Source organism: Scyliorhinus torazame, chromosome 5, assembly GCF_047496885.1.
Source record: "Scyliorhinus torazame isolate Kashiwa2021f chromosome 5, sScyTor2.1, whole genome shotgun sequence".
Lineage (NCBI taxonomy): Eukaryota > Metazoa > Chordata > Chondrichthyes > Carcharhiniformes > Scyliorhinidae > Scyliorhinus > Scyliorhinus torazame.
This window is the reverse complement of record NC_092711.1, coordinates 164,716,151-165,004,508: the sequence shown is the minus strand read 5'-3', so window position 1 is coordinate 165,004,508 and position 288,358 is coordinate 164,716,151. Positions and strand designations below refer to the sequence as shown.

Here is a 288,358-nt window from a genome sequence, read left to right as displayed (position 1 = left end):
GCATGTCTGAGGGAGAGAATGCGCATGTGCGAGGGAAAGCTCACCCTTGACCTTCCTGCTGAGGCGTTGACCAATGGGAAGGGTTGGATGACCGGAAGGACTCTGGTCCTCCAAGGCAATCCGCGCGGGCTTTGTGTGAATGGAGCTTGGACGTCACAGACTGAACCTTCCTCCTGTCTCCAACATCTGTGAGTAACTCTTTTATTGTCGTCACAATTATTACAGAAACCAATTTACAAGGCTCCAGGCCTCATTACACTTCAAATTGACGATTAAACACACGTCAAATTGATGATTAAACAGTCACTTAACACAAAACAGCTGCAAGGCACAAGGCCCAATTACATTTCACAATAACGTTGTAACAGTCATTGAACACAAACAGCTGCAAGGCGCAGGGCCGAAATTCGTTTCCAGATACCAATTAACCAGTCACTTATCACAACCAGCCACAAGGCACAGGCCCTACACATAGTTCAAGTAACAATCGGACAGTCACATAACACGAACAGTCGTGAGGCACAAGGCCTCGAAACCCAACGACCATTCCAAAGAAAAAAGGAACAAAAAAACCACAAGACACGAGTACATTTCGAGGTAACGGCCTCTAAACACATAAGACAAGCAGTCGCGAGGCACAAGGCCCCGATACAATACGGCCGCTTCGGAAACAAGTATGACCCACAGGGCCTCGATACATTTTAACAGTGTCATATCAAACCCAATCATCAGGCACCAGGCCTCAATTCACCCCAGAAAAGATTTAACAGGATAGAATCAATCACCGAACACTAATCCCCGCTCACCCACCCCCGTTCACCCCGCCCTGCAGCCGACACCCCGGGGGAAAGGCCCCTCCTCGCTAAGAGCACAGACCACCGGAGAGCCAGACCCGGGCGCAGCGGAGGAGAGAGGGTTCCCCCCTCCTGTGGACCCCGCCCAAAGGCTCGGGACCATTCGGAGGGAGAGCAGTTTTGCACCAACTAGCGTTCCACCACAATTACTAATTACCATTTCAGGGAAACCCGAAATGAGTTGAATGTCATAGGCTGCTAAAGAAAACGAAAGCAAAGAAAACATGAAAACAAAATCCCTTAGTACTCATAGAAAAGTCCATAAAAAAAGAGTCCATTAATTTTGCACGTTCCACATCATGACCCCAGCGCTCCAGCCGAAATTTCACAAGGAACAACATGTCCTCAAAGTCCTCCAATGGCAGCGGCCAGAGTCGCTCCAATGTTGGCAACAGTCGACAACAGGGAAGAAAGTCCCAGAGTCAGTCCCAACCGCCCACAGGGCGTCCAGGGGGGCCGAACCCCTGGAGACCCCAGGAACGGCAGCAACCCACCCCGGCTGCAGGCCGCGGGCCGCCCATCGGGTATCCACTCCCGGTTCTGACCCGCCATTTCCAGCAGCCTATCCAGCTGCCATCCTTCCTCCATTCCTTTGTCCTCCATTGGGCGAACTCAAACCCGCCGACAGCAAACCTCGCAGTCCAAAGCAGCGTCTCCGCAGCTCAACCGCTGACTTGAAACACGACTGGTCGCAGTACTCCAAAACCGGTCTTCTCCCCTTCCCTCGGGGACCAGGAGCAATGGGCGCCGAGTTGCTGTTTCACCCCATCCAGGAAGCTCCCAGAGGCGGCCTGCCTTTCGAATCGGCCCGGGGGCGGACACCAAGCTCGCACACAACCGCCCAAGCCTCCTCCACTTTTCACCCCAGGAGTTTGGACAGTGTCGGCCGTAGCTCCCACAATCCCCCGCGCTGGGGAACCCGCTCTATCCGCCGCACGGGCGGGTGATCAGGTACTGCGCATGTCCAAGGGTGAGGGGAAGCTGCGCATGTGTGGAGGAAAGCCCAGCCCCTGCCCTTCCTGTGAGGTGTTGGCTAATGGATAGAGTTAGGACCGGAAGGACGCTGGTCCTCCAATCAGCGCGGGCTTCATGTGAAAGGAGATTGGGCTTCACACAGACTGAAATGTCCTCCTGTCTCCAACATCTGTGAGTAAAACACTTTCTTTTCTCCCCCTTTCCATTTCTTGTCTCATTCTGACCTTCAATTGGTCACTTGCAGCAACTGAAGGGAAAGGAAGTCAATCCAGGGAGGGTGCAGACTCTGAAAAGCTTGGCCCAGGTCTCTCTCTCTGAAAGACATTGACATCCTTTGCTCCCTCAGCTTGACACATTTATTTGTCTGGCTAAAATGATGGTCTCTTTCCTAATGTTCACATTTAAAGGGCTGGTTTCCCCAGGAGATGGCTGACATTAAAGGGAACAGTAAACAGGACAAACCAAACCAATTACTTTCCTGTCGGAATACTCTCCACCATCAGCAAAGTGATGGAAGGGGTCATTAACAGCGCTATCAAGTGGTACTTACTCAGCAAAACCTGCTCACGGACGCTCAGTTTGGGTTCCACCAGGGTCACTCAGCTCCTGTCCTCATTCCAGCCTTGGTTCAATCATGGACAAAAGAGCTGAATGCCAGAGGTGAGAGTGACTGCCCTTGGTATCAGGGCAGCATTTGACCGACTATGGCATCAAGGAGCCCCAGCTAAACTGGAGTCAGTGGGAATCGGGGGAAACTCTCCGCTGGTTGGAGTCATACCTGGCACAAAAAAAGATGGTTGTAGTGGTTGGAGGTCAATCATCTCAGCTCCAGGAGTTCCTCAGGGCACACTCCTAGGCCCAACCATCTTTAGCTGCTTCATCAATGACCTACCTTTCATCATAAGGCCAGAAGTGGGGATGTTTGTGGATGACTGCACAATCTTTAGCACCATTCATGACTCCTCAGATAATGAAGCAGTCCATGTCCAAATGCAGCATGTCCTGCACAGTATCCAGATGTTGGCTGATAAGTGGCAAATCACATTTGTGCTACACAAGCGCCAGGCAACGACCATCTCCTACGAAGGAGGATCTAACCACTGCCCCTTGACATTAGCATTGGTGAATCCTCCACAACCAACATCCTGAGGGTTATCATTGATCAGAAACTGAACTGGACTAGCCATATTAATATGGTGGCCACCAGGGCAGGCCAAAGGCTACAGCGAGTAACACACCTCCTGACCCCCAAAGCCTCTCCACCATCTACAAGGCACAAGTCAGGCATGTAACAGAATAATCACTACTTGCCTGGTTGAGTGCAGCTCCAACATGCTGCTCTACACCATCCAGAACAAAGCAGCCCGCTTGACTGCTCCACATTCCATGAATATTCAAACACTCCACCACCGACGAACAGTGGCAGCCGTGTATACCATCGACAAGATACACTGCAGTAAGTCACCAAGGTTCCTCCGACAGCACCTTCCAAACCCACAACCACTACTATCTAGAAGGCCAAGAGCAGCAGATAGTTGAGAACCCCACTACCTGGAGGTTCACCTCCAAGTCACTCACCAGACAGACTTGGAAATATATCGCCCTTCCTTCATTGTTGCTGGGGCGACATCCTGTAACTCCTTCCCTGACAGCACAGGGTGTGTACCTATAACTCAAGGACTGCAGCGGTTCAAGAAGGCAACTCATCACCACCTTCTGAAGGGCAACTAGGGATGGGCAATAAATGCTGGCTGAACCAGCGACTCTCACATCCCGTAAATGAATTTTTAAAAATGTTATATTGCACAGAGATATATCTAGTGTTGTATGGAATGTATTAGATATATTATTGATGGTTCTGTAATGAAATACATGTATTATTAGTTCTACCTACGTTATATATTTCCAGTCATACAGTCATTGCAGCACTTATGGAATCCATTTGGGAACTCAAGTCAATGCTGACTCTCTGTACAGCAATCCAGTCAGTCCCATTCCCCCTCGATATCCCTGTTCCCCTGAAAGCTTATTTTCTTCATATATTATTTTGAATTATTGATCATCTCGACTTCCACAACCCTTGTGGGTAGTGAGTTCCCTGTCATGACCACTCCATGACTAAATAAAGTTCTTCCTCAGAATTTCCCTATCTCTAATCAGTAAATGTATTTATATGGAGATTCTCTACTCTTGTACAGGTTTTAGTGAGTTTAGATTTGTTGATCAGCACCTTCAGGAAAATTGGGAGGGAAAGTAAGTGAATATAGGTCTCTCTGTCCAGGGTAGGAAGCAGTGAGCTTGGATTTGTCAATCAGCCTGAATCGGCACCTTCAGGAGAATTGGGAGGGGGAATATTAGATACAGCAGAGTGAGAATGGAGGGAGAGTGTGTGGGATTGAGATTTAGAGCATTTCAGGGAAAGAGAGAGGAAAGAATGTTCGATAGAAACTAGAATTGTCTGTTCTGAGTTTCTGTCCTGTACTAACAATGATTACTATTGTAAAATCTGTTTGCAGGAAGTTCGAACAAGAGGAGTTTGAGGCCGAGATCTCAAACTAAATATCACGTCAAGAACTGACTGAGTCACTCCATTCTTGGGATCATTGGCCTTTGAATCTAGAAGGAGAAATGTTTGTCTATTCTGTCTGCTTCAAGAGATTTTAAACATCAGTGTGTCTGGAAAAGCACTGAGACACACACAGACACCCGTGTAAGACTGTTAGAGAGCACTGACTGTGGAAAGAGCTTTAACCAGTGACACAGCCTGAAAAAATACTACACCATTCACAGCAGGGAGAGACTATATAGGTGTTCTGTGTGTGGACGAGGCTTCAACTGATCGTCCAACGTGGTGAGATGCAAGATCACCCGGACCATGGAGAAACCATGGAAATGTGAGGATTGTGGGAAGGGGTTCAAAGGCTCGTACGGGCTGGAAAGGCATCAACGCAGTCACACCGGAGAGAGGCCGTTCACCTGCTTTCAGTGTGAAAAGGGATTCACTGACATTAGCAACCTGCGGAGACACGAACGAGTTCACACTGGGGAGAGGCCTTTCACTTGCTCTCAGTGTGAAAAGGGATTCACTAACATTAGCAATCTGCGGACACACGAACGAATTCACACTGGAGAGAGGCCTTTCACCTGCTTTCAGTGTGAAAAGAGATTCAATGGCATTGGCAACCTGCGGAAACACGAACGAGTTCACACTGGGGAGAGGCCTTTCACCTGCTCTCAGTGTGAAAAGGATTTCACTGCCATTAGTAGCCTGCGGAAACACGAACGAGTTCACACTGGAGAGAGACCTTTCACCTGCCCTCAGTGTGAAAAGAGATTCAATGTTATTGGCAACATGCGGCAACACGAACGAGTTCACACTGGAGAGAGGCCTTTCACCTGCTCTCAGTGTAAAAAGAGATTCAATTACATTGGCAGCCTGCGGAGACACGAACGAGTTCACACTGGAGAAAGGCCTTTCACCTGCCCTCAGTGTGAAAAGGGATTCACTGAAATGGGCAGCCTGCGGAGACACGAACGAGTTCACACTGGGGAGAGGCCTTTCACCTGCTCTCAGTGTAAAAAGAGATTCAATTACATTGGCAGCCTGCGGAGACACGAACGAGTTCACACTGGAGAAAGGCCTTTCACCTGCTTTCAGTGTGAAAAGAGATTCAGTGACATTGGCAGCCTGCGGAGACACGAACGAGTTCACACTGGAGAGAGGTCTTTCACTTGCTCTCAGTGTGAAAAGGGATTCACTGACATTGGCAGCCTCCGGCAACACGAACGAGTTCACACCGGGGAGAGGCCGTTCACCTGCTCTGACTGTGGGAAGGGATTCACTCGGTTGTCCAGCCTGCAGAGACACCAGAGAGTTCACACCGGGGAGAAGCCGTTCATCTGCACTGTGTGTGATAAGGGATTTGCTCAATTATCCAACCTGCTGAAACACAATGTCACTCACACCAATGAGAGACCCTTTAAATGCTCCGACTGTGGGAGTGGGTTTAAAAGCTCTCGGGTACTGATGTTGCACCAGCGCATTCACACTGAGGAGAAACTGTTCAGCTGCTCTCACTGCACAAAGAGATTTCAAACATCACCCACATTGCGGAGACACCAGCGAGTTCACACTGAAAGGAAGCCAATCCCCTACACTCACTGTGGGGAGGGATTCACTCAGTCGTCCAACATGCTGAGACACCAAAGGGTTCACAAGTGATGACGGGTTGGATTCTGCTGTTATTCCTGCTGTTAATCACATCCAGGACTAAACCTGGAGTGGGTGGAGGGGTTTGTCTCCTCGTCAACTGGTGCTCGGATGTGGCGACCCTGACGAACTACTGCTCCCCGGATCTGGAATACCCGACTGTGAAGTACCGTCCATACTACCTTCCACGGAGTTCACTTCTGCCATCATCACGGCGGTCTACATCCCACCCCAGGCGGAAGTGAAGAAGGCGCTTGATGAATTGTAACCGCTATAAATAACAATGAAGCAGAATACCCGGCGGCCTTGTTCATCGTGGCCGGGGACTTTAACCAGGCCAACCTCAAGAGTGTACTGCCAAAATTCCACCAACACATCTCCTGTCCCAACAGGGGCCCCAACATCCTTGACCACTGCCACACAAACATCAAGGGCGCCTGATGATCCATCCCCTGACTGCACTGCTGGAAAATCGGACCACAAGATGGTGCTCCTTCTCCTGGCGTACAAGCAGAAACTTAAGCTGGAGAATCTGGTTATGAAAGTTGTGCAAATGCTGGTCTGAGGCAACAGAAGAGCTCCGATGCGACTGGTCCATATTCAAGAACTCGGCAGTTAACCTAAACGAGTATGCCAGCACCATCACAGACTTCAGCAAGTGTGTGGAGGATTGTGTGTCAAAGAAGGTAGTACGTACGTTACCCAACCAGAAACCATGGTTTAATCGGGAGATTCACTCCCGACTGAAGGCCACGTCTGAGGCATTCAAGTCAGGCAACCGTGACCTATACAAAAAGATCTAGGAACCCCTGCAAAGCCAACAGGGATGCCAAGCGACAACAGAAGAGTTGTCCAGACTAAGCGAGAATCATGGACTCTCATCGATTGTGGCGAGGCTTAAACAACATAATGCGCTAAAAAGCAAAGCCGAGTAGAATCTTTAGCAACAGTGCACCCCTTCCTGACAAACGCAATGCATTCTATGCTTATTTCGAGCAGGAAACCAACAAACCTCTGTCATCTGCCCCAGCAGCCCTGGACACGCCCATGCCCACCTTCACAGCCTCCGAAGTCAGATTGGCCTTCTTGAAAGTGAACCCTCGGAAAGCGACAGGTCCTGACGGGATCCCTGCCATGCACCCAGATCCTGTGCGGACCAACTGGCGGGTGTGTTCGCGGACATCCTCAACCTCTCCCTACTCCGTTCTGAGGTTCCCACCTGCTTCAAGAAGACCACCATCATACCAGTGCCAAAGAAGAACCAGGCAATGTGCCTCAATGACATCGATCATTATGAAATGCTTAGACCACAGCTGGAGTAATGTGTGCAGTTTTACTCCCCTTACCTTAGGAAAGGTATTGCCACAGTGGAACAGCAACAAAGTTTCACCAGACTTGTTCCGGGTTTGGCAGGACTGTCCTATGAAGAGAGATTGGGGAAACTAGGCCTCTTTTCTTTGGAGTTTCAAGGAATGAGAGGGGATTTCATTGAAACTTACAAAATCCATAAAGAAATAGACAGGGAAGATGCAGGTGAGATGTTTCCCCTGGTTGGGGAATCTGGAACCAGGGGACACAATTTCAAACTAAGGGGGAATGCACTTAGGATTGGTCTCGGAGGAGACATTTCTTTACTCAGAGGGTTGTGAATCTTTGGAATTCTCTACCCCAGAGGGCTGTGGGAGCTCAGTCACTGAGTGTGTTTAAAGCAGAGACTGACAGATTTCTGTTTCTTTGTTTAATAAATTATTTTTTTCTAATTAAGGGGCAGTGGAGCGTGGCCAATTCACCAATGCTGCACATCAAGTTCGGTTGTGGATCTGAGACCCACAAGTCACTAGGAGAATGTGCAAACTCCACATGGACAGTGACCCGGGGCCAGGATCGAACTCAGGTTCTTGGTGCCGTGAGACAACAGTGCTATCCACTGGGCCACCATGCCACCCAAAGGCAGATTTCTAAATATCAATAACACAAATGGAGATTTCCGGTTGCGGCGATGACCAGCTAAGCCGCACGTTTCGGCACCTCCCGTTTTAACGGACTTTTGGGCTCCTATCGGGAGCCCCAACGGAAATTCTTTACGGCCAAACCCAGTGTGAGGTTGCAGGTTGAGTCCGTAATTAAGAAAGCAAATGCAATGTTGTCATTCAGCTCAAGAGGCTTGGAATATAAAAGCAGGGATGTACTTCTGAAGCTTTATAAAGCATTAGTTAGGCCCCATTTAGAATACTGTGAGCAATTTTGGGCCCCACACCTCAGGAAGGACATACTGGCACTGGAGCGGGTCCAGCGGAGATTCACACGGATGATCCCAGGAATGGTAGGCCTAACATATGATGAACACCTGAGGATCCTGGGATTATATTCATTGGAGTTTAGGTGGTTGAGGGGCGATCTAATAGAAACTTACAAGAAAATGAATGGCTTAGATAGGGTGGACGTAGGGAAGTTGTTTCCATTAGCAGGGAGACTAGGACCCGGGGGCACAGCCTTAGAATAAAAGGGAGTCACTTTAGAACAGAGATGAGGAGAAATTTCTTCAGCCAGAGAGTGGTGGGTCTGTGGAATTCATTGCCACAGAGGGCGGTGGAGGCCGGGACGTTGAGTGTCTTTAAGACAGAAGTTGATAAATTCTTGATTTCTCGAGGAATTAAGGGCTATGGAGAGAGAGCGGGTAAATGGAGTTGAAATCAGCCATGATTGAATGGCGGAGTGGACTCGATGGGCTGAATGGCCTTACTTCCGCTCCTATGTCTTATGGTCTTATGGAGGTGACAAAGAAAGGAGTCCCCCCCGGGTGTGGATGGAAAGAAACAACAGTAGTGGCCAGATTGCGGAGGATCCTCTGGAGCAGCGGCCGAGAAGAGAAGGGAGAAGCAAGATGGCGGCTGAGGGAGCCCAGATGGTATGGGGCCCAGAACAGCAGGAGTTCCTCCGACGATGTGTGGAGGAGCTCAAGAAAGAGCTGCTGGCGCCGATGTTACTGGCAATCGAGGGATTGAAGGAGACACAAAAGATCCAGGCGATGGAGCTCCGTGGAGTGAAGGCAAAGGCAGCCGAGAACGAAGACGAGATACAGGGTTTGGTGGTGAAGACGGAGACGCACGAGGAACTTCACAAGAGATGCATAGAAAGGCTGGAAGCCCTGGAGAACAGCTCGAGGAGGAAGAATCTAAGGATTTTGGGTCTTCCCGAAGGGACAGAGGGAGCTCATGTTGGGGCGTATGTGAGTACGATGCTCCATACTTTAATGGGAGCTGAGGCCCCGACGGGCCCCCTGGAAGTGGAGGGAGCGTACCGGGTCCTCGTGAGAAGACCAAAGGCAGGGGAAACACCGCGAGCAATAATGGTGAGGTTCCACCGCTACAAGGACAGGGAGATGGTCCTGAGATGGGCTAAGAAGACACGGAGTAGCAGGTGGGAGAACGCGGTGATACGCGTATATCAAGATTGGAGTGCGGAGGTGGCGGGAAGGAGGGCGAGTTTTAATCGGGCCAAGGCGGTGCTCCACAGGAAGAAAGTAAAATTCGGAATGCTGCAACTGGCAAGACTGTGGGTCACACACCAGGGCAAACACCACTACTTCGAGACGGCAGAGGAGGCATGGACATTTATTCAAGAAGAGAAATTGGACTAGACTTGAGGAATTGATGTTTGGAAAGAGGTAGCGAGGTGGTGGCACAGAAATGTAAAGTGGGGAGAGGGGAGGGCTAATCTGTAACAATGTTAGACGGGGGAATTTCCCCCCCCCCCCCCGAGGGGACACACACGAAGAAATGTGGGTGCCGGTGGGGAAGGGGAACAAGGGAACTGCGCCATTAGGGGCGGGGCCGCAAGGGAAGCGCGGGTTTTTTCCCGCGATATGGAAATTGCGGCGGGCAAAATGGGCGCAGGAAGGAAGGGGCCTCACACGCAGGGAGGCCAAGGATAAACGGGGGAAGCCGAGGTCAGCCAGAGTTTGCTGGCTCCCGGAAGCAATATGGGGGGAGCAATCAAGCTAGAGGGGAATCTAGCCGGCAAGGGGGGGGGGAATTAACTGGGTTGCTGCTGCTGAGGGTAGGGGGGAGCTGATACGAGATGGGGTGGTCGGGACGGGAGGGCGCCGTCTGGGGGACAGACGGGTGCGTGGGACCCGGGTGAGGAGCTGGTTTAAAAAAGGGGATGGCTAGTCGACGAGGGGGGGGGGGGGTAAAGGGCCCCCCAACCCGGTTGATCACGTGGAACGTGAGTGGTTTGAATGGGCCGATTAAGAGAGCAAGGGTATTTACGCACTTAAAGAGACTGAAGGCGGATGTGGTTATGCTTCAGGAGACGCACCTGAAATTGGCGGATCAGGCCAGATTAAGGAAAGGATGGGTGGGACAGGTATTCCACTCAGGCTTAGATGCGAAAAATAGAGGGGTGGCAATACTGGTGGGGAAACGGGTATCGTTTGAGGCTAAGACCATAGTGGTGGATAGTGGGGGCAGGTGCGTGATGGTGAGTGCAGATTGCAAGGTGAGGCGGTGGTGCTGGTGAACGTATATGCCATGAACTGGGATGACGCGGGTTTTATGAAGCGTATGTTGGGACGTATCCCGGACCTGGAGATGGGAAACTTGTTAATGGGGGGGGGACTTCAACACGGTGCTGGACCCAGGGCTGGACCGGTCCAGATCCAGGACCGGAAGAAGGCCGGCAGCGGCCAAGGTGCTTAAGGGATTTATGGAGCAGATGGGAGGAACAGATCCGTGGAGATTTGCCAGACCAATGGGTAAAGAGTTTTCCTTCTTCTCCCACGTCCATAAAGTATACTCCCGGATAGACTTTTTTGTCCTGGGAAGGGCGCTGATCCCGAAAGTGGCAGGAACGGAATACTCGGCTATAGCCATTTCAGATCACGCCCCACATTGGGTGGATCTGGATCTAGGAGAGGAGAAGGAGCAGCGCCCACTTTGGAGACTAGACATGGGACTACTGGCAGATGAGGGGGTATGTGGAAGGGTGAGGGGATGTATTGAAAGATACCTAGAGGTCAATGATGATGGAGCGGTCCAGGTGGGAGTAGTATGGGAGGCGATGAAGGCGGTGGTTAGGGGGGAGCTGATTTCCATAAGAGCCCACAAGGGGAAACAAGAGGGTAAAGAAAGGGAGAGACTGATTGGGGAGATTCTGAGGGTGGATAGGCAATATGCGGAGGCCCCGGATGAAGGGCTATACAGGGAAAGACGGAGACTACAGACGGAGTTTGACCTGCTGACCACGGGTAAGGCGGAGACGCAGTGGAGGAAGGCACAGGGGATACAATACGAATATGGGGAAAAGGCGAGCCGATTGTTGGCCCAACAACTTAGGAAGAGGGGGGCGGCAAGAGAGATCGGAGGAGTTAGAGACGGGGCGGGAAGGATGGAGCAGAGAGCGGGGAGGGTGAACAAGGTGTTTAAGTCATTTTATGAGAGGCTGTACAAGTCCCAACCCCCAGAGGGGAAAGAGGGAATGATACACCTTTTGGACCAGCTGGAGTTCCCGAGGGTGGAGGAGCAGGAGGTAGCAGGTCTGGGGGCGCAGATTGAGGTGGAGGAGGTGATTAAAGGAATTGGGAACATGCAAGCAGGAAAGGCCCCGGGACCAGATGGGTTCCCGGTGAAATTTTACAGGAAATATGTGGACCTACTGGCCCCACTTCTGACGAGGACCTTCAATGAGGCTAAGGAAAGGGGGACACTACCCCCGACAATGTCGGAGGCGACGATATCGTTGATCCTGAAACGAGAAAAAGACCCGCTGCAGTGCGGATCATACAGGCCCATCTCTCTCCTAAGTGTAGACGACAAGTTGCTGGCCAAAGTGATGGCGACAAGGATAGAGGACTGTGTCCCAGGGGTGGTACATGACGACCAGACAGGGTTTGTTAAAGGGAGGCAATTGAATGCCAATATACGAAGGTTGCTGGGGGTGATGATGCCCCCACCGGAGGGGGAGGCGGAGATAGTGGTGGCGATGGATGCAGAGAAGGCATTTGATAGAGTGGAGTGGGACTACTTATGGGAGGTGCTGAAGAGATTTGGGTTTGGAGAGGGGTTCATCAGATGGGTTCAGCTCCTGTACGGGGCCCCGGTGGCAAGCGTGGTTACAAATAGGCAACGGTCGGACTATTTCCGATTACATAGGGGCACAAGACAGGGGTGCCCCCTGTCCCCATTACTGTTCGCATTGGCAATCGAGCCATTGGCCATAGCGCTGAGGGACTCTAAGAAGTGGAGGGGGGTGCTCAGAGGAGGAGAGGAACATCGGGTGTCATTATATGCAGACGATTTGCTGCTATATGTGGCGGACCCAGTAGAGGGGATGCCAGAGGTAATGCAGATACTCAGGGAGTTTGGAGAGTTCTCGGGATATAAATTAAATATGGGAAAGAGCGAACTTTTTGTGATGCACCCCGGGGAACAGGGCAGGGGGATAGACGATCTGCCGCTGAGGAGAGTAGCAAGGGATTTTCGATACCTAGGGATTCAGGTGGCCAGGAACTGGGGAACCTTGCATAAACTTAACTTGACGCGACTGGTAGAGCAGATGGAGGAGGACTTTAAGAGGTGGGATATGGTGCCCCTGTCATTGGCGGGCAGGGTACAGGCGGTTAAAATGGTGGTCCTCCCGAGGTTTCTTTTTAAGTTTCAGTGCCTCCCCATCCTGATTACAAAGGCCTTTTTCAAAAAAGTAGACAGGAGCATTATGAGCTTTGTGTGGGCTGGAAAGACCCCGAGGGTAAAGAAGGGGTTCCTGCAGCGCAGTAGGGACAGAGGGGGACTAGCACTGCCGAGTCTGAGTGACTACTATTGGGCCGCCAATGTGTCTGTGATTTGTAAGTGGATGAGGGAAGAAGAAGGGGCGGCGTGGAAAAGGCTGGAGATGGCGTCCTGTAAGGGAACAAGTCTAAAAGCGCTGGCGACGGCACCGTTACCGTTCTCCCCGAAAAGATACACCACAAACCCAGTGGTGGTGGCGACTTTGAAGATCTGGGGGCAGTGGAGACGACATAGGGGAGTGACAGGTGCCTCGGTGTGGTCCCCGATAAGGAACAACCACAGGTTCGTCCCGGGGAGGATAGATGGGGGATTTCAATCTTGGCAGCGAGCAGGAATTAGGAAGCTGAAGGACTTGTTTGTGGACGGGACATTTGCGAGTTTGGGAGCATTGGTAGAAAAATACAAGTTGCCACCAGGGAATGCTTTCTGATATATGCAAGTGAGGGCATTTACGAGGCAACAGGTGAGGGAATTTCCACAGCTCCCGACGCAAGGGATCCAGGATAGAGTGATTTCGGGGGCATGGGTTGGTGAAGGTAAAGTGTCCGATTATATACAGGGAGATGAGAGACGAGGGGGAGACGATGGTAGAGGAGCTGAAGGGTAAATGGGAGGAGGAGCTGGGGGAAGAGATTGAGGAGGGGCTGTGGGCAGATGCCCTAAGTAGGGTAAATTCCTCGTCCTCGTGTGCCAGGCTTAGCCTGATCCAATTCAAGGTTCTACACAGAGCGCATATGAGGGGAGCAAGACTGAGCAGGTTTTTTGGAGTGGAGGATAGGTGCGGGAGGTGCTCGGGAAGCTCGGCGAACCACACCCACATGTTCTGGTCATGTCCGGCACTGCATGAGTTCTGGGTGGGTGTGGCAAGAGTGATCTCAAAGGTGGTGGGGGTCCGGGTCAAACCAGGCTGGGGGTTAGCTATATTTGGGGTTGCAGAAGAGCCGGGAGTGCAGGAGGCGAGAGAGGCCGACGTTTTGGTCTTTGCATCCCTAGTAGCCCGACAAAGGATTCTACTTATGTGGAAAGAAGCAAAGCCCCCGGGCGTGGAGGCCTGGATAAACAACATGGCAGGGTTCATAAAACTGGAGCGAATAAAATATGCACTAAGAGGATCGGCTCAGGGGTTCACCAGGCGGTGGCAACCGTTCCTTGACTATCTCGCGGAGCGATAACGGAAAACAGGAAAGACAGCAGCAGCAACCCAGGGGGGAGGGTTTATTCTGTGTTTTGTTTTTTGTTCTTTTTCTTTTTATGCTAGTTGTTTATATTTACTTCTTCTGTATTATTATTTTTTTCTTCATTTGTTGTTAGTTTAATATATTATTTAAATAACGGTCAATGTACATTTTGTTACTAAGTTGTAAAAATGGAAAAAATTTTGATCGAAAAACTTTATTAAAATATATATTTTTTAAAATAACACAAATGGATATGGAGATAGTGTGGGGAAAAAGACATTGAATCATAGAATCATAGAATTTACAATGCAGAAGGAGGCCATTCAGCCCATTGAGTCTGAACCGGCCCTTGGAAAGAGCACCCCCACCCTATCAGAGTAACCCCACCCAACCTTTTTGGACACTGAGGGCAATTTAGCATGGCCAATCCACCTAACCTGCACATCTTTGGACTGTGGGAGGAAACCGGAGGAAACCCACTCGGACTCGGGGAGAAAGTGCAAACTCCGCACAGACAGTGACCCAAGCCGGGAATCGAACCTGGTACCCTGGAACTGTGAAGCAACTGTGCTAACCACTGTGCTACCGTGAAGTGGATGATCAGCCATGATCGTATTGAATGGCAGCGCAGGCTCGATGGGCTGAATGGCCAACTCCTGCTCTGATGGTATAAAGATAGGTAGGAAAGTAAATTATGAAGAGGACATAAGGAGACTACAAAGGATAGAGGTAGGTTACGTGAGTGGGAAAAGATCTGCCAAATGGAGAATAATGTGAGAAAATGAGAAATTGTCCATGTTGCCAGAAGAATAAAAAAGTTTCTGATCTGAGTAGTAAGTGATTGTAGAGCTCTGAGACTCGGAGGGATCTGGGTGTCCAAGAGCATGAATCACAAAGGGAATTGAATACAAAAGTAGGGAGGTGGTGCTTCAGTTATACAGGACATTGGTGAGACCACATCTGGAGCACTGTGTACAGTATTGCTCTCATTTAAGGAATGATGTCAATGTGTTGGAAGTAGTTCAGAGAAGATTTACTGACTCATACCTGGAATTGGAGGCTGGTCTTATGAGGAATGATTGGACAGGCTGGGCTTGTGTCCGATGGAATTTAGGTGACTTGATTGAAACGTATCAGATCCTGAGGGGCCTTGACAGGGTGGATGTGGAAAGGATGTTTCCTCTTGTGTGAAAATCTAGAAATTGGAGTAACTTTAAAAGTAACAACTTGTCCATTTAAGGCAGAGGAGAACTTTATTCTCGCAGAGGGTTGGGAGTCTTTGGAACTCTCTTCCTCAAAAGGCAGTGGAAGCAGAGTCTTTGAATATTTTCAAGACACAATTGGATAGATTCTTGATAAGCAAGGGGGTGAAAGGTTATCGTGGGGTCGGCGGGAATGTGGATTTGAGGTTACAATCAGATCAGCCGGGAACTTATTGAATGGCGGAGCAGGCTCGAGGGGCCGAGTGGCCTACTCCTGCTCCTAATTCGTATGTTATCACATCCTTTATAATAGATTTTAGCATTTTCCCTCCTTCTGATGTCAGGCTAATGGGTCTGTGGTTCCCTGTTTTCTCTCTCCCTCATTAAATAGTGGGGTTATGTTTACCACCTTCCAATCTGCAGGAACCATTCCAGAATCTATAGAATTGTGAAAGATGATCACCAATGTATCCACTATCTCGACAGCCGCCTCTTTCAACACTCTGGGATGTAGAGCATCAGCTTTTGGGGATTTATTAACATTATCGGAGCTTTTCCAGTCGTTTTTATGTTTCTCGCCAGTTTGCTCTCATATTCTATTTTCTCTTTGAGTTTCTTGATCCTCCTTTGCTGAATTCTAGAACAAGTTCCCAATCCTCTGGGTTCCAGTTATTTTGGCAACTATATGAGTGATAAGATCTCGTATTTTATCTTCAAAAATGACCCCAAGATCTGGTTGATTGGAGGTGTCCAAAAATACAACTTTATTGCTAATTATCCCCCTTGATTCTCTTCTATAAAAATAAATCAAATTCAGATCAAGGAATACATCAAAACATAATAAAGATAGTTGAACAAAAACATAAGAAAATATTAGGAAATCAATAGATGGTTCAGAATTTCTTAAAGCATGAATACAGAACAAACTTTAATCATGAAACTTTATTCTTAAATAAATTCTTGTCAATGGTCTAACCCCGATTGGTTTCAAATTCTCAGCTGAGGCTTCCTGATTTATTTAAAAAACTCTCTGTCACATGGAACATGATTTGTCATCCAGGCAATGGTCATTACTTAAGATTCATTAATGTCTATCAAATTAATTAAATATCTACATGCTCCCGCCACGTGTACCAATCCTCTGAAGATAAGGTGTTCTGCAATAACCTTGCTTGTTGCTAAGCCTTTGCTACATTTTGTAAATGTTTCTGTTGCTCAGGCTGCGATACTTTTTCATTACTAGATGTATTTGAAGAACAATGTTTTATTCATTACGAGGGCTTTTATGCAACTTTTCTAGAAACCGTGTTAGATTCTGATACATATTAAGTTCCTGTGCAGCAATTCTCATATTTTTATCTGAAACAATGACTTTGCATTGTGAATATTCCATTTTCTGTCTGTATGTATACTGAATTTAAGAATTATACTGCATCGATTCTTCAAGATACCAATAAATCAGTGAAGCAATAAATCTGTAATCGATCAATGAGCCTCTTCCTTTGACCTAATGGAATCTTTAATTTTTCTTGTTAGCCACGGTTGCGTCACTATTCCTGTTGGATTTTTGTTTCTTAAAGGAATCTATATTTTATGTAAATATGTGATAATTCCTTAAATGCGATTGCCTATGTATCATTACACATTTTATTGTAAGTTCCCAATCAACTTGCCTCTCATAGCTTGACCGTTTCCTTCTGAGACAGAACCATGTAACCACAATGTAACCACCATAGCCTATCTTCATCTAAACCTGCATGCTTTGGGGTTCCAAATAGAAACAGGAACTATCTGTCATCTACCTTCCAAACACCCTTTCACTCTGTGATCCTTGTGAAATTTGAAGCCAAATATTTGCCACAAGGCTCAAGAGCATCAGCCCACTGGAGGCAAAGTCGTGAGACCGGCCAGTCCAGCAGAACGAAACCCTCCGACCCTCCCCATTGACCAACTGACAGAATGAACACAATGCTGTTCTGGGTGTAATTGAGAATAGCAACAATAACAGCAGAATCCAACCCCTGTAATCACTTGTGACCTTGTTGGTGTCTCAGCAGGTACAAGGGAACACAGAATCCCTTCCCACATTGAGTGCAGGTGAATGCTCACTCCCCGGGGTGAACTGGCTGATGTCTCCGCAGGGTGGATAAATGTCTGAATCCCTTCCCACACTGAGAGCAGGTGAACGGCTTCTCCTCCGTGTGAACTCGCCGGTGGGACGTCAGGCTGGCTGATTGATTGAATCTCTTCCCACACTGAGAGCAGCTGAATGGCCTCCCCCAGTGTGAATGCGCCGATGAGCTTCCAGTGCAGATGGGGCTTTGAATCCCTTCCCACAGTCCCGGCATTTCCACTGTTTCTCCATGTTTTGGGTCTCCTTGTGTCTCTCCAGGTTAGACAATTGAAGCCTTACTCATACAGAGACCACGTGTACAGTCCCTCCCCACTGTGAAGCTCTGTAACTGGTTGAAGCTCTTTCCACAGTCAGTGCTCTGGAACACTCTCACTCGGGTGTGTGTGCCCAAAGAATCAAGTGACTCTGTCAGATCAAGATGTGATGTTTGGGATTTCTGACCGTAATTCCTCCTTTTCTAATATCCTGGAAAAACAATTTACAAAATACATCTCTGTCAGTACAGGAGAGAAACTCCGAACAGACAGTTCTAGTTTCTCTGGAACATTCTTATATCTCATTCCCCAAAAGCTGTAAATCTCCGTCCCACACACTCTCCCTCCACTCACTGTATCTAATATTCACCCTCCCAATTCTCCTGAAGGTGCTGATTCAGGCTGATTGACAGATCCCTGCTCACTGCTTCCTGTCCTGGACACAGAGATCAGAACAAATAGGAGCTGCAGTCGGCCATTTAGCCCATTTACCTTGCTCAACCCTTTATTTATCGAATGAGGAATAGTTGAGGACTCTGGGTCTGTACTCATTGGAGTTTGGAAGGATCAGGGGGGATCTTATTGAAACGTACAGGATACTGCGAGGCCTGGATAGAGTGGACATGGAGAGGATGTTTCCACTTGGAGGAAAAACTAGAACCAGAGGACACAATCTCAGACTAAAGGGACGATCCTTTAAAACAAATGTGGGGAGGAATTTCTTCAGCCAGAGGTGGTGAATCTGTGGAACTCTTTGCCGCATTTGAGTTTTCCTCATTTGGGAAGGCCCACGTGCCTCGGACACCAACGACATGGCCGGTTGGGACAAGCCCCGCCATCAAGGTAGCGAATTTAATTGGACATTATCAATCAAAGCCAAATCACTGAGTGTCTTTAAGACAGAGATAGATAGGTTCTTGATTAATAAGGGGATCAGGGGTTATGGGGAGAAGGCAGGAGAATGGGGATGAGAAAATATCAGCCATGATTGAATGGCAGAGCAGACTTGATGGGCCGAGTGGCCTAATTCGGCTCCTCTGTCTTATTAGTGTCACAAGTAGGCTGACATTAACGCTGCAATGAAGTTACTGTGAAAATTAGGGCTGAACCTATCCAACCTTGGCTCCCTTATACAATTGAAATCCACACCACCCCCTCCCATAATCAGCTGGTGAGAATCCAAATCCTCGATTTGACCATCTTGAAGGCAGTGCTGGATAGATTCTTGATAAGCAAGGGAGTGAAAGGTTATCGGGGGGTCGGTAGGAATGAGGAGTTGAGGTTACAATCAGATCAGCTGTGAACTTATTGAGGGGAGCCTGCTCCACAGTTTGGTACTGGGATGCAGAATGTATTTAACCCATCACCCGACTCATTCCACTTCCCTTTCTCTTTCCTCTTTTTCCGAGGTCATGTTTGGCTGATCCCACATGCTATTTACACTTATGAACCTTTTGGTGTTTGCTGCTACACAAAATCGGGCTGCCCTAAAATTCTGCGCCTTCAGTGAACGTCTGAGCGCCCGGGACAAAACTGAGTAGAACCGACCCCTGTAAAATTCGGCCGGTTAAGAAAGCTTCAACCACTGTATTACGTTTAAAAAATTTTTTTTAAATAAATTTAGAGTACCCCATTTTATTTTTCCAATTAAGGGGCAATTTAGCGTGGCCAATCCACCTAACCTGAACATCTTTGGGTTGTGGGGGTGAAACCAAAGCAGGCACAGAATGTGCAAACTCCACACGGACAGTGACCCAGGGCCGGGATTCGAATCCGGGTCCTCAGCGCCGTAGTCCCAGTGCTAACCACTTGGCCACGTTACGCCCCATCACTGTATTAAGTTGATCTTTTCTCTACATCTTGCGACAACGTAACATTATATTCTGCAGTCTCTCCTTCCTTCCCTATTTACGGTATGCATTGTTTATACTGCATGCAAGAAACAATACTTTTCACTGTATCTTAATACATGTGACAATAATAAATCCAATCCAATCAAAAAAACTACATTTACATCATCATCAAAACATATACACAAGGGCAGGCAAAGAATTATACAGTCAATAGAAAAGACGATCTAGCCTGTGTCTATTCTGCACTGGTTGCCTGCTCACTTAAGGGATTTGTTTCTTCGGACCCTTTGATGTCCTCTCCTGGTCTTCAGAAGATGTCTATCCCCTGGAAGGTGTTATAGTCTCTTTTGCAGACAGAAGATTAGGAGCAGCAAGGGGTTCTTCAGCAATCTCGGTTTCTGCGGATTGACCAGAAGTCGCAGTCACATGATCGGGTAGTATGGATGGCGGTTCATCCTGAGGTAGTTCTAGCTCACACGGTACTGGCACATTGATGGGTGTCACTAACAACTGATCTGTGTCGTCTCCACACTCGCTCATCTTCAGTTTGCACAGTGTAGGAGACAGGGCCAGTTTCAGACAACACAGTTACAGGGACCCTCTTCTCGCTGGTGGAGCAGCTGCAGACCAAAACCTGCTCTCCTTGTCCAAAAAAGCATCTTTTGGGATTCCTTTCTCTTCTTCAGGTTTGTGACTGCTGATTGTGTTCCACTATCTCAGATGTCTCCAGGGGAAATGTTGATCAGATGTCATTCTCAGCTTCCTCTTCAGTCGTAGTAAAGCTGGGGAACTGAGTGGTCGTGTGTGTTGCGAGACGTTGCCAAGAAACTGTTTAGTCGGCAATTTAATGAAACTTGGTCCTTGAAGGTTTTCAGTGCATCTTCATGGACTGGACAAACCTTTCGGCTGAACCATTTGTGGATGGGTGGTAAGGTGCTGATTTTAAGCGTTGGATACCACTCATCATTAGATAGTTCTCAAACTCCTGAGCTGTGAATTGTGGACCATTATCACTCACAATTTGTTCTAGTGTCCCAAATCTGGCGGGAAAATCACATCGAGATTTTCGATGGTTTGTTCCGCAGTTGATTTCATTAGGACCACCTCAGGCCATTTGGAGTGTGTATCTATGACAACCATCAACATGTGCCCCTCGTATGGCCCTGCAAAGTCAATGTGTAACACCATGGTTGAAGTCTCCCTGCTGCTAATGAAGGAAAACCTTTTGTGGCCCAAAATAGTTAAGGGCCTGTGGGCCGTTAGCAATGTGAAGTGACGACCACAGAGATATTGGTGAAATCTTCTCGCACCATAAATAATACTCAGTGCCTCCTTCTCCAACTGGACGTAATCTGATTCAGCACTTGTTAAGGTATGTGACAGAAGCTATTGGTCTTTCTTCCCCTGAAGGTGGTATGTGTGACACCACCATCCCAACACCGTACGGCGAGACATCATTGGTAAGTTGTGGTGGTAACTTTGGGTTGAAATGGACCAACGCTCCTGAATACTTCAGTGTTTCTTTAACTGACTGATGTGCTTTTTCACACTCTGCTGTCCATTGCTATGCCTGTTTTATGCACAACAAATTAGGTCATGGTTTAAGCAGGGTTTTGAATCAAATTTCTCATATTGGTTAATTAACCTGAGGAATGATCTTAACTGTGTTACATTCATTGATCATGGATCCTCCATGATAGCCTCCACATTCTTAGCTGCCTTCTCTTAGAATGGTGAGCAAATGTGGAGATTCAGCCTCAACATTCATTTGCAGGTAAGCCTGCGATAGGTAAATTTTACTGAGTTTCTGTCCTCCTGCTAGGCCGATGAACAAAACCTCAATCAACAGTAGCAGGTATTGATCCGCACATAAAAAAACGGATTGATGGTTGTTTTAAAATCTCTGTAAATGCGTATAGTCCTGTCCTGCTTCATTACAGGCACAATAGAGGCTGCACAGCCACGAGCGGTGATGAGTTGACTAGTAGTTAATTAATACACTAATCTTCAATTAATACATTTGGTTAATATAAGATCCGATGGTTCAAAAAAACAATTTGTGGAAAATAATAGTTTTTTTTCTTACTAATCTTGAATGGATTCAGCAATGAGCCTTATTCTTGACACAGAATTTGACAGAATATGATGTCATGCAGTTTATTAAAATTAGGAAATATTCTCTTCGTTTAAATAATATCTGGTGTCTCTGCTGTTTCTCAGAACATTTAGGTATTATTTTTAAAAATACATACATCTATGTTAGCTTCCTTGACCTTGTTCTTTATGACAGCGAATACGTTATTTAAGTGATTGATTACCGAAGCCTACATACAGTTTGCTAAATTACAACGGTGATTACACTTCATTGGCTGTGAAACATTTTAGGACGTCATGTGCAAAATTTTAAGTTGTCCAGGAATTAGATATATTACACTCAATTCCTTCATCAAGATGATTAATAAAATTTCACTCTTCAATTTCTGTGATACCCATATAATTGTCACCATTTTGAAAACTCTTGTGAAAATCCAAACACTGTGTCCTGAATGATTTGCTTAAAAACACAGCGAGTTGTTGTGATTTGGAATGTGCGCCTGAAAACAACGCAAGAAGCAGTTTCAACTGTTGTCTTTCAAAAGGGAACTGGACAGATTCTTGAACGGACAGGAAAATTGCAGGGTGATGGTTTTAATTGGATAGCTCAGCCAAAGCATGAGCCGGTTGGGCGGAATGGCCTCCTGTGCACTCTGAGCTTCGTGTGCATTTAAACCGAGTAGTAATGAGCTGGAACCCATTTCCTATGAGGCCGGGAGAAGCCTGGATGACAGGATGGTTATAAATGGAACTTGGATCAGTACTTTAGGGAAATATACCTGCAGAGATATAGGGATAGAACGTGGAAATAGAACTGACTGGTTTACTCTACGCAGAGCCAGCATGGCCTGGTTCCGAGTGGCTCCATTCTCTACCCTCATAAACCTACATACTAAAGAGAGAAATTTCATCACCTCCAGTCTCTCCAATTGAAAGCAGAAGCGCATCTGAATCCAACCATTGTCATCACTTGTGAACTCGTGGTGTGTCAGCAGGTGGCGTGAGTGAGTCAATCCCTTCCCACACTCCGTGCAGGTGAACAGGCTCTCCCCGGTGTGAACTCGCCGATGTCTCAGAATGCCGGACGACATTTTAAATCTCTTTGCGCAGTGAGAGCAGCTAAATGGTTTGTTCTCGGTGTGAATACGCTGGTGGACCCTCAGAACTGCAGCATTTTTGAAGCCCTTCCCACATTCCGAGCATTTAAAGGGTCTTTCATTAGTGTGAGTGACCTGGTGTACAAGCAGGCTGGATGACTGAGTGAATCACTGCTTACACATGGAGCAGGTGAATGGCCCCTCCCCAGTGTGAACTCGCTGGTGTCCGCAGGGCCGATACATCACTGAATCTCTTCCCACACTCAGAGCAGACGGATGGCCTCCCCAGTGTGTACCCGCTGATGTGTAACTAAGTTGGAAGAATTCCTAAATCTCTGCCCACAACTTGAGCAGGTGAATGGCCTCTCACCGGTGTGAACTCGCTTGTGTATCTGTAGATAAGTTGACCGATTGAATTCTTTTCCACACTCAATGCAGGTGAAGAGCCTCTCCCCAGTATGAACTCGTCAGTGTGTCTGTAAGTTGGATGAATGACTGATCCCTTCCCACATTGAGGACAGGTGAACGGCCTTTCCCCAGTGTGACTGAGGCAAAGAATTTCCAACTTAGATGGGGCTGTGAATCCCTTCCCACATAGAGAGCAGGTGAACGGCCTCTCTCCGGTGTGAATGCGACGATGCGTTTCCAGCACAGATGGAGATCTGAAACCCTTCCCAGCCACCACATTTGCACACTTTCTTCATGATGTGGATGCATTTGTGACTCTGCAGGTTGGACAATCAGTTCAAATGTCATCCACACACAGAACACGTGTACGGTCTTTCCCCGCTGTGAAGAATGTGATAAATTTCTTCTGCTTTTTAATTAGTTAAAGCTCTTTCCACAGTCAGTGAACTGGAACACTCACTCGAGTGTGTGTGTCTTGGTGCTTTTCCAGTCACACTGATGATTAAAATCTTTTGAAGCAGACAGAACAGAAAACATTTCTCCTTCCCGCCTTCAAAGGCTGATGATATGCCGGTCGCAAGGAAACGAGTGAATCTTATCAGATCGAGACATGACATTTGAGATTTCTGTCTGTAATTCTTCCTCTTCTAATATCCTGGAAAAACAATGTACAAAAGTTATCACTTTCAGTACAGGATCGAGATTCAGACAGATATATGTCTATATTACTGGACTAAAAACTATAGAATCTACTGCGCAGAAGGAGGCCATTTGGCCCATCGAGTCTGCACCGGTCCTTACATAGAGCACCCTACTCAAGCCCACGTCTCTACCCTGTCCCCGTAACTGTCACCCAGTAACCCCCACTTAATCTTTTTAGACACTAAGGGCAATTTAGCATGGCCAATCCACCTAACCGACACGGCAGCATGGTACCACAGTTGTCAGCACAATTGCTTCACCACTCCAGAGTCCCAGGTTCGATTCCTGGCTTGGGTCACTGTCTGTGCAGAGTTTGCATGTTCTCCCCGTGTCTGCGTGGGTTTCCTCCGGGTGCTCCGGTTTCCTCACGCAGTCCAAAGATGTGCAGGTTAGGTGGATTGGCCATGATAAATTGCCCTTAGTGTCCAAAAAGAGTTGATGCGATTACTGGGTTACGGGGATAGGGTGGAGGAGTGGGCTTAGGTAGGGTCCCCTTTCCAAGGGCTGATGCAGACTCGATGGGCTGAATGGCCTCCTTCTGGACTGTAAATTCTATGATTCTGCATCTTTGGACTGTGGGAGGAAACCGGAGCACCCAGAGGAAACCCACGCAGGAACGGGGAGACTGTATGGACTCCGCACAGACAGCAACCCAAGCTGGGAATCGAACCTGGTACCCTGGAGCTGTGAAGTAACTATGCTAACCACTATGCTACCAGACTGCCTCTAAAAAATGTGTTCTGCCTCTAAAAATGTGCAGTAAGAAGTCTGACAACACCAGGTTAAAGTCCAACAGGTTTGTTTCAATGTCACTAGCTTTCGGAGCGCTGCTCCTTCCTCAGGTGAATGAAGAGGTATGTTCCAGAAACATATATATATAGACAGATTCAAAGGTGCCAGACAATGCTTGGAATACGAGCATTAGCAGGTGATTAAATCTTTACAGATCCAGAGATGGGGTAACCCCAGGTTAAAGAGGTGTGAATTGTCTCAAGCCACGACAGTTGGTAGGATTTCGCAGGCCAGATGGTGGGGGATGAATGTAATGCGACATGAATCCCAGGTCCCAGACTTCTTACTGTGCTCATCCCAGTCCAACGCCAGCATCTCCACATCTAAAAATGTGGTTAACATACAGACTCGATTCCCTTTCGTCCCCTTCAATTGCTGCAAATCACCAATTGAAGGTCAGAATAAGAAAATGAATGGAAAGGAGAGAAAATAAAGTCTTTTACTCACAGATGTTGGAGACAGAAGGAGGTTTCAGTCTGTGTGAAGGTCAATCTTTGTTCAAACAAAACCGCGCTCTGATTGGCTGGAGGACCAGAGTCCTTCCGGTTCTCCAATATTTTCCATTGGTTGCCGGCAGCCTGAAAACAATGGGCAACGATGTCACGTGGCGCTGGAAGAACTTTTGACTTTGGAACGCGGACAATTTGGCCAATGGGATTAGCACTATCCTGCACATGCGCAGCTGCCCCTCATGCAGTCCCGGGCTGTCCGCCCGTGCGGCGGATAGAGCGGTTTACCCATCGTGCGGCATTGTGGGAGGCCCGTCCGCCATTGCTCACCCGGAGCCCAGTCTCCTGGGATTGGAATGAATAGCGTCACTCTGACACAACGTACATATGGGTGGTCACTGGATTTGATTGTGACGCCCCCCTTAGTAAAACAGTTTCTTAACTTCAGGTGTAAAGATTTAGATACCTAGATGACATATTGGGAAGGGCAATGGGTGAATGTGAAACTGAACCCGAGAGTCACCACCTTTAGGGGAGGAGAATTGGGGAAAAGTAAGATAACATAGTGGGATGAATTAGTGTCACAATCAATAGCGAGTGTGTGGGTGACAGAGATTTATTGGTTAAGAGGGAGAAGGTTTCTGCTCTTGTTGCTGCTGTTCAGGACCAAACCTTATTCATTTGAAAGGTTGGGGCTCGTTTTTGCTGATGTTAGAGACCACTGTAACTGGGCTGTAGTTTAATGCTCTGGATTTAAGTCCAATGAACCAGATTTGCGTTGAACTCCCTGTATCATGTTCTTGATGTGGGATAGTTGGAACTTTGATTTGCTGGGTTAACAGTGTATCTTTAAGAACTGCTGTTTGTGATCTCTCCTTATTCATTCAGGGACTCCCAGGTCGGACAATCCCGCTGCCAGCAGGGGCGGCGCATATACAACTGGTGCAGCGGGACAGAGAATCCCACCCATGGTTTTCCTTTTAAGGTTTCAGAGGCGAATGATCAAAATATTATCAAGAAAAAGGCAACTTATTCATCTCATCTACAAGTCCCTGAATCTCACTGGAATATAGGTGGACACCAGATTGTTACATTCCAGTTAACTACATCCAAGGTGAGTTATTCCAATTCCTTTCTGTCCAGGACAATCAAACATTCCCATCTGATCCCAGGTATTAACATATTCTGTTTGTTTATTCTTTATTATCGATGTCAGGCAGGGGTTGTTCACCTTGGAGCAAAGGAGGTTGTGGGGAGATTTGATAGAGGGGGACAAGGTTATGATAGAGTTAGGTAAGGTGGATAAAGAAAAGCTATTCCCATTAGCTGATGGGACAAGGATGAGGGGGACACAGATTTCAGGTTTTGGGTAAGTGTTTCAGGGGGATGTGAGGGAGAATATTTTTAAAAAAATTTTTTTAAAAATAATTTTTATTAAAGGTTTTCATAAAATATCCAGAACAAAATGAGAAAGAAAAAAGAACCCAACAGGGTTAAGTACAAAACACAATCTAAAAAAAGCAACCCCCCAAACCCCTCCCCCCCCCGTACCTGAATAATAAATTAACATTAACACCCCGACTTAAGACAACAGGTGTATACAATCCCTCAGACCCTTCCAGTGTAAATAACATAAACAAAAATAAAGTAACCCCCCCCCCCCCCCACCCCCCGAGCTGCTGCTGCCATTGACCAATGTCTAGCGTTCTGCCAGAAAGTCTAAGAACGGTCGCCACCGCCTAAAGAACCCTTGTACCGACCCTCAAGGCGAATTTCAACCTCTCCAATTTAATGAACCCTGCCATATCGCTGATCCAGGATTCCACGCTTGGGGGCCTCGTATCTTTCCACTGAAGGAGAATCCTTCGGCGGGCTACCAGGGACGCAAAGGCCAGAATTCCGGCCTCTTTCGCCTCCTGCACTCCCGGCTCCTCTGCCACCCCAAATATTGCGAGCCCCCAGCCCGGTTTGACCTGGGTCCTACCACCCTCGACACCGTCCTCGCTACGCCCTTCTAAAATTCCTCCAGCGCTGGGCATGCCCAGAACATATGGGTGTGATTTGCTGGGCTCCCTGAGCCCCTAACACACCTGTCCTCACCCCCAAAGAACCTGCTCATCCTTGTCCCGGTCATGTGTACCCTGTGCAGCACCTTAAACTGTATGAGGCTGAGCCTCGCGCATGAAGAGGAAGAGTTCACCCTCCCTAGGGCATCTGCCCACGTCCCCTCTTCGATCTCCTCTCCCAACTCCTCCTCCCACTTACCTTTCAACTCCACCACCGAGGCCTCCTCCTCCTCCTGCATCACCTGGTAAGTTTCCAAGATCTTCCCCACTCCCACCCACTCCCCCCGAGAGCACCCTGTGTGAGGGAGAATATTTTTACACAGCGAGTGGTAATGACCTGGAACTCTCTGCCCAAGGGGGTGGAGGAATTGGAGATAATGACCAATTTCAAAATGAAATTGATGGGCACTGGAAGGAAATAAACTTGCAGGGGAACGGGGACATCGAGGGGGAATGGGACTGACTGGATTGTTCTACAGTCAGCATGGACACCAGTTACTGAATAGACCTTGTTGAAGGTAACTTTGTGACATTGAACCTGAATCTGTGCAGCTGTTGATCAAAACAAACAACTTTTTCATCAAATATTTCTGACTCTTGACCAATGGGAAAAGTGTTACCAGCTTCCCCACAACAAATTGAAGCAATCAGCTTGAAGCCTCTTCTAACGATGAACTAAAACTTGTATCAAACAGGGTGTCCGGGAATAGCTGGTAATCTGACCCCTTCCTGACCTTAATACCAGTTTTTTTTAATTCTTAAAGCTACAGTACAGTATTCGACACTTAAAGAGACATGCCACTGAAGACATTTCATCACCGAGCTTACGTACAGTACAATTTATTAATTACATAAACGTGTTAATGAGGTGATGTCTAACTGATCCTGATGGCTGACTCCAGCTATTCTCCATGGAATCACCGCTCTTTTTAGTTACTACAATGTACTGACATCACCAAACCTAAACACGTAGAGCTTCCATACTCATCGATCCCCAAACAGGCTGAATGTGCCCCGGTGCCCAAAGTGGGGAGTCACAGGAACAGGGTACAGAGGAGCCAAAGAGAACCCAGTTGGGTCCAGAACATTGTGAACATCCTTTTACTCTGGTTGTCTTTGATCCTCAAGCCATTTTCTGCTTTTTTTAAACCATGTTCGGTTTCATTAATAAACTTGTATCAGGAAAAATATTTGATTTTTCTGGACTTTTCATGATTAGATTGATGCACTTTAAGGAAAGTGGGTGAGAGGGGTTGACAGGCTCTTCAACAGAAAGTGAGTCCCTCGAAGATAATTGGCAAAGTAGCCTGAGGGGGAGATGAGATTTTATTTTATTTTTTGACACAGCGAGTTGTTCTGATCTGCCTGAAAGCAGATTCAATTGTATCTTTCCAAAGAGTAAATACTTGAAAAGGAAGAATTTGCAGGGCTGTGGGGAAAGGGCAGAGCAGTTGGATGAATCAGAGAATCCTTTTAAAGAGATAGCAGGGGCACGATGGGCTGAATGGTCTCCTCCTGCAGCCTGTGAATCTGAGCCTGCTGCTTTTGTGCAGGTTAAAAGGGACAGATTTCATTGCAGCCTCTTTCCTGTATATGTATTTAAAGGGACAAGTTTCTCTTCAGCTCTGAGTGACTGATATAACAATTGGTTGGAGACCCATTTCCCAGTCAGTCCTCCAGCACCTTCCTGTCTCTCTATTAGTGCGATGCCCATGGCAGTTTCCCAATTGGTGCGCAGGCCCCGTTATTCTCAGCTAAATCGGGCAGGAGATACAGAAGTCTGAGAACACGCACGGACAGACTCTAAAACAGCTTCTTTCCCGCTGTTGCCAGATTCCTAAATGACCCTCTGACTGACCTCATTAACACTATACCCTGTATGCTTCATCCGATGCCAGTGCTTATGTAGTTACATTGTATACCTTGTGTTGCCCTATTATGTTTTTTGTTTCTTCCCGTTTCTTCCCATGTACTTAATGATCTGTTGAGCTGCTCGCAGAAAAATACGTTTCATTGTACCTCAGTACACGTGACAATAAACAAATCCAATCCAATCCAATTCAGCCCACAGCTCCGTCTCCTGCCTGTCATTGACATGGGCAATAGACACAGAGAAGTGCCCGAGGCTCAAATGGGAAGTTAAAACTTGTGTCTCCAAATCAACACTTCAACATTTGTCATGCTATTTATACTGGGGGGTTTATTATTAGATTTAGGCACTGGAGGCAAAGGGTGGGGGATTTAAAAGGTAACTTTCCCTTTCTAACTTTGTATTGTTTATCGTGTGAGCCGTGACTCAGTAAGCAGCTCTCTCACCTGTCAGAAGGTTGTGGGATCAAATCCCAGTCAGGGACCTGTGGACAAAAACCAGTTCCAACATTCCTCGTCCCAGCACCGAGGGAGTGCTGCACTGTCAGAACAGCCTTCTTTCAAATAAGATGTTAAACTGAGGCCCCGTCTGCCCCTCTCAGGTGGGTGTAAAGGTTCCTACAGCCACTATTTTGAAGAAGAGCAGGGGAGTTATCGCTGGTGTCCCGGTCAATATTTATCCTCAATCAAAATCACTAAAAACAGATCATCTGCTCATTATCACATTGCTGTGTGTGGGATCTTGCTGTGTGTAATTTGGCTGCTGTGTTTCCTACATTACAACAGTGACTACACTTCAAAAGTACTTCATTGGCTGTAAAGCACTTTGGGACATCCTGTGGTTGTGAAAGGTGCTATACAAATTAGTTTTAAATTGAAGGTTTATGTTACCTGATGTTATCTGGAACTCAATTGATTTCAGCCACTCCCAACTTACCATTTAATAAATTCACTTTGGTTCAGACCAGACTTTAACCAATTCAGACAAAGGCAGAATTCTCTGGATAGCAAATTTAAAAATAAGTTTATTAAATCAAAAAGGTTTACTGAATAACTTTAAGACATTGACTTTTACAACTTCAAGTGGGTGATCGGTCTGTAGAAGTGTAACCCTCTCTGGCTCCTTCTTTGACAGTAATTCTTGTGGAATTCAGCCTCGGGAGTCTGGCTCCTTCTTTGACAGTAATTTCCTTGGAACTCGGCCTCGTGAGTCTTCAGTACTTGGCCAGCAAGGAAGACCTTCAGAACCTCTACTTTTATCCCAAAAGTGACCAATACCTCACATCAGAGTTGGGTCTGTTGTAATATGATCATTGGTCAATTTGGACAATAGATTTATTTAATTGGATCCCCAATTGCTGACACCACCTCTCATTATCTTAGACAGGAATACAATAGAACTGTTTCAGACTATCCCTTTATCTGATTCTATACAATCCCGTATTCAGACAGATTCAAATGTTGAGGCTAATCAGAGCTTGAAGGTCTCTCTTGTCAGTACATTTATCCTCATTGCACTTTCTTTATACACAGCAATTAACCTTTGACATTTTTACAGCAAATGAGAATCAGGGCACGATCTAATGGCCACGATGCGCAAGGCACGATTCCAAGTGCGCCAGTTAGATCGCAGGAGAGTCTGAAATTGGGCACCAAGCGCCAATCGGTTCCCGATCTAACCGGCCTATTCCCATTGGCCGGACTAAGGATGATCTCCATCCCATTAACGGGAAGGACCCCCTATCTCAAGGCCTCCCTTGATTTAAGCGACTCCCCAGTTGGTCACATGGACGCCGATTAGTATTGGCCCTCACAGACAAGGACCAGGCGTCACGGTACCCGAGGGGTTCCCAGGCCATTGGAGGCCCCCCCCGAGTGGTCAGGGATAGGGCAGGGTGGTTCCCCGGTCCAGCCCCTGGAACGTGTGCACCTTGGCACTGCCAGACTGGCACTGCAAACCTGGGTATTTCACACTCTGCCCATTCATGAAGATCACTCATAAAGACTGAGTCTTGATTTTGTGCAACAACCATATCTTTCTTTCCATTTCAAATCCCCTGTGAAAATCCAAACACAGCATATCATGAAAGTATTAGATTTAAAACAGAACGAGTTGTTGGGATTCACTGCCTGACAAAGGTGCAGGAAGTAAATTCAACTATAACTTTAACAAGGGAACTGGACAGATTCTGTAGAAAAAGAAACTTGCCGGGCGATGGGATTAATTAGATAGTTCATTCAAAGAGCTAGCATGGGAACGGTGGACAGAATGGCCTCTTTCTGGGCTCTCTGAGATTCATTTGCATTTGAAGGAAGTGGGAAATACCTGGTAGCCACTTCCTGAGATGCGGGTAGAAGCAGAGATGTTGGACTGTTTCCAAAGGGAAATTGGAAGGGCCTTTGAGGGAAATAAACTGACAGGAATATGGGGATAGAACGGGGCATCTACAGAGATCGACAAGTTGTAATTCTTTGAATTCTCTACCCCAGAGGGCTGTGGGAGCTCAGTCATTGAGTGTGTTTAAAGCAGAGACTGACAGATTTCTAAATCCCAATAACACAAAGGGATATGGGGATAGTGTGGGGGAAAAGGCATTGCAGTGGATGATCAGCCATGATCGTATTGAATGGTGGAGCAGGCTCGACGGGCTGAATGGCAAACTCCTGCTCAGATGTTCCAATGATAAGCAGGAAAGTAAATTGTGATGAGGACATAAGGAGGTTAAAAAGGTATATTTTAAATGAGTGGAATAAGATCTGCCAAATGGAGAACGTGGGAAAATGTGTAATTGTGCATGTTGGCCTGAAGAATAAAAAAGCTTATGATCTAAATGGTGAGAGATTGCAGAGCTCTGAGATTCAGAGGGATCTGGGTGTCCAAGAGCATGAATCACAAAAGGTGAGTATACAGGTACAGCAAGTAATTAGGAAAACTAATAGAATGTTATTGTTTATTGTGAGGGGAATTGAATACAAAAGTAGGGAGGTTATGCTTCAGTTATACAGGACATTGGTGAGACCACATCTGGAGCACTGTGTACAGTATTGCTCTCATTTAAGGAATGATGTCAATGTGTTGGAAGCAGTTCAGAGAAGGTTTACTGGACTCATATCTGGAATTGGAGGCTGATCTTATGAGGAATGATTGGACACGCTCGGCTTGTGTCCGACGAAGTTTAGGTGACTTGATTGAAGTGTATAAGATCCTGAGGGGCCTTGACAGGGTGGATGTGGAAAGGATGTTTCCTCTCGTGGGAGGATCTAGAAATTGGAGTCATTTTAAAAGTAACAACTTGCCCATTTAAGGCAGAGGGTTTGGAGTCTTTGGAACTCTCTTTCTCAAAGAGCAAGTGGAAGCAGACTTTGAATATTTTGAAGGCAGGCTGGATAGATTCTTGAAAAGCAAGGGGGTGAAAGGTTATCGGGTGGGTAGGCGGGAATAAGACCATACTAAGACCAGACGGAATAGAAACAGGAGTAGGCCATTTGGCCTTTCCAGCCTGGTCCATCTTTCCATTGGATCACAGCTGATCTGACATTTCACACGTTCACTTTCCTGCCCTTTCCCTGTAATTCTCGGTTACCTCCATGATCAAGAATCTATCTCAGCCTTAAATATACACAAGGACTCTGTTCCCTCAACTCTCACTGTTCCAAAGACTCAGAAGAAGTTCCTCCTCATCTCAGTCTTAAATTGACATCTCTTTATTCTGAGACGATGCCCTCTGGTCCTGGATTCTCCCATGAGGGGAAACATCCTCTCAGCATTTACCTGGTGAAGCTCCTTCAGAATCCTGCATGTTTCAATGAGATCACCTCTCATTGTTCTAAATTTCAATGAGTAGAGTCCCAACCTGTTTACTTTTTGCTCCTCAGACACCTCCATACCTGGGATCATCCTCGTGAACCTTCTCTAAACCTCCTCCAATGAAATAATATATTTTGTGACATAAGGGGACCAAAACTGCTCTCAGTTCTCCAGACGTGGTCTCACCAGCACCTTGTACAGCTGCAGCAAGACTTCCCGACTCTTATACTCCAACCCCCTTGGAATCTGGGCCAACATTCCATTAGCCTTCCTGATTACCTGCTGCACCTGTCTGTGAGCTTTCTGTGTTTCGTGCACAAGTTCCCCCCAAGTCCCTTTGTGTTGCAGCTTTCTGCAGTTTTTCTCCATTTAAATAATACTGTTCTTTTGTTCTCCCTTCCAAAATGAACTTCACATTTTCCCACATTATGCTCCATGTGGCAACTTTTTGTCCACTTGCTTAACCTCTCAATCTCTTTGCAAACTGTTTGTACCCCCTCGCAACTTGCCTTTCCATCTATTTTTGTGTTGTCTGCAAATTTGGGCACAGTACGTTCACTTCCTTCCTCCAAGTCATTAATATAAATTGTACACAGTTGTGATCCCAGGACTGATCCCTGTGGAACCCCACTGGTTACAGGTCACCAACCTGAAAAAGAATCCCTTATCCCCACTCGCTGTTTCCTGCTCATTAGCCAATTCTCTATCCATGCCAACACCATGGGTTCTTATTTCATGACTTAACGTTTTGTGAGGTACCTTGTGAAAGGTGTTCTGGACGTTTAAATACAACACATCTACTGGTCCCCCTCTATCCACTCTGGTTGAAACTTCCTCGAAACACTCTGATAAATTAGTCAGACACGGTTTCCCTTTCACAAAGTCATGCTGACTCTGCTTGATTAGATAATGATTTTCTCAATGTGCTCCTATTACTTCCTAATAATTGATTCCAACATTTTTTTCAACAATAAATGTTAGTCTAATTGTCCTATAGTGTCTCATTTTTTTCCTCCCTCCCATTCTGAATCGGAGGGTTGTCACATTGGCAGTTTTCCAATCCTCTGGTACTTCTCCAGAATCCAAGGATTTTTGGAAAATTACAATCAATGCATCCACTATCTCTGTAGACATTTCTTTTAGGATCCTAGGATGCAGCCATCCAGGGGACTTATCTTATTCCCATCGGTTTGTCCAAAATGACTTCTCCAGTGATGGTGTTTAATTGTTCCCTCCGTATTCTTTAGTATTAATGGGATATTCGATTTATCTTACATCATAAAGACTGACGCAAAATATCTGTTTAACTCCTCTGCCATTTCTTTGTTCTCCATAACTGACACAGTGGCATGGAGGCACAGTGGTTAGCACTGTTGTTTCACAGCTCCAGGGACCCGGGTTCAATTCTCGGTTTGGGTCACTGTCTGTGAGGAGTCTGCACGTTCTCCCCGTGTCTGTGTGAGTTTCCTCCGGGTGCTTCGGTTTCCTCCCACAAGTCCCAAAAGACGTGCTTGTTAGGTGAATCAGACATTCTGAATTCTCCCTTTGTGTACCCGAACAGGTGCCAGAGTGTGGCGACTAGGGGCTTTTCACAGTAACTTCATTACAGTGTTAATGTAAGCCTACTTGTGAAAATAATAAAGATGATTATAATAAAGAATATAATTACGCTCTCCCAAGATTTCTTTTCTAAGGAGCCTCTTTGGAGTTAAGGTTTCAATCAGATCAGCCGGGAACTTATTGAATGGTGGAGCAGGCTCGAGGGGCTGAGTGGCCTACTCCTGCTCCTAATTCGTATGTTATCACATCCTTTATAATAGATTGTAGCATTTTCCCTCCTACTGATGTCAGGCTAATGGGTCTGTGGTTCCCTGTTTTCTCTCACCCTCCTTTAATATTGGGGTTACATTTACCACCTTCCAATCTGCAGGAACCATTCCAGAATCTATAGAATTTTGAAAGTTGATCATCAATGTATCCACTATCACTACGGCCACCTCTTTCAACACTCTGGGATGTAGAGCAGCAGCTTTTGGGGATTTATTAACTTTCAATCACCTTAATTTCTCCAGTGCTGCTTTTTCACTAATACTAATCTCTTGCAGTTCCTCGTGCTCACTAGTCTCTTGGTTCTCTCGTGTTTTTAGGACAATTTCTGTATCTTCCTCAGTGAATACAGACACACATTGTTTAGTTTCTCTGCCATTTCCTTATTCCCCATTATAAACTCTCCTGTCTCTGCCTGGAATGGACCCACATTGGTCTTTGCTAATCTTTTCCTTTTCACATTCCTATAGGAGCTTTTCCAGTTCTCCCCAGTTTGTTCTCATATTCTATTTTTTCTTTAGCAGTTTCTTGGTCCTTTGCTGAAGTTCCCAATCCTCAGGCTCACTACTATTTGGGCCACTTTATGAGTCTCCTCCATTGATCTAATGGAATCTTTAACTTTTCTTGTCAGCCACGATGTCTTCACTTTTGAGGTTTAATTTTTGCTTCTTAAAGGAATCTATATTTTATGTAAATAAAATGCGAGTGGTTGCCTGTCTATTGTCTATCGTCATACAAAGAACAAAGGACAGTACAGCACAGGAACAGGCCCTTCGGCCCACCAAGCCTGCTCGGATCATGATGTCTGACTAAACTAAAACCTTCTGTGCTTCCAGTGTCTGTATCCGTCTATTCCCATCCTATTCATGTATTCGTCAAGTTGCCTTTTAAACGTCACTATCGTACATGCTTCCACCACCTCCTCCCGCAGCGAGTTCAAGGCATTCAACACCCTCTGTGTAAAAAAAAACCTCCCTTGCACATCTCCTCTAAACTTTGCCCCTGGCACCTGAAACCTATGGCACCTGGTAATTGACTTTTCCAACCTGGCAAAAAGCTTCTGACGATCCACTCTGTCCATGCTACTCGTAATTTTGTAAACTTTTATCAGGTTGTCCCTCAACCTCCGTCGCTTGAGAGAAAACAATCCAAATTTACCCAACCTCTCCTCATAGCTAATACCCTCCAGGCCAGGAAACATCCTGGTAAACCTCCTCTGTACGCTCTCCAAAGCCTCCACATCCTTTTGGTAATGTGGTGACCAGAATTATAGGCAATATTCCACGTGTGGCCTAACTAAGGTTCTGTACAGCTGCAGCATGACTTGCCAATTTTTATACTCAATGCCCCGACCAATGAAGACAAGCATGCCGTCTGCCGCCTTAGCTCCTTATCCACCTGCGTTGCCACTTTCAGTGATACGCTGATTGTAATTTCCCAATCTACCACAGACAACTTGCCCCTCATACCATGACAGTTTCCTTCAGTGTGAAACACCCAGATAAATTAGACAGAAGAACCCTGTAACCACCATAGCCCATCTTCATGGCAACATGGCTGCTTTGGGAACTAAATATCTTTCAACATGCAAACACCTTTTCATTCTGTGCTCCTCATCAAACTTGGAACCAGGTAATCGCAACGAGGCTCAAAAATGGTCAGCCCACCGGAGGCAGAGGTGTTAGACCGGCCAGTCCAGCAGAAAGAAACCCTCCAATCATCACCATTCACCAGATGTCAGAATGAACAAAATGCAGTCCTGGATGTCAGTGAGAGCAGAAACAATCACAACGGAGCCAACATCTGTAATTTATTGTGAACTTGTTGGAGTCACAACAGGTGTGATGAATCACCAAACCCCTCCCCACATTGAGCGCAGATGAATGGTCTCTCCCCAGAATTAACTCGGTAGTGTCTCCGCAGTTGGCACCGATCATTGAATGTCTCCCCTGCTCAGAGCAGGTGAATGGCCTCTTCCAGGTGTGAACTCGCTCGTGTTCCCGCAGGGTGTATGGATAATCTGAATCCGTTCTCTCACTAAGAGCAGGTTAACGCCTTCTCCCCTGTGTGAACTCGCTGGTGTCTCCGCAGGGTGGATAACCAAGTGAATCTCTTCTCACACTGAGAGCAGATGAACGGTCTCTCCTCAGTGTGAACTCGCTCATGTGCCAGCAGGTTCGATGAAGTAGTGAATCCCTTCTCACATTGAGAGCAGGTGAACGGCCTCTCCCCAGTGTGAACTCGCTTATGTATCCACAGGTTGGATAACTGAGCGAATCTCTTCTCACACTGAGAGCAGATGAACGGTCTCTCCCCAGTGTGAACTCGCTGGTGTGCCAGCAGGCTGGATAAGTGAGTGAATCCCTTCTCACATTGAGAGCAGGTGAACGGCCTCTCCTCAGTGTGAACTTGCTGATGTCTCCGCAGGCTGGATAACTGAGTGAATCTCTTCCCACACTGAGAGCAGGTGAACGGCCTCTCCCCAGTGTGAACTCGCTGGTGTATCTGCAGGTACGACAAAGTAGTGAATCCCTTCTCACACTGAGAGCAGGTGAATGGCTTCTCCCCAGTGTGAACTCGCTGGTGTATCTGCAGTTCTGATGAAGTAGTGAATCCCTTCTCACACTGAGGGCAGGTGAATGGCCTCTCCTCAGTGTGAACTCGCTCATGTGCCAGCAGGCTCGATGAAGTAGTGAATCCCTTCTCACACTGAGAGCAGGTGAACGGCCTCTCCCCAGTGTGAACTCGCTGGTGTGTCAGAAGTCTCGATGAAGTAGTGAATCCCTTTTCACACTGAGAGCAGATGAACGGCCTCTCCCCTGTGTGAACTCGCTGGTGTCTCTGCAGGTCAGATAACCTAGCGAATCTCTTCTCACACTGAGAGCAGGTGAACGGCCTCTCCCCAGTGTGAACTCGCTGGTGTGTCCGCAGGTTCGATGATGTAGTGAATCCCTTCTCACACTGAGAGCAAGTGAACGGCCTCTCCCCACTGTGAATTCGCTGATGTATCCGCAGGCTCAATGATGTAGTGAATCTCTTCTCACACTGAGAGCAGGTGAACGGCCTCTCCCCCGTGTGAATTCGCTGGTGTGACTTCAGGCTGGATAACCGAGTGAATCCCTTTTCACACTGAGAGCAGGTGAACGGCCTCTCCCCAGTGTGAGCTCGCTGGTGTGACTGCAGGGCGGATAACTGAATGAATCCCTTCTCACACTGAGAGCAGGTGAACGGCCTCTCCCCAGTGTGACTGCGCCGATGAGCTTCCAGTGCAGATGGAACCCTGAATCCCTTCCCACAGTCCCCACATTTCCATCGTTTCTCCAGGGTGGGGGTGTCCTCGTGTCTCTCCAGGTTTGTCGATCAGTTGAAGCTTCGTCCACACACAGAACACGTGTACGGTCTCTCCCCGCTGTGAATGGTGTGATGCTTTTTCAGGCTGTGTAACTGGTTAAAGCTCTTTCCACAGTCACTGATCTGGAACACTCTCACTCGGGTGTGTGTCTCTCGGGGCTTTTCCAGTCACACTGATGTTTTGAAGCGGACAGAAAAGACAAACATTTCTCCTTCTAGATTCAAAGTCCGGTGATGTTCAGTTCCAAGGAATTGAGAGACTCAGTCAGATTGAGATGTGATGTTTGAGATTTCTGTCTGTAATTCCTCCTCTTCTAATATCCTGTAAAAACAATTTACAAAAGTTACTTTTCTCCTCATTTTGGAGAAGGTATCCTGAGGGTAACGACAGTCTGGCCGTGGGGTTAATCCTCCGGGTCCTCAGTCTTATTGAGGAATGTCCCCTTGGATCTATTGTGGTGGTGATTCTTTTGTATTTTTGTTATTACGGGAGGGTTTATGTGTTGTTGACTTTATCCTACTCTGGTACAGACGGGGCTTTTATCTGTGAAAGGAGCTGTTTGGGGAGACTTTGGTGCCTCTGGTGTAAAGTGAGTTGGAGGAGGGGGTAATGGCGCACGCCCGATTGTGGTGTGAAAATCTGTTCCTGTTCTCTCTGTCGCCTAACTAATGGCGGCAGTTAATCTGCAAATTTTCTCAGGGAATGTACGGGGCATCCATCACCCTATCAGAAGGAAAAAAGATTGTCTCCTTTCTTAAGGAGAAAGTCGACATAGCTTTATTACAGGAAACCCATCTGGATTATGAGGAACACTTTAAATTGAGGCGGGATTGGTTGGGGCAGTTTTTTTCACCTCTTTTTCATCGAGTAGCAGGGTTGTGGCAATGCTTATTATACACTATCCAAGCAGTCAGGCTAACTCTGCCGATTACAATGTGCATGTCAATTTCCTTTGTGCCGGTCCCCCCATCTCCTGTCCCTCCCCTCCGCCCCCTTCACTCGTCGTTGCTGGGTCCTTTCCTGGGCCCTTCACTGTACAATGGGAGTTCTGTTATTTACAAGTGGACGGTGCCCTCCCTTTCCCCCCATTGATGGGCCTCCCCCCTTCCGCCCCACGCACTCCCTGTCCTGTTTTAAACCTTCCCTTGGGGGTTCCTCTTCTTGTGTTTTTGTTCTGTGCTCTCTGGTCTCTGTGTCAGTTGGTTTCTGGCCTCTCCCTCCTTTTCCCAGTAGCAACCCCCCCTCCCCACATCCCTTTCCTGCCTGCTCCCTGTGATCCCGTTGGCTCCCGTACGCCCACCTCCCTCCCCAGTGTTTCATTGGCCGCTGGCTTCAAACAGGTCCTGGAACAAGTTGGTGAATGGTCTCCACACTTTGTGGGAACCATCCTCTGACCCTCAGACGGTGAGCTTGATCTTCTCCAGGTGGAGAAATTCCGATAAGTCTGCCAGCCAGTCTGCAGCCTTTAAATAGGCTGTGCAGAATTCGACAAGTCTGGGGCATACCCAGAACATGTGGGCATGGTTTGCTGGGCCCCGCTGGCACCATTCACATTTGTCCTCCATCTCCGGGAAGAACCTGCTCATTCAGGTTCGTGTCAGGTGTGCTCTGTGCACAACATTCAGCTGCATGAAGCTTAGCCTTGCGTAGGAGAAGGTGGAATTGGTCCCGTTCAGTGCTTCGCTCCAGAGTCCCCACCCTATTTCCCTCCCTCGCTCTTCCTCCCATTTTTCCTGGGTTTGGTCAAGTAAGGAGCGTATCCTTATTAAGAGTTGTCCGTACAGGTCCCCACAGTTTCCATTCCCCAGACTGTCTGCGTCCAGTAACCCCTCTTGCATTGTGCTTCTCAGGGTTCCTGGGTGTGCTGGTGTCTCCTTGTGGAGAAAGTTTTTGACCTGGAGCTCATCCCTGTTTGGTAGGTCCCGTCTCTCCGTCAGCTCCTCTAAGGTCGCTAGTCTATTTCCCGTGTAAAAGTCCCTGACCATCAGGTTCCCCCGTCCTGCCTCCATCTCTTGAAGGTGGTGTCGAGAATGGCTGGTGCAAATCTGGTTGCCGCAGATGGGGGCCATGATGGACACATCGGTCAGACTGAAATGCTGCCACATCTGGTTCCAGGTTCTCAGGGTAGCTACCACCACTGGACCGGTGCTGGCGGGGATGGGAGTGTTGCCGTGACGAGGGCCCGGAGGGTCATTCCTGTACATGAGGTCTCGTCCATCCTCACCCATTCCATGTTTGGATCCTTTACCCATCTCCTCACTCTTTCGGCCGTGGCTGCCCAGTGATAGTATTGCAAGTTCGGGAGGTGGAGGCCTCCCATGTTTCTTCTCCATTGTAGTACTGTTTTAGGGATTCCTGGATTGCCCTCCACAAAGAGGCCATAATCACCTTATCTATTGAATGGAAAAAGGCCTTGGGGATGTAGATCGGTAAGGATCGAAACAGGAAGAGGAACCTGGGCAGTACGTTCATCTTGATCGTCTGCATCCTCCCCGCCAGGGAAAGCAGGAATCTATCCCATCTCTGTGGGTCGTTTTTGACTTCCTCCGCCAGACTGGTCAGCTTCCACTTGTGGATCCGTGTCCACTCGTGGGAAACCTGGATCTCCAGGTCGCGGAATTTGTTTTGGGCTATTTTAACTGGGAGGCCCTCCACTCTGCCCCTCCCCCTCTCTGCCTCACCGGGAAATCTTTGTTTTTGCCCAGGTTGAGTTTGTAGCCCAAGAAGATTCCGAATTCTCTCCGGGAGAAGGGAGGGAGGGGGGTCCTTGGAGGTGTGCAGTCCCCGGTAGAAGGCCTCGAATGCTTGGTTGACCTTTTTTGGTTGGGCTACGGGACGGCTATGGTTGGGCAGCACGGTAGCACAATGGTCAACAATTCTGCTTCACAGCGCCAGGGTCCCAGGTTCGATTCCCGGTTTGGGTCACTGTCTGTGTGGAGTCTGCACGTTCTCCCCTTGTCTGCAAGGGTTTCCTCCGGGAGCTCCGGTTTCCTCACACAAGTCCCGAAAGCCATACTGTTAGGTGAATTGGATATTCTGAATTCTCCCTCAGTGTACCCGAACAGGCGCCGGAGTGTGGCGACTAGGGGATTTTCACAATAACTTAATTGCAGTGTTAATGTAAGCCTACATGTGACAATAATAAAGATTATTATTATACCAGTCTGCCTCTGTTATCCTTTACCCGGGCTATTTCCCTCGTGGCTGCCTTCTTTCTCAGCTGGTGAACCAGCAGGCGGCTAGCCCTCTCCGTGCTCATAAAAGGTCCCCCGTGTCTGGCGGAGTTGGTCACTGCCTTCCTGGTGGATAGCAGGTGAAAATTCTTTTGCAGCTTCTTCCTCTCCAGCAGAAGCTCTATGGTCAGGGCCTCGGAGTATCGTCTGTCAACCTCCAGAATGGAGTCGATCAGTTGCTGCCTAACCGCTCTCTCTTCCCTGTCTCTCCAAGCCTTTTGGTGATTATTTCTCCCCTAATCACAGCCTTCAGTGCCTCCCAGAACGTGGAAGGTGAGATTTCCCCGTTCTGGTTGTTAGTGATGTACTTGCCGATGGCCGGTGAAGTTTTCTGGCAGAAGACCTTGTCGGCCAAGAGCGTCGTGTCCAACCTCCATGTGGGGCATTGGGTTTGTCCCGTCTCCAACCTCACATCCATGTAATGTGGAGCGTGGTCTGAGATTACAATCATGGATTATTCCACTCTGACTATTTCTGGAGGCACCGATTTCCCCACAACAAAGAAGCCGATGTGAGTGTAGACCTTGTGTACTGGTGAGAAGAACGGGAATTCCTTCTCATCCTGGTGTAAGAATCACCAGGGATCCACTGCCCCCGTCTGCTCCATGAACCGCCAGGGATCCACTGCCCCCATCTGCTCCATGAACTGCCAGGGATCCACTGCCCCGTCTGCTCCATGAACGTTCCCAGTTCCCTCGCCGTGCCTGTCATTTTCCGTGTTCTGGGATTGATCTGTCAGTCAATGGATACTGTAAACAGTTGTGAAGTTCCCCCTCTCATGATCAGACCGCATCCCCCCTTGTCTATCTCCCGCCCACCCCACCAGATCTCCCCCCCCTTCTATCTTCCCCCCACCCCACCCCACCCCACCGTATCCCGCTCCTCTATCTGCCCCCCCCCCTCCCAGATGATCTCTTCCCAGTGGGAGATGTGCCGCGGTCCCGCTCTCTCCCATACTTCCTGGTATTAGCTTTCCCGCTGGTGTGTGGCCCCCCCACCCAGGATCGATCTGACTCCCTCCTACTCTCGCTCTGCTTGTGTCCCTGCTGTCTCCTCCTCACCCTCTCCTGCGCTCTGCTGCCCTCGCCCCCTCCCTCCTATGAGCTGGCTCCCCTGTTCATTGTGAGGTGACGCAGTCGGAGCGACCTGTGAGCCCTGTCGATCTCTGGCGGTTTGGGGAAGCTGTCCCTCCCAATCAGGTTGCCCAGCATTTGGGCCACGTAGTCGATTGGGTCCCTGCCCTCGATCCCCTCTGGCAGGCCCACTATCCGACTGTTCTGCCTCCTTGACCGATTCTACTGGTCCACAACCTTTTCCAGCTCTCGAACTGTGCCCCCCTGCGCTTCCAATTTCCTCCACATGCCATTGAGCACCTTCTGCATGGCGGCTAGCACCTCCGCCAGCTTGACCGTCACCCTTATCTCAGCCTTAATGTCACCCTTCATTGCGTTTAGTTCCTTGGTCCGGAGCATCCTCCATCCATCGCCTGGTCGGGGGGAGGGGGTGCTTGTTTTCTGGGTCGCCGGTCTCCCTCTCTCGGGAAGACTGGAGACCACTCACCTCGTGGGGACTCCGACCCGCTTGCTCGCCGCTTCTGTCCCTGGTTCGCATCTGCTGTTCCTTAATCCACCTGCTGACCTGTTCTGAACATCGTCGCTCTTCCTTCCACAGCTGTATATAAGATTTCCCAATGTTATTATGGCGGCACATGATTTAAGTGCAAAAGTATTGCATTTTCTAATCCGATTTAAACCTTGATAAAATCTGGGCTTGAATAAAAGACGCCTTTTTGTATTTCTTTCAGTTCCTGTGTGAATACTGTACTCTCCGCAGATTGACGGGCAGCAGTTTACATGTATTCAACAAGGTTGAAGTTTCTTTATAAAAATCAACTCTGAATCTCCAGAAATGATTTACACAGAGGGTAGTGGGTGTCTGGAACTCGCTGCCGGAGGAGGTGGTGGAAGCAGGGACGATAGTGACGTTTAAGGGGCATCTTGACAAATAGATGAATAGGATGGGAATAGAGGGATACGGACCTCGGAAGTGTCAACAATTTTAGATGGGCAGAATGGTCGGCGCAGGCTTGGAGGGCCGAAGGGCCTGTTCCTGTGCTGTACTTTTCTTTGTTCTTTGTCGCAGTTTCTGTGACCCTGCAGCCTTTCGAGCTGTTGCTTCCTAGCATTTTGTTGTCCGCACTATTGCTGAGGGTGAGGGGATGGGTGAGTCTGATTTTGCGGCTAAATTCGGCCGACAGTGCCTATTATTCTGTTGTATGGAAGAGAGCCACCTGATGTGCGACTACTCAGCACATCCCCGTCACAAGTTCCCTCTCTTTTGAATGTTGACTTGAAACTGTGATCTTATGTTTTGGCGATAAGGCTTGCCACCTTATCTGCCCACACAAACGATTAAACCAACCTATCCACCCCCATAAAGAACAATTTCAGCAAAAAGACCATTAGGCATGGAGATAAAAATAAAAACCACAGCAAAATGTTCATCTTAACCAGCTGTACCCGATTATGGATAGATTTAGTGACTTCTCTGGTGAGAAGGTGAATTTTACTGAGTCAGAGGTCATGCTGGTGGGGGGAGGGTGGTGTTGAAGTGTAAGCCCCCTCCTCTTGCTAAGTTTCCAATCAGGTGCTCCCCTCTTGGGATTTAAATGTCTGGGAATGTCAATGACCCCTCTTTCAGACAGCTATATGGGGCCACCTTTCCACAGCTGATGGTGACTATTAGGTGGGACCTTGCCCGGTGGTCGGCTCTTCCGATTTCATGGCGAGGGAGGATCGCCTTAATTAAAATGAATGTGCTGCTCAGACTGTTGTACCCTCTGCAAATGCTGCTGATACTGCTGTCAACCAGAGTCATTAAGGAAATTAATGAAATGATTAGAACATTTATCTACAACAAAAAGAAACCTCACCTCAAGTTTGTTAAGGAGCTAAGGGAGGTTGTGTCTCCCGAATATCAGGCTTTATCAATTGGCCTCTCATCTTAGGTTCACACTGAATTTGGTTAGGATAGGCTCAACATCCATCAGGCTTGATATGGAAGCAGGCCAATCAGTTCTCCCTCGATCCAAAACTGGCATAGACTGATTACGGAATGTATCCCATTGCAATTTTTAATGTCTGTACTTCATTCTAAGTCTGATGCATGTTAAATTATGAGACCCCTATCTCAAATACATGTGCTCCAATCTGGCTGACTTGCTCCTCCAGGACTTTCCATCACTGAATTCAATTCAACTGAGCCCAGAGTAAGGCACAGTGGTTAGCACTGCTGCCGCACAGAGCCAGGGTCGCAGGTTCGATTCCTTGAGTGGCTGTCTGTGTGGAGATGCGCGTTCTCCCCGTGTGTGCGTGGTTTCCTCCCACAGTCCAAAAATGTGCAGGTTAAGTGGATTGGTCATGCTAAATTGCCTCTTAGTGTCCAAAGGTGTTAGGTTAGGTGGGTTGACGATAATCAATACACCGGATTATGGGGATAGGGTGGGGAGTCTGCCTCTGTGAGTGATTTTTCTGAGGGTCAGTGCAGACTTATGATTTCTAGCCGGACAAATAAATGTGTCAAGCTCTGGGAGCAAAGAATGTCGATCTCTTTCAGAGAGACGTGGGCCTAGCTTTCCAGGGTCTGCACCCTCCCTGGATTCACTTCCTTTCCCTTCAGTTGCTGCAAGTGACCAATTGAAGGTCAGCATGAGAAAAGAAATGGAAAGGGGGAGAAAAGAAAGTGTTTTACTCACAGAAGTTGGAGACAGGTGGAGATTTCATCGAACTTCCGCTTTGTAACGTCACGAGAACCCTGTGAATCAGCCAATAAGAATCACTGTGACGTTTTGGGGTCTCAGTGCGCAGGCTCGGCACGCGGACACGGGAGCCCCACCCCCACCAGTTTTCACCCTGTACCTCCTCGAGACAAAGGTTTCCAAGAAACCGGCTGACGGCTCCAGCCACAACGAGAAGCAGCTCGGTGAGCTCAACCTGGCCCGGGCCTGCGCATGTCCCAAGGAAGAGGGGAAGTTGCACAGGTGCAGGGGAGAGCCCGCCTCCTGACCTTCCGTCTGAGGTTTAGACCATTGGAAAGAGTTGTGGAACCGGAAGGACTCTCGTCTTCCAGCCAATCAGCGCGCGGGCTTTGTGTGAATGATTGAGCTTCACACAGACTGAAACCTCCTCCTGTCTCCTGCAAACTCCTTTTACAGGATGTTTAAAGAGGAGGATTTACAGACAGAAATCTCAAACCAGACATCATGTCAGCATCTGCCCAAGACATTCAGATTCACAGAGCCTGAATGTCATTGGTCTTTGAGTCTCGAGGGAGAAATGTTTGTTTTGACTACTTCAAAAGATTTTAATCATCAGTGTGACTGAAAGAGCACTGAGACACACACCGAAGTGAGAGTGTTCCAGTTAACTGACTGTGGAAATAACTTAACAGCCTGAAAAAAACATCACACCATTCATAGCAGGGAGAGACCATACGTGTTCTGTGTGTGTGAGTCAAGCCGTCAACTGATTGCCAGACCTGGCGAGTCACGTAAACACCTGCCGAATGGAGAAACCATGGAAATGTGGGGACTGTGGGAAGGGATACAAAGCCCCATCTGAGCTGGAAAGTCATCGACGCAGCCAGACTGGGGTGAGGCCGTTCACCTGCCCAGAGTGTGGGAAGGGATTTGCTCGGTTACTTAACCTTGTTACACCAGCGAACTCACACCCGGGAGAGGCCATTCACCTGCTTTGAGTGTGGGAAAGGATTCACTAAGTCATCCAACCTGAAGTTACACCAGAGAGTTCGCACTGGAGAGAGGCCATACACCTGCTCTCAGTGTGCGAAGGGATTCATTGAGTCATCCACTCCACAGAACCATCAGCAAATTCACACCAGGGAAAAGCCGTTCTCCTGCTCTGAGTGTGGGAAGGGATTCACTCCGCCATTCCACCTCCAGACACATCAGCGAATTCACAATGGGGAGCGGCCTTTTACTTGCTCTGCGTGTGGGAAGGGATTAGCTCAGTTATCCAACCTGCTGTCACACCAGTGGGTTCACAGTGGGGAGAGGCCTTTCACATGTTCCATGTGTGGGAAAGGATTCATTGATTCATCCACTCTGCAGAGACACCAGAGAGTTCACACCGGGGAGAGGCCGTTCACCTGCTCTGAGTGTGGGAAGGGATTCGCTCAGTCTTACCACCTGCAGGCTCACCAGCGAATTCACACCGGGGAGCGGCCTTTTACCTGCCCCGCGTGTGGGAAGGGATTCACTCAGTCATCCCATCTGCAGACACACCAGTGTGTTCACAGTGGAGCGAGGCCGTTCACCTGTTCTGTGTGTGGGATGGGATTTATTTGTTCATCTGAGCTGCTGAGACACCGGGGCAGTCACACTGATTAGAGACATTTTCGATGCTCTGACTGTGGTGTTAATTGTATCTGTTGGGTTTCAGTATCCACAGTATTGATTGGATGGTTACTTGAGCAAATATAAAGAGCCATTCTTCTTGCCCGGTGGGCACTGCGGGGGTTGGGCTGCATCATTGACTCACAAGATAACATTTTAGTTTCAAGTTTTATAACTTTACTTTGGTAATTTGATTTTTGTTTCACTGCCCAGTCAATTTTATTGTTTGTTTTAAAGGCGCAGAAAGAGACGCTGACTGACATCAGGTGGTGTCAGGTGGTGTATAAATGGAACATTTCACTCTGAACAAATCCACACCAAATAGAGATTGAGTCCACCCTAAGGCTGGATTATTAATGGAGGTTCGAGGTGAAGAAAAATACGCCACCACTTATAAAGGGGGAGATCAGGAATCAAAACCTCCATTCTGTTTACTGACCAGTAGAGAGAGGAGAAATCAGGGCTGTTTAAATTAATTCCCCTCCTTTCTGTAACAAGAAACACTGACTGACATGGAGTGGAGTGGGGTCAGGAGGTATCTACCTGTAATGTTTCACTCTGTGAATAAATGCATACCAAGTACAGATTGGCTCCAGTTTCTTCCTTCACCATAAAGCTCTCAGGATTATAACATGGGAACACAGAACGCTTGCCGGATGGTGAAGGTTGAAAAATAGTAGTTCAGACAGAATCCCACAATCGGAGAGCATGGGTCGGAGAGCATGGGCCGGAGAGTGGAGCTGAGTCCACAAAGATCAGCCATGATCTCATTGAATAGCGGAGCAGGCTCGGGGGGCCAGGTGGCCTACTCCTGTTCCTAGTTCTTATGTTCTAATCCCAGTGGTTTTTGTGAGAAATAACTGAAGCAAGTGGAAATTGTCAGGGTCTGATTACTCGCCGATGTTCTCGGAATCTGAGCCATACGACCAGTGGAAGAATGAAGTGGAGATGTGGACACTGGTTACGTCCTCACCAAGGAGGAAACAAGGTCTGGCCTCGGCATTCTCACTTCCTAATAAAAGGCAAATCAGAAGCAAAGTATTCTGGGAGCTGGGCTCCCGTCAGTTGGATCCTGATTAAAGTTTGGATTTTCCATTAGGGTTTCATTGATGAGGTTTACAAGAAAGATGATCTATTGGATGTCTATGATCATGACTGATTATCAAGTTCAATACCCTGAGCCTTCCCTCCATATCCACTGATCCCTTTAGCCCCAAGAGCTGTATCTAATTCCTTTTTGAAATTACACAACGTTTGGGCCTCAACTATTTTCTGTGATGGTGAATTGCAAAGATTCACCACTCTCTGGGTGAAGAAATTTCCCCTCACCTCAGTCCTAAAAGGTCTTATCCTCCCCTTATCCTCCAATTATGACCCATAGTTCTGGACTCGCCCACCATCGGGAACGTTCTTTCTGAATCTACCCTGTCTAATCCTGTTGGAATTTTGTAAGTTTCTATGAGATCCCCTCTCACTCTTCTAAACTCCAATGAATAGAATCGGCCTGGTAAACCTTCCCCTCCATAGCAATAACATCCTTCCTCAGATAAGGAAACCAAAACTGCACACAATACTCCAGGTGTGGCCTCACCAGTGCCCTATACAATTGCAATAAAACATTTCTATTCCTATACTCAAATCCTGTTGCTATGACGGCCAACATACATTTGCCTTCTTTACTGCCTGCTGTACCTGCACGCTTACTTTCAATAACTGATGTATGAGGTCACCAAGGTCTTGCTGAGCATTCACCTCTTTCAATTAACATCCATTCAAATAATAATCTGCCCTTCCTATTTTTGCTACTAAAGCAGATAAACTCACATTTATCTACATTATACTGCACATATCATGCACATGCCCACTTACTCAGTCTGTCCAAATCTCACTGAAGCATCTCTGCATCTTCCTCACAGCTCACCCTCCCATCCAACTTTGTACCATCTTCAAATTTGGAGATAATACATTTAGTTCCCTCGTCCAAATCATTAATATATAATGTGGACAGTTGGGGTCTTTGCACAGATCCCTGCGGTACCCCATTGTCACTGCCTGCCAATCGGAAAAAGACCCATTTATTCCAACTTTTTGCTTCCTGTTTTCTATCCATCTCAAAACACTACCCGTAATCCCCTACTTGTGACAATAAGCGATTTTCATTTCATGTTATTGGTATTTAGAAATCTGTCAGTCTCTGCTTTAAACACACTCAGTGACTGAGCTTCCACAGCCCTCTGGGGTAGAGAATTCCAAAGATTCACAACCCTCTGAGTAAAGAAATGTCTCCTCCGAGACCGATCCAAAGTGACTTATTTTGAAATTGTGTCCCCTGGTTCTAGACTCTCCAACCCGGGGAAACATCTCACCTGCATCTATTGCCAATTATTTTTGGCTATCCTCAACAGACACAGAATACAAAGCAGCTGATAAATGTGAAGAACAGATGATGAATGCTGCAGCATCGATAGCAACCTGTCTGACCATCAAGTGAAGAATTCTGCTGTCAGAGCCAGGCAACTACATATCAGTGAATTGTTGAAGCTTTTCTTGTGTAATCTTGGAGGCTGCCCCGGTCTTTGGAAATCTAGGAGTGGATAAATTTATGCTCGCGATGGTGACATGTGAGAAGACTAAAATGGACTATACTTACTACACTCGCATGTATGTTTGCCTGTTGAAAAATGTAAAACGATATTACAGAGTATAAGTTGCATGTTTAGTTTAGCACATAGCTTAGCATGGTTTAGCACAGGGCTAAATCGCTGGCTTTGAAAGCAGACCAAGGCAGGCCAGCAGCACGGTTCAATTCCCGTACCAGCCTCCCCGAACTGGCGCCGGAATGTGGTGACTAGCGGCTTTTCACAGTAACTTCATTTGAAGCCTAATTGTGACAATAAGCAATTTTCATTTCATTTCATGTAATCATAAGAAATGTTTAAAATTCAAAAAGTTTTTAGAAAAATAAAGCCATCTGCGTACATCGCTGGTTCATCTTTTTAAAGGGGGAGGTGTGACGATTGGAAGATTTTAGGAAAATTTGATTATAAATGTATTGGGCAATTTAAGGGTTAAAAGCGTGGGGTTAGAGTGCGGTTCACTGCAGTGGCCCTTTTTTTATTTTAAAGAAGGATCCTGTTTTGCAGGGCCTGGGTGTTTTTAGTAGCCAGAAGGTGAAATTGTCAAAGGAATGTGTTTTCAGTCTGGGCTAATGGACTGCGGTTTGACTGGGAAAGTACTTGTGGAATTACTGTACTTTGCAGCCGTCAGAGCTCATTTGTTTTCCAGCTTGGGGAGATGAGGGCATTGCTGGGTGGAACCGAGGAAGGCAGAAAGACATTTAAAAAGTCTTTCGAGAGCAGTTTTTGGAGAAAGATTTGGAGAGAGGAGTTGAATTCTGGGTCCACAATTCTCCCACAGTAAGATAGATTGAGAGCTGTATCTTTCTTTTCCTGTTGTTTAATGGGAGATTGAGTAGTGACGTTTAAATGGGTAATTGTAAGCTGTTGTTTTTGGGTGTGAAGTTAAAAAGTTTAAATTGTAGTCATAAGAAAGTTTTATTTTAAAAATAACCAAGCCCTATTTCTTCATGCGATCACTCCTGGAGCGAATCATTCTTTCCGCACAGTCTGACAAATAAACTGAAATATTGGGGCTTTGGTCCAGTATCCGAGCCTCTGTTGGGGTCTGGTCTGGGATCGGAATAGTGACCAATGTAACAATTGGTTGGAGGTCCATTTCCCAGTCAGTCCTCCAGCACCTTCCTGTCTCTCTATTAGTGCGACGTCCATGGCAGTTTCCCAAATGGGGCACAGGTCCTGTATTTCTCAGCTAAATTCAGCCCTCAGCTCCGTCACCTGGCTGTCATTGATACAAGCGACAGAGACAGAAAGGGGCAGAGGAGGAAATGAGAAGTTAAAACTTGTGGCTCAAAATCAACACTTCAACATTTGTCAGTGAAATATATGTTATTTATACTGGGTTTTAATTATTAGATTTAGGCATCGGAGGCAAAGGGTGGAGGGTTTTAAAGCGTAACTTTTCCTTTCTAGCTAGTGTCAGTCATAGGTCAGTGGGCAGCACTATCACCTCTGGATCAGAAGGTTAAGACCCAGTTAGGGACCTGTGGACAAAAAACAGTTCCAACATTCCTGGTCCCAGCACGGAGGGAGCGCTGCACTGTCTTCCAAACAAGATGTTAAACTGAGGCCCTGTCTGCCCCTCTCAGGTGGATGCAAAAGTTCCTACAGCCACTATTTTGAAGAAGAGCAGGGGAGTTATCCCCGGTGTCCTGGTCAATATTTATCCCTCAATCAACATCACTAAAAACAGATCATCTGCTCATTATCATTTGCTGTGTGTGGGATTTTGCTGTGTGTAAATTGGCTGCCGCGCTTCCTACATTACAACAGTGACTACACTTAAATGAACTTCATTGGCTGTAAAGCACTTTGGGACGTTCTGTGGTTGTGAAAGGCGCTATAGACATGTAATTTTTTGAATTGAAGGTTTATGTTTTCTGATCTTGTTATCTGGAACTTTATTGATTTGAGCCACACCCAACTTGCGATTTAATAAATTCACTTTGGTTCAGACAAGACTTTAACCAATTAAGACAAAATCAGAATTGTCTGGATAGTAAATTTAAAAATAAGTTTATTAAATGAAAATGTTTACTGAACAAGTTTAAGACATTGACTTTTCCAACTTCATGTGGGTGATCAGTCTGTAGAAGCGTAACCCTCTCTGGCTCCTTTGACAGTAATTCTTGTGGAATTCAGCCTCGGGAGTCTAGCTCCTTCTTTCACAGTAATTTATTTGGAACTCGGCCTCGGGAGTCTTCAGTACTTGGCCAACAAGGAAGATCTTCAGAACCTCTACTTTTATCCCCAAAGTGACCATTACCTCACGTCAGAGTTGGGTCTGTTGTGACATGATAATTGGTCAATTTGGACACTAGATTAATTTAATTGGATCCCCAATTACTGACTCCACCTTCTCATTATCTCAGACAGGAATACAATAGAACTGTTTCATACTATCACTTTATCTGATTCCATACAAACCCTTATTCATACAGTTTCAAATGTTGAGGCTAATCAGAGTTTGAAGGTCTCTCTTGTCAGTACATTTATCCACATTGCACTTTCTTTATACACAGCAATTAACCTTTGACATTTTTACAGCGAATGAGAATCAGGGCACGATCTAATGGCCACGATGCGCAAGGCGTGAATCCAAGTGCACCAGTTAGATCACAGGAGAGTCCGAAATTGGGCACCAAGCGCCAATCGTTTTCCGATCTAACCGGCCTATTCCCACTGGCCGGATGAAGGCCAATCTCCATCCCGTTAACGGGAAGGACCCCCTATCTAAAGGCAAAGCTTGATTTAAGCGACTCCCCAGTCGGTCACATGGACGCCGATGAGTATTGGCCCCACACAGACATGGGCCAGGCATCACGGTACCCGAGGGGTTCCTGGGCCATGGATGCCCCCGAATGGTCAGGGATAGGACAAGGTGCCCCACGGCACAGCCCCTGGGACGTGTGCATCTTGGCACCGCAAACCTGGGTATTTCACAATCTGCCCATTCATGAAGATCACTCATAAAGACTGAGTCTTGATTTTGTGCAACAACCATGGGCGAGATTCTCCGACCCCCCGCCGGGTCGGAGAATCGCCGGTGGCTGGCGTAAATCCCATCCCCGCCGGTTGTCGAATTCTCCGGCACCGGATATTCGGCGGGGGCGGGAATCGCGCCGGTTGGCGTGCCCCCCCCCCCCCCCCCCCCCCGCGATTCTCCGGCCCGGATGGGCCTAAGTCCCGCCGCTAAAATGCCTGTCCCGCCGGCGTAGATTAAACCACCTACCTTACCGGTAGGACAAGGCGGCGCGGGCGGGCTCCAGGGTCCTGGGGGGGGGGGGGGGGGGGGGCGTGGGGCGATCTGGCCCCGGGGGGGGGGGGGGCCCACGGTGGCCTGGCCCGCGATCGGGGCCCACCGATCCGCGGGCGGGCCTGTGCCGTAGGGGCACTCTTTCCCTTACGCCTTCGCCACGGTCTCCACCATGGTGGAGGTGGAAGAGACTCCCTCCACTGCGCATGCGCGGGAATGCCGTCAGCGGCCGCTGATGCTCCCGCGCATGCGCCGCCCGGAGATGTAATTTCCGCGCCAGCTAGCGGGGCACCAAAGGCCTTTTCCGCCAGCTGGCGGGGCGGAAATTCGTCCGGTGCCGGCCTAGCCCCTTAAGGTTGGGGCTCGGCCCCCATAGATGCGGAGCATTCCGCACCTTTGGGGCGGCGCGATGCCCAACTGATTTGCGCCATTTTGGGCACCAGTCGGCGGACATCGCGCCGATATCGGAGAATTTCGCCCCTTGTCTTTCTCTCCATTTCAAATCCCCTGTGAAAATCCAAACACAATGTATTGTGAAATTATTAGATTTAAAACAGAACGAGTTGTTGGGATTCACTGCCTGACAAAGGTGCAAGAAGGAAATTCAACTGTAACTTTCACAAGTTAACTGGACAGATTCTGGAGGAAAAGAAACTTGCCGGGCGATGGGACTAATTAGTTAATTCAAAGAGCTAGCATGGGAACAATGGGCGGGATGGCCTCTTTCTGTGCTGACTGAGCCTCGTTTGCATTTGAAGAAAGTGGGAAATATCTGGAAGCCACTTCCTACGATGCAGGTAGAAGCAGAGATGATGGAATATTACCCAAAGGAAATTGGATGGGCTTTTAAGGGAAATAAACTGACAGGGATACGGGGATAGAACGGGGCAATGGTTTGATCTACAGAGATCTACAAGTTGTGAATCTTTGGAATTCTCTACCCCAGAGGGCTGTGGGAGCTCAGTCATTGAGTGTGTTTAAAGCAGAGACTGACAGATTTCTAAATCCCAATAACACAAAGGGATATGGGGATAGTGTGGGGGGAAAGGCATTGAAGTGGATGATCAGCCATGATCGTATTGAATGGTGGAGCAGGCTCGATGGGCTGAATGGCCAACTCCTCCTATGTTCCAATGATACAAAGATAAGCAGGAAAGTAAATTATGAAGAGGACATAAGGAGGTTAAAAAGGTAGATATTAAATGAGTGGAATAAGATCTGCCAAATGGGGAACTTGGGAAAATGTGAAATTGTCCATGTTGGCCAGAAGAATAGAAAAGCTTATTATCTAAATGGTGAGAGATTGCAGAGCTCTGAGATTCAGAGGGATCTGGGTGTCCAAGAGCATGAATCACAAAAGGCGAGTATACAGGTACAGCAAGTAATTAGGAAAGCTAATAGAATGTTATTGTTTATTGTGGGGGAATTGAATACAAAAGTAGGGAGGTTCTGCTTCAGTTATACACGGTAGCACAAGTGGATACCACTGTGGCTTCACAGCTCCAGGGTCCGAGAATCGATTCCCCACTTGATCACTGTCTGTGGAGTCTGCACGTTTCCCCGTTTCTGCGTGAGTTTCCTCCAGGTGCTCTCAGTCAAAAGGCATGCAGGTTAGGTGGATTGGCCACAATAAATTGACCTTAGTGATCAAAAAGGTTAGGAGGGCTTATTGGGTTACTGGGATAGCGCTTAAGTGGGTCGGTGCAGACTCGATGGGCTGAATGGCCTCCTTCTGCACTATATGTTCTATGTACTATATTGGCGAGACCACATCTGGAGCACTGTACAGTATTACTCTCATTTAAGGAATGATGTAAATGTGTTGGAAGCAGTTCAGAGAAGGTTTACTGGACTCATACCTGGAATTGGAGGCTGGTCTTATGAGGAATGATTGGACAGGCTGGGCTTTGTGTCCGATAGAGTTTAGGTGACTTGATTGAACCGTATAAGGTGCTGAGGGACCTTGACAGGGTGGATGTGGAAAGGATTTTTCCTCTTGTGGGAGAATCTAGAAATTGGAGTCACTTCAAAAGTAATAACTCGCCCATTTAAGGCAGAGGAGAACTTTATCTCTCAGAGGGTTGGGAGTCTTTGAAACTCTCTTCCTCAAAGGGCAGTGGAAGCAGAGTCTTTGAATATTTTTGAGGCAAAGATGGATAGATTCTTGAAAATCAAGGGGGTGAAACTTTATCAGGGGTAGGTGGGAATAAGACCACACTAAGACCATAATCAGGGGGATAGATAGTATCCTTTGTGAGCAGGATAAAGAGTCCCACATGGTATGTTGCCTGCCCGGTGCTAGGGTGCGGGACATCTCTGACCGGCTTGAAAGGATACTGGAGAGGGAGGGGGAGGATCCAGTTGTTGTGGTCCATGTCGGTACCAACAACATAGGCAAGTCTAGGAAAGAGGACCTGTTTAGAGATTATAAAGAGCTAGGATTCAAATTTAAAAAACAGGTCCTCAAGGGTCATAATCTCCGGAATACTGCCCGAGCCACGTGCAAATTGCCATAGGGAGGCAAGAATAAGGGAAGTTAACACGTGGCTGAAAGAGTGGTGTGGGAAAGAGGGGTTCCTTTTCATGGGACACTGGCATCAGTTTTGGGACAGGGGGGACCTATACCGTTGGGTTGGTCTCCACCTGAACCGAGCTCGGACCAGTGTTCTGGCGAAAAGAGTAAATAGGGTGGTCAATAGGACTTTAAACTAAAGATTGGGGGGGGAAGGGAAAGTCAGGGAACCAAGAGGTGAAGTAATCAGTGGGAAGCGTAGCTGCTTAGGAATACAAAAAAGCACGAAAAGACAAAACTCAGGAGAGGTTACGATAGTCCCCATCCCACAAAATATGACACAGTGTATGGAAAGGCTCAGTAAACCAAGGTCCACCACACTAAGAAAACAAAAAGGGACGGTCAATAGAGAATTAAAGGTGCTATATTTAAATGCGCGCAGTGTACGGAACAAGGTAGATGAGCTTGTGGCCCAGATTGTGACATTTAAACATCCAGGGATTCACAACCTATCGAAAAGACAGGGAGGTGGGCAGAGGGGGTGGGGTTGCCTTGTTAATTAGGAATGAAATTAAATCAATAGCACTAAACGGCATAGGGCCAGATGATGTGGAGTCTGTGTGGGTAGAGTTGTGGAACCACAAAGGCAAAAAACCCATAATGGGAGTTATGTACAGGCCTCCTAACAGTGGTCAGGACCGGGGGCACAAAATGCACCACGAAATAGAAAGTGCATGTCAGAAAGGCAAGGTCACAGTGATCATGGGGGACTTCAATATGCAGGTAAATAATGCTGCCAGTGGACCCAAGGAAAGGGAATTCATCGAATGTTTACAGGAGGGCTTTTTGCAACAGCTTGTGATGGAGCCCACGAGGGAACAGGCCATTCTGGACTTAGTGTTATGTAATGAGCCAGACTTGATTAAAGATCTTAAAGTAAGGGAGAACTTAGGAGGCAGTGATCATAATATGGTAGAATTCAATCTCCAATTTGAAAGAAAGAAGGTAGAATCAGATGTAAAGGTGTTACAGTTAAATAAAGGTAACTACAGGGGCATGAGGGAGGAACTGACGAAAATCGACTGGGAGCAGAGCCTAGTGGGAAAGACAGTAGAACAGCAATGGCAGGAATTTCTGGGAGTAATTGAGGACACAGTACAGAGGTTCATCCCAAAGAAAAGAAAGGTTATCAGATGGGGGATTAGGCAGCCATGGCTGACAAAGGAAGTTAGGGAATGCATCAAAGCAAAAGAGAAAGCCTATAATGTGGCAAAGAGTAGTGGGAAGTCAGAAGATTGGGAAGACTACAAAAACAAACAGAGGATAACAAAGAGAGAAATAAGGAAAGAGAGGATCAAATATGAAGGTAGGCTAGCCAGTAACATTAGGAATGATAGTAAAAGTTTCTTTAAATACATTAAAAACGGGAGGCAAAAGTTGACATTGGGCCGCTCCAAAATGACGCTGGTAATCTAGTGATGGGAGACAAGGAAATAGCTGAGGAACTAAATAAGTACTTTGCGTCAGTCTTCACAGTAAAAGACATGAGTAATATCCCAACAATTCCAGAGAGTCAGGGGGCAGAGTTGAATATGGTAGCCATCACAAAGGAGAAAGTGCTAGAGAAACTAAGAGGTCTAAAAATTGATAAATCTCTGGGCCCAGATGGGCTACATCCTAGAGTTCTAAAGGAGATAGCTGAAGAAATAGTGGAGGCATTAGTTATGATCTTTCAAAAGTCACTGGAGTCAGGGAAAGTCCCAGAGGATTGGAAAATCGCTGTTGTAACCCCCCTGTTCAAGAAGGGAAGAAGGAAAAAGATGGAAAATTATAGGCCAATTAGCCTAACCTTGGTTGTTGGCAAGATTCTAGAATCCATTATTAAGGATGAGATTTCTAAATTCTTGGAAGTGCAGGGTCGGATTAGGACAAGTCAGCATGGATTTAGTAAGGGGAGGTCGTGCCTGACAAACCTGTTAGAGTTCTTTGAAGAGATAACAAATAGGTTAGACCAAGAAGAGCCAATGGATGTTATCTATCTTGACTTCCAAAAGGCCTTTGATAAGGTGCCTCACGGGATACTGCTGAGTAAAATAAGGGCCCATGGTATTCGAGGCAAGGTACTAACGTGGATTGACGATTGGCTGTCAGGCAGAAGGCAGAGAGTTGGGATAAAAGGTTCTTTTTCGGAATGGTAACCGGTGACGAGTGGTGTCCCGCAGGGTTCAGTGTTGGGGCCACAGCTGTTCTCTTTATATATTAATGATCTAGATGACGGGACTGGGGGCATTCTGGCTAAGTTTGCCGATGATACAAAGATAGGTGGAGGGGCAGGTAGTATGGAGGAGGTGGGGAGGCTGCAGAAAGATTTAGACAGTTTAGGAGAGTGGTCCAAGAAATGGCTGATGAAATTCAACGTGGGCAAGTGCGAGGTCTTACACTTGGAAAAAAGAATAGAGGCATGGACTATTTTCTAAACGGTGACAAAATTCATAATGCTGAAGTGCAAAGGGACTTGGGAGTCCTAGTCCAGGATTCTCTAAAGGTAAACTTGCAGGTTGAGTCCGTAATTAAGAAAGCAAATGCAATGTTGTCATTCATCTCAAGAGGCTTGGAATATAAAAGCAGGGATGTACTTCTGAAGCTTTATAAAGCATTAGTTAGGCCCCATTTAGAATACTGTGAGGAATTTTGGGCCCCACACATCAGGAAGGACATACTGGCACTGGAGCGGGTCCAGCGGAGATTCACACGGATGATCCCAGGAATGGTAGGCCTAACATACGATGAACGTCTGAGGATCCTGGGATTATAATCATTGGAGTTGAGGGGAGATCTAATAGAAACTTACAAGATAATGAATGGCTTAGATAGGGTGGATGTAGGGAAGTTGTTTCCATTACCAGGGGAGACTAGGACCCGGGGGCACAGCCTTAGAATAAAAGGGAGTCACTTTAGAACAGAGATGAGGAGAAATTTCTTCAGCCAGAGAGTGGTGGGTCTGTGGAATTCATTGCCACAGAGGGCGGTGGAGGCCGGGACGTTGAGTGTCTTTAAGACAGAAGTTGATAAATTCTTGATTTCTCGAGGAATTAAGGGCTATGGAGAGAGAGCGCGGGTAAATGGAGTTGAAATCAGCCATGATTGAATGGTGGAGTGGACTCGATGGGCCGAATGGCCTTACTTCCGCTCCCATGTCTTATGGTCTTATAAGGAATAGGAGTAGGCCATTCGGCCCTTCCAGCCTGCTCCACATTTCAATAGGATCATGACTGAAACCAACATTCCTCACGTTCACTTTCCTGCCCTTTCCCCGTAATCCTCGGTTCCCTCACTGATCAAGAATCTATCTCAGCTGGGCAACACAGTGGTGCAGTGGTTAGCACTGCTGCCTCACGCCGCCAAGGTTCCAGGTTCGATCCCGGCTCTGGGTCACTGTCCGTGTGGAGTTTGCACATTCTCCCCTTGTTTGCATGGGTTTCGCCCCCACAACCCAAAGATGTGCAGGGTAGGTGGATTGGCCACAATAAATTGCCCCTTAATTGGAAAAAAATGAATTGGGCACTCTAAATTTACATTTAAAAAAACAAACAAAAAGAAAAAAGAATCTATCTCAGCCTTAAATATACACAAGGACTCTCTCCCCACAACTCTCTCAGTTCCAAAGACTCTCAGAAGAAATTCCTCCTCATCTCAGTCTTAAATTGACATCTCTTTATTCTGAGACTATGCCCTCTGGTCCTCGTCTCTCCCACGAAGGGAAACATCCTCTCAAGCATTTACCCTGTCAAACCCCTTAAGAATCCTGGATGTTTCAATAAGATCACCTCTCATTCTTCTAAATTCCAATGAGTAGAGTCCCAATCTGTTTAACCTTTGACCCGAAGACAATCCCTCCATAATGGGGATCATCACAGTGAACCTTCTCTGAACAGCCTCCAATAAAATATCTTTCCTTAAATAAGGGGACCAAAACTGCTCACAGTTCTCCAGATGTGGCCTCACCAGCACCTTGTACAGCTGCAGCAAGACTTCCCAACTCTTATACTCCAACCCCCTTGGAATCAGGGCCAACATTCCATTCGCCTTCCTGATTACCTGCTGCACCTGTCTGCTAGCTTTCTGTGTTTCGTGCACAAGTTCCCCCAAGTCCCTTTGTGTTGCAGCTTTCTGCAGTTTTTCTCCATTTAAATAATACTGTTCTTTTGTTCTCCCTTCCAAAATGAACTTCACATTTTCCCACATTATGCTCCATGTGGCAACTTTTTGTCCACTTGCTTAACCTCTCAATATCTCTTTGCAAACTGTTTGTATCTCCCTCGCAACTTGCCTTTCCACCTATTTTTGTCTTCAAATTTGGGCACAGTACATTTGCTTCCTTCCTCCAAGTCATTAATGTAAATTGCACAGTTGCGATCCCAGGACTGACCCCTGTGGAACGCCACTGGTTACAGGTCACCAACCTGAAAAAGAACCCCTTATCCCCACTTGCTGTTTCCTGCTCATTAGCTAATTCTCTATCCACGCCAACGCCATGGGTTCTTATCTCATGTCAATGTTTTGTGAGGTACCTTGTCAAAGGCCTTCTGGAAGTTTAAATACAACACATCTACTGGTCCCCCTCTATCCACTCTGGTTGAGACTTCCTCGAAACACTCTGATAAATTAGTCAGACACAGTTTCCCTTTCACAAAGCCATGCTGACTCTGCTTGATTAGATTATGATTTTCTCAATGTGCTGCTATTACTTCCTAATAATTGATTCCAACATTTTTTTCAACAATAAATGTTAGGCGAATCGTCACATTGGCAGTTTTCCAATCCTCTGGTACATCTCCAGAATCCAAGGATTTTTGGAAAATTACAATCAATGCATCCACTATCTCTTTCAGTCCCTCGTGCTCACTGGTCACTTGGTTCTCTCGTGTTTTGGGCACAATTTCTGGATCTTCCTCCATGAAGACAGACACACATTGTTTAGTTTCTCTGCCATTTCCTTATCCACCATTATAAACTCTCCTGTCTCTGTCTGGAATGGACCCACATTGGTCTTTGCTAATCTTTTCCTTTTCACATTCCTATAGGAGCTTTTCCTGTTGGTTATGATGTTTCTCCCCAGTTTGTTCTCATATTCTATTTTCTCTTTATCAGTTTCTTGGTCCTCCTTTGCTGAATTCTAAAACAAGTTCCCGATCCTCAGACTCACTACTATTTGGGCCACTTTCTGAGTCTCCTCCATTTATCTCATGGAACCTTTAACTTTTCTTGTTAGCTATGATAGCTTCACTTTTGCGGTTTAATTTTTGCTTCTTAAAGGAATCTATATTTTATGTAAATAAAATGCGAGTGGTTACCTGTCTATTGTCTGTTGTCATACAAAGAACAAAGAACAAAGGACAGTACAGCACAGGAACAGGCCCTTCGGCCCACCAAGCCTTCTCGGATCGTGATAGCGGTCTAAACTAAAATCTTCTGGGACTTACGGTGACGGCTGGCGGGAGGCAGCTGCACAATGGAGGGCTCCCATTCGGGAACAGCATTTTCGGGGCTTTAAGCCCGGTCCCAGGGTCCACGGAGGCGGCAAAAGCAAGGAGAAGGCACAGAGGCGGCAGTGAAGGCACAGTGAAGAAAAATATCAAGGGTGAGCAAAATAACGGCCGTAAAGAAAACAGCTGAAGGTCCGTCAGGGAGTGGAAAGGTCACCGCGGGGTCACTAAGGAAAATGGAGGCTGGAGCACCAGGGGAGGCCGTATTGCTTACGGCTGAAGAAATAACTAAGGTGATGGCTGTGGAATTCGAAAGGCAGTTTACAAAATACATGGAGACAATGAGAAAGGAGATGAGAGAGGTTGAGTGTGCTGGTGGAGGAGGCGATTTCCCCGGTGACGAACGCAGTGGCGGAGGTGCGAGAGCAAGGGGAGGCGCTGAAGGAAGTGGAGGAGACATTATTGCAGCACGGTGATCAACTTACAAAGATGTGGAAGGAGATGCAGAAGGTGATGGACAGGAACAAGGATCTGCGAGGAAAAATGGAAGACCTGGAAAACAGATCCAGGCGACAGAATTTGAGGATTTTGGGGCTGCCCGAAGGAGTTGAAGGACCGAGGCCGACTGAGTATTTTGCCGCGATGCTGGTGAAACTATTGGGGGAGGGGGAGGATCCCTCCCGATATGAACTGGATCGGGCTCATCGGTCGTGGAGGCCTGTACCAAAGGCGAGTGAGCCGCCAAGGGTAGTGACTCTGTGCTTCCGTAGGTACAGTGTGAAGGAGAAGGTCCTGTGCTGGGCCAAGCAGAAGCGGGTGGTGCAGTGGGCTGGTATACGTGTATACCAGGACTTTACGGTGGAGCTGGCGAGGAGGCGGGCTGCCTTCAACCGGGTGAAGAGGGCACTGTACATTAGCAAGGTGCAGTGTGGCATTGTATATCTAGTGAAGCTGAGGGTGACTTACAAGCTCAAGGACCTTTATTTTGGAACGGCAGCAGCTTAGGAGTTTGCGAAGGCAGAAGGACTGTGGCAGAACTGAGAAATTGAGAAATGGCCATGTGCCGATGTAACCTCATGACTGTATTTTCTTCTTTTTTGTTTCACTGCGTGCGTGTGTATGGGCTAAAGGAGCCAATGTTGTATATATTTGGACAAGAGAAGAAATGGGACTTTCACTCGAAATGAGAGTTCTTTGGGGTGTAGGTGGATATGCGGGGTTTGTGTGCTAAAAGGGGATTTCTGGGCTTTCCTAGGGCTGGGCAAGGGGAAAGGGACCCGGGCGTGGGCCTCCACGCTGGCCGGTTTAAGCTGGCCAGTGAACGGGAGTGAGGTGGGGGGAGGGGCTGCGGCCATCGGAGCCTGGCAGAACAGGGTCCAAGTGATCTAGCTGGGGTGGAAAGTTGGGGGGGAAGGAACCGAGTTTGGGGGGAGTTTTACGGAAGGCAGTGGACGGGAGGAGTTGGAGAGGCGGGGGTGGGGGGGGTGGGGGGGTGTTTACAACTCTTGGGTATCATGTACGTGCTCTTTCAGAGGTTGGATGGTGTTGAATGTAGGGGGGGTGGGGGGGGAGGGGGAGAGGGAGTGGACTCTATAAGTTAATGGTGACGATGGGCAGCCCCGGACTCCTTTTTCTTTTTCTCCTTTGTTTTTTGTTGCCACCGTGGGAGGGTTTGTTTTATTGGATGCATATATTGCAGGTGGGCCGCTGTTTGGGGTGGTGGGAGGATGGGATCATTGGTATTGTTAAGGGGATTGATTTTGTATTTGTTACGTTTACTGTTTGTGTGTGGGGTGTAAATTGTGAAGGAAAATGTGAAAATGGAGAATAAAAACATTTTTTAAAAAAACAACCTTCTTTGCTTCCAGGGTCTGTATCCGTCTATTCCCATCCGATTCATGTTTTCGTCAAGGTGCCTCTTAAACGTCACTATCGTACCTGCTTCCACCACCTCCTCCGGCAGCGAGTTCCAGACACTCACCACCCTCTGTGTAAAAAACTTCCCTCGCACGTCCCCTCTAAACTTTGCCCCTCGCACCTTAAACCTATGTCACCTGTGATGCACAATCAATTACACTCGAGACAAGGAGAGTCATACTAATCAGCTTTAATCAGCTAGAACTGTACCCAGCAGCTTCGATACAGAAAGTGAAGGCTGCTGGGATGGCATTGGTTCTTATACCCCGCCTCTCAGAGCGGAGCTACGTACGTTAGCCAATGGTAGACTCCTAGGTCTAGCCAATGGTGATTCACCTCTCAGGTACTGCCATACCTGGTATTACCACAACCTGGTAATTGACTTTTCCAACCTGGGAAAAAGCTTCTGACTATCCACTTTTTTTATCAGGTCGTCCCTCAACTCCGTCGCTCTCGTGAATACAATCCGAGTTTATCCAACCTCTCAAGGCCAGGAAACATCCTGGTAAGCCTCCTCTGTACTCTCTCCAAAGCCTCCACATCCTTTTGGTAATGTGGTGACCAGAATTGGAGGCAATATTCCACGTGTGGCCTAACTAAGGTTCTGTACAGCTGCAGCATGACTTGCCAATTTTTATACTCAATGCCCCGACCAATGAAGACAAGCATGCCGCCTGCCTTCTTAGCTCCTTATCCACCTGCGTTGCCACTTTCAGTGATATGTTTCTTGTAATTTCCCAATCTACCAGACAACTTGCCCCTCATACCATGACAGTTTCCTTCTGTGAGAAACACCCAGATAAATTAGGCAAAAGAACCCTGTAACCACCATAGCCCATCTTCATGGCAACATGGCTGCTTTGGGAACTAAATATCTTCCAACGTGCAAACACCTTTTCATTCTGTGCTCCTCGTCAAACTTGGAACCAGGTGATCGCAACGAGGCTCAAAAATGGTCAGCCCACCGGAGGCAGAGGTGTTAGACCGGCCAGTCCAGCAGAAAGAAACCCTCCAATCATCACCATTCACCAGATGTCAGAATGAACAAAATGCAGTCCTGGATGTCAGTGAGAGAAGAAACAATAACAAAGGAGCCAACATCTGTAATTTATTGTGAACTGTCACAACAGGTGTGATGAATCACAAAATCCCCTCCCCACATTGAGACCAGATGAATGGTCTCTCCCCAGAATTAACTCGCTAGTGTCTCCGTAGTTGGGACGGATCATTGAATGTCTCCCCTGCTCAGAGCAGGTGAATGGCCTCTTCGAGGTGTGAACTCGCTAGTGTTCCTGCAGGGTGTATGGATATCTGAATCCCTTCTCTCACTAAGAGCAGGTTAACGCCTTCTCCCCAGTGTGAACTCGCTGGTGTCTTTGCAGGTGGGATAACCGAGTGAATCCCTTCTCACACTGAGAGCAGGTGAATGGCCTCTCCCCAGTGTGAACTCGCTGGTGTGTCAGCAGGCTCGATGAAGTAGTGAATCTCTTCTCACACGGAGAGCAGGTGAACGGCCTCTCCCCAGTGTGAACTCGCTGATGTATCAGCAGGCTCGATGAAGTAGTGAATCCCTTCTCACACTGAGAGCAGGTGAACGGCCTCTCCCCAGTGTGAACTCGCTGGTGTCTTCGCAGGCTGGATAATTGAGTGAATCCCTTCTCACACTGAGAGCAGGTGAATGGCTTCTCCCCAGTGTGAACTCGCTGGTGTGTCAGCAGGCTGGATGATTGAGTGAATCCCTTCTCACACTGAGAGCAGGTGAACAGCCTCTCCCCAGTGTGAATTCGCTGGTGTTTCTGCAGGTCGGATGATTGAGTGAATCCCTTCTCACACTGAGAGCAGGTGAACGGCTTCTCCCCAGTATGGACTCGCTGATGTATCCGCAGGTTGGATGAATCACCGAATCCCTTCCCACACACAGAGCAGGTGAACGGCCTCTCCCCTGTGTGGACTCGCTGGTGTGACTGCAGGTGAACTAACTGAGTGAATGTCTTCTCACATTGAGAGCAGATGAACGGCCTCTCCCCAGTGTGAACTCGCTGATGTATCCGCAGGTTGGATGAATCACCGAATCCCTTCCCACACACAGAGCAATTGAACGGCGTCTCCCCAGTGTGAACTCGCTGGTGTGACTGCAGGGCGGATAACTGAATGAATCCCTTCTCACACTGAGAGCAGGTGAACGGCCTCTCCCCAGTGTGAATGTGCCGATGAGCTTCCAGTGCAGATGGAGCCCTGAATCCCTTCCCACAGTCCCCACATATCCACTGTTTCTCCAGGGTGGGGGTGCCCTTGTGTCTCTCCAGGTTTGTCGATCAGTTGAAGCCTCATCCACACACAGAACACGTGTACGGTCTTTCCCCCATGTGAATGGTGTGATTTTTAAAAAAATCTGTGCAACTGGTTCAAACTCTTTCCACAGTCAGTGCTCTGGAACACTCTCACTCGGGTGTGTGTGTCTCGGGGTTTTTCCAGTCAGAATTATGTTTTGAAGCCGACAGAAAAGACAAACATTTCTCCTTCTAGATTCAAAATCCGGTGATATTCAGTGACAAGGAATTAAGAGACGTGATGTTTGAGATTTGTGTTTGCAATTCCTCCTCTTCTAATATCCTGTAAAAACAATTTACAAAAGTTACTTTTCTTCCCCTCATTTTGGAGATGGTATCCTGAGGGGAACGACAGTCTGGCCGTGGGGTTAATCCTCCGGGTCCTCAGTCTTTTTGAGGAATGTCCGCTCGGATCTATTGTGGTCGTGATTCTTTTGTATTTTTGTTATTATGGGAGGGTTTATGTGTTGTTGACTTTATCCTACTCTGGTCCAGACGGGGCTTTTATCCATGCAAGGAGCAGTTTGGGGAGACTTTGGTGCCTCTGGTGTAAAGAGAGTTGGAGGAGGGGGTAATGGCGCACGCCCGATTGTGGTGTGAAAATCTGTTCCTGTTCTCTCTGTCGCCTAACTCATGGCGGCAGTTAATCTGCAAATTTTCTCAGGGAATGTACGGGGCATCCATCACCCTATCAGAAGGAAAAAGATCCTCTCCTTTCTTAAGGAGAAAGTCGACATAGCTTTATTACAGGAAACCCATCTGGATTATGAGGAACACTTTAAATTGAAGCGGGATTGGTTGGGGCAGTTTTTTTCACCTCTTTTTCATCGAGTAGCAGGGTTGTGGCAATGCTTATTATACACAATCCAGTCAGGGTAACTGCCGATTACAATGTGCATGTCAATTTCCTTTGTGCCAGTCCCCCCATCTCCCGTCCCTCCCCTCCGCCCCTTCACTCGTCGTTTCGGGGTACTTTCCTGGGCCCTTCACTGTACAATGGGAGTTATCTGTTATTTACAAGTGGACGGTGCCCTCCCTTCCCCCCCCCATTGATGGGCCTCGCCCTTCCACCCCGTGCACTCCCTGTCCTGTTTTAAACCTTCCCTTGGGGGGTTCCTCTTGTGTTTTTGTTCTAGGCTCTCTGGTGTTTGTGTCAGTTGGTTTCTGGCCTCTCCCTCCTTTTCCCAGTAGCCTCACCCTACCCTCCCCACATCCCTTTTCCTGCCTGCTCCCTGTGATCCCGTTGGTTCCCATACGCCCACCTCCCTCCCCAGTTTTCCATTGACCACTGGCTTCAAACAGGTCCTGGAACAAGTTGGTGAATGGCCTCCACACTTTGTGGGAACCATCCTCTGACCCTCGGACGGTGAACTTGTTCTTCTCCAGGTGGAGAAATTCCGATAGGTCTGCCAGCCAGTCTGCAGCTGTGGGTAGTACTGCTGATCGCCAGCCGAGCAGGATTCTCCAGAGGCCGATTAGAGAACCAAAGGCAAGGGCGTCCACCCTCTAACCCATGAATAGTTCTGGCTGGTCCGATACCCCGAAGACTGCAACCATGGACATTGCCTCTAAATAGGCTGCCTCTAAATAGGCTGTTAGGCTGTCCAGAATTCGACAAGTCTGGGGCATACCCAGAACATGTGGGCATGGTTTGCCAGGCCCCGCTGGCTCCATTCACATTTGTCCTCCATCTCCGGGAAGAACCTGCTCATTCGGGTTCTTGTCAGGTACGTTCTGTGCATAACATTCAGGTGCATGAAGCTTAGCCTTGCGTAGGAGAAGGTGGAGTTGGTCCCGTTCAGTGCTTCGCTCCAGAGACCCCACCCCATTTCCGTCCTTGCTCTTCCTCCCATTTTTCCTGGGTTTCATTAAGTAAGGAGCGCATCCTTATTAAGAGTTGTCCGTACAGGTCCATAGTTTCCCTTCCCCAGACTGTCTGCGTCCAGTAACTCCTCTTGCATTGTGCTTCTCAGGGTTCCTGGGTATGCTGGTGTCTCCTTGCGGAGAAAGCTTTTGACCTGGAGCTCATCCCTGTTTGGAAGGTCCAGTCTCTCCATCAGCTCCTCTAAGGTCACTAGTCTATTTCCCGTGTAAAAGTCCCTAACCATCAGTGTTCCCCCGTCCTGTCTCCACCTCTTGAAGGTGGTGTTGAGAATTGCTGGTGCAAACCTATGGTTGCTGCAGATGGAGGCCATGATGGACACATCGGTCAGACTGAAATGCTGCCACATCTGGTTCCAGGTTCTCAGGGTAGCTACCATCACTGGACCGGTGCAGGCGGGGATGGGAGTGTTGCTGTGGCGAGGGCCAGGAGGGTCATTCCTGTACACGAGGACTCGTCCATCATCAACCATTCTATGACTGGGCCCTTTACCCATCTCCTCACTCTTTCGGCCGTGGCTGCCCAGTGATAGTATTGCAAATTCGGGAGGGCCAGGCCTCCCATGTTTCTTCTCCATTGTAGTACTGTTTTAGGGATTTTTGAATTCTTGCCCCTCCGCACAAACGATGTTAGGTTAGGTGGGCTAACCATGATCAATGGACCAGATTATGGGACTAGGATGGGGAGTCTGCCTCTGTGAGTGCTTTTTCTGAGGGTCAGTGCAGACTTGAAGAAGCGAATGGCCTCCTTCTGCACTATCTATGTCATCTATGTTATTTTAATTCGACTATGCTGTTAGTATGTTTTGTAATATTTTGGGGTATGCGCCCTGAATTGTTATTATATAATCTTACCCTCTTTCCCCGCTCACTATGTTAACCTGTTAACTGATTTGGCATTTCATCTAGAGGCTCTGGTCACTCAAATAGCCTGCTCTGAATTAATTCTGCAATGTGTTGCTTGTATTTATGCGGCAGTATCAGTTGTTCTACACTGTACCCATTTTCCATCAATATTTCTGTTATTCTGTTGCATTCATTATTTTAAAAATGGTAAAAAAAACATAAAAGAAATATTAAAAATCTGTCCAACTCATCCTTGATATCATTCAGTGATCCACAGACTCCACTGATCCCTATGGAAGAGAATTCCATAGACTAATAGCCTTTTGAGGGAAGAGATGACTGGAAATATATAAATAGCGACAGTACAATATTACACAACCAGAAATAATAGTAAATGTACTTTATTACAGACCATAAATAATATATCTAATTTAAAAATACTAGACACATCTCTAGCCGATATTAATTTACTGTCCCATTAAATGCTGGAAAGTCTCAGCAGGTCTGGCAGCATCTGCAGGGAGAGAAAAGAGGTAATGTTTTGAGTCTGATGACTCTTTGTCAAAGAGTCATCGGACTTGAAACATCAGCTTTTTTCTCTCCCTGCAGGTGCTGCCAGACCTGCTGAGATTTTCCAGCATTTTATTTTCCTTTAATTGTGAACATCAGGAAAGAGACCATCCTTTTATTTATGATTTATTTTTATTTTTTTTAAATGCATTTTATTCAAACTTGTATCAAAGTAGGTTACAGCAAATAACCCCCCCGGGAAACATTCTTCCCAACAATCAACTATACCGTTTGTACAGATCCGCCCTCCCCCCCTCCCCTCCCCTCCCTCCCGGTGACGAACAGCTCCCTCTCTCCCCCCCAACCCCCGGCGACGAACAGCTCCTCAAACATGGTCACAAACATCCCCCACCTTTTCTCAAACTCCCCTGCTGCACCCTTAACTCATACTTTCTCTTCTCTAACCGCAGGAACTCGTGCAGGTCACCCAACCGCGCTGCTACCCCCGGTGGCGAGAGACCATCCTTTTAGCCAGACAAATAAATGTGTCAAGCTGAGGGAGCAAAGGATGTCAATGTCTTTAAGAGAGAGAGAGAGACCTGGGCCAAGCTTTGCAGAGACTGCACTCTCCCTGGATTCACTTCCTTTCCCTTCAGTTGCTGCAAGTCACCAATTGAAGGTCAGAATGAGAAATGGAAAGAGGGAGAAAAGAAAGTGTTTTACTCACAGATGTTGGAGACAGGAGTTTTTTTCCTTCACTTCCGCTGTGACATCACAATAGGGCCCTGCCTGAATCAGCCAATAGGAATTACTCTATTCCGCTCTATCGTCACCGGGTTCCAGTGCGCAGGCCCGGCGCTTCCCGCCCCCACCCGTTGTTTCGCCCGCCCCCTGAACAGGGGAGAAAAAAAACCCGACAACAGAACCTCCTCGAGGCAAGGTTTCCAGGCAACCGGCTGACGGCCAGAGCGAGAAGCCGCTCGGTGATCTCCCCCTGCCCACGACTGCGCATGTCCAAAAAAAAGGGGCGGCTGCGCATGTGCAAAGGGTAGCCCGCCTCCTGACCGTTTACCTGAGGTATTGACCAATGGCAAGAGTTGGAGGACAGAAGGACTCTGGTCCTCCAGCTAATCAGCTCGGGCTTTGTGTGACTGCTAGATTGAACTTCACAAGGACGCAAACTTCCTCCCGTCTCTAAATTTGTAAGTAAAACATTTTCTTTTCTCCCCCTTTCCATTTCTTTTCTCATTCTCACCTTCAATTGGTCACTTGCAGCAACTGAAGGGAAAGGAAGTGAATCCAGGGAGGGTGCAGACTCTGCAAAGCTTGGCCCAGGTCTCTCTCTCTTAAAGACACTGTCAGCCTTTGCTCCCTCAGCTTGACACATTTATTTGTCGCGATCTTCTCAGAAGCCCAAATACGACATTCATGAACCCTGCCGCTGCCCAGCTTGTAATATGCATGTGCAAAGGGTAGCCCGCCTCCTGACCTTTTACCTGAGGTATTGACCAATGGCAAGAGTTGGAGGACAGAAGGACTCTGGTTCTCCAGCTAATCAGCGCGGGCTTTGTGTGACTGCCCAGCTTGTAATGTAATTAGGAGCCAATTTAGCTCAGCTGGCTAGTGATGCAGAGCGAGGTCAGACTGGTCCTCCCTCATGATTGTTGGAAGGAGGGCAGCACGGTGGTGCAGTGGTTAGCACTGCTGCCTCACGGCGCCGAGGTCCCAGGTTTCACCCCGGCTGTGGGTCACTGTCCGTGTGGAGTTTGCACATTTTCCCGTGTTTGTGTGGGTTTCACCCCCACAACCCAAAGATGTGCAGGGTAGGTGGATTGGCCAAGCTAAATTGTCCCTAAATTGGAAAAAATGAATTGTGTACTCTAAATTTAAAGAAGAAATTGATTGGCAGAAGGATGCCCTCCAGCTTTCTCACCAAAACTTTAGATAGCAGTTTCAAGTCAACATTCAAAAGAGAGATTGGCTGATAAGTGACACACTCTCGTGATCCTTGTCCGCTTCAGAATCAAACGGACATAAAGCTCACAAAGAGTCGATGGCAGCATACTTGAGTCAAAGTGATAATACATACCCACAAATAGATCCAACAGTAAACCTCAAATCCCCTGTAAAACCCACACCCACAGCCATGTGGTCCCAGCGCTTTACCTGGCTCAAGCTCCTTCATGGTCTTTGCCATCGCTTCCCCAGAAAGAGTAGCATTAAGAGCTTCATGCTGGCTTTCTGAGGCCTCCGGGAGATTCAAGGAAGAGAAATAATGCTCCACACCCGCCAACACATCACCAGACTGCTCAGGCTTGTATAATCCTGCATAGAATTCCCAAAATTTTGGTTTATTTCCTCCGTCTTCATGACCTTTTTCCCTCCGCCAAGCCGCACAGAGAAAATCGCTCCAAAGTCGGCCTTTGTATTTGCTCGGGTTACTCCCAAACTCGTACAACTTCTACCTCGCAAACTTTCAACTTTTCTCAACCTGCTGAGTAAATAGGGAGTCTTGCTGCGTTAGCCTCCTTCAGCAATAGCTTACTGAGGCCTCCTTATAATTCTCCTCGGCCTTCGCCAAAGAAACCTCCAGACGCCGCTGGTTCTCCAGCACCTGCACCTTTTATTAGCAGTGTAAGAAATGATCATCCCCCCCCCACCCCCCCACCGGAATGAACTTCACACGTCTGGAGGGGGAAATACCAGGGGCCGAGTTAACGGAAGAGCTCAAACTCTTCCTTAAAATGTGTAGTAAATGAAGTCCTCTTATCAGGAAGGCATCAAACCTCCACTTTCTTGACCTGGGGGTGAGCCCTCGAGCAGAAGCTCCAGAAAAATGGGGGAGGGGGGTGGATTGGTCCAAAGTTATAATGTTTCCTGTGTTGCAGGAGGACACCAAGTGTAGGATCGTCTTCGGCACAAAAAAGTCATTGATTCTAGTATGACATTGATGTGGGGCTGGAAAGAACGTAAAATCTCCGCCCCTCGGGTGCAAAGTTCTCCAAACATCCACATAACCCACCTCCTCACAAGCCGAGGCTCCACCCTAGCTTGAAGCATGGGGGGTTCTTGGTAACGGGGAGCTTATTTACCAGAGGATTTAAGTGGCAGTTGAAGTCGCCAACCACAAAAATATTAGTTGAAGCTAACTCTGCAAAATCCACAAAAGCCTTCGTAATTAACTCAGGGAGTAATTCGGGGATCCATAAACATTCATTATTGAAACAACATCTCTATGCACCGAACCTCTAATGACCACATATCTATCTGCTTTGTCCTTGGTGCAGGTTTCAACTTTAAAAGGGATATTTTTATGAATAAAGATTGCCACACCCCTGCTACTTGATGAAAAAGAGGCGAAAAAACCTGCCTCACCCAATCCCTCCTCAATTTAAAGTGTTCCTCATCACAGAATCCCTACAGTGCAGAAGGAGACCATTCGGCCCATCAAGTCTGCACCTGCCTTTGAAAGAGCACTTCCTTAAGCCCACGCCTCCAGCCTATCCCATTCACCCAGTAACCCTACCAAACCTTTTTGAACACTAAGGGGCAATTTAGCATGGCCAATCCACCTAATCTGCACATCTTTGCACTGTAGCAGGAAACCGGAGATCCCGGAGGAAACCCACACAGACACTGGGAGAATGTGCAAACTCCACATAGCCAGTCACCCAAGGCTGGAATTGAACCTGGGACCCTTGAGATGTGAGGCAGCAGTGCTAACCACCATGCCACTGTGTCGCCCCAAATGAGTTTAATCTAGATGAGTTTCCTGGAATAAAGCTATGTCGACTTTCTCCTTAAGAAAGGAGACAATCATTTTCCTTCTGATAGGGTGATGGATGCCCTATACATACTCTGAGAAAATATGGATTGGATTGGATCCGCTGGTGTCTCAGCAGGCTGGATAATTGAGTGAATCCCTTCTCACACTGAGAGCAGGTGAACGGCTTCTTCCCAGTGTGAATGCATCAATGAGCTTCCAGCAAACATGGGGCAGTGTATCCCTTCCCACAACCCGAACATTTCCACGGTTTCTCCATGTTTTGGGTCTGTGGGGGACAGAGATTTACAGCTTTTGGGGAATGGAAGAGGAAAGAATGTTCCATAGAAACTAGAATTGTCTGTTCTGAATTTCTATCCTGTACTGACAGTGATGTCTTTTGTAAATTGTTTCTGCAAGATATTAGAAGAGGACGAATTACAGACAGAAATCTCAAACGTCACGTCTCAATCTGGCAGAGTCACTCGATTCCTTTGGACCTGAATATCATCAGTCTTTGAATCTAGAAGGAGAAATGTTTGCCTCATGTGTTGACTTCAAAAGATTTTAAACATCAGTGTGACTGGAAAAGCACCGGGACACGCACGCACCCGAGTGAGAGTGTTCCAGAGCACTGACTGTGGAAAGAGCTTTAACCAGTTACATTGCACCATTCACAGAGGGGAGAGACTACACGTGTTTGTGTGTGATCAAGGCTTCAATTATCCAATCTGTGGAGACACAAGGAGATCCAAAACATGGAGAAACCGTGGAAATGTTCGGATTGTGGGAAGGGATACAGAGCCCCATGTTTGCTGGAAGCTCATCGATGCATTCACACTGGGGAGAAGCCGTTCACCTGCTCTCAGTGTAAGAAGGGATTCACTCAGTTATCCAACCTTCACAGGCACCATCAGAGACACCAGTTGATCTGATTGTAACCTCAACTTCACATAGGTCATAGAGTCATACAGCACATAAAGGCCTTTCGGCCCATCGAGTCTGCACCAGTCCAAAACAACCACTTAACCATTCTAATCCCATTTTCCAGCACTTGGCCTATAGCCTGGGCATCGCAAGTGCCGATCTAAATGCTTCTTAAATGTTATGAGGGTTTCTGCTTCCAGCAGCCTTTCAGGCAGCGAGTTCCAAACTCCCACCACCCTCTGGGTAAAAAAACTTTTCCTCCCATCCCCTCTAAACTTCCTGCCTCTTAAACCTATGCCCCTTGGTCACTGATCGCTCCACGAAAGGGAAAGTTTTTTCCTGTCTACTCTATTTATGTCCCTCATAATTTTTTACATCTCAATCATGTTCCCCTCAGTCTCCGCTGCTCCAAGGAAAACAATCCAAGTCTATCCAATCTCTCTTCATAACTAAAACTCTCCATCCCAGGAAACATCCTGGTAAATCTCCTCTGCACCCTTTCCAGTGCTATCCCAACCCTCCTATAATGTGGATTCCAGAACTGCACACAATACTCTAGCTGTGGCCTAACCAATGTTTTATACAGTTCAAGCATAACCTCCCTGCTCTTAAACTCTATGCCTCAGCTAATAAAGACAAGTATGCCATATGCCTTCTTAACCACTGGATCCTCCTGCTCTGCCACCTTAAGAGACTGGTGTACATGCACACCAAGTCCCTCTGATCCTCGGTGCTTCCCAGGGTCCTGCCGTTTACCATGTATTCCCTTGCCTTGTTTGACCTGCCCAAGTGCATCACTTATCCAGATTGAATTTCATTTACCACTGATCAGCCCATCTGACCAACCCCCCTGTAATTAAAGGCTATCCTCCTCACTATTTACCACCCCACCAATTTTCATGTCATCCGCAAACTTACTGATCAACCCCCCTACATTCATGTCCAAGTCATTTATATAAACCACAAACAGCAAGGGCCCCAACACTGATCTCTGTGGGACCTCACTGGACACAGTCTTCCAGTCAGAGAAACACCCCTCAACTATCACCCTCTGCTTCCTGCCATTCAGCCAATTTTGGATCCAAATCTCCTTGGATCTCATGGGCTCTTACCTTCGCTATCAGTCTCCCATGTGGGACCTTATCAAAAGCCTTGCTGAAGTCCAAATAGACTCCGTCAAATGCATTTCCCTCATCTACACAGCTGGTCACCTCCAGGTTTAGTGCCCAGAACTACGCACAGTCTCCAAGTGGGGTCTAACTAGAGTTTTGTAAAGCTGCAGCATAACGTCTGCGTCCTTATACTCCAGTCCTCTAAATATAAAGGCCAGCATTTCATTAGTCTTCTCGATTACTTTCTGCACTTGTTTATGACATTTTAAAGATCTATGCTCGATTATAAAATTCTCCTGTCTCTACCTATAAAAGATCCATGTTTATCTTCACCAAATGTTTCCTTTTTATGTACCGACAAGGCTTTTACAGTCCATTTATATGGTTTTTTTTCTAGTTTACATTGATATTCTATTCTCCCTTTCTTTATGAGTGTCTTCGCCCTCCTTTACACAATTATAAAATCCTCCCAATCCTCAGCTTTACTATTTCTGGTAACTTTATTGGCCTTTTCTTTCAATCTTATACTGTCTTTAACTTCCTCTACCAGCGGGCAGAATGGTGGCACAGTGGTTAGCACTGCTGCATCACGGCACCGAGGTCCCAGGTTTGATCCCGCCCCGGGTCACTGTCCATGTGGAGTTTGCACATTCTCCCCGTGTTTGCGTGGGTTTCGCCCCCACAACCCAAAGATGTGCAGGGTAGGTGGATTGGCCACGCTAAATTGCCCTTAATTGGAAAAAATGAATTGGGTACTCTAAATTTTTAATGTTTTTTTAAACCTCCTCTGTTAGCCACGGTTGATTGACTTTTTGGGGTTCTTGTGCCTTGAAGGAATGTAAACTGTGTAATAATTCTATAAAGTCTCTCCATTTCCTGTGTACTGTCACACCTTTAATGTATTTCCCCCAATCCACCTCAACCAACTTGTCCCTCACACCGTCATCATTTCCTTTGTTCAAATTTAACACCCTGGCTTCAGATTGAAATACCTCACCTTCAAACTTAATGTAAAATTCTGTCATAGTGTGGTCATTCATCCAAAAACGTTCTTTTACAGCAAGATTATTTGGGCGGCACGGTAGCACTATGGGTAGCACTGTTGTTTCACAGCGCCAGGGTCCCAGGTTCGATTCCCGGCTTGGGTCACTGTCTGTGTGGAGTCTGCATGTTCTCCCCGTGTCTGTGTGGGTTTCCTCCGGGTGCTCGTGTTTCCTCCCACAATTCCCAAAAGACGTGCGGTTAGGTAATTTGGACATTCTGAATTCTCCCTCTGTGTACTCGAACAGGCTCCGGAATGTGTCGACCTGGGGCTTTTCACAGTAACTTCATTGCAGTGTTAATGTAAGCCTGCTTGTAATAATAATAATTTACTGTCACAAGTAGGCTTCAATGAAGTTACTGTGAAAAGCCCCCAGTCGCCACATTCCGGCGCCTGTTCGGGGAGGCTGGAATGGGAATTGAACCAAAGCTGCTGGTCTTGTTCTGCATTACAAGCCAGCTGTCTTAGCCCACTGTGCTATACCAGCCCCGTGACAATACATATTATTATTATTAATTAACCCTTTATTGCTACATAATACTGGATCTAAAACAGTTGGTTCTCTAGTTGGTTCCTCAACTTACTGTTCTAGAAAACCGTCCCTACACAGTCCGGAGACTTGTCCTCCACAGCATCAGTGCTCATTAGGTTTACACAGTCTATATGCAGATTGAAGTCACCCATGATAACTGTTTTACCCATGCTACAAGATTCCCTGATCTCCTGATTAATCTCATGCCCCACCACTACTGTTTGGTGGTCTATAAACAACTCTTACCAATGTTTGCTGCCCCATGCTGTTTCTTAGCTCCACCCAAACAGATTCCTGACTGAGATCCTCCCTTACTAATGTACTGATTCCGTCCCTTATTATCAGCACAGCATCACCTCCTTTTCCTTTTTGCCTGCATCATCAGCAAACTTAATGACCATACCTTCGGTCCCGTTGTCCAAGTCATTGATATAAATTATAAAAAGTTGAGGCTCCAGCACTGATCCCGGTGACACACCGCTCATTACATCTTGCCAACCAGAAAATGACTGATTTATGCCTACTCTCGGTTTTCTGGTATCTCGCCAATCATTCACCGTGAAAGACAGTTCTGGGGTTAAAGGCTGCCAGACAGAAAAGAGTGGAACCCTGGGGAATGAATCATCACTTTGGACTGATTCTGAAACGATTAAGTTTCGACTTCCGGGGTAGAGTAAAATATAATTGTGAAGTGCAGTTTTTGATTGTGTAAAGGGCAAAGTTCTATTTTAGACTTTAATGTGTAGGTTTCCGACAAAAGTAATGTTTAGTTAGTATTGTTTCTAGTTATAATGAGTTGGATGATGGAATCGAATGCATGGCGGCTAATTTAAAAAAAAAATTAAATTAAAGTACCCAATTCTCTTATTTTTTCCACTTAAGGGGCAGTTTAGTGTGGCCAGTTCACCTACCCTGCACATCTTTGGGTTGTGGGGGTGAGACTCACGCAATTACGGGGATAATGTGCAAACTCCACAAGGACAGTGACCCGGCCTGGATCAAACCCGGGTCCTCAGAGCTGTGAGGCAGCAGTGCTAACCACTGCACCACCGTGACGTCCTTGACAACGAAATTTGCTGATGACACAAAGATAGGCCAGAAAGTAATTTGTGACGTGGACTTAAGGAGTCTGCAAAGGACAACAAATAGGTTAAGTGAATGGACAAAAATGTTACGGATGGAGCATAACGTGGAAAAACGTGAACTTGTCCACTTTGGCAGGAAGGATTAAATAAAACAGCATATTATAGAAATGGAGAAAGATTTCAGAACTGTGACGTACAGAGGGATCTGGGTGTCCTGATACAGGAATCTCAGTAAATTAGTTTGCAGGTACAGCCAGTGATTGGGAAGCACAATGGAATATTGTTGTTTATTGCAAGGGGACTGGAACATAAAAGTTGGGATGTTTTGCTGCAGTTGTACAGGGCCTTGGAGAGACCATATTTAGAGCACTGTGTACAGTTTGGGTCTCCTTATTTCAGAAATGAGATAGTTGCATTAGAAACAATTTAGAGGTTGACTCCCCGGATTCATGGAATGAGGGGGTTATCCTCTGAGGAAAGGTTTGACAGGTTTGGACTGTATCCATTGCTGTTGAGAAGAATGAGAGATGATCTTATTGAAACACGAGGTCCTGAGTGGAATTGACAGAGAGAATGATGGGAGGATGTTTCCCCTTGTGGCAGAGACTAGAGCTCGGGAACACTGTTTAAAAACCGGGCTGTGATTTTGTTTTCTGGTGCAGTGCGCCCCGCTGGCTGCGGGATTCTCCGTCTCACCAGCCGGTCAATGGGGTTTCCCATTGTGGGCAGCCCCATGCCACCAGGAAATCCCCAGCATGGGTGCACTGTTGGCAAGGCGGAGAATCCAGCCCAAGGGGTTTCCTATTTAAGATGCTGATGAGGATATTTGTTCTGAGGGCCGTGGTCTGTGGATCTCTCTTCCCCAGAGAGTGGAGGGACAGTGAATACGTTTTAAGGCTGAGTTTGATAAATTCTTGATTGACGTGGGAGAGAAAGGGTGGAGGAAGGAAGGTGGAGTTGGGACCACAATCAGATCAGCCCTGATTTTATTGAATGGTGGAGTAGGCTTGAGGGGCCGAATGGCCTACTCCTCCTAATTTGAATGTTTTGATCCTTAACACCCGCTTCCCCAAACTCTGAAATTATTCACATAACCTTTATTGGTGACCGTGGTTAGATTTTATTCAGTATAAATAAGAGCTGACACATGTTAATGTCTGAGCAGTAATATCAAAGTGCAGCAGCATTCCCATTACACTCTGGGTAGAAGCACCATCTCCAGGTAAATGCTCCCTGCTCTGCCCCAGATGCCATGGTCCCAGTCAGTGGAATGTGTAAAACCTCAACAAATCTCTGTGATCAGGGAGTCCCTTCTTATACTTTATTACATCACAAAGTCTATGGAGACTGATTTAACCCAATCATTGCCGAGCTAATATTTGAACAGACCAATTACAAAGCCTGTCATTGAACCATCTGTACCCACCCAAGCCACGTCCAACTCTCAAACAATTGTCTTCCCCACGCTCCGTCCCCGGTACAGGGAGTCAGCATTCCCATGCCAAGCAGTGAAAACATGGTGGCCTTGACAGCCAGGTGTTGTCTAGGATTCCAGGCACTCTTGTTTTCTCTGTCCTCTGGGAGCTGTTGATCTCCCTCTTCCCACACAGCAAGTCGTCTGTTCTCAGCTCTGCTCGATTTCTGTTGGAGTTTGGTCCTTATTACACCTTTCGGATCAATAAAACATTTGGTCAGTGAAGACCCAAACCACAATTTCCCATCCTGTCACCTGTCAACCATCCTTACCCAGAGCGTAATCACAACAGGAATAAAAACAGGAGCAGTGTAACAATCAAATTCATGATAAATCCAGCCAGTCATAGAATTTAATTTAATGTTCGCTAATTAGCAAGAAAACCTGAAGTAGGGAGTCCCCCAGGATTCTTACAGTCCACACCTAGAGGGGGAGGAGAACACTCTCTCTGACGCATTATTTTCCAGTTCTGTTCTGGCTCCGCCTGGGGTAACATCTACTTGATATTTTCTTCTCCTGAAGGAGCACCGTGAGTTCTAGGTCACTGGCACATTAGGACAGATGCTTCAAGCAACAGATCAAGCATGGATGTACAAGATTCCCCAGCTCTCTCTTTGTGGACAGTTCTTACTCAGTATTATTTCTCCCAAGTCCTTCCTTATCCCATCATCGCTTTAATTTCACTCCCACTTTGCCCATGTCCAGTGTGTTTAATTCTATCCTGATTGTTTTAAAGTCAGTTTCTCTCTGGAGTGTGTCAATGTCTTGATGATGTCACAATGGTGTCTCAATCCCCTGGCCACATTAACCATTTCATCTCCTGCTGTGTCTCCAGTAGCTGTGTGTGTTTGGGACCCGGTCTTCAGTCCATTTCACCATGAATTTAGGCTTGTTATTTTTCACATGTAACAAATCACATCTGCACACCCACACCGGTATCCCAAAATCATGTCACATATTCTTAACTCTCAGATGCGCTGATGAAAAGATCAAAGGGGGTGTCTGGCTGTCTTATCTGCCCTGTTATGAATAGAACGTAGGAGGATACCAGATTGATTCCATTCACTCACACCCAAGGTAAATATTCCAATTCATTTATTGTCCAGAACAATATTCCCAGTATCTTTAAAACAGAAATTAAACAGTCCCGTCCGATCCCAGTTATTAACATATTCTGTTTGTTTGTTCATGTCAGGCTGGGATTGTTCACCTTGGAGCAAAGGAGGTCAAGGGGAGATTTGAGAGAGGTGGACAAGATTATGACAGGTTTAGGTAAGACGGATAAAGAAAAGCTGTTCCCATTCGCTGATGGGACAAGGATGAGGGGGTATAGGGTTATCAAAAGGGTTCCAATCTAGAGAGATAGATTTGAAAAGCAGGGAGGTTATGTTCAACTTGTTTAGAACCAGGGTCACTGGGAGCACTGTCAACATTTGTCATCTCCATTTCGAAAAATAGAGGCACTGGAGAAGTTGCAACAAAGATTCACAAGAATAATACCAGAACTGAGAGCATTTCACCCTCAGATCATATCATGTATGTATAGATCATATAATTTGCAGTGCAGAAGGAGGCCATTCGGCTCATCGAGTGCACAGGCCCTTGGAAAGAGCACCCCACTCAAGCACACGCCTCCTCCAGTCCATCACCCTAACCCAGTAACCCCACTAGGGGCAATTTAGCATGGCCAATCCACCTAACCTGCACATCTTTGGACTGTGGGAGGAAACCGGAGCACCCGGAGGAAACCCACGCCCACATGGGGCGGATGTGCAGACTCCACACAGACAGTGACCCAAGCCGGGACTCGAACCTTGGACCCTGGAGTTGTGAAGCAACTGTACTAACCACTATGCTACCGTGCTGCCCTCAGGAAAGACTGGGGCTGCTTTTCTCAAGAAAAGAGAAGGCTGAAGGGTGACCTGATGGAAGTCTTTAAGATTATGAAGGGGTTCAATAATCCAATAGGGATTTCAATGAGAAACCTCTTTATCCAGCGAGTGGTGAGAATGTGGAACTCGCTACCACAGCGAGTGGTTGAGGTGAACACCATGAATACATTGAAGGGGAAGCTAGATACATACATGAGAGAGAAAGGAATAGAAGGGCCAGATTTCAGGTCTCAGGTAAGAGATTAATGCTGGGAGGTGGTGGGGAGGGGGGATATTTTGATGAAGAGAATGGTAATGACCTGGAACTCGCTGCCTGTGAGGGGGTTGGAAATGAAGACAATGGAGGATTTAAAACGGAAATTGGATTGACATTTGAGAGAAATGAACTTGCAGGGCTACAGGGTTAGAACGGGGCAATGAGACTGACTCGCTGGCTCCAGAGCCAACAGGGAATCAATGGACTGAATGGCCTCCTACTCTGTCCTCATGACTCAAATCTAAAGAGAACAATTTCAGCTGCTCCAGTCTTTCCAACTCACTGAAGTCCCTCATCCCTGGTGCCATTCTTGTAAATCTCCACCGCACCCTCTCTGAGAATATCACATCTTTCCTCAAATATGGAGCCCACAGATAGTAAAAGGAAATCGAGGCACTGGAGAAGGTACACCAAAGATTCACAAGAATAATACCAGAACTGAGAGCATTTAACCCTCAGGAAAAGCTGGAGCTACCTTTCTCTAGAAAAGAGAAGACTGAAGGGTGACCTGATGGAAGTCTTTAAGATGATGAAGGGGTTCAATAATCCAATAGGGATTTCAATGAGAAACCTCTTTACTCAGCGAGTGGTTGAGGTGAACAGCATGAATACATTGAAGGGGAAGCTAGAAAGACATGAGGGAGAAAGGAATAGAAGGATATGCTGATGGAGGAGATGAAGAGGGATGGGTGGAGGCTCATAGAATCATAGAATTTACAGTGCAGAAGGAGGCCATTCGGCCCATCGAGTCTGCACCGGCTCTTGGAAAGAGCATCCCACCCAAGCCCACACCGCCCTATTCCCATAACCAAGTAACCCCAGTCAACCAACACTAAGGGCAATTTTGGACACTAAGGACAATTTATCATGGCCAATCCACCTAACCTGCACATCTTTGGACTGTGGGAGGAAACCGGAGCACCCGGAGGAAACCCACGCACACAGGGGGAGAACGTGCAGACTCCGCACAGACAGTGACCCAGCCGGGAATCAAACCTGGGACCCTGGAGCTGTGAAGTAATTGTGCTAACCACTATGCTACCGTACTCACCCGTGCTGTCTTTTCATGTGGAGCATGAATACTAACAGAGACCAATTGAGCCGACTGGCCTGGCCCTGTGCTGCAGACTCAATGGAACAGAAACAAATATATTTATTTTAGATTCAACTGTGGTAGGAAAAACACTATTTACTGTCCAGGATAAAATAAATATCCTTTATCAGCTTTTGTGGATCATTTCAGTGGAAATGTTCTCTCCCAGGCTCAAAGAGCATCAGCCCACTGGAAGCAAAGTTGTGAGACCGGCCAGTCCAGCAGGAAGAAACCCTCCGAACCTCCCACTTCACCAAGTGTCAGAATGAACATGGTTCAGTCCTGGGTGTGATCAACAGCAGCAATAACAGCAGAATCCAACCTCTGTAATCACTGGTGAACTCGCTGGTGTCTCAGCAGGTGTGAAAATTGAGTGAATCCCTTTTCACACTCAGAGCAGGTGAACGGTCTCTCCCCAGAATGAGCTCGCTGGTGTCTCATCAGGTTGGATGAATCTCGGAATCGTTTCCCACACTCAGAGCAGGTGAACGGTCTCTCTCCAGTGTGAACTCGCTGGTGTGTCAGCAGTGCAGATGAATCTCTGAATCTCTTCCCACAATCACCACAGGTGAATGGTCTCTCCCCAGTGTGAATCTGTTGGTGTCTCTGCAGTTTGGATGACCGGGTAAACCCCTGCCCACAGTCAGAGCAGGTGAATGGCCTCTCCCCAGTGTGAGCTCGCTGATGTTCCAGCAGGTTAGATGACGTTCTAAACCTTTTTGTGCAGTGAGAGCAGCTGAATGGTCTCTCCTCAGTGTGAACTCGCTGGTGTGTCAGCAGGTTGCATAAATAAGTAAATCCCTTCCCACAGTCAGAACAGGTAAACGGCTTCTCCCCAGTGTGAACTCGCTGGTGGGCCAACAAGGTGGATGAATCTCTGAATCCCTTCCTACACTCAGTGCAGGTGAACGGTCTCTCCCTGGTGTGAATTTGTTGGTGCCTCTGCAGTTTGGATAATTGAGCAAAACCCCTCCCACACTCTGAGCAAGTGAATGGTCTCTCCCCGGTGTGAACTCGCTGGTGCATCAGCATGCTAGATAACTGAGTGAATGCCTTCCCACAGTCAGAGCAGGTGAATGGTCTCTCCCCGGTGTGGCTACGTCGATGAATTTCCAGCTTCGATGGGGATATGAATCCCTTCCCACATTCTCCACATTTCCATGGTTTCTCCATGGTGCAGGTGTCCTTGTGTCTCCCCATGTTAGACCATCAAATGAAGTCTTCACGCACCGAACAAATGTGGCTCCAACAATGTTTTTTTCAAGCTGTGTAAATGGTTAAAGCTGGAACACTCTCACTCGGGTGTGTGTGTGTGTCCTGTTGCTTTTCCAGTCACACAAATGTTTAAAATCTTTTGAAGAACACAGAACAGCCAAAAACCAAAGAGAAAATGCTGGAAAATCTCAGCAGGTCTGGCAGCATCTGTAGGGAGAGAAAAGAGCTAACATTTTGAGTCCAGATGACCCTTTGTCAGAACAGTCAAATATTTCTCCTATATTCAAAGACTGATGATTTTCAGGACCCGAAAAATTGAGTGACAGTCAGATCTTGATGTGATATTTCGTCTTCGTTTCCTGCCTGTAAATCCTCCCCTTGAAGTATCCTGTAAAAAGAGTTTCAAAATTCATTACTGTCAGTGCAGGATAGAAATTCAGAACAGACAATTCTAGTTTCTATGGAACATTCTTTCCTCTTTCTCATTCCCCAGAAGCTGTAAAGTCCGCCCCACGCACTCTCCCTCCATTCTAACTCTGGTATTACCCCTCCCAATTCTCCTGAAGATGCTGATTCAGGCTGATTAACAGATCCATGCTTCTGCTTCCAGTCCTGGACACAGACTGAAAATCTTCATGTAGGCTGCCAGACTGATACATGTTTAGATATTTTGTTTCGATCTGTTGGCTGGACAGTTGGTTTGTGATACAGAGGTGGTTAAATTCCTGTGCTGGCTGAAGTTATTCATGAAGGGCCCACCTTCTCAACTTTGCCCCTCGCCTAAGGTGTGGTGATTCTCAGGTTAAATCGCCACCAGTTAGCTCTTCCCCCATCAAAATACAAATATATCTAATAGATGTTTCAGTTGGTTAAGATACAGCAGAATGTTCCTGCAAGGCCACAGTTGAATGCCAGAATGAGAAAAGAAATGGAAAGGGGGTGAAAATAAAGTGTTTTACTCACAGATATTGGAGACAGGAGGAGGGTTCAGACTGTGTGAAGCTTAATCTTCATTCACACAATGCCCGCGCTCTGATAGGCTGGAGAGCCAATGTCCTTCCGGTCTGTCAAAGCTTGCTATTGGCTCCGCGCCGCCAAAGAACAATGGGCAACGGAAGTCATGTGGCACTGGAAGCACATTTACCTCCAGATGCGCCGACCATTTGGCCAATGTAAAAGGTCCATTCCTGCACATGCGCCATTTCACATCACCCTTGGACATGCGCAGTTCCAGGCTGCCCGCGCAGCGGTCGAGCGGTTTCTCCAGCGCGGGGGGTTGTGGGAATTACGGCTGCCATTTCTCACCCGGATCCCAGCCTCCAAACTCCTGGGACTGGGATGGAAAGGGGCGGGAGAGGAGGGGGAGACGCAGTGACCCCACCCTGACACAAAGCACATGTCGGTAGTCACTGAAATGAAATGAAAATGAAATCACTGGATTTGATTATGAGGTTCCCCCTCGAAAACAATTTGTTAACTTCAGGTGTAAAGATTTAGACACCTGGGTGACACATTGGGCAGGGCAATAGATGTGAGTGAAACTGAACCAGGGAGTCAGCACCTTCAGGGGAGGAGAATTGGGGAAAAGCAGGAGGAGGATATTCGGATGAATCAGTGTCAAAATCAACAAGGAAGAGGGAGTGTGTGGGGAACAAACATTTGAGAGGGAGAAGGATTTTACTGTTGTTGCTGCTATTCAGGACCAAACCATATTCAGTCTGCCACTTGGAGTTTCATTCTGCTGAAGTTACAGGACTGGAACTGTACTGGAGTTTAATATTCTCGATTTAGGTCAAATAAACCAGATTTGGATTGAACAACCTGCGTGATATCATTGATGTGGGATCAGTTGAGTGCAGATTTTCTGGGTGATAGGTGTCTCTTTCAGAACTGCTGTCTCTTGAAGAACTGCTGCCTGTGATCTCTCCTCATTCATTCAGGGCAACTCAGCTGAAATTATTTTACAAAAAAAGTTTGCTTTCAGCATTACACCCAAACAATCCTTAATATGAAATTGATCATTCCGTGTCTGAAATGTTCCACTGGTTGAAATGACATAGAATGGACATCAAAGAAACAGGCCATTCGGCCCACCTGGTCTGCGATGGTTTTGATGCTCCACACATACCTCCTCCCAGTCCTCTTCACCTTCACTGTCAGTCAGAACTCAGTGGGTAATTCTCCTACCTCTTGAGTTCCAAAGTTCTGAGCTCATCTTCCCATTCAGGACTGTAGAACAAAACTCAGGGCTGATACTGCAGTGCAGCACTGCGGTAGTGCTGCTCTGCTGGAGGTACCATCTTTCAGATGAGATGTTAGTGAGTCCCAGTTTAACTGCTTGGTTAGAACGGTTAGAAGGATAGGGTGGAAGGGTGGGGATAAGTAGGTGCTCTTTCGGAGGGCCAGTGCAGCCTTGATGGGCCGAATGGCCTCCTTCTGCACTGTAAATTCTATGATGCTATGTCTACAAAAAGATGCCGGCAGGTTAAGTGTGTGGGGGAAAATGCAGATGGAATATAATGTGAGCGAATATGAACTTTTTCACTTTGGCAAGAGGAGTAGAGAAACAGCATCCTATTTAAATGGAGTGAGATTGCAATACTAAGTGGTACAGAGAGATCTGGGTGTCCTGGTACAGGAATCACAAAACGTTAGTTTGCTAGTAGAAGGGGAATGGAAGCAGCGCAGGGCCTTGGCGAGGCCACATCTAAAATATTGTGCACTGCTTCTTCACCTTGTTTGAAAAACAAAGATATAATTGTGTTAGCAACAGTTCGTACAATCTGCTAACACATCCGTGAGTTCACACCGGGGAGAGGTTCTTGACCGGTTGCCTATGTGTGGGGGCAGGGATTCACCTGGTCATCCAGTCTGCTGACATACCAACGAGTTCACACTGGGGAGAGACAATTCTCCAGCTCCCTGTGTGGGTAGAGATTCAGTCGGTTATCTGAACTGAGACCTGAGCAAGCTCACCAGTGATTACAGGGTTCGAATTTTGCTGTTATTTCTGTTGTTTCTCACTCCCATCACTGGATCATGTTCAATCTGACAGCTAATAGAAGTGGGACGGTTCATTCCTGCTGGACTGGTTGATCTCATAAGTTTGCTTCCAGCCCACTTATTCTCTTTGAGAGTTGTTGTGAAAATCTAATTCATATTTAATGTGGATCATAGAATGAAAGGTTGCTTTGAAGGTAAATCATATTTACTTTGCTTTTGTGTTTGGAACCTCTATGAACATATCACATTGCCATGAAGGTGGGTTGTAGGGTTTGGGAGGTTCTTTTGTTGGATTTATCTGGGCATTTCTCACAGAAGGCAATTGAAGATTTGGTCTACTGTATTTTCAAGTTTCCTTGGATTTCGTGAGGGGAAAAAAAGCTGGAAGGTTTACCTAGCTTGGAGCTAGATGAAGAAACCTACAGTGACCGGCACAGTTGGTTTCTCTGGTTGTGGAAGCAATCAGCTTCAACAGTGAGCTTGAAATGAGGAGTGAAGAAGATCTGGGCGCTGGTTGGAAAAAGAAATCTGTCTGCCCAAAGTCACAACAAGGCAGTGAGGCTCAATCTTGTGCTGAGTAATCCAGAGACATCAAGCATTGGAGGCTCAATTTACCAAAAGCTAATGGAAAGATGTGGACGAATCGTTGGGCCTGAGAAGAGTTGCTGAAATATTGAGAAGAAAATGATGTGTATTCCAGAGGGCTGTGGCATACCTTTGGGTTAATCCCTGAAAAAGTAAACAAACCTTCAAGATCTCACAATGTGTAAAGAATCTCTTCGGTCGAACGACAATACAGTTCGGACTTTACAACTTATGTAATTACAAAATGTAGTGTTTCATTATGTGCTTTTTAAAAAAATCACATTAAAATTTGATTTTGTTTAAAGACATTAAGCCTTGTGGTTTAGCTCTTTCAGTTAACTACTGGGTGTTTTAATTTCTCTTGAAACATTTACTGGTTAAAGACATTCAATAGATACAAGTTGTGACTCTCAGTGATTAGGATTAGGCTTTGAGGAAACTGATTAGTTAGAAGTCACATATTGTAAAAATGGTTGTTTTTTATAAAAAATATTTTTATTCGCATTTTCAGTTGACACACAGTAACACTTTATGTTCAATATTTACAGCACGTATGGTTCTTATATACATATTGTTGGTGAAAAGGATGGTTAACAATGACAGGGGGAACAACATAGAGTGATGTTGGATGTTGCCAATCACAGTTTCTGACTCTCAGTCCCCAAAACCATAAGCTCAATGCTTTCTGATAACCCAAAATCACCTGAACCCATAATAGCACTAACCTTAACAACACTAATCCTAACCTCTAATAATCCAAATCATAACACCGAATACTCTTAACCGAATCATAACAACCACAATGGGTAGCACTGTTACTTCACAGCTCCAGGGTGCCAGGTTCGATTCCATTTTGGGTCACTGCCTGTGTGGAGTCTGCACGTTCTCCCTGTATCTGCGTGGGTTTCCTCCGGGTACTTCGGTTTCCTCCCACAATGCGCAAAATATGTGCTTGTTAGGTGAATTGGCCATTCTGAATTCTCCCTCAGTTTACCCGAACAGGCGCCAGAATGTGGTGACTAGGGGCTTTTCATAGTAACTTCATTTCATTGAATTTACAGTGCAGAAGGAGGCCATTTGACCCATCGAGTCTGTACTGGCTCTTGGAAAGAGCACCCTACCCAAGCCCACACCTCCACCCTACAACCCAGTAACCCTACCCAACACTAAGGGCAATTTAGTATGGCCAATCCACCAAACCTGCACATCTTTGGACTGTGGGAGGAAACCGGAGCACCCGGAGGAAACCCATGCACACACGGGGAGAACATGCAGACTCCGCACAGACAGTGACCCAAGCCGGGAATCGAACCTGGGATCCTGGAGCTGTGAAGCAATTATGCTAACCACTATGCTACTGTGCTGCCCTCATTGCAGTGTTAATGTGAGCCTCCTTGTGGCAATAAAGATTATTATTAATTAAAATTAACTAACATCCTCAATAACTTTAACTGTGAATGCCCACTATCACCACTGTAAATATCCATTCACTTTAATCACTCATCACCTGAAGTATCCACTGATCATAAAAATTCTTAAAACAAACACTGATTATCAACTAACCCTAACTCTTTATAATCCAAACCCTAACCCCGAATCGCCTATAACCATACAAGCATAAACAAATCCGAACCATAACCTAACATTAACTCCTTATAACCCAAACCCTCAAACCGAATATATACTAATGCCAAATATGACTCTAACCTTAAACACAACCTTAAACCAACAGCAACCCTAACCCTGGATACACACTGGCCTCTGATAACCCTAACTGAGGATCCCAGACCGGCCTCTGAATCACAAGTTGCAGAGACACCTGCGGAGTCACTGGTTCATGTGACATTATTGATGATGCCACCAGAGTGATACCCCCTCCCCCACCCCACACCACGGCCCCAACACAGACTCCCTCAATGTGACAGAAAGAGTGCTTTCTGAACTGCAACGGATTATGGGTAATGTCATCGCCATTAGTAACCGTCACCAATCTCACACAACCGTTAGAAATACACAGACAGACTCGGAGGAGGCGGGATATCCAACTCATCAACCTTGCCCCACAACACCTCCACATCTAGACTGCAGGAAAAGTACATGTGGATAGTCACTGGATTTCATTGTGATGTCCCCCTTAGCAAAACAGTTTGTTAACTTCAGGTGTAAAGATTTAGGCACCTGGGTGACATATCGAGGACGACAACAGGGGCGAGTGAAACTGAACCCCATAGTCAGCATCTTCAGGGGAGGAGAATTGGATGAAAAGCAGGAGGAGGATAGTGGGATGAATTAGTGTTACAGTCAATAGGGAGGAGGGAGTCTCTGGGAGACAGAGATTTATAGTTTGAGATGAAGGATTTTCTGTGACAAATAAAATTGTCAGTTCTGAATTTCCATCCTGCAATCACAGTGATGAGTTGATTATGTCAATCCAATCACACCTATTAAAGTCTCTCTCAGGTCAGTCCTCAGCCTTCTTTTTCCCAGAGAAAATATCCCCAACCTATTCAAGCTATCATGTAATTTAAACACTCAGTCCTGCTATCATCCTTGTGAAGCTTTCTTGCACCTTCTTGAGGCCCTCTGTCAGTTTTGAAGGAGGGGCATATTTTAAAGGGGCGGCACGGTTAATGTCTCACACTAAAGATGGTCCCTCTGACAGGACGACACTCCCTCAGTACTGACACCGGGAGAGTTGACTGTGGGGGCTCGAGTCTCTGGAGAGGAGATTCAACTCCCCCCCACCTCCTGACTCAGAGGCGAGAGTGCGACCCACTGTACAGAATCAGCTGGTGTTCGAGAATGGTTGATTTACTTTTTTTTTAACAAACAATTTTATTGAGGTATTTTAAGCAGAAAGAAAAAATGACATTGTACAGTACAAACAAAAAAAGAAGTCAAGACACAAATTACATACTGCAAACCACGGCGCTGTTCATGCATGGACCTGCCTCAATATCCCCCTACTCTACCCTAGCCCCCCCCCCCACCCCCCCGCTGACGCTTACTCCTCTGCGAAGAAGTCAATAAATGGCTGCCACCTTCGGGCGAGCCCTAGTAGTAGCGAATCTCTCAAGGCGAACTTGGCTTTCTCTAGGCCAAGAAAGCTCGCCATGTCCGATAGCCATACCTCAGCCCTCGGGGGCTTTGAGTCCCTCCATGCTAACAGTATTCGTCGCCAGGCTACCAGGGAAGCAAAGGCCGGAGCATCGGCCTCCCTTTCTTCCTGGACTCCCGGGTCCTCCGAAACCCCAAAGATTGCCACCTCCGGGCTCATTACCGCCCCAGATTTTAACACCCGGGACATGACATCTGCCAATACCCTCCGGGTTTAGGGCATGACCAGAACATGTGTACATGGTTAGCCGGCCCTCCGGTGCATCCAGCCCGAAGAATCTGCTCATCCGGGCCACCGTCATGTGGGCCCGGTGCACGACCTTAAACTGGATCAGGCTGAGCCTGGCGCATGTTGTGGTCAGGTTTACTCTTCTCAGGGCTTCTGCCCACATACCATCCTCCAGCATCCCCCCCCCCTCCCTCCCCACCTCCCCGAGCTCCTCCTCCTCCCACTTAAGCTTCAGGCTCTCAGTCTGCGTATCCTCAGCTCTCATTAGCTCCTTGTAGACGTCTGAAACTCTACCCTCTCCCACCTCTCCCCTAGAAACTACCCTGTCCTGCCTCCCCTTCGGCAGGAGACGTGGGATGGACGGCACCAGTCTGCGTACACAATCCCTCACCTGCAAGTATCTAAAGTCGTTCCCACTCGCCAGCCCAAACTTCTCCTCCAGCGCCCTCATGCTCGGAAAGCTCCTTTCCAGGAACAGAACCCCCACCCTCACAATCCCCGCCCTCCTCCACAATCGATACCCCCGTCCATGTTCCCCGGGGCAAATCGGTGGTTGCCGCATACTGGGGTCCACACCGATGCTCTTACCTCCCCTACATGCCTCCTCCACTGGCCCCAGATCCGAAGAGCCGCCACCACTATCGGGCTGGTGGAGTACCGTGCCGGCGAAAGCGGCAGAGGTGCTGTGACCAGGGCTGCTAAGCTAGTGCCCCTGAACGAAGCAACCTCCATCCGCTCCCAAACTGACCCCACACACACCATCCATTTCCTTATCATCGCTATGTTGGTAACTGGTTAAAGCTCTTTCCAGTCAGTGCTCTGGAACACTCTCACTTGGGTGTGTGTGTCTCGGTGCTTTTCCAGTCACACTGATGTTTTGAAGCCGAAAGAAAAGACAAACATCTCTCCTTCTCGATTCAAAGTCCGGTGATATTCAGTTCCAAGGAATTGAGATACTCAGTCAGATTGAGATGTGACGTTTGAGATTTCTGTCTGTAATTCCTCCTCTTCTAATATCCTGTAAAAACAATTTACAAAAGACATCACTGTCAGCACAGGATAGAAACTCAGAACAGACAATTCTAATTCCTAGAGAACATTCTTTCCTCTCTCATTCCCCAAAAGCTGTAAATCTCCATCCCACGCACTCTCCCTCCATTCTCACTCTGCTGTATCTAATATTCACCCTCCCAATTCTCCTGAAGGTGCTGATTGACAGATCCCTGCTCACTGCTTCCTGTCCTGGACACAGAGACCATAACAAATAGGAGCTGCAGTCAGCCATTCAGCCCATCAAGCCTGCTCAACCATTCAATGAGCTCATTGGCCAATCTACCTCAGCACCATTTTCCCAAACTAATCCCCATATTCGTCGATATCTTCAATATCTAGAAATGGATCAATGTTGGTCCTGAAAATACTTGACGACTGAGGCAATGTAGCACAGTGATTAGCACTGTTGCTTCACAGCACCAGGGATCCGGGTTCGATTCCCAGCTTGGGTCACTGTCTGTGCCGAGTCTGCACGTTCTCCCTGTGTCTGTGTAAGTTTCCTCTGGATGCTCCAGTTTTCCTCCCACAAGTCCCGAAAGACGTGCTGTTTGGTGAATTGGACATTCTGAATTCTCGTTCTGTGTACCCGAACAGGTGCTGGAGTGTGGCGACTAGGGGACTTTCACAGGAACTTCATTGCAGTGTTAATGTAAGCCTACTTGTGACAATAAAGATTATTATTATTACTATCATCCGTGTTACCGACCAGAGGCTGAGTGTGCTGACTCAATATCTGTGAACTCATGAGGCCGAGCTGCAAAACACCATGAAGAGGCTCGATGATCCCGAGGAGAGAATCCTGAACGTTGAGCAAGTTGCCTCCTTGACAGAGGCAAGAATTTAAACCTTGGAAAACTGGCCAGTGGCAGAAGTCGTGGAGGACTTGGAGAACCGAGGGTCAGAGAAAGAACATCCGAGCCGTCGGCCTGCCAGAAGGTGTTGCTCCCGTTAGTTCTTCGAGGACCGGCTGCCACGTTTTCCTAAGCTGGATGTGAAGCCTGGGCGATTCCAATTAGAAAGAACATCAGATCCTGTCTTTGAGGCCGAGGGATAGTTTTCATCCCAGGCCTGTAATCATTCACTTCCACAACTTGATAGATCACCAGAAGGTCCTGGGGACAGGAAAGACGAGGTGGGACCTGGCTCCATGAGGGATTTCCTTCTTCCAGGGCTTTTCGGCAGCGAAGAAAATGAAGCATCGAGGCATCGATGAAGTTTGAAGGGAACTCAAGGCTGCGGGAGTGAATTCTGTCGCTTTATCCTGAGACCCTGTAAATTGTATCCGACAACTCCGTCAAGTCTATCGATAATCTGACTACTGCCTTGGTCTTTGTTAAATTCATGAAGGACAAGGATTTGGAGGGATGGTTTGCAGCTCGGACTAATTCAGGCTCTAATCCGGACTAAAATGGGTCTAAAATGCGAGAGGGACATTCGATCCCCAATCCTTTGTTGGCCCTTATTTTCTTCTCCTCATTTTGGAGAAGGTATCCTGAGGGTAACGACAGTCTGGCCATGGGGTTAATCCTTCGGGTCCTCAGTCTTATTGAGGAATATCCCCTCGGATCTATTGTAGTTGTGATTCTTTTGTATTTTTGTTATTATGGGAGGGTTTATGTGTTGTTGACTTTATCCTACTCTGGTACAGACAGGGCTTTTATCTGTGAAAGGAGCAGTTTGGGGAAACTTTGGTGCCTCTGGTGTAAAGTGAGTTGGAGAAGGGGGTAATGGAGCATGCCCGATTGTGGGGTGAAAATCTGTTCCTGTTCTCTCTGTCGCCTAACTAATGGTGACAGTTAATCTTCAAATTTTCTCAGGGAATGTATAGGGCATCCATCGCCCTATCAGAAGGAAAATGATTGTCTCCCTTCTTAAGGAGAAAGTCGACATAGCTTCATTTCAGGAAATGCATCTAGATTAAACTCAATTGGGGTCGACACGGTGGCATGGTGGTTAGCACTGCTGCATCACAGCTCCAAGGGACCCAGGTTCAATTCCAGCCTCAGGTGACTGGCTGTGTAGAGTTTGCACATTCTCCCAGTGTCTTTGTGGATTTCCTCCGGGATCTCCGGTTTCCTCCCACAGTCCAAAGATGTGCAGATTAGGTGGCTTGGCCATGCTAAATTGCCCCTTAGTGTTCAAAACGATTTGGTAGGATTACTGGGTAACTGGGATAGGCTGGAGGCAAGGGCTCAAGGAGAGTGCTCTTTCAAAGGCAGGTGCAGTCTTGATGGGCCGAATGGCCTCCTGCACTGTCAAGATTCTGAAATGAGGAATACATTAAATTGAGGGATTGGGTGAGGCAGGTTTTTTTCGCCTCTTTTTCATCAAGTAACAGGGGTGTGGCAATCATTATTAATAAAAAAATCCCTTTTAAAGTTGAAACCTGCACCAAGGACAAAGCAGATAGATATGTGATCATTAGAGGTTCGGTGCATGGAGATGTTGGTTCAATAATGAATGTTTATGGATCCCCGAATTACTCCCGGAGTTAATTACGAAGGCTTTTGCGGATTTCAAAAGTTAGCTTCAACTAACATTTTTGTGGTTGGCGACTTCAACTGCCACTTGTATCCTCTGGTAGATAAGCCCCCCGTTACCAAGAACCCCCCATGTTTCAAGCTAGGGCATAGCCTCGGCTTGTGAGGAGGTGGGTTATATGGATGTTTGGAGAACTTTGCACCTGAGGGGCGGAGCTTTTACGTTCTTTCTAGCCCCACATCAATGTCATACTAGAATCAACGACTTTTTTCTGCCAAAGACGATCCGACACCTGGTGTCCTGCTGCACCACAGAAAACATTATAATTTTGGACCAATCCACCTCACCAGCCCCCCCCCTCCCCCCTCCCCACCCCCCCCACCCCCCTATTTTTCATGAACTTCTGCTCGAGGGCTCACCCCCAGGTCAAGAAGGTGGAGGTTTGATGCCTTCTTGATAAGAGGTACTTAATTTACTACACATTTTAAGGAAGAGTTTGAGTTCTTCCTTTTCTTTAACTCGGCCCCTGGTATTTCACCCTCTAGACGTGTGAAGTTCATGCCGGGTTGGGGGGTTGGGGGGGGGGGGGGGGGCGGCAGGGGGGGTTCATTTCTTACATTGCTAATAAAAGATCCAGGTGCTGGAGAACCATCGGCGTCTGGAGGTTTGTTTGGCGAAGGCCGAGGAGAATTATAAGGCCCAAGTAAGCTATTGCTGAAGGAGGTTAACGCAGTAAGACTCAGCAGGTTGGGAAAAGTTGAAAGTGTGCGAGGTAGAAGTTGTACGAGTTTGGGAGTAACACGAGCAAATACAAACGCCGACTTTGGAGCGGTTTTCTCTGTGCGGCTTGGCGGACGGAAAAGGGTCATGTAGACGGAGGAAATAAACCGAAATGTTGGGAATTCTATGCAGGATTATACAAGTCTGAGCAGTCTGGTGATGTATTGGCGGTGTGGAGCATTATTTCTCTTCCTTGAATCTCCCGGCGGCCTCAGAAAGCCAGCGTGAGGCTCTTAATGCTACTCTTTCTAGGGGAGCGATGTCAAAGACCATGAAGGAGCTTCAGCCAGGTAAAGCGCTGGGACCACATGGCTGTGCGTGTGGGTTTTACAGGGGATTTGAGGATTTACTGTTGGATCTATTTGTGGGTATGTATTATCACTTTGACTCAAGTATGCTGCCATCGACTCTTTGTGAGGCTTATGTCTGTTTGATTCTGAAGCGGACAAGGATCACAGGAGTGTGTCTCTTATCAGCCAATCTCTCGAATGTTGACTTGAAACTGCTATCTAAAGTTTTGGCAAGAAATCTTGAGGGCATCCTTCCAACAATCATTTTTAAAAAAAATTTAGAGTACCCAATTCATTTTTTCTAATTTAGGGACAATTTAGCTTGGCCAATCCACGTCCCCTGCACATCTTTGGGTTGTGGGGGTGAAACGCACACAAACACGGGGAGAATGTGCAAACTCCACACGGACAGTGACCCAGAGCCGGGATCAAACCTGGGACCTCGCGCCGTGAGGCAGCAGTGCTAACCACTGCACCACCGTGCTGCCCTCCTTCCAACAATCATGAGGGAGGACCAGTCTGACCTCGCTCTGCATCACTAGCCAGCTGAGCTAAATTGGCTCCTAATTACATTACAAGCTGGGCAGTCACACAAAGCCCGCGCTGATTAGCTGGAGGACCAGAGTCCTTCTGTCCTCCAACTCTTGCCATTGGTCAATACCTCAGGTAAAAGGTCAGGAGGCGGGCTACCCTTTGCACATGCGCAGCCGCCCCTTTTTTTTGGACATGCGCAGCCGCCCCTTTTTTTGGACATGCACAGTCGTGGGCAGGGGGAGATCACCGAGTGGCTTCTCGCTCTGGCCGTCAGCCGGTTGCCTGGAAATCTTGTCTCGAGGAGGTTCTGTTGTCGGGTTTTTTTTCTCCCCTGTTCAGGGGGCGGGCGAAACAACGGGTGGGGCGGGAAGCGCCGCGCCTGCGCACTGGAACCCGGTGACTACAGCGCGGAATAGAGTAATTCCTATTGGCTGATTCAGGCAGGGCCCTATTGTGATGTCACAGCGGAAGTGAAGGAAAAAAACTCCTGTCTCCAACATCTGTGAGTAAAACACTTTCTTTTCTCCCCCTTTCCATTTCTCATTCTGACCTTCAATTGGTCACTTGCAGCAACTGAAGGGAAAGGAAGTGAATCCAGGGAGGGTGCAGACTCTGCAAAGCTTGGCCCAGGTCTCTCTCTCTCTCTCTCTCTTAAAGACATTGACATCCTTTGCTCCCTCAGCTTGACACATTTATTTGTCTGGCTAAAAGGATGGTCTCTCGCCACCGGGGTAGCAGCGTGGTTGGGTGACCTGCACGACTTCCTGCAGTTGGAGAAGATAAAGTATGACTTAAGGGTGCAGCAGTGGAGTTTGAGAAAAGGTGGAGGATGTTTGTGACCATGTTTGAGGAGCTGTTTGTCGCCGGGGGCGGGGGAGTGAAAAAGGAGAAAAATCTGTACAAACTGTATAGTTGATTGTTGGGAAGAATGTTTCCCGGGGTGTTTATTTGCTGTTACCTACTTTGATACAAGTTTGAATAAAATGCATTAAAAAAATAATTAATAAATAAAAGGATGGTCTCTTTCCTGATGTTCACAATTAAAGGAAGAGAAATTGGTGGCAAATCTCAGCAGGTTTGGCAGCATCTGTAGGGAGAGAAAAAAGCTGACGTTGCGAGTCCGATGACTCTTTGACAAAGCTTTTCCATCATTTTCTCTTTCGTTTTAGAAGCCAGCACCCACAGTAATTTTCTTTTATCACAATTAAAGGGCTGGTTTCTCCAGGAGATGGCTGACATTTAATGGGACCGTAAATTAATATCGGCTAGAGATATATCTAGTTTAAAAATACTAGACATATTATTTATGGTCTGTAATAAAGTACATTTACTATTATTTCTTGTTGTGTAATATTGTACTGTTGCTATTTATATATTTCCAGTCATCTCTTCCCTCAAAAAGCTATTAGTCTATGGAATTCTCTTCCACAGCGATCAGTGGAGTCTGTGGATCACTGAATATATTCAAGGATGAGTTGGACAGATTTTTAATATTTCTTTTATGTTTTTTTAACCATTTTTTAAATAATGAATGCAACTGAATTACAGAAATATTGATGGAAAATGGGTACAGTGTAGAACAACTGATACTGCCAGCATAAATACAAGCAACACATTGCAGAATTAATTCATAGCAGGATATTTGAGCGACCAGAGCCTCTAGTTGAAATGCCAGATCAGTTAACAGGTAAACATAGTGAGTGGGGAAAGATGGTAAGATTATATAAAAACAGAAGAATAATAATGCAGTGCGCATACCCCAAAATATTGCAAAACAGACTAAAAGCATAGTCGAATTAAAATAACATAGATGACATAGAATCTCTATAGTGCAGAAGGAGGCCATTCGCTTCTTCAAGTCTGCACTGACCCTCAGAAAAAGCACTCACAGAGGCAGACTCCCCATCCTATTCCCATAATCCGGTGCATTGATCATGGTCAACCCACCTAACCTAACATCGTTTGTGCGGAGGGGCAAGAATTCAAAAATCCCTAAAACAGTACTACAATGGAGAAGAAACATGGGAGGCCTGGCCCTCCCGAACTTGCAATACTATCACTGGGGAGCCATGGCCGAAAGAGTGAGGAGATGGGTAAAGGACCCTGACATGGAATGGGTGAGGATGGACGAGTCCTCATGTACAGGAATGATCCTCCGGGCCCTCGCCATGGCAACACTCCCATCCCCGCCAGCACCAGTCCAGTGGTGGCAGCTACCCTGAGAACCTGGAACCAGATGTGGCAGCATTTCAGTCTGACCGATGTGTCCTTCATGGCCCCCATCTGCGGCAACCATAGGTTTGCACCAGCCATTCTCGACACCACCTTCAAGAGGTAAAGAAAGGATGGGGGAACACTGATGGTTAGGGACTTTTACACAGGAAATAGACTAGTGACCTTAGAGGAGCTGACAGAGAGACTGGACCTACCATACAGGGATGAACTCCAGATCAAAAACTTTCTCTGCAAGGAGACACCAGCATACCCAGGAACCCTGAGAAGCACAATGCAAGAGGAGTTACTGGACGCAGACAGTCTCGGGAAGGGAAACTGTGGGGACCTGTCCAGACAACTCTTAATAAGGATGCGCTCCTTACTTGACAAAACCCAGGACAAATGGGAGAAAGAGCGAGGGACGGAAATAGGGTGGGGACTCTGGAGCGAAGCACTGAACGGGACCAACTCTACCTTCTCCTACGCAAGGCGAAGCTTCATGCAGTTGAATGTTGTGCACAGAACATACCTGACAAGAACCCGAATGAGCAGGTTCTTCCCGGAGATGGAGGACAAATGTGAATGGAGCCAACGGGGCCTGGTAAACCGTGCCCACATGTTCTGGGTATGCCCCAGACTTGTCGAATTCTGCACAGACTATTTAGACGCAATGTCCATGGTTATGAGCGTGGAGCCGTGCCCACAAATGGCAGTCTTCAGGGTATTGGACCAGCCAGAACTATTCATGGGGAAGAGGGTGGACGCCCTTGCCTTTGCTTCTCTAATCGGCCGCTGGAGAATCCTGCTCGGCTGGCGATCAGCAGCACCGCCCACAGCTGCAGACTGGCTGGCAGACCTATCGGAATTTCTCCACCTGGAGAAGAACAAGTTCCCCGTCCGAGGGTCAGAGGATGGTTCCCACAAAGTGTGGAGGCCATTCACCAACTTGTTCCAGGACCTGTTTGAAGCCAGCGGCCAATGGAACACTGGGGAGGGAGGTGGGCATACGGGGGCCAACGGGATCACGGAGCAGGCAGGAAAAGTGGGGGAGGGTGGGGGCTACTGGGAAAAGGAGGGAGAACCAGAAACCAACTGACACAGAGACCAGAGAGCCTAGAACAAAAATACAAGAAGAGGAACCCCCAAGGGAAGGTTTAAAACAGGACAGGGAGTGCGCAGGGTGGAAGGGGGAAGGGAGGGCACCGTCCACTTGTAAATAGCAGATAACTCCCATTGTACAGTGAAGGGCGCAGGAAAGAACCCAGAAACGACGAGTGAAGGGGGCGGAGGGGAGGGACGGGAGATGGGGGGGGACCGGCACAAAGGAAATTGACATGCACATTGTAATCGGCAGAGTTACCCTGACTGCTTGGATAGTGTATAATAAGGTTTGCCACAAGTCTGCGACTCAATGAAAAAGAGGTGATAAAATCTACCCATCCAATCCCGCCTCAATTTAAAGTGTTCCTCATCATCCAGATGCGTTTCCAGTAATAAAACTATATTGACTTTCTCCTTCAGAAAGGAGAGGCTCTTTTTCCTTCTGATAGGGTGATGGATGCCCCGTACATTCCCTGAGAAAATTTGCAGATTAACTGCCGCCATTAGTTAGGCGACACAGAGACAGGAACAGATTTTCACGCCATAATCGGACGTGCGCCATTACCCCCTCCTCCAACTCTCTTTACCAAAGTCTCCCCAACCTGCTCCTTTCACAGATAAAAGCTCCGTCTGTACCAGAGTAGGATAAAGTCAACAACACATAAACCCTCCCATAATAACAAAAATACAAAAGAATCACCACCACCATAGATCCAAGGGGACATTCCTCAATAAGACTGAGGACCCGGAGGATTAACCCCACGGCCAGACTGTCGTTCCCCTCAGGATACCTTCTCCAAAATGAGGAGAAGAAAAGTAACTTTTATAAATTGTTTTTACAGGATATTAGAAGAGGAGGAATTACAGACAGAAATCTCAAACGTCATGTGTCAATCTGACTGAGTATCTCAATTCCTTGGCACTGAATATCACCGGACTTTGAATCGAGAAGGAGAAATGTTTGTCTTTTCTGTCGGCTTCAAAACATCAGTGTGACTGGAAAAGCCCCGAGACACACACACAGCCGGGTGAGAGTGTTCCAGAGCGTTGACTGTGGAAAGACTTTAACCAGTTACGCAGCCTCAAAAAACATCACACCATTCACAGCGGGAGAGACGTTACACGTGTTCTGTGTGTGGACGGGGCTTCAACTGATCGACAAGCCTGGAGAGACACGTGGAGACGCACACCCTAGGGAAACGGTGGAAATGTGTCGATTGTGGGAAGGGATTCAGGGCCCCATCTCAGCTGGAAGCTCATCGGCGCAGTCACACTGGGGAGAGGCCGTTCACCTGCTCTGTGTGTGAGAAGGGATTCATTCGGTTATTCGCCCTGCAGAAACACCAGCGGGTTCACACTGGGGAGAGGCCGTTCACCTGCTCTCAATGTGAGAAGGGATTCGGTGATTCATCCACCCTGCGGATACATCAGCGAGTTCACACTGGGGTGAGGCCATTCACCTGCTCTCAGTGTGAGAAGGGATTCACTACTTCATCGAGCCTGCAGATCCACCAGCGAGTTCACACTGGGGAGAGGCCGTTCATCTGCTCGCAGTGTGAGAAGGGATTCACTCAATCATCGGACCTGCGGAGACATCAGCGAGTTCACACTGAGGAGAGGCCATTCACCTGCTCTCAATGTGAAAAGGGATTTACTCGGTTATCCAGCCTGCTGACACACCAGCGAGTTCACACTGGGGAGAGGCCGTTCACCTGCTCTCAGTGTGAGAAGGGATTCACTACTTCATCGAGCCTGCTGGCACACAAGCGAGTTCACACTGGGGAGAGGCCATTCACCTGCTCTCAGTGTGAGAAGGGATTCACTCAATCATCCGACCTGCGGAGACATCAGCAAGTTCACACTGAGGAGAGGCCGTTCACCTGCTCTCAGTGTGAGAAGGGATTCACTCAATCATCGGACCTGAGGAGACATCAGCGAGTTCACACTGAGGAGAGGCCGTTCACCTGCTCTCAGTGTGAAAAAGGATTCACTCAGTTATGTCACCTGCAGAGACACCAGCGAGTTCACACCTGGAAGAAGCCATTCACCTGCTCTGAGCAGGGGAGACATTCAATGAACCGTCCCAACTCCGGAGACACTAGCGAGTTAATTCTGGGGAGAGACCATTCATCTGCTCTCAATGTGGGGAAGGGTTTTGTGATTCATCACACCTGTTGTGACTCCAACAAGTTCACAATAAATTACAGATGTTGGCTCTGTTGTTATTGTTTCTGCTCTCACTGACATCCAGGACCGCATTTTGTTCATTCTGACATCTGGTGAATGGTGATGATTGGCGGGTTTCTTTCTGCTGGACTGGCCGGTCTAACACCTCTGCCTCCGGTGGGCTGACCATTTTTGAGCCTCGTTGCTATTACCTGGTTCCAAGTTTGACGAGGAGCACAGAATGAAAAGGTGTTTGCATGTTGAAAGATATTTAGTTCCCAAAGCAGCCACGTTGCCATGAAGATGGGCTGTGGTGGTTACAGGGTTCTTTTGTCTGATTTATCTGGGTGTTTCTCGCAGAAGGAAACTGTCATGGTATGAGGAGCAAGTTGTCTGTGATAGATTGGGAAATTACAAGAAACATATCACTGTAAGTGGCAACGCAGGTGGATAATGGTCGGGGCATAAAAATTGGCAAGTCATGCTGCAGCTGTACAGAACCTTAGTTAGGCCACACGTGGAATATTGCCTACAATTCTGGTCAGCACATTACCAAAAGGATGTGGAGGCTTTGGAGAGAGTACAGAGGAGGTTTACCAGGATGTTTCCTGGCCTGGAGGGTATTAGCTATGAGGAGAGGTTGGATAAACTCGGATTGTTTTCACTAGAGCGACGGAGTTGAGGGACGACCTGATAAAAGTTTACAAAATTATGAGTGGCACGGACAGAGTGGATAGTCAGAAGCTTTTTCCCAGGTTGGAAAAGTCAATTACCAGGTGACATAGATTTAAGGTGCGAGGGGCAAAGTTTAGAGGAGATGTGCGAGGGACATTTTTTACACAGAGGGTGGTGAGTGCCTGGAACTCGCTGCCGGAGGTGGTGGTGGAAGCAGGTACGACAGTGACGTTTAAGAGGCATCTTGACGAATCCATGAATAGGATGGGAATAGACGGATACAGACCCTGGAAGCACAGAAGGTTTTAGTTTAAACAGACATCATGATCCGAGTAGGCTTGGTGGCCGAAGGGCCTGTTCCTGTGCTGTATTGTCCTTTGTTCTTTGTTGTTCTTTGTATGACGATAGACAATAGATAGGCAACCACTCGCATTTTATTTACATAAAATATAGATTCCTTTCAGAAGCAAAAGTGAAGCTATCGTGGCGAACAAGAAAAGTTAAAGATTCCATTAGATCAATGGAGGGGACAATATAGTAGGGAGCCTGAGGATTGGGAACTTGTTTTAGAATTCAGCAAAGGAGGACCAAGAATCTGATAATGAGAAAATAGAATATGAGAGCAAATTGGGGAGAACTGGAAAAGTTCCTATTGGAAAAGGAAAAGATTAGCAAAGACAAAAGGGTCCATTCCAGGCAGAGACAGGAGAGTTTATAATGGGTAATAAGGAAATGGCAGAGAAACTAAACAACAGTGTGTCTGTCTTCACAGAGGAAGATACAGAAATTGTCCCAAAAACACGAGAGAACCAAGGGACTAGTGAACACGAGGAACTGAAAGAGATAGTATTAGTGAAAAAGCAGGACTGGAGAAAATCATAGATTATCTTAGAATTTACAGTGCAGAAGGAGGCCATTCGGCCCATCGAGTCTGCACCGGCTCTTGGAAAGAGCACACTACCCAAGGTCAACACCTCCATCCTATCCCCATAACCCAGTAACCCCACCCAACACTAAGGGCAATTTTGGACACGAAGGGCAATTTAGCATGGCCAATCCACCTCACCCGCACATGTTTGGACTGTGGGAGGAAACCGGAGCACCCAGAGGAAACCCACGCACACACGGGGAGGATGTGCAGACTCCGCACAGACAGTGACCCAAGCCGGTATCGAACCTGGGACCCTGGAGCTGTGAAGCAATTGTGCTATCCACAATGCTACCCTGCTGCCCATAATGGGATTGAAAGTTAATAAATCCCCAAAAGCTTCTCTCCATCCCAGAGTGTTGACAGAGGCGGCTGTAGTGGATACATTGGTTGTCATCTTTCAAAATTCTATAGATTCTGGAATGGTTCCTGCAGATTGGAAGGTGGGAAAAATGTAACCCCACTATTTAAGGAGAGAGAGAAAACGGGGAACCACAGACCCATTAGCCTGACATCAGTAGGAGGGAAAATGCTACAATCTATTATAAAGGATGTAATAACATACAAATTAGGAGCAGGAGTAGGCCACTCGGCCCCTCGAGCCTGCTCCACCATTCAATAAGTTCCCGGCTGATCTGATTGAAACCTCAACTCCACAGAGGCTCCTTAGAAAATAAATCTTGGGAGATCGTAATAATATTCTTTATTATAATCATCTTTATTATTGTCACAAGTAGGCTTACATTAACACGGCAATGAAGTTACTGTGAAAATCCGCTAGTCGCCACACTCCGGCACCTGTTCAGGTAACGGAGGGAGAATTCAGAATGTCCAATTCAACTGACAAGCACGTCTTTTGGGACTTGTGGGAGGAAACCGGAGCACCCGGAGGAAACCCACTCAGTTTTGGGGAGAACGTGCAGACTCCGCACAGACAGTGACCCCAGCAGGGAATTGAACCCGGGTCCCTGGAGCTGTGAAGCAACAGTACTAACCACTGTGCCTCCATGCCACTGTGTCAGTTATGGGGAACAAGGAAATGGCAGAGGAGTTAAACAGATATTTTGCATCAGTCTTTACGGTGGAAGATACTTCGAATATCCCATTAATACTAAAGAATATGGCGGAAGCAATTAAATACCATCGTTGGAGAAGTTGTATTGGACAAACTAATGGGGATAAGATAAGTCCCCTGGATGGCTGAATCCTAGGATCCTAAAAGAAATGGCTACAGAGATAGTGGGTGCATTGATTGTAATTTTCCCAAAATCCTTGGATTCTGTAGAAGTACCAGAGGATTGGAAAACTGCCAATGTGACAGCCCCCCAATTCAAAATGGGAGGGAGGAAAACAACGAGACATTCTAGGACGAATAGCCTAACATTTATTATTGAAAAAATGTTGGAATCAATTATTAGGAAGTAACAGCAGCACATTGAGAAAATCATAATCTAATCAAGCAGAGTCAGCATGGCTTTGTGAAAGGGAAACCGTGTCTGATTAATTTATCAGAGTGTTTCAAGGAAGTCTCAACCAGAGTGGATAGAGGGGGACCAGTAGATGTGTTGACAAAAAGTTGCCACATGGAGCATAATGTGGGAAAATGTGAAGTTCATTTTGGAAGGGAGAACAAAAGAACAGTATTACTTAAATGATGAAAAACTGCAGAAAGCTGCAACACAAAGCGACTTGGGAGAACTTCTGCACGAAACATAGAACTGCCTGCCTCTGAAGTTGATGGTAGCAGTGATTTAAAAATATGTTTCTGGAACATACCTCTTCATTCACCTGAGGAAGGAGCAGCGCTCCGAAAGCTAGTGACATCGAAACAAACCTGTTGGACTTTAACCTGGTGTTGTAAGACTTCTTACTGTGCTCACCCCAGTCCAACGCCGGCATCTCCACATCTTAAAAATGAAAAACATTCAGAGTATCCAGTTTTTTCCAATTAAGGGGCAAATTAGCATGGCCAATTTACCTACACTGCACATCTTTTTGGGTGTGGGGGTGAGACACACACAACATGGGGGGGAATGTGCAAACTTCATGCGGTCAATGACCCGGGTCCTTGGTGCCGTGAAGCAGCAGTGCTAACCACTATGCCGCCCTGATGGTAGCAGAGATGATTAACAATTTCAAAAGGAAATTAGATATGTACATGAAGTAAATAAACTTTCAGGGGAACAGGAATATCAAGGGGAAATGGTACTGATTGTATCAGTCTACTGAGTCGGAATGGACAAGTTACTGAATGGACCTGTTCTGTGCCATAATGACTCTTGGCGGGATCCTCCATTTCGCTGGCAGCGCACTCACGCCCGCGGGTTACCCAATGGCATGGGGGTGCTCACAATGGGAAACCCCATTGGCCGTCTGCCCGGACAGAGCATCCCGCTGCCAGCGGGGGTGCACCACAGCAGAAAACGGGTGTAGCGGAACAGAGAATTCAGATTCTATGTCTGGAAATATATAACATAGCTACAGTACTATATTACAATACTAGAAATATTAATAAATATACTTTATTCCAGAATCCAAAAAGAATCTGTACCATAACAACACGAGACATATCTCTGTCCGACATTCATTTACTGCCCCTTAAATGTCAACTATCTCTTGGGGAAAGCAGCCCTTTAATTGTGAACATTGGGAAAGAAACCATCCTTTTAGCCAGACAAATAAATGTGTCAAGCTGAGGGAGCAAAGGATGTCAATGTCTTTGAGAGAGAGAGAGGGACCTGGGCCAACCTTTGCAGAGTCTGCACCCTCCCTGGATTCGCTTCCTTTCCCTTCAGTTGCTGCAAGTGACCAATTGAAGGTGAGAATGAGAAAAGAAATGGAAAGAGGGAGAAAATAAAGTGTTTTACTCACAGATGTTTGATACAGGAGGAGATTTCAGTTTGTGTGAAGGTCAAGATTTCAGTCGGAAGTCAGAAGGCGGGTTCTTTCTGCACATGCGCAGTTTCCCTCCTTTGAACATGCGCAGTACCGGGCCACAGGCCCGCGCAGCCGACAGAGCGGTTTCCAGGGCGCGGCAGATTATGGGAACGCCGGGCGCCATTACTCATCCAGAGCCCAGTCTCCAAACGCCTGTTACTGGGATGGAACGGGGGCGGGCGGAGTAACATGTGGGTAGTCCCCTCACCCCTTCCCAGAATCACCCCATCCATTTCCTCTTGCAAACACCTCACCCAGTATCGATCCCCTCCCCCCACCATTCACAACTCCCAGGTCCATTGAAACCTGTTTGACCAGGCTCCCATCACACTCCCGTTCACTAATCACCCTACATTTCCTATTGTGGTAATCCCTGCCAGAGCCCCCTCCTCAGTAACCCAGCCCCACGTGCTCAAAACCCACCTCCCTGAAACCAAGAAACAATACAGAACCACACCCATAAGGAAAAAACTACAACCCCCTACCCCATTCAAGAGTCAGAAACAAAACCCCAATCAAATAGAAAACCCTCAATAAGAGAACACAATCCCCGTCCCACCAACCAAGCCCAAATCCCAACTCTCATCTCAGTCTCAGTCCTTCAGCCTTAACGAACGCCTCCGCCATCTCAAAATAAAAGTCCTTCGAGTTATGAGTGACTCTCAGATTTGCTGGGTAGACCACTCCAAATCTCACTCTTCTGCCGTACAATGTCGCCTTCACCCGTCCAAAGGCCACCCCCTTCTCGTCAACTACTCCGTCAGATCTTGGTATCTGCATCTACCAACACCTTCCCACTTCATATCCGCTAACTAATGGCATTCTGCTCTTTTACTGCTCTGGTGGGGAATGCCACCCGAGGCTGCACTTCGCATTATTCCTGCACTGAGGATCTCCTCAGTGCAGGATGATATTGGGATGCCATTTTTAAATGGTGTCCCGAGCTCTTGACCACCTGACTCGACTCCTGGAACCCCCAATGTCCCAACTCACCTATAAGGGTTCCTCGGGCCTCCCCACACCACCGCACATGGGCAGTGCACACCCAGGCTTGATGCCCGGTGCGAGCAAAATGCCAGCCTGACACCTTGGCACTGCCCGTGTGGTACCCTGGCAATACCCCTGCCAACCTGACAGTGCTACCTGGGAACTCCAGGGTGCCAGGGTGGAACCTGGGTGGCATTGCCAGGGTGCCTACATGGCATTGCTAGGGTGCCTAGCTCAAAACCTTCTCCTTCACGTGGTAGCTGTGGAAGCAGACTATAACCGCCCTTGGTGACTCATTCACTCCAGACATTAGCCTGAGTGACCAATGTGACCTGTCCCACTCAGAGCGGAGGGTTCTCCCCCCTCCCCCATCAACACAGCAAAAATCTTTGCAAAGTACTCGGTTGGCCTCAGGCCCTCCGCCCCTCAAGCAGGCCCACCATTCCCAAAAATTGCCTCCTTGACCAGTTCTGCAGGTCCCCTACCTTAGCTCTGAGCCTTTTGTTGACCTCCGTCACCCTCCACAGCTCCTCACCCATCGAGGTGAACTGGTCACTGTGTTGCGACAGTGTCCCCTCCACCCTCTTCAACTTCTGTCCTCGCTCCCGCACTTCGACAGACGTCTTCATCTCTGCCGTCTTTACCAGGGCAATCGCCTCCTTCACCCACTCTAAAGTGAAGCTGTCATCCCCCTCCGAAGCACCTTTAAATACTTGGCAAACAGCCTTTCCAACTCCACTGTAGCGATAAGACCCTGTTTGTGCTAAAATGACTGATTGCAGCCACGATGGGAAGCTTTTGGTCAATTTGAAATGAGGCCTGGTACCTTTTGACTGGTGACCTATTTAGAGTCTGCAATGCACTGATGGAAAAGATGGTGAAATGCCGAGCAGAACCTGAGTTGACACCTTTAACTACAATGTCTGAAGAATGGATCTATGGTTAGAAGAAAGATGTCATTCAACAGTTCGAAGTAGAGTAAATTTGACCTGTCTGGGACACGGGTCAGAAGGAGTATAAGGACCAAGCATCGAAGATTCCGTTTCAGCGACGACCGAGGATTGGTCGGGACAAATGGGTAATGGCTCAGAGAATAGAACAGACCTCCAAGAGGAATGTGGCCAATTCAGTTCAAAGGGGTAATATCTACTTATGTCTGAAGCTCTGACATCACCTTGGTCAGAGTTTCCACGGTGAGGGGAGCGGCCCCACCCGATGACCCAGTCCTGCCAGCTTTCTTCCTGCAGGACTCACAGCAGCACTCGCTGGTGGACCTTCGCTCGCCCCCTTCTTTCCAGCACCTTTCCTCTGGGACTTCGACATTCGTCGGCCTCCTTATGACTTCCCTCAACAACTCATCTAAAAACTGACCCAAAACTGGGCATAAACATCCAAAAATCAGAGACTCTCGCAGGAGCCACCTAATGTGCGACATCCACCAACGTGTTGTCACCGGAAGTCCCCGGAATGAACAATATCAATATGATACCAGCATCTCCATATTAACGACAGGCCATTCATCTGCTCTGTCTGTGGACAGAGCTTCTCTCAGTCAGGCAGCCTGCTGGCACTGGGGAGAGGACATTGGAAAATGTTCCAGGAGTGGGATGGAATTCAGCCAATCCTCCAGCCTGTTGACACACCAGTGAGTTCAAACTGGGGAGCTGCTGTTTCCATGTTCTTTGTGCAGATAGAGAGTCACTCACTCATCCCACTTCCTGACACACCAGCGACTTCATATTTGACTGCAGGGGTTGGACTCTGCTGAGGGGAATATTCACTCTATCTGAGCCCCTCAGAATTACACACAACTCAATTCAATCTCCCCTCAGCCTCCTCTGTTCCAATGAGAACAACCCCAGCCTCTCCAATCTTTCCTCATCGTTAAAATTCTCCATCCTGGGTAACATCAGCCTCTCTCGTGTGATCACATCCTTCCTGTAATGTGGTGATCAGAAATGTCCACAGTGCTCCGGCTGTGGTCTAACTGGTGTTTGATCCAGTTCCAGCACAATCTCCCTGCTCTTATATTCTCGGCCCTCTGCTTCCAAAGGAAACTCTCCCACCTACCTTCCTTCTTTTAAATATAAATGTCGAGTAACCAATCATTTTTTTCAATTAAGGGGCAATTTATTGTGGCCAATCCATCTACCCAGCGCATCTTTGGGTTGTGGGGCAAAACCCACGCAAACAAGAGTGAATTTCTATTAATTTCATTTCATTTTTCATTTCATTTCATGCGCAAACTCCACACGGACAGTGGCCCAGAGCCGGGATCAAACCTGGAACATCGGTGCCGTGAGGCAGCAATGCTAACCACTGTGCCATCGTGCTGCCCCCACCTGCCTTCCTAAGCATTGAAGAGAGAGAGAGGCAGCTGAGAGAGACAGGGAGAGAGAGGCAGCAGAGGGAGAGAGAGGTACCAAAGAGAAGAGAGGAGCACCAAAGACTGAGACAGGAGAGAGAGAACAGAGAGACAGAGGGCAAGAGAGGCAGCAGAGGGAGAGAGAGGCACCAGAGAGAGGAGTGCCAGAGACTGAGAGAGGCAGGGGAGAGGAGAGAGAGAGTGGGAGAGACCCTAGTCAGTAACAAAAATAAGGAATGAAATTGAATTCAGACACATCTGCATGAACTGACACCACTTTATTCACAGATTAACAGAGTAATCACTGTACTTGAATCAATGTTATTCACTTTTGGAATTGAATGAATTAAGGGTCAGATTAACTATATCACAATAACCCGTATCAGATAGGTCTGTTTAATACAGAACAGGGTTAAACCCAGTGTCCAATATTACAGGTCTCTGTGGCTGTTGGATGCCTGGTTTCACTGTACAGCTGAAAAACCCACAGCTTCAGTTAACTTGTCTACCCAGGGTCTGTTTATAAACCCTCATCACAACATATTACCTGGTTAGCTATTGTATATATCATTATGGTCGGACAGCTCACTCAAAACTCAACCAGAAACTATGGTTCTTCTTTCTACTGATTCCAGCTCCTACAAGGGGTCACAGCATCTCCAGCCCTCAGCTCTGTTACTGGGCTGTCATTGACATGAGCAATAGAGAGACAGAAGTTGCCTGAGGCTTAAATGGGAAGTTGAAACTTGTGACTCAAGACCAACTGTGTAAGATCTCTGAAAAGATCAGTAACTTCAAAAGATAAATTCTAAACCCAGTGAACAAACCAAAGAATCGTAAGACAAAAACTTCAAGTTTATGACTTTTACTGCAACATACAAACTAGAAGCAACAATGCCTAAACACTATTTTTATAGGGAACGTATCCCTTAAACTATAAATAGAATGTTGCCCTCTTACTTTTAACACAATCAAAAATCACACTCCATAGTTACATCGCTGAAGTTGTCACTCAATTCTCCTGGAACTAGTCCAATGTGATTCTTCGTTCCTGTGTTTACTTCCATTCTATTCCTTTGCCTGACTAGCAATCCTTAACCCCAGAAGTGTCTTTTGCAGTGATGGTTCTCCTGATGATATTCAGGTCCTGATAAATAATAATAATCTTTATTGTCACAAGTAGGCTTACATTAACACAGCAATGACATTACCGTGAAAAGCCCCGAGTCGCCACATCCTGGCGCCTGTTCGGGTACACTGAGGGAGAATTCAGAATGTCCAAATTACCTAACAGCACACATTTCAGGACTTGTGGGAGGAAACCGGAGCACCCGGAGGAAACCCACGCAGACACGAGGAGAACATGCAGACTCCGCACTGTGACCCAAGCTGGGATTCGAACCTGGCACCCTGGAGCTGTGAAGCAACAGTGCTAACCACCGTGCCACCATGCCGCCCAGCCTCGCATAACCAAGTGACTCTTCCAAATCCTGAAGTAAATCATCATCTAATATCCTGTAAAACAAATGGAAATTAAGAACAGACAATTCTAGTTCCTATGAAATATTCTTTCCTCTCTCATTCCTCAAAAGCTGTAAATCGCCATCCAACACACTCTCTCTCCATTCTCACTCTGCTGTATGTAATATTCATCCTCCCAATTCTCTAAAGGTGCTGATTCAGGCTGATTGACCGATCCATGCTCCCTGCCCTGGACAGAGGCCTGAAATTCTCCATGCAGACTGCCAGACAGAAATATGTCTATATTACTGAACTCAAAATGTGTGGAACATACAGACTGGATTCACTTCCTTTCTCTTCAGCTGCTGCAAGTCACCAACGTCCCCTCAGAATGAGAAAAGAAATGGAAAGATAAAGTGGACTTGGAGCGGCTGCTGCCTCTTTGTGCGGCCATCTTACGATAAGAGGTAGCAAATTCAAAACAGAGTTGAGGAGAAGCTGCTTCTTCAAAGGGCTGTGAATCTGTGGAATTCACTACCCCAGAGTGCGGTGGAGCTGGGACAGTGAACAAATTTAGGGAGGAGTTAGACTTTTAATCGGGTTGAAGGGTTATGGAGAACTGTCAGGACGGTGGAGTTAAGGCCAGGATGAGATCAGTGATGATCAAATGGCGGAGCAGACTCAATGGGCCAAATGCCCTAATTCTGCTCCTACTGATGAAAGGGGGAGACATTGATTTGCTCCCAGATGTTCCCAGAGGAAGAAGTTTTCGTCTGACTCATTGTCCAACCTCCATATTGTGACATCACAAAGATGCTCGTCCTCTAAATCAGCCAATAGGAAATAAATCCGCTCCGCTGAGACGTCACTGCATTTGAGCGCAACCGCCCGGTGCGCGGATACGGAGCCCCGCCCCCGTCCATTTTTCCCCCTCCCCGACGCATCCTCGACACAAGGTTTCCAGGCAACCGGCTGACAGTTCCTACTATCGATGATTCCCTCTCCCCCGACCCGGGACTGCGCATGTCTCAGGAAGAGGGGACTTTGCGCATGTGCAGAGGGTGCTCACCTCCGCTGACACCGCTGAGTTGTGACCAATGGGAAGATTGGAGGACAGGAAGGACCCTGCTTCTCCGCCAATCAGAGCTCCCCCATTGTCTCAATGCGGAAGCTGGACATGGAGGTTTCTGCAGAGCAAAGCTGTTGTTCCCCCAACCCTGAATGAGCTTGAGCTGCACACAGACTCCTGTCACCAACATCTGTGAGTAAAATACTTTCTTTTCTCCCCCTTTCCATTTCTTTTCTCATTCTCACCTTCAATTGGTCACTTGCAGCAACTGAAGGGAAAGGAAGTGAATCCAGGGAGGGTGCAGACTCTGCAAAGCTTGGCCCAGGTCTCTCTCTCTCTCTTAAAGACATTGACACCCTTTGCTCCCTCAGCTTGACACATTTATTTGTCTGGCTAAAAGGATTGTCTCTTTCCTAATGTTCATAATTAAAGGGCTGCTTTCCCCAGGAGATGGCTGACATTGAAGGGGACAGTAAACAGGACATAATTCAACCCAGCCAATTCCTTCCCTATCAGTCTATTTATATCATCAGCAGAAATGGTGGAAGGTGTCATCAACAGTGCAATCAAACAGCACCTTTCGCAGCAATAACCTGCTCATGGATGCTCAGTTTGGGTTCCGCCCCTGACCTCATTACGGCCTTGGTTCAAACATGGACGAAAGAGCTGAATGCCAGAGGTGAGGTGAGAGTGACTGCCCTTGGCATCAAGGTAGCATTTGACCGAGTATGGCATCAAGGAGCCCCAGCTAAACTGGAGTCCCCTGAGCATTTCATGGAAAGAGAGAGGAAAGAATGTTCGATAGAAACTAGAATTATCTGTTCTGAGTTTCTATCCTGTACTAACAATGATTACTATTGTAAAATCTTTTTGCAGGAAGTTAGAACGAGAGGAGTTTGCGGTCGATATCTCAAAATAAATATCACGTCAAGAACTGACTGAGTCACTCAATTCTTGGGATCATCGACCTTTGAATCTAGAAGGAGAAATGTTTGTCTATTCTGTCTGCTTCAAGAGATTTTAAACATCAGTGTGTCTGGAAAAGCACTGAGACACACACACACCCGTGTGAGACTGTTACAGAGCACTGACTGTGGAAAGAGCTTTAACGAGTGACACAGCCTGAAAAAATACTACACCATTCACATCAAGGAGAGACTGTACATGTGTTCTGTGTGTGGACGAGACTTCAACTGATCGTCCAACATGGTGAGCTGCAAGATCACCCGGACCATGGAGAAACCATGGAAATGTGAGGACTGTGAGAAGGGATTCAAAGGCCCCTACGGTCTGGAAAGGCATCAACGCAGTCACACTGTAGAGACGCTATTCACCTGTTCTGTGTGTGGGAAGGAATTCAGAGCCCCACACGAGCTGGCAAGGCATCAACGCAGTCACACTGGAGAGAGGCCTTTCACCTGCTCTCAGTGTGAAAAGGGATTCACTGACATTGGCAACCTGCGGAGACACAAACGAGTTCACACTGGGGAGAGGCCGTTCACCTGCACTGTGTGAGATAAGGGATTCACTCAGTTATCCCACCTGTAGTGCCACCAGCGAGTTCACACCGAGGAGTGGCCATTCACCTGCACTGTGTGTGGGAAGGGATTCACTCAGTTATCCCGCCTGGAGAACCACCAGCGAGTTCACACCGGGGAGAGGCCATTCACCTGCACTGTGTGTGATAAGGGATTCACTCAGTTATTTTACCTGCAGAACCACCAGCGAGTTCACACCGGGGAGAGGCCATTCAGCTGCACTGTGTGTGATAAGGGATTCACTCAGTTGTCCACCCTGAAGCGACACCAGAGCGCTCACACCGGGGAGAGGCCATTCATCTGCACTGTGTGTGATAAGGGATTCACTCAGTTAACCAACCTGCAGACACACCAGCGACTTCACACTGGTGAGAGGCCATTCATCTGCACTGTGTGTGGGGATTTGCTCAATTATCCAGCCTGCTGAAACACAATGTCACTCACACCAAGAGCAGGCCCTTTAAATGCTCTGACTGCAGGAGGGGTTTCAACTCCTCACAGCTACTGATGTCCCACCAGCGCATTCACACTGAGGAGAGACCGTTCAGCTGCTCTCACTGCACAAAGAGCTTTAGAACCTCATCCAACCTGATGAAACACGAGCGAGGTCACACCGGGGAGAGCCAGTTCACCTCTCCGACTGGGAAAAGATTCACTCAGTCATCACTTACTGAGCCACATTGTCACTCACACCAATGAGAGACCCTTTAAATGCTCCGACTGTGGGAGTGGGTTTAAAAGCTCACAGTTACTGATGTCCCATCAGCGCATTCACACTGAGGAGAAACTGTTCAACTGCTCTCACTGCACAAAGACGTTTAGAACATAATCCACATTGCGGAGACACCAACGAGTCCACACTGGGGAGAGTTGATTCGCCTGCTCTGATTGTGGGGAGAGATTCCGTGGTTCATCTGCCCTGTTGACACACCAGTGAGTCCAGACTGGAAAGAAGCCATTCACCTGCTCTCACTGTGGGGAGGGATTCACTCAATCGTCCAACATGCTGAGACACCAAAGGCTTCACAAGTGATGACGGGTTAGATTTTGCTGTTATTACTGCTGTTAATCACATCCAGGACTGAACCTGGAGTGGGTGGAGGGGTTTGCCTCCTCGTCAATACCTCCTGGTGCTCGGATGTGGCGACTCTGGCGAATTATCGCTTGCCTGTCCTGGAATACCTGACTGTGAAGTACCGTCCATACTACCTTCCATGGAGTTCACTTCTGCCATCATTACGGCGGTCTACATTCCACCCCAGGTGGAGGTGAAGAAGGCACTTGATGAATTATACACCGCTATAAATAACAATGAAGCAGAATACCCGGCGGCCTTATTCATCGTGGTTGGGGACTTTAACCAGGCCAACCTCAAGAGAGTACTGCCAAAATTCCACCAACACATCTCCTCTTCAAAAGCTCACCGCTACTGATGTCCCACCAGCGCGTTCACTCTGAGGAGAGACCGTTCAGCTGCTCTCATTGCACAAAGAGTTTTAGAACCTCATCCAACCTGATGAAACACGAGCGAGGTCACACCGGGGAAAGCGCGTTCACCTCTCCGACTGGGAAAAGATTAACTCGGTCATCACTTGCTGAGCCACAATGTCACTCACACCAATGAGAGACCCTTTAAATGCTCCGACTGTGGGAGTGGGTTTAAAAGCTCTCGGGTACTGATGATCCACCAGCGCATTCACACTGAGGAGAAACTGGACAGCGGCCCCCACATCCCTGACCACTGGTACACAAACATCAAGGGCGCCTGATGATCCATCCCCGACCGCACTTCGGAAAATCGGACCACAAGACGGTGCTCCTTCTCCCGGCATACAAGCAGAAACTTAAGCGGAGAATCCGGTTAAGAAGGTCGTGCAGTGCTGGTCTGCGGCAACGGAAGAGCTCCTACGTGACTGCTTGGAGTCAGTGGACTGGCCCATATTCAAGAACTGAGCAGCCAACCTAAACGAGTATGCCAGCACCATCACAGACTTCATCAGCAAGTGTGTAGAAGATTGTGTGTCAAAGAAGGTAGTACGTACGTTACCCAACCAGAAACCATGGTTTAATCGGGAGATTCACTCCCGACTGAAGGCCATGTCTGAGGTGTTCAAGGCAGGTAACCTTGACCTATACAAGAAATCTATATATGACCTCCGCAAAGCCATCAGGGACTCCAAGAGACAATACCAAACTAAGCTAGAGTCACAGACTAACGACAGGGACACTCGTCGATTGTGGCAAGGCTTAAACAACATAATGGGCTACAAAGCAAAGCCGAGTAGAATCTTCAGCAACAGCGCACCCCTTCCCGGCAAATGCAATGCATTCGATGCTTGTTTCGAACAGGAAACCAACAAACTGTTGTCAACTGCCCCAGCAGCCTTGGACATACCCATACCCACCGTCACAGTCTCTGAAGTCAGATTGGCCTTATTTAAAGTGAACCCTGGGAAAGTGATGGGTCTTTTTAAAAAAATATATGTATATATTTTATTAAAGTTTTTCAATCACAATTTTTTCCCCTTACGCATCAAACAAAAGAAAAATTAAAAGTACAAGTAACATGATAACTACAATCTAACAATGAGTAACTAACTAACATGGTAAACTAACCAAATAACATAAAATGAAACTCCCCCCCCCCCCCCCCCCCCAATCCCAGAACCCAAACATCTTACCCCCCCCCCCCCACTGGGTTGCTGCTGCCGGTCATCTATCTTCCCTCTAACGTTCCGCTAGGTAGTCGAGGAACGGTTGCCACCGCCTGGTGAATCCTTGAGCCGATCCTCTCAGCGCAAACTTAATCTGCTCCAGTTTTATGAACCCCGCCATATCGTTTATCCAGGCCTCCAGTCCGGGGGGTTTCGCTTCCTTCCACATGAGTAATATCCTACGCCGGGCTACTAGGGACGCAAAGGCCACGACATCAGCCTCTTTCGCCTCCTGCACTCCCGGCTCATCCGCAACTACAAATAAAGCTAACCCCCAGCCTGGTTTGACCCGGACCTTCACCACCTTCGAGATCACTTTCGTCACTCCTCTCCAATACCCCTCCAGTGCCGGGCACAACCAAAACATATGTGTGTGGTTTGCCGGGCTTCCGCTGCACCTCCCACACTTGTCCTCCACTCCGAAGAACCTGCTCAACCTTGCTCCCGTTACGTGTGCTCTATGCAGCACCTTAAATTGGATCAGGCTAAGCCTGGCACACGAGGAAGAGGAATTTACCCTGCTTAGGGCATCAGCCCACAAACCCTCCTCAATCTCCTCCCCGAGCTCTTCTTCCCATTTTCCTTTCAGTTCGCCCACCAGCTCCTCCCCCTCTTCTCTCATCTCCCGGTATATCTCTGACACCTTGCCCTCTCCGACCCACCCCCCCGAAAGCACTCTATCCTGGATCCCCTGTGTCGGGAGCAACGGAAATTCCCTCACCTGTTGTCTTGTGAACGCTCTCACCTGCATATACCTAAAGAAATTTCCCCGGGACACCTTATACTTTTCCTCCAGCGCTCCCAAGCTCGCAAACGTCCCATCTATAAATAAATCTCCCACTCTCCTAATTCCCAACTGGTGCCAGCTCTGGAATCCTCCATCCAGCCTCCCTGGGGCAAACCTATGGTTGTTCCTAATTGGGGACCCCACCAAGGCACCCAGCACACCTCTCTGTCGCCTCCATTGCCCCCAGATACTTAATGTTGCCGCCACCACTGGGTTCGTGGTAAATTTTTTTGGTGAGAGCGGTAGTGGCGCCGTCACCAGCGCTTCTAGACTCGTCCCTTTACAGGACTTCATCTCTAGTCTTTTCCACGCTGCTCCCTCTCCCTCTATCATCCATTTACGAATCATCGCCACATTGGCGGCCCAGTAGTAGTCGGCCAAATTCGGCAGCGCCAGTCCCCCTCTGTCTCTACTACGTTGTAAGAACCCCCTCCTTACCCTCGGAACCTTCCCTGCCCACACGAAGCTCGTGATGCTCCTGTCTATTTTTTTTAAAAAGGCCTTAGTGATCAGTATAGGGAGACATTGGAACACAAATAGGAACCTCGGGAGGACCATCATCTTAATTGCCTGCACTCTGCCCGCCAGTGACAGCGGCTGCATGTCCCACCTCTTGAAGTCCTCTTCCATTTGTTCCACCAGTCGTGTCAGATTAAGTCTGTGTAAGGTTCCCCAGCTCTTCACTCTTCAGTTCACTCTTTCCCATGTTAAGCCTATATCCCGAGAAATCTCCGAACTCCCTCAATATCTGCATGACCTCTGTCATCCCCCCCCACTGGGTCCGCTACATATAGCAGTAGGTCATCCACGTAGAGTGACACTCGGTGTTCCTCTCCCCCTCTAATCACCCCTCTCCATTTTCTGGAGTCTCTCAGCGCCATGGCCAGTGGTTCAATTGCCAACACGAACAGTAATGGAGATAGCGGGCATCCCTGTCTTGTTCCCCTGTATAGTCGAAAATACTCCGATCTTTGCCGACCCGTGACCACACTTGCCGTTGGGGCCCCATAGAGGAGTTTGACCCAGCTAACAAACCCGTCCCCGAACCCGAACCTCCTCAGCACCTCCCATAGATACTCCCACTCCACCCTATCAAATGCCTTCTCTGCATCCATTGCCGCCACTATCTCTGCCTCCCCCTCTACTGGGGGCATCATTATCACCCCTAATAGCCGTCGCACGTTGACATTGTCTCCCCTTTACGAATCCTGTCTGGTCTTCGTGCACCACCCCCGGGACACAGTCCTCTATCCTCGTTGCCAGCACCTTTTACTAGCAATTTGGCGTCCACATTTAGCAGTGAGATAGGCCTATAGGACCGGCACTGCAGCGGATCTTTATCCCGCTTCAAAATTAGCGATATCGTCGCCTCCGACATTGTCGGGGATAGAGTCCCCCCTTCCCTGGCCTCGTTAAAAGTCCTTACCAACAGCGGGGCCGGCAAGTCCACATATTTTCTATAAAATTCCACCGGGAACCCATCTGGTCCCGGGGCTTCCCTGCCTGCATGTTACCCAGCCCCTTGGTAACCTCGTCCACCCCAATTGGTGCCCCCAGGCCTTCCACCTCCTGCTCCTCCACCCTCGGGAACCTTAATTGGTCCAAAAACTGCCGCATCTCCTCTTTTCCCTCCGGGCGTTGGGACCTATAAAGTCTTTCGTAAAAGGTCTTAAACACCTCGTTTATCTTCCCTGCTCTCCGCACCGTAGCTCCCTTTTCATCTCTAATTCCCCCTATCTCCCTCGCCGCTCTCCTCTTTCGCAGCTGATGGGCCAACAGGCGACTAGCCATTTCCCCATATTCATATCTCATCCCCTGTGCTTTCCTCCACTGCGCCTCCGCCCTCCTAGTGGTCAGAAGGTCGAACTCCGTCTGGAGTCGTCGTCTCTCCCTGTATAGTCCTTCCTCCGGGGCCTCCGCGTATTCTTTATCCACCCTTAAAATCTCCCCCAGTAATCTTTCCCTTTCCTTGGCCTCTATTTTCTCTTTGTGGGCCCTGATGGAGATCAGCTCTCCTCTGACCACCACCTTTAGTGCTTCCCATACTACTCCCACTCGGACCTCCCCGTCGTCATTGGCCTCCAGGTATCTCTCGATACATCCCCGCACCCTTCCACAGACTCCCTCATCCGCCAACAATCCCACATCTAATCGCCAGAGTGCACGCTGCTCCCTCTCCTCTCCTAGTTCCAGGTCCACCGAATGTGGGGCATGATCTGAGACAGCTATGGCTGAATACTCAGTTTCTTCCACCCTCGAGATCAGCGACCTTCCCAAAACAAAGAAATCTATCCGGGAATACACCTTGTGAACATGGGAGAAGGAGAACTCCTTGGCCTTCGGTCTAACAAATCGCCATGGATCCACTCCCCCCATTTGGTCCATAAACCCCTGAAGCACCTTGGCCGCTGCCGGCCTTCTTCCGGTCCTAGATCTAGATCTATCTAACCCTGGGTCCAACACGGTGTTGAAGTCTTCCCCCCATTATCAGGTTTCCTACCTCCAGGTCTGGGATACGTCCCAGCATCCGCTTCATGAATCCCGCATCATCCCATTTCGGGGCATATACGTTAACCAACATGACCTCCGTTCCCTCCAGTCTGCCACTCACCATCACATATCTGCCTCTGCTATCTGCTACAATGCTCCTAGCTTCGAATGATACCCGTTTCCCCACCAGTATAGCCACCCCTCTATTCTTTGCATCCAGCCCTGAGTGGAACACCTGTCCCACCCATCCTTTCCTTAACCTAACTTGGTCCGCCACCTTCAGGTGCGTCTCCTGAAGCATAGCCACGTCTGCCCTCAGTCCTTTCAAGTGCGCGAACACTCGTGCCCTTTTAATCGGTCCATTTAGGCCTCTCACGTTCCACGTGATCAGCCGCACTGGGGGGCTACCTGCCCCCTTCCCGTGTCGACTAGCCATCACCCTCTCTAGGCCAGTCCCACGTCCCGGTTCCGCGCTCCCACCTGTTCCCCAGGTGGCGCATTCCAGCCCCGACCACCCTTAATTTAACCAGTTCCTCTTTGATTTCTGCAGCAGCAACCCAGTTATCCCCCCCCCCCGCTAGATCCCCATCTAGCGTGATTGCTCCCCCCATATTACTTCTGAAAGTCAGCTGACTTCAACTGACCCCGCCTTCTCCCGCTCACTCCTTGACCCCCCCGTGTGGGGAACTCCCATCAACCTTGCGCCTATCTTCCCGCCATCACCTTTCTGGCGCGGGAACAAGGACAGTAAGCCCCGTATTCTCTATAGTTGTCCCGCCCCTTGTGGCGCAGCTCCCTCTACCGCCCCACTCCCATTCCCCATCCTCCGCCTATGTCTCTTCTTTCCCCCCACCGGCGCCCACATTTCTTAGTGTCCCCCCCTTCCCAATTCACATCCCTATATACATTGACAGTGTCATTTCCCCTCTAACATCAGTCCCTCAGTTCCGATCCAGTTTCTCGTTTTTAATAAAGGTCCATGCTTCTTCTGCCGTTTCGAAGTAGTGATGTCTCTCCTGGTACGTGACCCATAGTCGCGCTGGCTGCAGCATCCCGAACTTCACCTTCTTCTTGTGTAGCACCTCCTTGGCTCGATTAAAACTCGCCCTCCTTCTCGCCACCTCCGCACTCCAATCCTGGTACACCCGTACCACCGCATTCTCCCATCTACTACTTCGTACCTTTTTGGCCCATCTCAGAACCACTTCTCTACCATTGAAGCGATGAAATCGCACGATTGTCACCCTAGGTGGTTCTCCCGCCTTTGGTCTCCTCGCAGGGACCCGATGAGCCCCCTCCACTTACAAGGGGCCCGAGGGGGCCTCAGCTCCCATCAGCGAGCTTAGCATCGTGCTCACGTAAGCCCCGCAGTCCGCTCCTTCCACTCACTCGGGGAGACCCAGGATCCGAAGGTTCTTTCTCCGTGCTCTATTTTCTAGGGCTTCAATTCTTTCAATGCACTTTTTGTGGAGCGCCTCGTGCGTCTGCGTTTTGACCGCCAGGCCCAGGATCTCGTCTTCGTTATCCGTCACCTTCTGCTCCACCACGCGGAGCTCCGTCTCCTGGGTCTTTTGTGCCTCCTTAAGCCCCTCAATTGCCTGTAGCATCGGGGTCAGCACCTCCTTCTTAAGTAGCTCCACACACCGTCTTAAAAATTCGTCTTGGTCGGGCCCCCATGTCGCCTAGGCTTTCTCCGCCGCCATCTTGCTCCTTTTTCCTCCTGTCCCTATCCTCAAGGATTCTTCGTGATGTAGCCGCCGCCGCCGATATTTTTCTCTTTCGTTGGCGGGGACTCCCTGTTATCTCACCCCACACCGGGTTCCGTCTTGAAAAAATTCCCCGCTGGGGCTCTTAAAAGAGCCCGAAGGTCCGTTTGAGCTGGAGCCGCCGAAACGTGCGGCTTAGCTGGGCATCGCCGTAACCGGAAGTCTCGAAAGTGATGGGTTTTGACGAGATCCCTGGTCGTACACCCAGATCCTGCACGGACCAACTGGCAGGTGTGTTCGCGGACATCCTCATCCTGTCCTTACTCCGTTCCGAGGTTCCCACCTGTTTCAAGACTACCATCCGGTGGCCTTGACATTGATCATTATGAAGTGCTTCGAGATGCTGAATACATCAACTCCATACTCCCAGCATTCCTTGATCCACTGCAATTCGCATACCACCATAACCGGTCCGCAGCAGACACCATCTCCCTGGCCCTATACTCGCCCCTGGATCATCTTGACCACAAGGTCTCCTACGTCAGACTCCTATTCATTGACTACAGCTCCACCTTTTTTAAAAAAAATATTTTATTGAAAACTTTTGGCCAACCATCACAGTACATTGTGTATCCTTTACACAGTAATATCACAATATAAATAACAATGGCCAGTTTTATAAACAAGAAATAAATAATATATAAACAAAAAAACAAAACTAAATGGCAACTGCCTTGTCCCAAATAAATATTCTCCAAAAATATGTTTTCACCGTCCAATATACAATTATCTATAACAACAACCTATACATATTATACTTATATACTTATATATTAACATCCCTGAGAATCCCTCTGGTTCCTCCCCCCCCCCTTCCCCCCTCCCCCCCCCGGGTTGCTACTGCTGTCATCTTCTTTTCCATTCCCTCTATCTTTCTGTGAGGTATTCGACGAACGGTTGCCACCGCCTGGTGAACCCTTGAGCCGATCCCCTTCGGACAAACTTAATCCGTTCCAGCTTTATAAACCCTGCCATGTCATTTATCCAGGTCTCCACACCCGGGGGAACAGCTCCACCTTCAACACCATAATCCCAGCCAAGCTCATATCGAAACTCCAAAATCCTGGGCTTTGCTCCTCCCTCTGCAACTGGATCCTCGACTTCCTAGTACATAGACCACAATCAGTAAGGATAAACAACAACACCTCCTTCATGATAGTCTTCAATACCGGGGCCCCACAAGGCTGCGTACTTAGCCCCCTACTACACTCATGATACACACACGACTGTGTGGCAAAATTTGGCTCCCGCTCCATCTACAAGTTTGCTGATGACACAACGTAATGGTTCGGATATCAAACAACGATGAGACAGAGTCCAGGAGGGAGATAGAGAACCTAGTGGCATGGTGTAATGACAACAATATCTCCCTCAATGTCAGCAAAACTAAGGAGCTGGTCATTGACTTCCGGAAGCAAAATATTGTCCACACCCCTGTCTGCATTAATGGGGCTGAGGTGGAGGTGGTTAGCAGCTTCAAATTCCGAGTGGTGCACATCACCAGCATTCTGTCCCAGTCCACCCACATCGACGCTACGACCAAGAAACAGATACTTCCACAGGAAACAAAGGAAATTCAGCATGTCCACACCGATTGCCACATGGGTGGCATGGTTAGCACAGTTGTTAGCATTGTTGCTTCACAGCGCCAGCGTCCCAGGTTTGATTCCCGCTTGGGTCATTGTCTGTGCAGAGTCTGCACGTTCTCCCCGTGTCTGTGTGGGTTTCCTCCGGGTGCTCCGGTTTCCTCCCACAAGTCCCGAAAGACATGCTTGTCAGGTGAATTGGACATTCTGAATTCTCCCTCCGTGAACCCGAACAGGCGCCAGAGTGTGACGACTAGGGGATTTTCACATTAACTTCATTACAGCTTTAATGTAAGCCTACTTGTGGTAATTATGAAGATTATTATCATTGACTTTTACCAATTTTTACAGGAGCACCATAGAAAACATCTTATCTGGCTGCATCACAGCTTGTGTTATGGGCCAGGGTTTAGAAAACTCCAAAGTATATCATGGAGTTCACCTGACCTACAATTGTTTATTGATTTTGGTTCTGATGAGCACAAGGGCTGCCTTTCAGGGGTTATTCAACAGAGGCCTTCACCACTTTTAATCAAAACAAGCTTTATTCTACAAATTTAGTTACCATTTTATAAGCACACACAGTAAGCATTTTTATCAATTACAAGCATAAATACCCCACACAGCTACAGTAATCTATGTATAACCCTTAATAAATTCCCCCCTTTAACTGTTCCAATTTAATAACAAGATCCCATAAACCAGTACCTCCTTTTCAAAGGTGTGGCCCAGCACACAGCACTCAAGACCTGGTTTGGATGCTCTTGTTTCCTTTCCAAAACAACAGGTTTGAATTCCTTCCAGAAAGCAATTATTTCTTTTCAAGTTATCAAGCAGTCTGGAAACAGCTTTTAAAATGGAGATAGAGAGACAGGCCAAAATACTCCTCTTTCTGAGTACAGCAGCCAAAAATGTGAAAGCGAAAGCAAAAAACTCAGAGCCACAAAACAGCCCCAAACCAAAGCAGAAGTAAAACCAACTCCCAGAGCCACAGCCCAGATCCACCCAATGACATCACTGAAGCCATGTGATAAGACAAAAACATTTCTGAAAGGGACACTCCCATGACACTTGGTATGGCACTTGGTATGGCAACTGCTCAGCCCAAGACTGTAAGAAACTACAGAGAGTTGTGAACACAGCCCAGTCCCTCACACAAACCCGCCTCCCATCCATTGACTCTGTCTACACCTCCCGCTGCTTTGGGAAAGCGGGCAGCAAAATTAAAGACCCTTTCACCGAGGTTATTCTCTTTTCCAATCTCTTCCATTGGGCAGGTGATACAAAAGTCTGAGAACACGTAATAATAGATTCAAAACAGCTTCATTCCACTGTTACCAGACTCCTGAATGACCCGTATACTTCACCCGATGTCTACGTATTTAAATTGTGTATTTATCATATGTCCCATGTTTTGTCATGTATAAAATGACCTGTCTGTATTGTACGCAGAACAATGCGATTCACTGTACCTCGGTGCACGTGAATAAATTTAATCAGATCAAACTTTGTTCATTCTGACACTTGGTGAAGTGGGAGAGTCGGAGGGTTTCTTTCTGCTGGACTGGCTGATCTCACAACTTTGCTTCCAGTGGACCGATGCTCTTTGAGCCTGGGGGAGAGCACCTTTCTACTGAAATGATCCACAAAGGCTGGAGTACATTTATTTTATCCTGGATAGTAAAGAGTGTTATTCCCCCCCACTACAGGTGGATCTAAAAGAAACCAGATGGGTTTTTACAACTATCGACAATGCTTTCATGGTCATCGATGACTTTTAATTCCAGATTTTTAATTAATTTAAATTTCACCATCTGCCGAACCTGGATCCCTATTGCATTACCCTGGGTCTCTGGATTACTGGTCTGGCTATTGTTTTCCGAGATGTGTTTTGTGAGAGATGAAGTCACTATAGCCAATAAGTGAGTTATTTTCGAGTTGTTTCCTTTACGTCCTGTACTTTCCCACTAACTTACAGACAAAACAGCTGCAACTGTACGGTGTATAAACGTGTGTTATTGTAACTACTCCTTGAGATGCTTCGGTTCGCTGAAGCATTCCCTGCATGTTTGTAATAAAGATTCCCAAACTTTAACCAACTCTGGACTCTGAGTGACATTTGTCCCACAACAACCTGGTGTCAGGAACAGGATCCACTGACGGCTCTGATTAAAGGAAAGTCCCCGTGGACAGCAGATACCGGGGTAAGTATTGTTTGTTTTATACCACTCGTGTTTAGTTCAGTCTGACTGACCACTGGGGACTCCTCAAAACCTCAGGGAGCTGTTTCTGGTCTGTTTCTTTGACATTCATTCAATGTAATTTCAATAACTGGAACATTTCAGGCAGGGAATTGTCGGTTTTATACCAAGGATATGTTTGGGGGCGATACTGAAGTCCCCGTGAGCGAGAGGGTTTTGTAGCTGCCAAAATATGAGGGGATAAAGCCGTACGGGAGGTGAAACAGAAAGAGTTAGGCAGTTGGACAGAGTTTGGCGTGTGTTCAGAGGTCCCAGATAGGGGTCAGCCAGCATCATCACATCGATGGATCTGCACAGACAAGGTCCAACCGGATGGCACTTATAAGGCCCAAGGTGAGGTTAGTGGCGCGGGGATTTGAACAAGCTTTGCGAGATAAAGAGGTCAGAGTGGACTCGCCCACAGCGGGAAAGGTCATTTTGAAATTTCTTTGGCCCTTTTCGTGACATTTTCCCGGAACTTTCAGTCAAGAAACATAAAAGCTGCATTTGCGCTGGGGGATCACCTCCAGAGGGTCAGTGTTTCTGCAACCTCCTAAGGTGCCAGATGTATGGAAGACTTTGGAAGTTCAATAAGTTTGTCTATGTTTTGAACGATGTTTTGAACAATGTTTCAGAGTGTATGGCACTTCTCAGTTAGATCAGTTTTGTTCAAGTCGGGTTGTCTCTACCTGAAGGCAGAAGCTGCCGTGCTTTATTGGTACCATGGCAGGAAACTCTCGGGCATCTTTATGATGCATGTTGATGACTGCCTATGTGGTGGTACTAGTGAGTTCCAAACCAATGTTACTGACAGGATCAGAACAACATTTAAGGTTGGAGTCAGGCTTCTGGGACCTTTAAATAAATTGGATTGGAAATCGGGCAGTGTGGGTCTGACGTGACTTTACATCAACAATCTCACGGAGACAGTATGAACCCTGTCACAGTCAATGGGGCCGGGGCCTCACAGAAAGATGAAGATGTTTCCAAAGCTGGGACTGAGCTGCTGCAAAGTTGAATTGACGAATGGGGCCCACAGGCAAGGCCGGATACAAGTTTTGATGTCTTCGAGCTGAGTTCTGTAATGAAACGTCCAGAGGTCGAGGATATTTAACGGGCGAAGAAAACATTAAAAAATACAAGATGAAGAAATGTGCATTGAAATTTCCATCTTTGGGTGAGCTGCAAAATATAAAATGGATTTCTTTAGTGATGCCTCATTTGGATGAGCCTGGCTCAGTGTCTGTACACTGAGTGATGTTGAAGGATCTATTTCAGCAGAAGAACAGACAAACATTTCTCATTCTAAATTCAAAGGTCGATGATATTCAGCTGCCATGAATCGAGTGACTCTGTCACATCTTGATGTGATGTTTGGTGTGAAATTTCTGTCTGTAACTCCTCCCCTTCTAATATCCTGTAAAAGGACTTTACAAAAGCCATCACTGTTAGTGCAGGATACCCAAACGGAATGTGAAATTCGATCCTATTGTAAGATCTGGGTTTGGCTCCAATCTCAATTGTAACACTCAAATTACACGTCAGACTGTGTTGTGAAAGTTACCTGCAGTTCCTGACTAGTTACAGACCATTCCAGGTACAAGAATATTGTCACAGAATTTATTAAGTTAATTGTAATAAGTACAAAATCACAATAATTAACAAAAGCAGTGGATCAGTCCGTTCACTCTGGATCACCAGCTCGCAGCTTCCAGGTGACTGTGGAGCTGTCTCTTGTTCTGTTGACTGAAGTCTATCCTCTTACTTCATGTTGTGTTGGGCACTGAGCTCCAGAGAATTGTAGCTCATTAACCCTTTCTAGTACCTACCTCTACGCATGGCTGGTAATATCCTGTGGTTCTGATTGGCCCAAGCAGCCCATGATCAGTCCCTGATTGGTTAAATGGGATACGATCAATGTCTGATTGGTCTCTGAAGGATATCGGTCACCTTGCTGATGTGTGATGTTACTTTCTCATTGTGGTGTCACTTCCTCATGATTAACATTTGTCAGGCTCATCGTCCTAACTGATACCATAGCACCACTGAATCTCTAGAGTGCAGAAAGAGGCCATTCAGCCCCTCAAGTCTGCACCGGCCCTCTGAAAGAGCACCTTATCTAGGCCCACTCCCCCACCCTATCCCCATAACCCCACCTAACCTGCACATCTTTGGACTGTTGGAGGAAACTGGAGCACCCAGAAGAAACCCACACAGATACAGGGACAACGTGCAAACTCCACACAGACAGTGACGCAAGGCCAGAATTGAACCCAGGTCCCTGGTGCTGTGAAGAGGTTGTGATAGCCATTGTGCCACTGTGCTGAGATGATACATCTTCAGGTGTCATGTGTAACTTAGTGATTGCCAATGACTGAAGCAAGTTACTTAAATACAAATAACTGAAAGTGCACAAGATACACAAACTTAAACTAATACAGCAATTCCTACTGAACACAAAATAAATTTGTAACGGTGATCGGTGTGCTACAGTTCGAGCAGCAAGATACACGTTACAAAATATCATTTTCTGTTCATAAATTACATGTTCACAAGAAATAAAAGTCACAGAAACGACATAACTACAACACCATTACAGGAACTGATAAAACCACAATAATGCAGAAAATCTGTTGTACAATTTGAAGGAAAGTGACTCTTTTGCAATAAGTTAAAAAGCAAATACAATTTAAGACAGCATTTCTCTAGCATCGACACGTAGTAGTAATAATCACTTATTGTCACAAGTAGGCTTCAATGAAGTTACTGTGAAAAGCCCCGAGTCGCCACATTCCGGCGCCTGTTCGGGGAGCCGGTACGGGAATTGAACCCGCGCTGCTGGTCTTGTTCTGCATTACAAGCCAGCTGTTTAGTCAAATCCTGCAATAACAGAGATTCTCATTCATCATTAGTCTTGTGGTAAAACCATAAAATTAAACCTACTTTGGCCGAAGACAATATGGCACAAGTCACTTGTCAAGGACGAGTGCACCTGAATACAGAGACTCAGAGTGAGATACCGTATTGAGTGACTTGATTCATACACTTTGATTCGGTGATAACTGAACATAACTAAAACCGAACTATTAAAATGAATAAACATTGATTTACATAATAATCTTTATTGTCACAAGTAGGCTTGCATTAACACTGCAATGAAGTTACTGTGAAAAGCCCCTAGTCGCCATATTCCACCGCCTATTCAGGTACACAGAGGGAGAATTCAGAATGTCCAAATTACCTAACAGCACGTCTTTCAGGACTTGTGGGAGGAAACCGGAGCACCCGGACGAAACCCACGCAGATACGGGGAAAATGTGCATTATTATGATCACTGTTACATAGATGCTCCATCACCACGTATTTATTTATTAAGCCTGTCTCACTGCACATGGAGGTCTCGGATAGACTGCTCACTGGTTGGCTCCAGAAGGAACTGCTCCAAGAAATTCTCCCCAAAAATCTTTATTAACCGATGTTCCAGGCTATCTCTGCCTATCTGACTCTCCCAATCTATATTCGATTAAAGTCACCCATGATTATTGTGGTACATTAATTACAAGCCTTATTTAATACTTCCTGTACACTCTACCTACAATGTAACTACTGTTAGGAGGCCCATTAACTACTCACATGAGACCTTGTAACTTATTATTTCTTATCTCGAGCAAAGCTGATTCCACACCCTGAACTGTCAGGCGAAGTTGATCTCTCAGTACTGAACTAATGTAGTCCTTAATGAACAGGAGCAATCCCATCATCTTTTCCGAGCTTCATGCATTCCAATATGTCAAATACCCTTCAACATTTAGATTCCAGCCTTGGTCACCTTTCAAACAAATCTCTGTAATGTCTATCAGGACACACATTTATCTCTATCCGTGCTGACAATTCTTTTTTTATAATTTAGAGTACCCAATTCATTTTTTCCAATTAAGGGGCAATTTAGCGTGGCCAATCCACCTACCCTGCACATCTTTGGGTTGTGAGGGTGAAACCCACGCAAACATGGGGAGAATGTGCAAACTCCACATGACAGTGACCCAGAGCCAGGATCAAACCTGGGTCCCCGGCGCCGTGAGGCAGCACTGCTAACCACTGCACCACCGTGCTGCCCCATCTGCGCTGACAATTCATCCAATCTCTGTCAAATGCTGCGTGCATTTTCAATCCATTTTCAGGGGTTCAATAATCCAATAGGGATTTCAAGTGAAACCTCTTCATCCAGCGAGTTGTGAGAATGTGAAACTCGCTACCACAGTGAGTGGTTGAGGTGAACAGCATGAATGCTGCATGAACAGCTGTATCTTGACAAGGGAGAAAGGAAGAGAAGGATATGCTGCTGGGGGGAGATGAAGAGGGGTGGGTGGAGGCTCACGTGGAGCATAAATACTGACAGAGACCAATTGAGCTGACTGGCCTGGCCCTGTGCTGTAGAATCAATGGAACAGAGACAAATGTATTTATTTTAGATCCACTTGATAAAACTTTTTTCTTGGGATGGAGGCATCACTGGCTGGGTCAGCATTTGTTACCCATTCATAATTGCCCTTGAACTGAGTGGCTTGCTAGGTCATTACAGTTAAGAGTCAACCACATCTGTGTGTCTCTGGAGTCACATGTGGGCCAGACCGTGTAAGGATGGCAGATTTCCTTCACTAAAGGACATTAGTAAAAAGATGGGTTTTTACAACAATCAACAATGATTTCATGGTCATCATTAGACTTTTAATTCCAAATTTTTATTGAATTCAAATTTCACCATCTGTCCTGGTGGGATTCGAACCCCAGAATAATTCCTGGGTCTCTGGATTACTAGTCCAGCGGCAATACCACTAGGCCACTGGCTCCCCCATACAATCCAGGATAAAATAAATGCAAAGTCATGAGACTGTCCAGAACGTACCTGTTGTATAGAACCTTGGTCAGACCGCAGCTGGAGGACTGTGTGCAGTTTTACTGCCCTTGTCGCCAGAGGGAAAGGGCAACAAAGGTTCACCAGACTTGTCCCGGGGATGGCAGGACTGCTCTTTGAGGAGAGATTGGGGAAATCTGACCTGTGTTCTCCAGAGTTTCAAATAATGAGAAGTGACCTCAATGAAACCTACAAAATCCATAAAGGAATAGACAGGGTGGGTACAGGTGAGGTGTTTCCCCTGGTTGGAGAGTCTGGAACCAGGGGACACAATTTCAAAATAAGGGGGAAGCCACTTAGGACGGGTCTTGGAGGAGACATTTCTTTACTCCGAGGGTTGTGAATCTTTGGAATTCTCTATCCCAGAGGGCTGTGGGAGCTCAGTCACTGAGTGTGTTTAAAGTAGAGACTGACAGATATCTAAATACCAATAACACAAAGGGATATGGGGATAGTGTGGGGGGAAAGGCATTGAAGTGGTTGATCGGCCACGATCGTATTGAATGGTGGAGCAGGCTCGACGGGCTGAATGGCCAAGTCCTGCTCCAATCTTGCAAAGGTAGGTAGGTAAGTAAATTGTGAAGGGGACACAAGGAGATTACGAAGGGATATAGATAAGTTACGTGAGTGGGAGAAGATCTGGGAAATGGAGAACAACGTGGGAAAATGTGAAATTTTCCATGTTGGCAGAAAGAATAAAAAAGCTTTTTATCTAAATGGTGAGAGATTGCAGAGCTTTGAGATTCAGAGGGTTCTGGGTGTCTAAGAGCATGAATCACAAAAGGTGAGTATACAGGTACAGCAAGTAATTAGGAAAGCTAATAGAATGTTATTGTTTATTGTGGGGGAATTGAATACAAAAGTAGGTTATGCTTTTGTTAGCATGAATGAATCCAAAAGAATCCCTCGACATTCAGGTCTGCTTCAAACATCAAACAGTTTATTGTTGTAACACCGGCGGGGAGTAAGCCTCTGGGCAAAGGCAGATACCTCTCCATTGAACAAAGGGAATCATCACCATTTATACAATTTCAAATAGTTAGTCAGCCCAACTCAGCCGGACACGATCCAATCACAATGATTATAGATTGCACACATTGACTGGTAGATCCAATGAAAGTGGTTACTGGGCAGCAGGGAACTGCGTGATCAGCTCATGGACAGCTAAGGGGTTACTCATGAACTCATGATGCCTTCCAGACCACCTCATCGACCGTCCTTGGGTCTTGAGTATACATAACTCCCTTATCTTAACCCTGTTACTGGCTGGTACCATTGTCAGAATTCCGTAAGAGCATCCCCCTTTGTGAGAGAGAGCTGACTGGTGGTGATTTAATCTGAGGGTCACCACACCTCAGACGAGGGGCAATGTTGAGGAGGCAGGGCCTTCATGGATGACCTCAGCCGGTACGGAGTAGAACCCACGCTGTTGGTGTCGCTCAGTATCACAAACCAGCCATCCAGCCAACTGAGCTAACTAATCCCCTGAAATATTAGTTATTGCCTGTCTCCCATCACACCATTTAATGTTGTTTCTCAGTCCATGTCAGACAACCTGCCCCCATACCTTGATCATTGTCTTCTGCGAGAAACACAGAGATAAATTAAACAAAAGAACCATGTAATCTCCATGGCCCATCTCCATGGCAAGGTGGCATGCTTTAGGGGGATCCAAACAGAAATGGGAAGGAAACAGCTCCAATTTCCAAACCAACTTTCAATCTGTGATCCTTGTGAAATGCGAAACCAGGTATTCGCAACAAGGCTCGAAGAGCAACAGCCCACTGGAGTCAAAGTCGTGAGACCGGCCAGTCCAGCAGAGGAAACTCTCCAACCATCCCCATTGACCAACTGTCAGAATGAACAAAATGTAGTCCTGGATGTAATTGAGAGCAGAAACAATAACAGTAGAATCCAACCCCTGTAATCACTTGTGACCTTGTTTGTGTCTCAGCAGCTGCGATGAATCACTGAATCCCTTCCCACATTCAGAGCAGGTGAACAAACTCTCCCCAGTGTGAACTCGCTGATGTGCCTGCAGATGGGATAACTGAGTGAATCCCTTCCCACATGGAGAGCAGGTGAATGGCTTCTCCCCAGTGTGAACTCGCTGGTGTCTCTGTATGTTGGATAACCGAGTGAATCCCTTCCCACACTGAGAGCAGGTGAATGGCTTCTCCCCAGTGTGAACGCGACGGTGTGCCCGCAGGTTGGATAACAAAGTGAATCTATTCCCACACTGAGAACAGGTGAATGGTCTCTCCCCAGTGTGAACTTGCTGGTGTGTCTGCAGGCTGGACATATGAGTGAATGTCTTCCCACACTGAGAGCAGGTGAATGGCTTCTCCCCAGTGTGAACGCGCTGGTGTGTCTGCAGGTGGGATAACCGAGTGAATCTCTTCCCACACTGGGAGCAGGTGAACGGCCTCTCCCCAGTGTGAACTCGTTGGTGTGTCTGCAGGTTGTCTAACCGAGTGAATCCCTTCCCACACTGAGAGCAGGTGAATGATCTCTCCCCAGTGTGAACTCGCTGGTGTATCTGCAGACTGATCAACTGAGTGAATGCCTTCCCACACTGAGAGCAGGCGAACGGCTTCTCCCCAGTGTGAACTCGCTGGTGAATCTGCAGGTGGGATAACTGAGTGAATCCCTTCCCACACGGAGAGCAGGTAAACGACCGCTCCCCAGTGTGAACTCGCTGGTGTATTTGCAGGTTGGATGAGGAAATGAATCCCTTCCCACACTGAGAGCAGGTAAACGGCCTCTCCCCAGTGTGAACTCGCTGGTGTATCTGCAGGTTGGATGAGGAAATGAATCCCTTCCCACACTGAGAGCAGGTGAACGGCCACTCGCCGGTATGAACTCGCTCGTGTATCTGCAGGCTGATCAACTGAATGAATCCCTCCCCACACTGAGAGCAGGTGAATGGCCTCTCTCCAGTGTGAACTCGCTGGTGTGTCCGCAGACTGGATAACTGACTGAATCCTTTATCACACTGAGCGCAGGTGAACGGCTTCTCCCCGGTGTGAACTCGCTGGTGTGTCTGCAGGTCAGAATACTGAGTGAATCCCTTCTCACACTGAGAGCAGGTGAATGGCCTCTCCCCAGTGTGAATGCGTCGATGAATCTCCAGCGCAGATGGGACTCTGAATCCCTTCCCACAGTCCCCACATTTCCATCGTTTCTCCATATTTTGGGTCTCCTCGTGTCTCTCCAGACAATCAGTTGACGCCTTGTTCACACACAGAACACGTGTACGGTCTCTCCACACTGTGAATGGTGTGATGTTTTTTCAGGCTGTGTATCTGGTTAAAGCTCTTTCCACAGTCAGTGCTCTGGAATACTCTCACTCGGGTGTGTGTGTCTTGGTGCTTTTCCAGTCATACTGATGTTTAAAATCTTCTCAAGTTGACAGACGAGGCAAACATTTCTCCTTCTAGATTCAAAGTCCGATGATGTTCAGGCCCTGATGAATCAAGTGACTCAGTCTGATCGAGACGTTTAGTTTGAGATATCTGTCTGTAATTCCTCCTTTTCTAATATCCTGTAAAAACAATTTACAACAGACATCAGTGTCAGTACAGAACAGAAATTAAGAACGGACGGGGACTTTGGTTGCGACATGTCGGGAGCGGCCGCATATGAGGCAGCTCTCATCCGGGGACTTTGTTTTCCATCTTTTTCACTCTGTATTTGAGGGGGTTTGGGGATATTTCAAATTCGTCAATGGGATAAAGCTCCCATACTGTGGCAATGTCCAAGAACCAGGTTTGAAGAAGCCAGCGAGCAAATCTGTTTCAGATTCTTTTCCAGGCTCATTGGAAACAAAATGGCGGCACCCCCTGCCGAAGCGAAAGTTATATTTTCTTCAGTTGAGATGCTCATGGGCATCTTAGCAACAGCCGACTATCACCGAGGATCTCCATATATCAATCGAGGAGCCCCCAGCTCCTATTCGATTGATATTGGCAAAAATGGACGAAACGGTAAAGGGTTGCAGGGCACAGGGCAGCTCTTTCGATGAAGTGTGGAGTGAGACTGTACAGGGTCAACACAACCTCCTCGTGTGTTAGGTGGAGCTCGACTCAGTTCAAGGTGGTGCACAGGGCACATCTGACTAGGACTAGGGTTGTGTGGTTTTGTTCTCGGGGGTGGCAGACAGGTGAGCTTGGTGTTCTCGGGTCCGGCGAATCATAAAAGGTACCATCTTTTTAACCAGACAAATAAATGTGTCAAGCTGAGGGAGCAAAGGATGTCAATGTTTTTAAGAGAGGGAGAGAGAGACCTGGGCCAAGCTTTGCAGAGTCTGCACCCTCCCTGGATTCACTTCCTTTCCCTTCAGTTGCTGCAAGTGACCAATTGAAATCAGAATGAGAAAATAAATGGAAAGGGGGAGAAAATAAAGTGTTTTACTCACAGATGTTGGAGACAAGAGGAAGTATCAGTCTGGGTAAAGCTCAATATTCATTCACACAAAGCCCGTGCTCAGAATGGCAGGAGGGCCAAAGTCCTTCCGGTGGCCCACTCTTTCCATTGGTCAGCATTTCAGCGGGAAGTCAGTGGGTGGGCTCTTCTCTGCACATGCGCATTACTGGTTGACGCATGCGGCATTGACGGTGTTTGGAGCATGCGCATTCGGATTAATGGGCCTGTTCGTTTTGGAGAGCCCGAGCGAAGTGGGTGGGAGGATTTGGAAATACTCTGTGGAGCCGCAAAATCCTGATGAATAGTTGTCAGCTCCCTGATTCTGGTTCAGGAAATTCTTTCCCAGGTCCAGGCTCAAGTTAATGCCCAAATTAATTGATGGGGAGGGGAAAACAATAATGTTAGACCCCGCCCCTCATTCACTCTGACTGGCTGAAAGACCGAGCGGCTGTCTCCGTCCTCCAGCCCCGCCCCTCATTCTTTCTTGATTGGCTGGAGGACCGAGCGACCGTCTCCGTCCTCCAGCCCCGCCCCTTATTCTCTTGATTGGCTGGAGGACCAGGCGGCTCTCTGAGTTCTCCAGATCCGCCCTTCATTCACTCTGCGTGCTGGAGGACCAGGCGGCACTCAGTCCTCCAGTCCCGCCCCTCATTCACTCTGATTGACTGGAGGACCAGGCGGCACTCAGTCCTCCAGTCCCGCCCCTCATTCACTCTGATTGACTGGAGGACCAGGCGGCACTCAGTCCTCCAGTCCCGCCCCTCATTCACTCTGATTGACTGGAGGACCAGGCAGCTCTCAGTCCTCCAGTCCCGCCCCTCATTCACTCTGATTGGCTGGAGGACCAGGCGGCTCTTAGTCCTCCAGCTCCGATTCCGTTACCTGGAGACTGGGCCGCAGATCCCCGAGGTAACGTCTCAAAATTCCGGCTCCAAAATCACACCCTGGCGAGTAGGCCGTGAATCCCCAAGGAAAGGTTTTTTCATTCAGCTCCGAAAATCCGGACCTCTCAGTCCACTCCCTGGAAACTAGGCCGTGAATCCCCGAGGAAAGGTCTTTATACTGACTGCACCGAGACTCTGCCCCTCCAAGTCCGCTCCCTGAAGACAGGGAGAAAGAGGCGTCAGAGACTCGGTATTGGGGAATGAGAGAGGAAAGAATGTTCTCCAGGAACTAGAATTGTCTGTTCTGAATTTCTATCCTGTGCTGACAGTGATGTCTTTTGTAAACTCCTTTTACAGGATATGAGAAGAGGAGGAATTACAGACAGAAATCTCAAACGTAACGTCTCGATCAGACAGAGTCACCAGATTCCCTGGGATCTGACTATCATCAGGCTTTGAATCTAGAAGGGAAGCCCCCCCCCCCCCCCCCCCCACTGAATGAATCAACATTGCGCCATTCACAGCGGGGAGTGACACGTGTGAACGAGACTTCCAACTAACTTTCTGACCTGGGGAGACACAAAACATGGCGAAACCATGGATATGTGGGGACTGTGGGAAGGGATTCAATGCACCATCTCAACTTGAGATTCATCAACGCAGTCACACAGGGGAGAGGCCGTTCACCTGTGCTCAGTGTCGGAAGGGATTCACTGTGTTATCCCGCCTACAGACACACCAGCGAGTTCACACTGGGGAGAGGCTGTTCAACTGCTCAGGGTGGGAAGGGATTCACTCAGTTATCCCATCGACAGACACACCAGCGAGTTCACACTGGGCATAAGCCATTCAACTGTTCAGTGTGGGAAGTGATTCACTCAGTTATCTCATCTGCGGAGACATCAGCAAGTTCACACTGGGGAGAGGCTGTTCACCAGCTCTCAGTGTGGAAATAAATTCTCTGAGTTATCCAGCCTGCAGACACACCAGTGAGTTCACACTGGGGAGAGGCCTGAGAAAGATTGAAAACAAAGTCCCCGGATGAGAGCTGCCTCATATGCGGCCGCTCCCGACATGTCGCAACCGAAGTCCCCGTCTGTTCTTAATTTTTGCTGTACTGACACTGATGTCTTTTGTAAATTGTTTTTACAAGATATTAGAAAAGGAGGAATTGCAGACAGATATCTCAAACTAAACGTCTCATCAGACTGGGTCACTCGATTCATCAGGGCCTGAACGTCATCGGACTTTGAATCTAGAAGGAGAAATGTTTGCCTCGTCTGTCAGCTTGAGAAGATTTTGAACATCAGTACGACTGGAAAAGCACCAAGACACACACACCCGACTGAGAGTGTTCCAGAGCACTGACTGTGGAAAGAGCTTTAACCAGTTACACAGCCTGAAAAAAATCATCACACCATTCACAGCGGGGAGAGACCGTACACGTGTTCTGTGTGTGAACAAGGCGTCAACTGATTGTCCGCCCTGGAGAGACACGAGGAGACCCAAAATATGGAGAAACGATGGAAATGTGGGGACTGTGGGAAGGGATTCAGAGTCCCATCTGCGCTGGAGATTCATCGACGCAGTCACACTGGGGCGAGGCCCTTCACCTGCTCTCAGTGTGAGAAGGGATTCACTCAGTATTCTGACCTGCAGACACACCAGTGAGTTCACACCGGGGAGAGGCCGTTCACCTGCTCTCAGTGTGGGAAGGGATTCATTTCCTCATCCAACCTGCAGATACACCAGCGAGTTCACACTGGGGAGAGGCCGTTCACCTGCCCTCAGTGTGGGAAGGGAGTCACTCAGTTATCCCACCTGCAGTCCCCACATATCCACGGTTTCTCTCACCTGTGGAGACATCAGCGAATTCACACTGGGGAGAGGCTGTTCACCTGCTCTCAGTGTGGAAATAAATTCTCTGAGTTATCCAGCCTGCAGACACACCAGCGAGTTCACACTGGGGAGAGGCCGTTCACCTGCTCTCCGTGTGAGAAGGCCATCACCACGTTATCCAACCTGCGGAAACACCAACGAGTTCACACCAGGGAGAATTAACTCAGTTGGCTGGATGGCTGGTTTGTGATGCAAACGACTCCAACATCAGGGGTTCAACTCCCGTACCGGCTGAGGTTATCCATGAAGGCCCCACCTTTTCAACATTGCCCCTTGCCTGAGGTGTGGTGACCGTCAGATTCAATCACCACCAGTCAGCTCTCTCTCTCTCAGAGGGCAAAGCAGACTCTGGTCCTCTGGGACTTTGGCGACTCTTATTTCACACAAATACAACAAACATAGATTCCTTTAAGGAGCAAAAATCCAACAGGAAAAGTGATGCAACCGTGGCTAACAAGAAATGTTAAAGATTCCATTAGATCAATGGAGGAGACTCATAAAGTGGCCAAAATAGTCATAAGCCTGAGGATTGAGAACTTGTTTGAGAATTCAGCAAAAGAGGATCAAGAAACTGATAAAGAGAAAATAGAATTTGAGAGCGATAAACATAAAAAACGACTGGAAAAGCTCCTATAGGAATGTGAAAAGGAAAAGATTAGCAAAGACCAATGTGGGTCCATTCCAGGCAGAGACAGGAGTGTTTTTTTTTTAAATTTAGAGTACCCAATTCATTCTTTCCAATTAAGGAGCAATGTAGAGTGGCCAATTCACCAACTCTGGACTTCCGGTGGCGGCTATGTAGGGAGACTTCCGGTGGCGGCTATGAAGGAGTAAGTTGCACATTTGGTGGCTCCCGCTCTGGTTGGACTTTTCCCCTGGACTTTTCTCTGGTTTTAAACGGTAAATTAAAAGGCTGAATCAACTGGGCACCGTTTCCACGTATTCGTGTATGGAGCAAAGAACCAGAAGTGCACGAAAATTCAGAAATAAAAAGTTAGCCAAGAGCTGTGTTGAAGCTGCAGCAGGAGACAGCATGGCCGAGGACCGGACGCCTGGGGTGGCGGCGCTGCAACCATCGGAGCAGTTGATGCAGGTCATCCAGGATGGTTTCGGGGTATAAGCTCAATATGGGGAAGAGCAAGATGTTTGTGGTCCAGGCGAGAGATCAGGAGAGACGACTGCGGGATCTGCCATTCAGATAGGTAGGGGACAGTTTCAGGTACCTAGGTATCCGAGTGGCGATGGATTTGCGACTAAATAGAATTTGGCCCGGCTGGAGGATCAGATGAAGGAAGGGATCCGGAAATGGGATGCGCTCCCGGTGTCTCTGGCGGGCAGAGATTAAACGGTAAAAATGACGGTCCTCCCAAGATTCCTATTCATTTTTCAATGCCTCCCCATCTTCATCCCGCAGTCCTTTTTTCAGCGGGTCAATCAAGTTATTGTGGGCTGTGTGTGTGTGTGGGGGGGGGGGGGGGGGTGGGCAGGTCCTCGCGGGTGAAGAGGGCAATGCTTGAGTGGAGTCAGGGGGATCGTGAGCTGGCGCTGCTGAATTTCAGCAGTTATTATTGGGCGGCTAACATAGCCATGGTGAGGAGGTGACTGGTGGGGGGGAAGCCGGCGTGGGTGCGCATGGAGGCAGCTTCTTGCAAGGGCACAAGTCTGGGGGCGTTGGTAACAGTGCCTCTGCCATTCCCGCCAGCGCGGTACTCCACCAGTCCAGTGGTGGTGGCGGCCTGAGAGTCTGGGGAGAGTGGAGGAGACATGTGGAAGCAGAGGGGGCATCGGTATGGTCCCCAATCTGCGATAATCACTGCTTTGCCCCGGGGAGGATGGACGGGGGGGTTCCGAATTTGGCGGAGAGCGGGGATCGAGAGGATGGGCGACCTGTTTATAGAGGGGAGTTTTCCGAGTATGAGGGCGCTGGAGGAGAAGTTTGCATTGGCGGGGGGAAATGAATTTCGATATCTGCAGGTGCGGGACTTTTTGCGGAAGCAGGTACCAACCTTCCCACTCCTGCCGCTGAGGGGGATTCAGGATAGGGTGGTTTCTAGAGGATGGATAGGAGAGGGAAGCGCCTCGGACATATATAAAGAGCTTATGGGATCGGAGGAGACGCAGACTGAGGAGCCGAAGCAAAAGTGGGAGGAGGAGCTGGGGGGTGAGTTAGAGGAGGGCCTTTGGGCAGACGCGTTGAGTCGGGTCAACACGACCGCAACATGTGCCCGGCTTGCCGGATCCAATTTAAGGCTGTTCACCGGCCCACATGACAGTGGCTCGGATGAGCAGATTCTTTGGGGTGGAGGACAGGTGTGCGAAATGCGCGGGGGGGCCAGTGAACCATGTCCACATGTTCTGGGCATGTCCAAGGCTATGGGGATTTTGGCAGGGGTTTGCCGACGTCATGGCCAAGGTATTAAATACGAGGGTGGCAATGAGTCCAGAGATGGCGATTTTCGGGTTGTCGCCGGATCCGGGAATCCAGGAGGAGAAAGAGGCGGATGTTCTGGCCTTTGCTTCCCTGGTAGCCCGGAGGCGGATATTACTGGCATGGAGGGACTCAAAGCCCCCGAAATCGGAGACCTGGCTTTTGGACATGGCTGGCTTCCTCTGCCTGGAGAAAATTAAGTTTGCCATGAGAGTCTCTGTTAGGGTTCACCCGGAGGTGGCAACCATTCGTCGACTTCGCGGAGAATTAATCGTCAGCAGAAGGGGGGGGGGGGAGGGGGTTAGGCTCGCGTAGATTAGGGGGGTAAGTAATTGTTGAACCTGTGGGAGAGGGAGGTGGTATTTGCACTAGGTTAATATTTTCCTTGTTATGTACATTGTTATTTTGTTGCTGTTACAATGCCAAAGAAATACCTCAATAAAATGTTTCTTTAAAATAAACGGGGGGGGGGTGTGGAAGGCCCCAGGGTGGCACCAAGTTGAGGTGGGGGGGGGGAGATTTCTGGGGGGTGGGGTGTAAGGATGTTGTGGCTGTTCGCTGTTGCCATGGTTATTTTGTGTTTTTCTTCTTTGTTAAGTATATATTTGAAAATGCCTCCAATAAAATATTTAAACAAAAAGAATCCCGCCGCCGGCGAATGGCGCGCCGCCGAGAACCACGCGGCTGGGGAACCGCAGAACCCCGCGCCCTATCTCTCTCGGTACATCCAGACCATCTAACTCGCCCTATCTCTGTTACCAATTCCAATCTCTGCAACGATCCCCATCAATCTCACATTTTCCTCCCACTAGAACCCTCCAGTTCTCTTTACGATCCACTAAACCTTCGCCCCTTCTGATCTGAGTTTGTCATTCAGAGGCTACATCCTATATCCTCCAGCTCCTACAACCCTTCCTATCTCTGTGACCTCCTCCAATCCCAAAACTATCCCTATTTCTCCAACCTCATTAAGAGGTATAACCCTGTTTATCGTTGTAATATTTTTCCGTTCCTACATCCCCTCCACCCTCCATAACACCCGTTAGCTCAACTCTTAGACAGCACATCAAATTACAGCAATCTCCTCCAGATGCTGCAACCCTAAAGCCCCTGCAACCCTCCCTTATCCCTGAAACCACTTTAACCCCCTCCAACCTCTTTTTTTTCTGTTAAATCCTCGATGCCCCCACAATGCACACAGTGCTGTAATCTTCCCCAGCCTCTAAAAATACTCACTATTGCTGTATCCCCTCAATTGCTCCCTTGTCTGATAATCCCAATAGCCATAAAACTCTCTCCATCCCAGTTACTGTGTTGAGACTCTTAATACCACCCCATGCCTGTTACCTTCTCTCAACTGTACAATTCTCCCTGTCTCTGTCACATCCTCCAGCCCCTACAACTCTCTCTATCTCTGTAGCTTCCTCCCATCCCTACAACGCTTCCTATCTCTGTAGCTTCCTCCCATCCCTACAACGCTTCCTATCTCTGTAGCTTCCTCCCATCTCTACAACGCTTCCTATCTTTGAAACCTCCTATTGATGTTACACCCCACCTGAACTTTCATACATCATACAGCCCCAACAACCTTCCCTATCTCTATTATAGTTCCCTCCCCTACAGTAAAGTAAGTAAGTCGCAATAGTTGCAGATGACCATAGGCTGCTTTCCCCTTTGAGGGGGAGAGCTAACTTGTGGTGATTTAACCTGAGGATTACCATACCTCAAGTGAGGGGCAACATTGAGAAGGAGGGACCTTCATGCACAACCCTACATCCCCCACAGCCCTCCCTCTGTCCCCAGTATCCTGCTATCCATATAGGTTTCCCTCTCTGTGTAAAAATTATTTTAGCCCCGACGACCCTCTCTATCTCTGTAACATTGTCTACCCCTACAACACTCCTGAATTCTGCAACCTCCTTCAGCCCCTGTGACCCTCCCTATCTCTGTAACCTCTGCTGTTCTCCTGCTGTGTTCTTCTCCTTTGTAGTTAATATAAACTCCGTATCCTTAAATCTGTCTCATCCGGTTCTGGTAACTTACCGATTTTCAGTAAATTCAGCCTATCAAATACCTCACTGTCAACGTTTAACCCATCAGTGTCTCGACTGCCTCCTTTTTCACTCTGGCTTGGACACCAAGTTGTTTTTTTAAATAAATTTAGAGTAGCCAATTATTTTTTACAATTAAGGGACAATTTATCACGGCCAATCCAACTACCCTGCACATCTTTTTTTGGGTTGTGGGGGTGGGACCCACACAGTCACTGCGAGAATGTGCAAACTCCACACGGACAGTGACCCGGGGCCGGGATCGAACCAGGGTCCTCGGTGCCGTGAGTCAGCAATGCCTTGGACACCAAGTTCTGTGGTAAAGGCAGATACTCGTTCGGTACCAGTCTCCCTCCCTTCATGTCTAAATCCCCTTTCAGTTCCACATTCAGCTCCATGCTCCTTTTACAGCTTTGGGAGCAAAATTAGTGAAGCAGATTATTATTTGAATGGGTGTAAATTGTGTGAGGTGGGTACTCAGCGAGAACTTGGTGTCCTCGTGCATCAGTCGCTGAAAGTAAGCGCACAGGTACAGAAGGCAGTAAAGAAGGCAAATAGTATGTTGGCCTTCATAGCGAGAGGATTTAAGGATTGGAATCGAGATGTTTTACTGCAATTGTATAGGGCATTGCTGAGGCCACACCTGGAATATTGTGCGCAGTTTTAGTATTCTTATCTGAGGAAAGATGTTCTTGCTGTGGAGAGAGTGCAGCGAAGATTTACCAGGCTGATCCCAGGGATGGCGGGACTGTCATATGAGGAGAGACTAAATCGGTTAGGATTAAATTCATTGGCGTTTAAAAGAATGAGAGAGGATCCCAAAGAAATTACAAAATTTTAACAGGATTAGACAGGGTAGATTCAGAAAGAATGTTCTCAATGGTGGGCGAGTCCAGAACTCGGGGTCCTAGTTTGAGGATAAGGGGTAAACCTTTTAGGACTGAGGTGAGGAGAAATTTCTTCACCCAGAGAGTGGGGAATCTGTGGAATTCGCCAACACAAAAAGTAGTTGAGGCCAAAAGGTAGTTGTGTAATTCAAGAGGAATTAGATATCGCTCTTGGGACTAAAGGGATAAAGGGATATGGGGAAAGCGGGATCAGAGTATTGAACTTGATGATCAGCCATGAGCATAATGAAGGGTGGAGCAGGCTCGAAGGGCTGAATGGCCTCCTCCTGCTTCTATTTTCTATGTTTCCACCCTGTCACTTTTTAGACGGCAATTGAAGTCTGTTGTATTGATTTGCATGCTCACTGGCAGTCTCCACCCACAGTATTTTGGCCTCGGAGAAGGCAGTGCTGTGAGCAGAATGTTCTCAGACCGAGGCAGTGGGTGGTGCGGTCACAGAGGCTCAGGCCCCAAACAGTAGTGACTGAGGCCGAGGCCATGAGCGGCTCAGTAATGGGATGGGGGGATGGGAGCAGTGCAGTCACAGAGGCCGTGGCCCTGAGCCGATTGGTGACAGAGGCCGAGGCTGTGAGTGGCTCAGTAATGGGATGGGGGGATGGGAGCAGTGCAGTCACAGAGGCTGTGGCCCTGAGCCGAATGGTGACGGAGGCTGAGGCCGTGAGCGGCTCAGTGGGGGGATGGGAGCAGTGCAGCCACAGAGGCCGTGGCCCTGAGCCGAGTGGTGACGGAGGCTGAGGCCGTGAGCGGCTCAGTGGGGGGATGGGAGCAGTGGAGCCACAGAGGCTGTGGCCCTGAGCCGAGTGGTGATGGAGGCTGATGCAGTGAGCAGAGCATTCATAAAATCTGAGTCTGTGAGCAGTGTGACCAAAGAACAGAGAAAAGTACAGCACAGGAACAGGCCCTCCAAGCCTGTGCCGAACATGCTGCCCGTCTAAACTAAAATCTTCTATACTTCCGGAGTCCGTATCCCTCTATTCCCATCCTATTCATATATTTGTCAAGATGTCCCTTAAACATCACGATCGCCCCTGCTTCCACCACCTCCTCCGGCAGCGAGTTCCAGGCATCCACTACCCTCTGTGTAAAACACTTGCCTCGTACATCTCCTCTAAACTTTGCCCCTCGCACCTTAAACCTATGCCCCCTAGTAATTGCCCCCTTTTTGTGAGGGCCAAGAAGAATCCAGCACGAGTTTCAAGGATACAAAGAAATAACATTTATTTACAATAACATAAATACACAACAGCAGCAACCTCACTTGCTGCTTACTCCATCCTGCTAGTTCCAAACTGGCCAGCTTTATTTATACAGGGAGTCTGCTAATGATTTCTCCGCCCCCCCTCATTGGGGAAGCTCATACTCCCACAGGCTTGTGGGATTGTCATTAGTCTCCAGCCAATGGTAAGCAGGCAGGTTATAACATCCCCCCCCACCCCCCTGCCAAAGTCCAAGGAATCCACCGAAGACCCTGGCGAAGGAGGGCGTCGGACTCGTTTTGCCGCAGGCCGGACACCATTCGAACGAGGCGCTGGATCGGGTGGCGTGTAACGAGACGGAGACCGGCGCTTCCATGATGAACGGCGTAACGGTTGTACATCCACGGCCCGTGTGCCCGAGGATTCCCCCTCTGATGCGTCCTGTGTCTCCATCTCGGAGTCAGAGTCTGCTGCCTCTGTCATCTCGGCGTCTCTATCTCCATACGGTTCTGTAACGACCTGCGCAGGCTTTGAGTGAGGCACCAGAGGAAGATTGTGAGGACCATTGTCTCTGGTCTCTGCGGCTGTAGAAATGAGCTCCGGGGGCGGGGAATCTTTGGAAGGGATAGTCTTCTGGACCGAACGTGGTCTACATGTTTGCGCTGGAGACGACCCTGGGCTTGCACCTGGTAAGATATAGGGCCCGTTTGGCGAAAGATTACGCCAGGGACCCACTGGGCACCACCAGCAAAATTGCGAACAAACGCTGGGTCACCGGATGCAAACTGCCGAATTGGCCGATGCCGAGAAAAACCCTGTCCCTGCCGTTCTTGTGTGCGGCGTACTTTTGGGCCAATGTCTGGGAAAACCATACTAAGGCGGGTGCGAAGTCTCCGGCCCATTAGGAGTTCTGCGGGAGCTACCCCAGTCATCGCATGGGGGGTGGTTCTATACGAAAACAAAAAGCGAGCCAGTCTCGTGTCCATTGACCCGGAAGACTGCTTCTATAGGCCTCGTTTGAATGTCTGCACTGCGCGCTCTGCCAACCCATTTGAAGCCGGGTGGTAAGGGGCAGTGTGGATATGGCGTATGCCGTTCATCTTAATGAACCTCGCAAACTCCTCACTGGTGAATGGAGTGCCGTTATCCGTGACCAGCACCTCGGGGAGGCCATGTGTACTAAAAGACAAACGCATCTTCTCAATTGTTGCGCAGGACGTTGTCCCCTGCATCTTATGCACCTCTAGCCATTTAGACTGGGCGTCGATTAATAGAAGGAACATGGATCCTTGAAAAGGGCCTGCAAAATCTGCATGCAAGCGTGCCCAAGGCCGCCCTGGCCATTCCCAGTGATGTAGGGGCACGGCCGGCTGAAGCTCCTGGCAAATGGAGCAGTTTTGGGCCACCTTCTCAATGTCGGTGTCGATGCCTGGCTACCAAACATAACTCCGGGCCAACATTTTCATTTTGGTCACACCTGGATGCCCATTGTGCAAGTCTCTTAGTATCAGTTCCTGTCCTTTTTCCGGCACAATCACACGCGTCCCCCACAAGAGGATGCCGTCTTCCACGCTGAATTCTGACAGCTTGGAGGAAAATGCCTGCAACTCACCTGGGAGCTGTCTCTGCTGCCCACCATACAGGACTATGTGTCGAACCTTTGACAGGACTGGCTCCGTCTGGGTCTACTCACGGATTTGTGATGCCGTGATAGGCAAGGTGTCCATAAAATTTAGGGTTGCAACCACCTCACCGGTCGTGGGGGTCGACATGGGGCCGGTCGATAAAGGCAATCGGCTCAGTGCGTCGGCATTCGCTATCTGCGTTCCTGGTTTGTGCTCCAGAGAATACTCATATGCAGCGAGCAACAAAGCCCAGCGCTGGATCCGTGCGGAAGCAATGGGCGGTATTGGCTTATCCTCTCTGAAAAGTCCCAGCAGAGGCTTATGATCAGTCACGAAAGTGAAGTGGCGGCCATACACGTACTGGCGGAAATGTTTCACCGCAAAGACCACTGCAAGGCCCTCCTTCTCGATCTGCGCATACTTTTTTTCCGCTGCAGTCAATGTGCGGGAGGCGAAAGCTATCGGCCGCTCGGCCCCGTTCTCCATCTTGTGGGACAGGATGACTCCAATACCATACGGGGATGCATCACATGTGACAAGCAAAGGCTTTCCAGGATCATAGTGGGTTAGTAACCCGGATGACGACAATTGTTGTTTTACCCGCCGGAAAGCAGTTTCTTGCGGCTGACCCCAAACCCAGGTGTGATTTGTCTTTAGCAGAAGATGCAACGGGGCCAGCGTAGTTGCCAGATTGGGGAGGAACTTCCCGTAATAGTTTACGAGGCCAAGAAAAGAACAAAGATGCGAAGTGTCAGTCGGGGCGGGGGCCTGTTGAATTGCGCGCACCTTCTCTGCGACGGGGTGCAAACCTTCGTGTTCCACCCAATAACCCAGGTAGACTACTTCCTTTGCCTGAAAGACGCACCTTGAGCGACGTGAACAGACGCCAGCCTCCGAAAAGAGTCTTAACGACAGCCTCCAGATTTTCCAAATGCTCCTGCTCCAGCGTCCCTGTGATCGAAACGTCATCTAAGTAGACAGCGCCACACGGTAAACCTCTCAAATGCCCTCCATAACGCGTTGAAAAATAGCGCAGGCAGAGGATACTCCAAAGGGCAAACGTGTACATTCATACAGGCCCCGGTGTGTATTAATCGTTACATATGGTCGGGAGGCAGGGTCCAGCTCCAACTGTAGGTAGGCGTGACTCATCTCATTTTGTGAACGAGAGTCCACCTGCAAGCTTTGCGTAGAGATCCACTATGCGAGGCATTGGATATCGGTCGAGTAGGGAAGACGTGTATTCACTGTAAGTTTATAGTCGCTGCACAAGCGAACTGTGGCATCTGGCTTCATTCCAGGTACAATTGGTGCTGCCCAGTCAGCGAAACGGACGGGCCTGATAATACCCAAAGTTTCCAAATGAGTGAGCTCCCCTTCTACCTTCTCGAGCAAGGCGTAAGGCACCGGGCGCGCCCGGAAATAGTGGCTCCTGGTTCGACTTGGATACGGGCTACGGCCCCTTTTATTTTCCCCAAACCGGGCTGGAATACATCTGGGTATCGTCCTAGCACTTCAGTCAACCCTCCAGAAACTGTTTGGAGGATGTGCTGCCACTGCAACCGCAAATGGCGCAACCAGTCCCGTCCCAACAGGCTGGGCCCATGGCCGCGCACCACGATAAATGGGAAACGATCCTCCTGGCGTCTATAAACAACAGGGGTCATCGTAGTTCCTGCGCTGTCCAATGGTTCCCCCGTGTAGGTGGCCAACCTGGCCTGTGTGTCGGTTCATGTAAGGGTCTGTATACCCTGCTTGATGCGGTCGAATGCCCTCTGGGCGATCACGGAGACCGCTACGCCAGTGTCCAACTCCATCTCAAGCGGGTGACCATTGACCCGTACTGTCACCTTAATGGGGGCCACACGGGGAGCTGCCACACAATGGAGCTGCAGGCAGTCGTCCTCTGTCTCCACGTCCTCAGGAGTAGTCGCCGCAGGTTCATCCACATGGAAGGTACGGCCCCTGGGCTGGTCCCAGTTTCGGTCGGAACGACGGCGCCTCTGGTGCCCCCAGGACCGGCGTCCGCGACGGGGTCGGCGCCTACAAGTCTGACACGGACATGGCTCCTCATCCATTGGTTCTGGAGAAGGCTCCCTTCGGGGAGGAATGTCCGACGGCCACTGGCGTCGATCCGGACGTCGTCTCGCCCAAGGTGCCGCAGGAGTGCGGGGGGACGTTTTCGGACAGAAGTGGTCGCGCCCCAAGGCATGCACTTCCATTCCCTGTATCTCCTGCACTCCTCGTTCTGCACTCTCTCGGGACAATACTATTTGAATGGCCTATTGAAAAGTCAATGTTGGCTGAGATAACAACTTTCTCTGGGTGGCCGCATTATTAATACCGCAAACCAAACGGTCGCGTAACATTTCTGACAAGGTCTCACCATAGTCACAGTACTCCTCAATCCTGCGTGGCCTGGATAGAAAGTCGGCAAGGGATTCTCCAGGGGTCCTCTCAGCGGTATTAAACCGGTAATGTTGGACTATCGTGGACGGGGCTGGGTTAAAATGCTGCCCCACTAAATTCGCAAGTTCCTCAAGCGTTTTGGTGTCCGGCAAAGTTGGGTACGTAAGACTCCTAATCACCCCAAACGTATGCGGGCCAAAGGCGGTGAGCAATATGACCACCTGGTGCTCATTTTAGGTGATATTGTTTGCCCGGAAATAGTAACGCATCCGTTGTGCATACTGGTTCCAGCTTTCCCGCGCAGCATCAAAAACATCCAAACGTCCATACAGAGGCATGGTGTAATAGAAAACTACTTCCAAACTGTATCCAACAAAAATCCAGGGAGGTGGCTTCAGTAGTGTAGACAGCTATTCACTTTAATTCTCGTCGCCAGTTTTGTGAGGGCCACGAAGAATCCAGCACGAGTTTCAAGGATACAAAGAAATAACATTTATTTACAATAACATATATACACAACAGCAGCAAGCTCACTTGCTGCTTACTCCTTCCTGCTAGTTCCAAACTGGCCAGCTTTATTTATACAGGGAGTCTGCTAATGATTTCTCCGCCCCCCTCATTGGGGAAGCTCATACTCCCACAGGATTGTGGGATTGTCATTAGTCCCCAGCCAATGGTAAGCAGGCAGGTTATAACGCCCATCTACCCTGGGACAAAGTGTGGTGACAGTGGGTGAGACTTTGAGCAGAGCTGGCACTGAAACAGAGGCCATGAGGGAGCAGACACTGAGCAGGCTGTGAGCAGAGTTCTGTCAACAGGGCCCGAGGCCTTCAGTCTTTCTCCCACACTCTCACTCTTTCTCCCTCTCTTTGTCATTTTTCCCTCTCTGTGAATGTGTGATTGGAGCTGGAAGAAACATTCACATCGATCATCACAACACAAGGAGGCGTGTAGGGTTAAATCTGTAAACATTGAATTTAATATCAGTACCTCTAATGCAAGCTCGATCAATTAATTAATTTAAAACCAATAAGTAAACCTAATTAAAAAGTAAACTTAATTAAATACATGACATTAAAATTTCTATTTTACACATTGTATATCTATGAACAAAGGCAAATTATATCAGTAAACATTTTAAGTTTGTCTACATACAACTACATTTGAATGAAGAAATTGGATTAAACACAAGTTGAATTTGAGCAAATAATCTGTTTCAGTGGAGCGTTTATCCATGCTGCTGGTCTCCCATCGCTGTCTCACTGCTCCATTATCCTCCTCACTGATCGAGCGATCGCTGCTCTCACCGCTCCGTTATCCTCCTCGCTGATCTGGCGATCGCTGCTCTCACTGCTCCGTTATCCTCCTCGCTGATCTAGCGATCGCTGCTCTCACCGCTCCGTTATCCTCCTCGCTGATCTGGCGATCGCTGCTCTCACTGCTCCGTTATCCTCCTCGCTGATCTAGCGATCGCTGCTCTCACTGCTCCGTTATCCTCCTCGCTGATCGAGCGATCGCTGCTCTCACCGCTCCGTTATCCTCCTCGCTGATCTAGCGATCGCTGCTCTCACCGTTCCGTTATCCCCCTCGCTGATCTAGCGATCGCTGCTCTCACCGCACCGTTATCCTCCTCGCTGATCCAGCGATCACTGCTCTCACTGCTCCGTTATCCTCCTCGCTCATCTAGCGATCGCTGCTCTCACCGCTCCATTATCCTCGCTGATTTAGCGATCGCTGCTCTCACTGCTCCGTTATCCTCCTCGCTGATCGAGTGATCGCTGCTCTCCCCGCTCCGTTATCCTCCCCGCTGATCTCGCGATCGCTGCTCTCACTGCTCCGTTATCCTCCTCGCTGATCTAGCGATCGCTGCTCTCACCGCTCCGTTATCCTCCTCGCTGATCTAGCGATCGCTGCTCTCACTGCTCCGTTATCCTCCTCGCTGATCTAGCGATCGCTGCTCTCGCCACATTTTCCTGCTTACTGCTGGTCTCCGCAACGTTTAGGGAAAAGGGAAAATAAGAACATACAAGAATTAGATAAGCTCTGGAAAAGAACAGGAAAGAATCGAGAATAAAAACACTTGGGACCAATTTCAAGGGATTTAGAACCTATTCCAGATTAATTGCAACCAACGATTGGCAGCAAAACTGTAACAGAACAGTGGTCCCCTTCTAGAGATTAAATACTTCAGGTACCGTCTGTGTTTATTCGTACAAGAAGGAAAAGGAGGACAACTCATTGAGCTCCCAGGATGATAAAAGAACTGAAGTGTAAGATGAAGCAGAAATAGGGTGGCTAACGTCAGCTTAATAATCAGGTGAAAAGCAAGATCATGGCTGATCTGATTGTAACCTCAACGCCACATTCCCAGCTGCCCCCAACAACCATTCACGTTGCTACTTGTCGAGAATCTATCCAGTTAGCTGTAAATATATTCACCGACTCTGCTTCCACTGCCTTTTGAGGAAGAGTGTTCCAATGACACATCCCGCTCGGAGAGAAAATACTTCTTCTCAAATCTGCCTTAAATGGGCAACCCCTAAAGTTACTTGGATCCTTTCTAATGAACAATGATACAATTCTGTTCAATTCATCAGCCAGCTCCTTATTTTCCATTATCAATTCTTCACTCATTTTCTAGAGGACAAAAGCTCACGACGTTCACACATTTCACAGAGCAAACCCCAGACAGCACACAGCCATGCGGCCAAGGAGACCCGCACAGTGATTCAGGCGTGCCGACCTCACCAGACTGTTGAACACGGTGGAGTCCACACGGGATAAATTGTTCCTCCAAGTGGTTGGAGGGTCAGCCACAGGTCGGCCAGTGCCGCCTGGGAGGCAGTGGCAGCGGCCATCAACTCGGGGGGTGTCACCAGGAGGACCGACACCCAGTGCCGCAAGAAGATCAATGACCTCCATCGGGCAGCAGGGGTGAGTTAGCATCCGCCACCTCGCACCAGTCTCACACGCCACCGCGGCTGCACCCCCTTATTCTCATGGCCCTGTGGTTTGCACAGCACCCCCACCCCCAGTACACCTTGGCACCAACCTGCGCACCCCACCCATCATCAGCAGCGGTGCCCATGCCTGTCACCCGCCACAGCTCCCCCTTCCGCTGCCACTGAAGCTTTTATGTGGCTCACATTGCCCTCTCTGTCCCACAGGAGAAGTTGGCCCATAACAGGCGAGAAAGGGCCCAGATGTTCAACCATCTTGTGGATTTAGTAAAGAAACATTACGACCCTAAACTGTCCGTAAACCTGCAGCGTTACCGATTCTACACTGCTGGGACGATCCCTGGGAATACCAGGACAGAATTCCCAATGAAAGCTCTCATGTGCCACACTCACCATCAACTCGACATTCAGCAAGGACATTCTGGCATCTCGAGACAGACACAAAACCCTAGAAGTACTGGGCAAACCTTCCGGGAGGACGAACAAATGTCAGCCGCAAGATTGCTGTAAGTGTGGCCAAAATACATGAGCCAGTCAGAGCTGTCAGAATGAGCAATACTAAACTGCATCATCATCCCTACGGTGTCCCTGATAAAGATAACACTCTTGGTCAATGGCCATTCCCGAGAAATAGAGGCGGATACGGGAGCTGACGTCTCCACCGTCAGGGAATAAACATTCCGGCATCTCCGGATGGGCATCTTGCCCCGAGCCCTGCGAGACTCCAGGGCCACGTTGGCCATATATACAGGGGAACCTTTGAAGGTTATGGGGATCACAATGACTCCGGTTACCTGTGAGCAGCAGACAGCCTCGATACTACGATCCTCGCCCCGGCCCCAACAGTGTCTAGGAAACTGGACCAAAACCCAATATTTTAGTTTATTTTGTAAGAGTGTGCAGAAAGAATGATTCACTCCAGGAGTGACATCATAAAAACTACGGCTTGGCTATTGTTAAACACAACTTTGTTCTGAATCAGAATATTAAACTAGCTTTAACTTTAAACCCAAACTGAACAAGGTGCTGGGATGGCACTGCCGAGCCAGCAGGAGCACTGCCTGGTTGCCAGGGTTGCAGTGCAAGGGTGCCAGCTGGACAGTGCAAAGTTGACCGCATACCAGGGATAAGGCCAGAGGGCGACCCTGCAGCTACCCTGACCACCCTGGAGTCTCTGATGACCCCCCTGGGTGCCGTTCGGCCTGGTCCACCCCAGGTTGTCTCTTCCAAGGGGCGAGGGGGAGCTTGCCCATAATATGAGGGTGGAGGGAGGGTTTGAAGGGAGGGGGAGTACAGGGCCCGTAAGTTGGGAGTGGGTGATGGGTGGGGGTCCTGAAAGGGAGACAGTGCTCTTCAAAATGGTGGCCTGATCTCTGAGTTCAGCTCCCCAGTGCCAACAGAAATTCTGGGCATGATCTTCTGGCCTCATTACACCTGTGCTCAAGCGTAACGAGGCCGGGAAATAGTGGGAGAGGCCAAAAACAGTAACCGCGCCAGGTGCCAAACAGTTTGCAATGCAACTGGCCTGCTCCCGTCGGTGAATTCGGAATTCCGCTGTAGCGTGGCAGAAACCAACTATCACCGATTTAAGGCCCATTTTCCATACAATTAACGAGAGCCACCTGTCATCCAATGGCCTCCTGTCATTTCCCGGCCTCCCCAGCAAGTGGTCACGCCGGCGCCCATTGATACTCCTTTTTCAAAACGTGCACCTGGCGGAAGGGTTTCCGTGGGGAGCCGAGAAGGGGAGAAGCAATCTTTGTGCACAGGAAAGAGACCGGGGGGAGGGGGCTGGTCTTGCCACCCCAGTACTCGGCGGGGGGTGGGGAACCCTCGGCTGGGGGTGGGCCACCATGGGAGGGTGGACGGGAAACGCTGGGGGGGGCAATCCCTCGCGGCGCCACCATGCCAACGCTTGAATCCCAATCCCATGTGTCGTGCCAAGTGGGGCCATGTAGCATGTGGGAGTCATTGCCTCGTATTCCAATCGAACCTTGATGCCTGGAGACTGTGTGGGGGTCAACACCACACACGCAGCAGCCAACATCCGAACACCCAGGGGCTGGGACACAGCTCCCGGGAGATGATCACGGCCGGAGGGTGGGTTGGTGCCAGGGGGAGGGGGGATTGTCTGGAGAGACAGGCAAAGTGTCCGGGGGTCAGCCCGCATTGCGGAGGAAAGTGACAGAGGCATCAAAATGTTTGTGCAGAGAGTTGTTTAATGTGCTGCACAATATCCCATTTCCGAGAGAACCCCCCCACCCCCCAACCCTCACGACCCCCAGCCCCACTCCCTCATCACCCTCTACCTGGCCCCTCCCCCCTACCCCAGTGCCCTCTGATCCTCAACGTGCCTGGCCCTCCGAGCTCTACCTCGGCGAATCAACTGGCAAGCCGGCATTCGGGGCGGAAAGCACTATTGGGAATGGGATATTGTCCAGGGCCTCTGCGGATCTTCTCTTCAACTTCGGCTTTCCAACTTCTGACGGAAACTGCCGAGCGTTCAACGATGTTCCTGGTGTCTGAAGCGACTTGACTTTTTTTCAGTCCTTTCTTCACTTGAGCTGATTTGTCAGCAAACCAAGACTGCATTCTCTCAACAGAATGCGTCAGTAATGGTCTCCGAATAGACTGCTCACTCTCAGTGTCACTCAGGAACTGCAAGCGTAAACGTCCGGTGAAATTGTAGGTCTCTGAGTCCAACAGCGATTCCAGGTCGATGTTCTCATCCATTCCTCTTGCTGTGGTATTGTCCAATATGGCTCCCTCAATGTTGCTCAGCAGTGAGTCATTCTCACCGCTGCTCGGGAATTGCACGAATAAAACTCCGGTGTACCTGAAGCTCCCAGTGTCCGATCATCGGTACCAGGATCACCCTCCTCCACAACAGCTGACCTTTGATCTCTGACATGAGGGCCTGGAGGTTCAGCTCCTCTTCTGGCTGTTCAGTTCCAACTTCGATCTCCTCTGCAGACACAGCAGAGGCATCAAAATGTTTGTGCAGAGAGTTGTTTAATGTGCTGCACAATATCCCATTTCCGAGAGAGCCCCCCCACCCCCCAACCCTCACGACCCCCAGCCCCACTCCCTCATCACCCTCTACCTGGCCCCTCCCCCCTACCCCAGTGCCCTCTGATCCTCAACGTGCCTGGCCCTCCGAGCTCTACCTCGGCGAATCAACTGGCGAGCCGGCATTCGGGGCGGAAAGCACTATTGGGAATGGGATATTGTCCAGGGCCTCTGCGGATCTTCTCTTCAACTTCGGCTTTCCAACTTCTGACGGAAACTGCCGAGCGTTCAACGATGTTCCTGGTGTCTGAAGCGACTTGACTTTTTTTCAGTCCTTTCTTCACTTGAGCTGATTTGTCAGCAAACCAAGACTGCATTCTCTCAACAGAATGTGTCAGTAATGGTCTCCGAATAGACTGCTCACTCTCAGTGTCACTCAGGAACTGCAAGCGTAAACGTCCGGTGAAATTGTAGGTCTCTGAGTCCAACAGCGATTCCAGGTCGATGTTGTCATCCATTCCTCTCGCTGTGGTATTATCCATTATGGCTCCCTCAATGTTGCTCAGCAGTGAGTCATTCTCACCGCTGCTCGGGAATTGCACGAATAAAAATACGGAGGACCTGAAGCTCCCAGCGTCCGACGCGGATTCTAGATCGATACTGTCCATTTCTTCATCATCTATGAAGAAGATGGGGTATTGTCCACAGTGGCTCCCTCAGTGTTGCTGAGCAGTGAGGTTTGGTCCTCTGGATGATGATCGATGGCAACAGAGGAGACCTCACCGGCAGATCTGTCTTCCACATCACTACTGCCATTGATGCTATTTTCCTGCCGCTCAATGTGGCATTCAATGTCATCAAGATTAACAGCTGGAGTAAGAGATTCAACCATTGGTTCAGGTGCGCTGCTTGTCCACTCGATCATTTTACAGTCTCTCACACCTTCGCTGATCTCCAGGGAAACTCCCAGATCCTGCTGGTCATCTGGCCGCTCGGTACCAGGATCACCCTCCTCCACAACAGCTGACCTTTGATCTCTGACATGAGGGCCTGGAGGTTCAGCTCCTCTTCTGGCTGTTCAGTTCCAACTTCGATCTCCTCTGCAGACACAACAGCAGCTGAGGTATTTTGACTGTTGACACGTTGTACCTGATCTCCACTGGGGATAATTTCTACAGTATTCACTTCATCAATCTGTGCGATAGAAACGGAAAAACTGTTCCGTGTATCTTACCATTTGCCCAACAATATATAATCCACGTAGTCACGATCATTGTTCTGAGTGCTTGGATAAAATGTTCACTCTTAGCAATCGTTTTCTGTGTGAGCAGTTGGCAGGTAGAAGACCAAATCAATGGTAAAGATTCTGTCAACAGCGAGTTAAACTGGGTAACTATGGAAAGAGGTGATGCGGGATGACGTAAACAAACATGGTGGGTACCGTGACATCACAGATCTCTGTCACAATAGCATCATACCCGACAGTGTGATGTCACAGGGACCACAATTCCCCAATTTAGAGAATCAAGTCAGGAAGCAAAGAACAAGGGGCAGAATTCTCTGTTTGAGAGGCTAAGTGTAGACACCAGGACTGAATGGGAGGTGTTCCCCGGTCCTGGTGGGGGCGTGACTGCCGGAGCCGTTTAGGACATGCTAATGCGGCAGCATTCACACCACGTGGCACTAATGCAATTCCAAAGCAGGCCCCGAGATTCACAGATACAGAGCTTGAGCTTTTACTGGATGCCATGGAGGAGACGTGGGGCACACTGTTCCCCGAGGTGGGAAGGAGGTTGTCACCCACAGACGTCAACCGGGCCTGGGCGGAGGTTGCAGAGGCCAGGATCGGATCATGGTCAGTAACTCGGGACCGAGTGGTTAGTGTCTACCTATATTTTCCAGTTATGGACACAGTGTACTCCCTATCGCCCCCCCCAAACTCCCCATCCCCCCCATACTCCCCAACTCCATACTCCCCATCCCCCATATTCTCCATCCCCCCATAGTCCCCAGTCCCCTCCGTACGCCCCCCCCCCCCCCGCAAGCCCCGGCGATGAATGAACGAAGCACGCAGCTCACAATGCCTCCTCTGTATGAGGCAGGAGAAGTTGTCCCACAACAGATGGGAGAATTCCCAGACAGGCGGTGGGGTGCCGGATATCAGAGTCCTCACCTCCTACGAGGAACAGGCCCTGGAGGTCGCGGGGCTGCTGTGGACAGATCTGTCATCGACGTAGAGGTCGCCGCAGAGATCGCCGTTCCACCGGCCCTCACCCAGATGACCTGTCACCCGTGAGTTGTTAATGCCATACAGCCTGACCCATCCCTCCCACTGACCACATATGTCCATTCTCCTGCAGGCTCCTCATCTGACGGTGCCGGCCCATCCAGGGTGGTACCCCCCCCCCCCGCCCCCGAGTGTATCGAGACCAATGACCCTCACAATTAGATTACCACTTTGCAGTGGATTGAGCCAAGCCTCACCTTGATGGTTCAACACCGCACTGAAATATATCCAATCACATCCCAGTCTTGACTTGCGAGGAAGTGCAGCCGGGTCCGATGATGAAAATGGAGTAATGGCCTGTGGCAGTGTGACTGTTCTCAGTGTGCTCCCACTTCTGAACACTTGTGCCCCTCCCTCTGTCAGATCTGGACAAGCTGCCTCCTGTCCTAATGACCAAGTCTCTCTAACACACTGCTGCTGCCTCCCAGAGCCAAGGACCCGGGTTCGATCCCGGCCCCGGGTCACTACCTGTGTGGGGTTTGCACATTCTCCCCGTGTCAGTGTGGGTCTCATCCCCACAACTAAAAGCTGTGCAGGGCAGGTGGATTGGCCGCGCTCAGTTGCCTCTTTATTGGATTTTTTAAAATGTCTCTCTAACATTCTCCAACCCCTGATTCTATCCTCAGCTCTTGCAACCCTCCCCATAACTGTAACTTGATACAGAGCCAACGAACCTCAACAACTGCGTCAGCTTCTTCAGCCCTTATTACACTCCCTGGGCGGAATTCTCCATAGCTGACACCAAAATTGGGATTCGCTATAGGGTGGAGAATGGCTTCCGACGCCGGAGTCGGGACAGGCGCCGGTTTGATGCCGGTTCACGATGCTCCGCCCCCTCCAAATTGGCATCATTGGGACGCGTGTCACACACAGTCACAAGGCCGTTGCCACATCATCAGCCGGCACACCCGCGATGATCCGTCTCCGATGAGCCCAGTTCCAAATGGCACGGGCCACGTGTGGTCCCAGCGGTCGTGAACCTGGTGTGCCGGCTGCGAACATTGGGCCAGGATCCGTGCCGCTGGCCGGGGGCGTCTGCTAGGGCTGGAGGGAGTGGTGGGGGTTGGCCAGGGGGTGGGCTGTGGGGTTGAGGTGGGTGGGTATGCAGTCCAGCACGGCCGGCGGCATGTTTTCCAGCACACCCGGTGCAGCTTGTCGGCCCTGCGCATGCGCGGCCCGGGACCCGGCCATTCTCCAGCCGGTTTCTGCACGATCCATGGGTGTTCCACGTGACGCTGGTGCTAGCCTCTCACCGGTACCGGAATCGTTGAGGGGTTCGTGCCAATTTTCCCATCATCATAAATCCGCAGATCCTCCGTTGGCACCGGCACTTAGCCTCAGGAATGGAGAACTCCGCCCCCTATCTCTATTACCACCTCCAGACCATCGATCTCTGTTCCCAACTCCAACCACTGCAACCCTCCCAATCAATTAACATTTTCACCCCTTGATCCCTCCATTTCTCTTTAAGATTCTCCAAACCTACGGCCCTTCTGATCTGCGTTTGTCATTAAGAGGCTACAACCTATATCCTCCAGCTCCTACAACCCTTCCTAGCTCTGTAAAATCCTCCAATCCCGACAACTGTCCCGATTTCTGTAATTTCATTCAGAGACTATAACCCTCTCTATCTTTGTAATATTCTGCACCTCCTACAACCGGTACAACATCTGCAATACTGTAAGAACACCCCCAGTTGTTTTAAGCTCTTCCTGCCTGCTATGTGTATTCTCTTCTAGCTCTCCTCTGAGATAGCACATCCTATCTCAGCAATCTCCTTCAGACCCTATAACCCTACCGTCCCGACAACCCTACCTATCTCTGTAACCTCCTCCAGCCTCTCCAACCTCCCCTATCTCCCGTAAAATCCTCTATTTCACCACAATGCACACAGAGCTGTAATCTTCCCCAGCCTCTAAAAATACTCACCATTGTTGTATCTCTTCAATTGCTTTCAAATGCTCCCCTTTGTCTGAAATCCCCAATAACCATAAACCCCGCTCCATCCCAGTAACTGTCTTTGGTCTCTTAATACCGCCCAATGTCTGTAACCTTCTTGTCAAGCTCCCAGTATTTCTTCCTTTGTACTCCGTGTATGGTTTGGGTCCTGTTAGGCAGCCTGGCCACCGCTCCCACAATGACTTCTGGCATTCATCATTTCTGATCGCTACACAAAACCCTTTTCCTGTACGTTGTCTTCCCTCTCTACCGTGCTAAGACCACCATTGATTAACAGAGCCACCCAGCCAATGCTTCCTACCTCCTGTCCTTGCTAAATGTCATCAGTTGTTACAATTCTGGAATCAATTATTAAGGAGGTCTTAACAGTGCAATTAGTATTGTATGATTAGAACAAGTCAACACGGTTTTACCAAAGGAAACCCTGTAAGTCAATGTTATTCGAGTTCTTTAGAGGATGTAAATAACAGGTAAGATAAAGAACAGTAGATGTAATCTACTGGATTTCCAAACTGCATTTGATAAAGTGGCACAGAAATGGTAAAAAGGCAAAATAAGGGCTCACGGAGTTGGGGGCAAGATGGTTCGAGGATTGGGTAGAATAGTAATCAGAAACTGGGCATATGGAGAGCATTTCCAAGTTGGCAGACAGTAAACGTTCCGTACCACAAGAATCAGTGCTAAGGTCTCAGCTATTTACATTTATATTATTACTTAGAAAAAGAGACAGAGTAACGTATGTGTGATAAACCTCACGAGGACCATGGGGGATCGCTGATTGATCTCCCCATGGGATTTGTAGAATACAAGTTCCCGTGGTGAGTGGGCGGAGGCTGGCCCCACTGGGGTTCGTTCAGATCTTTAAATGTAGCCCCCAGAACCAGACCGACAGTTGCCGATAGTCCAGGGCTGGGACGCTTGTTTTGTGCTGCGATAGCGGTTTTATTTTCAGTTTAAAATAAACCCATTTGGCCTTTCACTCCACTCATCCTGTAATTATTACAATGTGCAAGTTTTCTGATGATACAAAGCTCAGTGGAAAGGTAAGCTGTGGGTGGGTTTGGAAACTGCAAAGAGACATGGACAGGTAAATGGAGTGGGCAACAAGATAGCAGATGGAGTATCATTTAGGAAAGTGTGAAGTTATTTATTTTGGTTGTCAGAAAAGAACAGTAATATATTTGTGAAGAGAGGAGAAATTTGTAAGTGTTTTTTAAAAAAAATATATTTTATTCAAATTTTTCGGTCAAACAAAGACAAAACAAAATTTTTCCATTTTACAACTTTAAAAACAATATATATATGACCGTTTTTTAAAATAAATAATATGCTAACTAATTGGCAACTGCCAACAACAGAAATAGTAACTAATACCTAAAATAATAATGTCACAAAAACCGATATAAATAACTAATATATAAACACGTGTATAAAACCCCTGAGGACCTGAATGAGCCCTCCCCTCCCCCCCCTCCCCCCCCCTCCCCCTCCCCCCTGGGTTGCTGCTGCTACCATTCCTATTTTCCCTTATCGTTCTGCGAGATAGTCGAGGAACGGTTGCCACCGCCTGGTGAACCCTTGAGCCAAACCTCTTAGTGCGTATTTTATCCGCTCCAATTTTATAAACCCTGCCATGTCGTTTATCCAGGCCTCCACGCCCGGGGGTTTAGCTTCTTTCCAAATAAGTAATATCCTTCGCCGGGCTACTAGGGACGCAAAGGCCAAAACATCAGCCTCTCTCGCCTCCTGCACTCCCGGCTCATCTGCAACCCCGAATATAGCCAACCCCCAGCCTGGTTCGACCTGGACCCCCACCACCTTTGAAAGCACATTCGCCACACCCACCCAGAACCCATGCAGTACCGGACATGACCAAAACATGTGGGTGTGGTTCGCTGGGCTTCCCGCGCATCTCCCGCACCTATCTTCCACACCAAAAAATCTATTTAGTCTTGCTCCAGTCATGTGCGCCCTGTGTAGAACCTTGAATTGTATCAGGCTGAGCCTGGCGCATGAGGACGAAGAGTTTACCCTCAGGGCATTTGCCCACAGCCCCTCCTCGATCTCTTCCCCCAGCTCCTCTTCCCATTTTCCCTTCAGCTCCTCTACCATCGTCTCCCCCTCGTCTCTCATTTCCCTGTATATGTCTGACACCCTACCATCCCCCACCCATGCCCCCGAAATCACTCTGTCCTGGATCTCTTGCGCCGGGAGCTGCGGAAATTCCCTCACCTGTTGCCTCGCGAATGCCCTCACTTGCATATATCGAAATGCATTCCCCGGTGGCAACCCATATTTTTCTGTCAGTGCTCCCAGACTCGCGAACGTCCCATCTAGGAACAAATCCTTCAATTTCACAATCCCTGCTTGCTGCCAAGATTTAAATCCCCCATCTATCTTCCCCGGGACGAACCTATGGTTGTTCCTTATCGGGGACCACACCGAGGCACCCGTCACTCCCTTATGCCGTCTCCACTGCCCCCAAATTTTCAAAGTTGCCACCACCACTGGACTTGTGGTGTATTTTTTCGGGGAGAACGGTAAAGGCACCGTCGCTAATGCTTTTAGGCTGGTTCCCCTACAGGACGCCATCTCGAGTCTTTTCCACGCCGCTCCCTCCCCTTCTCCCATCCACTTACATACCATTGACACGTTGGTGGCCCAATAATAGTCACTTAAACTCGGCAGTGCCAGTCCCCCCTATCCCTGCTACGCTGCAGAAACCCCCTCACTCTTGGGGTCTTCCCAGCCCACACAAAGCTCATAATACTCTTATCCACTTTCTTGAAAAAGGCCTTTGTAATCATTACAGGGAGGCACTGGAACACAAAAAGAAAATGAAACTGAAATGAAAACCTCGGAAGGACCACCATTTTGACTGCCTGCACCCTGCCCGCCAGTGACAGGGGCACCATGTCCCACCTCCTAAAGTCCTCTTCCATCTGCTCCACCAATCTTGCTAAATTAAGCTTATGCAAGGTTCCCCAGTTCCTGGCCACCTGGATCCCTAGGTACCGAAAATCCCTTAGAACATAGAACATAGAACGATACAGCGCAGTACAGGCCCTTCGGCCCACGATGTTGCACCAAAACAAAAGCCATCTAACCTACACTATGCCATTATCATCCATATGTTTATCCAATAAACTTTTAAATGCCCTCAATGTTGGCGAGTTCACTACTGTAGCAGGTAGGGCATTCCACGGCCTCGCTACTCTTTGCGTAAAGAACCTACCTCTGACCTCTGTCCTATATCTATTACCCCTCAGTTTAAAGCTATGTCCCCTCGTGCCAGCCAATTCCATCCGCGGGAGAAGGCTCTCACTGTCCACCCTATCTAACCCCCTGATCATTTTGTATGCCTCTATTAAGTCCCCTCTTAATCTTCTTCTCTCCAACGAAAACAACCTCAAGTCCATCAGCCTTTCCTCATAAGATTTTCCCTCCATACCAGGCAACATCCTGGTAAATCTCCTCTGCACCCGCTCCAAAGCCTCCACGTCCTTCCTATAATGCAGTGACCAGAACTGTACGCAATACTCCAAATGCGGCCGTACCAGAGTTCTGTACAGCTGCAACATGACCTCCTGACTCCAGAACTCAATCCCTCTACCAATAAAGGCCAACACTCCATAGGCCTTCTTCACAACCCTATCAACCTGGGTGGCAACTTTCAGGGATCTATGTACATGGACACCTAGATCCCTCTGCTCATCCACACTTCCAAGAACTTTACCATTAGCCAAATATTCCGCATTCCTGTTATTCCTTCCAAAGTGAATCACCTCACACTGCTCTACATTAAACTCCAGTTGCCACCTCTCAGCCCAGCCCTGCAGCTTATCTATATCCCTCTGTAACCTGCTACATCCTTCCACACTATCGACAACACCACCGACTTTAGTATCGTCTGCAAATTTACTCACCCACCCTTCTGCGCCTTCCTCTCGGTCATTGATAAAAATGACAAACAGCAACGGCCCCAGAACAGATCCTTGTGGTACTCCACTTGTAACTGAACTCCATTCTGAACATTTCCCATCAACCACCACCCTCTGTCTTCTTTCAGCTAGCCAATTTCTGATCCACATCTCTAAATCACCCTCAATCCCCAGCCTCCGTATTTTCTGCAATAGCCTACCGTGGGGAACCTTATCAAACGCTTTGCTGAAATCCATATACACCACATCAACTGCTCTACCCTCGTCTACCTGTTCAGTCACCTTCTCAAATAACTCGATAAGGTTTGTGAGGCATGACCTACCCTTCACAAAGCCATGCTGACTATCCCTGATCATATTATTCCTGTCTAGATGATTATAAATCTTGTCTCTTATAATCCCCTGGCCTCTCAGAGAATCCTAGGATTAAAAAAAAAATAATAATAAAATATGGTACTTACCTCACACCAATGGGTTTTATTATTAGGTTAGAGGAGGAGGGCGGGTGGGAGACACTACACGTGTAGTGTCTCGGGTTTCCTCTCCACCAGAATATATTGGTGAGGGTCTTCCCAGATGTCCGCGGGTCGAACTTCCTGTTCCCGCCTTAAACACTAAAACATTTTTTTAAAACAGCAAAGAGGGACCGAAAACGGGACCAGGTAAGTGTTTACCGCTGAAATTGACTAGCCTGCTCCTGTGAAGGTCTCCCAGAAATCACTAACGCACCGCTCCCGCTGAAATCGACTGGCCTGCTCCTGCAAAGACAAGTGTTTTTAAAGGAGAAACTTACCTCCCAGAAATCACTTGCGCACTGCTCCCGCTGAAATTGACTAGCCTGCTCCGCTCCCGCTGAAATCGACTGGCCTGCTCCTGCAAAGACAAGTGTTTTTAAAGGAGAAACTTACCTCCCAGAAATCACTTGCGCACTGCTCCCGCTGAAATTGACTAGCCTGCTCCGCTCCCGCTGAAATCGACTGGCCTGCTCCTGCAAAGACAAGTGTTTTTAAAGGAGAAACTTACCTCCCAGAAATCACTTGCGCACTGCTCCCGCTGAAATTGACTAGCCTGCTCCGCTCCCGCTGAAATCGACTGGCCTGCTCCTGCAAAGACAAGTGTTTTTAAAGGAGAAACTTACCTCCCAGAAATCACTTGCGCACTGCTCCCGCTGAAATTGACTAGCCTGCTCCGCTCCCGCTGAAATCGACTAGCCTGCTCCTGCAAAGACAAATGTTTTTAAAGGAGAAACTTACCTCCCAGAAATCACTTGCGCACTGCTCCCGCTGAAATTGACTAGCCTGCTCCGCTCCCGCTGAAATTGACTTGTTACTCTCCTCAACGGCAAATCATCTATTCCCCTGCTCTGTCCCCCAGGATGCATCACAAACAGCTCACTCTTCCCCATATTCAATTTATATCCTGAAAATTCCCCAAACTCCCTGAGTGTCTGCATTATCTTGGGCCCCCCCTCCACTGGGTCCACGACATACAACAACAAATCATCCGCGTATAATGACACCCGATGTTCTTCTCCTCCTCTAAGTACTCCCCTCCACTTCCTAGAGCCCCTCAGCGCAATGACCAGTGGCTCAATTGCCAACGCGAACAGTAACGGGGACAGGAGACATCCTGTCTTGTACCCCTATATAGTCGGAAGTGGTCAGATCGCTGCCTATTTGTAATCACACTTGCCACCGGGGCCCTGTATAGGAGCTGAACCCATCTAACGAACCCCTCTCCAAATCCAAATCTCCTCAACACTTCCCACAGGTAATCCCACTCCACTCTGTCAAATGCTTTCTCTGCATCCATCGCCACCACTATCACCGCCTCCCCCTCCGGTGGGGGCATCATCATCACCCCCAGCAGCCTCCGTATGTTATTCAATTGTCTCCCCTTAACAAACCCCGTTTGATCCTCATGAACCACCCCCGGGACACAATCCTCTATCCTCGTCGCCATCACCTTGGCCAAAAGCTTAGCATCTACATTCAGGAGGGAAATAGGTCTGTATGACCCGCACTGCAGCGGGTCTTTGTCTCTTTTCAAGAGCAGCGATATTGTCGCCTCCGACATCGTCGGGGGTAGTGTCCCCCTTTCCCTAGCCTCATTAAAGGTTCTCGTCAGAAGTGGGGCCAGCAGGTCCACGTACTTCCTGTAGAATTCCACCGGGAACCCATCCGGTCCCGGGGCCTTCCATGCCTGCATGCTCCCAATCCCTTTTACCACCTCCTCCACCTCAATCTGCGCTCCCAGTCCTGTCCTCTCCTGCTCCTCAACCTTCGGGAACTCCAACTGGTCTAGGAAGTGCATCATTCCCTCCTTCCCTTCCGGGGGTTGAGCCTTATATAGCCTCTCATAAAATGCCTTAACCACCCCATTCACCCTCTCCGCTCCCCGTTCCATCTTACCCTCCTCGTCCCTAACTCCTCCAATCTCCCTCGCCGCCCCCCTCTTCCTCAGTTGTTGGGCCAGCAACCAGCTCGCCTTCTCTCCGTACTCATACTGCACTCCCTGTGCCTTCCTCCATTGTGCCTCCGCCTTGCCCGTGGTCAACAAATCAAATTCCGTGTGCAATCTTCGTCTTTCCCTGTATAGCCCTTCATCTGGAGCCTCCGCATACTGCCTATCCACCCTCAAAATTTCCCTCAACAATCTCTCCCTTTCTTTGCTCTCTTGTTTCCCCTTATGGGCCCTTATGGAAATCAATTCCCCTCTGACCACCGCCTTCAGCGCTTCCCAGACCACTCCCACCTGAACCTCTCCGTCGTCATTAATGTCTAGGTACCTTTCAATACATCTCCTTACCCTTACACATACCCCCTCGTCCGCCAACAATCCCATATCTAATCTCCAGAGTGGGTGCTGTTCCTTTTCTTCTCCTACTTCCAGATCTACCCAATGTGGGGCATGATCTGAAATGGCTATAGCCGAGTACTCCGTCCCTGCCACCTTCGGGATCAGCGCCCTTCCCAGGACAAAGAAGTCGATCCGAGAATACACTTTGTGGACATGGGAGAAAAAGGAGAACTCTTTACTCCTAGGCCTAGTAAATCTCCAGGGGTCCACTCCTCCCATCTGCTCCATGAAGTCCTTAAGCACCTTGGCCGCTGCCGGCCTCCTCCCGGTCCTAGACCTGCACCGGTCCAACCCTGGATCCAGCACCGCGTTGAAGTCTCCCCCCATTACCAACTGTCCCGCCTCCAGGTCCGGGATACGCCCCAGCATACGCTTCATGAAGTTCGCGTCATCCCAGTTTGGGGCATATACATTCACCAGCACCACCGCCTCACCTTGCAATCTGCCACTCACCATCACGTATCTACCGCCACTATGGTCTTCGCCTCAAACAATACCCGTTTCCCCACCAGTATTGCCACCCCTATATTTTTCGCATCCAAGCCCGAATTAAATACCTGTCCCACCCATCCTTTTCGTAATCTGACCTGATCCGCCAGTTTCAGCTGCGTCTCCTGCAGCATGACCACATCTGCCTTTAGCTTCTTTCGGTGCGCAAGTACCCTTGCCCTCTTAATCGGCCCATTCAGCCCTCTCACGTTCCACGTGATCAACCGGGTTGGGGGGCTCTTTACCCCCCCCCCCCTCGTCGACTAGCCATCCCCTTTTTTAGGCCAGCTCCTCACCCGGTTCCCAAGCACCCGCTTATCCCCCCAACGGCGCCCTCCCGTCCCGACCATCCCATCCCGTGGCAGCTCCCCCTTCCCCTTAGCAGCAGCAACCCAGTTAACCCCCCCACCCCACCCCGCTGGATCCCCCTCTAGCTTAGTTGCTCCCCCCATGTTGCTTCCGGAAGTCAGCAAAATCTGGCTGACCTTGGCTTCCCCCGTTTATCCTTAGCCTCCCATTGTGTGAGGCCCCCTCCCTCCTGCGCCCCATTTTCCCGCCACAATTACCATAGCGCGGGAACAAAGCCCGCGTTTCCCTCTCGGCCCCGCCCCTAATGGCGCAGCTCCCTCTCTCCTTCCCCCTCCCCTTCCCCACCGGCGCCCACAGTTCACCATGCCCCCCCCCTTCGAGGGTAAAGAAAAATTTCCCCCCATCCGATTCCCAGTCCCATGCAACCACCCCACTACTTCATTACAAAAGTTCTTTCTCCAAACTAGTCCAACTTCTCCTCTTCAATAAATGTCCACACCTCTTCTGCCATCTCAAAGTAGAGGTGTTTTCCCTGGTGCGTAACCCACAGTCTTGCCGGCTGCAACATTCCAAATTTAACTTTCCTCTTGTGGAGCACCGCCTTGGCCCGATTAAAACTCGCCCTCCTTCTCGCCACCTCCGCACTCCAATCCTGATACACGCGGATCACCACGTTCTCCCACCTGCTGCTCCATGTCTTTTTCGCCCATCTCAGGACCATCTCCCTGTCTTTATAACGGTGAAACCTCACCACTATAGCTCGAGGTATTTCTCCTGCCTTCGGTCTTCTCGTGAGGACTCGATACGCTCCCTCCACTTCCAAGGGGCCCGTCGGGGCCTCCGGTCCCATTAAGGAATGAAGCATCGTGCTCACATACGCCCCGACGTCCGCTCCCTCTGCACCTTCGGGAAGACCCAAGACTCTTAGGTTCTTCCTCCTCAAGCTAGTTTCCAGGGCTTCCAGCCTCTCCATACACCTCTTATGCAGTGCCTCGTGCGTCTCTGTCTTCACCACCAAGCCCTGTATCTCGTCCTCATTTTCGGCAGCCTTTGCCTTCACGCCACGAAGCTCCATCTCTTGGGTCTTCTGCGCCTCCTTTAACCCCTCAATCGCCTGCAGCATCGGGGCCAGCACCTCCTTCTTGAGCTCCTCCACACATCGCCGAAGGAACTCCTGCTGTTCCAGGCCCCATACCAATCGGCCTCCCTCCGCCGCCATCTTGCTTCTCGCTTCCCGTCCTTGCCGCTGCTCCAGAGGATCCTCTGCAATCTGGCCACTATTATCTCCTTTCTCCATTTACATCCGGGGGGACTCCCTTCTATATCGCCGCACAATGGGTTTAGCCTTCAAAAATTGCCATTGGGGCTCCCGATAAGAGCCCAAAAGTCCGTTAAAACGGGAGGTGCCGAAACATGCGACTTAGCTGGTCATCGCCGCACCCGGAAGTCGGAATTTGGTTTGTTACCCACAGGAAGGGGAGTGGAGCAGCTCAGAAAGGCGAAGGGGGCGATTTATGAGCACAGGGAGAAGGCCAGTAGGATGCTTGCACAGCAGCTCAGAAAGAGAGAGGCAGCTAGGGAAATAGGGAAAGTTGTTGACGGGGATGGGAACTCGGGGTCTCGGCAGGAGTGAGCAAGACCTTTCGGGACTTTTATAGCAGGTTGTATAGGTCGGAACCCCCTGCGGGGCCGGACGGGGTGAGGCACTTTTTGGATGGGTTGACTTCCCCGAAGGTGGATGGGGAGCTGGTAGAAGGGCTGGGGGCCCCGATCGGGCTGGAGGAGATAGTGGAGGGTTTGAAGGCCATGCAGTCGGGTAAGGCCCCGGGACCGGACGGGTACCCAATCGAGTTCTATAAAAAGTTCTCCAGAATATTGGGGCCTGTACTGTTGAAGGTCTTTAACGAGGCGAAGGAAAGAGGGGTTTTACCCCAGACAATGTCACAGGCCATGATCTCGCTCATTCTGAAAAGGGACAAGGACCGGAGCTGTATGGTTCTTATAGGCCGATAGCCTTGCTGAACGTGGATGCCAAACTTCTGGCCTCTAGGATTGAGGACTGTGTACCGGACATTATAGGGGTGGACCAGACAGGGTTCGTTAAGGGTAGGCAGCTGGGGGACAAAGTATGAAGGTTGCTAAACATGATCATGATTGCCCCTGGAAGGTAGGGAAGTTGAAGTGGTGTTGCGATGGACGTGGAAGAAGCCTTCGACCGGGTCGAGTGGGATTACTTATGGGAGGTGCTGGAGCGGTTTGGGTTTGGAAGGGGCTTTGTTGACTGGGTTAGGTTGCTGTACCGGGCTCCGGTAGCGAGTGTACGGACAAACAGGACGACTTCAGAATATTTCAGGCTACACCGGGGGACGAAACCGAGATGACCCTCTCCCCACTGCTGTTTGCGCTGGCGATAGAGCCGCTGGCAATTGCTCAGAGAGCCTCAAGGGGCTGGAAGGGGTTGGTCCGGGGGGGGGGGGGGGGGGGGGGAGCACAGAGTCTCGATGTATGCGGATGACCTACTGCTGTATGTCTCAGACCCAATGGAGGGGATGGGGAAAATTATGGGAATCTTAGGGGAACTCGGCCGGTTTTTGAGGTACAAGCTTAACATGGGGAAGAGCAAGTTGTTTGTGGTTCAGGTGAGAGGTCAGGACAGGCGACTGGGGGATCTGCCGTTTAGAGATGTAGGGGACAGTTTTAGGTACTTGGGTATTCAGGTGGCGAGGGGTTGGGACAGGCTACACAAATTGAACCTGGCCCGGTGGGTGGACCAGATGAAGGAGGATTTCCGGAGATGGGACACACTCCCGTTGTCTCTGGTGGGTAGGGTGGGCGGTAAAAATGATGGTCCTCCCGAAGTTCCTTTTCGTTTTCCAGTGCCTCCCCATCTTCATCCCGCGGTCCTTTTTTAAGTGGATCAATATGATTATCGTGGACTTTGTGTGGGGGTGGCAAGCCGCCGAGGGTGAAGAGGGCAATGCTCGAGCGGAGTCTGGGGGATGGTGGGCTGGCGCTGCCGAATTTCGGCAATTACTACTGGGCGGCTAACATAGCCATGGTTCGGAGGTGGTAGGTGGGGGGAGTGAGCCGGCGTGGGTGCGCATGGAGGCGGCTTCATGTAAGTACCGCGCCGCTGCCGTTCCCGCCGGCGCGGTACTCCACCAGTCCAGTGGTGGTGGCGGCCCTGAGAGTCTGGGGGCAGTGGAAGAGACACGTGGGAGCAGAGTGGGCATCGGTGTGGTCGCCAATCTACGACAAACATCGGTTTGCCCCGGGGAGGATGGACGGGGGGGTTCTGAATTTGGCGGAGAGCAGGGATTGAGAGGATGGGGGACTTGGTCTTGGAAGGTAGCTTCCTGAGTATGAGGGCGCTGGAGGAGAAGTTTGCATTGGCTGGGGGAAATGAATTCCGATATTTACAGGTATGAGACGTTTTGCGGAAGCAGGTACCAACCTTCCCACTCCTGCCGCGAAGGGGGATTCAGGATAGGGTGGTCTCGAGAGGATGGATAGGGGAGGGGAGTGTCTCGCACATATATAGAGAGCTTATGGGTTCGGAGGAGACGCAAACAGAGGAGCTGAAGCAAAAGTGGGAGGAGGAGCTAGGGGGAGAGATAGAGGAGGGCTTCTGGGCAGTCGAATTAGGAAGGGTCAATACTACCGCAACATGTGCCAGGCTCAGCCTTATCCAATTTAAGGTTGTTCACCGGGCTGACATGACAGCGGCCCGGATGGGGTGGAGGACAGGTGTGCGAAATGCGTGGGGTGGGGGGGCCAGCGAATCATGTCCATATGTTCTGGGCATGTCCAAAACTGAGGGAATTTTGGCAGGGGTTTGCCGATGCCATGTCCACAGTATTAAATACGAGGGTGTCAATGAGTACAGAGGTGCCGATTTTTGGGGTGTCGCTGGATCCGGGAATCCAAGGGGAGAGAGAGGCGGATGTTCTGGCCTTTGCTTCCCTGGTAGTCCGGAGGCGGATATTGTTGGCATGGAGGGACTCAAGGCCCCCGAAATTGGAGACCTGGCTTTTGGACATGGCTGGCTTCCTCTGCCTGGAGAAAATTAAGTTTGCCATGAGAGGGTCTCTGCTGGGGTTCACCCGGAGGTGGCAACCATTCATCGACTTCCTCGCAGAGAACTAATCATCAGCAGAAAGGGGGGGGAGGGAGGAAAGGGGTTAGGTTCACGTAGGTTAGGGGGGTAAGTAATGGCAAGACCTGTGGGAGAGGAAGGTGGAATTTGCACTATGTTTATATTTTTCTTGTTATGTATATTGTTGATTTTGTTGTTGTTGAAATGCCAAAGAAATACCTCAATAAAACGCTTATTAAAAAAATAGTTTTTCTTTGAACTTTGTATTGGATGTGAGTTGTCAAGTCTTTGACATCTTCTGGGTGATGCATGAAAGCTTGTTGAAAGGGTTAATTTTCCTGCAGAAACAAAAATGGGCGTATAGTGGGTGGATAACTTGGAATGATGCCATTTGCATCTCTAAACGTTTTTTATATATATATCACTCAAATGGACTGGGAGTAAAAGTTGGATTGCTGCCAAATTCCCGTTATCAAGTGTCTTAGAACGATGTGTTCTATCCATGGATTTGCTTTTTAATCAGAGTTACTTTCCTCAAAAACAGTTTCCACATTGTCTGTAGTTTTAATTTTCAAGCTAATTTTAAACATTTATTTTAAAATATCAAACAGAACAACTTATTGAATATATGACTGAACCAATCTTGCGCTGAATGAACTTGGTTTTCTGTAGATAAATTTGTCGATTCTGTTAAAGGAAGCACAGCTAACAAGATTTGTTAATTTCTTAAAATGAATAAAGCAACATTCAAAATAATGACAGTTTTCTTAAGTTAACAGTTCTTGACAACTTTTAGCGATACGTGACTTGGGGCGTATCCCTGTAGCCAGGAGGCAGGCCTTCATCGTAGGAAACCAGTTTGTAATCATGAAATCTGAAACTCTCAAAATGGCCGTCTTCAACACGAGAAAGGAATTTCATATCTCTTCTGGACAGATTTGTCGGTAATGGAGGAGGAGAGGTGGTTTTGGACTGAAGTCGGGGTAGGATCAAGTTTAAAGCTGCAGACAGTTCTGGTTTTAAACCAGTGACAAAATCTTTTTTTGATAGATCTTTTAAATGGTTTAAAACCCAGGTTGTTGTCTTTATCACTTCAACTTCAAGCTGTTTGGTGCTTAATGGGTTAAGTTGTGTTACACTTTGTTTGCCATGAGGCTCGTTGCTTAACCGAATAGGCTTTTCTTGTTTAAAAATCTCACAGTCTATTAAAGCTGCCACTGTCATAATATACACCAGTATATCATGGTGCCGAAACACACACTGATGGACGCACAGCAAGACCAATCAACACACACAACACCGCAGCCAATTACCAGTTAGAGCACACTCACTATAAAGACAGAGTGCATCTGTTTTCCCGCTCATTCAGGATGCAGCCTCTCAGAAGGACAGAGCTTACAGCACAGATCTTTAACATGTGCTGAGTGCATAGACTGGTTAGGACAGGCATAGGTCTTTAGTTTAATCTAACATTGTGTTAGCCCACAGTGAAAGTATGTTCAACAGTTTCTAGCTTAATAAAATAGTGTAGTACTGTTTTAAGTGTTGGTGGCCTGTATGTGTTTCATGGATCCAGAACACCCAACACATCAGCCATGAGAGGCTTTTGGATCGGTGCCAGCAGTATTTCGTGGTCGGTCTCAGAGTAAGAATTAGGTTTGTTCTGGGGTAAAAGTGTCCTTGACAGATAGTTCATTTTGCCAGTCTCCCCCTGTGGAACTTCGATCAGTGTATTCATTGTTTTCATGTCAGTAGCAGCTTGCAATAATGTAGGATTTGGTTTGGATCATAGATCATAGATTTTACAGTGCAGAAGGAGGCCATTCGGCCCATCGAGTCTGCACCGGCTCTTGGAAAGAGCACCCTACCCAAGGTTAACACCTTCACCCTATCCCCATAACCCAGGGCAATTTTGGACACTAAGGGCAATTTATCATGGACACTAAGGGCAATTTATGAAATGATTTTAACTAAGGCCCAAGATATACCAGTGATATCCGTGTTGGCAGCACGGTAGCATTGTGGATAGCACAAATGCTTCACAGCTCCAGGGTCCCAGGTTCGATTCCGGCTTGGGTCACTGTCTGTGCGGAGTCTGCACATCCTCCCCGTGTGTGTGTGGGTTTCCTCCCACAGTCCAAAGATGTGCAGGTTAGGTGGATTGGCCATGCTAAATTGCCCTTCGTGTCCAAAATTGCCCTTAGTGTTGGGTGGGGTTACTGGGTTATGGGGATAGGGTGGAGGTGTTGACCTTGGGTAGGGTGCTCTTTCCAAGAGCCGGTGCAGACTCGATGGGCCAAATGGCCTCCTTCTGCACTGTAAATTCTATGATAAAACTCAGTAGAAATTTGAGTTAAAACTTCTCGGGTGCAAATAAGATTTGTTTATTGCCTCTATTTGTTTACAATTGAGAATCACTTAAATCTTATTCTCTAATAAGTCCGGCTAGCAAAAAGGACTTAAAGAGAAGCAACTTGTACACAATTTAACTTTGAAATAATACAGAAATGATTTCTTGCTTACGGCAAAACAGATTGCATTTACTTCAACAGTTAGAGTGGAAAAGTGAAAGTATAGAGACAGCGAATAGTTCAGATCAAAGTATCGATGATTCTTGAATAAAGATGGCCGTACGGACCTACACGGTTATACAATATCATATCAGTCTTTAGCCATCTATATACACCCCTATGTAATCCTAATTGGTTTAAGTTAGAATCAAATGAGTTTGATTTGACGGTTAGCTGTCAAACTTCAATGTGCAACATTAGCTTTAAATGTTTCATATCTGAATACTTGTGTATATTATGGAATGCAATTCTGTGCTATTATCACAACCAGTTTAAACTAGACTTCTGCTGACTTTGCTATTTTCCACATTGTGGACACTAGCACCTTAATGTTGCTATGGTGCCTGCCCTGTCCTTGGAATGATACCTGGTACGACTTGTGTTTTAATGTCACACTGTCTTACAAATGTATTTGTTAGAACAATGGAGCTCAGTAAAAGTACTTTTTAAATCTATAATGGAATTATGCTGTGTCGTGCTGTTTTGTGTCTCTCTTCTGTTGAAGCTATATGTTTTGAGATGACCTGAGGTTATGAGTGTTGAAATCCTTAATTTAAAATGGGTATTTAAAACTGGGGCTTAATATTTATGCTAAATAGCTATCTTTTACCTATCAGGTGTATTAGAAAATAGTTGGTTTCTACAGAAGCCATGTTAAACTCTAGCGTGTGATGAGATCTTTATTTCAGAAATTAATACTGTATAAACGTGAATGCTTCGACGCTGCTGAGTGAGCATTAATTGTTGAAACAAATAAATTCTTCAATAATTTTGACAAGAAAACGAACATTAAATTGTGCCAATGTCTGGCTCAGCCACAAGGCTGTTTGTTGAATCCAATCAAGATGAGTAAGAAATAAAGCTATTGTCTTTCACAAACTGTCTTTTTGAATCAGTGTACCTTGGAGTGACCAAATATATGAATTAAAGATTACTGTTTTATTTATCCACGAATCAGTAACAGACGATTGATCCTTAATTCAGTTACAATGAATGAATCAATAATGAATCAGTAGTTCTCGTAAAAGACTGATTTTTATTAGCTGTAAAAATATAAAAGCAAGGCAGCAGAGTGGCACAGTGGTTAGCACTGCTGCCTCATGGTGCCGATGTCCCAGGTTCGATCCTGGCTCTGGGTCACTGTCCGTGTGGAGCTTGCACATTCTCCCCGTGTTCGCGTGGGCTTCGCCCCCACAACCCAAAGATGTGCAGGGTAGGTGGATTGCCCCTTTATTGGAAAAAAATGAATTGCGTACTCTAAATTTCTTCAAAAGCTTATTTGCTGTATATGTAAAGAATGTTTTGGGTGGCATGGTGGTGCAGTGGTTAGCACTGCTGCCTCACGGTGCCGAGAATGGGTTAGATACCGGCCCAGGGTCACTGTCCATGTGGAGTTTACACATTCTCCCCGTGTCTGTGTGGGTCACACCTCCACAGTCCAAAACGATTGTGCAGGATAGGTGGATTGGCCACGCAAAATTGCCCTTAATTGGAGAAAAATAGTTGGGTCGTCTAAATTTATAAAATTTTAAAAAAGGAATGTGTAATGAAGATAAATGTACTGGCAAGAGAGACTTTCAAGGTCAGATTAACCTCATCATTTGAAGTTGTAAAATAAGGAATTCTATAGAAGCAGATAAAGGGATAGTATGAAACAGTTCTATTGTATTCCTGCCAAAGTTAATGAGAGAAGGTGGTGTCAGTAATTGGGGATCCAAATCAATTAATCTAGTGACCAAATTGACCAATTGTCATGTTATGAGGTAATGGTCACTTTGGTGATAAAAGTAGAGGTTCCGAACGTCTTCCTTGCTGGCCAAGTACTGAAGACTCCTGAGGCCGAGTTCCAAGGAAATTACTGTCAAAGAAGGAGCCTGACTCCCGAGGCTGAATTCAACAAATATTGCTGTTGAAGAGAGAGCCAGAGAGGGTTACGCTTCTACTGACTGATCACTCACATGAAGTTGGAAAAGTCAATGCCTTAAAGTTCAGTAAACTTTTTTCTTTTCATAAACTTATTTTTGAATTTACTATCCAGAGAATTCTGCCTTCATCTTAATTGATTCAAGTGCTGTCCAACCTAAAATGAATTTATTAAATGGTAAGTTGGGGGTAGCTGAAATCAATTACGTTCTCGATAACAAGATCAGTATCTTCAATTAAAAACCTTGCATTTCTATCGCACCTTTCACAACCACAGGGCGTCCCAAAGTGCTTCACAGCCAATTAAGTAGTTTTGAAGTGTCATCACTTTTGTAATGTAGGAAACGCGGCAATCAATTTACACATAGCAAGATCCCACACACAGCAATGTGATAATGAGCAGATGATCTGTTTTTAGTGATGTTGATTGAGGGATAAATATTGACCAGGACACCGGGGATAACTCCCCTGCTCTTCTTCAAAATAGTGGCTGTGGGATATTTAACATCCACCTGATAGGGACAGACAGGGCCTCAGTTTAGTATCTTATGTGAAAGAAGACTGTTCTGACAGTGCAGCACTCCCTCAGTGCTGCGAGGAGGAATGTTGGATGTTTTTTTTTTGTTCTCAGTTCCCTGGACTGGGATTTGAATCCACAACCTTCTGACCCAGAGGTGAGAGAGCTGCCCACTGAGCCACGGCTGACATTATGGACAATACAAAGTTCAAAAGTGAAAGTTACCCTTTAAAACCCTCACCCTTTGCCTCCAGTGCCTAAATGTAATAATAAAAACCCCAGTATAAATAACATGGATTTGACTGACAAATGTTGAGGTGTTGGTTTCGAGTCACAAGTTTTGACTTCCCATTTGAGCCTCGGGCACCTTTCATGTCAATGACAGGCAGCGACGGAGCTGAGAGCTGAATTTAACTGAGAATAACGCTTCAGTTGGCAAACTTCCATGAATGTCACACAGTTTATGTAAAGGGCTGAATCCAGATTTATAGAAGACAGATTTTTAATTGGTAATGGGTTGAAGGGCAATGGTGAACTGGCAGTATGGTTGAATTAAAGCCTGGATGAGAACAGCCATGATAGAATGGCAGAGCAGACTCGATGGGCCAAATGGCCTAAATTCTGCTCCAAAATCTTATTAACTCATGAAAGGGGGAGACATTGATTTGCTCCCAGATGTTGCCCAGAGGAGGAAGTTTTAGTCTGGAACTCATTGTCCAACCTCCACATTGTGACATCACAAAGGAGCTCGTCCTCTAAATCAGCCAATACGAATAAATCCGTTCCGCAGTGACGTCACTGCATTTGAGCGCACCCGCCCCCACCCTTTGTTCCCCCTCCCCAGCACATCGTCAAGACGGTTTCCAGGCAACCGGTCGACAGCTCCAGCCAGAGCGAGAAGCCCCTCCCCAACCCAGGACTGCGCATGTCTCGGGGAGAGGGGAATCTGCGCATATGCAGGGTAAACTCAATCCCGCTGATTTTACCGCTGACTTGTGCCCAATGGAAGATTGGAGAACCGGAAGTACTCTGTTTCTCCGCCAATCAGAGCTCCCCCATTGTCTCATTCCGGAAGCTGGACATGGAGGTTTCTGCCGAGAAAAGTCGTTGTTCCTCCAACCCTGAATGAGCTTGAGCTGCACACAGACTCCTGTCTCCAACACCTGTGAGTAAAACACTTTCTTTTCTCCCACTTTCCATTTATTTTCTCATTCTCACCTTCAATTGGTCACTTGCAGCAACTGAAGGGAAAGGAAGTGAATCCAGGGAGGGTGCAGACTCTGCAAAGCTTGGCCCAGGTCTCTCTCTCTCTTAAAGACATTGACATCCTTTGCTCCCTCAGCTTGACACATTTATTTATCTGGCGAAAAGGACGATCTCTTTCTTAATGTTCACAATTAAAGGGCTGGTTTCCCCAGGAGATGACGGACATTTAAGGGGACAGTAAACAGGGCAAATCCAACTCAGCCAATTACTTCTCTGTAGGTCTACTGTCCATCATCAGCAAAGTGGTGGAAGAAGTAATCAAAGTTGCTATTAAGTGGCACTTATTCTGCAATAACTTGCTCCTGGATGCTCAGTTTGAGTTCCCCCAGGGTCACTCAGCTCCTGACCTCATTCCAGCCTTAGTTGAAACTTGGACGAAAGATCTGAATGCCAGAAGCGAGATGAGAGTAACTGCCCTTGACATCAAGGCAGCATTTGACTGAGTATGGCATCAAGGAGCCCTCGCTAAACTGGAGCCAATGGGTATCGGGGGATAACTCTCCACTGGTTGGAGTCACACCTGGCACAAAGGAAGACGGTTGTGGTGATTGGAGGTCAATCATCTCATCTCCAGGACATCACTGCAGGAGTTCCTCAGGGCAGTTTCCTCAGCCCAACCATCTTCAGCTGCTTCATCAATGATCTCCCTTCCATCATCAGGTGAGAAGTGGTGATGTTTGTGGATGACTGCACAATGTTCAGCACCATTCTCAACTCCTCAGATAATGAAGCACTCCATGTCCAAGTTCAGTAAGACCTGGACAATAACCAGATTTGGCCAAATAAGTGGCAAGTTACATTCATGCTACACAAGTGCCAGGCAATGACCATCTCCTACAAGAGAGGATCTAATCACCACCCCTTGACATTCAGTGGCATTTCCATCGCTGAATCCCCCACAACCAACATCCTGGGGTTTACCATTGATCAGAAACTGAACTGGACTAGCCATATTAATACTGTAGCTCCCAGGGCAGGTCAAAGGCTAGGAATTCTACGGCGAGTAACACACCACCTGATGCCCCAAAGCTTGTCGACCAGACATCTACAAGCACAAGTCAGGAGTGTAATGGAATATGCTCCACTTTGCTGGATGAGTGCAGCTCCAACAACACTCAAGATGCTTGACACTGTCAAGGACAAAGCCTGATTGATCGCGTCGCCTTCCACAAACATTCAAACCTTCCACCACCGACAAACAGTAGCAGCTGTGTTTACCATCTACAAGATATACTGCAGTAACTCATAAAGGTTCTTCAGACAGCACCTTCCAAACCCACAACCACTCCCACCTAGAAGGACAAGAGCAGCAGATACCTGGGAACCCCAACACCTGGAGGTTCTCTTCCAAGTTACACGCCACCCTGACTTGGAAATATATTGCTGTTCCTTCACTGTCCCTGGGGCAACATCTTGGAATTCCCTCCCTAACAGCACAGGGGATGTAGGGCAGCATGGTGGAGCAGTGGTTAGAGCTGCTGCCTCACGGCGCCGAGGTCCCAGGTTCGATCCCGGCTCTGGGTCACTGTCCGTGTGTAGTTTGCACACACTCCCCGTGTTTGCGTGGGTTTCGCCCCCATAACCCAAAGATGTGCAGGGTAGGTGGATTGGCCACGCTAAATTGCCCCTAAATTGGGAAAAAATGAATTGGGCACTCTAAATTTATAAAAAACTAATTTAAAGAAAACAGCACAGGGGATGTACCTACACCTCAAGGACTGCAGCGGTTCAAGAAGGCAGCTCACCACTACTTCGGAAGGGCAACTGGGGATGGGTAATAAATGCTGACCTAACCAGCATTGTCCACATCCAGTAAATTAATTTTTAAAAATGTAATATCGGACAGAGATATGTCCAGTGTTGTTATATAGTATGTATTATAGATATTATTGATGGTGCTGTAATAAAATACATGTATTATTAGTCCTAGTTTTGTAATATAGTACTGTACCTACATTATATATTTCCAGTCATACAGTCATTGCAGCACTGACAGAATCCATTTGGGAACTCAAGTCAATGCTTTTTAAAAAAAATATATTTATTAAAGTTTTTTAACACAATTTTTCTCCCTTACAAACAATAACCCCCCCCCCGTAACAAAAAAAACCCGAGAAATCGCGCAGAGCAAGATATATACATGGCAAAATGATATATTTACGCAGCTTTGTACACTGGCCGTACGTGCCAGTTTCCCCAACCCTTCATGTTATCTCTTGCTCATCCACCCTCCCAGGCAGTCCCGTCCGTCCCGTTCTCCCCCCCCCCCCCCCCCCCCCCCCCCCCCAAGGTTGCTGCTGCTGCTGACCGACCTTCCTCTAACGCTCCACGAGATAGTCTAGGAACGGTTGTCACCGCCTGTAAATCCCCTGCGCAGACCCTCTCAAGGTGAACTTAATCCTCTCCAAATTTATGAACCCAGCCATATCATTTATCCAGGCCTCCAGGCTGGGGGGCTTCGCCTCCTTCCACATTAGCAAGATCCTTCGCCGGGCTACTAGGGACGCAAAGGCCAGAATGCCGGCCTCTTTCGCCTCCTGCACTCCAAATATTGCTAGCCCCCAGCTTGGCTTGACCCGGACTTTCACCACCTGAGATATTGCTCCCGCTACTCCTCTCCAGAACCCCTCCAGTGCCGGGCATGACCAAAACATATGGACATGGTTCACCGGGCTCCGTGAGCACTTTCCACATCTGTCCTCTACCCCAAAGAACCGACTCAACCTCGCCCCGGTCAAGTGCGCTCTGTTGACCACCTTAAATTGTATCAGGCTGAGCCTGGCACACGAGGAGGAGGAATTAACCCTACCTAGGGCATCTGCCCACAGACCTTCCTTAATCTCCTCCCCCAGCTCCTCCTCCCATTTACCCTTCAACTCTTCTACCAGTGTTTCCCCCTCTTCTTGCAACTCCTGGTGTATTTCCGACACCTTGCCCTCCCCGACCCATACACCCGAGATCACCCTATCTTGAACTTCTTGTGCTGGGAGCAAAGGGAATTCCCTCACCTGTCGCCTCACAAAAGCCCTCACCTGCATATACCGAAAGGCATTTCCCGGGGGTAACTAGAACTTCTCCTCCAGTGCCCCTCGGCTCGCAAACGTCCCGTCGATGAACAGGTCCCCCATTCTTCCAATCCCCGCCCGATGCCAGCTCTGGAAATCCCCGTCCATCTTCCCCGGGACAAACCGGTGGTTACCCCTGATCGGGGACAACACCGATGCTCCCATTGCACCCCGGTGCCTTCTCCACTGGCCCCAGATCCTTAGCGTTGCGGCCACCACCGGGCTCGTGGTATACTTTGTCGGTGAGAGCGGCAGCGGTGCCGTCACCAACGCCCCCAGGCTCGTTCCTTTACAGGACGCCATCTCCATCCTCTTCCATGCTGCCCCCTCTCCCTCCATAACCCACTTGCGGATCATCGCCACATTTGCTGCCCAGTAGTAGCTCCCCAGGTTTGGCAGCGCCAACCCTCCTCGGTCTCTACTGCGTTCCAGGAACCCTCTCCTTACTCTCGGGGTCTTATTCGCCCACACAAACCCCATAATACTCCTGCCTACTGTCTTAAAAAAGGCCTTGGTGATCACGATGGGAAGGCACTGAAACACAAACAGAAACCTCGGAAGGACCACCATTTTGACCAACTGCACTCTACCCGCCAGCGAGAGCGGTAACATGTCCCATCTTTTGAAATCCTCCTCCATTTGCTCCACCAACCTCGTCAGATTCAGTTTATATAGGGTCCCCCAACTCCTGGCAACTCAAGTCAATGCTGACTTTCTGTACAGCAATCCAGTCAGTCCCATTCCCCCTCGATATCCCTGTTCCCCTGCAAGTTTATTTTCTTCAAGTGACCATCCTATTTTATTTTAAATTATTGATCACCTGGACTTCCACAACCCTTGTGGGCAGTGAGTTCCCTGTCATGACCACTGCATGACTAAATAAAATTCTTCCTCAGAATTTCCCCATCTCTAATCAGTAAATGTACTTGTATGGAGATTCTCTACTCTTGTGCAGGTTTTAGTGAGTTTAGATTTGTTGATCAGCACCTTCAAGAAAATTGGGAGGGAAAGTAAGTGAATACAGTCTGTTTATTACACACATTTTTCATCCAGTAATGTAGACATGTATCTGACTGGCAGCCTGCATGAAGATTTTCAGGTCTCTGTGTCCAGGACAGGAAGCAGTGAGTTTGGATCTGTCAATCAGCCTGAATCACACCTTCAGGAGAATTGGGAGGGTGAAGATTAGATACAGCAGAATGAGAATGGAGGGAGAGTGTGTGGGATTGAGATTTAGAGCATTTCAGGGAAAGAGAGAGGAAAGAATGTTCGATAGAAACTAGAATTGTCTGTTCTGAGTTTCTATCCTGTACTGACAATGATTACTATTGTAAAATCTGTTTGCAGGAAGTTCGAACGAGAGGGGTTTGAGGCCGAGCTCTCAAACTAAATATCACGTCAAGAACTGACTGAGTCACTCAATTCTTGGGAACCGAATATCATCGGCCTTTGAATCTAGAAGGAGAAATGTTTGTCTATTCTGTCTGCTTCAAGAGATTTTAAACATCAGTGTGTCTGGAAAAGCACTGAGACACACACACACACCCGTGTGAGACTGTTACAGAGCACTGACTGTGGAAAGAGCTTTAACCAGTGACACAGCCTGAAAAAACACGACACCATTCACGGCTTGGAGAGACTGTATAGGTGTTCTGTGTGTGGACGAGGCTTCAACTGATCGTCCAACGTGGTGAGACGCAAGATCACCCAGACCATGGAGAAACCATGGAAATGTGAGGATTGTGGGAAGGGATTCAGAGCCCCATGCGAGCTGGAAAGGCATCAACGCAGTCACACTGGAGAGAGGCCGTTCACCTGCTCTGACTGTGGGACGGGATTCACTCAGTTATTCAGCCTGCAGAGCCACCAGCAAGTTCACACTGGGGAGAGGCCGTTCACCTGCTCTGACTGTGGGAAGGGATTCACTCAGTTATCCAACCTGCGGAGACACCAGCGAGTTCACACTGGGGAGAGGCCTTTCACCTGCTCTGACTGTGGGAAGGGATTCACTCAGTTATCCAGCCTGCAGAGCCACTAGCGAGTTCACACCGGGGAGAGGCCGTTCACCTGCTCTGACTGTGGGAAAGGATTCACTGAGTTATCCAACCTGCGGAAACACGAACGAGTTCACACTGGGGAGAGGCCTTTCACCTGCTCTCAGTGTGAAAAGAGATTCACTGACATTGGCCACCTGCGGAGACACGAACGATTTCACACTGGGGAGAGGCCTTTCACCTGCTCTGACTGTGGGACAGGATTCACTCTGTTATCCAACCTGCAGAGCCACCAGCGAGTTCACACCGGGGAGAGGCCATTCACCTGCACTGTGTGTGATAAGAGATTCACTCAGTTATCCAACCTGCAGAGCCACCAGCGAGTTCACACCGGGGAGAAGCCGTTTATCTGCTCTGTGTGTGATAAGGGATTCACTCAATTATCCATCCTGCATAGACACAATGTCACTCACACCAATGAGAGACCCTTTAAATGCTCCGACTGTGGGAGTGGGTTTAAAAGCTCTCGGGTACTGATGTCCCACCAGCGCATTCACACTGAGGAGAGACCGTTCAGCTGCTCTCACTGCACAAAGAGGTTTCAAACATCATCCGCATTGCGGAGACACCAGCGAGTTCACACTAAAAAGAAGCCATTCACCTGCTCTGACTGTGGGACGGGATTCACTCAGTTATCCAGCCTGCAGAGCCACCAGCGAGTTCACACTGGGGAGAGGCCGTTCACCTGCTCTGACTGTGGGAAAGGATTCACTGAGTTATCCAACCTGCGGAAACACGAACGAGTTCACACTGGGGAGAGGCCTTTCACCTGCTCTCAGTGTGAAAAGAGATTCACTGACATTGGCCACCTACGGAGACACGAACGATTTCACACTGGGGTGAGGCCTTTCACCTGCTCTGACTGTGGGACAGGATTCACTCTGTTATCCAACCTGCAGAGCCACCAGCGAGTTCACACCGGGGAGAGGCCATTCACCTGCACTGTGTGTGATAAGAGATTCACTCAGTTATCCAACCTGCAGAGCCACCAGCGAGTTCACACCGGGGAGAAGCCGTTTATCTGCTCTGTGTGTGATAAGGGATTCACTCAATTATCCATCCTGCATAGACACAATGTCACTCACACCAATGAGAGACCCTTTAAATGCTCCGACTGTGGGAGTGGGTTTAAAAGCTCTCGGGTACTGATGTCCCACCAGCGCATTCACACTGAGGAGAGACCGTTCAGCTGCTCTCACTGCACAAAGAGGTTTCAAACATCATCCGCATTGCGGAGACACCAGCGAGTTCACACTAAAAAGAAGCCGTTCACCTGCTCTCACTGTGGAGAGGGATTCACTCAGTCATCCAACATGCTGAGACACCAAAGGGTTCACAAGTGATGACGGTTTAGATTCTGCTGTTATTCCTGCTGTTAATCACATCCAGGACTGAACCTGGAGTGGGTGGAGGGGTTTGTCTCCTCGTCAACTCCTGGTGCTCGGATGTGGCGACCCTGATGAACTACTGCTGCCCGGACCTGGTATACCCGACTGTGAAGTACCGTCCAGACTACCTTCCACGGAGTTCACTTCTGCCATCATCATGGTGGTCTACATCCCACCCCAGGCGGAGGTGAAGAAGGCGCTTGATGAATTGTAACCGCTACAAATAATAATGAAGCAGAATACCCGGAGGCCTTGTTCATCGTGGCCGAGGACTTTAACCAGGCCAACCTCAAGTGTACTGCCAAAATTCCGCCAATACATCTCCTGTCCCGACAGGGGCCCCAACATCCTTGACCACTGCCACACAAACATCAAGGGCCCAGATGATCCATCCCCTGACTGCACGTGGAAAATCGGACCACAATACGGTGCTCCTTCTCCCCGCTACAAGCAGAAACTTAAGCGGGAGAATCCGTTTAAGAAGGTCGATGCAACGGAAGAGCTCCTACGCGACTGCTTGGAGTCAGTGGACTGGACCATATTCAAGAACAAGGGCAGCACGGTAGCACAAGTGGATAGCACTGTGGCTTCACAGCGCCAGGGTCCCAGGTTCGATTCCCTGCTGGGTCACTGTCTGTGCGGAGTCTGCACGTTCTCCTTGTGTCTGCGTGGGTTTCCTCCGGGTGCTCCGGTTTCCTCCCACAGTCCAAAGACTTGCAGGTTTGGTGGATTGGCCAGGATAAATTGCCCTTAGTGACCAAAAAAGGTTAGGAGGGGTTATTGGGTCACAGGGATAGGGTGGAAGTGAAGGCTTAAGTGGGTCGGTGTAGACCCGATGGGCCGAATGGCCTCCTTCTGCACTGTATGTTCTATGTTAACTCAGCAGCCAGCCTAAACGAGTATGCCATCACCATCACAGACTTCATCAGTTAGTGTAGAAGATTGCGTGCAAAAGAAGGTAGCCTGTACGTTACCCAACCAGAATCCATGGTTTAATTGGGAGGTTCACTCCCGACTGAAGGTGTTCAAGGCAGGCAACCCTGACCTATACAAGAAATCTATATATGACCTCCGCAAAGCCAACAGGGACTCCCAAGAGACGATACCAAACTAATCTAGAGTCGCAGACTAACGACCGGCACTCTCGTTGGTTGTGCCAGGTCGTGCACCCAGATCCTGCGCTGACCCACTGGCAGGTGTGTTTCCGGACATCCTCAACCTCTCCCTCCTCTGTTCCAAGGTTCCCATCTGCTTCAAGAAGACCACCATCATACCAGTTCCGAAGATGAACCAGGCAACGTGGCTCAATGGCTATCATCCGGTGGCCTTGACATCGATCATTATGAATTGCTTCGAGATGTTGGACACATCAACTCCATACTCGCAGCATTCCTTGTTCCACTGTAATTCGCATACCGCCACAACCGGTCCACGTAAGATGCCACCTCCCTGGCCCTATACTCGCCCCTGAAGCATCTCGACAACAAGGACTCCGACGTCAGACTCCTATTCATTAACTACAGCTCCACCTTCAACACCATAATCCTAGCCAAGCTCATATCAAAACTCCAAAATTTAGGACTAGGCTCCTCCCTCTGCAACTGGATCCTCGACGTTCTGACCCATAGACCACAATCAGTAAGAATAAACAACAATACCTCCTCCATGATAGTTCTCAATTCCCCGCAAGGCTGCACTCCCTATACACACACACAACTGCATGGCAAAATTTGGCTCCAAATCCATCCACATGTTTGCTGATGACACGACCGTAGTTGTTCGGATCTCGAACATCTCCACGATAGTCCTCAATACCAGGCCCACAAAGCTGCGTACTTAGCCCCCTACTACGCTCATTATACACACACGACTGTGTGGCAAAATCTGCTCCTGCTCCATCTACAGGTTTGCTGATGACACGACGTAATGGGTCGGATATCAAACAACGATGAGTCAGAGTCCAGGAGGGAGATAGAGAACCTAGTGGTATGGTGTAATGACAACAATCTCTCCCTCAATGTCAGCAAAACTAAGGAGCTGGTCATTGACTTCAGGAAGCGAAGTATCGTACACACCCCTGTTTGCATTAATGGGGCCGACGTGGAGATGGTTAGTAGCTTCAAATTCCGAGGTGTGCACATCACCAGCATTCTGTCCTAGTCCACCCACATCGACGCTACGACAAAGAAACCTATAGTTCCTCAGAAAACTAAGGAAATTCAGCATTGCCACAATGTCTGCCACATGGGCGGCACGGTAGCACAGTGGTTAGCACTGTTGCTTTACAGCGCCAGCGTCCCAGGTTCGATTGCCGCTTGGGTCACTGTCTGTGCGGAGTATGCATGTTCTCCCCTTGTCTGCGTGGGTTTCCTCTGGGTGCTCCGGTTTCCTCCCACAAGTCCCGAAAGACACACTTGTTAGGTGAATTGGACTTTCTGAATTTTCCCTCAGTGAACCCGAACAGGTGCCAGAGTGTGGCGACGAGGGGATTTTCACAGTAGCTTCATTGCAGTGTTTCCTTACCTGAGAAAGGACATATTGGCACTGGAGGGAGTGCAGAGGAGATTCACTAGGTTGACCCCAGAGTTGAGGGGATTAGATTATGACGAGAGGTTGAGTAGACTGGGACTGTACTCATTGGAGTTTAGAAGGATGCGGGGGGGATCTTATTGAGACATATAAAATTATGAAGGGAGTAGATAGGATAGATGCGGGCAGGTTGTTTCCACTGGTCGGGGAAAGCAGAACTAGGGGGCATAGCCTCAAAATAAGGGGAGGTAGATTTAGGCCGGAGTGTAGGAGGAACTTCTTCACCCAAAGGGTTGTGAATCTTTGGAAGTCCTTGCCCAGTGAAGCAGTTGAGGCTCCTTCTTAAAACGTTTTAAAGAAAAAGATAGATGCCTTTCTAAAGAATAAAGGGGATATGGCGTAAGGGCCGGAGAGTGGCGCTGAGTCCACAAAGATCAGCCATGATCTCATTAAATGGTGGAGAAGGCTCGAGGGGCCAGATGGCCTACTCCTGTTCCAAGTTCTTATGTTCTTAACGTAAGCCTACTTATGACAATTTTAAAGATTATCATTGACTTTTACCAATTTTTACAGGAGCACCATAGAAAACATCTTATCTGGCTGCATCACAGCTTGTGTTATGGGCCAGAGTTTAGAAAACTCCAAAGTATATCATGGAGTTCACCTGACCTACAATTGTTTATTGATTTTGGTTACGATGAGCACAGGGCCTGCCTTTCAGGGGTTATTCAACAGAGGCCTTAACACACACAGTAAGCATTTGTATCAATTACAAACATAAATACCCGACACAGCTACTGTAATCTATGTATAACCCTTAATAAATTCCCCCCTTTAACTTTTCCAATTTAATAACTAGATCCCATAAACCAGTACCTCCTTTTCAAAGGTGTGGCCCAGCACACAGAACTCAAGACCTGGTTTGGATGCTCTTGTTTCCTTTCCAAAACAGCAGGTTTGAATTCCTTCCAGAAAACAATTATTTCTTTTCAAGTTATCAAGCAGTCTGGAAACAGCTTTTAAAATGAAGATAGAGAGAGACAGGCCAAAATACTCCTCTTTCTGAGTACAGCAGCCAAAAATGTGAGAACGAAAGCAAAACACTCAGAGCCACAAAACAGCCCCAAACCAAAGCGAAAGTAAATCCAACTCCCAGAGCCACAGCCCAGATCCACCCACACAATGACATCACTGAAGCCTTGTGATAAGTCAAAACATTTCTTAAAGGGACACTCCCATGACACTGGTATGGCAACTGCTCAGCCCAAGACTGTAAGAAACTACAGAGAGTTGTGAACACAGCCCAGCCCCTCACACAAACCTGCCTCCCATCCATTGACTCTGTCTACACCTCCAGCTGCTTTGGGAAAGCGGGCAGCAAAATCAAAGACCCTCCCACCGAGGTTATTCTCTTTTCCAATCTCTTCCATTGGGCAGGGGTTACAAAAGTCTGAGAATACGCAATAACAGATTCTAAACAGCTTATTTCCCGCTGTTACCAGACTCCTGAATGACTCTCTTATGGACTGAACTGATCTCGCCACACATCTTCTCTACTGAGTAGCACTACGCTCCGTATGCTTTACCTGATATCTATGTATTTAAATTGTGTATTTATCATATGTCCTATGTTTTTTCATGTATAAAATGATCTGTCTGTATTGTACGCAGAACAATACGTTTCACTGTACCTCGGTACACATGAATACATTTAATCAAATCAAACTTTGTTCATTCTGACACTTGGTGAAGTGGGAGGGTCGGAGGGTTTCTTTCTGCTGGATTGGCCGGTCTCACGATTTTGCTTCCAGTGGGCTGATGCTCTTTGAGCCTGGGGGAGAGCACATTTCCACGGGAATGATCCACAAAGGCTGAAGTACATTAATTTTATCCTGGATAGTAAATAGTGTTATTCCCCCACTACAGGTGGATCTAAAAGAAACCAGATGGGTTTTTACAACTATCGACAATGCTTTCATGGTCATCAATGACTTTTAATTCCAGATTTTTAATTAATTTAAATTTCACCATCTGCCGAGCCTGGATCCCTATTGCATTACCCTGGGTCTCTGGATTACTGGTCTGGCTATTGTTTTCCGAGATGTGTTTTGTGAGAGATGAAGTCACTATAGCCAATAAGTGAGCTATTTTCGAGTTGTTTCCTTTACGTCCTGTACTTTCCCACCAAATTGCAGACAAAACAGCAGCAACTGTACTGTGTATAAACGTGTGTTATTGTAACTACTCCCACAGATGCTTCGGTTCGCTGAAGCATTCCCTGCATGTTTGTAATAAAGATTCCTAAACTTCGACCAACTCTGGACTCCGAGTGGCATTTGTCCCACAAGAACCTGGTGTCAGGAACAGGATCCACTGACGGCTCTGATTAAAGGCAAGTCCCCTTTGACAGCAGATACCGGGGTGAGTATTGTTTGTTTTATACCACCCGTGTTTAGTTCAGTCTGACTGACCACTGGGGACTCCTCAGAACCTCAGGGAGCTGTTTCTGGTCTGTTTCTTTGACATCCATTTAATGGAATTTCAATAACTGGGACATTTCAGGCAGGGAATTGTCGGTTTTACACCAAGGATATGTTTGGGGGCGATGCTGAAGTCCCTGTAACCGAGAGGGTTTAGTAGCTGCCGAAAAATGAGGGGATAAAGGCGTACGGGAGGCTAAACAGAAAGAGTTAGGCAGTTGGACAGAGTTTGGCGTGTGTTCAGAGGTCCCAGATAGGGGTCAGCCAGCATCAACACATCGATGGATCTGCACAGAAAAGGTCCAACCGGATGGCGTTTATGAGGCCCAAGGTGAGGTTAGTGGCTCAGAAATTTGAAAAAGTCTTGGGAGATAAAGAGGTCAGAGTGGACTCGCCCACAGTGGGAAAAATTAATTTTGAAATTTCTTTGCCCCTTTTCGTGGCATTTTCCCGGAACTTTCAGTCAAGAAACATAAAAGCTGCATTTGCGCTGGGGGATCACCTCCAGAGGGCAGTGTTTCTGCAACCTCCTACGGTGCCAGATGTATGGAAGACTTTGGAAGTTCAATAAGTTTGTCTATGTTTTGAACAATGTTTCAGAGTGTATGGCACTTCTCAGTTAGATCAGTTTTGTTCAAGTCGGGTTGTCTCTACCTGAAGGCAGAAGCTGCCGTGCTTTATTGGTACCAAGGCAGGAAACTCTCGGGCATCTTTATGATGCATGTTGATGACTGCCTATGTGGTGGTACTAGTGAGTTCCAAAATAATGTTACTGACAGGATCAGAACAACATTTAAGGTTGGAGTCAGACTTCTGAGACCTTTAAATAAATTGGATTGGAAATCGGGCAGTGTGGGTCTGATGTGACTTTACATCAACAATCTCAGGGAGACAGTATGAACCCTGTCACAGTCAATGGGGCCGGGGCCTCACAGAAAGATGAAGGTGTTTCCAAAGCTGGGACTGAGCTGCTGCAAAGTTGAATTGACGAATGGGGCCCACAGGCAAGGCCGGATACAGGTTTTGATGTCTTCGAGCTGAGTTCTGTAATGAAACATCCAGAGGTCGAGGATATTTAACGGGCAAACAAAACATTAAAAAATACAAGATGGAGAAATGTGTGCTGAAATTTCCATCTTTGGGTGAGCTGCAAAATATAAAATGGATTTTTTTAGTGATGCCTCACTCGGATGAGCCTGGCTCAGTGTCTGTACACTGAGTGATGTTTAAACATCTCTTTCAGCAGAAGAACAGACAAACATTTCTCATTCTAAATTCAAAGGTCGATGATATTCAGCTCCCATGAATCGAGTGACTCTGTCACATCTTGATGTGATGTTTGGTGTGAAATTTCATTCTGTAACTCCTCCCCTTCTAATATCCTGTAAAAGGACTTTACAAAAGCCATCACTGTTAGTGCAGGATACCCAAATGAAATGTGAAATTTGATCCTATTGTAAGATCCGGGTTTGGCTCCAATCTCAATTGTAACACTCAAATCAATTACACGTCAGACTGTGTTGTGAAAGTTACCTGCAGCTCCTGACTAGTTGCAGACCATTCCGGGTACAAGAATGTTGTCACAGAATTTATTAAGTTAGTTGTAATAAGTACAAAATCACAATAATTAACAAAGGCAGTGGATCAGTCCGTTCACTCTGGATCACCAGCTCTCAGCTTCCAGGTGACTGTGGAGCTGTTTCTTGTTCTGTTGACTGAAGTCTATCCTCTTACTTCATGTTGTGTTGTGCACCGAGCTCCAGAAAATTGTAGCTCATTAACCCTTTCTACTACCTACCTCTGCGCATGGTCGGTAGTATCCTGTGTTCAGTTTTGGTCTCCTTACTTGAGAAAGGACGTACTGGCACTGAAGGGTGTGCAGAGGAGATTCACTCGATTAATCCCAGAGCTGAAGGGGTTGGATTACGAGGAGAGGTTGAGTAGATTGGGACTGTACTCGTTGGAATTTAGAAGGATGAGGGGGGAATCTTATAGAAACATATAAAATTATGAAGGGAATAGATAGGATAGATGCGGGCAGGTTGTTTCCACTGGCGGGTGAAAGCAGAACTAGGGGGCATAGCCTCAAAATAAGGGGAAGTAGATTTAGGACTGGGTTTAGGAGGAACTTCTTCACCCAAAGGGTTGTGAATCTATGGAATTCCTTGCCCAGTGAAGCAGTAGAGGCTCCTTCAGTAAATGTTTTTAAGATAAAGATAGATAGTTTTTTGAAGAATAAAGGGATTAAGGGTTATGGTGTTCGGGCCGGAAAGTGGAGCTGAGTCCACAAAAGATCAGCCAAGAACCGCGGGAGAATCGTCATCTTAACAGTCTGCACCCTCCCCGCCAATGACAGCGGGAGCGCATCCCACCTCCGGACCTCCTCCCTCACTCGTTCCATCAGTTGGGACAGGTTGAGCTTGTGCAACCTGTCCCAGTCCCGTGCCATCTGAATCCCCAAATATCGGAAACTCTCCCCCACCAGCCTGAACGGCAACCCCTTCAGCCTACTCTCCTGTCCCCTCGCCTGAATTACAAACAACTCGCTCTTAGCCATGTTCAATTTGTATTCGAAGAACCGGCTAAATTCTCTCAGAGTTGCCATAATACCGTCCATCCCCACCATTGGGTCTGATACATATAACAGCAGATCATCTGCATATAACAAGACTCTATGTTCGACTCTTCCCCCCCCCCCCCCCCCCCCCGGACTAGCCCTTTCCAGCCCCTAGAAGATCTCAGTGCAATTCTACAGTGCAATCTCAGTGCAATCTCTATGGCCAGCACAAACAGTAGTGGGGAGAGAAGGTAGCCCTGTCTTGTCCCACGGTGCAGTCTAAAGTAGTCCGATGTTGTCCTGTTCGCCTCCGGGGCCGGAGACAATAGCCTAACCCAGTCGATGAACCCCGCCCTGAACCCAAACCATCCTAGTACCTCCCACAGAAAATCCCACTTGACCCGGTCAACAGCCTTTTCAGCATCCATGGCTACCACTATCTCTACCTCCCTACTCTCCAGGGGCATCATAATCACGTTGAGCAGCCTTCTTATGTTGGCCACCAGCTGCCTCCCCTTTACAAACCCGGTTTGGTCTCCACAGTTACATCCGGTACACAGTCCTCAACTCTGGTCACCAAAATGTTGGCCAGTAGCTTGGCGTCTACGTTAACCAAAGAGATCGGCCTGTGTGACCCACAGGCCTCCGTGTCCTTATCCCGTTTCAGAATGAGCGAGATGGTGGCCTGCGACATCGTCGGGGGTAAACTCCCTCTGCCTGTTGCCTTGTTAAAGACCCTGACCAGCACCGGCCCCACTATCCCAGCAAATTTTTTGTAAAACTCCTCCGGATACCCGCCCGGCCCCGGGGCTTTACCCAATTGCATGACCTTCTGGCCCCCAATACCTCTTCGATCCTGACCAGGGCCCCCAGTCCGTCCACCAACGTCTCCCCACTCTTGGGAAGGTCAGTCCGTCCAGGAATCGCCTCATTCCCCCGGGTGGTTCCGAAGTGTACAGGTTCCTACAAAAGTCCCTAAAGACCTTGTTTAGCCCTGCTGGAACACCCACTAGATTACCGTCCCCATCCACTACCCTCCCTATTTCCCTAGCCGCTTCCCTCTTCCTCAGTTGCTGTGCAAGCATTCTACTGGCCTTCTCCCCATGCTCATAAATCACCGTTACCTTCCTATGCTGCTCTACAGCCTTGCCTGTAGTCAGCACCCCAAATTCGGCCTGCAGCCTCTGTCGTTTCCTGAGTAACTCTGGCCTCGGGGATTCCGCGTAATTCCTGTCCGTCCGTAGAATTTCCTGAATGAGTCGGTCCGTCTCTGCCCTATCTGTTCTGTCCCTGTACACCCGGGTTGAAATCAGCTCCCCTCTCAACACTACCTTCAGTGCCTCCCAGAGCACCGCTGCTGAGACTTCTCCAGTATTGTTCACCTGCAGGTAATTCTGCATGCATTTCCTCAGCTTCTCACACACCGCCTCATCTGCAAATAGTCCAACTTCCAGCCTCCATGGTGGGTGCTGAAAGCTGTCTTTACAAAACTGCTGGTCTACCCAGTGCGGAGCATGGTCCGATCTGGCAATTGCCGAATATTCTGCCCCCACCATTCCGGCCAGCAGGTCCAGACTCACAACAAAGTAGTCAATTCGGGAGTACACCTTGTGGACGTGGGAGTAGTACGAGAACTCCCTCGCCGGCGGCCGGCTAAATCTCCACGGATCTGCTCCCCCCATTTCCTTTGAGCTTCTTTAGGTGTATTCAGCTCCTGTGACCTCAATGGACTGAATAATTTCAGTTAGAAGTTTTCTTGTCATCACGTTGGAGATTTGCACCGAGATCGGGGAGATATTTCTGTCTGTGAGAGCAATAACATCTGGCCCAATACAACGCAGATTTGCGCTTGCGTCAACATCTCTCTCACTTGCAGCCAATCACTGACCGTTTCTTCCTGCCTCTGTATTTGTTCTCGACCTGCTGCACTTCTGACTTTATCAGCTCTGATGTGAAACAACAAATGTCACTGTACTGATTCTGGCAGAGCTCTTTTCTGTGAAACTGCGATTCAGCTTCGTTGAACATTTTGCTGGACAACAATAATACATCATTCCCTGACCGGGAATCGAACCAGGGCTGCGGCGGTGAGAGCGCCGAATCCTAACCACTAGACCACCAGGGAAACTGACAAGGAAAGTTGTAACCCGGGTTGACAGTACATCACTCACCTTTTATTTTGGTTTTTGAGTTTTCATTAGAAGTATACAAAATTACCTGTTTAAAATGAAGACAAGTGACATCTTCAGCCAATCACAACACCGATTGTTGTTCGCTGTAACATGAAATCGACAGTGAGGTGAAATAGTCCCAAAAGCTGCTCATGTGTAACTTCCAATTTCCTAAACCCACCAACCTTATCACTGTGGCTCCTGTGAAACTGACAACACGTCATCCAGCGGTCATTCATTCGTCATTTCAAATAACTCATTTTACTTTTTGAAAACATAGTTAATCCTTTTCGCAATTAAGTTTTGATCAAAATTAGAATAGTTTCCAATTTTTGATGTTCTTATTCTGAACTGAAGCTATCACACGTTTGCGGAACAAACACAAACTCTCCTGTTTCACACTGGGCAGGAATATTAAAAAGTACTCATCTGTAACTATGAGGAAAGCTTCCTGGTTCCGATATGTTGTTAAACATTAACACAACACGTCATCTCACAGCCATGGGACATTTACACTTCCACAAGTTTTGAATGAGATTATTTCTTGCCTGGCTCTATAGTGGGTGAGAGAGGGACAAGCAGCAGGATTTTACCCGAACGCGGGGACTGCAGCTTCAATCAGCGGGTTACTGCCCATCCCGGGGACACTCCAACCAGGAGCAAAGCTCCCAATACACCGAGCACAGGCTCAGAAACATGCAGGTAGATTATACCCCGCTCACTGAACCTCCGAGCAGCATTTACACAATCCCTCAGTCAGTGGAACATCCTTTGAGCTTCTTTAGGTGTATTCAGATCCTGTGACCTCAATGGACTGAATAATTTCAGTTAGATGTTTTCTTGTCATCACGTTGGAGATTTGCACCGAGATCGGGGAGATATTTCTGTCTGTGAGAGCAATAACATCTGGCCCAATACCACGCAGATTTGCGATGCGTCAACATCTCTCTCACTTGCATTGCAGCCAATCACTGTCCGTTTCTTCCTGCCTCTGTATTTGTTCTCGACCTGCTGCACGTGTGACTTTTTCAGCTCTGATGTGAAACGACAAATGTCACTGAACTGATTCTGACTCCTTTCTGTGAAACTGCGATTCAGCTTCGTTGAACGGTTTGGTGGACAACAATAAAGCATCATTCCCTGACCGGGAATCGAACCCGGGCCGCGGCGGTGAGAGCGCCGAATCCTAACCACTAGACCACCAGGGAAACTAACAAAGAGGAAACTTCAAATTTTGATCAAAACTTAATTGCGACAAAACGTTCAACGAAGCTGAATCGCAGTTTCACAGAAAAGAGCTGTGCCAGAATCAGTTAAGTGATATTTGTCGTTTCACATCAGAGCTGAAAAAGTCACAAGTGCAGCAGGTCGAGAACAAAGACAGAGGCAGGAAGAAACGGACAGTGATTGGCTGCAAAGTGAGAGAGATTATGAAGCAAGCAAAAATTTGAGTGGTATTGGGCCAGATTTTGATGCTCACACAGACACAGTAATTTCCCCCCCCCCCGATCAGGGTCCGAATCTCGGGCGTGATGACAAGAAAACTTCGAACTGAAATTATTCAGTCCATTGAGGTCACAGGAGCTGAATACAACAGAAGAAGCTCAAAGGAAGCGCCACTCACTGAGGGATTGTGTAAATGCTGCTCGGAGGTTAAGTGAGCGGGGTATAATCTACCTGCATGTTTCTGAGCCTGTGCTCGGTGTATTGGGAGCTTTGCTCCTGGTTGGAGTGTCCCCGGGATGGGCAGTAACCCGCTGATTGAAGCTGCAGTCCCCGCGTTCTGCTGGCAGCGAGTGAATGGAGAATTAGGGTAAAATCCTGCTGCTTGTCCCTCTCTCACCCACTGTGGAGCCGGGGAAGAAAGAAACACATTCCAAACTTGTGAAAGTGTAAATGTCACAAGGCTGTGGGATGACGTGTTCTGTTAATGTTTAACAACAAATCGGAACGAGGAAGCTTTGCCTCATAATTACAGATGACTAAGTTTTAATGTCCCTGCCCAGTGTGAAACAGGAGAGTTTGTGTTTGTTCCGCAAACGTGTGATAGTTTCAGTTCAGAAAAAGATCAACAAAAATTGGAAACTATTCTAATTTTGTTCAAAACTTAATTGCGAAAAGGATTAACTATGTTTTCAAAAATTAAAATGAGTTATTTGAAATGACGAATGAATGTCCGCTGGATGACGAGTTGTCAGTTTCACAGGGGCCACAGTGATAAGGTTGGTGGGTTTTGGAAATTGGAAGTTACACATGAGCAGCTTTTGGGACTATTTCACCTCACTGTCGATTTCATGTTCCAGCGAACAACAATCGGTGTTGTGATTGGCTGAAGATGTCACTTGTGTTCATTTTAAACATGTAATTTTGTATACTTCTAATGAAAACTCGGAAATCAAAATAAAAGGTGAGTGATATACTGTCAACTCAGGTTACAACTTTTATCGTTAGTTTCCCTGGTGGTCTAGTGGTTAGGATTCGGCGCTTTCACCTCCGCGGCCCGGGTTCGATTCCCGGTCAGGGAATGATGAATTATTGATGTCCAGCAAAATGTTCAATGAAGCTGAATCGCAGTTTCACAGAAAAGAGCTCTGCCAGAATCAGTTCAGTGACATTTGTCGTTTCACATCAGAGCTGAAAAAGTCACAAGGGCAGCAGGTGGAGAACAAAGACAGTTTCCCTGGTGGTCTAGTGGTTAGGATTCGGCCCGGGTTCGATTCCCGGTCAGGGAATGATGAATTATTGTTGTCCAGCAAAATGTTCAATGAAGCTGAATCGCAGTTTCACAGAAAACTGTGCCAGCAGAACGCGGGGACTGCATTAAAACTTAGTCAATAATTTGAGTGAGAAATTTTCCTGATGCCACGCCCGAGATTTGCACCCAGATCTGGGAGATACTTGTATCTGGTGAGCAATAACATCTGGCCCATTACCACCCAAATTTTGGTTGACGTCAGCATCTCTCCGTCTCTTCCAGCATATGTACTTGTTCTCAACCTGCTGCACTTGTGACTTTTTCAGCTCTGATGTGAAACAACAAATCTCACTTAACTGATTCTGGCACAGCTCTTTTCTGTGAAACTGCGATTCAGCTTCGTTGAACGGTTTGCTGGACAACAATAAAGCATCATGCTCTGCCCGGGAATCGAACCCAGATCCGCGTCAACATCTCCCTCATTTTGCTGAATTCCAGTCGATTTGTCAAGCATGATTTTCCCTTTCATAAATCCATGCTGACTCTGCCCAATCCTGCCACTGTTTTCCAAGTACTGTGCAATAATTTTGGGATTCTCACATCCCTACAGTGCAGGAGGCCATTCACCGTATTTTATTACAATGAAATAAAGGTAACTACAAAGACATGAGAGAGGAGCTAGCCGGAGTTGATTGGAAAAGGAACCTAGCAGGGAAGATAGTGGAACAGCAATGGCAGGGGCTTTGGGGGGTTATTAGGCAGGCACAACAGAAATTCATCCCAAGGAGCAGAATATATGCTAAGGGGAGGACAAGGCATCCATGGCTGATGAAGGATGTCAAGGACAGCATAAAAACTAAAGAAAAAGTTTACAAAGTGGTGAGGATTAGTGGGAAGCCAGAGGATTGGGAAGCCTTTAAAAGCGAGCAGAGGACAAATGTTGCTCGTTTTAGCCTTAGTTTAATTGCTCTTGTTCTATCACCTTTGATCTTGAGTCACCAGGTATCTTTCTCATACCGCCACGTGGTTCAAGTCCGAGTAATGATCAATAATCCAACACACCGCTTAGTAAGAGTTAAATCAACGCACATTTATTATATACAGTAAATACTTATACGTTAATTCTACTTCTAAGCTACTTCCTACAACTAACAGGCCAATACTTAACTTTGGGAATGGCCCACCAGGTCAGGGAAACGAATGGCCTTTCGTATGGGTTCTGAGCCTGCGGGATTCAAAGCTGGTACAGGTCGATAGCCAGGAGCGCCTATCTCGTAGCGAGTGTTGAAGTAAGACTTACCATTTTAGCAGCTGTTGCAGAAGGTCAGCAGAAGGGTCTCGAGGGATGGAGAGAGGAGAAGAAGGGTGCAGAGAGATCGATTTGAACTTGGACTCTATTCTTATAGTCCCCAGAGGCTTCCCGCCTTTCGGGGCGGACCCTGTACCTGGTTCCAAGTGATTGGACGTTGTCCCAATCACTTGGTTCGATATTCTCCAATGCTGGAGCGATTCCTTGATCAGTGGGCGGTTTTGGGGTGGTCGTTCACCTCTCTTTGTGTAGGCTTCTACTGGCGCCGACTAGTCTGGGTTGGCTTTGTGTCTAATTTGTTGCACATTGTTCCCGATGATTGCTAATTAATATTCAGATGGCCGGTGTGTTGTTCTGCTGATGGCTGCAGGTATCGATTCTGTCTGGCCTCCCCAGAGGCGAATACACAGTTTTACCTGCAGCTGTTTGTTTTAGTCCTGTTGGCTGATTTTCCCATCAGCCTCTTCCGTTTGCCATTTTAAATCGGGGTTTGGCCATTCTAATCGGGAGTTAGCCATTTTAACTGGCTACATTTCCTCCTTGTGATCCTAACGCGAAGATTGAAGGATCACATCATTATGTTACTTTCCATTCCCTGACCCGGGGGGGGGGGGGGGGGGCACTTCCTTCATGGCCTCTGCACTGACCATATCTATGCACAAAATTTTTTAACTAACAATTCTAAGGGCGCTATGTCAGACAGGGACATGCATTACAAAACAACAAACTTGGAACCTCTAACTTATCCTTAATATACTACACTCGCTTAAACATTCCATTATCCTACCTTCCTCAATCATACAACAAAATCATAGCATTTCAGACAGTCTTTCCTGGCTTGGCAGTCAAGCTCAGGATCATACAATTTTTGCTCATGAAAAAGTTTTTCACATCTCTTTATTTACAACAACAATAAACGCAAGTGAATGCACTTTATTATTTTATAATAGATCGCGGGGGTCGGGGGTCTGGTCATAACCGAACATAAGGGATCTGATCCTATATACCGGGGTTCGAGCGCGGTAGGTTATCCTTCTTTATTTTCGTAGACGTACCAGGTTATGAACCTGGCACACCAAGAAGATGTAGTGTCGCTGGTGACTGGGCTCTGGGTACTGCGGGGCAATGAAACATTAACGGCTGGGGGGGGGGTTTGAAGTCATGGGGTTCGCGGTCACGCGCAACCAAATGTCCAATAACATTATGTTGATCCATATGAAGGAAGTCCTCATGGCTGTTCTCTTTCCTTTTCTTTCTTTGTTTTCTCCGATCCTGGAGCTTCTGGAGTTCTGTAGAAACAAGCATAGTGTCTGTAACTATCATTGTTTAATATCTGGTATGCTAGTGTGTCTGTCCTTTTGTGCCAATTATTCCCTTTATAGTTGGTCACTATGTGTGACTCCCTCATTTTAAAAAAAAAACAAATTTTAGGAGAAGACACACTTCCCAATGATGAACCAGTGCTGATTTAGCATCCAAATGTTCCAGGATGTAAATAGCAGATGGCTGGCAACCTAAAGGCTACCTAAACAAACAAAACCTTTTGAACTGAAAAATGCCAAAATGAGGTGCGTATGGGCAGCGACGGGTACGATTTGGATGGAGTCCCCGGGTAGGACGGCTACCAATGCCGTGGCTCTACTACCCGAGCGTAGTTGACCAGTGGGGGGTTTCCAGGCAGGGCGGGTCTCAAACTGTTTCTCCACTGCCTGAGCAACCGACAAGTACGGGCAAAAATGTAGTCATCGTGGTGGGGCTGCCGTCGTGGTTCTATCCTTCGAACCAGAAGGGCAGTTACGATCGGGCGTCTGGTACCCGAACAAGTGTCTGCAGACAAGCTAGTTCCGCTGAACAAGTGTCTGGCAACAGTGGGTCTCTGTGGGCAAGTGCTCAGAGGTTTCAGGTGAATTGGCGTCTGGCAATGGTTAGTCTCTGAAGGCAAGTTCTCAGAAGTTTCGGCCGAATAGGCGTGTGGCAGTGAGAAAAATTCTCCTGTCGGACATACAACATTTAACAAACTTACAAACACCATAAAAAATTCTGCAGGTGCCATCAGAAAGGACAACACTTCTCCCAAGCGGTTCCTTTAAAACATCATCTGGACACCTCTGTTCTCGGTTGCAAACAGGGTCGCAAAGGGGTTGGCGGTTTGGGAGTCAGACCCGAGGTCGTCACCTTCTCCCGGGTGCCAAACTCTGGCGTGGATTAGGGCTGAAAGGGCTGCATGGTGTGAGGTGGGGGTCACTCTCGTCGTTGCGGACGAGTCGGTACGAGTTGTCTCGGTGCCAGTAATTGGTGTCTAGTTGTTTGGGGACAAAATCGGGGTCGTCAGTGTGGTTCGGTGGTTGGTGGTGGGGCTTGTTCAGGAAAGTGATCAGGAAGGGATCACGTGTATCGAAGTAGGAGTCGCTAGGTGTGGGTCCTGGTGTATGAGGATAGTAGGGAGGTGTGCTGTGGCTATCGTCCGAGTCACAGTCGCTGTCTCTGCTGCTGCAGTCTGTGGGCGTTCCGGGGCGGAGTGTATATTTCGGGGATGGAGTCGAGGTCGAGTCCGTGGCTGGGCTGGACGTGGTGGGGTTTGGTAGGGTTATGTTAGCTGTGGGCGGGGTGTGGTGTGCTGCGTCAAGCATGACGTGGTGTGCGTGGTTCGACTGTGTTCCATAAGCCTTCAGCTGGTTTATATGAAACCACGCAGTCTTACCATTGGGGTACTTTATTTTGTAAACGGAAGGGCTTACTTTATCCGCAATGGAATACGGACCCGAGTATTTTGGTGACAGGAACGTGCTGGGGTTATATACAGAAAGCATCACTTGCTGTCCGATACTGTACTCAGTCGCATGCACTGTCTTGTCGAAATAAGCCTTGCTCTGTTTCTTCTTGGTGCCCAATTTTACTGCGGCTGCTAGCTGAGCCGTTTTAACATTTGCAACAATTGCTCCACGGCTTTCTCGTGTGTGAGAGCCGTCACTTCGGGGCTGGTCAGGTCCAAACCTAACAAATATTCTGTGCCTTGCATGGGGCGTCCGGTCATGAGGGTGTGTGGGGTGTAACCTGTGGAGGTAGAAATAGTGTTACGCAAAACATCGGCGCAAAAGGGAGGACTGAGTCCCAAGTGGTGTTGTTCTGCTGGACCATTTTTCTGAGGGTGGTTTTTAGGGTCCGATTCATGCGCTCCACGATACCACTCGACTGTGGGTGGTGTGCTTTGTGGAATTTTTGGATGATGCCAAATATCGTGAGGACGTTCTGCATGACACGTCCCGTAAAATGGGAACCTTGGTTGGATTCAATGTGCGGGTGAGTCCCAATCTTGTAAACATGTGGTGGGTCAAAATCTTGGATGTGGTTTTTGCAGTGTTTGTGTGGGCTGGGAATGCTTCCACCCATTTTGTAAATGTGTCTATGACCACATGTACATATTTATAGCCATTCCTGCAAGGGGGCAATGGTCCTATAAAATCAATATGGAGGTTAGTCCAGGGACCATTAACAGGTCGGGTGTGGCTGAGTTGGGCCATTTTGGCATATCTGTCCGGATTATTCTGGGCGCAGATAAGACAATTTTCTCTGTAATGGTTTACATCTTCCTTCATATTCGGCCACCAACAAAGCTGCTTGAGATGGGCTGTAGTGGGATCGATTCCCTGATGTCCATGACCGTCATGGAACAAGTAAATCAATTGGTTCCTGTCCTGTTCAGGAACCACATAAAGGGTGTCCTTTCACACCACACCGTCATGTGTGGTCAGTGTATTTCTAAATCTCTCATAGGGAGCTGGATAGTTTCCCTTTACAATCTCCTTGAGATTGGTGTCCTGCTTCTGGGCCTCCACTAGATCCTCGATCTTTGTCTGTGAGACCTGAACTGCACTCACTGCGCGCTTTCAGGGGGTTTCCAAAAATACCCATGTCTGGAACCTGCGTTAGCCAGTGCGTCGGCTTTTACATTTCCAGGCAGGGAGGAACGATGGTGGCTGCGGACTTTGATGATTCTAAAAGTCCTGTTCTGGGCTTTTTCTAAAATATGACGGAGCAATGGGGCTGAGGGGAGGGGTTTTCCGTCTGCGGAAACAAATCCTCTTGCTTCCCACAGGGGCAGAAATTCCGTAAGGCTGTTACAGACATAGAGGCTGTCGGAGTATATGTCTGCTGGGCTGGGGAAGGAATCTGGGTGTTCAACTATATATATACGATGGCCGCGAGCTCTGCTGCCTGCGCGCCTAAGTGTCTGGGTAGTTTTAACGATATTTCCTCGAGGGCGCGTTCCTGCACGTCCTCGACATAGATACCGCAACCTGTTATGCGTTTCCCATCCAAGACCTTGGAAGATCCATCCACATAAATCTTTAAGGGCTCACACGTGTCCGTGTGCGGGGGGCTCGGAGTTGAATTCTCTATCTTTCTGGGGGGTGTTTTAGCGATAAAGGGGCCTGTGTTGTGGTGTCGAGAGATAATCTCACAGTCATGGGAGGTTCCGGGGTATTGTAAATTGTCGGCTAAATAGGTGTGTGTCTTTGTCCTTTTCACAGTGATGTCCCATCCCTGCAAGAGAAGGGTCCATCTAGCTGCTCTTATTTGACTGACGGTACCGTCCTTGAGTTGTCCGTCCAGTAAAAGCTGGGTGGGGGTGTGTTCGGTGAGAATTGTGATGGGGTTCAGTCCGGTAATGTATGAAAAATACTGGACTGCCCAGAAAACTGCGAGCAGGTGCCTCTCACAGGCTGAAAATCCCTGCTCCACAGCATCTAAAAGTCGTGAGGCGTAAGCTACGGGCCTTAACTGGTCGTGCCGTTCCTGGAGGAACACGGCCGAAAGGGTGAGGTCTGTGGTCGCTACCTCTATAGCGTAAGGGGAAAGCGGGTCTGGAACTTGTAGTGCGGGGGCTGCTATGAGTGCCTGTTTTAAAGAGTCCACAGCATCTGTATGCTGTGGAAGCCATTCCCAGGGGTCTCCTTTCTTTAGGAGGTCTGAGAGGGGCGCTGCCTTTCTGGCGACACCGTCAATGTGGTTTCGGCAGTAGCCAACCAGTCCTGAAAACGGCCGGAGGGCTGAAACGATATGGGGAAGGGGCAATTTAGCAATCGAGTCAATCCTTTTATGCTCGATCTCGCGTTTACCGTGCGTGATAATTGTTCCCAAATATATCACTTTTTCTTCCAAAATCTGGGCCTTTTTGGGGTTGACTTTACAACCAATTGAATGTAATAGTTCCAGGAGTTTGGACAGAAGCTCAATGTGCTCTTCCTTGGTGTCTGTCTACAGTAGTAGGTCATCTACATACTGTACCAGACATTCGGGGCGAGAGAATTTGGCTAAACCATTTGCCAGCTGTCGGTGGAAAATGGAGGGGGAGTTGTGGAATCCTTGTGGCAGGCATGTCCACGTGTATTGCTGTGCTTTAAAGGTGAAGGCAAATTTGTACTGGCACGCCTTTGCCAATGGAATGGACCAGAATCCATCACTGACGTCCAAAACCGTAAACTATCGGGAATTGAGTCCCTGCTTAAGCATGGTCTCAGGACTTGTTGCTACGGTGGGGCGACTTTGTTGAGTTCCCGATAATCGATGGTCAGTCGCCATGATCCATCGGGCTTTCTCACTGGCCAAATCGGGGCATTATTAGTGGAGGATACTGATCTAAGTACGCCCTGCTCTAATAAGCTCTCCATTACTTTTGAGATTTCTCCCTCTGCCTCTTGGGGAAATCCGTACTGTTTCTGGGGTCGAGGGTCAGGTCCTGTTACTTGTACGGAGCCAGTCATCCGTCCACAGTCATGCTTGTGTGTCGCGAATGCTGCCCTGTTCTTTTGCAGAACTGCCCTAACCTGCTTGTCCGTGCTAAGCGTGGTCGGGTTGAACCAAAATTCGCCGAAGGCACTAATTTTGTTCATATACTCTCCTATGATGAGTGTTGCGGGGGCTCTTGCGGATTTCGCCATCTTCCAGACACACTGGTTGACTGGATCGAATGAAAGATTATGGGAATTCATGAAATCAATTCCCAGAATGTGTTCTGCTGTGTGGGGCAGGTCAACTAAAACTACGGGGTGTTTGGTGGTGATGGTTCCGATTTGAATGGGTACCGGGGCTGTGATGTGTTCCTGCTGTGAGTGGCCTGTAAAGCCGCTGAGGGCGATAGTGGCTGTAGTGGGCCATGTGTCCTTTTGAAATAGGGTGGAGGAATTTATGGTGGTGCGGGACCCTCCTGTGTCCCAAAGAAATTCGATAGGCTGTCCCCGAATCTTTGCTGCAACTACGGGTTGTCCTGACCTATCCCAAAGGGTGTCTCGCAGACACAACTGAGTGAGCCCGTACACCGTCAGTCCGTTCCGGTCAAGTCCTTCTGATCCGAACGGGTGCTAAAGCTATGGATGGGCTCTGTCATTTCTTAATCAGAGTGCCTGTCTGTTGGGCTCTCTGGCTTTTTAGGGGCATTGCACTCTTTCACGAAATGTCCCAACTGTCCGCAATTGTAACACTCTTGTGACTTGGGTGGGGGACTGTTCTTTCCCTCATTTACCCATGCGGGGTTCTGGTGTGTTATTTTCACTGCCTGTATCTCTGCGGCGGCTTGCTTTTCCTCGGTGTTTTTAACGGTGGGTTTGCTCTGAACAGATTGCTCCCAAACACGGAACAATCTTTTCACCACCCATTTCTCATTATGGGCCTCCTCCGAGGGATCATAACTAGTACAGGATTTCTGTCCTGCATCTGTGGCATGGGAGATAAGGGTGCGGGTCCATTTGGCCATGTTGTCTGGGGACAAATGGACACGGTCTAAGTCTCCAAAAACGGCTGCGAAGTGAATCCACAGGCGTCCAGCGAACGCTGTGGGGTGCTCAGATTTCTTCTGCCTACATTTATTGAGGCCATCTACGGGGTCACCCCGGTTATACCCGATCGCATCCAGGATCGCGGTATGCATTTCTGCAAGGGTGCCTCCTCCTACATTCTGTGGGTCGGGAAGGGCTGCTGCTACTGACGGATCTAAACTTAGAACCATGAGCGTTAATGCTCTCTCTCATCCAGGAAGTACATGTGGGCCTGGCGTCTAACTGTGGCAAAGAAATGGTGGGAGTCTGAGCTGGGGAGGAACGGTGTGATCTTCTCTCACGCGTCCCGTAATTGGGTCACTGTTAAGGGGGGTGGAATATAGATATTCCGCATCGTCCGATGTGGCTGTGCGGTGGGTGGTTACAGGGTTCATTGGATCCGGAACTATCTTCTGTGTGGATTGTCGGAGTGCTTTTCTCCTCTGGGGCTTTCCCTGCGCACATGTTCCCTGAACATATCTCTGTGCTGTTTCATGTAACTCTTCCCAATCAGGGCCATCTTCCTGGTCTAACTTTTCCCCAAAGGTGTCCTGAAAACCTTTTTGCACAGAAAGCAGTGATTGCAGCTCTGCAATCTGCTTCCGGCATTTTGAGTGATCTACGGTGCTCTGTCTTTGTTCTGTGGTGGCAGCGTAGAGTGCTCTTAATGCTGCCGTGAGATCGCTACACTGTTTCTGTAGCATCTCTACCTGTTTTTCTGTCTCTTCTCTTACCAGGACTGCACATTGCGTGTCCTGATAGGCCTTTTCATATTGTGACTGGAAACTGCTTAAATGCGCCAGACAAGACTGGTGACCCCGTTTGGCTTCAACCACCTCTTCATCCTTTGCTGCCAATTTCCTCCTTAATTCTAAATTCTCTTTTTCAACTTCGCATACATCGACTTTACTCATCCGATGTATGCCCTCAACTTCTTTGCGGAGCGTCTTGACAACCTCCTCTGTGCCTCGCAATTGTGCAAAACAAGACACGATTGCCATCGGCTTGCGAACTTTTCCCAAGGTCTTTTTGTGTATCTCGCTCAGATTCTCCCACCAAGTATGCCCTATACGTCCGGGACCTGATTCCTCATTATCGCAGAAATCATTCCACAGGGGCCATCCTTTGCCCTTGAGATATTTCCGGATTTCCTCCTCCCAAATGGGACACTGTCCCACTCTACTGCTGCTGGTCGCAAATTCCTCAGGGTTCATGAGGCGCTGCATTGCCTGCATGGTCATCTTTCCTATCCGACTGCTTCATTTAAATTTGGAACAGGGGGCTAAGACGGTGTTGTGGATGCAGGTACGGCTTTCGCTAATTTCCGAAAATACAGACTTCCAACAGTTTTGACGCAACAAAAATCGATCAGTTTTACCTTATAGCCCTGTTAGTTACGCATGCATACACACACTTCCGAATTATGACTATTAATCAGAACCGCTTGAACACTTGTGGTTTTCTGTTTCCAATTGGTTTCTAATTCAAATTTCTTGGGTTCTCCCAGAGTGGTTTTCCACTTCTCGATCGGTCCCATCAGGATGTCGCCAAAAATGTTGCTAATTTTAGCCTTAGTTTATTTATTCTTATTCTGTCACCTTTGCTCCTGAGAAGCCAGGTATCTTTCTGATACCGCCACGTGGTTCAAGTCAGAGTAATGATCAATAATCCAACACACCGCTTAGTAAGAGTGAAATCAACGCTCATTTATTATATACAGCAATTAATACTTATACATTAAATCTACTGCTAAACTACTTCCTACAACTAACAGGCCAATACTTAACTTTGGAAATGGCCCACCAGGTCAGGGAAACGAATGGTCGTTCGAATGGGTTCTGAGCCTGCGGGAATCAAAAGCTGGTACAGGTCGATAGTCAGGAGTGTCTATCTGGTAGCGATCGCTGGAGTAAAACTTACGTTATCTTGCAGAAGGGTTTCGAAGGGTGCGGACAGGAGGAGAAGGGTCAAGTTGAACTTGGCCCCTATTCTTATAGTCCCCAGGGGCTTCGCACCTCTCGGGGCGGATCTTGTACCTGGTTCCAAGTGATTGGACTTGGTCCCAATCACTTGGTTCAATGTCTCCAATACTGGAGCGATTCCTTGATCGAGGGGTGGTCGTTTACCTCTCTTTGTGTCAGATCCTGCTGGTGCCGAAAGGTCTGGGTCGGCTTTGTGTTGCTAATTTGTAGCAATTGTTCCTGGGGATGGCTGATTAATATGCAGATGGCTGGGGTGTTGTGATGTTGATGGCTGCAGGTATCGATTCGGTCTGGCTTCCCCAGAGGCGAATACACTGTTTTACCTGCAGCTGTCTGTTTGAGTCCTGTTGGCTGATTTTCCCATCAGCCTCTTCCGTTCGCCATTTTAAATCGGGGTTTGGCCATTCTAATCGGGAGTTAGCCATTTTAAGTGGCTACACTATATACTGTGTCAGGAAACCCTCCTGCACACATTGGACAAAAACAAACCCCTCTAAAGTACTCGAACTATAGCGTTTCCAGTCAATATTTGGAAAGTTAAAATCCCCCATAACAACTACCCTGTTGCTTTCGCTCCTATCCAGAATCATCTTTGCAATCCTTTCCTCCACATCTCTGGAACTTTTCGGAGGCCTATAGAAAACCCCTAACAGGGTGACCTCTCCTTTCCGGTTTCTAACCTCAGCCCATATTACCTCAGTAGACGAGTCCTCATCAAACGTCCTTTCTGCCACGGTAATACTGTCCTTGACTAACAATGACAACCCCCCCCCCCCCCTCTTTTACCACCTTCCCTGAGCTTACTGAAATATCTAAACCCCGGCACCTGCAACAACCATTCCTGGCCCTGCTCTATCCATGTCTCCAAAATGGCCACAACATCGAAGTCCCAGGTACCAACCCATGCCGCAAGTTTACCCACCTTATTCCGGATGCTCCTGGCATTGAAGAAGACACACGTTAAACCACCTTCCTACCTGCTGGTACACTCCTGCAACTTTGAAACCTTACTCATGACCTCACTACTCCCAACCTCCTGTATACTGGAGCTACAATTCAGGTTCCCAAGCCCCTGCTGAACTAGTTTAAACCCTCCCAAAGAGCATTAGCAAAGTTACCCCCCAGGATATTGGTACCCCTCTGGTCCAGGTGTAGACCATCCTCTCAGCATTTACCCTGTGAAGCTCCTTCAGAATCCTGGATGTTTCAATGAGATCACCTCTCATTCTTCTAAATTCCAATGAGTCCCAACCTGTTAAACCTTTGCCCCGAAGACAATCCCTCCATAACTGGGATCATCCTCGTGAACCTTTTCTAAAGAGCCTCCAATGAAATAATATATTTCCTTAAATAAGGGGATCAAAACTGCTCTCAGTTCTCCAGATGTGGTCTCACCAGCACCTTGTACAGCTGCAGCAAGACTTCCCGACTCTTATACTCCAACCCCCTTGGAATCAGGGCCAACATTCCATTAGCCTTCCTGATTACCTGCTGCACCTGTCTGCTAGCTTTCTGTGTTTCATGCACAAGTTCCCCAAGTCCCTTTGTGTTGCAACTTTCTGCAGTTTTTCTCCAGTTAAATAATACTGTTCTTTTGTTCTCCCTTCTAAAATGAACTTCACATTTTCCCACATTATGCTCCATGTGGCAACTTTTTGTCCACTTGCTTAACCTCTCAATATCTCTTTGCAAACCGTTTGTATCCCCCTCGCAACTTGCCTTTCCACCTATTTTTGTGTTGTCTGCAAATTTGGGCGCAGTACGTTCGCTTCCTTCCTCCAAGTCATTAATACAAATTGTACACAGTTGTGGTCCCAACACTGCCCCGTGGAACCCCACTGGTTACAGGCCACCAATCTGAAAAAGAACCCCTTATCCCCACTCGCTGTTTCCTGCTCATTAGCCAATTCTCTATCCATGTCAATATACTACCTCCAACTCCATGGGTTCTTATCTCATGCCTTAACATTTTGTAAGGTACCTTGTCAAAGGTCTTCTGGAAGTTTAAATACAACACATCTACTGGTCCCCCTCTATCCACTCTGGTTGAAACTTCCTCGAAACACTCTGATAAATTAGTCAGACACGGTTTCCCTTTCACAAAGCCATGCTGACTCTGCTTGTTTAGATTATGATTTTCTCAATGTGCTCCTATTACTTCCTAATAATTGATTCCAACATTTTTTTCAACAATAAATGTTAGTCTAATTGTCCTATAGTGTCTCATTTTTTGCCTCCCTCCCATTTTGAATCGGGGGTTGTCACATTGGCAGTTTTCCAATCCTCTGGTACTTCTCCAGAATCCAAGGATTTTTGGAAAATTACAATCAATGCATCCACTATCTCTGTAGCCATTTCTTTTAGGATCCTAGGATGTAGCCATCCAGGGGACTTATCTTATCCCCATTAGTTTGTCCAATACAACTTCTCCAGTGATGGTATTTAATTGCTCCTTCCGTATTCTTTAGTATGAATGGGATATTCAAAATATCTGTTTAACTCCTCTGCCATTTCCTTGTTCCCCATAACTGACACAGCGGCATGGAGGCACAGTGGTTAGCACTGTTGCTTCACAGCTCCAGGGACCTGGGTTCAATTCCCGGCTTGGGTCACTGTCTGTGCGGAGTCTGCACATTCTCCCCAAAACTGTGTGGGTTTCCTCCGGGTGCTCTGGTTTCCTCCCACAAGACGTGCTTGTTTGGTGAATTGGACATTCTGAATTCTCCCTCGGTGTACCCGAACAGGTGCCGGAGTGTGGCGACTCAGGGATTTTCACAGTAACTTCATTTCAGTGTTAATGTAAGCCTACTTGTGACAATAATAAAGATGATTATAATAAAGAATATTATTCTGCTCTCCCAAGATGTATTTCCTAAGGAGCCTCTGTGGAGTTGAGGTTTCAATCAGATCAGCCGTGAACTTACTGAATTGTGGAGCAGGCACGAGGGGCCGAGTGGCCTACTCCTGCTCCTAATTCGTATGTTATCACATCCTTTATAATAGATTGTAGCATTTTCCCTCCTACTGATGTCAGGCTAATGGGTCTGTGGTTCCCCGTTTTCTCTCTCTCTCTTTAAATATTGGGGTTACATTTACCACCTTCCAATCTGCAGGAACCATTCCAGAATCTATAGAATTGTGAAAGGTGATCACCAATGTATCCACAATCTCTCCAGCCGCCTCTTTCAACACTCTGGGATGTAGAGCAGCAGCTTTTGGAGATTTATTAACTTTCACTCCCATTATTTACTCCAGTACTACTTTTTCACTCACACTAATCTCTTGCAGTTCCTCGTGCTCAGTAGTCCCCTTGGTTCTCTCGTGTTTTTGGGACAATTTCTGTATCTTCCTCCATGAAGACAGACACACATTGTTTAGTTTCTCTGTCATTTCCTTATTCCCCATTATAAACTCTCCTGTCTGTCTGGAATGGACCCACATTGGTCTTTGCTAATCTTTTCCTTTTCACATTCCTATAGGAGTTTTTCCAGTTCTCCCCGGTTTGCTCTCATATTCTATTTTCTCTTTATCAGTTTCTTGGTCCTCCTTTGCTGAATTCTAAAACAAGTTCCCAATCCTCAGGCTCACGACTATATTGTGTCCTCCATTGATCTAATAGAATCTTTAACTTTTCTTGTTAGCCACGATAGCTTCACTTTTGCTTCTAAAAGGAATCTATATTTTATGTAAATAAAATGCGAGTGGTTGCCTGTCTATTGTCTATCGTCATACAAAGAACAACAAAGAACAAAGGACAGGACAGCACAGGAACAGGCCCTTCGGCCCACCAAGCCTGCTTGGATCAGGATGTCTGACTAAACTAAAACCTTCTGTGCTTCCAGGGTCTGTATCCGTCTATTCCCATCCTATTCATGTATTCATCAAGATGCCTCTTAAACGTCACTATCGTACCTGCTTCCACCACCTCCTCCGGCAGCGAGTTCCAGGCACTCACCACCCTCTGTGTAAAAAACGTCCCTTGCACATCACGGCTAATCTTTGCCCCTTGCACTTTAAACCTATGTCACCTGGTAATTGACTTTTACAACCTGGCAATAAGTTTCTGACTATCCACTCTGTCCATGCCACTCAGAATTTTGTAATCTTTTATCAACCTCAACCTCCGACGCTCTAGTGAAAACAATCCAAATTTATCCAACCTCTCCTGACAGCTGATACACTGCAGGCCAGGCAACATTCTGGTAAACCTCCTATGTACTCTCTCCAAAGCCTCCACATCCTTTTGGTAATGTGGTGACCAGAATTGTAGGCAATATTCCACGTGTGGCCTAACTAAGGTTCTGTACAGCTGCAGCATGACTTGACAATTTTTATACTCAATGCCCCGACCAATGAAGACAAGCATGCCGTCTGCCTTCTTAGCTCCTTATCCACCTGCGTTGCCACTTTCAGTGATCTGTTTATTGTAATTTCCCAATCTACCACAGACAACTTGCCCCTCATACCATGACAGTTTCCTTCTGTGAGAGACACCCAGATAAATTAGGCAAAAGAACCCTGTAACCACCATAGCCCATCTTCATGGCAACATGGCTGCTTTGGGAACTAAATATCTTCCAACGTGCAAACACCTTTTCATTCTGTGCTCCTTGTCAAACTTGGAACCAGGTAATCGCAACGAGCCTCAAAAATGGTCAGCCCACCGGAGGCAGAGGTGTTAGACTGACCAGTCCAGCAGAAAGAAACCCTCCAATCATCACCATTCACCAGATGTCAGAATGAACAAAATGCAGTCCTGGATGTCAGTGAGAACAGAAACAATAACAACGGAGCCAACATCTGTAATTTATTGTGAACTTGTTGGAATCACAACAGGTGTGATGAATCACAAAACCCCTCCCCACATTGAGAGCAGATGAATGGTCTCTCCCCAGAATTAACTCGCTAGTGTCTCCGTAGTTGGGACGGATCATTGAATGTCTCCCCTGCTCAAAGCAGGTGAATGGTCTCTTCGAGGTGTGAACTCGCTGGTGTTCCTGCAGGGTGTATGGATATCTGAAACCCTTCCCTCACTAAGAGCAGGTTAACGCTTCTCCCCAGTGTGAACTCGCTGGTGTCTCTGCAGGTTGGATAACCGAGTGAATCCCTTCTCACACTGAGAGCAGGTGAACGGCCTCTCCCCAGTGTGAACTCGCTGGTGTGACTGCAGGCTGGATGATTGAGTGAAGCCCTTCCCACACTGAGAGCAGGTGAATGGCCTCTCCCCAGTGTGAACTCGCTGATGTATCTGCAGGTTGTATAACTGAGCGAATTCCTTCTCACACCGAGAGCAGCTGAATGGCCTCTCCCCAGTGTGAACTCGCTGGTGTGTCCGCAGGTCGGATGATTGAGTGAAGCCCTTCCCACACTGAGAGCAGGTGAACGGCCTCTCCCCAGTGTGAATCCACTGGTGAATTCACAGTTTCGATAACTCAGTGAAGCCTTTGTCACACTGAGAGCAGGTGAACGGCCTCTCCCCAGTGTGAACTCGCTGGTGTCTCTGCAGGCTGGATATCTGAGTGAAGCCCTTCTCACACTGAGAGCAGCTGAATGGCCTCTCCCCAGTGTGAACTCGCTGGTGTCTCTGCAGGTGGGATAACTGAGTGAAGCCCTTCTCACACTGAGAGCAGGTGAATGGCCTCTCCCCAGTGTGAACTCGCTGGTGTGTCCGCAGGGCGCATAACACAGTGAATCCCATCCCACACACAGAGCAGGTGAACGGCCTCTCCCCAGTGTGAACTCGCTGGTGTGTCCGCAGGTCAAATGATTGAGTGAATCCCTTCCCACATTGAGAGCAGGTGAACGGCCTCTCCCCAGTGTGAACTCGCTGGTGTCTCTGCAGGCTGGATATCTGAGTGAAGCCCTTCTCACACTGAGAGCAGCTGAATGGCCTCTCCCCAGTGTGAACTCGCTGGTGTGTCCGCAGGGCGCATAACACAGTGAATCCCTTCTCACACACAGAGCAGGTGAACGGCCTCTCCCCAGTGTGACTGCGCCGATGAGCTTCCAGCTCAGATGGAGCCCTGAATCCCTTCCCACAGTCCCCACATTTCCACGGTTTCTCCATGTTTTAGGTCTCCTCGTGTCTCTTTAGTTTGGGCAATCAGTTGAAGCCTCGTCCACACACAGAACACGTGTACGGTCTCTCCCCGCTGTGAATGGTGCGATGTCTTTTCAGGCTGTGTAACTGGTTAAAGCTCTTTCCACAGTCAGTGCTCTGGAACACTCTCACTCGGGTGTGTGAGTCTCGGTGCTTTTCCAGTCACACTGATGGTTAAAATCTTTTGAAGCCGACAGAAAAGCCAAACATTTCTCCTTCTAGATTCAAAGTCTGGTGATGTTCAGTTCCAAGGAATTGAGAGACTCAGTCAGATCGAGACGTGAAGTTTGAGATTTCTGTCTGTAATTCCTCCTCTTCTAATATCCTGTAAAAACAATTTACAAAAGACATCACGGTCAGTACAGGATAGAAATTCAGAACAGACAATTCTAGTTCCTAGAGAACATTCTTTCCTCTCTCATTCCCCAAAAGCTGTAAATCTCCGTCCCACACACTCTCCCTCCATTCTCACTCTGCTGTATCTAATATTCATCCTCCCAATTCTCCTGAAGGTGCTGATTCAGGCTGATTGATAGATCCATGCTCACTGCTTCCTGTCCTAGGCATAGAGATCATAACAAATAAGAGCTGCAGTTGGCCATTTGGCCCATCGAGCCTGCTCGTCTATTCTGTGCGGTCATTGGCCGATCTCTGTCAGCGACATTATCCGTGTTATTGACCAGAGGCTGAGTGTGCTGACTCAATATCTGTGAGCTCATGAGGCTGAGCTGCAAAACACCATGAAGAGGCTCGATGATCCGGAGGAGAGAATTCTGAATGTTGAGCAAGATACTCCTCAGCGGAGGCAAGAATTGAATCCTTGGAAAACCGGCTGAGTGGTGTGGTGGAGTCATGGAGAACTTGCAGAACTCCGGGTCAGAAAAAGAACATCCGAGTCGTTGGCCTGCCAGAAGGTGTGGAGGGTGAGGTTCTGGTTAGGTTCTTCGAGGACCTGCTGCCACGTTTTCTCAAGCTGGATGTGAAGACTGGGTGTTTTAAATTAGAAAGGGCATCGGATCCTGTCTTTGAGACTGAGGGAGTTTTCATCCCAGGCCTGTGCTCATTCACTTCCACAACTTTATAGATTACCAGAGGGTCCTGGAGACGGGTAAGGTTAGTTGTGACCTTGTAGAAGTCTATAAAATAATGAGGAGCATAGATAAGTTATATAGTCAACATCTTTTCTCCAAGGTAGAGGAGTCTAGAGGGCATAGGAGACGAGAGATACAAATGAGACCAGAGGAGAAGTTTCTTCACACAGAGGGTGGTGAGCATCTGGAATGGCTTCCAGAGTCAGTGGTAGAGGTGGGTACAATTTTGTCCTTTAAAAAGCAGTTAGAGAGTTACATGGGCAGGGTGGGTTTAGAGGGATATGGGCCAAATGCTGGCAAGTGGGACTAGCTTAGTGATAGAAACTGGGCGGCATGGACAAGCTGTAAACATCTATGACTCTACCTGGAACAAAAATAAACCTCGCCTGAAGTCTGTTAAGCTCCAGTCACCAGGAGCTAAGGGAGGGTATGGTCTCCTGAAAATCAGGCTTCATCAATTGGCCTCTCGTCTTAGGTTCATAAGGGATTGGGGTAGGATGGACTCAACATTCATCAGGCTCAATACAGAAGCAGACCAGTCAGGTCTCCCTCGATCCAAAACTGGCATAGGCGGATTATGGAAAGCATCTCCATGCAATTTTTAATGTCTGTAATTCATTCCGAGTCTGATGCATTGGGTAAAGTATGGGACTCCTATCTCAAATACATAGGCTCCAATTTGACTGACTTGCTCCTCCTGGGCATTCCATGAGTGAATTAAATTTAACTTAAGCCGGGAGTAGGGCATAGTGGTTATTGCTGCTACCTCAGTGCCAGGGACCCAGGTTCAATTCCAGCCTTGGGTGGCTGTCTGTGTGGAGTTTGCACTTTCTCCTTGTGTCTTGGTGGGTTTCCTCCAGTTGCTCCACTTTCCTCCCATTGTCCAAAGTTGTGCAGCGAAAGTGAATTGGTCACACTAATTTGCCCCTTAGTGTCCAAGATGTGTAGGTTAGGTGGGTTGACCATGATCAATGCACTGGGTTACGAGGATAGGATGGGGAGTGGGCTTCAGTGAAATGCTCTTTCTGAGGCTCAGTGCAGATGTGAAGGGCGAATGGCCTTCTACACTACAGGAGTTCTATGTCATCTATGTTCTGTTGTTCATTTTAATTTGATTATGCTGTTAGTCCGTTTGTGATATTTTTGGATTTACAAACTGAATTGTTATATAATCTTACCCTCTTTCTCCACTCACTACTTTAACCTGTTAACTGGTTCTTCAATTGATCTGGCATTTCATCTCGAGGCTCTGGTCCCTCAAATATCCTGTTCCAAATTAATTCTGCAATGTGTTGCTTGGATTTATGTTGGCAATATCTCTTGTTCCATTCTGTGCCCATTTGCCACCATTTTTTCCTGTTACTCTGTTGCATTCATTCTTTAAAAATGATGTAAAACATAACAATTTATTAAAAATCTGTCCGGCTCATCCGTGAATATATTCAATGACCCCACACCCCACTGGTCCATGTGGAAGAGAAATCCAGAGATGAATCACCCTCCAAGGGAAGAGATGACTGGATTGTACTTTATTGCAGAACCATAAATAATATATCTAATGTGTACCATATAACAGCACGAGACATGTCTCTGTCTGGTATTAATTTACTATCTCCTTGAATGTCAGCCAGCTCCTGGATAAACCAGCCCTTTAATTGTGAACATCCTTTCAGCCAGACAAATAAATGTGTCATGCTGAGGGAGCAAACGCTGTCAATGTCTTTAAGAGAGAGAGAGACCTGGGCCAAGCTTTCCAGAGTCTGCACCCACCCTGGATTCACTTCCTTTCCCTTCAGTTGCTGCAAGTGACCAATTGAAGGTCAGAATGAGAAAAGAAATGGAAAGGGGGAAAAAAGTAAGTGTTTTACTCACAGATGTTGGAGACAGGAGGAGGTTTTCAGTCTGTGTGAAGCCCCAGGTTTCCTCAGTGTCCAGCTTCCGTGTTCAGACAACGGGGGAGCTGATTGGATGGGGAAGAGAGTCCTTGCGGTTTATCAACTCTTCCCATTGGTCAACAACCTTCCTCCGCCTCACTCATTGTTTCCCCCTCCTCGAGACAAGGTTTCCAGGCAACCGGCTGACTGCTCCGGCCAGAACAAGAAGCCTCTCGGTGATTTCCCCCCCGGACCGGAACTTGAGCATGTCCGAGGGTGAGGAGAGAATGCGCATGTGCGAGGGAAGGTTCACCCCTGACCTGTCTGCTGAGGCATTGACCAATGGGAAGAGTTGGAGGACCGGAAGAACTCTGGTCCTCCAGCCAATCACCGCGGGTTTTGTGGAAATGGCAATTGAGCTTCACACAGACTCAAACAAAGTACAGCACGTGAACAGGCCTTTCGGCCCTCCAAGCCCGTTCCGACCATGCTGCCCGACTAAACTACAATCTTCTACACTTCCTGGGTCCGTATCCCTCCATTCCCATCCTATTCATGTATTTGTAAAGATGCCCCTTAAATGTCACTATCGTCCCTGCTTCCACCACCTCCTCCGGTAGCGAGTTCCAGGCACCCACTACCTTCTGTGTAAAAAACTTGCCTCGTACATCTACTCTAATCCTTGCCCCTCGCACCTTAAACCTATGCCCCTTAGTAATTGACCCCTCTACCCTGGGGAAAATCCTCTGACTATCCACTCTGTCTATGCTCCTCATAATTTTGTAGACCTCCATCAGGTCGCCCCTCAACCTCCGTCGTACCAGTGAGAACAAACCGAGTTTATTCAACCGCTCCTCATAGATAATGCCCTCCATACCAGGTAAATCTCTTCTGCACCCTCTCTAAAGCCTCCACATCCTTCTGGTCGTGTGGCAACCAGAATTGAACACTATAGTCCAAATGTGGCCAAACTAAGGTTCTATACAGCTGCAACATGACTTGCCAATTCTTATACTCAATGCCCCGGCCAATGAAGGCAAGCATGCCATATGCCTTCTTGACTACCTTCTCCACCCGTGTTGCCCCTTTCAGTGACCTGTGGACCTGTACACCGAGATACTTTCATCAAATTTACAGTGAAGGAGGCCATTCGGCCCATCAGGTCTGCACCGGCTCTTGGAAAGAGCACCCCACCCAAGGTCAACACCTCCACCCTATTCCCATAACCCAGTAACCCCGCCCAACACTAAGGGCAATTTTGGACACTAAGGGCAATTCATCATGGCCAATCCACCTAACCTGCACATCTTTGGACTGTGGGAGGAAACCGGAGCACCCGGATGAAACCCACGCACACACGGGGAGGATGTGCAGACTCCGCACAGACAGTGACCCAAGCCGGAATTGAACCTGGGACCCTGGAGCTGTGAAGCAATTGTGCTATCCACAATGCTACCGTGTTGCCCTGGGACCTCTCTGACTTTCAATACTCTTGAGGGTTCTACCATTCACTGTATATTCCCTACCTGCATTAGACCTTCCAAAATGCATTACCTCACATTTGTCCGGATTAAACTCCATCTGCCATCTCTCCGCCCAAGTCTCCAAACAATCTAAATCCTGCTGTATCCTCTGACAGTCCTCATCGCTATCCGCAATTCCACCAACCTTTGTGTCGTCTGCAAACTTACTAATCAGACCAGTTACATTTTCCTCCAAATCATTTATATATACTACAAAGAGCAAAGGTCCCAGCACTGATCCCTGCGGAACACCACTAGTCACAGCCCTCCAATTAGAAAAGCGTCCTTCCATTGCTACTCTCTGCCTTCTATGACCTAGCCAGTTCTGTATCCACCTTGCCAGCTCACCCCTGATCCCGTGTGACTTCACCTTTTGTACTAGTCTACCATGAGGGACCTTGTCAAAGGCCTTACTGACGTCCATATAGACAACATCCACTGTCCTACCTGCATCAATCATCTTTGTGGCCTCCTTGAAAAACTCTATCAAGTTAGTGAGACACGACCTCCCTTTCACAAAACCATGCTGCCTCTCACTAATACGTCCATTTGCTTCCAAATGGGAATAGATCCTGTCTTGAAGAATTCTCTCCAGTAATTTCCCTACCACTGACGCAAGGCTCACCGGCCTGTAGTTCCCTGGATTATCCTTGCTACCCTTCTTAAACAGAGGAACAACATTGGCTATTCTCCAGTCCTCCGGGACATCACCTGAAGACAGTTGGACTGTCTACATATTGTTTTAAGAAGCCCTCCTGGATGCTCCTTACAAACTCTGCCCTGTCTAAGCCCCTGGCACTAAGTGAGTCCCAGTCAATATTGGGGAAGTTTAAGTCTCCCATCACAACAACCCTGTTGTTTGTACTCTTTTCCAAAATCTGTCTACCTATCTGCTCCTCTATCTCCCGCTGGCTGTTGGGAGGCCTGTAGTAAACCCCCAACATTGTGACTGCACCCTTCTTATTCCTGATCTCTACCCATATAGCCTCACTGCCCTCTGTGGTGTCCTCCCGTAGTACAGCTGTGATATTCTCCATAACCAGAAGCGCAACTCCGCCACCCTTTTACATCCCCCTTTATCCCGCCTGAAACATCTAAATCCTGGAACGTTTAGCTGCCAATCCTGCCCTTCCCTCAACCAGGTCTCTGTAATGGCAACAACATCATAGTTCCAAGTACTAATCCAAGCTCTAAGTTCATCTGCCTTACCCGTAATACTTCTTGCATTAAAACATATGCAGTTCAGGCCACCAGACCCGCTGTGTTCAGCAACTTCACCCTGTCTGCTCTGCCTCAGAGCCATACTATCCCTATTCCCTAGTTCTCCCTCAATGCTCTCACCTTCTGACATATTGCTCCCGTGCCCACCCCCCTGCCATACTAGTTTAAACCCTCCCGTGTGACACTAGCAAACCTTGCGGCCAGGATATTTATGCCTCTCCAGTTTAGATGCAACCCGTCCTTATACAGGTCACACCTGCCCCGGAAGAGCTTCCAGTGGTCCAGATAATAGAAACCCTCCCTCCTACACCAGCTGTTTAGCTGCTCTATCATCCTATTTCTAACCTCACTGGCACGTGGCACAGGGAGTAATCCCGAGATTACAACACTAGAGGTCCTGTCTTAACTTTCTGCCTAGCTCCCTGAACTCCTGCTGCAGGACCTCATGCCCCTTCCTGCCTATGTCGTTAGTATCAATATGTACAACGACATCTGCCTGTTTGCCCTCCCCCTTCAGGATGCCCTCTACCCGTTCGGAGACATCCTGGACCCTGGCATCAGGGAGGCAACATACCATCCTGGAGTCTCTTTCACGTCCACAGAAGCGCCTATCTGTGCCCCTGACTATAGAGTCCCCTATGACTATTGCTCTTCTGCGCTTTGACCCTCGCTCCTGAACATCAGAGCCAGCCGTGGTGCCACTGCTCTGGCTGCTGCTGTTTTCCCCTGATAGGCTATCCCCCCCCCCCCGACAGTATCCAAAGGGGTATACCTGTTCAAGAGGGGGACAATCACAAGGGATTCCTGCAGTGACTGCCTGCCCTTTCTGGTGGTCACCCATTTCTCTGCCTGCACCTTGGGTGTGACCACATTTATATAAATGCTATCTTTGACACTTTCCGCCACCTGCATGCTCCTAAATGCATCCAACTGCTGCTCCAACCGAACCATGCAGTCTGTGAGGAGCTCCAGTTGGGTGCACTTTCTGCAGATGAAGCCATCTGGGACACTGGAAGCCTCCCGGACCTGCCACATCTCACAGTCAGAGCACTGCACCCCTCTAATTGACATTGCATCAATTAATTAGTAAATTAAATTTAAAAGTGTTTTAAAAAGTTACTGTTAACTATATGTTTCCTAGCACTAGATTTCTACTATAAATGTGAAAGCTAAATACGGTACTCTCCGATCTCTGGCTTAGATACCCCTCTAAATTATAATTAAGTAATTATGTTTAATTAGTTTACCAATGGTTAATTTTTTTAATTTAGTGTAGATTCCCAACCAGCCAATCAGGTCACAGCTTTTCTATGATGTCACTTCAGTCCCCCCCCCCCGTGTCCCCGTCCCCCCACACACAATTTGAAAAGGTAATAAAAGTAAAAATGAGGAAAAATCACTAACTTACCTTCTGAGGGTCTCAGGTGCTCTCAGGTTCTCTCCCTGCTGATTAAAAGTTACAGGCCAGAAGAAAGAGAGAGAACAAAACAGGAGGGAAAAAGCACCTTCTCCCACTCTGTACCGAATTACCTCACTGCACCAAATTACCAAGTTCCAAATTCCCACTCTGGATGTGTCTCACTCACTCAGACTGTGTCTCCTTGACTTGCGCAGCGCTTACTGAGTGCGCTTTCTGTCTGTCTTTTATACAGACTTCAGGATGACTCACACTACTTAAACTTCAAAGAGAAGAATACAATGTGTCCCTTTGTGCCCCTAAACGGGCCTCAGGTGACTACCAGATAACTGCCTCTCAGCAATTAGGGTGGGGCAGCTTCAGCCAATCATACACTAATCTACACACTGCACTTTTAACTGAAAAACAGCAAAATTAGACTAGAAACCTCTCCCTGTCTCCAACATCTGTGAGTAAAACACTTTCTTTTCTCCCCCTTTCCATTTCTTTTCTCATTCTGACCTTCAATTTGTGACTTGCAGCAACTGAAGGGAAGTGAATCCAGGGAGGGTGGAGACTCCGGAAAGCTTGGCCAGCTCTCTCTCTCTCTCTTAAAGACATTGACATCCTTTGCTCCCTCAGCTTGACACATTTATTTGTCGAGACTCTCTCTCAAGCTCAAATACGACAACTATAAACCATCCATGAGCCCTGCCCCTGACCAGCCTGTAATATAACAGGGGCCGGTTTAGCTCAGTTGTTTGGACAGCTGGTTTGTGATGCAGAGCGAGGCTTCAATTCCCGGCTGAGGTTATTCATGAAGGCACCACCTTCTCAACCTTGTCTCTTCCTGAGGTGTGTTGATCCTCAGGTTAAATCACCACCAGTCAGCTCTACCCCTTAAAAGGGGAAAGCAGCCTATGGTCATTTGGGACCTTGGCGACTTTACCTTTAATCTAACAATTGAATCCACTCGATATAATCCTCACCCATTCCGAAGCCTCGAACCGTATGCACCAGACAATTCGACTTGAGCAAAAGCTTTCTCTGCATCGAAGGAGATCACCAGCCCATCCACTGTGTATTTCTGAAAAGCCTGAATCACATTCAGCAACCGTCCAACATTGTTACTGGAAAACCCTTATAAACCCAGGTTCCCCCCTCCCCCGTACGATTGTTGGAAGGATGTCCTCTAGCCTTCTCGCTAAAACTTTAGATCGTAATTTGAAGTCAAGATTCAAAAGAGATATTGGCCAATAAGAGGCACACTTTCTGGGTCATTCAGAATCAAAGAGATATTAGCCTCCCGAAGAGTCGATGGCAGCATACCTGAGTCAAAAGAGTGACAATACATACCCATCAATGGGTCCAACAACAAATCCTCAAGCCCCCTATAAAAATCACACCCACAGCCATCCGCTCCTGGTGCTTTACCCAGTTGCAGCTCCTTCATGGCCTTTGAGACCTCTTCCCTAGAAAGGGGAGCATTAAGAGGCTCACACTGGCTTTCTGAGGCCTCCGTAAGCTTCAGGGAAGAGAATAAATGCTCCATATCCAGCAACACTTCACCAGACTTCAGAGACTTTATAATCCTGCATAGAATTCCCCAAATCCCTGTTTATCTCCTCTGTCCTCACAACCCTTTTCTCTCCCCCAAGCCGCACAGAGGGAATTGTTCCAATGTCAGCCTTTTTCTTTGTCAAACAGGTCAAGTATTTGATTGGTTTATTCCCAAACTCGTACAACGTCTGCCTCGCAAACCTTTCTCGACCTGCTGCATCAATAGGGAGTCCAAAGCCACTCTTGCCACATTAACCTCCTTCAGCAATAGCTTATTCGAGATCTCCTCATAATTCTGCTCGACCTTCGTGAAACAAACCCCCAGACGTTGCTGGTTCTTCAGCATCCGAGCATAAACTTTACATGTCTCCCATAAAATGGAGGGGGAATACCAGGGGTTGAGTTAATCCAAAGGAAGAACTCCAACTCGTTCTTAAAATGCTTAGTAAATTAAGTATCTCTTATCAGAGAGGCAGCAAACCTCCACATTCTCGACCTGGGGGTGAACTTTCGAGTAGAATTCCAGAGAAACAGTGGGATGGTCCACAATCGATGGTCACAACGGTGCAAGAGGACACCAGGTGTAGGATCGTCCTTGACATAAAAATGTTGTTGATTCTAGTATGACATTGATGTGGGGCTGGAAAGAAGGTAAAATCTCTGCCCCTCTGGTGCAAAGTTCTCCAAACATCCACATAACCCACCTCCTCACAAGTAAAGGCCAATGCCCTGGCTTGCGGGGTGGGGGTGGGGGGGGGGGGGGGGGGGGGGGGGGGTGGTGGAAGGGGGTTGGGGGGTCCTGGTAACCAGGAGCTTATCTACCAGCGGATTTAAGGGACAGTTGAAGTCACCAACCACAAAAGAGTTAGTTGAAGCTAACTCTGCAAAATGCACAATGGCCTTAGGAATGAACTCCAGGGAGTAATTCGGGGATCCATAAACATTCATTATTGAAGCAACATCTCCATGCACCGAATCTCTAATGATCACCTATCTACCTCCTTTGTCCTTGGTGCAGGTTTCAACCTTCAAAGGGGTATTTTGATTAATAAGGATTGCCACATCCCTGCTACTTGATGAAAAGGAGATGAAAAAACCTGCCCCACCCAATCCCGCCTCAATTTAAAGTGTTCCTTATCATCCAGATGAGTTTCCTGTAATAAAGCTATGTTGACTTTCTCCTTAAGAAAGGAGAGGATAACCATAGATTTGAGCCAGGGAAATGGGATTGGAAATTTTAGGAGATGGGATTGGAAAGGAATTAGGACACTAAAAGATTTATTTCTTGGGGGTCGTTTTGCGGGATTGAAGGAGCTGAGAGCGAAGTATGGGCTGGAGCAGGGGGAAATATTTAGATATATGCAGGTTCGAGACTTTGCCAGAAAGGAGATACAGAGCTTCCCAGTAGAGCCAGCTTCCACATTGCTGGAGGAGGTGCTGACGACAGGGGGACTGGGGAAGGGGTAGTATTGGTGGTTTACGGGGCTATTTTGGAGGAGGAGAAGGCGCCTTGTGTATTGATGTTTGCCCTATGTATTGTTCTCATGTATGGAATGATCAGTCTGAACTGTACACAGAACAATACTTTTCACTGTATCTCGATACACGTGACAATAAACAAATCCAATCCTCACCATTGAGGTGATAGTATTTCTAATCAGTAAGGCTACTCCACCCCCTCTGCCATATTCTCTGTCCCTCCTGTAAACTTTATAACCGGTGTATTTGGTACCCAGTCCAGACCATCCTGCTACTTGTTTTTGGAACTGTATTGAGTACCCCTGAGGCCTTCCCCTCCCCCTCCATTTGTTAGTTTAAAGTCTTTGTGACCTCCCTATCTATCCTTTCCGTGAGGACACTGGTCCCAGATCGGTTCAGGTGGAGACCATCCCAACGGTACAGATCCCTCCTGTCCCAATATTGATGCCAGTGCCCCATGAAATGCTTGATGCACTAAGTGTCAAGAACCACAAAGACATGTGAGACTTTAACTAAGGCTTTAATACACTACATAGGAAGCTTACCTGACACAGACGACCCCAGACAAAATGGGTCCTGGTCACAGAAGTTGGTCTTATACTGAACTCCCGGGGGAGTGGCTAAGGCGGAGCTCTCTGTGGCCAGGTCAGGTTACATACAGGTGACCGAACCTCTACAGAGCTACAGTACAATACACAGTACCATACACAGGATTACAGGGCCACGTTACACACAACTATTATATAACTATATACAATACTAGGGAAGTACAGTGGTGTATCACCACAGTGACCTCCCTATCTGTCCTTTCCGTGAGGATCCTAGTCCCAGATCGGTTCAGGTGGAGACCGTCCCAACGGTACAGATCCCTCCTGTCCCAACATTGATGCCAGTGCCCCATGAAATGGAATTTCCTCTTTCTCACACCACTCCTTTAGCCACGTGTTTACTTCCCTAATTTTCTCATCCCTGTGCCAAATTTGCACGTGGCTCGTGTAATAATCCAGAGATTATATCCTTTTAGGGCCTGTTCTTTAATTTTGTTCCTAGTTCCTGATTTTCCCCAAACAGATCCTCTTTCCGAGTCTTGCTGATGTTGTTTGTCCCAACGTGGACCACAGCAACTGGATCCTCCCCTCCCTCTCCAATATCCTTTCAAGCCGGTTGGAGATGCCCCTCACCCTGGCACCGGGCAGGCAACACACCATGTGGGACTCTTGGTCCTGCTTCCAAAGGACGCTAGCAGTTCACCTAATTATAGAATCCCCGACAACTACCACTTCCTCCCCCTGCTTGAATGGCTTCCTGCACCAGGGTGCAGTGGTCAGATAGCTCATCCTTCCTACAGTCACTGCTCCGATACCCTGCCCCTCCGAGTCCGCTCCCTGGAAACTCGGCTCCATCCCTCCGAGTCCCCTCCCTGGAGACTAGGTATTGGAGATGAGGTATTGGGGAATGAGGGGAAGGAATTTTCCACAGAAACTAGAATTCTCTGTTCTGAATTTCTATCCTGTACTGAGTGTTGACTTTTGTAAACTCCTTTTACAGATATTACAAGAGGAGGAATTACAGAGAGAAATCTCAATTGTCACGTCTCGGTCTTACAGAGTCACTCGATACCTTGGGATCTGAGTATCATCGGCCTTTGAATCTAGAAGGAGAAATGTTTGCCCGATCTGTCGGCATCAAAAGATTTTAAACATCAGTGTGACTGGAAAAGCACCGAGACACACACACCCGAGTGAGAGTGTTCCAGGGGACTGACTGTGGAAAGAGTCCAAGTCTCTGTCCTCGAGGAGCTCCTGCCGGTGGCCACTGTCTATGCCGATTTCGGGGGTTTCCCCGTTTCTTTGCTCCCCCCCCCCCCCGATTTTCGGCGGCCTTTGGGGCTGTCCCGGGCGTCCAGCCGGGCCGGCTTGAGAACCGGCGACGAACCCCACGCGAGTGTCTGGCGGCCGGAGCTGAGGTGTCGGGCCCGGGACGCACGCATTTGGAGCAACGGGGGCGGAGCCAAACTGAGGATGAGGCGGCAGGCCCGAAGCCAGGGCGCAATGTAGTGGAGATGTTCCACACCGGGTGGCTCCCGCCTAGAGTGTGTTTTTTTTAAGAAGTCGGAAGTCCGGTCCCGGGGGACGTTTTGAGGAATATTCAAAAAAACTTTTTTTTGAAGAAATTTTTTGTTTTTAGATTGAAGAAAGAAAAAGAAAAATAATAAGTCGTTAAAAAATGCAAAAAGGGCTCTCTGTCCGGGCCTGGGCGGGAATGACGCATCCTCGGGGTTGGCGGTGACTCACCCAGCGGCCTGCCCTCTCTCTCTGGGTGTGGGGATGTCGGAGCCCGCCCCCGGGTGTGGGGATGTCGGAGCCTCCCCTGGGTGTGGCGATGTCGGAGCCCCCCCCCGGGTGTGGGGATGTCGGAGCCCCCCCCCCGGGTGTGGGGATGTCGGAGCCCCCCCATCCGGGTGTGGGGATGTCGGAGCCCCCCCCCCGGGTGTGGGGATGTCGGAGCCCCCCGCGTCCGCTGTACCACGAGCGGCAGCGCCTAGAGCTCTGCGCCCTCCACGCCCTCAACAACCTCCTGCAGCAGCCGCTCTTCACCCAGCAGCAGCTGGACGGGCTGAGCGGCCAGCTGGCTCCCGACTCTCTGGTGAATCCACATCGCAGTTTGTTAGGAACCGGGAACTATGTTGTCAACGTTCTCATGGCCGCCTTGCTAACTCAAGGTCTCGCTGCGATTTGGTGGGATAAACGCAAGTCGCTCAGCAGCTTGGTGCTGAGCCGGGTCCATGGCTTCATCCTCAACATTCTCTCCAACATGACGCTGGGCTTTGTCTCGCTCCCCATCCAGCGCAAGCACTGGGTGGCAGTCAGGCAAATCAACGGGGCCTACTACAACCTGGACTCCAAGCTAAAGGCCCCGGTTCCAATCGGGAATGAGGAGGAACTGAGGAAGTTCCTGCAGGACCAGATTGCCCAGGATCCCTGTGAGCTGCTGCTGGTGGTGCCGAGGGAGGTGGAGGAGGACGGAAGCTGGCTGCTCGCTCCCTGAACGCGAGACGCGGGAGATCGGACAGCGGGAGCGGTGAGGGGGGAAGGTCTCGCCGCCGATGGCGGGCTGACTCAGACCTCCAGCTGTGACGGATGAAGCCAGCGCGCTGGGGAGGTGGAAAAAATAATTGGAAACTCTAAATGTATTTAAAAAAGAACTTGAAATGTTTAAAGAGACAATATCAGCAGGACTGTTATTGAATCATTGCCTCTATCATTTCCTATATTTCTCCATCGTCACATAGTTTAAGTTCCTTGACCAGACTGAAACAAACAGGAATGGGGTTTTAATACATAATATTATGCAATGTTGCTTGATGGTACAGTTGGACCTCAGCTCAATTCCTCGAGGTCACTCTCTCATTGGGAATATCACATCATTAAATAAAAGAATTACAATGTTAGGGGTGAAAATATTCACACAATGACCTGAGTATAAGTAAAAAAAGCAGTTTATTATGTCAGAATTCTGGGAGGGAAGGTCTCAGACTCCACAGACTGTGACAGCACCTTCTCTCACTTGAGCTAAAGCTCACATGGGTTAATATACAGATTCAAGGGGCGGAATTAGTTGTTTTCTCATTTACATACAATCAATCAACTATATTCACGTCACACTTTTTACATGCAGTCAATCAATTTTCCTGGCATACCCAATTATCACATATATGGTTAAAGTGGGTGTTGTCTTACCCGCCCCCTAACTTCATACAGAAGTCATTCAAAACTAACTAATGTGCCCTGTCTACAGCCTTAGACCTTGAGCTTATCAAGGATACATTGCAAGTCTTGTTCTGTGAAGCTGTTATCAGTGGCTGTTGGGACACTCTCTATACATACCCACGCTTGGGTCTCATGAGACAGTTTACAGAAAATGTGGCTTGTTCAGCCATTTTATATCACAAAATAGCTAACAGCCATTTTGTGTCTTTTCTGATGTTAACAGCATTGTGTATACACTATCTATTTCTACAAATTGCCTCTTCTAAACAGGCATCTAAGCCAATGAGTACCTTTTGTTTCATCAGAACTATTTAAAAGTAATATGGGAGCACAGATGTAGTTACAGGGCCACCTATAATTTATATCATAGTCCAGTTTCACAAAATGCCCTCCAACACTTCCCCCTTTTGGTCATGGAAGATGTTTACAGAACTCCAACCATATTCGGGTGTCGGACCAGCCAGGGTTGGAAACGGGTGCGGAGGCAGATGTTGTAGCCTTCGCCTCGTTGATCACCCGAAGACAGATCCTGATGGGTTGAAGAGCAGCCTCTCCACCCTGTGCCCTGGCGTGGCGGGGGGACCTGTTGGAATTCTTGACTCTTGAGAAGATTAAGTTTGAACTGAGGGGAAGGATGGAGGGGTTCTACAATTCATGAGCATTATTCATTATGCACTTTCAAGAACTGGATAACATCGAACATTAGTTGGGGCGGGTGGGTGGGTGGGAGGGTTGGGGGAGGGGGGGCTGTGTGTGTTAATGGCGACTATGGGTGATTCCTGATTCCTTTTTATTTGTTTATGTGAACATGCAAGCTAATGTTTGGGGTTTGGTGGGAGGATGGGATCGTTGTTATTGATATGGGGATTGACATATTTGTTATTGATTATTGTTGGGTGTAAATTTGGGAGAAAATGTAAGAAAAGAGAATTAAAAAATATATTTTTAAAAACTCACTCTCAATATTTTTTATCACCCAAATGTACTGGGGAGTTAAAATTGGATTGCTGCCAAACTTGTCTTATCTTTGTTTTGGAACAGACTGACCTAAACATGGGTTACTTACTTTCAAACCTATCTCTTAAATCCAAGAGGTTGGAATTTTATTTAAATCAGAGTTTCACATTAGATGAAGTTTAGTTTCCTATCCAAACTAATTGTAAACATTTTTTTAGAACTAAACACAATAAAAAACCTCTTATTCGCATCTCAAATGGAACAGTAAATTCAAATGTTAAATTTTAAACTATAACTGTTGCTAACTCGCCAGAACAAGGGAGGGGAGAATATATGACTGTAATGTTTAGGGCAGCCTACCCCTTGGTAATCGCAGGAGGAGCTGTACTTGTCCTTATCTACTTGCTCTGAAAGGCCTTGGTTTAAAGTTTGCAAAAATGCTTTTTCACAGACGGAGTTTTCCTTTGAGACACAAGCCTGTATTTCGTTTCCAGCTGTCCAGCTGAATGGTTTCATTTTATCGCTCAGTTTCCTGTGTCTTCAGGCAGGTAAAGTGACACCATTGCCTTTCCTCAGCAAATTTGTGTTCCTTCAGGATTAGTCTTACCCTGTGGGTTTACTAAATGTCTCTCCTTTTCCTTCAATTCTCAATATCTATTGGTTCTGGCCACAGGGAGATGAGGCTCAGTATCCTCGGTCCAAGGGCGATTGGTGATTGTGTTTTATCCACTGGGGCGGCCCCACCCTATCTGCCCAACTGTGTTGCTGCAAACTGCAGCCACCGGCTGGACTGGATTGTCTCATTCTTTTGTCTAATTATTCACTAAATATAGGCTGCTCAGAATTATTACCCCTTTTGTTCTCTATCCTTCTTCTGACCCATCCACCAGCTTTCCTGTCCCCCAGCCGTAAGGTGTGGGTCCCAACCATCTTTCTGCATTGACTGAGATTGATGTTCCGCTGTGAACCCTGTGATGGAGCTCACGGCTCCTCAATCAGAACCCGGAACATTCTTTCTTTTTGAATTTGGCAATATTTATTTATTTATTTTCTGATGCGATGGAGAAAGAAATCTAACAAATAGACAAAGGGAAAGAAAATGCAGTGAACTATGCGGCTTCAACTAGACACTCGAGTGAGCATTGGCCCACTTGCATGGCTTCAACAACCTGTGCAGCTTCAACCAGACGCTCGAGTGAACGTTGGCCCATCTCCGCGGCTTCGAATCCGTCAGTCACGTTACATAGAACATAGAACAATACAGTGCAGTACAGGCCCTTCGGCCTACGATGTTGCACCGAAACAAAAGCCATCTAACCTACACTATGCCATTATCATCCATATGTTTATCCAATAAACTTTTAAATGCCCTCAATGTTGGCGAGTTCACTACTGTAGCAGGTAGGGCATTCCACGGCCTCACTACTCTTTGCGTAAAGAACCTACCTCTGACCTCTGTCCTATATCTATTACCCCTCAGTTTAAAGTTATGTCCCCTCGTGCCAGCCATATCCATCCGCGGGAGAAGGCTCTCACTGTCCACCCTTTCCAACCCCCTGATCATTTTGTATGCCTCTATTAAGTCTCCTCTTAACCTTCTCTCCAACGAAAACAACCTCAAGTCCATCAGCCTTTCCTCATAAGATTTTCCCTCCATACCAGGCAACATCCTGGTAAATCTCCTCTGCACCTGCTCCAAAGCCTCCACGTCCTTCCTATAATGCGGTGACCAGAACTGTACGCAATACTCCAAATGCGGCCGTACCAGAGCTCTGTACAGCTGCAACATGACCTCCCGACTCCGGAACTCAATCCCTCTACCAATAAAGGCCAACACTCCATAGGCCTTCTTCACAACCCTATCAACCTGGGTGGCAACTTTCAGGGATCTATGTACATGGACACCTAGATCCTTCTGCTCATCCACACTTTCAAGAACTTTACCATTAGCCAAATATTCTGCATTCCTGTTATTCCTTCCAAAGTGAATCACCTCACACTTCTCTACATTAAACTCCATTTGCCACCTCTCAGCCCAGCTCTGCAGCTTATCTATATCCCTCTGTAACCTGCTACTTCCTTCCACACTATCGACAACACCACCGACTTTAGTATCGCCTGCAAATTTACTCACCCACCCTTCTGCGCCTTCCTCTAGGTCATTGATAAAAATGACAAACAGCAACGGCCCCAGAACAGATCCTTGTGGTACTCCACTTGTGACTACTCCATTCTGAACATTTCCCATCAACCACCACCCTCTGTCTTCTTTCAGCTAGCCAATTTCTGATCCACATCTCTAAATCACCCTCAGTCCCCAGCCTCCGTATTTTCTGCAATAGCCTACCGTGGGGAACCTTATAAAACGCTTTGCTGAAATCCATATACACCACATCAACTGCTCTACCCTCGTCTACCTGTTCAGTCACCTTCTCAAAGAACTCAATAAGGTTTGTGAGGCATGACCTACCCTTCACAAAGCCATGCTGACTATCCCTGATCATATTATTCCTATCTAGATGAATATAAACCTTGTCTCTTATAATCCCCTCCAAGACTTTACCCACTACAGACGTGAGGCTCACCGGTCTATAGTTGCCGGGGTTGTCTCTGCTCCCCTTTTTGAACAAAGGGACCACATTTGCTGTCCTCCAGTCCTCTGGCACTACTCCTGTAGCCAATGATGACATAAAAATCAAAGCCAAAGGTCCAGCAATCTCTTCCCTGGCCTCCCAGAGAATCCTAGGATAAATCCCATCAGGCCCCGGGGACTTATCTATTTTCAGCCTGTCCAGAATTGCCAACACCTCTTCCCTACGTACCTCAATGCCATCTATTCTATTAGCCTGGGGCTCAGCATTCTCCTCCACAACATTATCTTTTTCCTGAGTGAATACTGACGAAAAATATTCATTTAGTATCTCGCCTATCTCTTCAGACTCCACACACAATTTCCCATCCCTGTCCTTGACTGGTCCTACTCTTTCCCTAGTCATTCGCTTATTCCTGACATACCTATAGAAAGCTTTTGGGTTTTCCTTGATCCTTCCCGCCAAATACTTCTCATGTCCCCTCCTTGCTCGTCTTAGCTCTCTCTTTAGATCCTTCCTCGCTACCTTGTAACTATCCATCGCCCCAACTGAAACTTCACACCTCATCTTCACATAGGCCTCCTTCTTCCTCTTAACAAGAGATTCCACTTCCTTGGTAAACCACGGTTCCCCCGCTCGACGCCTTCCTCCCTGTCTGACCGGTACATACTTATCAAGAACACGCAGTAGCTGATCCTTGAACAAGCCCCACTTATCCAGTGTGCCCAACACTTGCAGCCTACTTCTCCACCTTATCCCCCCCAAGTCACGTCTAATCGCATCATAATTGCCCTTCCCCCAGCTATAACTCTTGCCCTGCGGTGTATACTTATCCCTTTCCATCATTAACGTAAACGTCACCGAATTGTGGTCACTGTCCCCAAAGTGCTCTCCTACCTCCAAATCCAACACCTGGCCTGGTTCATTACCCAAAACCAAATCCAACGTGGCCTCGCCTCTTGTTGGCCTGTCAACATATTGTTTCAGGAAACCCTCCTGCACACACTGTACAAAAAACGACCCATCTATTGTACTCGAACTATATCTTTTCCAGTCAATATTTGGAAAGTTAAAGTCTCCCATAATAACTACCCTGTTACTTTCGCTCATATCCAGAATCATCTTCGCCATCCTTTCCTCTACATCCCTAGAACTATTAGGAGGCCTATAAAAAACTCCCAACAGGGTGACCTCTCCTTTCCTGTTTCTAACTTCAGCCAATACTACCTCGGAAGAAGAGTCCCCATCTAGCATCCTCTCCGCCACCGTAATACTGCTCTTGACTAGCAGCGCCACACCTCCCCCTCTTTTGCCTCCTTCTCTGAGCTTACTAAAACACCTAAACCCTGGAACCTGCAACATCCATCCCTGTCCCTGCTCTATCCATGTCTCCGAAATGGCCACAACATCGAAGTCCCAGGTACCAACCCATGCTGCCAGTTCCCCTACCTTGTTTTGTATACTCCTGGCATTGAAGTAGACACACTTCAAACCACCTACCTGAACACTGGCCCCCTCCTGCGACGTCAAATCTGTGCTCCTGACCTCTATACGCTCATTCTCCCTTACCCTAAAACTACAATCCAGGTTCCCATGCCCCTGCTGCATTAGTTTAAACCCCCCCAAAGAGCACTAATAAATCTCCCCCCCAGGATATTTGTGCCCCTCAGGTTCAGATGTAGACCATCCTGTCTGTAGCGGTCCCACCTTCCCCAGAAAGAGCCCCAGTTATCCAGAAATCTGAATCCCTCCCGCCTGCACCATCCCTGTAGCCACGTGTTTAAATGCTCTCTCTCCCTATTCCTCATCTCACTATCACGTGGCACGTGCAACAACCCAGAGATAACAACTCTGTTTGTTCTAGTTCTGAGCTTCCATCCTAGCTCCCTGAAAGCCTGCCTGACATCCTTGTCCCCTTTCCTACCTATGTCGTTAGTGCCAATGTGGACCACGACTTGGGGCTGCTCCCCCTCCCCCCTAAGGACCCAGAAAACACGATCCGAGACATCACGTACCCTTGTACCTGGGAGGCAACATACCAAACGTGAGTCTCTCACGCTCCCACAAAATCTCCTACCTGTGCCCCTGACTATAGAGTCCCCAATTACTAATGCTCTGCTCCTCTCCCCCCTTCCCTTCTGAGCAACAGCGACAGACTCCGTGCCAGAGGCGCGTACCCCATGGCTTACCCCTGGTAAGTCCCCCCCCCCCCCCCCCCACAAGTATCCAAAGCGGTATACTTGTTTCTCAGGGGAACGACCGCAGGGGATCCCTGCACTGACTGCTTTTTCCCAGTCCCTCTTACAGTTACCCACCTATCTCCAATCTTTGGTGTAACTAATTCCCTGAAGCTGCTATCTATGACCCCTTCTGCCTCCCAAGTGATCCGAAGTTCTTCCAACTCCAGCTCCAGTTCCCTAACTCGGTCTTGGAGGAGCTGGAGATGGCAGCACTTCCTGCAGGTAAAATCAGCAGGGACACAAACTGCATCCCTCACCTCAAACATCCTGCAGGAGGAACATTGCACTCCCTTCCCTGCCATTCCTCTAACTTTCTACCAAGATCTGGCTAACAACTAAATTAAATTTTTATAAAAAATAATAATAATATAATAAAATATGGTACTTACCTCAGACCAATGGGTTTTATTATTAGGTTAGAGGAGGAGGGCGGGTGGGAGACACTACACGTGTAGTGTCTCGGGTTTCCTCTCCACCAGAATTTATTGGTGAGGGTCTTCCCAGACGTCCGCGGGTCGACTTCCTGTTCCCGCCTAAAAAACTAATTTAAAAAAAAAGAAAAATTCTCAGCTCCTGCTGAAATTGACTAACCAGCCAGCTCCACTCCCGCCGAAATCGACTGGCCTGCCCCTGCAAAGACAAGTGCTTTTAAAGGTTGACTTACCTCCCAGCAGCCACTTCCGCAATGCTCCCGCTGAAACTGACGTTAGCGTGGCTTCAACCAGAATGGTCCACCTGCGTTCATTCCCTGGTGCGCGGTTTCAGATAGACACGTGAATGAGTGTCAGTCACGCCTGTGCAGCTTCGTCAATGTTGGTCACGGCCAGACATAGTGTTAGGAGTTGCTAGAGTTAGGAGGGCCAGGCACGTCGAGGATCACCGAGGGTACAGGGCGTGGGTGTGGGGGAGGGGGCACCACGCCACCAGGAGTGGGATAATGTACAGCACAATAAATATCTCTGCACAAACATTATGATGCCTCTCTCACTTTCTTCAGCAATGCGGGCTGACCCCTGGTCCCTTTGCCCATCTCTCCAGGCATCCCACCCCCCCCCCCCACCTGACGTGGCACCCACCCACCCTCTGGCCGTGGACGTCCCTGAGGCTCTGTCCGATCCCCTGGGTGTGCAGATGCTGCGTGTATGCTCTTGTCTCCTGCAGTGTTCAGGCGCAATGTCCAGGCATCAAGGTTTGATTGCAATGCTAGGCAATGACTCCCACATGCTACAAGGCCTGCCCACCCACGGGAATCCTCTTGGCATCTGTGAAGGGCTCACTTTAAGGGCTCACAATTGCCAATTCCCTATCAGCAATAGCCTTCAGCCACACAGCCAGAGGCCTCAGCAGTCGTTGAGGTTATCGGTGGTCGTTGGGGCAGATGGGCAGGGACAAGGGTTGGCTCTGGAATGGGAACACATGATCCAGGGGTTGGCATGGTGGTGCCCATGTAGTTGCCACCCCCAGAGCCTCCCCTCACCCCTTGGTGACCCACCCAAAGTATTCATTTTTAATTAGAAGTCCACTCATGCTAGAGTTTAACATGGCTTCCTTGACCTTGTTACTTATGGATGAAGATTATTTTAAAATTAAATTTTATTACTAAGGCATACCTAATCGTTCCCCACATGACAGCAGTGACTACACTTCAAAAGCACTTCACTGGATGTAAAATGTGTGAGGAGATCCTGTGGTCATGAAAGGTGCTATAGAAATGTAATTTCATTTTAGAAATAGTCACCAGACTTGGACATATCATACTCGGCCCACTCACAATGATCATTAATAAAGATTGAGTCGTAGTTTTGTGTAACAACCATGCCTTTCACTCCATTTCAAATACCTTGTGAGAAACCAAACATAGGATATTGTGAAATTATTTAATTTAAAACAGAACGAGTTATTGTGATTTGAGATTCACAGCCTGACAATTGTGCAGGAAGTAAATTCAACGAGAGCTTTCAAAATGGAACTGGACACACTCTGGAAAGAAGTATAAACTTTCAGGGTACTGGGATTAATGGGAATGATGGGTAGAATGGCCTTCTTCTGTGCTCTCTGAAACCCGTTTGCATTTAAAGAAATTGGTAAACATCTGGAGCCCATTCCCTACGATGGGGGTAGAAGCAGAGATGATGGAATGTTTCCAAAAGGAAATTGGATGGGGACCTGAGGGAAATAAAATGACAGGGATAGAACAAGGCGATGGTTCGATCTACAGAGAGCCAGCATGGACTCAATGGGCCCATTGGCCCCATTCCCAACCCTAATTCCTGTTTGATCTAAAAAGAGAAAATTCAGATGCTCCAGTCTCTCCAACTCACTGAAGTCCCTCATCCCTGATACCATTCTTGTAAATCTCCTCTGCACCCTCTCTTTTCCTCTTCACATTCCTATAGCAGCTTTTCCAGTCAGTTTTTATGTTTCTCACCAGTTTGCTCTCATATTCTATTTTCTCTTTATCAGTTTCTTGATCCTCCTTTGCTGAATTCTAAAACAAGTTCCCAATCCTCAGGCTTACTACTATTTAACTTTCCTTGTTCGCAACGGTTGTATCACTTTTCCTGTTGGATTTCAGTTCCCAAAAGGAATCTATAGTTGGTGTATATATGAGAAATGAGAGGCGCCAAAGTTCCGGCAAGGGGGAGGGAGAAAGTGAAATAGAGGGAGAGAGGGCCTCGTGCGAGGGACAATGTTGAGAAGGTGGACCCTTCATGGATAACCTCAGCCAGTACGACAGTTGAACCCCTGCTATTGGAGTCACTCCACATCGTGAACCAGCCATCCAGACAACTGAACTAACTGACCCCCCCTCCCCTCCCCCCCCCCCAGCAGATATCCCATTGCCTGACTCCCATCATACCATTTAATGTGGTTTCCCAGTCCCCCTCAGACAACCTGCCCCTCATACCCTGATGGTGTTTCTCACAGAAGAAAACTCAGATAAATTAAACAAAAGCATGTAACCACCAGGGCCCATCGTCATGGCAATGTGGTATAATTTGGGAGGATCCAAACAGAAATGCAAACTAATTTTCGGCTCACTTCCAAACACCCCTTCACTCTGATCCTTGTGAAATTTGAAACAAGGAATTTGCAACAAGGCTCAAAGAGCGTCAGCCCACCGGAGGCAAAGCCGTGAGACCGGCCAGTCCAGCAGAAAGAAACCCTGCGACCATCCCCATTGGCCAACTGTCAGAATGAACAAAATTCAGTCCTGGATGTAATTGAAGCAGATACAATAACAGCAGAATCCAACCCCTGTAATCACTTGTGAACTTGTTGGTGTCTCAGCAGGTGCGATGAATCAAGCGTTCCCTTCCCTCACCGCGGGGTGATCGGCTTCTCCCCAGTGTGAACTCGCTGGTGTTTCTTCAGGCTGGATAACTGAGTGAATCCCTTCTCACACTGAGAGCACGGGAACGGCCTCTCCCCAGTGTGAACCCGCTGATGTTTCTTCAGGCCGGATAACTCAGTGAATCCCTTCCCACACTGGGAGCAGGGGAATGGCCTCTCCCTGGTGTGAACTCACTGATGTGACTTCAGGTTAGATAACTGAGTGAATCTCTGTCCACACCGAGAGCAGGTGAATGGCCTCTCCCCAGTGTGAACTCGCTGGTGTTTCTTCAGGCTGGATAACTGAGTGAATCCCTTCCCACACTGAGAGCAGGTGAACAGCCTCTCCCCAGTGTGACTGTGTCGATGATTCTCCTCCACCTTCGCCAAACAAACCTCCAGAAGCCGCTGGTTCTCCAGCATCCTGCACCTTTTATTAGCAGTGTGAGAAATGATCAGCCCCGAGGATAAACTTTACACGTCTCCCACAAAATGGAGGGGGAAATCCCAGGGGTCGAGTTAACCAAAAGGAAGAACTCAAACTCTTCCTGAAAGTGCATAATAAATGAACTCGGGGAGGCTCCAAACCTCCACATTCTCGACCTGGGGGTGAGCCCTCGAGCAGAAACTCCAGACAAACGGGGGAAGGTCTGCGATTACGATGCTCCCTGTGGTGCAAGAGGACACCAGGTGGAGGATCATCCTCGGCACAAAGAAGTCGGCGATTCTACTCTGACATTGCTGTGGGGCTGGAAAGAACGTAAAATCTCTGCTTCTCAGGTACAAAGTTCTCTAAACATCCACATAACCCACCTCCTCACTGTTATGATCCCGGACCAGACCCCAACAGTGGCTCGGATACTGGACACAAACCCCAATATTTTATTTGTGTTTTGTAAGACAGTGAGGAAAGTATACCTCACTCCAGGAGTGATTTCACAAAAAATAGGGCCATGCTGTATGAAAACAAACTTTATTACTGACACAATATTAAAATAAATTTAACACCATTTAACCGCTGACAATTAGTCCTTAAACAATGCTAATCAATACCGTTAACTGCTCCCTTTATTCCCACTCAAACAGCAAAAACACATCTCAGCTCTCAATCCACCGTTAAACACAGTTAGCCCTCAGCAATACCTGCTTTACACAGATGTTCTTTGAGAGAGATCTTGTGTCACCACTTTAAAGACAAGGTCTCAATCCTGTCAGAACCATGAAGAAACTTGGGAAGTTGTTTCAGCTTAGACCATAGACCATAGAATTTACAGTGCAGAAGGAGGCCATTCACCCCATCGAGTCTGCACCGGCCCTTACAAAGAGCACCCTACTCCAGCTTACGTATCTACACTATCAGCATAACCCCCACTTAACCTTTTTGGGCACGAAGAGCAATTTAGCATGGCCAATCCACCTAACCCGCGCAGCTTTGGATGGTGGGAGGAAACCGGAGCACCCGGAGGAAACCCATGCAGCCACAGGGAGAATGTGCAGACTCCGCACAGACAGTGACCCAGCCGGAAATCGAACCTGGGACCCTGGAGGTGTGAAGCAATTATGCTAACCACTATGCTACCTACTGCCTACGTGAGCTTGTTTCAGCTCACCTTCTGAACTGCTTGGAAATAAACTGCGAATCTAGCTCCAGACTGAACTGAGATGCTTGACCTCTGCTCATATCTTGAACTAATTCTCAACTAAAACACTTCTTGCATGCAAAACGCCTGATACCGTGGCTCCTCCCAGAACTGACATCATCTTACCAAGCTGATATCTAATTAACTCCACAGGGAATCCCCTTCATCCAAACAACTTACCATGAGCCCACACTTTGTACGATGCTTTAATTGCACCTCTGGCTCCAGAACCCAGTTGTCTTTCAAACTAGGATTTCTTTTAGAAACATGGCTGCAGCAGTCACACACACTAATTCAGGCTTTTAGCCCTTACTGCGCCACATACCCAGAATACAAAAACTCTGAAATTCCTACAGTCATCAAATTACAAGCCAAGGCCAACGCCCAGGCCTGCAGCGTGGGGATGTTGGTGGTAACCGGGAGCTTATCTACCAGAGGATTTAATGGCAATTGAAGTCACCAACCACAAAAGAGTTAATTGAAGCTAACTTCAAAATCCTTTATAATGAACTCGGGGGAGCAATTCGGGGATCCATAAACATTCATTATTGAAACAACACCTCCATTCACCGAACCTCTAATTATCACATATCTACCTCCTTTGTCCTTGGTGCAGGTTTCAACCTTAAAAGTGATATTTTTATTAATAAGCATTGCCACACCCTTGCTACTTGACGAAACGGAGGCAAAAAACGTGGCCCACCCAATCCTGCCTCAATTTAAAGTATTCCTCATCATCCAGATGAGTTTCCTATAATAAAGCTATGTCGACTTTCTCCTTAAGAAAGGAGAGGATCTTTTTCCCTCTGATAGGGTGATGGATGCCCCGTAAATTTCCTGAGAAAATTTGCAGATTTACGTCCGCCATTAGTTAGGCGACAGAGAGAACAGGAACAGATTTTCACCTATAATCGAGCGTGCCCCCATTACCCCCTCCTCCAACTCACTTTACATCGGAGGCACCAAAGTCTCCCCAAACTGCTCCTTTCACTGATGATAACCCCATCTGTACCAGAGTAGGATAAAGTCAACAACACATAAACCCTCCCATAATAACAAAAATACAAAAGAATAACCACCACAATAGATCCAAGGGAACATTTCTCAACAAGACTGAGGACCCGGAGGATTAACCCCACGGCCAGACTGTCATTACCCTCAGGATACCTTCTCCAAAATGAGGAGAACAAAAGGGCCAACAAGGGAATGGGGATTGAATGTCCATCCCGCATTTTAGACCCACCCATGAAGACCTGCATCCACCACCACCCACCCTTCGGCAATGGCACCACTCGGTTCTGCCATGGTTAACGCTTGGATAATAATAGAAAGACACGACCCTAGATAAGATAATCCAAGTCCCTGCAACACTTGAGGAGAAGAAGACATTCAGTCGGCGCTCACAGAATAACAACTCCCTTCAACAGGATAAAATATAACAAATTCAGACAACAACACCATGATAGGAAAGAGTCCGGATTAGAGCCTGTGTTAGTCCGAGCTGCAAACCATTCCTCCAAATTCATGCGTTTCATGGATTTAGCGAAGGCCAATGCAGTAGTCGGATTATCGAAGGACTTGACGAAGTTGTCGGATACAATTTTCAGGGTCACAGGATAAAGCGACATAATTCACTGTAAGGTGAGGTGGGAGCCAGGTCTCACCTCACCTGACCCTTCTCCAGGACCCTCTGGTAATCTTTCAAGTTGTGGAAGTGAATGATTACAGGCCTGGGATGAAAACTATCCCTCAGCCTCAAAGACAGGATCTGATGCCCTTTCTAATTGGAAACACCCAGGCTTCACATCCAGCTTGAGAAAACGTGGCAGCCGGTCCTCGAAGAACCGAACAGGAGCCTCACCCTCCACACCTTCTGGCAGGCCGACGACTCGAATGTTCTTTCTCTGACCCTCGGTTCTCCAAGTTCTCCAGGAGTCCCCCACATCACTTGGCCGGTTTCCAAGGATTGAATTTGTGCCTCCGCCGAGGAGGCATCTTGCTCAACGTTCAGGATTCTCTCCTCCGGATCATCGAGCCTCTTCATGGTGTTTTACAGCTCGGCTTCATGAGCTCACAGATATTGAGTCAGCTCACTCAGCCTCTGGTCAATAACACGGAGAATGTCGCTGACATAGATCGGCCAATGATCCCACAGAATAGATGAGCAGGCTCGATGGGCCGAATGGCCAACTGCAGCTCGTATTTGTTATGATCTCTGTGTTCAGGACAGGAAGCAGTGAGCATGGATCTGTCAATCAGCCTGAATCAGCACCGTCAGGAGAATTGGGAGGATGAATATTAGATACAGCAGAGTGAGAATGGAGGGAGAGTGTGTGGGACGGAGATTTACATCTTTTGGGGAATGAGAGAGGAAAGAATGTTCTCTAGAAACTGGAACTTTCTGTTCTGAATTTCTGTCCTGTACTGACAGTGATGTCTTTTGTAAATTGTTTTTACAGGATATTAGAAGAGGAGGAATTACAGACAGAAATCTCATACTTCACGTCTCAATCTGGCTGAGTCTCTCAATTCCTTGGAACTGAATATCACCGGACTTTGTATCTAGAAGGAGAATATTTGTGAGAAATAAAAGGCTTCAACTGATAGTCAAACCTGGAGAGACACGAGGACACCCAAAACATGGAGAAACCGTGGAAATGTGGGGACTGTGGGAAGGGATTCAGGGTCCCATCTAAGCTGGAGGTTCATCGGCGCATTCACACTGGGGAGAGGCCGTTCACCTGCTCTGTGTGTGAGAAGGGATTTGCTGAGTTATCCAGCCTGCGGAATCACCAGCGAGTTCACACTGGGGAGAGGCCGTTCACCTGCTGTCAGTGTGAGAAGGGATTCACTTGGTTATCCAACCTACGGACACACCAGCAAATTCACACTGGGGAGAGGCCGTTCACCTGCTCTCAGTGTGGGAAGGGATTCACTCAGTTATCCACCCTGCAGACACACCAGCGAGTTCACACTGGGGAGAGGCCGTTCATCTGCTCTCAGTGTGAGAAGGGATTCACTCGGTTATACATCCTGCAGACACACCAGCGAGTTCACACTGGGGAGAAGCCGTTCACCTGCTCTCAGTGTGGGAAGGGATTCACTCAATCATCCAATCTGCAGACACACCAGCGAGTTCACACTGGGGAGAGGCCGTTCACTTGCTCTCAGTGTGGGAAGGGATTCACTCAATCATCCGTCCTGCGGATACATCAGCGAATTCACACTGGGGAGAGGCCGTTCACCTGCTCTCAGTGTGAGAAGGGATTCATTACTTCATCGAAACTGCGGATACATCAGCGAGTTCACACTGGGGAGAAGCCGTTCACCTGCTCTTAGTGTGGGAAGGGATTAATTTGGTTATCCAACCTGCAGAGGCACCAGCGTGTTCACACAGGGAGATGGCGTTAACCTGCTCTTCGTGAGAGAAGGGATTCAGATAGCCATACACCCTGCAGACACATCAGCGAGTTCACACTGGGGAGAGGCCGTTCACCTGCTCTCAGTGTGCGAAGGGCTTCACTCAGTTATCCGCCCTGCAGAGACACCAGCGAGTTCACACTAGGGAGAGGCCGTTCAACTGCTCTCATTGTGAGAAGGGATTCACTCGGTTATCCCACCTGCGGAAACACCAGCGTGTTCACTCTGGGGAGAGGCCGTTCACCAGCTCTCAGTGTGAGAAGGGATTTATTACTTCATCGATCCTGCGGACACATCAGCGAGTTCACACAGGGGAGAGGCCGTTCACCTGTTCTCAGTGTGGGAAGGGATTCACTCGGTTATCCAACCTGCAGAGGCACCAGCGAGTTCACACAGGGAGAAGGCGTTAACCTGCTCTTAGTGAGAGAAGGGATTCAGATATCCATACACCCTGCAGGAACACTGGTGAATTCACACCTGGAAGAGGCCATTCACCTGCTCTGAGCAGGGGAGACATTCAATGATCCGTCCCAACTACGGAGACACTAGCGAGTTAATTCTGGGGAGAGACCATTCATCTGCTCTCAATGTGGGGAAGGGTTTTGTGATTCATCACACGTGTTGTGACTCCAACAAGTTCACAATAAATTACAGATGTTGACGCCGTTGTTATTGTTTCTGCTCTCACTGACATCCAGGACTGCATTTTGTTCATTCTGACATCTGGTGAATGGTGATGATTGGAGGGTTTCTTTCTGATGGACTGGCCGGTCTAACACCTCTGCCTCCGGTGGGCTGACCATTTTTGAGCCTCGTTGCGATTACCTGGTTCCAAGTTTGACGAGGAGCACAGAATGAAAAGGTGTTTGCACGTTGGAAGATATTTAGTTCCCAAAGCAGCCACATTGCCATGAAGATGGGCTATGGTGGTTACAGGGTTCTTCTGTCTAATTTATCTGGGTGTTTCTCGCAGAAGGAAACTGTCATGGTATGAGGGGCAAGTTGTCTGGTAGATTGGGAAATTATAATAAACATACCACTGAAAGTGGCAACGCAGGTGGATAAGGAGCTAAGAAGGCAGACGGCATGCTTGTCTTCATTGGTCGGGGCATTGAGTATGAAAATTGAGCAAGTCATGCTGCAGCAGTACAGAGCCTTAGTTAGGCCACACGTGGAATATTGCCTACAATTCTGGTCACCACATTACCAAAAGGATGTGGAGGCTTTGGAGAGAGTACAGAGGAGGTTTACCAGGATGTTGCCTGGCCTGGAGGGTATTAGCTGTCAGGAGAGGTTGGATAAACTCGGATTGTTTTCATTCGAGTGATGGAGGATGAGGGACGACCTGATAAAAGTTTACAAAATTCTGAGTGGCACGGACAGAGTGGATAGTCCGAAGCTTTTTCCCAGGTTGGAAAAGTCAATTACCAGATGACATAGGTTTAAGGTGCGAGGGGCAAAGTTTTAAAAATATTTTATTAAGGCATTTATGCTTTTATAACAATAAGCAATACAAATGTAAACATAGTTCAGTGTGTAAACATGCCTCCATCTCCCACTGCTCCCGCCTTATCTGGACACAAAATAGCCTAACTCTCCCCCCCCTCCCCCCCCCCCCCCCCCATCCCATCACCCCCACCCTCCCCTTTATTGCCTCTGCTGACAGTTTAGTTTTCTCTGAAGAAGTCGATAAACGGCTGCCACCTCCGAACGAACCCTAACGTTGATCCTCTCAGGGCAGGGGTGGATCTACTATGAGACTAATGAAGCTTCAGATTCAGGGCCCCTAATCCCAGAGGGGCCCCAGAAGCGACTTTACAAAGCAGTCATAAATTAATTGGCAGGACTTCACTAAAGCAGATAAGTCAGTGCTGGGTCCCAGGTTAAAAGGAAAGTGATTATTCTGCTGCAAAAATGCGATCAGGAAATGCTGAGGATCAAAATTTGCCTCCTCTTCCTAATGTAGCTGTGTCTCGATGAAGAGTGTCACCCCGCGTAAGTGTTTGGATTAATGCCAGTGTGTGTGTGATTGGGTATTCAAAGAATGCTGATGTGGCCTGGCTCACGGGACTGCTCTCCCCTCATGCACTCTTCACTTGGTCAGTTTCACTCGGGTCACATATTTTGCAGCTGTGTATCGGAGGAATGAGAAAGAGCTGGCTCCAAACCTCAGCACAAACACTGGCGCCCTGCTTTGCTAGTTTTGTCTTCAGCCATAGTGTTGATACATTCTGTCCCAAGGCCCTTTCTCTGCCTTCTTTGAAACGCAAAGCTCACTCAGCCTGGGAACTCACGGTGTGAATTCAGATGCCCCCCTTTGCCGGTTTGCTATTTCACTCTCCCAGCCTTCATCTCAGTTTTTACCAGCAGAACTCTCTGTTGCTGTCTAATTCGTACACAAGTGCGATGTGCTGTGCTGACACCCTGGTCCTGTGCTGTCAGCTCCAATATGCCGAGATATGTTTTTGAATGCACATATTTCATTTTGCTCTCCGGCACTTGGGATGTTGTGAGTCTGTACGGTAGCCCATGCAGCCTCTGCTTTTGTTTCATGAGTTTTCAGGTTTGCCGTAACATGTTATGATTGCTGCACTTGACAATCAATGATAAACAGACAAAAGAAAAAAAACCTTTGCAGTCCTGTGCGTGAGAGCAAACCACAATGTATCCGGTGAAACATTATACAGACAGGTGTCACTGTACCAATGTTCATTATAGAGTCAGAGATACAGGTCTCACTGTACCAGTGTTTATTGTAGAGTCAGTGGCACAGGTCTCACAGCACCAATGTTCATTATAGACATGTATTTGAAGGTTATCTTCTGCTATCATCTTTACTTTCGTTTGTTAAAGAACTCAGAGAAAATTCAGCCGATAGGATTGCACACTATGAATCAGAAGCAAAAGGTTAGTGTGAAGATATCACACAAGTTATTCTGATGCTTCCAAACGCATTGTTACAAGGAAATTTTGAGATGGAACAAGTGGTATTGCTTCTTTGAGAGGAGCTTACAAATTTAGGATAGAAGTTCTATATCAACTCTATGGCTGCTTGATAATCCAGTTACGCAAGAGGATTGACCCATATGAGCAGATTGCGAAAAGGTTAGAGTTCCTCTCAGAATGGTGAACGATTCTGAAATTGATGAGGACAGTATTAAACTTATAATATCGTATTACAAAGATGATATTGACCACAAATTAGTAAACAAGTGTTATCAGTTCAAAGAATATTTGCACCTTAGGAAATCCCAGCACACAGAAGCAAACACGCCATCTAAAATGCAATGCGCACAAGTTCTTCAGCTTATTTGTGAGCAACACCTCATTGAAGTGTTCCTCAATGTTACTACTGTGCTTAAGCTGTACTTTACAATGCCTATCACGAGCTATGAAGCAGATCACGAGCTATGAAGCAGAATGGAATTTTTCAAAGCTATCATTTATAAAGAACAAATTTTGGTCTACCATGACTGAAGAGCACTTAAATTCTTTATGCATATTGTCTCTAGAAAATAACATTGCAAGGAAGCTCTCATATGACAAAGCTGTACGTAAATATGTTGCTAGAAAAAACAGAAAAAAGATTATTTTGTAAAATGTGCTTCATGTAGTATGTATTCTCATAGGTGTCTAAAATAAAAGATTATATTGACCGTGGTCTTTTCTATGTTTTATTTCATCATTCTATGATGCATCATGCATGTATATAACATTTCCCTAATTTTCATCCCACCATAACTCGAAAACTATAAGCATAGGAATTTTTTATTCACACCAGTGACTTTGACATGTGAGATAATCCAGTATAGCAATTTTAATCAAAATCTGAGATATAGTGGTTAAAGTTTTAAGAAATTGTGGTGATCTGTCGAGGAACAACCCCATTGAAGAAGATAACAGTGGTTACCCAGACCTCGTTGCTGGTTGCCCCCATAACAGTTCAAGCTTCAGGGCCCCAAAAATGTAGGTCCGCCACTGACTGTGGTTCCTGTGAAACTTGCAACACGACATCCGGCGGACATTCATCAGTAATTTGAAATATCACATTTCAAATTCCAAAACATTGATAGTTAATCTTTTTCGCAATTAGGTTTTGATCAAAATTTGAATAGTTTCTAAAATTTTGTTGATCTTTTTCTCAAGTAAAACTATCACGTTTGCTGAACATGCACAAACTCCCCTGTTTCATACCGTGCAGAAACATTAAAACTTACTCATCTGTAATTATGAGGCAAAGTTTCCTGGTTCAGATTTGTTGTTAAACATTAACAGAACACGTCATCTGTTCCCGGAGGAATTCCCGGAGGAATTTCCGCCCCGCCAGCTGGCGGAAAAGGCCTTTGGTGCCCCGCCAGCTGGCGGGGCGGAAATTCCTCCGGCGCGGGCCTAGCCCCTCAATATTGGGGCTTGGCCCCCCAAGATGCGGAGCATTCCGCACCTTTGGGGCGGCGCGATGCCCGTCTGATTTGCGCCGTTTTGGGCACCAGTCGGCGGACATCGCGCCGTTTCCGGAGAATTTCGCCCCTTTTCTATGAAACTGCGATTCAGCTTCATTGAAGGTTTTGGTGGACAACAATAATTCATCATTCCCTGACCGGGAATGGAACCCGGGCCGCGGCGGTGAAAGGGCCGAATCCTAACCACTAGACCACCAGGGAAACTGACCAGGAAAGTTTTAACCCGGGTTGACAGTACATCACTCACCTTTTATTTTGATTTCCGAGTTTTCATTAGAAGTATACAAAATTACATGTTTAAAATGAACACAAGTGACATCTTCAGCCAATCACAACACCGATTGTTGTTCCCTGTAACATGAAATCGACAGTGAGGTGAAATAGTCTCAAAAGCTGCTCATGTGTAACTTCCAATTTCCTAAACCCACCAACCTTATCACTGTGGCCCCTGTGAAACTGACAACACAACATCCGGCGGACATTCATCAGTAATTGGAAATAACACACTTCAATTTTTGAAAACATTGATAGTTAATCTTTTTCGCAATTAAGTTTTGATCAAAATTAGAATAGTTTCCAATTTTTGTTGATCTTTTTCTGAAGTGAAACCATCACGTTTGCTGAACATATACAAACTCCCTTGTTTCACACTGGGCAGGAACATTAAAACGTACTCATCTGTAATTATGAGGCAACATTAACACAACACGTCATCTCACAGCCTTGTGACACTTCCACAAGTTTTGAATGAGATTATTTCTTGCCTGGCTCCACAGTGGGTGAGAGAGGGACAAGCAGCAGGATTTTACCCGAACTCCATTTTCCCGCTGCCAGCAGAACTCTGTGTCTCTACCCGGCTTCAGCAAAGTAATTTATTCTGGCCGATGGCAACGACTAGTAAACCCCATAAAAAGCGTCTTTTCTTCAGGGAAATTATGTGCTCAGATCTTAAGGAAGGCAACCAGAGGTTATTCCAAACAGCAATTTAATATTTGGGGATGTAATCTCCCCCACTCCGCAGATTGCCAAACTGTGTAAATTATAGAGGAAATAAGCTTCCTCTTCTCCGTTACCTGTTACTATAATGAGCGCGGTGCGCGTTAATAAAACTGAAATAGATATCGACACACTGATTTCTTATCACTGAATTGGATCCGCTCACACTGATCCCCCCCCCCCCCCCCCCCGGGCTCTGGACTAACCTGATTTCTGAACATGGATCGGAGACTTGCTGAACTTTCCTCCCAAGCTCAAGTTAACCACAATTAACTGGACATGTTCAGGACTTTCTTTCTGATGTGGAATTAGCTCAGACACAGTGGAGGCTGCCACGTTTCTGCGGGAATGTACAACAATGTGCAGGGGTGCGGTTAAAAGGCAGGGGAATGGCCCTAAATCATGATTCTCATTTGGAGAGCCGGTTCAGACACCATGGATCAAATGACCTCCTTCTGTGCAGTAACACTTCATGAATCTGCGATGGGCACTAAAGTGAAAGTAACCATGGTGAACTGGACCGCCTATGTCGGTTATTTATACGTGACCTTCCTCAATGTGTCCGTCTGTAACTGAACCTCTCAACACTGAATGTAATGGCAATGACTTGGGACTGTCTATAATGAAAGCTGGCGTGTAGAACTGGGCTTAGTGTAACCGTTCTGATCTGGGCGAGTATTCACAATATATATTGATGATTTAGATGAAGGAACAAAATGTAATATTTCCAAATTTGCAGATGACACAAAGTTGGGTGAGAGGGTGAGCTGTGAGGAGAATGCAGAGATCCTATAGTGTGAATTGTACAAGTTGAGTGAGTGGGTAAATGAATGGCAGGTGCAGTATAATTGGGATATCTGCGAGGTTATCCACTTTGGTTGTAAAACAAGAAGGCAGATTATTATCTGAATGGCCATAAATTAGAAGAGGGGAATGTGCAATGAGACCTGGGTGTCCTCATACACCAGTCACTGAAGGTAAGCATGAAGGTACAGCAGGCGGTAAAGAAGCCAAATGGCATGCTGGCCTTCAGAGCGAGAGGAATCGAGTACTGGAGCAGGGATGTTTTGCTGCAATTATACAGGGCCTTGGTAGGCAACACCTAGAATATTGTCTGCAGCTTTGATCTCCTTATCTGAGGAAGGATGTTCTTGTTATAGAGGAAGTGCAGCGAAGGTTTACCAGGCTAATTCCTGGGATGGCAGGACTGAAGTATGAGGAGAGATTGAATCGGTTAGGATTTTATTCATTGGAGTTCAGAAGAATAAGGGGGGATTGCATAGAAACCTATAAAATTCTAACAGGACTGGACAGGGTAGATGCAGGAAAGATGTTCCTAATGGTGGTTGTCCAGAACCAGGGGTATGAGGTTACGAGGTTGACGATTTAAGACAGAGATGAGGAGAAATTTCTTCACACAAAGATGGTAAGCCTGTGGAATTTGTTACCGCAATTGAGTCCAAAACATTGTATGGCTTCGAGGAGCAGTTATATATAACACTTTGGGCGAAGGGACCAAAGGAGATATGGGGGAAGGAGGGATTTGGCTCCTGAGTTGGATGTTGAACCATGATCACACTGAATGGCGGAGTGGGCTTGAAGGGAAGAAAGGCCTCCTCCTCCTGCTCCCATTTTTTCTATGTTTCTATGAATGTAACGGTGCTGAACTTGAACTTCCCACATTGAAACCAACTGGACGTAGCTGGAAATGCTCCTAATTAATATACAGATGTTTGAATGAAGCTGGGTGCACAGTTTCAGAGTTATTTGTAAAAGGGGCTGTGATGCCATCTCATCACTGGCACTGAGTAAATAATCACGGGGGAGAACCTGACCGTGTTTCCCATTAGGGCTCTGGTCAATCATCCATTAAACCACTAACTCGGCATTATCGGCTTGAAGCCGCGCACACGTCCCGTTTTCATCATTCCAACCCAACGTTTATTATTCTGTTATAGTTAATGAAGGGATGGAATTGGGAGCATTCTGTCTCTCTGTCTATTTTAAGTTGCAGCTGTGTCAGAACATCTGTAAAGTCTGGCAGCAGCTGCACTAATAAGACCATAAGATATAGGAGCTGAAATAGGCCACTCGGCCCGTCGAGTCTACTCCGCCATTCAATCATGGCTTATATTTTTCTCATCCCCATTCTCCTGCCTTCTCCCCATAACCCTTTATACCCTTATTAATCAGGATCCTGGGCAGCACGGTGGCGCAGTGGTTAGGCCTCATAGCGCCGAGGTCCCAGATTCGATCCCAGCTCTGGGTCACTGTCCATGTGGAGTTTGCACATTCTCCCCGTGTTTGTGCGGGTTTCACCTCCACAACCCAAAGATGTGCAGGGTAGGTGGATTGGACAAGCTAAATTGCCGCTTAATTGTAAACAATGAATTGACTACTCTAATTTTTTTTTTTTTAATTAATCAAGAACCTATCTATCTCTGTCTTAAAGACACTCAGTGATTTGGCCTCCACAGCCTTCTGCGACAAAGAGTTCCACAGATTCACCACCCTCTGGCTGAAGAAATTCTTCCTCATCTCTGTTTTAAAGGATCATCTATTTAGCCTGAGATGGTGTCCTCTGGTCTTTAAGACAGAGACAGATAGATTTTTGATCAATAGGGGGTTCAGGAGTTATGGGGCGAAGGCAGGAGAATGGGGATGAGAAAAATATCAGCCATGCTTGAATGGCGGAGCAGACTCGATGGGCCGAGTGGCCTAATTCTGCTCCTATGTCTTATGGTCTTATGGTCATTGCGGGCATCTTGCTCCAAATGGCCCTTTATCATCTGTCAGTTCTTCTGGCTCAGGTTGACACCAAAAGGCTCAGGCAGCTATGAGGAGAAGGTCTCAGAGTTAACAGTGGGTTCAGCCAACATCACTACTCAAATTCTTAAATCAATAATTGTCCCTTCGCTGCTCTCAGCTTGAGAATTTTATCAAACAATGTGATTGACGAGTTTACGAACGGGGTGATAGAACATAGAACATTACAGCGCAGTACAGGCCCTTCGGCCCTCGATGTTGCACCGACCTGTGAAACCACTCTAAAGCCCATCTACACTAATCCCTTATCGTCCATATGTCTATCCAATGACCATTTGAAAGCCCTGAGTGTTGGCGGCAGGGCATTCCACGCCCTTACTACTCTCTGAGTAAAGAACTATCACGTTTGCTGAACATAAACAAACTCCCCTGTTTCAGACAGGGCAGGAACATTAAAACTTACTCATCTGTAATTATGAGGCAAAGCTTCCTCGTTCCGATTTGTTGTTAAACATTAATACAACACGTCATCTCACAGCCTTGTGACATTTACACTATTGGAATGTGTTTCTCTCTTCCCCGGCTCCACAGTGGGTGAGAGAGGGACAAGCAGCAGGATTTTACCCTAATTCTCCATTCACCCGCTGCCAGCAGAACGCGGGGACTGCAGCTTCAATCAGCGGCTAACTGCCCATCCCGGGGATACTGTAACCAGGAGCAAAGCTCCCAATACACCGAGCACAGGCTCAGAAACATGCAGGTAGATTATACCCCGCTCACTTAACCTCCGAGCAGCATTTACACAATCCCTCAGTGAGTATCATTTCCTTTGAGCTTCTTCTGTTGTATTCAGCTCCTGTGACCTCAATGGACTGAATAATTTGAGTTCGAAGTTTTCTTGTCATCACGCCCGAGATTCGGACCCTGATCGTGGGGGGGGGGGGGGGGGGGGGCTTATTATGTCTGTGTGAGCATCAAAATCTGGCCCAATACCCCTCAAATTTTCGCCAGCTTCATAATCTCTCTCACTTTGCAGCCAATCACTGTCCGTTTCTTCCTGCCCCTGTCTTTGTTCTCCACCTGCTGCACTTGTGACTTTTTCAGCTCTGATGTGAAACAACAAATGTCACTGAACTGATTCTGGCACAGCTCTTTTCTGTGAAACTGCGATTCAGCTTCATTGAACATTTTGCTGGACAACAATAATTCATCATTCCCTGACCGGGAATCGAACCCGGGCCGTGGCGGTGAAAGCGCCGAATCCTAACCACTAGACCACCAGGGAAACTAACGACAAAAAATGTAACCTGGGTTGACAGTATATCACTCACCTTTTATTTTGATTTCCGAGTTTTCATTAGAAATATACAAAATTACATGTTTAAAATGAACACAAGTGACATCTTCAGCCAATCACAACACCGATTGTTGTTCGCTGGAACATGAAATCGACAGTGAGGTGAAATAGTCCCAAAAGCTGCTCATGTGTAACTTCCAATTTCCTAAACCCACCAACCTTATCACTGTGGCCCCTGTGAAACTGACAACTCGTCATCCGGCGGACATTCATTCGTAATTTCAAATAACTCATTTTAATTTTTGAAAACATAGTTAATCCTTTTCGCAATTAAGTTTTGATCAAAATTAGAATAGTTTCCAATTTTTGTTGATCTTTTTCTGAACTGAAACTATCACACGTTTGCGGAACAAACACAAACTCTCCTGTTTCACACTGGCCAGGAATATTAAAAAGTACTCATCTGTAACTATGAGGAAAGCTTCCTGGTTCCGATATGTTGTTAAACGTTAACACAACACGTCATCTCACAGCCCTGTGACATTTACACTTCCACAAGTTTTGAATGAGATTATTTCTTGCCTGGCTCTACAGTGGGTGAGAGAGGGACAAGGAGCAGGATTTTACCCGAACGCGGGGACTGCAGCTTCAATCAGCGGGTTACTGCCCATCCCGGGGACACTCCAACCAGGAGCAAAGCTCCCAATATACCGAGCACAGGCTCAGAAACATGCAGGTAGATTATACCCCGCTCACTGAACCTCCGAGCAGCATTTACACAATTCCTCAGTCAGTGGAACATCCTTTGAGCTTCTTTAGGTGTATTCAGATCCTGTGACCTCAATGGACTGAATAATTTCAGTTAGATGTTTTCTTGTCATCACGTTGGTGATTTGCACCGAGATCGGGGAGATATTTCTGTCTGTGAGAGCAATAACATCTGACCCAATACCACGCAGATTTGCGATGCGTCAACATCTCTCTCACTTGCATTGCAGCCAATCACTGACCGTTTCTTCCTGCCTCTGTATTTGTTCTCGACCTGATGCACTTGTGACTTTTTCAGCTCTGATGTGAAACGACAAATATCACTTAACTGATCCTGGCACAGCTCTTTCCTGTGAAACTGCGATTCAGCTTCGTTGAACGGTTTGGTGGACAGCAATAATTCATCATTCCCTGACCGGGAATTGAACTTCTCCTTTGAGCTTCTTCTGTTGTATTCAGCTCCTGTGACCTCAATGGACTGAATAATTTGAGTTCGAAGTTTTCTTGTCATCACGCCCGAGATTCGGCCCCTGATCGTGTGTGTGTGTGTGTGGGGGGGGGGGGGATTATTGTGAAACTGCGATTCAGTTTCATTGAAAATTCTGCTGGACAACAATAATTGATCATTCCCTGACCGGGAATCGAACCCGGGCCGCGGCGGTGAAAGCGCCGAATCCTAACCACTAGACCACCAGGGAAACTAACGACAAAAAATGTAACCTGGGTTGACAGTATATCACTCACCTTTTATTTTGATTTCCGAGTTTTCATTAGAAATATACAAAATTACATGTTTAAAATGAACACAAGTGACATCTTCAGCCAATCACAACACCGATTGTTGTTCGCTGGAACATGAAATCGACAGTGAGGTGAAATAGTCCCAAAAGCTGCTCATGTGTAACTTCCAATTTCCAAAACCCACCAACTTGATCACTGTGGCTCCTGTGAAACTGACAACGCAACATCCGGCAGACATTCATCAGTAAAATCATTTCAATTGTTAAAAACATTTTTTGTCGCAATTAAGTTTTGATCAAAATTTGAAGTTTCCAGTTTATGTTGATCTTTATCTGAAGTGAAACTATCACGTTTGCTGAACATAAACAAACTACCCTGTTTCAGACAGGGCAGGAACATTAATACTTACTCATCTGTAATTATGAGGTAAAGCTTCCTCGTTCCGATTTGTTGTTAAACATTAACACAACACGTCATCTCACAGCCTTGTGACATTTACACTTTTGGAATGTGTTTCTCTCTTCCCCGGCTCCACAGTGGGTGAGAGAGGAACAAGCAGCAGGATTTTACCCTAATTCTCCATTCACCCGCTGCCAGCAGAACGCGGGGACTGCAGCTTCAACCAGCGGCTAACTGCCCATCCCGGGGGCATTGTCACCAGGAGCAAAGCTCCCAATGCACCGAGCACAGGCTCAGAAACATGCAGGTAGATTATACCCCGCTCACTTAACCTCCGAGCAGCATTTACACAATCCCTCAGTCAGTGGAACATCCTTTGAGCTTCTTTAGGTGTATTCAGATCCTGTCACCTCAATGGACTGAATAATTTCAGTGAGAAGTTTTCTTGTCGTCACGTTGGAGATTTGCACCGAGATCGGGGAGATATTTCTGTCTGTGAGAGCAATAACATCTGACCCAACACCACGCAGATTTGCGATGCGTCAACATCTCTCTCACTTGCATTGCAGCCAATCACTGACCGTTTCTTCCTGCCTCTGTATTTGTTCTCGACCTGATGCACTTGTGACTTTTTCAGCTCTGATGTGAAACGACAAATATCACTTTTCTGATTCTGGCAGAGCTCTTTTCTGTGAAACTGCGATTCAGCTTCGTTGAACGGTTTGGTGGACAACAATAAAGCATCATTCCCTAACCGGGAATTGAACCCGGGCCGCGGCGGTGAGAGCGCCGAATCCTAACCACTAGACCACCAGGGAAACTGACAAACAGGGTTTTAACCCGTCTGACAGTATATCATTCGCCTTTCATTCTTATTTCCCAGTTTTAATTAGAAATATACAAAATTACATATTTAGAATGAACAGAAGTGACATCTTTAGCTAATCGCAACAGCAATTGTTGTTCGCTGGAACATGAAATCGACAGTGAGGTGAAATAGCCCAACAAGCTGCTCATGTGTAACTTCCAATTTCCAAAACCCACCAACTTGATCACTGTGGCTCCTGTGAAACTTAAAACGCAACATCCGGCAGACATTCATCAGTAAATAGGAATAACTCATTTCAATTGTTAAAAACATTTTTTGTCGCAATTAAGTTTTGATCAAAATTTGAAGTTTCCAGTTTATGTTGATCTTTTTCTGAAGTGAAACTATCACGTTTGCTGAACATAAACAAACTCCCCTATTTCAGACAGGGCACGAACATTAAAACTTACTCATCTGTAATTATGAGGCAAAGCTTCCTCGTTTCGATTTGTTGTTAAACATTAACACAACACGTCATCTCACAGCCTTGTGACATTTACACTTTTGGAATGTGTTTCTCTCTTCCCCGGCTCCACAGTGGGTGAGAGAGGGACAAGCAGCAGGATTTTACCCTAATTCTCCATTCACCCGCTGCCAGCAGAACGCGGGGACTGCAGCTTCAATCAGCGGCTAACTGCCCATCCCGGGGACACTCCAACCAGGAGCAAAGCTCCCAATACACCGAGCACAGGCTCAGAAACATGCAGGTAGATTATACCCCGCTCACTTAACCTCCGAGCAGCATTTACACAATTCCTCAGTCAGTGGAACATCCTCTGAGCTTCTTTAGGTGTATTCAGATCCTGTGACCTCAATGGAGTGAATAATTTCAGTGAGAAGTTTTCTTGTCATCACGTTGGTGATTTACACCGAGATCGGGGAGATATTTCTGTCTGTGAGAGCAATAACATCTGACCCAATACCACGCAGATTTGCGATGCGTCAACATCTCTCTCACTTGCATTGCAGCCAATCACTGACCGTTTCTTCCTGCCTCTGTATTTGTTCTCGACCTGATGCACTTGTGACTTTTTCAGCTCTGATGTGAAACGACAAATATCACTTAACTGATTCTGGCACAGCTCTTTCCTGTGAAACTGCGATTCAGCTTCGTTGAACGGTTTGGTGGACAGCAATAATTCATCATTCCCTGACCGGGAATTGAACCCGGGCCGCGGCGGTGAAAGCGCCGAATCCTAACCACTAGACCACCAGGGAAACAGACAAACAGGGTTTTAACCCGTCTGACAGTATATCATTTGTCTTTCATTCTTATTTCCCAGTTTTAATTAGAAATATACAAAATTACATATTTAGAATGAACAGAAGTGACATCTTTAGCTAATCACAACACCGATTGTTGTTCGCTGTAACATGAAATCGACAGTGAGGTGAAATAGTCCCAAAAGCTGCTCATGTGTAACTTCCAATTTCCATAACCCACCAACCTTATCACTGTGGCTCCTGTGAAAGTTACAACGCAACATCCGGCAGACATTCATCAGTAAATAGAAATAACTTATTTCAATTGTTAAAAACATTTTTTGTCGCAATTAAGTTTTGATCAAAATTTGAAGTTTCCAGTTTATGTTGATCTTTTTCTGAAGTGAAACTATCACGTTTGCTGAACATAAACAAACTCCCCTGTTTCAGACAGGGCACGAACATTAAAATTTACTCATCTGTAATTATGAGGCAAAGCTTCCTCGTTCCGATTTGTTGTTAAACATTAACACAACACGTCATCTCACAGCCTTGTGACATTTACACTTTTGGAATGTGTTTCTCTCTTCCCCGGCTCCACAGTGGGTGAGAGTGGGACAAGCAGCAGGATTTTACCCTAATTCTCCATTCACCCGCTGCCAGCAGAACGCGGGGACTGCAGCTTCAATCAGCGGCTAACTGCCCATCCCGGGGACACTGTAACCAGGAGCAAAGCTCCCAATACACCGAGCACAGGCTCAGAAACATGCAGGTAGATTATACCCCGCTCACTTAACCTCCGAGCAGCATTTACACAATCCCTCAGTGAGTATCATTTCCTTTGAGCTTCTTCTGTTGTATTCATCTCCTGTGGCCTCAATGGACTGAATAATTTCAGTTCGAAGTTTTCTTGTCATCACGCCCGAGATTCGGACCCTGATCTGGAGGATAATTGTGTCGGTGTGAGCAACAAAATCTGGCCCAATAACACGCAGGTTTGCGCTTGCGTCAACATTTCTCTCACTTGCAGCCAATCACTGTCCGTTTCTTCCTGCATCTGTATTTGTTCTCGACCTGACTTTTTCAGCTCTGATGTGAAACGACAAATGTCACTGAACTGATTCTGGCAGAGCTCTTTCCTGTGAAACTGCGATTCAGCTTCGTTGAACGGTTTGGTGGAGAACAATAAAGCATCATTCCCTAACCGAATTCTAACCACTAGACCACAAGGGAAACTGTCAAACAGGGTTTTAACCCGTCTGACAGTATATCATTCGCCTTTCATTCTTCTTTCCCAGTTTTAATTAGAAATATACAAAATTACATGTTTAGAATGAACAGAAGTGACATCTTAAGCTAATCACAACAGCAATTGTTGTTCGCTGGACCACGAAATCGACAGTGAGGTGAAATAGCCCAACAAGCTGCTCATGTGTAACTTCCAATTTCCAAAACCCACCAACTTGATCACTGTGGCTCCTGTGAAACTGACAACGCAACATCCGGCAGACATTCATCAGTAAAATCATTTCAATTGTTAAAAACATTTTTTGTCGCAATTAAGTTTTGATCAAAATTTGAAGTTTCCAGTTTATGTTGATCTTTTTCTGAAGTGAAACTATCACGTTTGCTGAACATACACAAACTCCCCTGTTTCAGACAGGGCACGAACATTAAAACTTACTCATCTGTAATTATGAGGTAAAGCTTCCTCGTTCCGATTTGTTGTTAAACATTAACACAACACGTCATCTCACAGCCTTGTGACATTTACACTTTTGGAATGTGTTTCTCTCTTCCCCGGCTCCACAGTGGGTGAGAGAGGGACAAGCAGCAGGATTTTACCCTAATTCTCCACTCACCCGCTGCCAGCAGAACGCGGGGACTGCAGCTTCAACCAGCGGCTAACTGCCCATCCCGGGGGCATTGTCACCAGGAGCAAAGCTCCCAATGCACCGAGCACAGGCTCAGAAACATGCAGGTAGATTATACCCCGCTCACTTAACCTCCGAGCAGCATTTACACAATCCCTCAGTCAGTGGAACATCCTTTGAGCTTCTTTAGGTGTATTCAGATCCTGTCACCTCAATGGACTGAATAATTTCAGTGAGAAGTTTTCTTGTCGTCACGTTGGAGATTTGCACCGAGATCGGGGAGATATTTCTGTCTGTGAGAGCAATAAAATCTGACCCAACACCACGCAGATTTGCGATGCGTCAACATCTCTCTCACTTGCATTGCAGCCAATCACTGACCGTTTCTTCCTGCCTCTGTATTTGTTCTCGACCTGATGCACTTGTGACTTTTTCAGCTCTTATGTGAAACGACAAATATCACTTTTCTGATTCTGGCAGAGCTCTTTCCTGTGAAACTGCGATTCAGCTTCGTTGAACGGTTTGGTGGACAACAATAAAGCATCATTCCCTGACCGGGAATTGAACCCGGGCCGCGGCGGTGAAAGCGCCGAATCCTAACCACTAGACCACCAGGGAAACAGACAAACAGGGTTTTAACCCGTCTGACAGTATATCATTTGTCTTTCATTCTTATTTCCCAGTTTTAATTAGAAATATACAAAATTACATATTTAGAATGAACAGAAGTGACATCTTTAGCTAATCACAACACCGATTGTTGTTCGCTGGAACATGAAATCGACAGTGAGGTGAAATAGTCCCAAAAGCTGCTCATGTGTAACTTCCAATTTCCATAACCCACCAACCTTATCACTGTGGCTCCTGTGAAAGTTACAACGCAACATCCGGCAGACATTCATCAGTAAATAGAAATAACTTATTTCAATTGTTAAAAACATTTTTTGTCGCAATTAAGTTTTGATCAAAATTTGAAGTTTCCAGTTTATGTTGATCTTTTTCTGAAGTGAAACTATCACGTTTGCTGAACATAAACAAACTCCCCTGTTTCAGACAGGGCACGAACATTAAAATTTACTCATCTGTAATTATGAGGCAAAGCTTCCTCGTTCCGATTTGTTGTTAAACATTAACACAACACGTCATCTCACAGCCTTGTGACATTTACACTTTTGGAATGTGTTTCTCTCTTCCCCGGCTCCACAGTGGGTGAGAGTGGGACAAGCAGCAGGATTTTACCCTAATTCTCCATTCACCCGCTGCCAGCAGAACGCGGGGACTGCAGCTTCAATCAGCGGCTAACTGCCCATCCCGGGGACACTCCAACCAGGAGCAAAGCTCCCAATACACCGAGCACAGGCTCAGAAACATGCAGGTAGATTATACCCCGCTCACTTAACCTCCGAGCAGCATTTACACAATCCCTCAGTGAGTATCATTTCCTTTGAGCTTCTTCTGTTGTATTCATCTCCTGTGGCCTCAATGGACTGAATAATTTGAGTTCGAAGTTTACTTGTCATCACGCCCGAGATTCAGACCCTGATCGGGCGTGGGGGCGGGGGGGGGGGGATTATTGTGCCCGTGTGAGCATCAAAATCTGGCCCAATAACACTCAAATTTTCGCTTGCTTCATAATCTCTCTCACTTTGCAGCCAATCACTGTCCGTTTCTTCCTGCCCCTGTCTTTGTTCTCCACCTGCTGCACTTGTGACTTTTTCAGCTCTGATGTGAAACAACAAATGTCACTGAACTGATTCTGGCACAGCTCTTTTCTGTGAAACTGCGATTCAGTTTCATTGAACATTCTGCTGGACAACAATAATTGATCATTCCCTGACCGGGAATCGAACCCGGGCCGCGGCGGTGAAAGCGCCGAATCCTAACCACTAGACCACCAGGGAAACTAACGACAAAAAATGTAACCTGGGTTGACAGTATATCACTCACCTTTTATTTTGATTTCCGAGTTTTCATTAGAAGTATACAAAATTACATGTTTAAAATGAACACAAGTGACATCTTCAGCCAATCACAACACCGATTGTTGTTCGCTGGAACATGAAATCGACAGTGAGGTGAAATAGTCCCAAAAGCTGCTCATGTGTAACTTCCAATTTCCTAAACCCACCAACCTTATCACTGTGGCCCCTGTGAAACTGACAACTCGTCATCCGGCGGACATTCATTCGTAATTTCAAATAACTCATTTTAATTTTTGAAAATATAATTAATCCTTTTCGCAATTAAGTTTTGATCAAAATTAGAATAGTTTCCAATTTTTGTTGATCTTTTTCTGAACTGAAACTATCACACGTTTGCGGAACAAACACAAACTCTCCTGTTTCACACTGGGCAGGAATATTAAAAAGTACTCATCTGTAACTATGAGGAAAGCTTCCTGGTTCCGATATGTTGTTAAACGTTAACACAACACGTCATCTCACAGCCCTGTGACATTTACACTTCCACAAGTTTTGAATGAGATTATTTCTTGCCTGGCTCTACAGTGGGTGAGAGAGGGACAAGCAGCAGGATTTTACCCGAACGCGGGGACTGCAGCTTCAATCAGCGGGTTACTGCCCATCCCGGGGACACTCCAACCAGGAGCAAAGCTCCCAATACACCGAGCACAGGCTCAGAAACATGCAGGTAGATTATACCCCGCTCACTTAACCTCCGAGCAGCATTTACACAATCCCTCAGTCAGTATAAGTTCTCCACCTGCTGCACTCCTCCTCAGTGGAACATCCTCTGAGCTTCTTTAGGTGTATTCAGATCCTGTGACCTCAATGGACTGAATAATTTCAGTGAGAAGTTTTCTTGTCATCACGTTGGTGATTTGCACCGAGATCGGGGAGATATTTCTGTCTGTGAGAGCAATAACATCTGACCCAACACCACGCAGATTTGCGATGCGTCAACATCTCTCTCACTTGCATTGCAGCCAATCACTGACCGTTTCTTCCTGCCTCTGTATTTGTTCTCGACCTGATGCACTTGTGACTTTTTCAGCTCTGATGTGAAACAACAAATCTCACTTAACTGATTCTGGCAGAGCTCTTTTCTGTGAAACTGCGATTCAGCTTCGTTGAACGGTTTGGTGGACAGCAATAATTCATCATGCCCTGCCCGGGAATCGAACCCAGCTCCGCGTCAACATCTCCCTCATTTTGCTGAATTCCAGTCGATTTGTCAAGCATGATTTTCCCTTTCATAAATCCATGCTGACTGTCGTCTTTTAAAATTTTTCCTACTTCAAGACTGTGAAAAAAACAACTTTACACCTTGGTTTCGATAAAACTAACTTCGTCTTTATTGACCAAAGTCTGCATGCAGATGGCTACAGGTTAGAGAGAGAGAGAGCTGTTAAGGTAAACCTGCTCATTCTTTCTCAAGCTCGCAAAGACATGGAGAAAACGTTCAATATTTATACAAAAGCTGTATCATTTTACAAAAACAGACCTTGTTCAAAAATGTCAATACAGTCATAACTTCTGATCAACCATGTTGTCATAGAAAGACCCTGACTCGGCTTATTTGCAGTATTTTGTCTTTAGAGGATTTAAGACGTGGTCCTATTTTGTTTTTCACCTCTGCCCTCATGATGCCTTGACGCAGATGGACCTAGGTCATGAGGAGGTTGTGTTATTGGGACATTCCTGGATCGTGGCTTTGTTATCAGGTTTTACTAAGGTCAGGCACTATTTTCCCTCTTCTGGCCTTGTATGAGACGATTATGTGGATTCTTAGCTTTGTCTAGTTTGTCAGGGTCTGAACTTGGCACTTAGCTGACACAGCTGTCTTACACTTCGTTATAGGCCGTAAAATTCTCAGCCATTGTCATCCAGGGTACCTGGGAATTATGCGTCCATGAGCTATTTGATGTTTTATTCCACACCCTGGACCAATCAAGAACAAACATACCCCTGTTGGAGGGTTTGGTATCGGTCCCTGCCATTCGGTTGTAAGATTACACCTACTCTGCCCCATTGATGGTCCTTCTCCTGATTTACTAAAACATCGGGATCCTTGCGCAGTGCTCGATGGGATGGTAAGGGCAGGGGGATTCGAAACATGGGGATATCCAGGTTGATACCAGGCTAAAAATCTAGTCATCCCATAGCCAGCCAATCTCCAAATTTTCATATCCCCACCGAACCCCTGTGTTCGGTTTTGACGCAGTACCCACTCAACTGTTTCTGCTAAGTGGAATGGGAGTGATTGGAGAGGTAGCTCCTCCTTGGAATGGATGGGGATACGGGTACAAACCCAACAGTTACTTACATTCAATCTGTCAGCATAAATATATGACATATATAGAAAGCTATTAGCACGCAGCTCTTGGTCAGTTTGTTCGCCTACTGTCGAATGGCCATTAAGACCAATTAGTCCAAATGTGATAATGAAGATCCTCATTCTGCATCCTCGTTGGGGCTGAAACCAATCTTCTTACAATCCGATAGGTGTACCCAACTCGAACGTCCTTCGAGTTTAACGGCAGTCGGTGTAGTCAGCAATACTTGAAAAGGGCCGCTCCAGCGTTGCCCTAACTTCTCTCTGTCCCAATTCTTTATCAGCACGTAGTCTCCTGGTTTGACGACTGGATATCGAGGGATCTTTGTTCCGGCTGCTGCTGGGAGATGGGCCTGTTTTACCTGCGAGTGGAGAAACTTTAAAGAAAATGTTAATTGCTTCAAATAACTCAGCATTTTATCTCCCATAACGTGGAGGTCTACTCCCTCTAGGGGTTCTTCATGGGCATACCAGGGATCCTCATTGGCCGACCGTAGACTATCTCTGCAGCTGACAGTCCGGACCGCGAATGTGGAGTAACCCTCATGTGAAACAGTGCCAAAGGCAATATCTTTAACCAATTTAATCCAGTTTCTTCGGTCAATTTAGATAATTTTTCTTTTAAGGTCCCATTTGCTCTCTCTACAATTCCTGCTGCCTGTGGATGATACGCGCAGTGCAGTTGTTGTTTAATTTTGAGTGCTTCGCACAATTCAGAATTGATTCGAGCCACAAAATGTGTTCCATTGTCTGAGCTCAGCATTCTGGGAATCCCAAATCGGGGAATAATTTCTGTCAATAGTAATTTTACCACCGTATGTGCAGTACAGTTGGTGGTGGGGAAGGCTTCAATCCATTTACTAAATACATCAATGATCACTAAACAATATTTATAGCATTGTACTTTAGGTAATTCAATAAAATCCAGCTGTATGCAGGCAAAAGGACCATCTGGCAAGGGGGTTGTTCCGGGAGGGCATTTAATGCCTTTACCCTTATTATTTTTCATGCAAATAAGACATCGATCCAGACGCATTTGTGCTGCTGTATTCAGATCTGGGTGCCACCAAGTTTTCAGGAGTAGCTGTACCATTCCCTCCTTGCCAAGATGGGTACAAGAATGCAAATAATCAATAAGTATCGGCAATAACGAATCTGGAACACAAACTTGACCTACTGGGGTAAGCCAGAGGTTTTGTGTCAACGAGTGCGAACACCCCATTGACTTCCATAGTGTGCGCTCAGAATCAGAGGCGTCCCTCTGTAACCTTTGAATTTCAGCTAACTCTGGCATGCCCTTTTCTGCTAGAATAGGTAGCTGATTGAAAGCCTGTGTACCACCTGCGGGAACAATCATAGAGGCTGATGCAGGCGCTGCCTTAGCGGCTGAATCCGCACGGGCATTTCCTAATTGCACAGGAGTGTCCCCGGAAGTGTGCGCAGCACATTTAATGATAGCCAATTGACGAGGAAGTTGAATAGCAACGAGGAGATTTTTAACCCAAAGAGCATTTAGAATGGGAGAGCCTGCAGAGGTAAGGAACCCACGTTGCTGCCAGAGGCGGCCAAAATCGTGGGTGACACCAAAAGCGTACCTAGAGTCCGTGTACACATTCGCACTTTGGTCTTTGGCCATAACACAGGCTCTAGTAAGGGCGAATAGCTCAGCTTTCTGCGCCGAGACTGGAATCTGGAAAGCAGCTGCTTCCAGAATGTCAGTGTCTGTAACAATGGCATACCCTGATTGCGGGACACCCATTTGGGAAATAGAAGAACTGCCATCAACATAAAAAGTGAGATCAGGGTTATCAAGAGGGTGGTCAGTTAAATCGGGTACGAGGTGCGGTAAGGAAATGATTCCTAAGCAAACAATCATGTGGTGGATCAACAAGTACGTCAGGGGGATGTTCGAGGAATGCTGCGGGATTTAAAGTGGAACAGTAATGGAAAGACAGATATGGGTTCTGTAATAGTGAGACCTCATATCGGCTCAAGTGGGCCTGTGTCAGATGCTGGGTCTGCTGAGATGTAAGGAGAGCCACAACAGAGTGTGAGGTATACACATGCACGGGCTGATGAAGGGTCAAATTAGAGGCTGTCTGAGCTAACACATGTACAGCAGTGAGAATTTGAGTGCAGGGGGGCAAACCACAAGCTACTGGATCCAATTTAGTAGAATAATAGGCAACCATGGTCACCATGTTCCTGTGTCAAGACACCCGTGGCACATAGGTCCAGGACATTAACATACAACTGGAAGGGCCTGTCATAAAGAGGTCTTCCTAGAGCCGGGGCGGAAGCCAGCGCATTCTTGAGAGTAACAAAAGATTGCTGTGCTAAATCGGGTAGTTCAAACTTAAGGGGTGAATTCTGGGAGGAATAAGGAGTAAGCTCCTTGGTATGAGCAGTAACATTCGGAATCCATTGTCTGCAAAAGTTCACTAAACCTAAAAAGGCTCTCATCTGCTTTGGCGAGGTAGGAAGTGTGGTTTGCAAAATGGGAGTAATACGATCCTGCGTAAGGGAACGTTCAGTAGCGCTTATCAGAACGCCCAGAAATTTAACCTGCCTCTGTCCTTTGTGTACTTTATTAGGTGGTATTACATATCCCCAGGAATGCAGACGGGTGAGCAGATAAATGGAGTCGTGTTCGTTAGAAGCAAAGTCAGGGCTAGCAAGGAGTAAGTCATCGACATACTGTATAATAGTAGATCCCCCCGGGGGTGTCAAAGTAGCTAATTGGGAGTGCAGTGCCTGTGAGAAGAGTGTCGGTGAATGAATGAAACCTTGCGGTAGCCTAGTCCAAGTGTACTGGTGCCGTTTGAATGTGAAGGCAAACAAATACTGGGATTCAGCGGCAAGGGGTATCGCAAAAAAGGCATGTTGTAAGTCCACAAGGGTAAAGACAGCTGCCTCAGGCGGGATATTACTGAGGATTGTAGCCGGGTTAGTGACCAGGGGATGCAAGGGTTCAACGATTTGATTGATACAGCGGAGGTCCTGGACCAAACGCCATTCAGACGGCCGCCCAACCTTAGGAACCGGAAGAATAGGAGTGTTACAGGGCGATTGGCACGGAACCAAAATTCCCTGTTGAAGGAAGGACTGTATCATGCTGGAGATTCCTTCCTCAGCGTCAGGGCGAATAGGGTACTGAGAAATGGAGGGCAGGGGCACACCGGACTTAACCTTAATGAGAACTGGAGGCACATTAGTAAGACCCACTTCGTGATTGGACGCAGCCCATAAGTCTGCAGGAATCTCTGGGGATGGGGAACGGTTGGTCCGATGGTGGTTCAATGTACCATCAACACAAAAGGGCTGTGAAAAATACTGTAACGTGCCTTCAGGGAAGGTCTGTCGTCCAGTATAAAAAGGATCACATTTTCCCTGTAGGGTAGCAACCAGAAAGCCCAGTGACCTGGCACTTTAGCCTGCATTGACAGTGAGGGTAACGTGAGGTGCCACTAGTCCAGACTGTTTCCAGAATACGAGGGGCACTTCAACAAGAAATGCAGAGCCCTCTTTTCCCTCAGCATGAGCGATGAAAGTAACCGCCACCGTGGACCCGAGGGAGTCCTGGTATACGGTCTCCAAATCGGGCGAGCACCCCGTGTGGTCATAGCAAAGGGTCACGTGTGGATGAGGAACATGCAAGGGAGGCGAAAAATTGGAGGGATCAAAATCAAAGGACCACCATTCGGGAGTGAAAAAAAGGGGTAAATTTCGAGGCTGGACTTGTGGAGCCGTGGAGATCGTGACGCCGTCATCAAGGCAAACAAACTCAACTTGTAAGGGACATAACAGATCACGGCCAGCAAGATTAACACCGAGGGTACGCGTGACAGTGAAGGGAATACAACATTGACGGTCATTAAATTGAACCAGAAGGGGTTTCGTGAGTTGGTATATAGACCCCTCACCCATAAAACCAGAAAGTTCCACATAATCGTCTGAGAGAGGAAAACAATATTGTTTAACTAACGTCAAATTCAACGTAGAAGCAGTTGCCCCTGTATCAATGAGGAAGGGGACGGGAATACCCTCAATGTGAATTGTAGCTGTGGGTTCCTCAGAGAGGTCGCCAGAGAGAACCGTGAAATTGGAGCGGGCCAGTCAATAGGGGTGGGAGTCAGTGAAGGGAGCATACCGCCGTGGAGGGGGTGCCCTGTCTCTGCGTGGAGCAGGGCAATCCCTAGCGTAGTGACCCGTCCGTCTGCAATTAAAGCAATTGACACTGTCTCGGGTTGGAGGACAAGGCCATGGAGGGCCATGGTGACGTTCATATGGTGGGGGGTTCTTGCGAGGGGGTCGCTGGACAAACTCCGACTTTATTTTGGGTGTAGGAGGGTCCCTTCTGAAAGCTTCTCTGTCACGGCCATTGCTCCAGTAATAAGAGATAGCACGTCGCATGTGGGATTTGGAGCTATCGGACCAATCCATATTATTAGTTTTAATACTGGTCGCTATGCGGTCAGGCACGACCTGCATAAGCAGCGCATTGAACTGGGGAGATTTCAAGCCCGCATTAAAAGTCTCATCACCAGAATAAAGAGTGTAAATTCCACAAAAGCGGTCAAAAAATTCAGGACCCTCCTCCTTAGGAGTGGGTGTACAATCAAGAATTTTGGAGATATCTACAGGTTTACGGAGAGCACGCTTAAGTGCTGGGAACATTAAAGTGAGTTGCGCCTCATCTGATGGATTGTTGGTCTTAAACGCATCCCATGTGGTCCCATGATCCCCTAATTCCCGTTTCCATTTCTCACCTAAATCTGGGGGAAGGGACGAAAATATAAGGGAATACTGATCCCTAGGGGTAGCACCATACACGGTCGCAGTTCTCCTCAGATATTCAGTAAAGCCCTCTGGGTCCGTCTTATGTGACGGACAGTGAGCCATGATCAAACAGAGTTCCTGAGGTTTAAAAGTCTACCATGTCTCAATAAATTGGTCGTCATCATCAGTCGCTCGAGGGTTAACGAGATGTCGGATTGGAAAATTTGCAGGGGGAGGCGGTGGTGGAAAAGGCTCCTCTACCGGTGCTGTGCGGATAGTTAATTCTTGGAAAGCCTGACTAACAGAGGTGACGGGCTGATCGAGGAAGGGGGTTGGTGCTTTTGAGCGAGTGCGTGTTGCTACGGGAGAAATAGCAGCAGGGAGATTATCGGCAGCAAGGTTGTTACAAGGGGGAGGGTGAGAACGGGGCTGCCGCACCGTGGAGGTGGGAAGAGGCGGATATAGGGGCATCGTGGGGTTTAATTCCTCCTCCTCCTCCTCCTCTGTATCAACCGAATAGGGAAACAACGGCATGCCAGAGGTAGTGGGAGGATCCTCCTGCTTATCACCCGATGCAGTATTATCCACCCCTTGTTTCTTAGGATCTTTCCTGTCCCATAGTCCACATTCGAATTTCAGCGTTTCCCAGTCTTTGGTTTCTCCGTCTATATAATCAGCAATCCCTCTCCTACGGGCATTGTCCCTCCAACTCATTAATAAGGACAGTTTGTGTCATCTGTCTGATTCTTTTTGCCATTTGGTGATTAATTTCTTCCATTTGGCTCCGGCATTCCGAGACCAAATGGCTGTCTCTGCAGCGGTGCAGTTTTCTAAATTCCAGGTACTACCTAGTGGCCAAACTTCAGTTCCGAATTTCTTATTTAAAGCTGAAGACAAGAGACGTAAATTGCGCTCCTGATCAGGGAACGTAGTGCACATAAAAAGCAAGGGAGAATTGTCCTCCGTTTTGTCCAGGCTCTGGCCCATGACTTTTAAGGAGTGGAAAAAAAATTAAAAGAGAAAAAAAATGGGGAAAAACTGCCTTGCAAATTTAAAAGTCAAAAATCAAAATCTGGTCCCTGACCCTAGCCAAGCCTCTGTATCCCTGTCCTGGGGGGGAAAAACAAGAGCAGGGGGTCCCTGACCTTAGGCTACGAACGACAACCGGGTCCCAGACCCTAAGAACTTTACTCACAGTCAAATTTAGATTCGAACACCGTCACCTGTCAGCGTTCTCCGTCAGGGACGAGGGGTCACAGCACCGATCCGAGAGAGAGAGAGAGAGACCAAGGTTAAAGCTTACCTTGTTGCGCCGTCCGTCTCCGCTCTCCGGGTCGCTGCTCGATCACTTGTTAGGTCCCCCACGGAAGTCACGCAGGGTATTGGTGAGGGCTCGCAGCGCCAATGTTGAATTGGAAATCTTTCCTACTTCGAGACTGTGGAGAAAACAACTTTACAACTCTGTTTTCTTAAAAATAACTTAGTCTTTATTGACCAAAGTCTGCATGCAGTATGGCTACAGTTTGAAGTGAGAGAGCAGTTAAGGCAAAACTGCTGATTCTTCCTCAAGCTCGCAAAGACATGGAGAAAACGTTCAATATTTATACAAAAGCAGTATCATTTTACAAAAACAGACCTTGTTCAAAAATGTAATCAGTAGTAAGGAATCAATACAGTCATAACTTCTGAACAAACATGCTGTCATGGAAAGACCCTGACTTGGCTTATTCGCAGTATTTTGTCTTTAGAGGGTTTAAGACGTGGTCCTATTTTGCTTTCACCTCTGCACTCATGATGCCTTGACGCAGATGGTCCTCGGTCATGAGGAGGTTGTGTTATTAGGACATTCCTAGATCGTGACTTTGTTATCAGGTCTTACTAAGGTCAGGCACTATTTTCCCTCTTCTGGCCTTGTATGATACGATTATGTGGATTCTTAGCTTTGTCTAGTTTGTCAGGGTCTGATCTTGGTAATAGCTGACACAGCTTTCTTATACATGGTTACATAAGTTGGCTATTTTTCCCATCATGCTATTGCTGAGTTTGTACACTTTCACACTACTGCTCAGACATTAGCATGTGTGAGCTCTTGTTTCCACTGAATAAAATCTAACCGCTGTCACCAATAAGGGTTATCACTGTGAATCATTCCCGAATTTGGGAAAGGTGGATAAAGGCTGTATTGACTCCCGGAAGCCCATTGTCTAACATCGCTGTGTCAAAAATATAATCTCATCTGTCCCTCAGGCTCCTTTACCAATTATCTTGGAGGGACTCACTTTCTGTTAAAAGAGTCTGTCAGGGACGGCATGGTAATGCAGTGGTTAGCACTGCTGCCTCATGGCGCTGAGGACCCGGATTCGATCTCAGCCCCAGGTCACTGTCTGTGTGGAGTTTGCACATTCTCCCCGTGTCTGCATGGGTCTCACCCCCACAACCCAAAGATGTGCAGGGTAGGTGGATTGGCTCTGCTAAATTGCCCCTTAATTGGATAAAACATAATTCGGTACTCTAAATTTATTTTTAAAAAGAGCCTGTCAACCCCTCTCACCCACTTTCCCGAAAGTGCATCAATCTAATCATGAAAAGTCTCAAAAATCAACATTTTTATAACAAATGTTAATTAATGAAACAAACAAGGTGAGAAAGACAAAATGACTTGAGGATCAAAGGCAACCAGAGTAAAGGATGTTCACAATGTTCAGGATCCAAATTGTTTCTCTTTGGTTCCTCTGTACCATGACTCCCTGCTTTGGACATGAGAACTGAACCCTGTGGGTCACGATACCAAAGCCCCCCCCCCCCCGCCACACACACACACACATTGTCCCATACCTTGTGCCCTGATTGGTAGAGCCCTATTTCCAGTCCATCCTCCAGCACCTTCCTGTCTCTCTACTGGTGAGGTGCCCATGGTAATGTGATAGGAGGATGTATTCGATCTATAATCAATAGGGAGTGTGTGGGGAACAGTGATTTATAGTTTGAGAGGGAAAAGTATGTTCTCTGATGACTAGAATTGTCAGTTCTGGATTTCTACCCTTTACTTACAGCTATGTCCTTTGTAATCACCTTTCCCAGGCGATGAGCAGAGAGGTTTTGCAGACAGGAAACACAAACCAAACATCCCTATTCTGAGCTGTGTCATAGAGGAATCATGGAATTTACAGTGCAGAAGGAGGCCATTTGGCCCATCGAGTCTACACCGGCTCTTGGAAAGAGCACCCTACTTAAGCCCTCCACCCTCCACCCTACCCCCGTAACCCCAGCTAATCTTTTTTGGACACTAAGGGCAATTTATCATGACCAATCCACCTAACCTGCACATCTTTGGACTGTGGGAGGAAACCGGAGTACCCGGTGGAAACCCACGCAGACACGGGGAGAAAGTGCAGACTCCTCACAGAGAGTGACCCAAGCCGGGAATTGAACCTGGGACCCTGGAGCTGAGAAGCAACTGTGCTAACCACTGTGCTACCGTCCTTTTAGATTGGACACTATACTAGTCAGTAACAAAAATAAGTAATGAAATTGAGTTCAGACTGCGATCTGCATGAACTGACACCACTTTGTTGACAGATTATCAGAGTAATCACTATACTTGAATCAATGTTATTCACTTTTGGAATTGAATGAATTAAGGGTCAGGTTAACTATATCACCCCCAGTATCAGATAGGTCTGTTTTTTACAGAACAGGGATAACCCAGTGTCCAATATTAGAGGACTCTGTGGCTGTTGGATGCCTGGTTTCACTGTACAGCTGACAAGCCCACAGTCTTACAGGTTAAAGTCCAACAGGTTTGTTTCAAATCACTAGCTTTCGGAGCACAGCTCCTTCCTCAGGTGAATGAAGAGGTGGGTTCCAGAAACATATACATAGAGAAAGTCAATGATACAAGACAATACTTTTGAATGCGAGTCTTTGCAGGTAATTAAGTATTTACAGGTCCAGACGGAGTGACTGGAGAGAGGGATAATCACAGGTTAAAGAGGTGCAAATTGTCTCAAGCCAGAATTTTGCAAGCCCAGGCCAGATGGTTGGGGGGGGGGGGGGCTGAATGTAATGTGACATGAATCCAAGGTCCCGGTCAAGGCCGTACCCATGTGTGGAACTTGGCTATAAGTTTCTGCTTGGCGATTCTGCATTGTCGCGCGTCCTGAAGGCTGCCTTGGAGAGGCTACTCCTACTTAATAATAATCTTTATTTTTGTCACAAGTAGGCTTACATTAACACCGCAATGGGGCAGCACGGTGGCGCAGTGGTTAGCACTGTCGCCTCATGGCGCCGAGGTACCAGGTTCGATCCCGGATCTGGGTCACTGTCCATGCGGAGTTTGCACATTCTCCCTGTTTTTGCGTGGGTTTCGCCCCCACAACCCAAAGATGTGCAGCCTAGGTGGATTGGTCATGCTAAATTGCCCCTGAATTGGAAAAAATGAATTGCGTACTTTAAATTTAAAAAAACACACGGCAATGAAGTTACTGTGAAACTCCCCGTGTCGCCACATTCTGGCGCCTGTTAGGGTACACAGAAGGAGAATTCAGAATGTTCAATTCACCTAACAGCACGTCTTTCAGGCATTCTAGAACGAGAGGTAATAGTCTTAGGATAAGATGGGCAGCATGGTAGCACAGTGGTGAGCACAGTTGCTTCACATCTCCAGGGTCCCAGGTTCGGTTCCGGCTTGGGTCACTGGCTGTGTTGAGTCTGTATGTTCTCCCCGTGTCTTTATAGGTTTTGTACGGGTGCCCTGGTTTCCTCCCACAGTCCAAAGATGTGCAGGTTATATGGATTGGCCATGATAAAAGGTAGATTGGCCATGATAAATTGCCCTTAGTATCCAAAAAGGTTTACTGGGTTACGGGGATGGGGTGGAGGCATGGGCTGGGGTGGGGTGCTCTTTCCAGGGGTTGGTGCAGACTCGATGGGCTGAATGCCCTCCTTCTGCACTGTAAATTCTATGATTCCACCGGGTGCTTCGGTTTCCTCCCACAAGCCCCGAAAGAAGGGCTGACAGATAATTTGGACATTCTGAATTCTCCCTGTGTGCCCGAACAGGAGCCAAAATGTGGAGCGTTGGGGCTTTTCAGAGTAACTTCATTGCAGTGTTAATGTAAGCCTACTTGTGACAAAGAAGATTATTTTTAAAAAGAGGTAGCAAATTCTAAAGAGTTGAGGAGAAACTGCTTCTCCCAAAGGGCTGTGAATCTGTGCAATTCACTACCCCAGCGCGTGGTGGAGCTGGGACAGTGAGTAAATTTAGGGAGGAGTTAGACAGATTTTTAATCGGGTTGAAGGGTTATACTCGATGGGCCAAATGGCCTCATTCTGCTCCTATATCTTATGAAAGGCATTGATTTGCTACCAGATGTTGCCCAGAGGAGGAAGTTTTAGTCTGAAACTTATTGTCCAACCTCCACATTGTGACATCCCAAACGAACTCGTCCTCTAAATCAACCAATAGGAATGAGTCCGCTCTGCGGTGACGTCACTTGCCAGCGCGCAGACGCGGGAGCCCCGCCCCATCCATTGTTCCCCATCCCCCACTTATCCTCGAGACAAGGTTCCCAGGCAACCGGCTGACAGTTCCGGCCGTCGGTGGTCTCCCCATCCACTGACCCGGGACTGCGCATGTCTGAGGGAAGGGGAATCTGCGCATGTGCAGGTGAGATCACTTCCGCTGACCTTCCTGCTGAGGTGTTGACCAATAGGAAGATTGGAGGACCGGAAGGACTCTGCTCTTCCACCAATCAGAGCTCCCCCATTGTCTCAATGCGGAAGCTGGACATGGAGGTTTTTGCCGAGCAAAACTGTTGTTCCCCCAACCCTGAATGAGATTGAGCTGCACACAGACTCCTGTCTCCAACATCTGTGAGTAAAACACTTTCTTTTCTCCCTCTTTCCATTTATTGTCTCATTCTGACCTTCAACTGGTGACTTGCAGCAACGAAAGGGAAAGAAAATTAACCCAGGGAGGGTACAGACTCTGGAAAGGTTGGCCCAGGTCTCTCTCTGTCTGAAAGACATTGACAGCCTTTGCACCCTCAGCTTGACACATTTATTTGTCTGTCTAAAATGATGGTCTCTTTCCTAATGTTCACATTTAAAGGGCTAGTTTCCCCAGGAGATGGCTGACATGAAAGGGAACAGTAAACAGAACAAATCAAACCCAACCAATTACTTCCCTGTTGGAATACTCTCCACCATCAGCAAAGTGATGAAAGGACTCATTAACAGCGCTATCAAGTGTGACTTACTCAGCAAAACTTGCTCGTGGACGCTCAGTTTGGGTCCAACCAAGGTCACTCAGCACCTGACCTCATTACAGCCTTGGTTCAAACATGGACAAAAGAGCTGAATGCCAGAGTTGAGGTGAGAGTGACTGCCCTTGGTATCAAGGCAGCGTTTGACCGAGTATGGCATCAAGGAGCCCCCGCTAAACTGCAGTCAATGGGAATCGGGGAAAACTTTCCGCTGGTTGGAGTCATACCTGGCACAAGGGAAGATGGTTGTGGTGGTTGGAGGTCAATCATCTCAGCTCCAGGAGTTCCTCAGGGTGCAGTCCTTGGCCCAACCATCTTTTGCTGCTTCATCAATGACCTCCCTTTCATGATAAGGTGAGAAGTGGGGATGTTTGTGGATGACTGCACAATGTTCAGCACCATTCGTGACTCCTCAGATAATGAAGCAGTCCATGTCCAAATGCATCATGACCTGGACAGTATCCAGATATGGGCTGATAAGTGGAAGTTACATTTGTGCTACACAAGTGTCAGGCAATGACCATCTCCCACAAAGGAGGATCTAACCACCGCCCCTTGACATTTAGTGGCATTAGTATCGCTGAATCCTCCACAACCAACATCCTGAGGGATACTATTGATCAGAAACTGAACTGGACTAGCCATATTAATATGGTGGCCACCAGGGCAGGCCAAAGATTACAGTGAGTAACGCACCTCCTGACCCCCAAAGCCTGTCCACCATATACAAGGCACAAGTCTGGCGTGTATTAGGATAGTTACCACTTGCCTGGTTGAGTGTAGCTCCAACAACACTCAAGATGCTGCTCTACACCATCCAGAACAAAGCAGCCTGCTTGACTGCTCCCCGTTCCACGAATATTCAAACCCTCCACCACCGAAGAACAGTGGCACCCGTGTATACCATCTACAATGTGCAATGCAGTAACTCACCAAGGTTCCTCAGACAACACCTTCCAAACCCACGACCACTACTATCTAGAAGGACAAGAGCAGCAGATACCTGGGTACCCCACCACCTGGAGGTTCACCTCCAAGTCACTCACCAGACGGACGTGGAAATATATTGCCCTTCCTTCATTGTTGCTGCGACGACATCCTGGAACTCCTTCCCTGAAGCACAGGGGATGTACCTACAACTCAAGGACTGCAGCAGTTCAAGAAGGCAACTCATCACCACCTTCTGAAGGGCAACTAGGGATGGGCAATAAATGCTGGCTGAACCGCGACTCTCACGTCTCATAAATGAATTTTTAACATTTTATATCAGACAGAGATCTATCTAGTGTTATATGGAATATATTAGATCTATTGTTGATGGTTCTGTGATAAAATACATGTATTATTATTTCTAGTTTTGTAAATAGTACTGTACCTACATTATATATTTCCAGTCATACAGTCATTGCAGCACTGACAGAATCCATTTGGGAACTCAAGTCAATGCTGAATCTCTGTACAGTAATCCAGTCAGTGCCATTCCCCCTCAATATCCCTGTTGAAAAATGAAATGAAATGAAAATCGCTTATTGTCACAAGTAGGCTTCAAATGAAGTTACTGTGAAAAGCCCCTAGTCGCCACATTCCGGCGCCTGTTCGGGGAGGCTGTTACAGGAATTGAACCGTGCTGCTGGCCTGCCTTGGTCTGCTTTCAAAGCCAGCGATTTAGCCCTGTGCTAAACAGCCCCTAAATGAAATGAAAATCGCTTATTGTCACAAGTAGGCTTCAAATGAAGTTACTGTGAAAAGTCCCTAGTCACCACATTCCGGCGCCTGTTCGGGGAGGCTGTTACGGGAATTGAACCGTGCTGCTGGACTGCTTTCAAAGCCAGCGATTTAGCCCTGTGCTAAACAGCCCCTGCTGTTCCCCTGCAAGTTTATTTTCTTCATATTTTATTTTGAATTATTGATCATCTCGACTTCCACAACCCTTGTGGGCAGTGGGTTCCTGCTCCATGACCACTCCATGACTAAATAAAATTCTTCCTCCGAATCATCCCATCTCTAATCAGTAAATATACTTAGATGGAGAGTCTCTACTCTTGTACGGGTTGTAATGAGTTTAGATTTGTTGATCAGCATCAATCAGCACCTTCAGAAGAATTGGGAGGGGAAGGAAGTGAATCCAGTCCGTACATTACACACATTTATCGTCCAGTAACATAGACATATATCTGTCTGGCAGCCTCTGTGTCCAGGACAGGAAGCAATGAGCATGGATCTGTCAATCAGCCTGATTCAGTGCCCTCAGGAGAATTGGGAGGGTGAATATTAGATACAGCAGAGTGAGAATGGAGGGAGAGTGTGGGATTGAGATTTAGAGCATTTCAGGGAAAGAGAGAGGAAAGAATGTTCGCTGGAAATTAGAATTGTCTGTTCTGAGTTTCTATCCTGTACTAACAATGATTACTATTATAAAATCTGTTTGCAGGAAGTTCGAACGAGAGGAATTTGAGGCCGATATCTCAAACTAAATATCACATCAAGAACTGACTGAGTCACTCAATTCTTGGGAACCGAATATCATCGACCTTTGAATCTAGAAGGCGAAATGTTTGTCTATTCTGTCTGCTTCAAGAGATTTTAAACATCCGTGTGTCTGGAAAAGCACTGAGACACACACACACACCCGTGTGAGACTGTTACAGAGCACTGACTGTGGAAAGAGCTTTAACCACTGACACAGCCTGAAAAAATACTACACCATTCACAGCAGGGAGAGACTGTATAGGTGTTCTGTGTGTGGACGAGGCTTCAACAGATCGTCCAACGCGGTGAGACGCAAGAGCACCCGGACCATGGAGAAACCATGGAAATGTGAGGATTGTGGGAAGGGGTTCAAAGGCGTGTACGGGCTGGAAAGGCATCAACGCAGTCACACTGGAGAGAGGCCGTTCACCTGCTCTATTTGTGGGAAGGGATTCATAGCCCCGCACGAGCTGGAAAGGCATCAACGCAGTCACACTGGAGAGAGGCCTTTCCCCTGCTCTCAGTGTGAAAAGGGATTCACTGACATTGGCAACTTGCGGAGACACGAACGAGTTCACACTGGGGAGAGGCCTTTCACCTGCTCTGACTGTGGGAAGGAATTCACTCAGTTATCCAGCCTGCAGAGACACCAGCAAGTTCACACTGGAGAGAGGCCTTTCACCTGCTCTCAGTGTGAAAAGGGATTCACTCAGTTATCAAACCTGCAGGCACACCAGCGAGTTCACACCGGGGAGAAGCCGTTCATCTGCTCTGTGTGTGATATGGGATTCACTCAATTATCCAACCTGCTGAGCCACTATGTCACTCACACCAAGAGCAGGCCCTTTAAATGCTCTGACTGCAGGAGGGATTTCAAAAGCTCCCAGCTACTGATGTCCCACCAGCGCATCCACACTGCACAAAGAGCTTTTGAACCTCATCCAACCTGATGAAACACGAGCGAGCTCACACCGGGGAAAGCGCGTTCACCTCTCCGACTGGGAAAAGATTCACTCGGTCATCACTGGCTGAGCCACATTGTCACTCACACCAATGAGAGACCCTTTAAATGCTCTGACTGTAGGAGTGGGTTTAAAAGCTCTCAGGTACTGATGGAACACCAGTGCATTCACACTGAGGAGAGACTGTTCAGCTGCTCTCACTGCACAAAGAGATTTCAAACATCATCCACATTGCGGAGATACCAGCGAGTTCACACTTGATTCACCTGCTCTGATTGTGGTAGGAGATTGTGTGATTTATCTGCCCTGTTGACACACCAGCGAGTCCACACTGGAAAGAGGCCATTCACCTGCTGTAACTGTGGGCAGGGAGTCATCCAACATGCTCAGACATCAAAGGGTTCACAAGTGATGACGGTTAGATACTGCTGTTATTCCTGCTGTTAATCACATCCAGGACTGAACCTGGAGTGGGTGGAGGGATTTGTCTTCTCATCAACTCCTGGTGCTAGGACGTGGCGACCCTGACGAACTACTGATCCCCGGCCTGGAATACCCGACTGTGAACTGCCGTCCATACTGCCTTCCATGGAGTTCACTTCTGTCATCATCACGGCGGTCTACATCCCACCCCAGGCGGAAGTGAAGAATGCGCTTGATGAATTGTAACCACTATAAATAAAAATGAAACAGAATACCCAGAGGCCTTGTTCATCGTGGCCGGGGACAACCAGGCTAACCTCAAGAGTGTATTGCCAAACTTCCACCAACACATCTCCTGTCCTGACAGGGGCCCCAACATCCTTGACCACTGCTACACAAACATCAAGGGCGCCTGATGATCCATCCCTTGACCGCACTTCGGAAAATCGGACCACAAGACGGTGCTCCTTCTCCCGGCATACAAGCAGAAACTTGACCGGGCGAATCCGTTTAAGAAGGTCGTGCAGTGCTGGTCTGAGGTAACAGAAGAGCTCCTACTCGACCGCTTGGAGTCAGTGACTGGTCCATATTCAAGAACACAGCAGCCAACCTAAACGAGTATGCCAGCGCCACCACAGACTTCATCAGTAAGTGTGTAGAAGATTGTGTGTCAAAGAAGGTAGTACGTACGTTACCCAACCAGAAAGAGTGGTTTAATCGGGAGATTCACTCCCTACTGAAGACCGGGTGTGAGGAGTTCAAGAGAAGCGATCCTGACCTATGCAAAAAAATCTAGGTACGAGCTCTGCAAAGCCAACAGGGATGCCAAGAGACAATACCAGACTTTACATCTTCCTCACAACACACATTCCCACCCAGTTTTGTGTCATCTACGAACTTGGAAATATTACATTTAGTCCTCACATCCAAATCATTGTATAAACTATGAACAGCTGGGGCCCAAGTACTGATCTTTGCAGTAACCCACTCGTCCCAACTGCTAAGGTGAGAATGACCCATTTATTCCTCCTCTCTGTTTTCTGCCTGTTGGCCAATCCTCAATCCATGCCAGTATATTACCTCCCATCCCATGTGTTTTCATTTTGCTGACTAACCTCCTGTGGGGTGTTTATTATAAACCTTCTGAAAATCCAAGTGTGCCACATCCACGGACTCCCCTTTATCAATTCTGTTAATAACATCCTCAAAAACTCCAAAAGGTTTGTCAAACATGATTACCTATTCCTAAATCCATGTTAAGAAGTCTTACAACACCAGGTTAAAGTCCAACAGGTTTGTTTTGAATCACTAGCTTTCGGAGCGCAGCTCCTTCATCTGGTGTTGTAAGACTTCTTACTGTGCCCACCCCAGTTCAACACTGGCATCTCCATATCATAAATCCAGGTTAATTATTATTATCCAGGTGTCCATTTATCACATGCTTTATAATAGATTCTGGTATTTTCCCAATACTGATGTCAGGCTAACAGGTCTGTAGTTCACCATTTTTTCTCTCCCTCCCTTCCTGAACAATAGGGTGACATTTGCTACCTTAAATCTGCAGGAACCATTCCAGAATCTATAGAATTGTGGAAGATGATCATCAATGTATCTGTGATCTTGATAGCAACCTCTTTCAACACTCTGAGATGTAGAATATCAGGTCTCCCGGACTTATCAATATTCAATCCCATTAATTTCTCCAATGCAGCCTCTTAGTAATCCTTTATTCCTCATTCTCCCTCGTTCCTTGGATCTCTAATTTTGGGAGACTTCTTTGGCTAAATTTTCCATTCCTGAGACTAAGTGTTGATGCTAGGACAGGATTCGCGAGTTCTACGATAGCAAAACTGATGCCGCACCTGGTCCAATTCAACGACTGTTGAGGGGCCAGGACCGGCACAACATGGAACTCAATCCATTCCAATGAGAAACGGTGCCGGATTTGCCGGATTCACGATTGACACTCAGGAGGCTGACAAGCTGCATAAACACACTTTACTCCCCACACACCATCCCAGCCAACAAGATGGCAATGAGGAGAGTGGCACCCCGCTTTACGGACACCGAGCTTGAGACCCTGCTGGACGCCATGGAGGAGAGGCGGGCAACCCTGTACCGCGGCCCGGGAAGGAGGCAGCCAGCTGCCACCATTCATCGTGCCTGGGTGCAGGTGGCAGAGGCAGTAACCTCCGTGAGCAACACCGTCCAGACAGGCCAACAGTTCTGTAAAAAACTGTACAACCTCCTTGGGGTGAGTGGCAGCACTGTGCCTCTGGCACCAAACCCGTCCCATGCTGTTCCTTAGCTCCACCCAAACAGATTTCACATTTTGTATTCCTGATCTGAGATCCTCCCTTACTAATGTACTGATGCCGTTCCTTATTATCAGTGCAACACCACCTCCTTTTCCTTTTTGCCTGCATCAACAGCAAACTCAATAATCATTACCTTCAGACCCATCATCCAAGTCATTGATATAAATTGTAAAAGATTGACTCCCCAGCACTGATCCCTGTGACACACCACTCGTTACATCTTGCCAACCAAATAATGACCTATTTATGGTTAGTCTCGGTTTTCTGGTAGCTCGCCAATCTTTCACTGTGAAAGACAGTTCTGGAGTTAAAGGCTGCCAGATTGGGAAAAGAAAAGAATGGAACCCTCAGGAATCACTTTGGACTGATACTTTTATGGTGTAGGTTTCCTACAAAAATAATATTTAGTTAATGTTGCTTCTAGTTTGTTTGTTCCAGTAAAAGTTATAAAACCTCAAGTCATGTCATGTGATCCTTTAATTTGTTGACTGGGGATTTGATTTTTGTTTTGAAGTTACTGATCTTTACAGAGATTCTAATCTACAAGTTCTGTCTACCTATTTAAGCCTCTGGCACCTTTCTGTCTCGTTATTGATCGTGTCAATGACAGCGAGGCAACTGAGCTGAGGGCTGAATTTAGCTGAGAAGAACGGGGCCTGTGCCCCAGTTGGGAATCTGCCATGGGTGTCACACTAATAGACAGGAAGCTGCTGGAGGACTGACTGGGAAATCAGGTGATGGGGATGATCAGGGCTGATGGTGTCTCGAACCCAGGGTTTTGTGCTCCTGTGTTCAAAGTGGGGAGTCAGAGGAACAAGCTACAGAGGAACCGAAGAGAAACATTTGGGTCCCGAATATTGTGAACATCCTTTCATGGTTACTCTTTTACTCTGGTTGTCTTTGATCCGCAAGTAATGTTCCGATATTATTTACAACCATGTTCTATTTCATGAATAAACTTGTTTCATTGAAAATATTTGATTTTTGGTGGTATTTTTCTGCTTAAATTCATTCACTTTGGGGAAAGTGGGTGAAAGAGGTTGACAGGCTCTTTAACTGAAAGTGAGTCTCTCTTAAGCTAATTGTAAAGGAGCCAGAGGGGGAGAGGAGATTTTAGTTTTTGACACAATGTTTGAAAATATGGTTCAGAGAGTCAATTGGGATTGACTAATTTATGGAGTCTTTTTCAGGAAATAACAAGGAATGTCAATATAGGGGAACCTGTTTATCTAGGTTTCCAGAAGGTATTCCCCAGGGTGCCACATCAAAGGTTATTGCACATAATAAGAGCTCAGGATGGTGGGGTGGGCGGGAGGAGCAACATATCAGCATGGTTAGAAGGTTGGTTAGCTAACAGGAAGCAGAGAGTAGGTATAAATGGGTTACGTTTGGGTTGGTAAGATGCAACAAGTGGAATGTCACAAGGATCAGTGCTGGGCCCTCAACTATTTTACAAACTATATGAATGAGTTGGGTGATGGGATTGAATGTATGGCAGCTAAATTTGATGATGGCACAAAGCTTGGTAGGAAAGTAATTTGTGAAGTGAACTTAAGGAGTCTGCAAATGACAAATAATAATAGACAAGAAATAGGTTAAGTGAGTGGGGACAAATTGACAGACGGAGCATAACTTGGGAAAATGTGAATGTGTCCACTTTGGCAGAAAGGGTTAAATAATACAGAACATTATTTAAATGGTGAGAGATTGCTGAAGCATGAGGTACAGCGAGATCTGGGCGTTTTCAGAACCCCAAAATGTATCATGGAGTTCAACCAACCTCTCCCTTTAATGGATTTCTTGCTTTTCCGAGCACACGGCTTTTTCCTTAGATGTGGGATTACAATTATGGACACGTGGGTTTTTAAACACAAAACACTGTTTATTCCATGAACTCAACTTAACATCTAAAATAAACTTTGGATCTCTTAACACCCCTTACTTCAAAGATAACTCAGAAAATATTGCAACAGTAAATAACTCCTTAAAATGTTCCTTCAAACTTCCAAGAGACTTAACACCTTGAAACAGTATCACATCAGGTTAAAGGCTTTACTTTAAATCACCCAAATGATCCAGAGATAGACTTTCATGGTAGAGATCCAGCTCACTGCAAAACACAGACACACACCCAGCTCTTTTCAAAACTTGCAGCTCACTGGAAACACACAGACACACACACGCTGCTTTTTATACTGAAACTAAAAACCTGCAAAGTGGTTGACCTAAGCTCAGCCCCACCCATTCTGACATCACTGTTTTCTTAAAGGTACATTGCTTAAACATCCATGTCTTAAAGGTACCCTCACATGACAGTGTCCTGGTACAGGAACCATAGTAAATTAGTTTGCAGGTACAGCAAGTGATTAGGAAGGCAAATTGAATATTGTCATTTGTTGCAAAGGGACTGGAATATAAAAGTTGGGATGTTTTGCTGCAGTTATACAGGGCCTTGGTGAGACCATATTTAGAGCACTGTGTATAGTTTGGGTCTCCTTATTTCAAAATGAAATGCATTAGAAGCAGTTCAGAGAAAGTTGACTCCATCGGTTCCTGGAATGGGGAGGTAACCCTCTGAGGAAGGGTTGGACAGGTTGGGACTGTATCCATTGCAGTTTAGAAAAATGAGAGATGATCTTATTGAAACATGTGAAATCTTGAGTGGAACTGACAGAGAGAATGTGGAGAGGATGTTTCCCCTTGTGGCAGAGACTAGAACTACATTTAAAAAGGATTTCCCATTGAAGACGCAGATGAGGATATTTCTTTCCCCTGAGGTCTATGAGTCTGTGAATCTCTCTTCTCCAGGGAGTGGTGGAGTCAGGGTCATTGATGGACCACCAGACGGACAACCAGCCTCACTGAAGTTCTCAACATGAGAGTTTTAAATGGATGTTCAATGGCTCCTCTCTTTATCCTGAACCCTCAGGAGGAGTCCAACAGGTGAGAGAAAACTCAGAGCTCTGGCCTCACAGTTGCTTAATCAGAACGGAAATGACAACTTGCCAACAGCTCCCAGGTTGTGCAGAAAGAGGAAGATATTTGGCCACAAGCCCTCAGCTGAGAGAGATCTACTTTCGCTTTCACAGGCTGGCTGGAAGCATTTTAAATCTCCAGGCAGAGGGGTAAAAATAGAGAGAGTCCAGACTTGCAGTGTGCTGCCTTCCAGGTGTAAATAGAAGTGAATTAAAATGGAGATTGCTTCTTCTCCTAGCCTTCCCTTCAGAGGTTTCTGAAGGGTTCCACCAATCACAATGAAGAATGGGGTAAATCTGAGCTGATTGACTGCTAGTCAAGTCCATCAAAATGACATCACGGGACCCTACCACACAGCACAGAGGGGAATCCCTTTGGCCAGTTCAACTAACAGCTTGCAGCGGGGTGTTTCCAAAGTCTGTAGTTCAAACCCAGAAACTGCAATAGTGCAGCAGTGAGCAAGACAGTAATATAAAGGGACACATAGAACAGACAAGGATTTTAAAAAGATTCCTTGCGCATGGACCAATTACAAAACCTGTCATTGAACCATCTGTACCCACCCAAGCCACGTCAAACTCTCAAACAATTGTCTTCCCCACGCTCCATCCCCGGTACAGGGAGTCAGCATTCCCATGCCAAGCAGTGAAAACATGGTGGCCTTGACACCCAGGTGTTGTCTAGGATTCCAGGCACTCTTGTTTTCTCTGTCCTCTGGGAGCTGTTTATCTCCCTGTTCCCACACAGCAAGTCGACTTTTCTCAGCTCTGCTTGATTTCTGCTGGAGTTTGGTCCCTTTTACACCTTTCGGATCAATAAAACATTTGGTCAGTGAAGACCCAAACCACAATTTCCCATCCTGTCACCTGTCAACCATCCTTACCCAGAGCGTAATCACAACAGGAATAAAAACAGGAGAAGTGTAACAATCAAATTCAAAATAAATCCACAGCCAGTCATAGAATTTAATTTAACGTTCATTAATTAGCAAGAAAACCTGAAGTAGGGGGTCCTCCAGGATTTTTACAGTCCACACCTAGAGGGGGAGGAAAACTCTCTCCGACCCCTCACTCAATTTCATTCAGTTATTTTCCCGTTCTGTTCTGGCTCCACCTGGAGTAACATCTACTCGATCTTTTCTTCTCCTGAAGGAGCACCGTGAGTTCTAGGTCACTGGCACATTAGGACAGATGCTTCAAGGAACAGATCAAGCATGGATGTAAAAGATTCTCTAGCTCTCTAATTACTCTTATCCAACTTGTGGACAGTTCTTACTCAGTATTATTTCTCCCAAGCCCTTCATTGTCCCATTATCGCTTTAATTTCACTCCCACTTTGCCCATGTCCAGTGTGTTTAATTCTATCCGGATTGTTTCAAAGTCAGTTTCTCTCTGGAGTGTGTCAATGTCTTGATGATGTCACAATGGTGTCTCAATCCCCTGGCCACATTAAACATTTCATCTCCTGCTGTGTCTCCAGTAGCTGTGTGCATTTGGGACCCGGTCTTCAGTCCATTTCGTCATGAATTTAGGCTTGTTATTTTTCACATGTAAGAAATCACATCTGCACATCCACACCGGTATCCCAAAATCATGTCACATATTCCTAACTCTCAGATGCTCTGATGAAAAGATCAAAGTGAGTGTCTGTTGGTCTTACCTGCCCTGTTATGGTGGTGATATTTCGTGTAGTATCTGGGCTTTCAAATGTGGATTTCTTTAAAATAAAGTTCATGGGCCAGGGTGTAAATATATCTGGGTGGCACGGTGGTCAGCATTGCTACCTCACGACGCCGAGGACCCGGGTTCGGTCCCGGCCCCAGGTCACTGTCTGTGAGGAGTTTGCACGTTCTCCCTGTGTCTGCGTCGGTCTCACCCCCACAACCCAAAAGAAGTGCTGGGCAGGTGGATTGGCCACGCTAAATTGCCCCTTTAGTGGAAAAAAATAATTGGGTCCTCTAAATTTTTTTTAAAAGCATGTCAATATTTCCAAGAGATAGTGATCAACTTTTTCATCCCGTCTGCACATTCCAGACTTTCACTAGAACGTCGGAGGATACCAGATTGATATATTCCATTCACCCACACCCAAGGTAAACATTCCAATCATTAATTGTCCAGGACAATATTCCCAGTATCTTTCAAACAGAAATTAAACATTCCCGTTCGATCTCAGGTATTAACATATTCTGTTTGTTTGTTCATGTCAGGCCTGGGATTGTTCACCTCGGAGCAAAGGAGGTCGAGGGGAGATTTTAGAGAGGTGGACAAGAATATGACAGGTTTATTTGATTTGATTTATTATTGTCACATGTATTGGTATACAGTAAAAAGTATTGTTTCTTGCATGCTATACAGACAATGCATACCGTTCATGGGAAAGGAAGGAGAGATTGCAGAATATAATGTTACAGTCATAGCTAGGGTGTAGAGAAAAGATCAACTTAATACGAGGTAGGTCCATTCAAAAGTCTGATGGCAGTATGGAAGAAGCTGTTCTTGAGTCAGTTGGTACGTGACCTCAAACTTTTGTATCTTTTTCCTGACGGAAGAAGGTGGAAGAGAATATGTCCGGGGTGTGTGGGGTCCTTAATTATGCTGGCTGCCTTTCGAGACAGCGGGAATTATAGGCAGAGTCAACGGATGGAAGGCTATTTTGTGTGATGGATTGGGCTACATTCACGACCTTTTGTAGTTTCCTGCGGTCTTGGGCAGAGCAGGATCCATACCAAGCTGTGATACAATCAGAAAGAATGCTTTCTATGATGCATCTGTAAAAGTTGTTGAGAGTCATAGTTGACATGCCAAATTTCCTTAGTCTTCTGAGAAAGTAGAGTCGTTGGTGGACTTTCTTAACTATAGTGTCGGCATGGGGGGGACCAGGACAGGTTGTTGGTGATCTGCACACCTAAAAACTTGAAGCTCTTGACCCTTTCTACTTCGTTCCCATTGATGTAGACAGGGGCATGTTCTCCACTACGCTTCCTGAAGTCGATGACAATCTCCTTCGTTTTGTTGACATTGAGGGAGAGATTATGGTCGTCACACCAGTTCACCAGATTCTCTATCTCATTCCTGTACTCTGTCTCATCATTGTTTGAGATCCGACCCACTATGGTGGTGTCATCAGTAAATTTGAAAATCGAGTTGGAGAGGCGGGGAATATTTTGATGCGGTGAATGGTAATGACCTGGAACTCGCTACCTGTGAGGGGCAGGTGTTGTGTGGAAATGAAGTCAATGGAAGATTTCAAACAGAAATTGGATCGGCATTTGAGGGAACTAAACTGCAGGGATGCAGGGATAGAATGGGGCACTGGGAACATATCAGCCATGACAGGTCAATGGATGGGAGGCAGGTTCGTGTGATGGACTGGGCTGCGTTCACGACTCTGCAGTTTCTTACGGTCTTGGGCCGAGCAGTTGCCATACCAAGCTGTGCTGCAGCCAGATAGGATGCTTTCTATGGTATATCTGTAATAAAAGGTAAGATTCAATGTGGACATGTTGAATTTCCTTAGTTTCCTGAGGAAGTATAGGCGCTCTTGTGCTTTCTTGGTCGTAGTATCGACGTGGGTGGACCAGGACAGATTGTTGGTGATGTGCACACCGAGGAATTTGAAGCTGTCAACCATCTCCACCTCGGCCCCATTAATGCAGACAGGGGTGTGTACGATACTTTGCTTCCTGAAGTAAATGACCAGCTCCTTAGTTTTGCTGACATTATTGTCATTACACCATGCCACTAGGTTCTCTATCTCCCTCCTGTACGTTGACCCATTGTTGGTTGAGATCCGACCCACTACGGTCGTGTCATCAGCAAACACAGAGGTGGAGGTTGAGCCAAATTTTGCATATAGGGAGCTAAGTAAGCAGCCTTGTGGAGCCCCGGTATTGAGGACTACCGTGGAGGAGGCATTGTCGTTTATCCTTATTGATTGTCGTCTGTGGGTCAGGAAGTTGATGATCCCATTGCAGGGGGAGGAGCTAAGTCCTAGGTTTTGGAGTTTTGATATGAGCTTGCCTGGGATTATGGTGTTGAAGGCGGAGCTGTAGTTAATGAATAGGAGTCTGACATAGGAGTCCTTGTTGTCGAGATGCTCCAGGAATGAGTGTAGGGCCAGGGAGATGGCGGTGGCATCTGCGGTGGACAGGTAGGGCCATGGCGTCTGCGGTGGACCGGTTGCGGTGGTATGCGAATTACAGTGGATCAAGGCACTCTGGGAGTCTGAAGTTGATGTGTCTCATGGCCAAACTCTCGACGCACATCATAATGATCGATGTCAAGGACACCGGATGGTAGGCGTTGAGGCACATTGCCTGGTTCTCCTTTGGCACCGGTATGGATGGTGGTCTTTTTGAAGCAGGTGGGAACCTCGGAACGGAGTAGGGAGAGATTGAGGATGTCCGGAAACACATCCGCCAATTGGTCCGTGCAGGACCTGGGTGCACGCCCAGGGCTCCTGTCAGGACCCACCGCTTACCGAGGGTTCACTTTCAAGAAGGCCAATCTGACTTGGGAGGCTGTGACGCTGGGTATGGGTGTGTCCAAGGCTGCTGGGTCAGTTGACAAATGTTTGTTGGTTTCCTGCTGAAGGGAACATAGAATGCATTGAATTAGTCTGGTATTGTCTTTTGATGTCCCTGTTCGCTTTGCAGAGGTCGCACCTAGATTTCTTGTATAGGTCAGCGTCACCTGTCTTGAACTCCTCAGATGTGGCCTTCCGAATCTCCCGAATAACCATAGTTTCTGGTTGGGTAACAAACGTACTACCTTCTTCACGCAATCTTCTACCCACTTGCTGATGAAGTCTGTGATGGTGCTGGCATACCTGTTTAGGTTGGCTGCTGAGTTCTTGAATATGGACCAGTCCACTAACTCCAAGCAGACACGCAGGAGCTCTTCCGTTGCCGCAGACCAGCATTGCACGACCTTCTTAATTGGATTCTCCCGTTATGTTTCTGCTTGTATGCCGGGAGAAGGAGCACCGTCTTGTGGTCCGATTTTCCGAAGTGCGGTTGGGGGATGGATCGAGAGGCGCCCTTGATGTTTGTGTGGCAGTGGTCAAGGATGTTGGGGTCCCTGTTGGGACAGGAGATGTGTTGGTGGAATTTTGGCAGTACACTCTTGAAGCTGGCCTGGTTAAAGTCCATGGCCACAATGAACAAGGCCTCCAGGTATTCTGCTTCATGGTTAGGTGTGACCTCGCTTGTGTTTCATCAGGTTTGATGTGGTTCTAAACCTCTTTGTACAGTGAGAGCAGCTGAACGGTCTCTCCTCAGTGTGAATGCGCTGGTGGATCATCAGTACCTGAGAGCTTTTAAACCCACTCCCACAGTCTGAGCATTTAAAGGGTCTCTCATTGGTGTGAGTGACATTGTGGCTCAGCAGGCTGGATAATTGACTGAATCCCTTCCCACACACAGTGCAGGTGAATGGCCTCTCCCCAGTGTGAACTCGCTGGTGTGTCTGCAGATGGGCGAACCGAGTGAATCCCTTATCACACACAGTGCAGGTGAATGGCCTTTCCCCAGTGTGAACTCGATGGTGGACCAGCAGGTTGGGTAACTGAGTGAATCCCTTCCCACACACAGAGCAGGTGAATGGACTCTCCCCAGTGTGAACTCGATGGTGTCTCTGCAGGTGGGATAACCGAGTGAATTCCTTCCCACAGTCAGAGCAGGTGAATGGCCTCTCTCCAGTGTGAACTCGTTCGTGTCTCCGCAGGTTGCCAATGTCAGTGAATCCTTTTCCACACTGGGAACAGGTGAATGGCTTCTCTCCAGTGTGACTCCGTTGATGCCTTTACAGCTCATGTGGGGCTGTGAATCCCTTCCCACATACAGAGCAGGTGAACGCCTTCTCTCCAGTGTGACTGCGTTGATGCCTTTCCAGCCCGAATGGGCCTTTGAATCCCTTCCCACAGTCCTCACATTTCCATGGTTTCTCCATGGTCCGGGTGATCTTGCGTCTCACCACGTTGGACGATCAGTTGAAGCTTCGTCCACACACAGAACACGTGTACGGTCTCTCCCCACTGTGAATGGTGTGATGTTTTATCAGGCTGTGTAACTGGTTAAAGCTCTTTCCACAGTCAGTGCTCTGGAACACTCTCACTCGGGTGTGTGTGTCTCGGTGGCTTTTCCAGACACACTGATGTTTAAAATCTTTTGAAGCAGACAGAATAGACAAACATTTCTCATTCCAGATTCAAGACCGATGATATTCGGTTCCCAAGTATTGTGTGACTTAGACAGTTCTTGACGTGATATTTAGTTTGAGATATCGGCCTCAAGCCCCTCTTATTCTAACTTCCTGCAAGAAGATTTGACAAAAGTCATCACTGTCAGTACAGGATAGAAATTCAGAACAGACAATTCTAGTTTCTATCGAACATTGTTTGCTCTCTCTCTTTCCCTCAAATGCTCCAAATCTCCATTCCACACACTCTCCCTCCATTCTCACTCTGCTGTATCTAATATTCACCCTCCCAATTCTCATGAAGGCACTGAATCAGGCTGATTGACAGATCCATGCTCACTGCTTCCTGTCCTGGACACAGAGGCTGCCAGACAGATATGTGTCTATGTTACTGGACAATAAATGTGTGTAATATACGGATTGGATTCACTTCCTTCCACTCCCAATTCTCCTGAAGGTGCTGATTGATGCTGATGAACAAATCTAAACACACTACAACCTGCACAAGAGTAGAGACTCTCCATCTAAGTATATTTACTGATTAGAGATGGGGTGATCCTGAGGAAGAATTTTATTTAGTCATGGAGTGGGCATGAGCAGGAACCCACTGCCCACAAGGGTTGTGGAAGTCGAGATGATCAATAATTCAAAATATAATATGAAGAAAATAAGCTTTCAGGTGAACAGGGATATCGAGGGGGGAATGGCACTGACTGGATTGCCGTACAGAGAGTCAGCATTGACTTGAGTTCCCAAATGGATTCTGTCAGTGCTGCAATGACTGGAAATATATAATGTAGGGACAGTATTATATTACTATAAAACTAGAAATAATAATATATGTATTTTATGACAGAACCATCAATAATATATTTAATACATTCCATATAACACTAGATACATCTCTGTCCGATATAACATTTAAAAAAAATCATTTACAGGGTGTGGACGTCGATGATGAGGCCAGCATTTATTGCCCATCCCTAGTTGCCCTTCAGAAGGTGGTGATGAGTTGCCTTCTTGAACCGCTGCAGTCCTTGAGTTGTAGGTACATCCCCTGTGCTGTCAGGGAAGAAGTTCCAGGATATCGTCCCAGCAACAATGAAGGAAGGGCGATATATTTCCAAGTCCGGCTGGTGAGTGACTTGGAGGTGAACCTCCAGGTAGTGGGGTTCCCAGGTATCTGCTGCTCTTGTCCTTCTAGATAGTAGTGGTCGTGGGTTTGGAAGGTGCTGTCTGAGGAACCTTGGTGAGTTACTGCAGTGCACATTGTAAATGGTATACACGGCTGCCACTGTTTGTCGGTGTTGGGAGGGTTTGAATATTTGTGGAAGGGAGAGCAGGCTGCTTTGTTCTGGATGGTGTAGAGCAGCATCTTGAGTGTTGTTGGAGCTGCACTCAACCAGGCAAGTGGTGATTATTCTATTACACGCCTGACTTGTTCCTTGTATATGGTGGACAGGATTTGGGGGTCAGGAGGTGCGTTACTTGCTGTAGTCTTTGACCTGCCCTGGTGGCCACCGTATTAATATGGCTAGTGCAGTTCAATTTCTGATCAATGGTAACCCTCAGGATGTTGGTTGTGGGGGATTCAGTGATGTGAATGACACTAAATGTCAAGGCGCGGTGGTTAGATCCTCCTTTGTAGGAGATGGTCATTGCCTGGCACTTGTGTACCACAAATGTAACTTGCCACTTATCAGCCTACACCTGGATACTGTCCAGGTCATGCTGCATTTCGACATGGACTGCTTCAATATCTGAGGAGTCGCGAATGGTGTTGAACATTGTGCAGTCATCCATAAACATCCCCACTTCTCACCTTTTGATAGAAGGGTGGTCAGTAATGAAGCAGGTGAAGTTGGTTGGGCTGAGGAAACTGCCCTGAGGAATTCCTGCAGTGATGCCCTGGAGCTGAGATGATTGACTTCCAATCACCACAACCATCTTCCTTTATGCCAGGTATGACTCCAACCAGCGGAGGTTTCCCCCTGATTCCCATTAACTCCAGTTTAGCTAAGGCTCCTTGAAGCCATAGTCGGTCAAATGCTGCCTTGATGTCAAGGACAGTCACTCTCACCTCACCTCTGGCATGCAGCTCTTTTGTCCATGTTTGAACCAAGGCCGTAATTAGGTCAGGGGCTGAGTGACCCAGGCGGAACCCAAACTGAGCGTCTGCGAACAGGTTATTGCTCAGTGAAATGCTGTTTGATTACACTGTTGATGACTTCTTCCATCAGTTTGCTGATGATGGAAATAAACTGATAGGGAAGTAATTGGCTGGGTTGAATATGTCCTGTTTACTGTCCCCTTAAAGGCAGCACGGTAGCATTGTGGATAGCACAATTGCGTCACAGCTCCAGGGTCCCAGGTTCGATTCCGGCTTGGGTCACTGTCTGTGCGGAGTCTGCACATCCTCCCCGTGTGTGCGTGGGTTTCCTCCGGGTGCTCCGGTTTCCTCCCACAGTCCAAAGATATGCAGGTTAGGTGGATTGGCCATGCTAAATTGCCCATAGTGTCCAAAATTGCCCTTAGTGTTGGGTGGGTTTACTGGGTTATGGGGATAGGGTGGAGATGTTGACCTTGGGTAAGGTGCTCTTTCCAAGAGCCGGTGCAGACTCGATGGGCCGAATGGCCTCCTTCTCCACTGTAAATTCTATGATAATCTGTAAATTCTATGAAATGTCAGCCATCTCCTGGGGAAAGCAGCCCTTTAATTGTGACCATTAGGAAAGAGACCATCCTTTTAGCCAGACAAATAAATGTGTCAAGCTGAGGGAGCAAAGGATGTCAATGTCCTTAAAAGAGAGAGACCTGGGCCAAGCTTTGCAGAGTCTGCACCCTCCCTGGATTCACTTCCTTTCCCTTCAGTTGCTGCAAGTCACCAATTGAAGGTGAGAATAAGTAAATAAATGGAAAGGGGGAGAAAAGAAAGTGTTTTACTCACAGAGGTTGGAGACAGGAAGATGATTGCGTCTGTGTGAAGCTCAAGCTCACTCAGCATTCGAGGAACAACAGCTTTGCTCGGCAGAAACCTCCATGTCCAGCTTCCGCAATGAGACAATGGGGGAGCTCTGATTGGCCGAGGAGCAGAGTCCTTCCGGTCCTCCAATCATCCCATTGGTCACAGCTCAGCAGTAAGGTCTGCGGATGTGAGCTCACGTGTACATGCACAGCTGCCCCTGTCGCTCAGACATGCGCAGTCCCGGGCCAGGGGAGAGGAAATCATCGGTAGCTGGAGCTGTCAGTCGGTTGCCTGGAAACTGTATCGAGGAAGTGTTGGGGGAGGGAACAAAAGGTGGGGGCGGGTCTCCCGTGTCCGCGTGCTGGGCGTGTGTGCTCTAACGCAATGACGTCAGCGCGGAGCGGATTTATTCCTATTGGCTGATTTGGAGGACGAGCTCCTTTGTGATGTCACAATGTGGAGGTTGGACAATGAGTTTCAGACTAAAACTTCCTCCTCTGGGCAACATCTGGGAGCAAATCAATGTCTCCCCCTTTCATAAGATCATAAGATATAGGAGCAGAATTAGGCCATTTGGCCCATCGAGTCTGCTCTGCCATTTGATGATGGCTGATCTCATCCTGGCCTTATCTCTACCGTCCTGAGATTTCTCCATAACCCTAAACCCGATTTAAAATCTGTCTAACTCCTCCCTACATTTACTCCTGTCCCAGCTCCACCGCATTCTGGGGTCGTGAATTCCACAGATCCACAGCCCTTGGGAGAAGCAGCTTCTCCTCAACTCTGTTTTGAATTTGCTCCCTCTTCTCATTCGAGAATGCCCCACAATAGGGAGCAGCTGCTCCAAGTCTACTTTATCTTTCCATTTCTTGTCTCATTCTGGGGGGGACATTGGTGACTTGCAGCAACTGAAGAGGAAGGAAGTGAATCCAGTCTGTGTGTTGCACATTTTTGAGTTCAGTAATATAGACATATTTCTGTCTGGCAGTCTGCATGGAGATTTTCAGGCCTCTCCAAGACTGGAAGCAGTGAGTTGTCAGCCTGAATCAGCACTTTTAGAGAATTGAGAGGATGAATATTACATACAGCAGAGTGAGAATGGAGAGTGTGTTGGATGGAGATTTACAGCTTTTGAGAAAAGAATGTTTCATAGGAACTAGAATTGTCTTCTTAATTTCCATTGTGAATACCTTTTCCAGGATATTAGTCAATTTGCAGAAAAAAAGACTTCAGGATTTGGAAGTCACTTGGTTATGGGCGGCATGGTAGCACAGTACTTAGCACTGTTGCTTTACAGCTCCAGGGTGCCAGGTTCGATTCCTGGCTTGGGTCACTGTCGGTGCGGAGTCTGCACGTTCTCCTCCTGTCTGTGTGGGTTTTCTCCAGCTGCTCCGGTTTCCTCCCAAAAGTCCCGAAAGGTGTGCTGTTAGGTAATTTGGACATTCTGAATTCTCCCTCTGTACCCGAACAGGTGCCGGAATGTGGCGACTAGGGGCTTTTCACAGTAATTTCATTGCTGTATTAATGTAAGCCTACTTGTGACAATAAAGATTATTATTATATCAGCATCTGAATATCATCAGGAGAACCATCACTGCAAAAGACACTTCTGGGGTTAAGGATTGCCAGTCATGCAAAGGAATAGAATAGAAGTAAACACAGGAATGAAGAGACACATTGGGCTGGTTCCAGGAGAATTGAGTGACAACTTCAGCAACGTCACCATGGAGTGTGATTTTTGATAGTATTAA

The 288,358-nt window shown here is 47.5% G+C and overlaps 4 protein-coding genes, 5 long non-coding RNA genes, 10 other non-coding genes and 1 pseudogene across 20 annotated transcripts in view; 6 read left to right on the top strand and 14 right to left on the bottom strand.

Annotated features, from left to right (window-relative positions):
* Nucleotides 1-39, bottom strand: part of LOC140420438 (uncharacterized) — an 8,538-nt gene extending 8,499 nt beyond the window's left edge. Inside the window, exon 1 of the long non-coding RNA XR_011946373.1 lies at nt 1-39. This exon is cut by the window's left edge and continues 260 nt beyond it. This is a non-coding gene — a long non-coding RNA (uncharacterized lncRNA).
* LOC140420437 (uncharacterized) overlaps nt 1-10,042 on the top strand; it is a 10,052-nt gene extending 10 nt beyond the window's left edge. Inside the window, exons 1-2 of the mRNA XM_072504437.1 lie at nt 1-188; nt 4,346-10,042. The exon at nt 1-188 is cut by the window's left edge and continues 10 nt beyond it. Of these exons, the coding sequence (XP_072360538.1) occupies nt 4,705-6,051 (1,347 nt within the window). The 5' untranslated portion in view covers nt 1-188; nt 4,346-4,704 and the 3' untranslated portion in view covers nt 6,052-10,042. The remainder of the gene's footprint in view (nt 189-4,345) is intronic.
* A 15,447-nt stretch (nt 10,043-25,489) lies between these two features.
* On the top strand, nt 25,490-28,234 carry LOC140420434 (uncharacterized). The gene is made up of 3 exons (XR_011946370.1): nt 25,490-25,542; nt 25,879-26,104; nt 27,821-28,234. It is a non-coding gene; the product is annotated as an uncharacterized lncRNA (long non-coding RNA).
* Nucleotides 28,235-62,540: 34,306 nt separating this feature from the next.
* On the bottom strand, nt 62,541-64,680 carry LOC140420428 (uncharacterized; the record flags this gene model as incomplete). The annotated part of the gene is made up of 1 exon (XM_072504433.1): nt 62,541-64,680. A coding segment is annotated over one exon (987 nt), but the record flags the coding sequence as incomplete, so codon positions are not given.
* Nucleotides 64,681-81,163: 16,483 nt separating this feature from the next.
* On the bottom strand, nt 81,164-212,736 carry LOC140420429 (uncharacterized). The gene is given in 4 exon segments (XM_072504434.1): nt 81,164-81,953; nt 130,273-131,264; nt 208,522-209,814; nt 212,453-212,736. Coding segments are annotated over 3 exon segments (2,442 nt in total). The 5' UTR covers nt 209,457-209,814; nt 212,453-212,736; the 3' UTR covers nt 81,164-81,438.
* trnae-cuc (transfer RNA glutamic acid (anticodon CUC)) lies at nt 190,471-190,542 on the bottom strand. Its single transcript has one exon. It is a non-coding gene; the product is annotated as a tRNA-Glu (tRNA).
* Nucleotides 191,725-191,796, bottom strand: trnae-cuc (transfer RNA glutamic acid (anticodon CUC)). The gene has a single exon. It is a non-coding gene; the product is annotated as a tRNA-Glu (tRNA).
* On the top strand, nt 193,042-193,113 carry trnae-uuc (transfer RNA glutamic acid (anticodon UUC)). Its single transcript has one exon. It is a non-coding gene; the product is annotated as a tRNA-Glu (tRNA).
* Nucleotides 212,737-222,073: 9,337 nt separating the features above from the next.
* On the top strand, nt 222,074-224,110 carry LOC140420427 (josephin-2 pseudogene; annotated as a pseudogene).
* A 12,521-nt stretch (nt 224,111-236,631) lies between these two features.
* LOC140420426 (uncharacterized) lies at nt 236,632-238,054 on the top strand. Its single transcript, XM_072504432.1, has one exon. It carries the CDS (start codon nt 236,805-236,807, stop codon nt 237,501-237,503), a length of 699 nt encoding a protein of 232 aa, XP_072360533.1. The 5' UTR covers nt 236,632-236,804; the 3' UTR covers nt 237,504-238,054.
* Nucleotides 238,055-240,317: 2,263 nt separating this feature from the next.
* LOC140420436 (uncharacterized) lies at nt 240,318-241,871 on the bottom strand. The gene is made up of 2 exons (XR_011946372.1): nt 241,802-241,871; nt 240,318-240,720 (listed from the first exon to the last, which is right to left on the bottom strand). It is a non-coding gene; the product is annotated as an uncharacterized lncRNA (long non-coding RNA).
* Nucleotides 241,872-242,173: 302 nt separating this feature from the next.
* On the bottom strand, nt 242,174-242,245 carry trnae-uuc (transfer RNA glutamic acid (anticodon UUC)). Its single transcript has one exon. It is a non-coding gene; the product is annotated as a tRNA-Glu (tRNA).
* Nucleotides 242,246-247,019: 4,774 nt separating this feature from the next.
* trnae-uuc (transfer RNA glutamic acid (anticodon UUC)) lies at nt 247,020-247,091 on the bottom strand. The gene has a single exon. It is a non-coding gene; the product is annotated as a tRNA-Glu (tRNA).
* A 1,406-nt stretch (nt 247,092-248,497) lies between these two features.
* On the bottom strand, nt 248,498-248,569 carry trnae-uuc (transfer RNA glutamic acid (anticodon UUC)). Its single transcript has one exon. It is a non-coding gene; the product is annotated as a tRNA-Glu (tRNA).
* A 1,188-nt stretch (nt 248,570-249,757) lies between these two features.
* On the bottom strand, nt 249,758-249,829 carry trnae-cuc (transfer RNA glutamic acid (anticodon CUC)). Its single transcript has one exon. It is a non-coding gene; the product is annotated as a tRNA-Glu (tRNA).
* Nucleotides 249,830-251,025: 1,196 nt separating this feature from the next.
* On the bottom strand, nt 251,026-251,097 carry trnae-uuc (transfer RNA glutamic acid (anticodon UUC)). The gene has a single exon. It is a non-coding gene; the product is annotated as a tRNA-Glu (tRNA).
* A 2,405-nt stretch (nt 251,098-253,502) lies between these two features.
* Nucleotides 253,503-253,574, bottom strand: trnae-uuc (transfer RNA glutamic acid (anticodon UUC)). The gene has a single exon. It is a non-coding gene; the product is annotated as a tRNA-Glu (tRNA).
* A 1,211-nt stretch (nt 253,575-254,785) lies between these two features.
* Nucleotides 254,786-254,857, bottom strand: trnae-uuc (transfer RNA glutamic acid (anticodon UUC)). Its single transcript has one exon. It is a non-coding gene; the product is annotated as a tRNA-Glu (tRNA).
* Nucleotides 254,858-256,245: 1,388 nt separating this feature from the next.
* LOC140420432 (uncharacterized) lies at nt 256,246-267,819 on the bottom strand. 2 transcript variants are annotated; one of them, XR_011946368.1, is made up of 3 exons: nt 267,717-267,819; nt 263,332-263,464; nt 256,246-257,626 (listed from the first exon to the last, which is right to left on the bottom strand). It is a non-coding gene; the product is annotated as an uncharacterized lncRNA (long non-coding RNA). The 2 variants fall into 2 exon arrangements; XR_011946367.1 differs by lacking the exon at nt 267,717-267,819 and adding an exon at nt 267,446-267,626.
* Nucleotides 267,820-279,425: 11,606 nt separating this feature from the next.
* Nucleotides 279,426-284,730, top strand: LOC140420435 (uncharacterized). The gene is made up of 3 exons (XR_011946371.1): nt 279,426-279,534; nt 279,652-279,723; nt 284,584-284,730. It is a non-coding gene; the product is annotated as an uncharacterized lncRNA (long non-coding RNA).
* Nucleotides 284,731-288,358: the final 3,628 nt, after the last annotated feature.

Coding starts and splice junctions, on each gene's coding strand:
- LOC140420426 (XM_072504432.1), top strand. CDS start 236,805: ATGGAGAAACCGTGGAAATGTGGGGACTGTGGGAAGGGATTCAGGGTC.